General features: G+C 37.0%; 32 protein-coding genes and 1 long non-coding RNA gene across 43 annotated transcripts in view; 18 read left to right on the top strand and 15 right to left on the bottom strand.

Annotated features, from left to right (window-relative positions):
- Positions 1-32,896, bottom strand: part of caln2 (calneuron 2) — a 34,375-nt gene extending 1,479 nt beyond the window's left edge. Inside the window, exons 1-6 of the mRNA XM_065287025.2 lie at positions 32,295-32,896; positions 28,179-28,300; positions 23,951-24,094; positions 17,489-17,601; positions 4,611-4,767; positions 1-1,664 (exon numbers count right to left, since the gene is read on the bottom strand). The exon at positions 1-1,664 is cut by the window's left edge and continues 1,479 nt beyond it. Coding sequence (XP_065143097.1) covers positions 1,537-1,664; positions 4,611-4,767; positions 17,489-17,601; positions 23,951-24,094; positions 28,179-28,293 — 657 coding nt within the window. The 5' untranslated portion in view covers positions 28,294-28,300; positions 32,295-32,896 and the 3' untranslated portion in view covers positions 1-1,536. The remainder of the gene's footprint in view (positions 1,665-4,610; positions 4,768-17,488; positions 17,602-23,950; positions 24,095-28,178; positions 28,301-32,294) is intronic.
- A 28,481-nt stretch (positions 32,897-61,377) lies between these two features.
- On the bottom strand, positions 61,378-69,904 carry nf2b (NF2, moesin-ezrin-radixin like (MERLIN) tumor suppressor b). Its single transcript, XM_065286995.1, has 17 exons — positions 69,650-69,904; positions 68,864-68,970; positions 68,648-68,773; positions 68,440-68,562; positions 67,566-67,649; positions 67,404-67,472; positions 67,234-67,316; positions 67,082-67,157; positions 66,754-66,891; positions 65,765-65,839; positions 65,559-65,672; positions 65,181-65,303; positions 64,740-64,957; positions 63,876-63,978; positions 63,648-63,787; positions 63,398-63,548; positions 61,378-63,266 (listed from the first exon to the last, which is right to left on the bottom strand). The coding sequence occupies exons 2-17, from the start codon at positions 68,951-68,953 to the stop codon at positions 63,219-63,221; spliced, it is 1,761 nt and encodes a 586-aa protein (XP_065143067.1). The 5' UTR covers positions 68,954-68,970; positions 69,650-69,904; the 3' UTR covers positions 61,378-63,218.
- On the top strand, positions 69,031-73,354 carry mettl27 (methyltransferase like 27). 2 transcript variants are annotated; one of them, XM_065287012.1, is made up of 6 exons: positions 69,038-69,193; positions 70,119-70,237; positions 70,695-70,823; positions 70,929-71,064; positions 71,708-71,800; positions 72,610-73,354. In XM_065287012.1, exons 2-6 carry the CDS (start codon positions 70,121-70,123, stop codon positions 72,816-72,818), a joined length of 684 nt encoding a protein of 227 aa, XP_065143084.1. In that variant the 5' UTR covers positions 69,038-69,193; positions 70,119-70,120; the 3' UTR covers positions 72,819-73,354. The 2 variants fall into 2 exon arrangements, with proteins under 2 accessions (XP_065143083.1, XP_065143084.1); XM_065287011.2 differs by having other exon boundaries at positions 69,031-69,193; positions 70,695-71,064.
- A 730-nt stretch (positions 73,355-74,084) lies between these two features.
- On the bottom strand, positions 74,085-75,849 carry cldn30 (claudin 30). Its single transcript, XM_065287008.2, has one exon. The coding sequence runs from the start codon at positions 75,525-75,527 to the stop codon at positions 74,589-74,591; it is 939 nt and encodes a 312-aa protein (XP_065143080.1). The 5' UTR covers positions 75,528-75,849; the 3' UTR covers positions 74,085-74,588.
- A 2,464-nt stretch (positions 75,850-78,313) lies between these two features.
- Positions 78,314-84,126, bottom strand: LOC135776822 (uncharacterized). The gene is made up of 4 exons (XM_065287739.2): positions 83,275-84,126; positions 82,677-82,816; positions 80,026-80,709; positions 78,314-78,727 (listed from the first exon to the last, which is right to left on the bottom strand). The coding sequence occupies exons 1-4, from the start codon at positions 83,831-83,833 to the stop codon at positions 78,329-78,331; spliced, it is 1,782 nt and encodes a 593-aa protein (XP_065143811.1). The 5' UTR covers positions 83,834-84,126; the 3' UTR covers positions 78,314-78,328.
- A 1,318-nt stretch (positions 84,127-85,444) lies between these two features.
- Positions 85,445-86,240, bottom strand: LOC135776357 (claudin-like protein ZF-A89). The gene has a single exon (XM_065287014.1). The coding sequence runs from the start codon at positions 86,194-86,196 to the stop codon at positions 85,561-85,563; it is 636 nt and encodes a 211-aa protein (XP_065143086.1). The 5' UTR covers positions 86,197-86,240; the 3' UTR covers positions 85,445-85,560.
- Positions 86,241-86,972: 732 nt separating this feature from the next.
- Positions 86,973-102,311, top strand: LOC135776366 (claudin-3-like). The gene is made up of 2 exons (XM_065287023.1): positions 86,973-87,562; positions 101,205-102,311. The coding sequence occupies exons 1-2, from the start codon at positions 87,078-87,080 to the stop codon at positions 101,875-101,877; spliced, it is 1,158 nt and encodes a 385-aa protein (XP_065143095.1). The 5' UTR covers positions 86,973-87,077; the 3' UTR covers positions 101,878-102,311.
- LOC135776362 (claudin-4-like) lies at positions 89,117-90,757 on the bottom strand. The gene has a single exon (XM_065287019.1). The coding sequence runs from the start codon at positions 89,786-89,788 to the stop codon at positions 89,153-89,155; it is 636 nt and encodes a 211-aa protein (XP_065143091.1). The 5' UTR covers positions 89,789-90,757; the 3' UTR covers positions 89,117-89,152.
- On the bottom strand, positions 90,894-92,023 carry LOC135776364 (claudin-4-like). Its single transcript, XM_065287021.1, has one exon. The coding sequence runs from the start codon at positions 91,935-91,937 to the stop codon at positions 91,290-91,292; it is 648 nt and encodes a 215-aa protein (XP_065143093.1). The 5' UTR covers positions 91,938-92,023; the 3' UTR covers positions 90,894-91,289.
- A 1,102-nt stretch (positions 102,312-103,413) lies between the features above and the next one.
- On the top strand, positions 103,414-104,609 carry LOC135776361 (claudin-4-like). Its single transcript, XM_065287017.1, has 2 exons — positions 103,414-103,485; positions 103,580-104,609. Exon 2 carries the CDS (start codon positions 103,608-103,610, stop codon positions 104,244-104,246), a length of 639 nt encoding a protein of 212 aa, XP_065143089.1. The 5' UTR covers positions 103,414-103,485; positions 103,580-103,607; the 3' UTR covers positions 104,247-104,609.
- Positions 104,610-108,625: 4,016 nt separating this feature from the next.
- On the top strand, positions 108,626-110,623 carry LOC135776360 (claudin-3-like). The gene is made up of 2 exons (XM_065287016.1): positions 108,626-108,711; positions 108,812-110,623. Exon 2 carries the CDS (start codon positions 108,840-108,842, stop codon positions 109,482-109,484), a length of 645 nt encoding a protein of 214 aa, XP_065143088.1. The 5' UTR covers positions 108,626-108,711; positions 108,812-108,839; the 3' UTR covers positions 109,485-110,623.
- Positions 110,624-111,783: 1,160 nt separating this feature from the next.
- Positions 111,784-113,329, top strand: LOC135776359 (claudin-3-like). Its single transcript, XM_065287015.1, has 2 exons — positions 111,784-111,874; positions 111,974-113,329. The coding sequence occupies exon 2, from the start codon at positions 112,002-112,004 to the stop codon at positions 112,644-112,646; it is 645 nt and encodes a 214-aa protein (XP_065143087.1). The 5' UTR covers positions 111,784-111,874; positions 111,974-112,001; the 3' UTR covers positions 112,647-113,329.
- A 6,776-nt stretch (positions 113,330-120,105) lies between these two features.
- On the top strand, positions 120,106-123,708 carry abhd11 (abhydrolase domain containing 11). The gene is made up of 6 exons (XM_065287006.1): positions 120,106-120,373; positions 120,815-120,950; positions 121,043-121,216; positions 121,321-121,491; positions 121,598-121,779; positions 121,869-123,708. The coding sequence occupies exons 1-6, from the start codon at positions 120,219-120,221 to the stop codon at positions 122,002-122,004; spliced, it is 954 nt and encodes a 317-aa protein (XP_065143078.1). The 5' UTR covers positions 120,106-120,218; the 3' UTR covers positions 122,005-123,708.
- A 1,435-nt stretch (positions 123,709-125,143) lies between these two features.
- Positions 125,144-129,310, bottom strand: bicdl2l (bicaudal-D-related protein 2-like). The gene is made up of 6 exons (XM_065287002.2): positions 128,831-129,310; positions 127,611-127,733; positions 127,322-127,474; positions 127,066-127,139; positions 126,816-126,936; positions 125,144-126,259 (listed from the first exon to the last, which is right to left on the bottom strand). The coding sequence occupies exons 1-6, from the start codon at positions 129,200-129,202 to the stop codon at positions 125,927-125,929; spliced, it is 1,176 nt and encodes a 391-aa protein (XP_065143074.1). The 5' UTR covers positions 129,203-129,310; the 3' UTR covers positions 125,144-125,926.
- Positions 129,311-129,405: 95 nt separating this feature from the next.
- LOC135776367 (uncharacterized) lies at positions 129,406-131,508 on the top strand. Its single transcript, XR_010544103.2, has 3 exons — positions 129,406-130,475; positions 130,569-130,825; positions 131,337-131,508. It is a non-coding gene; the product is annotated as an uncharacterized lncRNA (long non-coding RNA).
- A 373-nt stretch (positions 131,509-131,881) lies between these two features.
- sumf2 (sulfatase modifying factor 2) lies at positions 131,882-135,902 on the bottom strand. Its single transcript, XM_065287009.2, has 9 exons — positions 135,672-135,902; positions 135,081-135,225; positions 134,721-134,835; positions 134,484-134,528; positions 134,123-134,273; positions 133,958-134,013; positions 133,754-133,838; positions 132,724-132,865; positions 131,882-132,352 (listed from the first exon to the last, which is right to left on the bottom strand). The coding sequence occupies exons 1-9, from the start codon at positions 135,730-135,732 to the stop codon at positions 132,250-132,252; spliced, it is 903 nt and encodes a 300-aa protein (XP_065143081.1). The 5' UTR covers positions 135,733-135,902; the 3' UTR covers positions 131,882-132,249.
- Positions 135,903-137,465: 1,563 nt separating this feature from the next.
- tmem179bb (transmembrane protein 179Bb) lies at positions 137,466-139,593 on the top strand. Its single transcript, XM_065287022.1, has 5 exons — positions 137,466-137,585; positions 138,285-138,481; positions 138,642-138,779; positions 139,082-139,160; positions 139,441-139,593. Exons 1-5 carry the CDS (start codon positions 137,487-137,489, stop codon positions 139,591-139,593), a joined length of 666 nt encoding a protein of 221 aa, XP_065143094.1. The 5' UTR covers positions 137,466-137,486.
- Positions 139,594-144,662: 5,069 nt separating this feature from the next.
- tmem151a (transmembrane protein 151A) lies at positions 144,663-151,974 on the bottom strand. Its single transcript, XM_065286996.1, has 2 exons — positions 151,352-151,974; positions 144,663-147,750 (listed from the first exon to the last, which is right to left on the bottom strand). The coding sequence occupies exons 1-2, from the start codon at positions 151,415-151,417 to the stop codon at positions 146,131-146,133; spliced, it is 1,686 nt and encodes a 561-aa protein (XP_065143068.1). The 5' UTR covers positions 151,418-151,974; the 3' UTR covers positions 144,663-146,130.
- A 285-nt stretch (positions 151,975-152,259) lies between these two features.
- Positions 152,260-154,412, bottom strand: ovol1b (ovo-like zinc finger 1b). The gene is made up of 4 exons (XM_065287010.1): positions 153,996-154,412; positions 153,613-153,830; positions 153,161-153,404; positions 152,260-153,067 (listed from the first exon to the last, which is right to left on the bottom strand). The coding sequence occupies exons 1-4, from the start codon at positions 154,093-154,095 to the stop codon at positions 152,805-152,807; spliced, it is 825 nt and encodes a 274-aa protein (XP_065143082.1). The 5' UTR covers positions 154,096-154,412; the 3' UTR covers positions 152,260-152,804.
- A 978-nt stretch (positions 154,413-155,390) lies between these two features.
- On the top strand, positions 155,391-156,548 carry tmem223 (transmembrane protein 223). Its single transcript, XM_065287013.2, has 2 exons — positions 155,391-156,038; positions 156,120-156,548. The coding sequence occupies exons 1-2, from the start codon at positions 155,558-155,560 to the stop codon at positions 156,416-156,418; spliced, it is 780 nt and encodes a 259-aa protein (XP_065143085.1). The 5' UTR covers positions 155,391-155,557; the 3' UTR covers positions 156,419-156,548.
- Positions 156,549-156,722: 174 nt separating this feature from the next.
- fosl1b (FOS like 1, AP-1 transcription factor subunit b) lies at positions 156,723-159,435 on the top strand. Its single transcript, XM_065287020.1, has 4 exons — positions 156,723-157,525; positions 157,705-157,941; positions 158,324-158,431; positions 158,539-159,435. The coding sequence occupies exons 1-4, from the start codon at positions 157,382-157,384 to the stop codon at positions 158,674-158,676; spliced, it is 627 nt and encodes a 208-aa protein (XP_065143092.1). The 5' UTR covers positions 156,723-157,381; the 3' UTR covers positions 158,677-159,435.
- Positions 159,436-160,037: 602 nt separating this feature from the next.
- fibpb (fibroblast growth factor (acidic) intracellular binding protein b) lies at positions 160,038-165,507 on the top strand. 4 transcript variants are annotated; one of them, XR_010544102.2, is made up of 12 exons: positions 160,038-160,186; positions 160,280-160,388; positions 160,907-160,995; positions 161,523-161,721; positions 162,247-162,373; positions 162,641-162,741; positions 163,142-163,275; positions 163,938-164,046; positions 164,125-164,188; positions 164,995-165,106; positions 165,183-165,280; positions 165,352-165,389. XR_010544102.2 is itself a non-coding variant. In XM_065287005.2 (12 exons), exons 3-12 carry the CDS (start codon positions 160,911-160,913, stop codon positions 165,419-165,421), a joined length of 1,068 nt encoding a protein of 355 aa, XP_065143077.1. In that variant the 5' UTR covers positions 160,044-160,186; positions 160,280-160,388; positions 160,907-160,910; the 3' UTR covers positions 165,422-165,507. The 4 variants fall into 4 exon arrangements, 3 of the variants coding, with proteins under 3 accessions (XP_065143077.1, XP_065143076.1, XP_073668655.1); XM_065287005.2 differs by having other exon boundaries at positions 160,044-160,186; positions 161,529-161,721; positions 164,995-165,081; positions 165,352-165,507; XM_065287004.1 differs by having other exon boundaries at positions 160,047-160,186; positions 164,995-165,081; positions 165,352-165,507.
- Positions 165,508-165,752: 245 nt separating this feature from the next.
- efemp2b (EGF containing fibulin extracellular matrix protein 2b) lies at positions 165,753-174,352 on the top strand. 4 transcript variants are annotated; one of them, XM_065287001.1, is made up of 12 exons: positions 165,753-166,619; positions 167,385-167,442; positions 168,833-169,070; positions 169,334-169,382; positions 169,554-169,766; positions 170,848-170,970; positions 171,056-171,172; positions 171,289-171,408; positions 171,494-171,613; positions 172,390-172,516; positions 173,336-173,531; positions 173,633-174,352. In XM_065287001.1, exons 3-12 carry the CDS (start codon positions 168,981-168,983, stop codon positions 173,792-173,794), a joined length of 1,317 nt encoding a protein of 438 aa, XP_065143073.1. In that variant the 5' UTR covers positions 165,753-166,619; positions 167,385-167,442; positions 168,833-168,980; the 3' UTR covers positions 173,795-174,352. The 4 variants fall into 4 exon arrangements, with proteins under 4 accessions (XP_065143073.1, XP_065143071.1, XP_065143070.1 ...); XM_065286999.1 differs by lacking the exon at positions 167,385-167,442; XM_065286998.1 differs by lacking the exon at positions 167,385-167,442 and having other exon boundaries at positions 168,830-169,070.
- A 7,422-nt stretch (positions 174,353-181,774) lies between these two features.
- Positions 181,775-185,948, top strand: npas4b (neuronal PAS domain protein 4b). Its single transcript, XM_065287792.1, has 8 exons — positions 181,775-182,166; positions 182,436-182,590; positions 182,688-182,790; positions 182,997-183,288; positions 183,387-183,496; positions 183,590-183,725; positions 183,898-185,354; positions 185,445-185,948. Exons 1-8 carry the CDS (start codon positions 181,992-181,994, stop codon positions 185,468-185,470), a joined length of 2,454 nt encoding a protein of 817 aa, XP_065143864.1. The 5' UTR covers positions 181,775-181,991; the 3' UTR covers positions 185,471-185,948.
- Positions 185,949-189,690: 3,742 nt separating this feature from the next.
- mrps12 (mitochondrial ribosomal protein S12) lies at positions 189,691-190,942 on the top strand. Of its 2 annotated transcripts, none has more exons than XM_065286994.2 (3): positions 189,691-189,839; positions 189,956-190,014; positions 190,120-190,942. In XM_065286994.2, the coding sequence occupies exons 2-3, from the start codon at positions 189,966-189,968 to the stop codon at positions 190,500-190,502; spliced, it is 432 nt and encodes a 143-aa protein (XP_065143066.1). In that variant the 5' UTR covers positions 189,691-189,839; positions 189,956-189,965; the 3' UTR covers positions 190,503-190,942. The 2 variants fall into 2 exon arrangements, with proteins under 2 accessions (XP_065143066.1, XP_065143065.1); XM_065286993.1 differs by having other exon boundaries at positions 189,691-189,873.
- Positions 190,943-190,993: 51 nt separating this feature from the next.
- Positions 190,994-200,447, top strand: LOC135776344 (hydroperoxide isomerase ALOXE3). 2 transcript variants are annotated; one of them, XM_065286992.2, is made up of 15 exons: positions 190,994-191,128; positions 191,700-191,851; positions 191,998-192,202; positions 192,300-192,381; positions 192,472-192,594; positions 192,693-192,796; positions 192,907-193,079; positions 193,490-193,633; positions 193,754-193,957; positions 194,962-195,048; positions 195,162-195,331; positions 195,423-195,544; positions 197,201-197,235; positions 197,371-197,541; positions 197,707-200,447. In XM_065286992.2, exons 2-15 carry the CDS (start codon positions 191,702-191,704, stop codon positions 197,884-197,886), a joined length of 1,950 nt encoding a protein of 649 aa, XP_065143064.1. In that variant the 5' UTR covers positions 190,994-191,128; positions 191,700-191,701; the 3' UTR covers positions 197,887-200,447. The 2 variants fall into 2 exon arrangements, with proteins under 2 accessions (XP_065143064.1, XP_065143063.1); XM_065286991.2 differs by having other exon boundaries at positions 197,135-197,235.
- Positions 200,448-200,576: 129 nt separating this feature from the next.
- Positions 200,577-204,292, bottom strand: nlrc3l1 (NLR family, CARD domain containing 3-like 1). Its single transcript, XM_065286990.1, has 7 exons — positions 204,073-204,292; positions 203,615-203,820; positions 203,306-203,404; positions 202,977-203,072; positions 202,762-202,891; positions 202,415-202,655; positions 200,577-202,334 (listed from the first exon to the last, which is right to left on the bottom strand). Exons 2-7 carry the CDS (start codon positions 203,761-203,763, stop codon positions 200,764-200,766), a joined length of 2,286 nt encoding a protein of 761 aa, XP_065143062.1. The 5' UTR covers positions 203,764-203,820; positions 204,073-204,292; the 3' UTR covers positions 200,577-200,763.
- A 7,982-nt stretch (positions 204,293-212,274) lies between these two features.
- Positions 212,275-247,214, top strand: cnksr2b (connector enhancer of kinase suppressor of Ras 2b). 2 transcript variants are annotated; one of them, XM_065286988.1, is made up of 22 exons: positions 212,275-212,762; positions 220,736-220,899; positions 223,530-223,732; positions 224,703-224,790; positions 230,692-230,733; positions 233,000-233,119; positions 234,177-234,236; positions 234,363-234,431; positions 234,629-234,775; positions 235,247-235,380; positions 236,183-236,373; positions 237,008-237,097; positions 237,624-237,829; positions 237,922-237,973; positions 238,173-238,348; positions 238,788-238,861; positions 240,726-240,797; positions 241,775-241,842; positions 242,551-242,654; positions 244,223-244,739; positions 245,214-245,413; positions 245,519-247,214. In XM_065286988.1, the coding sequence occupies exons 1-22, from the start codon at positions 212,699-212,701 to the stop codon at positions 245,567-245,569; spliced, it is 2,892 nt and encodes a 963-aa protein (XP_065143060.1). In that variant the 5' UTR covers positions 212,275-212,698; the 3' UTR covers positions 245,570-247,214. The 2 variants fall into 2 exon arrangements, with proteins under 2 accessions (XP_065143060.1, XP_065143059.1); XM_065286987.1 differs by having other exon boundaries at positions 224,685-224,790.
- A 1,759-nt stretch (positions 247,215-248,973) lies between these two features.
- sms (spermine synthase) lies at positions 248,974-258,818 on the top strand. Its single transcript, XM_065286986.1, has 11 exons — positions 248,974-249,131; positions 251,881-252,001; positions 252,677-252,764; positions 253,193-253,257; positions 253,463-253,638; positions 253,876-254,032; positions 254,779-254,866; positions 255,076-255,190; positions 256,637-256,716; positions 256,797-256,912; positions 257,882-258,818. The coding sequence occupies exons 1-11, from the start codon at positions 249,086-249,088 to the stop codon at positions 257,910-257,912; spliced, it is 1,083 nt and encodes a 360-aa protein (XP_065143058.1). The 5' UTR covers positions 248,974-249,085; the 3' UTR covers positions 257,913-258,818.
- A 555-nt stretch (positions 258,819-259,373) lies between these two features.
- Positions 259,374-264,299, top strand: ppme1 (protein phosphatase methylesterase 1). The gene is made up of 14 exons (XM_065286985.1): positions 259,374-259,633; positions 260,376-260,470; positions 260,595-260,686; positions 260,802-260,859; positions 261,069-261,120; positions 261,203-261,357; positions 261,509-261,599; positions 261,756-261,821; positions 261,923-262,049; positions 263,000-263,129; positions 263,209-263,253; positions 263,346-263,410; positions 263,686-263,754; positions 263,850-264,299. Exons 1-14 carry the CDS (start codon positions 259,551-259,553, stop codon positions 263,871-263,873), a joined length of 1,152 nt encoding a protein of 383 aa, XP_065143057.1. The 5' UTR covers positions 259,374-259,550; the 3' UTR covers positions 263,874-264,299.
- Positions 264,300-267,742: 3,443 nt separating this feature from the next.
- On the bottom strand, positions 267,743-268,714 carry LOC135776874 (odorant receptor 131-2-like). Its single transcript, XM_065287791.1, has one exon. The coding sequence runs from the start codon at positions 268,712-268,714 to the stop codon at positions 267,743-267,745; it is 972 nt and encodes a 323-aa protein (XP_065143863.1).
- A 2,421-nt stretch (positions 268,715-271,135) lies between these two features.
- Positions 271,136-272,107, bottom strand: LOC135776873 (odorant receptor 131-2-like). The gene has a single exon (XM_065287790.1). The coding sequence runs from the start codon at positions 272,105-272,107 to the stop codon at positions 271,136-271,138; it is 972 nt and encodes a 323-aa protein (XP_065143862.1).
- An 8,923-nt stretch (positions 272,108-281,030) lies between these two features.
- LOC135776872 (odorant receptor 131-2-like) lies at positions 281,031-282,002 on the bottom strand. Its single transcript, XM_065287789.1, has one exon. It carries the CDS (start codon positions 282,000-282,002, stop codon positions 281,031-281,033), a length of 972 nt encoding a protein of 323 aa, XP_065143861.1.
- Positions 282,003-284,690: the final 2,688 nt, after the last annotated feature.

The following is a 284,690-nucleotide window of genomic DNA, read 5'->3' as shown; positions in this document are numbered from 1 at the left end:
ACAGCACTGAACATGCAGACGTGACAGTCAAACAAACGACCCTAAGACATTTCTTTAGTGTGACACTATTTGCATAAATACACATGCAGTATACAAGGGAATATGACAAACAATTTATACACACTGATAAGTGAACTGATAAGCACAAACTTTATAAATATATAGAGCAACAGGTAGACGAATATATTCCACACAGGGCTTGTTACTCTTAAAAAAGGGTACAAAAACTGTCACTGAGACAATAAATATCACAATATGTACCATTTAGGTACAGATATGTATAGATTTGGTACCAATATGTTCAGACAGCAGATGACTCCAGGCCGGATCCGCACCAGATCTGCACCGAAGTCGGCTGTTTTGGTGCAGATCCGGCCCAGGGTCGTCTGTTCTACTATGCAATCTTTATACTTTTTGAAAGGGTACTGCCCTTGTGACAGCATTTGTACAGTTATTGTAAGAGTGTAGAAAGAAAAATAGCTTATTGTAGCGATACAAATGACCAGTTACTTTTGGTGGATTCATAGAAATGTATGTTGCATTCACTGACTCTCTGAGCCTGAGAGTGATTATAAACTCAAAATGGACCAAAAAGTCCAACTAAGTAGCGTAGTAGACACTTCCGCAGAAGTTCAATGTCCTACATTTTATCCAGACAGTAAGTGCAGACATTGACAAAACCATACAGTATTTAAAACCAGAAAAGAGTACTCTCTTCTACACATACACAAGTAAAATGGGTGAGTATAGGGCACTGCATGAATAAAACATGAAGACATCTCATTTCCATATTACAGAATCCTGATTACCCATGATGCATATGGGCGTACCATAAAATTGAACCTTGTGGAATTGAATTCATCCCACTTGCTTTGCAGATTGTGAAATGTGTTTATGTACAACCCTAATGCATTTGTGATCCGGCGAACAATGAGCAAGCCTGATGCTCAAATAAACAGAGCAGTGTTTTAATAATGCCAGGGTTCGCACTTTTAAGGGGAGGAAAACTATAAAATGCTTACTTGCATGTATGTAACCTTCACTTTAAATTTGACAAAAACTGAGTAATGCATTGAAAGGTATGGACAGTCCATTTAAAATGAGCATGGACACACTCTCATCCACACAGACTTGATGCCAGACATCCTTCGGTGGCTCGGTTGGACAGGCTGCCAATCACTGTACTCCTCATCATTCCATCTGACATGGCTTGGGTTGAGATAAAGTACAGAGACAAGTCTGTTTCTCATGGACAGAATGAGAAAAACAAACAGGATGTTATTGCATTAAATGGTATCCAGTGTGGAGCCCTTGCATGTTGCTTTCAAACCGTTAATGGAGGACATCCTTCACTGCTGTTTCCATCAGTCACAATCAGTGTCTGTGATATATTAAAAAGAAAAGGGAACTTGTTCTCGGGCTTCGTCCTCTGCACTTTAAAACCAAAAAGTGGAGTTGCTTTAGCAGTTATTGATGTTTGCAAGAGGGCACAGTAACAGCAGAGGTCAGATCGCCCATGATTCACAGTGGGAGGAGCTACTCCATGCCGTTTCTCAACATCTGATTGGCAGCGATTAACATGACGCTAATGATGAAGGCCATTGCGAAAGCACAGATGAGGCTCTTGCGGACACACGTCTGACGGTTCTTCTTTTTGGAATGCACTGAAGGAGGGGAGAGGAACGGTTACATTATGAGAAGAGATGGGAGCACATACAGTATTAAGCATCCAAACAAAGAGAATGATCCAGCAGTGTTGTTTGTCACTGTGCATAATGAGACTTTGAATACACACAATAATGAATTAGAAGATGCAATGCACACAGTTCTATTAAACTCATTCACTGGACTTTATATATATATATACACACAGTAATGATTGCTCTCTCTCTATTTCTCTCTCTTTCTCTTATTTTAGCTCTACCTGGCACCACACACACACCCACACGTGCACGCACACACATAGCATAAACGATTCTGGCAAAATGGTTTCAGGGCGGTTTACACAATGTAATGTCTCAACATTACAAAAGGGTGCCACACTGAAGGCTTTAAATCCATGTGCTTAAGACACTGAGACAGGCTAATTGGATTTCGAGGCATGAAATTCAATATTTCACCATTCGCTCAGGTCATGCATGTCAGCCTGATTCCATTCATTCCATTCAGTTTCTGTTGTTATTCTGTGCTGCAGACTGAGATTTAACTAAGCGACTCGATGAGATTTTAACTGAACATTTAACTACAGGGAAAACTAAATTGGATGCACACCTTCATGATAACTGACCCGTTTCTACATTCCATTTATTGTCAGGTCATACAGTGGATTGAAATACAAAATACATAAGTGGATTGATGCAACTAATTTAAATAGACTTAAAATGAAAAATTAAACATAAACAAATGTTTAAATTGACATTTTTCATCAGAAACCAGTGTGAAAAATTTAGTAAGCTTAAAATCCTAGTCTTATTAAATGTCCAGTTTCTGAGTCACCCATTTTAGGTTATTAAAAAAATCTCTAAAGACAGAGTTCACCCCTAAAAATTAAAATTCTGTCAACACTACCCTCAAAAAAGCTTTGCCGCAAATTACGTTTACTTTTACTTACAATTACTTTCGAAATCAAAGCAGGTTATTCTTAAAGGGGACATTTCACAAGACTTTTTTAAGATGTAAAATAAATCTTTGGTGTCTTCAGAGTATGTATTTGAAGTTCTAGCTCAAAATACCATATAGATAATTTATTATAACGTTAAAATTCCAGATTTGTAGGTGTGAGTAAAAATGTGCCGTTTTGGGTGTGTCCTTTGAAAAAGCAAATGAGCTGAAATCTTCACTTAGGGGCTGTTTACACTTGGTATTAAGATGTGTTTTCATTGATCGTATCACAAGTGAACGAGAGAGACACATTACGTTTACACCTGGTCTTTAAATCCGTCTCTTTTGTCCACTTTCGACCACTTCTGTCCTGAATACTGTGAGGGGGTGGTCTGTGAGATGGTGGGTGAGTCCCTCTGCTGTCATTCAAACGCGAGCGCGAGTAATTATGAGTTTATATGGGCGCAAACTAATATTATGTTGGAGTCCACTGCTTGTTTAGCAAGTGAACATGCTGCACAGAGTTTTGTACGTGTGTATGTTAGAGCTTTCTCTGAATTTTCAGCACAATTGATGAAATAGGATCGCGCAACTTTCACGCTTTCAAAGCGAAACTACGGAGAACACCCGCAGTAGTTTTATCAATGAAAGGCTAAAAATAGCGCTGTTCACCGTATGTTCACGCCAGAAGTCAAAAAAAGACGTAAAATTTGTGTTTAATACCTCAGATTAGATAAATGGGTGGAGAGAAGGCGGTCGCGTGTGGCTGTTCGAACACATTCAACCACATTGCGTTCCGCAGCTCCAAAGCGATCCGATCGAAAATGGTTTCGACTACCTCTGGATGTGGTTGAAAGTGGTCGAAAGTGGACGCGTTCAAAACGTTTTGAACACCGTTTACACCTGGCATTAACGTCGTCCACTTGTGATCCGATTGATGAAAACGCATGTTAATGCCAAGTGTAAACAGGCTCTAAATGGCAGTGCCATGGTTGAATAGTGCAGATTAAGGGACAGTATTCTCCCCTTCTGACATCACAGGGGGAACCAAATTTCAATTACTTATTTTTTCACATGCTTGCAGAGATTGGTTTACCAAAGTTACTGGGTTGATCTTTTTCACATTTTCTAGGTTGATAGAAGAACTGGGGACCCAATTATAGCACTTAAACATGGAAAAAGTCAGATTTTCATGATATGTCCCCTTTAAAGTCACAATGAAATTGAAAAAGCGATTGTCTTATTTTCCCCGTCATGACGTATTTCCAATTGAAAAAGCTTCTGAATGAATAAAAAAAGCAGGGCTGGACTTAAATTATCCATTGAGAATTGGATCATTGGAATTTGGGTTATGTTGCTATTTGTTAATCGCTCCAATCTTTTGCCAGGACCTGCCTTCTCGCCATTCCTCATAACTGGAAGTAAAAAGAGATCGTTTCGAGAAGGGGAGGAGATTAGCATTTTTATTTAAAGATTATGAGGGCATAAGAACTTTAAAAAAATAATGGAGCTCACAGATAAGTAATTTGTAAAATTAATAAAATACCACAATATTCCATTTTGACTTTAATTGATAAAAATTATACTATGAAATTAAACTGGTTTATACGGAAGAGGATTAGGGCCACTGGTGAATTTTTTTTTAATTCTGACTTTATTCTCAGAATTCTGACTTTAATCTCAGAATTTGAATTCTGACTTTATTCTCAAAATTCTGACTTTAATCTCAGAATTTGAATTCTGACTTTATTCTCAGAATTCTGACTTTATTCTCAAAATTCTGACTTTATTCTCAAAATTCTGACTTTAAAGTCAGAATTCTGAGAATAAAGTCAGAATTCTAATATTTTTTTCACCAGTGGCCCTAATCCTCTTCCGCAGGTTTAATTTTTTTTTTTGCAAAACTTCAAATTAGGCTATTTCATTCAAAACAAGTTTTGCATGTAAGCTTGAAAGTGTAACAGTTGCAGAATCTGTCAATTAATATGTAATCTCTCGGTGCTATTTACCTCCCTGAAATTCAGTCTGGCAGTTTCCTGAGTTTTCCTTCAAGCTCTCCTCCTCTGTGACGATAATGTTCTCGATGTCCTTCATGGTGAGATGGTCTCTGAAGGCGTGAAACAGGACGTGTTTGAGCTCCTCCAGGGACATCTGTTGCATGTCAAACTGCAGGGTGGAAACACAAGAGGCCTGTCCTCAAATCTCAGCACGGCTGGGTTGTCACATCTTCTCTGCGGTACATTTCTCAGATGGCAGAGTGTGTGATGCATTGTGGGTCATTTTTACTCGACAGAAAGAAATTCAAGCTAGTAGGGGGAAATAATAATGAAAACAAGCGAGCTGTTTACTAGCCAGTGAGCTTGCTTACAAAACCACTAAGCTAATCATTTGCTTACCTGTTTCTCGTTTGTTACTCTCTTTGAGCCCACAATCAATCACTAATAGACAATGAACAACAACACGATGTACATAAAAATTGATTTTGGAGCTGGACAACGCTGTGTTACATTTATCTTTCTGACGCAAACTAAGATGGAATTGAGCATCAACAAAAGAGAAGGCAGTATAACCATGAATGATGATCCAGTTGTTTTTATCCTCCGATTCAATCATTCATGAGATTCGTAACTGTGTTCAACAATAAGATGCAATACAAACAAAATACCAATAAAACTGCAACTCTGTTTTCAAACTGAAAGCATTTAATCCAATCTGAAGTTGGAAAAAGCTGAATAAAAGATGAATACAATTTGAGTTGGTTCAATAATTCAGTATCGGTGAGAGACAGACCTTAACTTTTCCAATTTCCCAGGAAAGTCTGTGTCAAGGATCCTCAGAGAATCCTTGAATGAGTTTTTGGTGACAGGAGTATTCGTGCGTCTTAGCAGAGTCAATAAATTATTGAACCGTATGAAAAATATGTAATACAGAGCCGAAACCGAGGGTCATTCTCAATGATCCATCAATCCAAACTCATTTCTAGACTGATGACATTTTTCAAGTCATTCTAGATTGAGTCCTTTCAAACAACATAAACATAACCACTGTTTTCATTACAAACCTGCATCATTTTCATTTTATCAATGATCACATCATTTTACAATGAATCCCTTTACAAGTCATGTCATTGACAACAGCACACAACCGTGCAAGATAGCAAAATGCATATATATAATGTATATATGTAAAGATTAACAAAAAAAAATATTTAATCATACAGTTAATAGCCTAACCGCCTATTTCAAGTAGCACCCAGAGTTAGCACATGAGGTCCCTGAAAGCCCAAATTACAACTCTCACATTGCATGCGCAATGCTCTGCCAGATGAGCAACAGGAAAGCAATTACATGAAAACATGCAAACCTTGAACCCACAGTTTTGTGACCTTCAGATAATCCTTAAAAGTTCAGTTTTGCACTCAATTCTGGACCCCAGAGGCAGAACAAAAGCGTGACGTTATCATATAAAAGCCTCAGCGAGACACTATCTGGGATTGTCTCTTTTGAGGAGCAAGATGACACTAAGCATGTATCTCTGTCATTCAGCTATTCGCTCCCATCCAGACACACTGTCTCAAGGGATCCTTTTAACTCTGATCTCAAGCACTTTTGATTTTCTCATTTTGAAAGAAAGCTATTTGGAAGATATGATGTCATGGTGAAGGACTGTTCTTTTATACCGTAATTTAAACTAGGGTTTCTCCTATAGTCCCTTTTTGCAGGTAGACAGGAAGTGCAAAATGAGAAAAGAGTTTATTTACATTTACATCTATTTAATTAGAAGACACTTTAAATCACACGAATTTATACATACGGCCCAACGATATATGCAGTACACAGTTTTTCAGCTTGTTGCACAGTGGTGGTTATCAAGCCCTATTTAAGACATAAAAGGCCTATCCATATCAATAAAATGCCAAAGAGGTCAAAAACAACACAGGTACAAGAACAAGTTGCTGAATTGAATCCCTGTTGTTTTAACAAGGAATGTTGATATACTGGAGTACCTCAAGGCTTCAGTTTGTAATGCTTTAGTCCTTTATGTGATCAATACCTCCATGGCCTTAAGCAGGGCAATTTACTTCCAGTTGTTGTTGGAGCCGTCTATCAACAAACATGCACTTTTTTGTGAGAGCGTGCTTGAAAATGAGACTGTTTTCTGCTTTTGAGATACGAAAACTGGTGGTGCGTGCAAACCAAAAGTAAATTTAAGTATTTGCCTCCCAGGTGGCGAAAATAACACAATTGGGTGTAGATGGGATTGTGAGAAAAAGATTTGGTCACACTGCACTATTTGTTCCACTCAGGGCCGGCGTCATGGGGGGGCATTCGCGGGCAGTGCCCGCCCAAACAGGTTGTTGTGCCCCCCCTACAAAGTTTTTTATTAATTTAATATATATCAAGAATAATTAAAATAAATTAAACATTGAATGTTTCATGACTTGTAATGTAATCAAATGAGGAAAATATAGTTGATATATGTTTTCTTTAATTAAAACAGACCAGTTTCTCTGATTGGATGTATTGCCGCATCTCACCCGTCTTACGTCTTTAGCATATTTGTGACTTGATACTAGCAACATGTTTTTCGCGGCATTTTATGGATTGTGTAAAATATGGATATTAGAACATTTAGAATGAACCAGCACCGCCTGCTTCATCTGACTTCACGCAAACACAGACTGGCTCAAACTCAGAGATTAGAGGTCGAGGTGGAATTTACAAATCTACAGGACACTGTTTTAAGGAAGTTTAATGTTCGTACACGCCGTCTTCAGCTATTTTAAAGGTAAGTTAGCATTGTTTTAAATTACGTAAGCTTAAATGTGAAGTGTGGCTGTAGACCATTAACAGCATTACGACGTGATTATGGTAAAGCGGCTTTTTTAAAGCTAGGACGCGGTGTGCGCTGCGCTATGAAACCCATTCATTTCAATGGCTTGCGCCGCGCGAGGGCGGTTTGTTGATGCGTCGAGCAAAGCGCGAGCGCAGCGGAGCTCAGCTTGTGCTCACGCCGCAGTCAAAGTTATGCCGCGGCGCATAGTTTGTGGTCTTTTGCACTTTACACGGGAAATGAGCTGACAGTCTGTACCAGTTGTATGTGTGCTTGCTGTGTTTAATGTCTTGTTTTTGCAAGTTATTGTTGCTATTGCGTGCCCCTCCGTTGGAAGCCAAGTGCCCCCCTGTTAGTTATGGTCTGGCGCCGGCTCTGGTTCCACTGACTTCCATTCATACACATGTGAATGTGTCCGGAAATGCAACTTTGTGCGACAAGTTCAAAGGTCAAGTTTGGTGGAAGCACATCATATTCGTTTGCTGCGGGTAGAAATTTTGCATGCTGAAAGACTATTGTGACCGCAGCTTTAATCGCATCTTTAACTCAATTGGAAAATTCGCATGACTCGTTGTCCCATAGGCCAAACAGTGAAGGGCGTATTGACAAGTGCGGTTTGGCATGCTGCTTGTATCAGACAGACAATGGAGGAGAGCATTTTTGGGGATGAAGGAAATTTTTTTAGTAATCTAGAGCCATTGATACAAATGCATATACATGCGTCACTTGGCTCTCAGTGGCGGCCGGTGACTTCTTTTTTCGAGGGCGCTTGATGCGAAGTTCATCACAACATGTATGTAGCCCGTCATGTCTGTGGTTCGTAATTTCAAAAGATGTGTTCTGCGCATCTAGAGATCCTGTGTGCATCATGTGTTTTGTCAAAATAAGTGCCTGCTGCAGACGCGTCTAAAGGGTTTGTAATAAAATAATCTCATGCGTAGTCAGAGTTTACTGTTAAGGGAGTGTCTTGCGTGTATTTTGTGAACGTGAGCGTCGCTTTTATCATAAATGGTTTTGACGCTTGTGCAGCAGGCACTTATTTTGACAAAACACATGATGCAAATGGTTCACATGATGCAACAAACACATATTTTGAAAACTCAAGCAACACACGACACTCTGAACACTTATTTTGAATTAGCACCCCTTGGATGAGCAGTCACCAGCCGCCACTGGTGGCTCTTGTTTTCTACCCACCACAATGAATAATGTACAATAATCACAACATTAAACGTTGAAATTAAATGAAAATTGAATTGAAATGATCGCTCTCTTTAACAAAAACAACAGCACATGAAGTTGAATCTGATGACATCAATAAAGGGGTGATTTCGTAGGAGGTCTGTATTGCATGAGTAAATGCTAATGTGAGTGTGTGAGTGCTGGCTGTAATCCATGCAGTCTGTTTGAACTGACAGGCATCAGATGGGCTTCTCATTATTACAGATTTATGTCTTTGGTTATTTTGAAATGATGCATTGAAAGCCCCATTCCCATGACCATCATTCCTTAAGGCTCGCCTAGTAGAGCAGATGATTAATGTTTCAATTACCTAAGTATTCTCATCTTAATGATAGAAACTGTATAAGATTAATCTGCATGAGGAAAACCTTACTGAAATAATTTGGAATGGCTCTTTTAAAAATATGTAAACTAACTTTGTCTTAAATACATTTCTTTTGTGCAAATCTGACATACTGTGTCTTAAATGCTAAAGATCACCGATGTCCCATCCAAAACCCAGAGCTGGTGTTAAAAGTGTTTTTGATTTGATTCCAGCTCTCATGTCACACGCCTAAGCAGATATGTACACTGGGGGAGATGGGCCATGAAGAAATCTGTCAGAGGTTGATGTCTTTGGTTGACCCACTGATCAAGGGATGAGGGTGGTAAGTGTCGTGTTGAGGGTGTTTAGACACATTTGTCACAGTGAAATAAGAGCGCGGCTCTTTTTCCTTCCTTTTCCTGCGTGTCTGCTCTCCACCATAACTCAGACATGTAGCCTACATTAATATTTAAGCATTTTGCAGACACTTTTATTCAAAGTGACTAACATAAAGGAGAAAAACAATGAACTGATTTATCTTAAGGAGGCAATAATAAAGTTAACAAGTTTCAGCAATATATATATATATATATATATATATATATATATATATATATATATATATATATATATATATATATATATATATATATATATATATATAGACGGTTTCATCGGACGCATGTGCGTCGCCACGGTTACTTGCCTAGTAACTGTATTTCACTGCAAAACCCTCTAAGTCAGTTGGTCTTAAACTCCTGGCCTGCGGGCCATTTGAGGCCGGCCCTCCCCCTCTCTGCGACCTGCGTCACCTTTCAACAATATAACATAATCTGGCTGCAGAAAGATTTTTATTCACTTTGTTTCATATTTGTTTGATTTAAACGTTTAAAGGTTTGTTTACATGTCGCGTCTAACAACACGTGCTCGGGAGCGACGTCACCCGTTAATACGACGTCAAGTATAACCGCGCAGCAATGACAGTGTTCCTAATATGACAAAGTGTTTTGATTAATGCCATTAATGTTTCAACTAAATTAATATAAAATGGCAAAAATGAAAGCACATTTATACATTGATTGAATAGATTTATAGAATTTTGAAAAAAACTTGTCATGGATTTATTGCATTTTGTGGAAAAAAATATTAGTTTTTGTAATAAATCTTTGAAAATCAAGTTATGGATGAGAATTTTTGATGTTTTTATAACCTAAAGATGCTATGTGAAAGTTTGTAACAGAAAATAGTAGTTTTCATCTTGTCACTTTCTTGGTATAGAAAACACGTTTTTACCGAAATTTGTCAAAATGGATTTATTGCGTTTTGGAACCAAACTCTTCATTTTTTTCTGTCCAACTAGCATATGTAACATTGACTACCCATTCAAAAGTTTAAGGATCAAAAGCAAAGTCATTAAAACTGTTGAATAACAAAGATGATATTAAAGGGGCCATGTCACAGGACTTTTTTAAGATGTCAAATAAATCTTTGGTGTCCCCAGAGCACATATGTGAAGTTTTAGCTCAAAATACCATATAAATAATTTATTATAGCATGTTAAAATTGCCACTTTGTAGGTGTGTGCAAAAATGTGCCGTTTTGGGTGTGTCCTTTAAAATGCACATGAGCGGCTGAAGTGCAAACACTGATCACAATGATGGTGGTTTGTTGAAATTGAAACTCAATTGTTCTGTGAATTATTTTCTCTCTGTTCTAAATGGCAGTGCTGTGGTTGGATTAAGGGGAGGTATTATTATAATAAGAGCTCCTTATGACATCATAAGGAGAGCCAAATTTCAACGACCTATTTTTTCATGTGCTTGTAGAGAATGGTTTACCAAAACTAAGTTACTGGGTTGATCTTTTTCAAATTTTCTAGGTTGATAGCAGCACTAGGGACCCAGTAATAGCACTTAAACATGGAAAAAGTCAGATTTTCATGCCATGGCCCCTTTAAGTCAATACTATGACTGAAAACAGTCCAAAATAAAAAAAAATACTGGTGGTAATTTGTTATTTTTATAATGGTTTATAAATGTAAACAGAAATTTTATTTGTTAGTTTAGTGCAAGGTTTTAACAGGCCTTAGTTATTAAAGATAAGGTTAAGAAAATATTTACTTACTTTTATAAAATAATGTATATTAAAAACCACTGCTTATAAATTTTCAAGTATTATTATACATTAAATAATAGATTTTAAACAGTACATTCACAGAAATATGTTAAAGTAGCTCTGTGGCCCTCCAATGAAATGTCAGTCTCAGAAATGGCCCCAAGCCAGTTTGAGAACCCTGCTCTAAGTGCAAGTAAGCTTATTTAGCAAAAACCTCCACTAAAGATGCAACATTAAACATTGCAAATGATGAACGTCGGAATGTAAAAAGGAAGAAACTGAACCACACATTAGGGGGAGCTGTGACCTATGTGACTGTCACATGCGGGTTGTATTCAGGTCCAAGTATGCAGAAATGACCCAGATTTGAATGTGCGGCATCGTTCATCCAGTTCACTTATGTCAATCGAGGTGGCGTTTAGCGGACTCTGCCAACAAATTTCTATTTCGAAAAAGTAAAACTACATTCTCAAAAAGTGTGAAAAAGCTCTCACTTAGGGCGGTACTCTTTCCAAAAGTAAATTTCTGTACCTAAACGGTGCATATTAATACCTCAAAAGCACATATTTGTACCTGATACATATTAAGGGGTGTAAATCATCTTGCCTCCCTAATTTCTTTCAGTCCTCGATACACCTCTATTTAAAAGTTGCACTTTAAACTTGAAGAGCTCTGATGGTAAAAAAATTTACTTAAAGGGACATTCCACTTTTTTTTGAGAATATGCTAATTTTAGTGAAGCTGGAAAATGAGCATATTTTCAAAAAAAGTGGAATGTCCCTTTAATTAACATTCACAAAGACCTTTAAACCTAAATATGTGTTTATATCCCAATAGATCTGCAAAGCTACAGATTAATTTGATCTCTAATCAGGACTAGATGATTGAGAACATCTCACACAGTCTGCCAATCGATACTATATCACTCCTTCCAGACACCATTGGGGACCGTCTGTGGTGAGTTATCACATACTCCAACATCTCATTGTGCCAAACGGCACTGAAAAATCTTTTGAGAAACTGCAGTGATATGCCCTTACTATAACATGATCTATGGCCTTGAACTACAAACACACATACACACACAACTGTTTTCTGTGAAACGATTTCCAAGGCACTAACAGCATGTAATTCCGCTGACAGTTCAGCAACTGTCACTTTGGGAAGTGTGAATTGAACAGATGGCATATGGGCGTAAATGGTACGTCTGGGAGCAGGGCGATTGTAACAGGAGGGTCTGGAGTTAATCAACCATCCATTACTCGTGTGCTCTTATTTTCATTCAGTTCCACGAATCATGCACCAATATTACCTCACTTGCTTTGCCTGAAGGCTATGGTAAATCAACTCCTTGCACCATGACCTGCCAAAATATTGGTTTGATATTATTGCTCAGATACACACATTCAGTCATGCATGCGTGCCATACGCAGCATCACTGAGCCAAAACCACTCATAAAAACCAAATCAACAAGTGTGGCAAGCCAATTGTAAGTTTTAATGCATAAACTAATGCAGTGTTTCTGTTGCAGTCTCAGAGTAACACTGTTGCGACCCATCTGCTCACTGACCTGATTGTTATCTAGACACATTCATGACTACCAGTGTGAAGAAATATATCTTCATCCAGTTGATTTATGCTTTGATAATTCATTCATCTTGTTTATGGTATGATGAAAAACTCACTGATGGAATTGAAATGCAGATATACATTTTTATAGCAAGAAAACATAATCTTGTTTTTTTATAAGGAGAACATCTGATCTAAGAATTTTATGGCATGTTTGCAGCAGGCACATATTTTGACATGACGTGTTATGCACATAGGTTCACATGACGCGGCAAACACATATTTTGACATGACGAGCCACACACATGATGGGCTACTTACATGTTTTGACAAGTTTTACATTCATGCCTTCCCAAAGAGATTTCTGTTTAATCCAGTCAGCATAAACAGCTCTGAATAGAGAATACTTGTGTATTAGTGCTGCATCTCTAAGTGCTTCCAGAAAGGCTTTCGCTTGCTATCACTCGGCCATAGTATTCATGCCGTTGGCTATACAGAGGATAGCACAGACAGATGCTGGTATCATTCATTTGAGATCAACATGTAGGAGGACAGCCTTGGCTGATTCACAGTTTAATTGAGTTGTCAGCTGTGCTGTTGAGAAAAAGAGACATACTCCCTAATGCTGTGTTGACTTTTTGGGATATTCCCTGTCCCAAATGTACATTTTGCTAGTTTTTCTTCCGTTTTTTTGCAACCATAAAATAACGTTCACAGAACACTGTAGGTTTTTATTTTTTAAAAACCTAACAATAACTTATACAGAGTGTTCTTTAATGTTTATTTTTAGGGTTTTTAAACTATAAAATAATGTTCCCGGAATGTTGCAGGGTATTTTTTTTAAATAAATATAACATTCTCTAATGCAGTGGTTCTCAAACTTTTTTGGCTTGTGTACGTTGCATCCTTTCGTGGCCCCTCCAAAGAAAATTTATGACATAAAACATTACAAAACTGGTTAGTAGCCTAGGGGATCGCACACCGGCCGTGCAGCTCAGCGTCGCGCCGCGTCGCGTCGCGTCTAGGACAACTCGGAGGTATTGTAAACCGGAAGTGCACATTAAATAGCGCAAGCTTCGTCAGATAGCATCTACTTCAAAATGCTAAATATACATTAGCAGCCAATGTTAATCGTAATGATTTGGGACAAATAGGATGTTATTTAATGTTAAACTATGTGAGTGGCAGTGTGGCGCGACAGGGATTTGAGCAACTTCCTGAGTCACAGCTGGGCGGCGCGGACAGGCGCCACCTGGCGGCTCCGGTGTGCGTATATTCTTAGAAAACAATGTGTTCGATTTTTTTAGAACGGCGCGGCGCTGTGCGGCGCTGAGCGGCACGGCCGGTGTGCGTCTGTGCGATCCCCTTATTTTTCTCAGGTTTAAATACACAGAATTTATAATAAATTAATATATTTTATAAAATGTCATTAAACTGGGGCCCCCTGGCACCATTTCAGTGGCCCCCAGTCTGAGAACCACTGCTCTAATGGTTATTTTATGTTACTTTTTAAACCATAAAATTACATTCCCATAACGTTGCAGGGTGGGTATTTAAATTTAAAAAATAAAAATAACTTGACACATAAAAGTGTATGATGTTAGTAAGTGAGAAGCTTTTGATTGTAGTTTTTGAAAACAGATAGGTGGTAAGATCTGTTAATCTAAAGTGAATGAAATGTTTATTTATCAGTCAAAAAATATCTGTTTTAAATCCTCTATATTGGGTTGAAGTAATTGGTTATTTATATATTTGCTAAAACCCAATGCTATCTAAATACAATATGAGATTTTTTTTATTATTAAAAATAACCTGTTTCATGATACATACATATTTAAATTGAATTATTTTATAAGTAATATATTGATTTAATCCTCCCTATTTTATGGAAATGTTTTACTTATTTTAGATAGGTTGCACTGGTTCTTACTTCAAAATAGCATTAGGAGAACGTTAGAACAATGTTTACTAACCTAAAAATAACATCCTACTTTCATAAAGAAAACTTTCATGGCTAACCAAAAACAAACAAAAAATAACATTAAGGGACCAAAAATTGTTAGCTGGAGTATTTATTTTCTGCTTATGATTATTTTATATTTTCCACCATCTGTATATTAGCAAAGCTTTTATTTAAATTATAAAACAATAAAAATAAAATATGCTATATGACTTTAAGAAACAACCCTCTTTACTTGTGAAATAAGCGAAGTGCTATGCCCACGCACTGCATTGCGAGTGTGCCAGATATAGTTTTGAACTCCCCTGCATTACAATTCGTGCTAAAAATTCATTGCACGAGCAGACTGAAATGATCAGGGTCCCTGTTAAAAACAAACTTGAGCCACAGAGGCAGTGGTGATTGCTTTAAGACTGCACAAACCTCCCATAGGTTTCACGAAAATTGGATCAATGTCATTATAGTGGCGCGTCTACTGGAAAGTCTCCAGTAAACATGTTTGGAAAGCAGTGATGTCTGAGAAATATTCATGTGGATTATACATTACAGGCAGGTCAAATGTTGGTTAATGCTGAATAGTTTGTCTTCAATAATTGTTGCTGTCAAATACGGCTGCTGGTAACATAAAACAAGCCTGTTAACACCCATGTGTTCTCCATGTACTGCCTGTGGCTCTTGGCTCTATTCTGATGTGCCCATTGATGATCTTGTTAAGGATATTTTAACACCACCTCTAATACGTGCTCACCCTTTCATGTTGCACAAAGGCTACAAGGAAAGCATCCTAGTCCGCATGCAGATTCAAACCGAGATGACACTATGATGAATCTCTTGTGCTGACAACAGGTTGCAGCTAACTTCCTGTGACTGCTTCATGAATTCACATCTGCGGCACAGATTTGTAAATCAATAGCTTTTGATGGGGTGTTTCTGGCTTCGGTGCATTTCAGTCCCACTAAACTGTGTGTGACACTTTACACAGAGAGCATTACTGCAACTTATAGACCCTGTCCTTTAATATTTATTAGGATTGATTTTTTTAACCTTTGGAACAGAATCAGCAAAACCATGTATTGGGTCTGTGACCTTGAAAGTAAAATGTTTTAAACAACAGAACTGGTCAACAATAGACTTGGTGTATATATTCAGAATAATATGAAGTGAAAAATATTAGACACACTTTACACTAGTTAATGCAGGCATAAACAATGTTTTTTTACTGCATTTATTAATTTATATTAAAGGGGACACTCCACTTTTTTGAAAATATGCTAATTTTCCAGCTACATTAGAGTTAAACGTTTTATTTTTACCGTTTTGAAATCAGTTCAGCTGATCTCCAAGTCTGGCGTTACCACTTTTAGCATAGCTTAGCACAATCCATTGAATCTGATTAGACCATTAGCATCGCACAAAAAAATAACCAAAGATTTTCTATATTTTTCCTATTTAAAACTTGCCTCTTCTGAAGTTACATTGGGTACTAAGACTGAAGGAAAATTAAAAGTTGCAATTTTCTAGGCAGATAGTGATATTACACACTACCCGAAAATAGTCCCCTTGGTTACTTTCAATAGCAGGGGACAATTTTCAGGCACTGCGTAATATCACTACGCCTGCTGCAGCCATGTTACAGCAGTAAAGTCCTTGATTATTACGCCAGAATGAGAGTATAGTTCCTATATCTGCCTAGAAAATCTCAACTTTTAATTTTCCGTCAGTCTTAGTACATGATGTAACTTAAGAAGAGTCAAGTTTTAAATAGGAAAACATATATTTTTAAATAGGAAAAATGAATATTATTTTAAAAAAGTGGGGTGTCCCTTTAAAGTTTACAGAAATACTGTTCTTTGTTAAGTCAGAGTTACTTAATATTGCATGTTCTCTTATGTTAATTAATACAGTTTACAGTGTTAAAATGCATTACTGGATTTACAAACTAATATTAACCAGGATGCAAATGTGTAAAAGTTTTTTATTTGATTGCATTAGCTAATGTTAACCTTCAGAACATGATTGTAAAGCATCTTCTGATTCTCTTATTTCCTTAGTGGGGAATTGTGAGATTATCCTAACAATATTTCTGCTCTCAAAACATAATATTGCTCAGGAGGTTGTGCCACTATGTCATTATTAAGCCTCTATCATAATACAATCAGAGCCGTCAGAGGTGATTGTTATGCCGGTGTGATGTTACATGGATTACTGATGCAGTTATGACTCACTGTGTCCTACTAAAGGTGTGTGAAGATGTGCATTCAAATCTCCTCAGAGACAACCAGGGTCTGTGACCTTGATGTTACACATTCCCACACACTTATACACACACAGATTTGTTTTGTCTGTGGATGAGGCGCTACATAAACAGAATATAAACTCATATAATGTTCCTTCAAGGTCATGACGCCAGATATTATTGTTTCCTTCGAAATTCTTATTTATCAAAAACAGAGTCAGTAAAAACCTCACCCAAGCTGTGCCCGAATGTCAATGATGACTAATTCAAAGATCTACACTTTCCTTTTTAATGCCAAACATTCAATTAATATTTTATCCCCAAAGCTCTCTGAAATCTCATGGCAGCGAAACTGGGATTTCTCCATTTTACGCACTACTGTTGACTCAGAAATGGGCAGATCTGTTTGTTCACTTTGAAGCTCACAGTATAGGAAGAATCACATTTGCCTGTCGTCGTGGGACAGAGAAAGCGAATGGAAAGGGCTGAGTATGACCCATAATCTCATACACATGCTCAGAATATAAACGCATAGCAAAAAAGAGGAAAAGAAGAAAGCATTGATATAAATAATGTGTTCTTCAAATGTAAATGTATGCAAAAGAAAAGAAGATTAATGTGTTTTACCTGCCAGAATATGCTGTCTATAGTATTGCCCAGGAAGCCCTCTCTGGTTTCAGAAGAAAGGAGTTTGGGTCCCAATATTGTCATGAATTCATCAAAGTCCACCTGTCCATCACCTGCATCAGAAAAAAACATTTACATCTGGATTAGAGAGTATTAAAAACAGGCTGTTGCAGTCAACTTAGCAGATGGCATTATTAAGCAGATTATTAATAAACACCAACATAATATTTTAGTATAGGCGCACACACATCAAAGCTAATGTGGGTTTCACTCCTTTTTAAATACTAAATTGTCATTCACAACCGCATTCTGCAACAAAATTCAGAATGTGACAGCAGTATGTGTACAAAGTGTATCTCTTCTCTAGAGAAAACACGTTGTTTTAAAACAGCTGCTTAATGAGCAGAACAAAGCATTGCTGTTGCAAAAATTGCATATCCCTTTGATCACTAATATTGCATTTATGCATTAAGCAGATGCTGTTATCCAAAGCAATTTACAGTGCATTCAGGGTATAGATTTTATCAGCATGTGTTTTTCCATAGTAATCAAACCCACAAACTTTTGCGCTGCTAACTCAATGCCTGAGTACAGTAAGGGTATGTTTATACCTGGTATTAAGATGTGTTTTGGTTGATAAGATTCACATTTACACTTGGTATTTTAATCTGTCTCTTTTGTCCACTTTTGACCACTTCTGTCTTGATTACCGAGGAGTTGGTCTGTGGGCGAGTCCCTCTGCTTTCCGCTGCTTGTGATGTTAGTAAGCATGCTGATATGTAAGAACAATTGATAAAATAAGTTTGCTTAACCTACATATGCTAAACAAAACTGGAAAAGGGCGAAGACCATCTGCTTAAGTTTTATCAATGAACGCCTTAAGACAGTGCTGTGGATTCACGATAGAAATCAGGACCGTTGTAAAAACATTGTGCTCGCTACATCACACATCAGATCAATATGCGGAGGAAAGTCTTTTGTGGCTGCTCAAACACTTTCAACCAAATGAGCGTCTATAGATGGATTTCAGTCACGTGACCTTTTACATCATGCCGCCATCTTTAGGACCTACCGAGTACCAGTAGGCTATTGACAAGCATTGGCTACCTTTCTACGATTTACGGATCTCTTATCTTTTACTGTCTATGATTCTTACGGATAAAGTAAAGGGCTACGAAAGACAACATGTGGGATCTCGACTGTCATGAAAATAAACGCTACTTTAAAAAAATATATCTTGGTTAGGGTGTGATGCTTTCTCGATCCCTGATGCGTTCTTCCAGCCGCTGTCCGCTGCTACCGAACTACCACTATTTTATAACATAAGAAGGCGCGACACAACATGAAACTTTGCTCGAAGTATCACCTGGATCTCTACACATGAACGCGAGCATTGAGAACATTGTTTGTGTACACAGAGTTTACTAAAAAGAAAGGTTTTGTACAACTGACTTTGGCTGTTATGGTGTCCGCTTGTCATCTCTGCCAGACGTAAATAATCGATTTCCGAAGGGGAATGAATGAATCTCATATGAGGCTCCTTTTTCAACTAGAAGGTCAATATTGTTTTTCACTTGCGACAAAACAACGACTTATCCGTGCATTTTTATGGAATTATGCTTTAGGAGATATCAATCTTTACAATCCTCCCTCCTTACGTCGCAATTGGAGATCGATACATCTTGACTGTGAAGAAGGCGGCGAAGTCAGTTGTCCAAAACCGTCTTTTTAGTTAACTCTCTGTTCACAATGAATGTTCTCAATGCTCAAGTTCACGTGTAGAGACATAGGCGATACTTCGAGCAAAATATCATGTTGTGTTGAGCCTTCTTAGTGTTGTTAAAATAGCGATTTTGATGCTCACAGCATATTGAAGGCATAGCTTCTAGTTCTTTTGCGACCACTTCAAGTCCTTAAAATGGCGAAAGACAAGTGAGTGACGTCAGCTGATATCCATGTATACCAGGGGGGCAGGGTTTCATATTTTATTGAAGCAGCCCTGGGCACCGCCATCAGCTAGTGGACCCCCACCTGCTCTTAGCATTCCATTGACTCCCATTCATTTTGGCGTCACTTTGACAGTGAATAACTTTACATCTGAGGCGTTTAAAGACTCAATTTGTGCATCAATTATTTCTAAAGAAACACGAAAATGTATAAAAGGCTCCATTACCTTGTATCTTACGTTATGGCCCAGTAGAAGCAGTTTTAGTAAAACTATGCTAACGATTGCGTCATAACCACGCGACTCTCTGTCGCACAGTAGAGAAATTACCGTATGGACAGGAGGAGAAGCGCATATAGAACATGGGGTACTGGCGTTAAACTTTAAAATAAATAAATACTATGCAAAACGACAAAGTAATTAATCAGAATATTAAATATACTTAATACAAAATGTACTCCTGTTCACGCTCGCCGTTTCTGCAAGATTCGGTGGGTGATTCAGATTTCTCTTGGCACACCTATTAGAAGACTTACAATTGTCAGACAGGTTGCTCACGTCACCAAGCTCAGTTTGAGTCTGCGCAGTACGCTCGACCCCCCGGAAGTGTGAGCTTCTAATTGGCTTCACTTGTCTCCGTTGAATCCAACGGGGTCGCTGTGCCCATTTCTTTTACTGTCTATGGTCTATACCACAAAAGCAATCCAATAGAAGGCGTGGATTACCTCTGAATGTGGTCAAAATGTTTCACATCCCATTTGTATTTAGCATCGTCAGGGGCGGACTGGGACCAAAAAATCTACCGGGAAATTTCGTTTACCACCGGCCCTCCATGGTAAAAAAAAAAAAGGTCTCGTATTTGTAGTAAAATTAGGGTTATACAAATCGTAATCAATCTGCCAAAAAACAATCTTTTTTATAATAATAATTCTCTACTAATTTTCTCTATAATAATAATAAAATCATTAAACCATGGCTAATTTTCCAAAATTAGTAACTATACAAAATGATACCTGTTTGAAAGACGGATATGCGCACCTGTCAATCAGCTATCACATAACAGAGCGAGGCCAGAGATGAACCAGCTCATAAATGGGAATAATATGGAATAATGTGAAATCTTTCAATAACTGTAAGAATTTTTCCTTTAAATATAATTTTGTCATATAAGGTTTTGAGAGAAAATAATATTTTTTATTAATAATGTTATTTCTTATTTATTTTAACGTGTTTGGCTCAGAGTTTATTTCAGTAATATTGCTGTTTTTTCGGTAATAATAATAAAATTTACATGCCAATCCTGCTTCCTTGTCTGTTTATTCATTTCATAATGCTGTTATTTTAAGTTATATGGGGATATTTATTTATTTTACATCAAAGGCCGACAGGCTATGCAATTTGGGGAGGGGCCGTTCACTGATCCCCCTATATTTTTACAAATCCTAGACATGATTGGATCTCCCGAACAGGTTGAGCACTTTTATAAACTTTTGAGAAAAGACGCTGCACAGTTTGACCAGCGGGAAGCGGCCACACATCAGGCCGCCAGACGGGGTTGCTATATAACTCGCAATGTATAAAGCCCGATTTATCAGACCGGCTCTCGCAGCCTCAAAACACTACTGGCCCACGGGGAAATGTCCCGACTCTCCCGATGGCCACTCTGCTACTGAGCTTTGTTCACTTGTGATCCAATTGACCAGATTAATACTGGGTGTAAACAGCCCACATGATTCTTGTTCGGAGCTATGAGGTGACAACACCTATAGTTTCCAGCAAGCAATTTCACATTTAAAAGTCGTCGAATAGTGTCCAAACACAGCCAAGACATCTAAAACAAGGCAAAATTTGGTCTGTCAGTAAAAATGTAATAGACATCTATACAGAGCCCAAAAATAAATCAAATACAATAAATAAATGAATGAAACTGAACACCCCCGAATCAGTGTTGACTTTGCTTACATTATGGAATATCATACATCTTGCAAGTAAGTGGGGTACACAAAGCTAAAGAGTTAGCTACGCTCCGTTTTGTTTGACAACATTTCGAACGTCAACAAGAAGTGACGTCAAACAGATTCGCTTAGAGCGCCTTTAAAGAGACACACAAAAACAGTGTGTTTTTCATTGCAGCCACAAATGGCCATGTTCAACATCGTATAATGAAAGATCTGTGGTGTATTTTGAGCTGAAACCTTACAGACACATTATACCAGAGACTATTTTAATATTGCTGAAAACACCTAGATTAGGGGCCTGTTGAGTTTTTTTGGCAAAGAAAAGAACAGAATTCCTTTGAATGGGGAATCAAATTGTCATTTAGAGATCAAAAGAGTTTATCTAACCAATTTCTAATGGGATATTTTAATAGGATCTGCACTCTTATTTTGATTGCTTTACTATATCATTTTAACTGGTATGGCTCAGCTTAATGAAACCGTTCAGGGTCGCTGAATGCAGTCATAAGAAACAAATTTGATACTTTCAAATTCACTGGCTGAAGCCAGCAATGTTTTTTGCCTTTCGTGGTTTTCTGTATAGCTCCTTTGAAACTGTGCACATTGGAAAAAGTGCAATAGAAATAAAATTGATTTAAATCAACTGCTGCACGTTTCATATGCAGTTAAATCCAATATGACAAATGTTATATACTTTCCAATAAAAATTTAGATCATATGGGGGATGTTTCTTTTACAATTTACATCCTCCCTTACACCTGATCGCAGGACTTCTTTTGAAAAAAAGACAATAATCTTCTGTATCATGCGAGTCGTGACCGTGCAAGCTAACATCTGTCAATCTTTTCTCATTCTCACTTTCATTCGTTCCTGAAAGACAATTACTGCTCTGAGATATACGGTGAAAGGGGCATTAAAGACCGGCTGAGTGACAGCAGAACTTAAAGTGATAAGTGAAAGCGAGCTCTTATCACACTATAGCTTTAAACCCCAGAGTAACCTCCTCTTCACTTTACCACTGCATCGTGAATATTTATTACTGAAATACAATAAGGTTGTGCACTCACATTTGCATTTTGTAAAAAGATTATGGGCAGCACTAAAGAGCATCTGAGAAGTTTATTCATACCCCAAGCTTGAAATACAGCCTAACTAGTCTTATATAACTGTGTACAATACACAACCCAGAGCTATCACAGCAAGGTTACACAAAAGCCTTGAAAACATGAAAACATATAAAGGGTCTGTAAGTAGGATTTGTAGTGTTATATTAATCAAAATCAATGTCTTTATTCATAAATATGTCCTCATTGGTGTCAAATGACATCTGCCGTGGATCGGACTTTTCTTTGTAAGCTTAGAATTTCTTCTTTACTTACATTGAACGGGGTAAGTCCAAGGAGGCTTCCATGTCGTTCCACCATATTGATAAACTATAATAGCAGAGAGGGACAAAAAGCACTAGCCTACCAACGCGTTTCCACAACGCGTTTTCGTTCAGAACACGTGAAGTAGCTGAAACGGACATGGAGATCAGTGAGTACATAACGGCTACCAAAGTTGCAACACGCATTAAGAAAAGCGAGGCGCTAGAGAGCAATATTCCTTTGAATGCAAAATACAATTTCACCACTAGATGGGGGTAAATCTATACTTACTGACCCTTTAAGAGATCAGGTTTACTGTAGGTAACAATGGATGGGCATTATGGATTGATGTGTCAAAGATCCTTCCAAATGATCAATTCATCATATTTGTGCTGGTAACTGTGTGCATAGGCATTGTAAGAAATTGAACAATCATGGGCTAATGGGAAAAAATCGGGCTGGTAATCTGAGAGTTGCTGGTTTGAGTCTCACAGCTGGTGGGTTGCGACTGAGGTGCCCTTGGGCAAGGCACCTGTGCCCCATTACTCCCCAGGCGCTGCACTGACAGATGCCCACTGCTCCGAGTTTGTGTGTGTATTCACGACTTGCAGTATGTGTGTTTACTACTCACTGGATGGGTTAAATGCAGAGGTCACATTTCAAGTATGGGTTAACATACACTGGTCATTACCTCATTTTCACTTTGGCCTCTTACAGACATACTGATGCCCCAGACTGCCTTACTAACACACAAATTATGTGGATCAAGAATGGCCGGCAACCATTCACTGATAAGCGCCTAGACTGATGTGCTTAATCTTCACATGTTTTTTAACCAGTAACTCAACACTGACCTGTCCTTGATGGATCCACAAAACCCAGACACACACTAAAGATACAGGTTTCTCAGGAATCACCTTGTACACTGATGTATTTACAGTTCCCCTGTGATGGATAAACGGAATTGTGTGATCGCTGTAGCATAAACTGTTCACGATATCACATATCTCTCCGAGGGTAGATTGATTGGGGTCAGTGACAGACTGTACAGTTATATTTGTATAGACGATGGAGAGGACAGACATTGCTTTGTTTCTGTGTAACAGGCTGCGGATAGAGAAAAATACCTGGGTGTTTTGAAAAAATGAACCAGGAAAATGAAAAGTATAGAAAGTTTGATTGACTGACTCACCATCCATGTCCAGTCTTTGCATGATAATGGCCAGTTCAACCTCACTGGGCATGTACCCCAGAGAGCGCATGGCCATACCCAGTTCCTGCTTTGAGATGAAACCATTGCCATCCCTGTCTAGAACTCGGAATGCTTCTCTTATCTCTGCAGAGCCAAGATAGACAGAAGGGAATGGAGAAAAGAAAGCAAATCATTTCAATGTTAATGGAGTGCAGAACAAGTAAACAACTCAATTCAAATACACAAACCAGACTGACAATTCACACTTACAATTCAGGTTACATACAAAAGTTAACAAATGAATATGTGCATGTTATCTGCAAGCAAATGTATTATTTAACAGCAGTGCCTTGCAAAACATATGCGCACACACAGCAGAAATACTGAATACAGGTCAGTCTATTTCAAAGCTGTCTATTCAGTGTGCTGTGACCATTTCTAAAAGCATCAACCCTGCTCTTCAGGCTGATTTAAAGAAACCCACAGTAAGTCTTAAGCTTCAAGAACAAAAATAACATGCGTCTATCGTATTATTTCTGAGGAGTATTGCTTTTCCATGGTCTTAAAGACTCGCCTTAATGTTATTCTGGGATAAAGTCAGCGATGTGCTGTGTGTGCTCTCATGTGCTCAACATAACACTGCCTGAATTGAAAAAGCCTGTTTGTCTCTGTGCTGCTTTAAAAATAAATATTAGTAAAATCTTACCATAAGGTTGTATTTGTTAAAATTAAAGCATTAGCTAACATGAACTAAAAGTGAACAATATTTCTACAGCATTTATTAGACTTAGTTTAGACCCTATATGTGGATCTCAGAGCTTTTCTTTTAAATGAGCATAGTTTTTTTCAGTAATATCACTTAAATGGCAATTAAAAAGTTCAGTAATTTGACTTCACTTTAATTATTTAATTTTTATTTAACAAATCAATTAAAGAGCACCTATTTCATAGCTAAAAACTATTTTGTGAATTTGGTATAATACAATGTGTTTGTGTGGTTTACGATTAAAAACATTATTTTCCACATACCGTACATTATTGTACCTCCAGATTTCCCTGTTTTCCTGAAACGCACTGATTTTGTAAAAAACTCATTGATCTGAAAAGCGCTGTGTTCCTGATTGGCCAGCTAATCTGTACGTTGTGATTGGCCTGAATACATTTGACGTCAGACGGAAATGTGACGCTCCTTAACATGTTTGAAAGATTTGGTCACAATGCAATGCTAACAGGAGTTTTGAACAATTTGAAGAGTTTGGTTCCAAAACGCGATAAACGCCTTTTTTAAATTAGTTACTACCAAAATCAGTATTGTATCAGGTCAGTATTAAGAAGTAAATTCTTAATTTTAACGCAAAATCTGATAACCCCCATGTTATTCTGTCATCTTTTCTCCATTGATTTCCAAAACGCAATAAATACCAGTCCTCCAGGTTTTTATCTTGTCACTTTCTTGTTATAGAAAACACGTTTTTACCTAAATTAGTCAAAATGGATTTATTGCATTTTGGAACCAAACTCTTCATTTACAGTCCGAAGCGGGAGGAATTATGATAATGTCGGTCTTGTCTACTTCACCAATCCCAGGAAGTAAACTGTTGCCTACAATCCGTGTGTTTGTTGTAGTCCAAGAAAACATATATACGTTGAGATGATAACTCGCGTCATCGTTTACTTTGGGGTTTTTAACTTTTGCATATAGTTAACATGTACTAATACACACTTTCACACCAGGGTTTAGCGCAGCACATTTCAGTTCAGGCGGCCCGCCTAAGCTTGGAAACCCTACCGCCTTAACTAGATTGTCCAAAAAAAAAAAACTTTCGCTGCACAAAAGGCCATCAGGTGCATATCGGAGAACCACGAGTGGGGACACGCGCCACACGGCCGAAATGAGAAAGACGGGGTCCGGACCGTCACTGTCTGGAGGATAACTAGCCAGTTGATAAAACATCTCGGAGAATAGCGCGGACGTGCTTCACACCGCGAGCATGCACGCAAGCCACACGGCCGAAATGAGATAAAGACGTGGTCCGTCATGTCTGGAGGATAGCCAGTTGATAAAATGCGTGTCCGTTAGAACAGTAAGTGGACTTATTTTTTGGGTTTATTTAAGCCTGTTATTATATTCGTCTATAGTTCTTGCAAATTTAAAGTAAGTTAGCTGGTGATTTTGTTGTTTGAGCAACCTGCTAGCTGTTTCACGTGCCTGTTAAATAGATATAATTGTTGAGCGCTCTTGCTCATTTTACTTATGTGCATTATTTACATGCTACAGTAGTTAACCTTCCTTTAAAATAATGTAATTAATAGTGGGAAATAATCAGTTTTTACCATTTTTGCGCCATCTATCATCGTTCGCAGGATGTTCTACAACATCTGCTTTAGTTTGTGTTTATTAACCCTTTAGTTTCACTTCATCACGCAGCTATTCCCATTAGAGGTATCTGTTAAAAACATTTAATTCATTTATAATCTAGTATGTGTTCATTTTCTGTCATAGTTTCTTCAAAATTAAGTTTTATTTGAGTGTTTTAAATAAAAATACTTTTTATTTTCATCAAGACGCCCCTTTGATTGCCACGCCCTCTGCCCCGCCCACTCGTCCAACCCACCTTAACTAACAAATTTTCTGCGGGAAACACTGCACACCAAAGGAAAGGTAAAATTGTGAATCGAACCATAGTTGCTCTTTAATACATATAATCTAAATATAATCTATTACTGCAAAACCAAGTCTAAGCACATGCAAAAATCTAAATTTTTTAAATAATGTCTCTGGTCACTCTTTACTGTCCTTTCTGAATAAAGGTAAAAGGTTCAAAAATTCGGTCAATATCCTGATATATAAGGTAATTATTCAAGCGAAACGTATTTTATGGACATATAATACATGTCGAGAGCGTTCGCCAATATTATTATCTCATTTTTGACAGAGCTGGCGTTTAACGGCTTTTGCGCATACAACCTGTTTGTAATCTGTGAAACATAAAGGCCTTTGTAGCAGCTTTAAACATACTTAATTTAACATTGTTTTTCTGTACTTCAAAATAAAATATGCTTCAAATGTCCTGTTATATTGTTTGGTGTCTCATAAAATGAATGTTAAAACGATTAAATATGCCATAGGTTCCAATTTTTCCAGTATCTGCTCACACTGAGATCGCACTGACCAGAAATGATAGGTGATAAGCTATGCTGGATAACAATAATCTTTCATAAAAAGTACATGTCCGCTTTCTGATAAAGAGGGCTTTTGATCCGAGGAACACATTTAAAGAAGAAAAATTAGGTCAGGTAGTGTATTAGGATCCTTGGAAAGTATGTAAATTTAATCTCAATCGAACATGAGGGTTAATTTTGGTTTTCCACACAGTTCTCATGACTTAATGAGATTTATCTTCTTTACTTTGCCTGAGCTCAAATTGAGACAAATGTTTGAAGGTTCATTACATTAAAGTAACTGGACTTCATTCAATTCAATATGACTTATCAACTCTTGAAATGATAAGTCGACCCAGTCACTGCTTCATTATTTAATGTGCTCTCTTTTATCTACCAAAGTTTTTCTTTCTGCAAAGGCAGACCTTAATGAATCATCTTAACTTTACCACTCACACTTTAAACAAGCTCAGCTCATAAATATGTAAAGCTTTGAAACACCCAATGCGGACAATGCTCAGTTTCACGTCTGTCAAAACAAAAAAATTCAAAGAAGGTCCATCTGAGAGCAATTTTACTGTCCAGAGTTTCATGGCTTCAAATCCACTATTGAGAACCACATGCAAGACCATCAATTACCCTCTTGTGTGCCTGGAGGCTCTGTCTCAACACATGACTGCTGAGACATTTTAGATGAGGAAACTGGGATTTACAGAGACTGTAGTGGGCTAGCAACCATATAAATGGGATGTTTCTAATGTTTATTCAAATAACGACATAAGTGAACCCTTCTGGTTACCCTCATTAAATGACACTGAATGACCAAACAGAAGTAGTAAAGACTCAAAAAATTGAGAACTTAAGATTGTTTCCTTAATTTAAATGAACAGTTCATTCAATATATGTTTTATTTAGTCATTACTTATTTACCTTCATGTATTTAAACAACAATTGATTAGGAACAAGGGTGTGGAAAAATGACCTAATTTAGATTTTTGGGTGAACTGTCCCTTTAAATCTATGAAATGACAAATTACAGGCAAAAACAACAGATACACATACTTACCACCAAGCTCTTCTGTTGAGATGTTGGCCAGCTGCTCTTCACTGGTTTCAGAGAGAGAGTTGCTCAGATAGTTGTCTGTGTAGACCAGCCCTGCTCTCACATGGTGAAAAGGCATCTTCACCCTTCAATAAGAACGGTTAAGATTAATCAAACTACAAAGTAACTACTACGATCATCAATCATGTAGACTGTTCCCATGGCTCAGTTAGTAAAGCATTGCATCAGCACAGCAATGAAAAGGACATGGTCCCAGTTTGATCCCAGTTAACACACATAATAATAAAATGTAATGGACTGTAAGTCTCTTTGGATAAAAGTGCCTTCCAAATGCATTTCACAAGTTCATATCAACAAGTAATCAAATAGAAAATAAAGCATATTTGGCTAGCGATGAGGTAAAGGAGGGATGCTGCAAAAAACTAGTACTAGCAACGGCAGAGTACCGTGATCTCATACACTTAAATAGAAGCTCCAGTGACACGAGCGACAGTGACCATCGGGCAATAGGAAGTGGGCGTGTCCAGCTATGTAACAAGGTTGAGAAAAGTTCAACATTATGCAAATGATAAGGGACTTTCTGGAGGGACTACCACTGGAAGTGAAGCAGTGAAATTAACATCGTCCATCTTTTTTCATTTACTGTGGTGGACGGTTACACGTGTGTTTGTTTGTTTGTAACTGTTACTAAGACAACCAGAATTAGGAACACCTCATTGAAAGAGATGGGCGACAATGTCACTGGTGGTGTGCACCCAGCTTTAGTGGATAATATGCAAACTAGAGTAGAAAATGTGAAGTGTGCATAAATGAGTACCTAAGAGGTTGTTAATTTTTAATCATATGCATACTCTGGTTCACAAACGCACACACATTGCATGCACATTGCAAACCTACAGCGTGACCTACACACCCACCCACCTTGCTGCTTTTGTATGTAAGGATTACAAGAGACTGCCAAGGTTGCAAAAAAATATGTGTCTATAACAGAATTTCATTCCTTTACCAAAAATACACCATACGTATCCAGAAAGATGTTTGCCCAAAAAAATATTTGAGTCACTTTTATTTATAAGACCACATATCTGCCAGTAATGTCAATATTCATGTTGAAAAAGGATTTAACGATTTCTCTAGCTTTGTGAGAAAACAAATGAGTTTCTGAGAGAGTTTTGTGTGAAGCCGTTCATTTTTTTCTTTGTACCACAACAGGGTTTTTATTCAGAAAATATTCAAAATATTACTGTGATACTGTTTAGCATTTAGATTTCATGATATGCAGGTTTTTGTAACGTTGCCGTTTAGTGTCCCTATAGCTTAAACAGTAAAGCACATTGTTATAAACCCCAATGTTGTGGGTTTGATTCTCAGGGAATGCAAGAGTGTAAAAATATCTAACTTCAATGCAATGTAAATTGCTTTGGATTAAAGTGTCTGCCAAATGTGTAAACATACTTTACTGTTATCATAGCAAAGGCTTGAATATGCTTTGAGTGTCTGTTTAACTCATTTCAGCCCTGAGCTGCTGTTAAAATGGAGCACTGATGACCCAAGAGAGTTTTTCCAAGTCTGCAGACACATCTGAAAGCCAGGACCAGGCAAAAATGTGCAAAACATTCAAGCATTTCCTCCAGCAATGGAGTTTCCAAAGTTGGAGTGGGGAATCCTTGATTAATTCTACTGTGAGAGACACAGAGCCTCCTTTGGAATTAAGGGAAATTACGATTAAATGACAGAAGGTGGAAGCAGCTAATTTGTGGTGATGCTCGCTCACCAAGGACAAACCCTAGATGTAAATGATGGCTTTGTGTTCCTGTAATTACCATAGGTATTAACAACTGCTTTAGCTGAAGGCAACTTTGGGTAGAGTTTGATTGATACTCAGTTCAGCTACACATGAATATTTTAAATAGCCATTGATGAGTCTTTTGGTGAATTTAGGATTAGAGTTGACCTGCAAATCGATACACATGCAACGCATAATGAATGCAAAACTAAGCTAATATACAATGTTTTAAAAGGTTATTTAAGGAACATAATGTGATGACATCTTAGCATTCATGTGCCACAATACATGCAAATTACAAATAAACAAAGCTGAATTGTATTTTGGGGTGCACTATTCCTTTAACCTCCTAAGACCCGGGTTTTGGTTTGTCTTTTTTGAGATTTCTACCAGCTATTTTGGGGTTAGGAGGACCCAATAAATATCCAAATTGCTTTCTAAGAACATAAAGCAGTGTATTTGTCCATGTTTGTGCACAACAGGTTCCAATTACACAGAATTAAGTATTATGGTGCAAAACATAAAAAATTCATATGTGGACATCCAGGTCTTAGGAAGTTAATGTGTGAGTGTCCTTTAGTGTTAAATTTTGACCAGAAATGTCTAATTTGGTGCCCTTTTCTGACCTGGATCTTTTCACACAACAACTGACCTTGTGAAGGTGCCTCCCTGTTGTACTAGTTTATTATTGCGACTGGCGCACTGTTTGTAGCCAGTTAATGAAACGTCTAACAGTTGTCCTAAGTTGCTGCATTGCCTGTGACCCAAATGCTGACAAACTCTTAACAAGTCCCTAATCAGATCCAGAAGCAAATGTAAAAACTCAAAAGTTAAGCTGTCACCTGCTGCTAAAGCTTCACACCTTTTATGGAGCTAGTGGATGTGATACCATGCATGAGAACTGTGTCAAGCTAGAAACCTTAAAGGACAATATTACTCCCTCTCTATTTCATTTAGCTGCTTTTTATCTGCCATTATGTCCGTATCTCCATGCTGAAGAGCATTGCATTAGCAGTGAAAAGGTTCATTGAGCCCCTGGAAGCACACATACCTTCAAAAAAGTTGTGCATTGGGTCTATTGGGAAAAAGCACAAATTTATTGATCCAAAACTTAAAAAAAAAAGACTTTTGGTGTGTCATCTAAAAGATTGTTTCAAAAATAGCTGAATTCTCAATAAACTTATTAATATGGGCTTGTGTGATGTGACCTTAACTTTGTGATGTCTGTATTGGAGAAATCATGGTCTACACAGAGTCTATGTTTGAATTAATTTTTTCATGCTAGTGCAGAGAACCTACAGTACTAGAAAAATGTTACCTGTGTCTTTACAGTTCAATTTGCCAATGCGTTGCATGCAAGTTTATTAAACAGGCTCTTGTGGAAATTTTTATGATCTGTGTTTCCACTGATGTTACAACATATTGCACATCAGGTGTACTTGTCAATAAATATTAATTAAGTCAATTAATAAGGACTATTTATTAACTCTTTTGGATATATCAAATTACAGCTGAAATGTGGGATAATTAAAATGAAAAGAAATAATTAATTAGAGAGAAAGATTTGTTAACTCTTATTTACACATGAACATTTATTAGCCTATAACCAATAGGCTACCTCCACAAATCACACTTAAAGCATCAAACGTAAATCCTCAGAGACTGCTGGTACGCGCAGATCCGTTTCTTTGTTGCGCAGTTTCGATGCACAAACACTTCTCCTTCTACACCCATTATATTTTATCAAGTTAGTGATAATAAACATTAATAAAAACATCTGTTAGGGCATTTAGGTAGCCTGACAGTTACACTGGCACCTGCCCAGCTCAAAGTACGGGCACGTTTCCCGTCCTGTCGCCCTAGTGACACATCATAACTCAGACCCGCCATATACAACCAGTCTGTCAAACATCGCATTGCTTTCAACTCCTGAGTCAGCATTATATTAAAACAAATGTATGCAAAACTTAAGATTTATAATATCTAATGAAAAAGCCTGGAACAAAGAAAAATGTCCGAATTTACGAAAATACGTTTGCGCTTTAGTATACAAACTTTTCTGGTTTATGAAGAGGTCACAACAAACTTTTCGCAATTATGTAGTTATTTGATTCGTTTAAAATGTCACGTAAATGTCACTTGGTAAGTGCCTCGTTAAATGTCTCATCTGTGCCTTCCCAACAGGTGCCATCCGTAACCTGATTTTTGTTGCTTCTCTGTCTTCACAAATACATGCTGCTTATTTTTAACATTTAGCAGACGCTTTTATAAACTTACAGGTTTGTGAGGCAAACAATAAAGCGATTCAGCTTAGACAGAGAAAATCCACTTACCTCAATAACGGTGTCCAGTAATTGGTGAAACCTCAGGGCGCTTAAAATGCAAGTGTTTTTGGACGTAAGGAGTTACGGCAGTCGTTGGTCTCATATGTATTATCTCTTATTGGAACACTTATTTCTGATGGTATAAAGAAAATAATGTCATTTTCAATTGCCCTTGTTATCTATCCTCGGTCCTGTCCGCATGTGACAGCCCCATTGCCACCGAAGCAGGGTTTTGGAAATCCATCCGGTCACACGCTAGTTCCAATAGCCATTGTCGTTTATTTTAAAATTGAAATATGTCAGTTATTTGTTTAAAAATGCTCCTGGCTCGCGCTCGCCTCGTGCATGGCAGACGTCCTCCGCCACGCGCCCAAGGGTGTGTTGCATTTAAAGTCCTTGCCGAATGCACCCGGTTTAATTTATAATTATCGCAAAAACTGAATCCCCATTTACTTTTATGACGTTTGCCTCATGTCACAACTGCCGAGAAAACAAACTCTTGCTGTCTGTAAATCTATTGTTTTGTTCACCCATCTCTTGCGCGCGTGAGGTGGGCACATTGCCCATGTAGCCACTGAATAGAGTCATACAGACGATCTGTTCCAGTATGGTTTGTCTTCTTCAGAGATCTGGCAGGTGGGTCTGTGAGAGTGGTGTAGGGTGGAGTTAAAAATAGAGGAGGACTCGATGTAACCATTTGCAGGTTTGCTTCTAGTTTGTTGAGATTTTTGTATCAGTAAGTTTCACTAGAACAACATATTCTTATTTTCGCTGCACGTGTTATGTAAAAGTTTGACGAATCTGTGCTCTTAGCATCCTTTGTCATACTGGAATGACTTATTTCAGTATTTTACAGAGAATTTGTTTAAAAAAAAAATTCTGTAAAATATTGAAATAATACTGTAAAGAGTGAAAGTTGAATCTAGATACTTAAAAAATACTTCGTTGGTAACACCTGTTTATTTTTTTTTATATTTTGAATTTAAGTGAAAAATTAAAGGTGAATAAACTTTGAAAATTGCCTGAATCGTTAACATCTTAAATTTACATTTGTTTTAGGTGATACTGAACTAACTGGAGTTTTGTTTAAAGGTTCACTTTTTACAGTATAGCAATTTTCATTCTGAATATAGCTTATTTGCATATTCATTCATTTTTAATTATGTCATTAACAAAGTTTGTGATAAAAAAGGGAAGATTGGAGATATAGCTATAAATGTAGTTTTTTATCCTAAGTGTATAGGAAAATATTTGATCATTCGAGAAGAAAACAAAAAATAAAAAGCTTTCTTGTAGATACTGTATCAATTTGACAGCAGCTCCAGAAATGACCTTGATATGGCATTGAAGTATACTTTCATTGTATTGCAGAGGGAAAGAAACAATATGCAAAAAGATCCCAATTAGGTAATTAAATCACCAACCTGAGACTTTCAGACAGTGGCGATATCTTCAGAGGAGAAACATTGAAAAAGCAGTGATATGAAATGGTCTCCTCTGACTGTAATAATACTGTTTAATATAAATGTAGACTATTAACATAAATTCAGCAATTATTACAAAATCATATATGCGCATAATTATTAGCTCACAATCACAATTATTTCTAATGAAGAACAAACTTCAATCAAGGAAAAGTTTCAATAAATTGTTGTATACTGCATTATAAATAAGGTAATTTAAACATACAGACTAAATTGATCCCTATAATTGAAAATCACAATTTCAGTGATGAAGGCAACAGTACTTGCCATTTCATTCCACTACCATCTCACAGACAATAAAAACTAATTGATTGTGATTGACGCTTAGGAGAATGTGCTGCATAAAGCAGGACATAACATATGGATGCTGTCATTGCCTCATAGATCAAAACTGATTCCATTCAGGGCTGACTTCAGCCTCCATTAAAATGCTTCAAGGCCTTTAAAATGTTGATGACTTCTCCCGGCGATTGAGATCTACATTTGTGAGTAATTTATTGAATTCTTGCCTTTTTTACTTTATTTCTATTAACATATAAACTTTATTGTTATGAGATCCAAGCTTAGACTGTATTCTTGAGCTGATTGCAATCGTCCACAAATAAGATTGAATTGAAAATATAGGCAACTATTAGTATTCTGTAATCAGACATTGTCTGATAACTACTCCTTCAAGAATATGAGATGAATACAGAAGAAAAATGAAAATAAGCCAGGATTTGAGATCATAAAAATGAGACTATTCAAGGAGCAGTGCAATTTTAAGACAATCCTATCTGTAAAGCAAAGTGATTGCTAATGCACAGATCTAGTCTCAGAAAGGCACTAAGTGAAATGTGGCTTGTGAATCACGTTGAGTAAAATGCAAACAACAGCAGCTGCTGCTATATTCCAATGAGTTAAAATGCATATGAAGTATTTGTGGCCTGCCACAGTGACACCAGAGGTGAAATCATTTGTCTGGTCAAACAGAAAAACAGGATATTGGCAAATGAAACAGTTGTCCTTAAGTGCATTCCTTATTCATGTCTGATAACAAAAGCAGCAAAAAGGAAAGCTCCATCTATAAGAACAACACTTATTATAGGGCTCCTTTAATCTTGTGAAAGTGGCTCTTATTACTGTCACTTAATAAAAGTGACACAAACCCAATGCAGAAGAAAATAATGACAGCATTTAAGAGATCTCAAGAGAGATATTTTACTGGGCCAAACAAAGAAATAACAAAAGTACTTGTTTCTTTCTGCATTGCTGGAAAGATCAGCTAAACCAGCATTTTTATGTTTGGGTTAAAATTTGGCAGTGTTGTAGTACTCGAGACTCGGTCTTGGACTCCGTCTCGAGACCATATTTTAATGATCTTGGTCTTGTCTTGGACTCGTGAGCATTTTGACTCGGTCTCGACTCATACTCGAATACATTTGCAATCGCACTTATTCTCGAGTCCACACGAGTCCCATTTAAAATATATATTACTGTTTCTTTAAAATGATGTAAAATTGACACAAACAGTGATTGGTAATTTTTTGAATGCGTCAGACTGGCACGAGGTCAGACCTGAGGAGGTTTTGACTTTTACCTCAAGGCAGTGCAATAAATCGCACCCGTCCAGTGAAATTTAAGCATTAGATAAGCCGCTGTTACCCAAAATTATAAGACGGTGGCGCTAAAACAAAGAGTGGCACTTTCTCAGACCCAACTTTATGTGGACTTGGTCTTGACTAGGCCTCAAACTTTCTGGTCTTGGTCTTAACTCGGGCTCAACCCTCTCTGGACTCGGTCTTGACTTGGACACGAATGAGCTGGTCTCGAATACAACACTGATATTTGGTATAGGCCTATCATTGTGTCATTCTTGACGTTTAGCGGCTTTTGCATCTGAGCTCCTCAAATAAATAACTATAATTCCACTGACTAGAAGGTGAATAGACCCTGGTGTGTAACAAACAAACATATACAGGTATGAATAGAAATGAATGTCCAGTTGTTCTTAAGTATCCTGATTTCTTAAGATTCTTACTGTACATCCTTGAACTTGAGCTTGAACTAACCGTGTTTTATTTCTCTGTTTTGTTTGTATTTTAGAAACCAAAGTTTAGTTTTGGGGGCAGTTACAGAAAGTTGGTTTGGTAGTACTCCAGATACAGAAAGTTATTGCACATTAGACCGTAAAACCCCCTGGACAACTATTCTTTACTTGCTAACCAAGCGAAACAACATCTCTCCCCTTGTTATAACTCCACTCACGATCACATCCATCTGTTTATTTACATCTGCTGACATCATTTAAATGAATTCGCATGGATTCATCTGTGATGTTGCCCTTGAGCAAGTAAATTCATTTGATGTGCTTCAACATATGCATGCTAAAATCAATTGGGTATAAAATGTTTAACAAACTGTGATTGGGGGTTTAAAAAATGCTAGCAAAAATATTAATTTGGACTAATTAGCCGTTTGAATCATTTTAAAATGAAAGTTATATATTCCCATAAAAACTGGACGTTTGAACAAAAGCAGGTTTCTAAGCATTAAAGAGTTATCAATCAAAAGAAAGCATAAAGAAAACCAACTTTACAGTCTGTTTATGCAATAGCTCTCTAGAATGCATCCATTGGTTGTTTATACACTTTTTATATGGATAATCTATTATAATGGTGCCACTGATGCCCCCCAGCTGCAAGCATTAAAGATCAATGCAGATGTACAATACCATGATGTTAAGGTCTGCTTCATTAAATCTAAAATAGGCCCCGCTGGGAATGACAAAATGGATGGGCGACAAGCTCATATAAATGCGCTCAGGCTAAGATTGTAATGTCGAGAACAAGTTACACAGTATTCTAGACACCATTTGAGAATCAGTATTGAGATGCTGCCCAACCTGGAAAACTGAGTCACACTTGGCCTTCAGAATATAAATGCAATATCGTTCACAAAAAGTAATATGCATTAAGAGTGAAGAAAATGTAAAGAGAGGTGAATGGTTGTAACCGATTTAAAGTGGAAAGGCAATTGGAGAAAATTGGCTTTTTACATATTGCAACAACAAACAGCAAACAAAAGCAGCAACAGGAATATAATCATTATAACAGATGTGATGGGATCTTTACAAATCTTTAACAGACCTTACAATGTTTTTTTTAAATAGTATGCTATTGTTATTACAGTAAAAATTATTAACAGCATGCATGGTAATCAGATCAGGGTGTGTTTTAATAAGTCAGATATAGTTCCACTTCACTACCTGCTTCATTTGAAGCTCATAAATCCCAAAGGGAAAAACTCCCACTGTGAATTTAAATTATAAACTGAATTAATTATCTACTGCACTTTTATACTCATAAAGCAACATAACCCCTAAACATGGGAAAACACATCAAGAAAATAAAATTAGATATCGTACACAACAAAAAAAATGGTTAAATGCTAAACTCCAAAAAACAAACAAAAACAAAATGGTGCTTAATAGCACTAAAAGTGGTTGACTGGCTCGTAATCACAGGGAAACCATTTTTTAGTGAAACTAAGCCCATGTGTACCATATTGTGCTATGTTGAACCATAAGTGGTGCTAGTCATGTGTTAGGTTCCCCTATGATTACGAGGTACTATTTAGTACCAACAGTGTACAGTTCATAGAGAGATAAGTGCAAAATTAGGACACAAAAACAAAAATATGCTGTAAATATGCACTTTATTTTGGGTGAAACAGATCTCTTAATTAAAAGTAAATAAATCCTCCGTAATCACAAAATTAATGAAGTACAATTGTGTGTCTGTAAAAAAATGGCCAGTAAATACATAATTAAATTACCATTTAAAAATACACTCTTAGGAACAGGTTTGATACAAATATTAGTTTTGCAGGGTTGTAAAATTTAATTTATAATCCTCCATTTAGTTGAGTAAAGGTGAGATCAGAGAAGTACAATGATCTACAGCTCTGGGTAATTAAAGCAGCATACTTTTATTAAATATAAACAGCTTGTGCTATCTTTGCATCGCTAGCTTTCGAAATTAATAACAAAGCTCTTATGCTGTTTGTTCATTTCGAGGTGGCAGATGAAGACAAACACTGCTGACAAAATTGCTTTGCTTGTCAGGCACACATCTTTAAATCTCCTCTGAGCTGTCCTGTGTCACGCCTCCTCCAAAAGAAATGATAAGCATAACAAATGTGGATTGTATTTTAGCCATGTGTTGAACTTGTATAGTTACAGAAAACATAAAGGTGTAATGTGGGAGTTTTAGCAGCAAATAGTGGTGGAATTACAAATTGCAACAAACCTCAATTTCAAAACGCAATGAGAAGCTACGGAAGCTGCCGCTTGACAAACAATGTTGGCTGTTTCTCAAGCTGCCTTTCCACTGCACCATGGCCGATAATCCGGAAGTCATTAATTCCCATAGACAGTAAAAGAAATGGACACAGCGACCCCATTGGATTCAACAGAGACAAGTGAAGTCAATTAGAAGCACACACTTCCTGGGGGTCGAGTGTACTGCGCTCAAACTGAGCTTAATGACGTAGATGCCACGTGAGCAACCTGTCTGACAATTGTAAGTCTTCTAATAGCCGTGCCAAGAGAAATCTGAATCACCCACCGAATCTTGCAGAGACGGCAAGCGTAAACAGGAGCAAATTTTGGTAAGAATTCTGATTAAAAATCTCCCTTGACTTTATGCCTCCACGTCCATCCGATTTCCACATAGACAGTAAAAAATTGCCTGCGAGCTTCTCCTCCTGTCCATACGGTAATTTCTCTACTGTGCAACAGAGAGTCACAGGTTATGACGCAATCGTTAGCCTATTTTTACAAAAACTGCTTCTACTGGGCCATAACGTAAGATATATGGTAATGGAGCCTTTTATATATTTTCGTGGTTCTTTACAAATAATTAACGGATAAATGGAGTCTTTAAACGCCTCAGATGTAAAGTTATTCGTTGTCAAAGTGATGCCAAAATGAATGGGAGTCAATGGAATGCTATCAGCAGGTGGAGGTTTGCTAAGCAATGGCGCGCCCGGGGAAGCTTCAATAAAATATGAAACCCTGCCCCCTGTTCATTCCCTATGTATAGTTCCAAAGGGGCTGCATGAAGTGCCCAATCGTGTGCAGATGCGTAATTTCGGATCTGTTTTGACAGTTGGTGACTTGGCAGTCTTTGTCATATGCATAGCTATTTATTGTTCATTTTATTAATTTATTTGCATTAATTTATATATACCACTATGGTAAATATAAGAATAATGCCTCTTGTGCTGGAATGAGCTTCTCTCCCATGTTATGATTAAACTGAAACTTCATCATGACTGCCACTAGGGGGCGAACTCCAACAATCGTGACCGAATGTTGTGTGCAGTGGAAAGACAGTTTCAATCCGAACGTTGCAGCCCACGGAAGTCGCATATGCAGGCTGCATGCATAATCAGGCATGGTTTAAGTTAACTGATCAAGTCATAAGCATATTAAAACAATTTACGATTAACTACAAATAATATTCAAATTTATAATCTGGAGGCAGCAGAGACAACATAGGGACAATAAGCACTGTGTATAACAGTTTGTCCATTTAGGGCTACTGTAGAAACATGACAACGACTTCTATTTAAGGAGACCCGTGATGTATTTAGATAAAACGGCTTATTCTTTATACACCAGCAATCATAGACATGTATATTATATGCATTTTTGTCAAGAGATCTTTATAACAGTTACACATTGCATCGTTAATGGGAGAATCTTGGGACCATGTATTAAAAGCTCCATTAATATTTTATTACAAAAATTTTGACTTGCCAAATGACCCTCGCAAATAATTTAATGCAATCATGCAACAATACGTTTTGTATTTGCAATCTATTTATCATTCAAAACCAGTTTGTATTCTTTATGAAAACCTTGCTTAAACAAGAGCATTCTTATTCTGCAGTGCATTTTCTACAAGATTGGTTATATATTGAAGCTTGGACATCAATGATGATGTCAGGTAAGTGGAAACATTTTGAGAATATTAAAGACCGTCGTGGCAGTTATTGATGATCGTTACATTTGATTTCCTCCTGATATTTAAAGGGCTATCAAATTTGCCGAACTCACTATAATATTATGGTAAGACAGCAGAGGTCCAGATGTTTAAGAAAAAGCAGGAGGTTGTCCTGAAAAAGTGACCTTAAAAGCCCAATACCATTTATAACCACCAAGACAACTAGAAGAACTTCTGCACCTCCCCCAGCTGATCTGGCAGGTTGAAATAACAACTTCAAAAGTGAGAATGTAACATCATTGCACACTGTTGATGTGTGTAATCCCACGAGGAGCGAGGCTCCGCCGCTCATACGGTGGAGGCAGCAAAAATGGGGCCAAATCTGCCCTGTGAATGTTCTCTGATCTACAAGCGTGTGAGCCTCTGGAATTGATGATCCTGATGGTCTTTATCAGCTGCTGGAGGAGCCCAGCAGAATAATGATCGTCCTCAAAGGTTCTCTGATAAATCAATGTTGACTAGGCAGAGGCTCTCTGATTGTGCGCAGGCTATGAGGAGTCATATAACTGCCTGGAAGGCAATACTCTCACTATTTGCTTGCCTGCATCCTGCCTACCAGCTCATCTTTCCAAACAAGACAAGACTGTTCGTCTTGTAGATTGAAGAAAAGGAGGCCCACTGGAAACATGAAATAATAATAACTGGGTTAAATGGGCAGACAGACAGGCTGACATTTAGATATATAGACAGACAGACAGGTTGATATTTAGATAGCTAGACAGACATATAGATAGACAGACAGACAAACAGATAGTTTGATAGCTAGACAGACAGACAGACGCATAGACAGACATGTCATTAAGCAAATTATGTCTTTCTCTCTCTTTGTGACACTTTCTATGGAGTGTATATATTTGATTTATAGTGGATAGAATGATGAACATATGCTCAATACATCTTGTCAGAACAGAGGCAGGTGAAATATATCTCCTGGTCAACATTTCAACCCATAATGAATTCACAAACAAAGCAGGACAGAGGAGAAATTTGTGGTATAACTGAAACAGTTCCTATTAAAGCCATATTTCACTAGGAATGAGTTGTGCTTTCTAATCCAAAGCGTTATTGGCATTGTTTTAGCACCCAATTTCCTGCATCAGGAAAATATTGCAGTCTTTTGTAAATATAAGACATGGGGGCGGTACACCAGACAGGGATTAGACTAGTCCTAAAATAAATTTAAGAGCTGTCCAAACTGAAAACAACTTGTACTGACATATCTTAAAATACTGCCCTTTGTTTTGCCTCAAAATGTACTCAATGTTTTTAGTAAGGCATGTTTGTTAAAACTAGTTATATTTCATAATTAAACTAAGGCCTAGTCCTGGCTTAAGCTATTCTCTGTCCAAGAAACTGCCCCATGGGGTTCAAAGGTTCTCTTCGGTAATTGTCCAAAAAATGTTTCCCAGCTGTCACTGTGGCTGTACCCTTTCAAAAAGTACATTTCTGCACCTAAAATGTTCATTTTGTATACCTCATATTCATATCAAAAAGTTCCTCAAAGGTACATATTCAATATTGGTACCAAATGTATACATAGCCTACCTGTATCTAACTAACTGTACAGGACCCTTTGAAAGAGGCCATTTCTGGACCATTTTCTTTGACAGTGTACTGTAGCTTGCTTATTGTGTTTGAGAATGAGAAAGCCCATCCAACTGCCCCGGGCCCTGCAAATTTTATTTTGTGCTCTAAAGAATGACAAGGATTTATTTAAATCCTCAGGTTCAGTATTATACCGGTGCAGATAACAGGAGGACTGTGGTGGATGACCTACTGTATGACACATCGGTTTTTAAACTAAAATGCGACACACACAGTGTTTCCAGATGGTTTTATACAGTATGCTTCATAAGTTTTTTGTCTCTACAAGGAAGACTCCTAACAATACTTTGCAATACACAGCTCATTAACCTGAATTCATGTTTTATGCACTGCATAAAAGGTTAAAAGCCCCTATTTTCCATATCGTGATTTTCCATTTCTTTAGGTGTGGAAGTGTGTGTTAGTACATGTTAACAATCTGCAAAGCTACAAATCCCAAAGTCTATGATGACGCAAGTTATCGTCTCCAATTGAAATGTCTTTTCTTGGACTACAAAAGGGGAAGGATTGTAGGCACCAGTTTACTTCCGCAGCGAGTTAACATGCTATACAAACATGCTTTACTTACAGTTTTCCCTGAATTACTTGTAAAAGTAAATATATTCTTTGTGAGCCACACCTCAACTACATGAATAAGATAAAAACAAATCATGTCACTGGGGCATTGACTGTGCCACAGCAAAATGTCAAGCAATCTCATATAAACCAAATTCCCTACAAGAGGGTTTTCAAATCAATAAAAGACAAAAGGCAATGCAGATGGTATGGAATTGCACGCCAACTTAAAATAAATGCAGACACTTCAAAATGATTGGATAGAAAAACAAAACCTGAGACTGTCAAAGGTTGACTGTCAACCTCTGAACATTAAACTAAATATTACATGAGCTGTTAAATTGTCTATACATTTCTCGTGAAAGTCCTAAAATAATGAAATATCACTCACATTAACACATTTCTCAAAACAGAAAACATGGCATGACACCATGTTGCTTTTACGGTACAGCACTATTTCCTTTCATCTAATGCAGTAGGCCTATGTTACGTTAAAGAATATCTAATCATTGATGTGAGCTTCCCAGACCCCCTTCCCATGCCAGAACACACAACACATCCATTAACTGAAGCATTATTGGGACGAATTCGAATTAACCTTATCCCCCCAAAATCCACCATGCAGGTGAAGGAGAGGGCGAAAAAAGAGAGCAGCTTCTGTCTTTAGGGGAGAAATGACCTCTACATATGTCAGCTGAAATACCACACTATAATTTAACTATACTGGTCACTTCAGTGCTCAAAAGAGTTAAAGATTTTAGACAACAGTGTGAAAATAGTGAGGATAAAGGTCAATTCATCTCTAAAAACCCTAGGTGAAGATACAATAAAGAGTATTCAAAATGAGGCCTGAAACTATTTAAAAATTAAGAGATGAAATCAGTTTTTGAGATTGTCAACCTCACAAGGTCAAATACTACATGAGCTTGTTTATTATTGTAGCCACATAATCACTTGGAATATCAATATCAATAAACATATTCGCTATATTTAAATGTATTCAAATTTTGCCTCAAGGCAACATTGTAAAGGCAGCATTTTTATTTTGGTTCATTTGAAGAAAGGAAGTCATATACGCTACCTGGGATGGCATTAGGGAACATTTTGTACCTAATGTTCTTTATATCAGATTTAAAAAAGAAAAGTGAAAAAGAAACATGAAATGTCAGGTTGATTCCAATTTGCTATTTATTTATTTTTTAAGCCGAATGCTTATGTGGCAACATTTAACACTGTATTAAACATTTAACACTCCATTACACATCATTCAACGGGCAAAACATTAGACAATAGATCTTGATTCACTCTGGACAGCTCTTTACACACACCATGACTGAATGAGGCCTGAGGAAACAAAGCATTGGGAGATTCACCATCACCCCAATTACAAGGTCAAAGAGCTGAAGGGAAACGCTTTCAGTAGTGGCAGCTGAACATCCATTATGGATTGCATAAATCAGAGCAGGAAGATACTGACAAAATGTCTGTGGATTTGTGTGCGGTCTCATGTTAAGCGCTTATTAATGAAGATGCTTCGAGTGCATGCGTCATCTATTATTCTTTACATGCTGTTTAGTCAGATGAGAGATCCGTTTACAGCTTTCATTCAGAACTGTGAATGCAGATTGAGTAAGATCAATGAGAAACGGCCTTGAAGTGGAAACAGTTGTCATGTATCGGTCCAAACAGAATCAAAAGATACAAAGAGAAAAGCTAAATTTTGAATGAAAATTAAGTTTGAGGTGAAAATTACTGTAGAGGGTCACTAAAAAAATGGAACGAATGACTAAATAAAATAAATAGTGAATGAATAGTGATGGATATTACTACAAATTCTGGGTCTATCAACTGCCTATTTCTGGGACCCTACAATCGTTTCTACGTTTCACTTGGTGCCAGATGGGGTACAACAGAACATAGATGAAAACAGACAAAGTGAATAAGAGAGAGAGACAGAGAGACTAATACTGCTGCTAAGGGCAGGATTTGATTCATTACAGCATTAGAGAAGAAGTGAAATCAAGGACGAGCTTAATATGGAGGAGAAACTCCCTTGGTCTCCGAAAAGAAGAATGGCGGATTAATTCACTAACAAACACCTAGCAGGAGATGTTAACGGCATACATCAGTACAACTCAGCACCTAGCCAAAAAAAAAAACAGAACTACACTATATTGCCAAAAGTTTTGGGACACCCCTCCAAATAATTGTGTTCCAGTGAAAGGAACTTTTAATGCTTCATCATACTAAGAGATTTCTGACAATTTCATGCTCCAAACTCTGTGGGAACAGTTTGAGATGGCCCCTTCCTGTTCCAACATGACTGTGCACCGGTGCACAAAGCAAGGTCCATAAAGACATGGATGACGAGTTTAGTGTGGAGGAACTTGACTGGCGTGCACAGAGTCCTGACCTCAACCCAATAAAACATCTTTGGGATGAATTAGAGCGGAGACTACGAGCGAGGCCTTCTCATCCAAGATCAGTGTCAAAATGTGCTTTTAGAAGAATGGTCAAAAATTCCAACCTGATCTCACAAAATACATGAAATAGGTTTAGGAGTGTGTTTATGGGAATTTTCAACATGATCTCACAAATTTCCGTGAAATAGTCACGCATTATTTTGCTCAGTTTTGCGTGACATTGTCACGTATTTCCACCATATTACGTGCCCCTGACACGACTTTCTTTTCCGTGACAGTTTCACGTATTGCTTACTCAACTGTTTTTCCTATTTTCTTACAATTGTCGCTTCGGTTTGGTGTTAGAACAACTTTCTGTTCCATAAAATGACATCCTTTCCCAAACCCAACTCTAACCCTAACGTCAGGCGACGATGGTTTAAAAAGCATACCATTTTTTTTTATAAACCAATACATTAAGTGACATCCTAACGAAAACAGCAAATCTAACCCCAAACCGAAGCGACAATTGTTTAAAAATAGGAAAAAACAGTTGAGTAACCAATACGTGAAACTGTCACGGAAAAGAAAGTCGTGTCAGGGGCACGTAATATGGTGGAAATATGTGACAATGTCACGTAAAACTGAGCAAAATAATGCGTGACTATTTCACGGAAATTTGTGAGATCATGTTGAAAATTCCCATAAACACACTCCTAAACCTTGTAAAAAGTCTTCCAAGAAGAGTTAAAGCTGTTGTAGCTGCAAAGGGTGGGCCAACTCCATATTAAACCCTATGGATTAAGAATGGGGTGTCAATCAGGTTCATGTGCATATAAAGGCAGGTGTGCAAAAACATTTGGCAATATGGTGAATGTGTGCATGGTGGATATTCAATATTTTGGTTTTATGTAATAAATGTGACCTAGCCTGTAAAAACCCAGCTAAAGTAATTTTGTGATTTAAAATTATCTTACATAATGTGTGAAAATATCCTTGATATTTTATATTGACTGAGATCATGTCAAAGATTGAATTTGAAGTGAAATCAATAATTGAAAGACTTTAATGATCCTATTCTCATAATTACATTGTGTGACTTTAGCCTGAATTGAACAGACTGCCAAAATGTGTACTTTGCAAATTAACCAAATTTGAGGCAGCATTCTCAGACACACAGATACACTCCCAACAGCTCTGTTTACAAGTTACAAAGAGTGGTTCAATAAATCTGTAGAGGAAAACCTCAGGGGTTTGTAGGACCCTGTGTCTCCAGGTTTAATCACAATGCTGCTGCATGCTCACGTGGTCCATCTGGAAATAGGCCACGGGTAGAAAAGTGCACAAGCGAGTTCAGCTCTAAGCACAGACACTGAGAGATAAATGGTGTGTGTTTGTGTATGAGGGGGTGTGGTCATAATTTCAAGCGGACATTTAATTGGGCAGACTGAGAGACAATTTGTTTTGTCATTACAAGAGTACATGATGAGAAAGTGTATGCAAAATGTTGGGCGTGTGTTTGTGCATATGTTAGGTAAGTTTCCAGTCAGGTGGAGAATCCTAACAGGAGAGAGGAATAATGAGGTGCACGGTAAACATGATGAGGAGGGTTGTGTGGAGACAGAAAATGGATCTAAACAATATTCTTAACCATATGGTGGAATTTTTTGGGATTTTCTGATGTATACGCATCCTGTCACCTAAATTGCTTTAGATGTTCAGATCACAGTGTGACCTGTACATCCATTTTGTCTTGATGTTGAACGGTGTTGCTCAGAAATATGCGGAAGACAAATAAATGCTTGTCCTCTAAGTTGTAATTATATTAGTACAAATATAACTCTTCCGCCAAACAAAGTAGTTCCTCAGAATCAAGTGTGACTGAAACAGAGCGCAGTTCACAACCAACATGCAGCAAAGACACAATGAAAATATGATTTAAGACTGTGGTTTTTATTTTATAAATCAACATTCATCTAATTTATACATTAACATTTATATCATGCAACTGTTGAAGTGATTTAGTTTAATGCCTTGCAGAAAAATGATCTTCTTTAAATAAACATAAAATATTAAATAAAAGAACAGACCATCCGCTTTCAAACAAAAACAAACAAAAAAGCGTTTTATCCTACCTTCATTTGTTCTCTTATCACCTCTCAAATTTTTTAGCTAAAAGCGGAGATAATTCCATTTTTGTGAAGAACTTATGTAAGAGATCAGATTCAAAGCCATCAAAACTTACACGCTGTGTTTTCAGTGTTGAGTTAATGCGTCAGTGTTTAAGTTGGGTAAGATCGCCACCCAGTGGATAATAGCGGACGTATGAACTTGAGTTATAAACTCCTCAGACAACGTTTTCTCTTTATCGACGAGATGACTCAACAATATTTATTGACAGTTATCTGGATATCGCCATTAATTGTGCAATTGTAGACAAATTAAAAATATGATTAAAGACACTGTTGTTTATTTTCATAAATCAGTAGGCAGCAACAGTGGCGCAGTGATACTTATGTAATGTGGTCTGAACCGTGAGGTTAACAGTGTATTTTATCACGGCTTAGAACGCGTTTCAACCAATCAGAATGAAGAACCAGAACTGCCCGTTTTATAATAAGTCATTTAACCCATAAACAGGCAAGTGGGTAAAATGATGAGCAAAAAATCATTTCATGACATTTTAACATCTTAAACTGTCTTCTGAAGATGAATGGAGGTCTTACAAGTTTGAAACGACATGAGGGTGAGTCATTCATGACATTATTTCCATTTTTGGGTGAATTATCCCTTTAAGACAATGTTCACAATTAATATTAGCAGTATTATTATTATTTTTTCAGAAGAAAAGTTAGATTAATATACATCTACTTACCACAACATCTGACTGTCCTGCACCACCGGTGGCCATGTTGAATTTAGGTCAGGCTGACCAATTGATAAAAAAATAAAATAATTATGTGACCCACATACTCAAGACAAACCAAGCTATGATGAGTGATATAAGGATTTAATGAAAAAGTATTTTTATGCCCCAAACAAGACACTGAAGACAATGTTTCTTGTGGTGCATGATGCCTGTCTATTAATAAGAAGAACAAACAATATACCTTTGTTTATTTGAGGCTATTTTAAACTATCTTTTTCTATAAAATAATCTTCATGTTTATAAAAATAAACTACTATCATAAACAAGCTCAAAATACAAGGGGCCTCATTTATAAAGCGTGCGCACACAAATATCCATGGCAACGTTCACATTTAAAAGTAGGTTTTTAAAATGTGACTCAGAAAAAAAATAACTGTTGTGTATTTTGAGACAAAACAATGGCACTGATATATTAAAAGGCAAGTTGTTTTTTAGTTAAGACAGCTCAAACATGCATTTTTTCAAAACTGGGCCTGATTGTTTATGTACTTGCTCAATAACTTATTTTTGTTTATTTCTAACCAGAAAAAGTTACAAATTGCAGCTTTAAATTATTATAATCAAACATGGTCTTTAGGGATAAGTTTGATATGTACTTACCTGCGGTTCTCATAATTGCATGAAAACTGCAACTTCAAGTTACAGTCCAAAAGTGGCAACTAGGCCATGACCTGGGAATTAAAATCAATATTTAATTTAGACGACATGGTAGGAAACTGAGATGAAACCACAATCATCAAAACAAGTCTTTCTTATCCGAAAAAATCTCTGAAAACTCATTCAGTAAGATTAACTTTTTTTTAGGGAGACGAAAAAGACGAAGAATAACAACATGTTAGACACAAGTTCTAAAACCTTGGGTTCTCCAAAGAACAATTTAAATCAAACCTTTTTAAAATAACCGTTTCTTTCTTACCTTTCATGGCAGCCGTCCGATCTGTAGTAAAGATTGTATACATTATATAGTACACTTTTTAACACAGTAACCTAAACTCAGTGTAGTTTTTGATACGCTTGAACTAAGGTCATTTAATGCTTATTTAATTTGCTTGTTATCAGAAATAAACTACTGTCAAATGACTCTGTTGTTATTGATTCTTTGCAGAGTTTACCATAAGTTATGTTTGTTCCGCAAAAAAGCCATCTGTTTATGCTGTTACTGCTGAAACCATCTATAGTTTGTATAACCCTTGTCCAGTGGTGTTGGCAGGGGGTTGACGCGAATGCTTAACTGTAAATGTGCCCCTCTGGTCATAGTAAAAACTTTCCCCACTTAGCAAGTTGTACTCTTTCCACTAGATCAGGATTGGTGAACCGTGGGTCCTGGAGGGCCACTGTCCTGCAGAGTTTAGTTCCAACCCTAATCAAACACACCTGAATTTCTTTTCCAAGTAATCCTGAAGACTTGAATTAGATTTTTTAGGTGTGTTTCATTAAGGTTGGAACTAAACTCTGCAGGACAGTGGCCCTCCAGGACCAGAGTTCCCCATCCCTGCACTAGATACTATTGTCTTCTTGTACTGTATTAATAAGATCTATTTTAACTGAAAGCGCTCACTGTCTGTTTGTAAGGAAGTGATGAGCTGTAGCTCATTTGCATTTAAAGGTACAGACGTGTATTTGCTCCCACCCAAATAGGGTTATTTTGGACATGCTATAATAAATGATCTGTGGGGTATTTTGAGCTGAAACTTCACAGACACATTCTTGGCAAACCTGAGACTTATATTACATCTTCTAAAAAGACCATAATAGGTGCCCTTTAAAAACGATTGTAAAGTTTCAAATATCAACAATATTGAACATAATTTCCAAATAATTACAAGCCCTATTCCAAGTATTTTGTTAAGTAATATTAAGATTTAGGGATTTTTTATAGACTTGTGTTATACATTAGCTTACATCTGTATCAGCATCGTTTACAAAGGAAAATAGTGCCGCTTTTTGTGCTTCCACCACTGCAGAAATGCACATCACTGCCATTGTTCAATACAAAAAACCTTTTATGCAACAAAAGGTTCCATATCCTGACAAAAAATTTAATTTTACATCATAAATCATTTATAAATGTAATCTGACTGCAAAATAAGCATGCACCTAATGTAGGTCTCTTATTATGCCAAAGATGTGCTCTATATTCTTTCAGGTGAATAATCTCCAATACACTTTACACTAAAGAGCATATTTTATCTTGACAGTTAATCTCCATATCCTTATGCAGAATATAACATATTTTTAATGTATAGAGCATTTAACAAGTATTTTTTGTTTCTGACTGACTAAAACCCCAATTGAACATGCATTAAAGTCAACTTCACCTTGTTTCAGAGAATTATCAAATGTATGACTCTCACAGGTACAACACTAATGAGGGTACATTAACCGTATTCTCTAAAGAATCAGACCAGTGATTGTGTTCATTTAGTAATTACTATGCTGATGATTCTTTGCCAGCAGATGGAGAAAGCTCATTTGGTAAGACGTTGACTTTCAGAGCAATAGAGGAGATGAATGCATGCGTCAAAGGCAACCAAAGTAAATTATGATCAAACAATTACTGGAAAAGTTTCGTGTTTGAGTTAAATCTGTTTTGAGCAGGCTTTGTGTCACCTCCAAATTTTGTGTAAATGATACTAAAATATTCCAGCTTTGTCCCTACTGCTTTAGTTTTTACCAAATGAAATGCATTGTCAGTGTAACCTTAAACTTTTGTTTTCCATTCATTATAGCTGATTTTCTGAATCATATTTCATATATTCATATTAAAATGACATTACATCATATTTGAAATTGTAATTCTTTTGTTAATGCAGTAAGTTGAGTAAAAAATCTTTCCCAAAAATCTAAAGTGCTCACAAGAGATCTTATGGTAATACCAGGTGTAAATACCAGCTGTTTGAGCAAAAGCACGGCGTGCCGTTATAGTACAGTACATACCGAACTCCTCACTTTTCAGTTTATATTTATCACTCTAATACTCATGCTCCCAAACGTGCTTGACTTACTGAGGTATCTGGTGAGTACCCCACCCCTTTCTGTATAAAGCGAATTAGGAAGCCTCACAGCTGCCCAGCCTGATGGATGCAGAGGGTTCATGGGTGAATCTCTTCACTGACACAAGGCCTCTGCATGATGGATGTCTTTATGCTGACTGAGGCTTACATCCATCAGGAGCAGAGATGACCTCCTGTCCTCAGGAAGTCAGGTTGTAAAATCGCACTTTCTAGCAAGGTACTGTATGTAATGAAATCAAAACAAGTAAATTAATATTCTGTGCACAATTCTCTTGCTAATGTAAATCTGTTTGGCCCATTAGGACTCAGAAATATGCCTAACAGCTGTTTGTTTTAATATATAGCTATTTACAAGTGAAAAACATGTATGACAGCTTTAGGTAAATGGCTTTGAGTGACAGTAGATGGCTATTGGTTTAAATAAAATTATGATAACAAAGTGTTGATGGCATAACACAATGCTTTACTTTAAATTTATTAATTTACATATATGCATATTGCTAAATGCAGCGTTTCTCAAAGTGTGGGGCGGGCCCCACTGGTGGGGAATAGGAACATTACAAGTGGGGCGTGACAAATGGGAGGAAATTTGGTCATTTTTGTGCCCATCTCTATTAATTCTTTTAATCATTGACCATACACTCAAAATGATACATTTAAATATAAGCCTAACTTAAAACAACATCAGACTGTGAAGAAAATGTCACACGGAACCATAGTCTACAAGAATGAATTAATGTCAGAATTGAAGTGGAACAAAAATTTTAATGTGGAGAGGCATTATAGGCAGCGGGTATAAAAGTTAACAATGGATACGTTTGTGACAACAAGGAATGAAAACTGGAGATTCTGTACTAGCAGAGACAACCAAGACAGACAGTCGACCCAATCAACCAAAACGCCAGCCGAAAAGAAAGTATGATGACTTTTGTGAGAGACAAAATGCAAACACAGTTGCATTATTATTATTTACTTTTAAACAAAGTTTTTTTTCACATTTGCACATTTGTTTTTGTTTTTTCGCGTTTCTCTATTGAAAGTGTTTAATGCTGTTATTTTTTTTTAAAATATGATGGGATTAAACAAATTTTAACAGTTAAAATTAAAACCTACTTGATCCTTTTTGTCGGGGAAATTGTGGACAGGTGGGGCTCGGAACCCTTCCCTACCTCCAAAGTGGGGAATGGCAGAAAAAGTTTGAGAAACACTGGCTAAATGCCACTTACTGTGTATTGAAATTATCAAATGCATTTGATCTTTTCATGCATTTCCTGGAAATCCAACCTATGACTTCAATGTTTCTAGTGCAATGCTCGTGCTATTTTGATTTACAGGAACACCTATTTAAATAACTGCACTTGTCTACATAGTTTGGGCTCTAAATTCATATCTCACACTTTACGTCCTTAAACAAATTAAACATTTGTTTACGTAAGTAATAATTGACGACGGGCCATTGAATTATAAGAAAATAATGCATTATTTTCAAATAATTCAAAGGACCGGAGGCAATTATTCCTCTTATACCACGGTTACAAACATTGCTCTGGTGCCTAAGACATTTGACACATTTCTCAGCCAATCAGAATACAGCATTCAACAGACCCATATAAATGTAATGAATACTGAAAGTAATTATACACATCACATTTTTCATAAGAATTCATTGAATACACCATACAACATACAGCAAGCTGCTGGTTAGTGGTAGAAAACAAGAAAATGACACGATTACTGGTACTTTAAAGATATGTATTGATACCCAATATTTATCCGAAAATTGTATATTAGGACCTTTTTAAAGAGTACCATCCATCTCAGCTTTTGTATTGTTATTTCTGACAATGTGGTGGTATTTGCCAGAAACTATCTGACTTGATAAATTTGTACTGCATCACTAAATTCACTACAGGTCATGATGAGCAATTGTGTTCATTTCTAAAGTAAAGGCCCATGAGTCATATACTGCAGATAGTAGCCATGCAGCTGTCAGACAAAATAAAACATAAAAGCATGAATTATTCAATAATAAAAGCTAAATGCACGGGAAGATTTAAAAATGATTGAGAAGACCTTAACTGAACCTGCCTGTCCAGACTGACCTAGACTTGCCTGGCATTATTTTAACAGTCTCAATAGTTTTCCACTAAAATTATGGCTGTCATGCACTTAGCCGATCATACGTTCGTAATAAATCAGCCCCCGTAAAAGGACCTGCAAAGCTTTTATTAGGCCACCCCTATGACCAGAATCTTTATCTCATGTAATTTTAACCATATTTTCTATATGCATAAAACATTTTTAATGACAAAAGGATAGTGCGTGGTCCTTTAAAGCTCAACAAATATATGAGCTTATTAAGTCTAATACATTAAAAATCCATGAATCATTCATATCAGGCTAAAATAAAAGCATGCATTATTCACGTCTAAATTGTTAGGACTCAGAGTGGGTTTGTTGGGTCAAGTGCCAGCCAGTCTTAATTAGACTGAAATAGTAATAACTTCTGATCTTTAACTTAAGTGTTGTAATTTTTCAAGTAATTTTCTTTGAAAAGCAAATTAAACTATCACTGTCAAATAATGGACGCTGTGTTTACAATGTAATTGGTTGCACATTCTTTAATAATGCATACAGTGTTGTATGTGGTATACAAACCAAAGTCTTATAATATAATAAAGAGATTTGAAGCATCAAAGTTGGATTTCCCTCGTGTATTTCACATTGATTTCAATCTTTGACATGGCCTTACTCAGTAAATATTAAAGGGACACGCCACTTTTTTAGAAAATATACTCATTTTCCAGCTGCCCTAGAATTAAACATTTGGTTTTTACCGTTTTGGAATCCATTCAGCCGATCTCCGGGTGTGGTACCACTTTTAACATAGCACAGCATAATCCATTGAATCTAAACAGACCATTAGCATTGAGCTAAAAAACAACCAAAGATGTTCTATATTTTTCCTATTTAAAACTTGACTCTTCTGTAGTTACATCATGTACTAAAACAGACGGAAAATTAAACGTTGCGATTTTCTAGGCTGATATGGCTAGGAACTAAACTGATATTACCCAGCATTCCGAAAATAGTCCCCTGCTATTGAAAGATACTAAGGGGAATACTTTCAGGCACTACATAATATCATTGCGCCAAGTATCACGGCAGCCAAGTCCTTGAATATTAAGCTGGAATGAGGGTATAGTTCCTAGCCATATCGGCCTAGAAAATTGCAACTTTTAATTTTCTGTCGGTCTTAGTACACGATGTAACTACAGAAGAATCAAGTTTTAAATAGGAAAAATATTGAAACTCTTTTGACATTTTTGAGCACGATGCTAATGGTCTAATCAGATTCAATGGATTATGCTAAGCTATGCTATAAAAGTGGTTATTGTTATTATTATCAGCTGAATGGATTGAAATGAGCATATTTTCAAAAAAAGTGGAGTGTCCCTTTAATATATCAAGGTTATATTCTCCCAGAATATTCTTTTCATTATGTTGGATGAATTTATCACAAAAGAAAGCCTGATACCACAAGACTTCATAAGCCTCAACATATTTGAAAATCTGTGACTTTGAGGCTTATACACTGGGTGTCCCTTTTGTGAGAGATCCTGATTTGCATTACAATGACAGATGTATTGATGCCAAAGTGCCTCTTGTTAATAGTGCCTTACGGGAACATCACAACATTCATCCAAGCCTTTATCATCCAACGCGAAAGCTTCCTCAGTATAGAAAGATCATTTTCTTTTCCGGCCACGGTGACATGTCTCCAAAATACATACACTGCTGAATAATACTCTTGCTAAAAAACATGAAGTCAAGTCGCATTGTGTTGTGCCTCTCTTTCTAAATAGCATGACAATGGAGAACCAATGCTGTCTAATTTCATTGGCTGGAGTCTAACTCACTGCAGCATGCAGATAGAGTTTCAGCAAGCGGCCAGAGGGGCTTCTCTGAGTTGAACAGGATTTATCAGCTCACAACAGTATTGTTCTTTCAGTTCACTTGGCACATCAAGTGGCCATTTTCCCTTCTGTGAAACAACATTGAGGTGACATTGGGAGATTTCAACATGCAAGGGATGATGATTCAAAGTGCATGATGCTTGGTGTGTGGTCTAGGCCTACTCTTTAGGTCCAAAGATGGTCTTTTTAAAAAGGGGGATGCCCCAGTGACAGCTTGGATACCTATTTTGAAAATGTTTTGACCATTGTCAGCGTGTAATTATGTCCTTTGCATCTGTAAAACTTCAAACTGTAATTTCATTATCACGTCTCTTACTGTACATTTGCTTATTTGGAGATTGTGAACAGAGCATGATTTTTAACATTTTGGTTATAATCATATTCTACATATCCAGCAATATTCCTCTTATAACACATAGGATTGGGTGGGATTAGGCATTTGGTGCCTGTGGGAGATCTTGTTGTGTAAATGAGTTAGTGAATGGGATTCTGATGTGTGGGAGTTTATTAGAGGCCAATCTGTTTATAAATCTCTCTTCCTCTTGTGAATCTTTCTAAACGGCATTCATCTGTTTCACTAACCAGCACTGACAATAAAGGAAAGAGATACCAGCATCTATTCTAGACTGAATAATCTAGAAATCCACTCCTGTTAAAAATATAATCAAGAAAACTATGGTTTTGAGGTTATTACCATTTTCATTTTTAACCCTTATAAGTTCCTGGGGCCAATCTTACCCCCAAGCCACTTTCTGTAGTTAAAAAACATGGTTTCCTTCATCTCAGTGGAATAAGATTTTTTGACATATCTGTAAATATTTATATTAAAAACTAGGCTTGATTCGGTCGTTCCAAAAGTGTGTAAAAAATGTACCAAAAGAGGCCCTTTGGGGGTAAAAATGACCCCAATTGAAAATGAATGGGAAATGCAAAAAATATAATTTTTTTCTTTTTTATTTGTAAAAAAAAAAATCAATGCATCTAGAATAAATCTGAAGTTTTCAACACAGAAAAGTAGGCCTGATACTAGAGCACAGATGTACGGAGCCCCTAAGGGGACATGGAGCAAAAATGAAATAAAGTTTAGTTTTGCGTGCTCACGTGAAGCTATTGCGCGAGCACGTGAAACTATCGCGTGCTCACCTGAAACTATCGCGTGCTTACCTGAAACTATCGCGTGCGCACATGAAAGCGAAAATTTCACGTGTGCGCACGATAGATTCACGCGAGCACGCGATAGTTTCACGCGTGCACGCGAAACTAAACTTAAAAAAAAATCTGCACATGAAGGTTTCGTGTGAGCACATGAAAGTTTCACGTGAGCACATGAAACTAAACTTTAGTTTTTTTTACTCCAATGTCACCTTAGGGGCTCGGTACTGATGCAATATAGAAAATACATTCTCAATGTTGCTCATGTTTATATATACATAAATTCATAAAATGTATCACTAAAGTAGTGATTTGAGCAGTTGGTCACATCCAGTGAAATGAATGGGTCTCTATGGGCCTCTGCTGGTCAAAATGATTTATTATTATGATTTTTTCTAAACACCAGCTGACCAAATTTAACACATAACATCCAGATCAATATCTAAAAAGAATTTAAATCAAATTTAGATCATAATTTATGTATATTTTTCATAAAAATTTTATATTTTACAGGAAAGCTAATGTTGTAGTTAAGAAATTTAGTGGTTAAAAGTACTTCATATCTCCCAAAACACAGCATTGATGTATAGATGGGAAGTAAACAAACAAAAAAAAGATATATTATTTGTATCACCAAAAATGTATATATTTTTTGTAATCACTCTTTTAATTTTCGGGGTCATTTTTACCCCCACTGAACTCTAACATATACAGGAAATCGGGGCTTACATGGGTTAATTAATAATTTTAAATGATTTTGACTATTGATTGAGTTGAAGGATGTTGTATTGATTATCAATGACTATTATTTATTACATTAAAACATAGTTTTATCACAATAATAAGTAAAAATAAATCCCTTTTCAAATTAACACTGAACCCTTTCTCAGACAGAAAAAACATGTAATATAAAGCAATGCAAAGATTCACAAGCAAACCATATAAAGTAATCTGTTAAAAACAAAACTTTTCAGCCTTTAGGGCAATAAGACAATGTATTTGACATAATAGTACAATAGTGATACCGTAATAATCCTTTGCTGGAAAAAAGCACTGGAGCATGAGGGTCATTCAATGTTGTTACTATTTCATGATGTTTACCATCTAGACGCATTTCTGAATTGGATGGCATTTTACTATGTTGCAGTTAGATTAGTTTGAAGGCAGCTAGGTGTGAATCCTCTTTTGACACATGGGTTTATGAGACCCCTGAATTTTCAAGGATGATTCATCAGAATGTTTGAAACCCTCAGATTGAAACCCAATCCAAACCTAGTTTACATATTATTATAGACCAATATGTCTTTCTCTGATTCTCTAAACCTTTCATTAGACTTCTTTCAATCAAATTATGACCAAGGTTGGATAACTGTTTTTGTTGAAATAGCCACATGTTGCTGAATGTGAGTATTACAGTTGATTTGCAATGTTTTCTAATTAATATATAATTAACATATATGCATATTTATATAATTAAACAATAATCACATTATTAATATACTATACTGTATAAAATTCTTGTTTTCATTACTTCATTTGTCCCTTCCACATCTCTATTAGCCTGTGTCTACAGTTTTGACACTGGCTGCTTTTTCCTCATTATGTTTGTGTAAAATGCTTGGTAAAGCACTTTATCGACTGCAATTATGTTCTTGCTTAGAAGATCCGTTGAGCGCCCCTTTGGGGTTTCATAACAATTTGCACAAAAAAACCTGTCATGTACTTCCAATATAATACACCTGAGAAATCCATTGTTTAATAATAATTCTGAAATACGGACAAAAGGCAGCCGGTCGATAGCTATAGCACTGGATTTCTGTAGTGCAGGCCAATGTAAAACAAAGCACCTAAAAGCCCCATGAGTCACATTAACTATATTGTATTGAGATCATTATCAAAGCAGACAATGAATGAGATGTAATTGACATCATTTAGATAAAACAGATGGTGTGCTAAATAAGTAAGCTTTGATTACGACATTTCCATGTATCATATCTATTTTATGAATTTTTATCATGATCATAAATATCTAATCCCAATAGCATTTATTTAGTAAAATCCAAGATTGCTTACATATTAAAAACATCCCATGTGCATTACAGGAACAGGATAAGAAATATGACATTAAGCGGAGATGTATTTCTGCAATAAGAACAGTCAGTTTGAAGCATGCCATTGAACTAATGTCTTTCATTCGGCATTTCATTTTCAAACCTTGAGGTTATAATGTGCCAAAACTATAGCCATTTGTTAAAGTGCACCATCTCGCAGAGTGGATTAAACTTGATTTACTTGAGAAGTGCAACACAAAGAGTATAACCCTACTGAAATCACCAACATAGACATGCATTCCTCATCTGGTTGTGTTTGCTATAGCTATACACTCTTGAAAAAATAATTATACTACCAAATCATAGGGAAATCACTGATGAGCAATGAACAGTAAGTAAATGTGCTGTGGTGGGAAATCAATTTTTATTTATCAATGTCTGCCAGTTAATAAATCACAGCCTTTTGTATTAAAAACCTTTTGGAAGCACACGTAGAAATGAATGCATTCAAATAAAAGGATCAACTATGAGTGCTGTAAATATAAAATATCCCATCTGCTTGAAAATGCTGTCAGTTTCCCTGGGAGCCACACAATGTCAACCACAGCAAACAAACAAACATTTCATAACATACCTGTTAAGGAAAACGTTTTTACCAACTTTATTAAAGAGAATCCTGCCAGATGAGACGTGGGATTGGAAACAAGAGTGAAGATGGGACAGTTAAAATCTGCATCCATTTTTAACCTGCAAGTCACAAATGGTTGTCTTTGTGCCTGCAGTATACATTGGTGACTCATCCCTTTAACACTATTATTCCGGTATACCGCATAACAGACCCCCTCCAATATACAAAGTCGTAACCGTCACTGCTTGATCCCCAGCTTTTGTTTAAGAAGCATTCGATCCAGTGCTGAATAATTTATACAAAGTAAACATATTTCAAGACATCATAAATTGCAGATACCTTTTATAAAAGTAGCTAAAATAATTAATAACTCCATTTAAAGCATCAAGCATATTTATACCCCATAAACAAGCCATTGTTGTTGATAAATATGTCTACCTCTTAAATAAAAGTATGCACAATGCCTTCTCTGAAAAACAATTCTATTAATTCCATTCATGTCTATATTTGATGATACATTAATAAATGTTGCATTTTGTAAAGGAACTCAAAGCACATCCCAATGTAGTGGTTAAATAAAGAAAAATATGTGTGTTTACATCAGATGCTTTTATTACATACATTTAATATGCCAGTGTTTCACTGTAATGAAATGTGGATAATTTTATTAATATTACACAAATGTTATTCTGCACTGTCCTTTGTATAGCAGTCTTGTCTAAAGTTTTTTTCTAATTTCCTCTTTTTTGTTACAACTCTACCAGATGGGCTTGAATGTGTAATGTATGATAAAATATACAGCTTTGGACACGTTCATATTTCACTGTACATTAAATATTTGTGGCTGGAAACTGATTATTGTTATATCATTTACCAGACAAATATAAGCGGTCTCAGATGCATCATTAAAGTATCTTATAAAGCTCCCTGTAACTGTTGTGCCCGAGGAGAACCATTTTCTTGATTCGCCAAGCACTAAAGTGCCTGACAACACAAAAATATGCTAAACAATAAAATAACAACGTAACAGAAAAATCTAATACTGATATGTGCTGTCATCTCCAAGCTGATTATGAAAAATAGGACACGAATACAAGTTAGAATGAGAGAAAATGTCACACAATTTTACTTTGATACTTGACCTTACCAAACTCTTTATTACAGTTTAATATATATGACCCATTTTGTTTGGGTTAGGTGTGTCTTTTAATGCATAAAATCATACATAATGCAAAGAACATCCTTTGAAAATATAACCTTGGTATCTTTATAACAAAGTTATATTGCCTGATGAGGTCATGTCATAGGATTAAGTCAATGTGAAACTAGATTATGAGACTTTATATCATAGACAGGTCACAAACATCCAGGTCTTGTCCCTACACTCTCAGAAAAGAAAGGTACAAAAGTTGTCACTGGGACGGTACCTCTTAAAAAGGTCCTATTACGTATCATTTTGGTACAGCTATGTATCTTTGAGGTATATGCACTTTAAAGACACAAAAGTGTACTTTAAAAAAAAAATTTAATCCCAGTGACAACTTTTGTACATTCTTACCTTTTTTCTAAAAAACAACAACAATGAATAAATCAATAACCAGCTTTTATTTGTTTGATGATGTGTTGTACGAGGCTTGTCCTTCAGCAGATAACATACAAGTCTTAGCAGAGGATCTCAACTGATTAACTTTTGGATTACAGTCACCAGCAAATCCACAGAATAATCCAGTTCCTTGTCCATTATAGTCCAACACAGTTAGTTATTTATTTATTTTCTACAAAAAAAGAATCCTATAAAAGAGGCTCATTTTCAATTCACATGCTCAGTGAAGTGTGAAATTATCTGTAGACAGTATATTGTAAGAGACATTTATCATAAACTAGGGTACCGCGCCATCTTTAGGAAGTCAGTGGAACTGATTCTTTCCACACGGTCCCATTTGTATTCCCTTGGGGAAGAACTGGATGTCATGAGGTGAAACAAGTAGTTCAAAAGAAGGAGTAACCAGAAGAAATGGAGATAAATGGTCTGACCTACAAAACTATTCTTCTTTCATCTTAAAGAGCAACTATTGTCCGATTCACGTTTTTTAATTTCCTTTGGCGGGTAAGTGTGTATTAGTACATGTTAACATGCAAAAGGTACAAACCCAAAAGTAAACGATGACGTGAGTTATCGTCTCCAACGTAAATCTCTTTTCTTGAGCTACAACAAACACACTTATTGTAGGCAACAGTTTACTTCCTGGGATTGGTGATGTAGTAAACACCGACGACATTATCATAATTCCTCCTGCTTCGGACCAGGGTTGCCAGGTCCAAGAAAAATTTCAAGCCCAATGACAACTTAAAACCCGCCCAAAAGGAATGAAAACTAGCCCAATTTTTACATTTGTCCAATCACAGTTGAAAACTCCGGGATTACAACAAAGGCTCTAAAATAAACTCTTACTATTGCTTTCAATGTACTTTCCATGCAGATGAACATTTTCTTAAAGCACTTAAAGTGCTCTATTTTCACACACTATTCTGTTCTAAACAAAAAAAATTCTACTTTAGTAATTCTTAAGATTATCTTAATGTTAAATGTACCCAACCGGGCCATTTTGAGACAGTATGAACTCTGCCCTTTTACGTAAGGTAATTTCTTGTTTCTAACGTATTATTAAGAGCAAAACGTGCCCCTCCACTCACTTTTCCACTGACTTCCTGACGCTGCAGCTGTCCTTGGGTTGACAGGTATTTCTTATGGGATTAATGCACATTAGGAAAATAAAGAACCTTCATTTTATAAGTCTACAGATAAACACTTTTGTGGCCGCGGCACATTATAAAACTAGCCCAAAAAAACGCAACCCACGGCTCCGAAATTTTTCCCACAACTGTATTTTCAAAATAGCCCAATTGTGCGGGAAAACCGCAAACCTGGCAACACTGCTTCAGACTCACAGCATGTAAATTAACTTTTAAAAGGCGGCACATTTCCGGTTGAGGTATTCAGGCATTACGTACAACTTAGCTGACCAATCAGAGAGACAGAGCTTTTCAACTCCGTGGGTTTCAGGAAGAGAATAAAATCTGGGGCTACAAAAATGTACGTTATATGGAAAATAATGTGTTTTTAACCATAAACCACGCAAACACATTGTATTATACCAAATACACAAATTAACATTGTTTTTCTTTTACCAACGAAATAGGTTCTCTTTAATGTTTTTGTTAACAAAATGCACAACACCACAAAATGTCATCTTTGCATTTTATTTGTATATTGGTTTAGAATTCACTGCACATTTGAGGTTGCTTTATGTTACCCACTTGCATATGAACCATCTGTGCCTGATACTGACCATCTGTATCCATGACACAAATCACAAAGGCAGTAATACAGTGCTCCAATAGAAACTTAAACTGAAAGCCACCCGTGCAGATGCTCACGTTACTGAATTCATACTTTACAAAGAAACTGTAATGCAGTTGAGTAAAAACAACACTGGGCAGAGAGTCACAGATGGTTGTGGCATTCATTAAAACATGAACATGTGCCTCGTGAAGTTAGTTTGACTTAAGACATCTTAAGCTAGTGTACAAATAGCCATGCTGGTGAAAACACAGGAATGTTTCTAACTACACCTTATAAGACTTTGCAATAAATCTCTTTAGACGTGAACACACATTTGTCTCATTCTAACATTTCACAAACTTCTAACACAAAACCATTTGTAAAACATTCAGATATTGAGTGCAGAAGTGTACTTGGCAAACAATTTTTACTTTTTAGAAGCGAGGTGTTAAAAAAAGGTTAGACATTTGAGTTTTTTTTTTCTTCTTTAAGGGCCAAATGAAGAAACAAAGGTTTGAAATGTTCAATACTTCAGTTAATGTATTTAGATGTTTACTACTCTGTGTAGTGTACTGAAATGTCAATACAGCTCAAAAACCTCTAAAAATAAGCCCAAGTGTCAGCTTTGAGTAACAAAATCTGTCAAAAAATCAATAAAAGCACTTCTTTATAACATTAAACACTGTAAAAAAAAAATCCAAAACAGTCAGCCAAAATGGATAAATAACAACATGTATAAAAAGAGAGGCTATCAATCCACCTCTGTTGCATAAGACAGAAAAGTTACGTCTGGCACTCTTGTCAGGTTTGATACATCACCAGCAGAAGAGGACCCATAGTGTGATAAAACTAGTGCAAGCTTATCCAAAAGGCACTAAAGTGTATTGGAAAATATCAATCACCTACACATTAAAAATAACAGGATAAAACAAATCAATAGAAGTATACATTCCTAAGTCCAAAACATGCAAATACTTATTATTATAGACATTTACTGAAATCTTGGTGTTTGGTGCATTTCTAAGCATGGGACCCAGTTAACAGGATCTAGTTAAAGTGATAGTTCACCCAAAAATGAAAATTGTGTCGTCATTTACCCTCATATTATACTGTATGCATGTTTTTCATTCTGTTGACCACGAAGATATTTTGATAAATGATAGTAAGTAGACATTTGACGGTACCCATTGACTTCCATCGTATTTGCAATGGGTACCGTCAACTGTGTGGTTACCATAATTTTTTGAGTACCTTCTTTTGTGTTCAACATACAGGTTTAAAACATCATAAGGGTAAGTAATTTTTGGGGTAAACTATCCCTTTAAGTTGTTCCAGCACCTTAAAATTAGAAGGAATTTGAAAGCTTTAGTGTTTCCAGTGCGGTAACCACTAACACAATTACATTAGGCATGCAAACTTGATTTGATCATTATCAAGGCACTACTAAACACATCAAAAATATCCCTTGTCTTCTGCATCTGCATTAACATGCAATCCCAGAACAAAATCACAGACGAATCATTTTTACCTGCCAAACTGTTGGTGGCTAAAACATGACTTGTGTACACACAACCAAACCTGAAATGTTAACACATAAAAATGTGAAATATAGTTACAAATATATTATTTTTAAAGGCACAGTATTTGAGGTTGTGCTTGCACTTTTAGTGTACATGCATGCATCAGTGATAGCTGCAAACTTGTTGTTTCTCCAGACCCTCCTGCTCCATATGAATTCTTCTTTTACACTTCCTCGTAGAAGGCCATCTGAGCCATGTAAGCAGAATTTCTCTGTAACAGAAAGGGGGAAATAAAAACACTCAATTAATCGAAAAAAAAAGCATTTAAAAAGAATAAGCTTGCAAACTTTGAAAACAAATAAGGTACAACAAGAGTATGCAGCATGGTTGAGTGTTTCCTACATTGCTGTGGGGAATATAAGGAGGTTCGGCGTAACTCCTGAGGCTGTAGAGTCCAGCTTGCTGCTGCTCCTCCAACTTTAGTGATTCAATCTCAGATTTCAGCTCTTTTAGCTGGTCTTGAAGATGTTTGCTTTTCTCCATGTACTCCAGCCTAAAACAAACACACACACACACACAAACAAAGACAATGTACATTTAGTTTTGCTTTTTTAACAGATCTTTAGATATATTCAGACAGCCATTGACATACCTTTCTCTCTCAATCTCCATAGAAAGCCTCTTCATATCCGAGTCTTTAAATTCCAATCGGGCGGAGCTGGGCATTTCTACAGGCACATCCTGAACCTCCGGCCCAGCGGGTGGCGGAGGGTTGGAATACGCTGCTATCAGCTAATGACATGACACAAATTCAATCTTTTAAAAAGCCGTGTAAGTACAGTAAAAACTGAGTATGTGCGAAATTTTGCAGGAACATTACAGGGTATGTTGTTTTTGTGATTTCCAGAAGTTTCTGTTTAGCCCTTCTTTCTGCGTCTTTAGCCTCGTTCAGATCCTGTTTTAGGTGGTCAGCTTCCTTCAGTCTGGTGATAAGAATTAAAGGTGAATGATTTATATGCCTATTGCATCACCAAACAGGTTTTCAAACACATCAATGTCTGCTATTGGTCAAGTAACAATATAGCCCCACCACATATTCTCATAACTTGCTTGAAACATAGGCTAGCTTGGTTCTGGCTAGAGGGGGTACAGCTACAGCCATATCTCACGAGATGTTGGGTTTGGGATTAATATGAAAACAGCGCTTAACAAGTGAGATTTCACAAGATTTTGGCCGTAGCTGAATGAATCATCCTGTCCTTTCTGCAACTCCAGGCGCAGGATAATGTGCTTAAAGCATCTTTTCACGAATCTTGTATATGCTAGGCACCTAGCGTATTGCGTTCATCCAGCAGTTTACTGAGACTTTTTAATCAGATGTTTAAAATAAGGTTACTCCAGTGCATTAAGTCTGTGAGCACTACACCATCAGTTTTTGTAACCTTAAATATCTTTATACATGCATTTTTTTTGCATAAAGCTGTCCAATATATTAGGAAGACTTTAAATATATATTGTATATAAAAACGTTTATGGTGCTTTTATAATAGCCTGACTTTTACTATAGCATGACATTAACAACCACAAGTAACGCACAGTATTGGATTTGGAACAGCAGCCCTGTTAGTACGATACCCGATCCAGCAAAAAAGGTCCCGAAACCGATAAAAATAATGACACACTTTTGAACTTCCCCAGAACCTTTCAAGTTCTAATGCCAAGTTAATTTGTATCAATAGCCCACCTCCTTTCAGACTGCTCGACAAGTTTAACTGCCAGTTGTTCTGCTTCTCTCATCTTCTGCTCCATCAGTCTCTTCTCCTCTTTAGTTTTGAGGGCTGTGACCTCCAATCTCTGCCTCTCCTGCTCCGCCTCAGCCGCTTTGTGAGCCAGCAGTTTAGCTTCCTCCTCCGCGATCTGAGCTTTCTCTGCCAAAAGGTCGGCCGTCTCCTCAGAGCGCAGCTGAAGAGAGGAAGACAGATAAAAAAGGGTTTAAAAGATCAAGCTCAGGGAGTCTCAGATCATGAATGGAATTCTAATAGGAGTCAAGGACAATGGACTCTTAATACCCCGGGAGTTCATTTTAAATGTATGTATCAATACTAATGCTGTGGCTTTGACGTTTTATATATTACTTTTTTAAATCATTGACAATGTTAAATATCAAAATTGGCAAAACCCTCACAAGAGCTTCATTGGCCATTCGAGCCTCGTCCTGTATTTGAAACAGACGACGTTCCATTTCTTCTTTTGCTCGTTCGGCATCCTCTCTCATCTGCTTCTCCCGTGCAAGAATCTGACGCTCAACCTTAAAACACACACACACCAATGGCAGAAATCCCATCTGTTAAATTACCGTAATCTATACTACACACATCAGTACATTTAGCTTAATGTTTATCATTAGTGTAATGTTCATTAGCTTTAATAGATGTTCATCATAACATAATAAACATTTAAAGAATGGAATGTTTTGTAAAATAATAACACAAATCTATCCTTAATCTACAAGGTTAACAGTATCAAACATTACACTAATGTACAGTAGGTTTTTAACACAGACCTTTTTCCTAGCCTTCTCCTCTCTTGCCTGAGCCTTCATCTGTTGCACCTCTATGGAGTCCACCTTCCTCCTCCTCATGAACAGATCATGATTCCCAATACACAGCTGCAAGATCTGAAAAGGCACAAATGATGTACGGACTGAATGATGCGTCTAGAATTCACAAAAATCCTATATAATATTTAAATATTAAAGAAACAACTCACCAGTTTGTTAACTCTGAGCTGAGACGAATAGAATTTAAAAACCTCCTTTTTCTTGTCCAACGGCTTGATCGTAAACTGAAAAAAGGGACAAAAAATTTTCAAAAACGTTAACAGCTCTAAAATAATAATCTATGCATTTACATGCATTAAAGGTGCAGTGTGTAGATTTTTCTAGCGGTGATAACAGCTCACTCCCCCACTCACCCCTTCCTTTCGAAACAAACAGAGAAGCTACGGTAGATGCCACATGACAAACATGCACTGCAAAAAATGACATTCTTACTTAGTATTTTTGTCTTGTTTTCAGTAAAAATATCTAAAAATTCTTAAATTAAGATGTATTTTCTTAATGAGCAAAATGACCTAAGGAAAATAAGTCTAGTTTTTTGGACAAAAAAATATATATAATTTAAGCAAATTTGTTCTTAGAACAAGCAAAAAAATTGCCAATGGAAAAATAAAGATTTTCTTAAATTAAGTGTTTATAATTTTTTTTTTTAATTATTTCAAGAAAATTGTTCTTATTCCATTGGCAGATTTTTTTGCTTGTTTTAAGCACAAATTTGCTTTAATTTGCTTTATTTTTTATATAAAAAATATAAACTTTTTCTTAGGTCATTTTGCTCATCAAGAAAATACATTTTAATTTAAGAATTTTTTGATATTTTTACTGAAAACAAGACAAAAATACTAAGTAAGAATGTCATTTTTTGCAGTGTGTCACCATCTGAGACAACATAGTGAAGAAATTAACTCTATACGAAATGCACTGAGCAGTTTGTCCGTTGTTGTTAGGGCTACTGTAGAAACATGGCTGCGCAAGTGTTAACTTCCATAAGATGGCCCCTACAGTGTATGTAGATAGAAACGGCTCATTTTAAGGTAATTAAACATAATGGTTAATTGTGTAAGGTCTTTTTACAGCACTGAAAACATAGTTTTCATAATTTACACAATGCACCTTTAAATATTACATTGTTTCTTCTGACCTCTTTCTCGCTGTATGAGATGTTGCGGATTCCGCTCCAAGGGAAGGATTTGTTACGGCTGAGTTTGTTGTTGGGGCTGTAAATGTGAAGACCTTGAGCATCAACCCCTAGAAGGAGCTCTGTGTCCCGCTTATTTTGCTGTGACGTATAAGATTAGAAGATATTTCTATCTGTATCTGTACATCATTTCATTCAACTTCAAATCAACAAAACATAATATCCATAAAAACAATGTTGCCATCAATTTCAAAGTCACTTTTTCAGTAACACATGCAGACACTTTTGGAGCGGAGGTCATGTTTCTCAAGTAGTTTAGGATGGGCCTTACTGTGATAGAAAAGTAGCTAACTCCATACATGTCCAGATCCTGTGCTATTTTGAGATATTCCATCTCGGCCTCATCCCTGTGAATACAAATGCATCTCTGTTATGGAGTCGGTATTAGGGATGCCTTGCAGATAAAACAAGATTCGGCCTTACCTGGTGATGTTTCTGTGTTCAGCATACCAAGCAGTTATCTTCTCTTCCCACATGTCTGGTGTCATCTGATACAGCATCAGCACCTGGACATCATCATTAAAGGCTTAGAAATGATAAACATTATCAAGGTAAAGGTCAAAGTTAATGGATATTCTAAAGCCACGACTCACTCTTTTGGGCAAGAGCTCATCCTGAGCTAAAAAGCCTGGCTTGTGAAAGTTTGGATCGTAGTCTCCATACTGTAAAAAAACGAACACAGAAATATTTAATTTTCGATTATATACACACACACTACAACATTAAAACGCATAGACACAAACACAGTCACATACCTTAGCTTGAACAGCATATGATGCCAAAAGAACAGAAGCCTCTGGAGAACAAAATATCTCTTCATCTAATATCTGCTTTTTTACCTGGGTTAACAGACAGAAAGAAAAGTGTATAACAATTATAGAATAAATGTATACCATTATGAGCAAAACCATGCTAAAGTGTTCTTGTAGCTCAACTGGTAGATTATTGTGTTAGCAACGCAAAGATCTTGGTTTTGATTCCCTGTTAGCGGTGTAAAGACTTAATGCACTATAAAGAAGTTCATTTAGGTCCATGCTTGCAACGCCTCCATGCAATTATTTCAGTCATGTAAGACTCGAATGTGGACAGACAGGCATTTCTAAATTAGCACCCTACAATCACAATTAAACAACATATGGGACCCACAACTAAACCTGACTTCAACTGAACCAGTACTTTTGATTCTTAAGTTTAAATACATCTTTATTGAGGTCGATAAAGCTACTGCACATGCAAACAGGTTGGCAAGCGCCTTATGTTACTCTTTATAGAGCCCTTCCCCCAGAGTTTGTTTAGTCTTTATTGGCTGTGTCCAAAACCGCCTACTTCCATACTATATAGTAGGCGGAAAGCAGTAGTGTTGGACCAATAAATTGGCCGATGATGCTTGCTATGCAAATTCGTAGTATTACAAATACAGTAGGCGAAAAGTACCCGGATAACCTCCTACTTTCGGCAAGATCCCGAAATGTTCATTCGATGGACCCTTTACCACAAGGAGATGCGTTTTTATTTTATTTTTATTGTTTATTTTATTGTTATTTTAGTAATCTTTGACTGTAAGTGGCTTTGGGTAAAAGTGTCAGTCAAATGCATAATTGTAAATCCACCAGAACAACTCCCACATACTTGTAAAAAGAAGAGATGCTGAGTGATTTCCTGAACAAGCTCATCCTCTACTTTTTCGGGGAAGAATTTGGCGAGAAAATGAAATGTTATGGGAGAATCCTTTGGAACTTCTTGATCCAGAACCTGGATGGATTTCAAACCCAAGAGATGTGTCAGTATCTGTGTGTCAATCTGTATTAGCAGCACTGAACCATCATCTCAATCTCACCCGTTTATCAGGCTTCAGCCAGGCATAGGTGTCTTTTACGATATATCTGAGACCGAAAAACCAGGTTTCCCTCAGTCCAATGGTCCGACACACCAGGTCAAACAAATCTTTCCCTTTCCATTTCACCTATGAAATAGGCCACAGAAAGATAGACATGAAATCATGCCAATACAGGACATGGGACACAGAAATAGACGCAGGCACATTTATGTTTACCTCACAGCTGAACTCCACTTCAGCATCCATGGTGATCACTTTGACTTTAAAAGTCTTTGGCTGTTTCTTTTTAAGACCCAATATCGACATCTTCACTTCTGTAGCACCTAAGAGAAAACAACACATTACAGAGTCTGTGAGGTTTTATTCAGTTAGGACTTTGAACAAATAAATACGATATGTAAACAATTAATAGGAAACAAGTAAAAATCTAACTGAATAAACCGAAAGTGACTTGACTATTGAAATCATACCGTGAGTTTAGCAACTGTCTCTGTACATCTGCTCTCACATAGCAAATTGAAACTGTATGGCTTCACACAACCACAGGTAAGACACTGTATACTAGATAAGTTAGTATGATACTGCTGTTATCGCATCTGTTACTTTAACAAACTATATTATGACTCCTATAGACCATTATAAGTCAGGGGGGGGGGGGTAGATAAGATTTACAAAACTCTGCAAAGCTACAACAATGCGAAATCACAAAAACTTATTTTTCATAAAACCTTATAGAAATAAAACGCTTACGTGTGTTTTATATATGTATATATTCCCTTAAAAGGCAATGTAAAGTAATAAAGACCCCTTTTTGTATTTTAACAAATAATAAACTCCATATAATGAACTTTTAATTATTAGCATGATGCTACATTTAACGTTACTCTTCCACCACTGGTCGAAATCACGAAACATTAAAACAACATTTCCCAACGTTTTGTTCACATGAGGATCTGGGAATTACGGTAACAATGTGATTTAAGTTAAGTTAGTTAACTTTACCTCACGTATAAGTGTTGAAGCAGGCCCGATCCACAGTCTCGCCGCAAAACCACCACAACAACTCAAATCTGATTCGTGTCGTTCTCCTACATGGACATCACTGCTAAGTTCAGTCAGAAACGTTTTAAAACTTTACAAAAGTGTCCATGGTCTTATTAAATCACACGATGGACGGTAGTGGAATATAAATCTGACGTTATCTTTATTTTTTGGATAGGGAGTTAGCAGCGCTTTGTTGTTGTTATTATTTGTCGCCCTCTGCTGGCAGGAAGGAGTAACGTTGGAATGAAAGGAATAATGTGGGATGAAACACTTCAGTGATTTATATGCAACTCAAATTAAAATGTGTATTTTAGTAAATAATGTTTGGAGGCTAGTTTTTTTATTTGTTTGCTTTTAATCATTAAGAATGATATTTTGCAAGAAATTGCCTTAAGTAACATAAAAACATTGAATCTTTTTTCTAAAGGAATGGCAAACATTCGAACCTTTGCTGATGTGAAGAACGTGATCCTGTCAGCCCATAAAAACACAGGAGCACAGGATAAAGTTGGCTTCTATGATAAATGGGCTGAATACTATGAGCAGGTAAATTTATTGAAAGTAGCTGTACTTCTCTCTCAGTGTACTTTTACAAAACTATCATTTTTGCTTTTACTGCAGTGGGTCTGGAGCCCATTAGGGGGCTTCAGCAAACTTTCAAGGGGCCCTTAAGATGAGTCAAGCAAGCATTAATGGCCAGGTGCATGATTTTTGAAAAACACTTTGGAAAAGGGAGTCGGGCGGAGTACCAAAACACACTTATAGCCAATCAGTACTGGGGGCGTGTCTACTAAGGGTTGCGTATGTGTGGGGGGGTCTATCAAAAGAAGGTCACGATTCTATTGGGATAAGGGCGTGTTTGATTGGGTGATTTCAAATATCAACATTGGCTTTCCGAGATCATGCACACCACCTTTAAAATAAACTAAATCACCCAAATCAATATATTTCTTAGTGTCTGTTTATTTTATAACAAGCTCTAGAATAATGTATTATTTTATAGGATGTGGCACTGCTGGATTATCGTGCCCCCTTTTTAGCAGCTGAGTGTGTCAACTCATTTTGCAGAGGTGACAGAGAGAAGATCACAGTCTTGGATGTAGCCTGTGGGACAGGCCTGGTGTCTTCACATGTATGCATTGCTTTATTTAAATTCTGGGCAAAAACAGAATGTGATAGATCTGCTAATAGAAAAATTAATGTTACTTTATTTCTAAACCCTATTTGGTTGAGGAAGTTAAAGAAGATGGGATTTCATCACTTTGTTGGAGTGGATGGAAGTTTGGGGATGCTAGAGCTCGCCAAGAAAACAGGACTCTATCAGCAGCTTACACACTGCATGCTTGGTCAAGATCCCATTCCTGCTGAAGCTGGTAATGAGCCATCCACACTTAAGATTTGGCTGCCAGTCAATAATAATTTTTCATTTGAAAATATTTTCTGAATTTAAAACAAATGTAGATAATTTATAAACATTGCATTACTGTTGCAAACAGGTTGCTTTAGTATAAGCATATCACTGAGCTACAAACCACAGCAGTGTATTTTGCAACTGAGTTTCACAGGGCATTTTTATTTGCACAGCACATATACTGTAACAATGCATATTAAAGAAAATTATGTTGTAATGTCTTAAAGACTCCAGCAGGGGGAACCCATCTTCCTCTAGCATTATTAGAAATGTGCACTCTTAAAAAAACAATGAACAAACCCAACCGTAGGTTTAAATTTATCTAGAAAATGTCAAAAATTTACTCAACCAGGGGTTGATACAACCCAGCTTTTATAAGAATGTACAAATGACAAAAGTTAGTGGTGGGTATTCATAACTATACGCCTGTATTTCTTTATTAGAAATTAGAAATATGGCAGTAATGAATCACTTCTGCATAAAAAATATATGCATTAAGATTTTATATAGGTGTTTTAACAAGTAGCCTAAATCATGCCTGTTGATTTCTATGTCTTTTTGTATTTATAGAAGCATCTTTGACATGATTATCTTTTTTATCATAGCAACATATGATATTGTTATAATTGTTGGAGCTCTGAGCGTTGGACAGGTGCCATTGACAGTCATCAGAGAGCTGTGTGAAGCTGCAAAACCAGGTAAGATTTTCCATACAGATATATACAACAAGCAAAAGCATTTTTTATCAGTATGTGTATTCCCTGAGCTACAGTATGAATAGAGTTATTGTGAAATAGATGCATGGATGTTAAAGTCTAATGTTAATGTTTGTCCAGTGTTTTAATGCAATACAGTTTTCAAACTATTCTTTGGAAATTATTTTATGTTTTCATGTTTGAAACTACGGTTTTGGATTTGATGGATAAATTTATCCAAAATGTAACTTGCATTGTATTTATAATATACAGTACACTTTAATTGGGGCTGCATGATTTTTGAAAAACACTTTGGAAAAAGGAGTCCAGTACCAAAACACACTTGTAGCCAATCAGCAGTAAGGGGTGTGTCTACTAATCAACATCATTGCCTAGGCTGCGTATGTGTGGGGCGGGTCTATCAAAAGAAGGTTGAGATTCTATTAGGGTAGGGGCGTGTTTGTTTAGGTGATTTTAAATATCAACATTGGCTTTCAGAGATCATGCACTCCGCCTTTAAAAAAAAAATGCAATATGTGTAATGACTTTCTAAATAATACATGTGATATGATAATGCTGTAAGAGATTGTTTCGAGGAAGGGAGGAGATTTGTATTTTTGATTAAAGATTTTGAGGGCACATGATTTTTTTTTTAAGTAATGAAACTCACAGATAAGTAATTTGTAAAATAAAATAGCACAATATTCCAAAACAAATTATAGTTTTTCATTTCAATTTCATTGTGACTTTAACCAGTTAAGTTACAGGACATTCCCAGAGACATCTATAAATCAAATCATTTTGTGTAACAGGTGGCTATGTGTGCATGACTACCAGAGGGAACGCAGATAACCGGGAGTACAAGGGTGAGTTGGAGCAAATGATTCGATCACTTGAGGAGGAAAAGAAATGGAGCTGTGTGACTGTCGTTGAGGTGGAGGAGTGGGAAAAAGCAGTTTCGCAGAAAGACGACGGGTACATTCCTGGCGCCATTTATCTGTATCAAAAAAGTATTCCATGAAAATACAAAGGAAACCCAGTGAAGTATAACTGATAGCACAGTCACAGTTGTAAAAGGAACAATAGATACAATGAATATAATCCACCAGCAGGTGGTGGTATTATTGTGGAAAAATAATATAATTAGTCGTCATAAAAATAAGAAGCACCTGACAGTTCAACTGTAAGTCAAAACATGATTCATTTCAATTGTTCACCTGACACGGCATTGTCACTGTACTGTATTGTCACCTGAAAGATCACAAGGAGGGTAAGAAACCTACTGTACACCGAAGGTTTTATGAGGTTTGTGTGTTGTGTGGTTACAAATCCACCATCCCCCAGTTACATCTAACCTTTCTGTTGGCCACTCCTCGATACTCCGGCCAGTGAAAACTTCAGAAACTTCCACAGGTCTCATGTGACATAAATAACACACAATGTTTGGCTTAGACTTTTGAGCATGTAATATGAGCAAACTGATAAGAATGTTGTAAGAAGTATAAGAGTTTTTGTTTTGTTTTTGAATAAATAAAGTTGTCTATGTGTACACATAAACATACAAGGTAATGCATAAGTAATACACATGCGGGTCTGTAAAGAAATAAGGTACACTGTTTACATTTTTACTGGAAGAAGATTTTACATTTTATTAGCAAAATTGACAATGCAGATACAGCGTATATACCTTCATATGGTAAACCCCCCCTCCAGCGCATACTAAAAACCCAGTTTGTTTGTTTTTTCAAATGCTCTGTGCCCTGACCAAATGCAAACGCTTTCATGAGGTGATACTCTCTGTTAAACCGGTTTGGTCTGAATCTGCTGTTTCATGCCGAGCTCAAGCAGACACAGAAGAAAGACTAACAATAAGTATACTGTTCTTCCCCTCCCTCAAAATAAAGGGATTTACAACCAAACAATTGTCCAGCATACTTCTGAAAGAGGTACATGTATGACCAAGATTATAGCAGTGCTTTTATAAGACGATTTTACCAGAAATCTGTCCTTTCAAGTGTTCATAGCATAAGGAATTTGAATAAAACTGACATATTTCCATATGTTTGTAAAAGACACCTTAAATCACGCACTTTACAAATGACAACTATGCTAGCAGCCCTATAGTATTCACAACACAACAAATAAGGTGAGGGAAAACTTTAAACCACATACAATAATACTGAAAAAAATGATTCATTGAATTTATTCTTTTTTTTTAAGTGGTTGCAATACATTTATTTAAGCTACATTTAAACAAAAAAGATTAGTGACGTAAAATAAAATATAAAACTTTTGTTTAAATGTAGCTTAAATAAATTGATTGCAACCACTTACCTTAAAACATTGAGTAAATTCAATGAATCGTTTTTTTCAGTGTGAACATAAAAAACACATATTTAGGACAAAACATAGGTGAAGGCAAATATATATGTGAATTACAATACAAAACAACATTTTCAGTGTTGATAGTCATGACTACTTGAGAACCGTTTAACTACATTCAATCATAAATACACATTATTTACAGTAAACACACACACATGTTTAGGACATAACATGTGAATGCAAATGTATAAGTGAGTTATGATACAAAACAACAACATCAGCTTTGAATTTGTCTAAGTTTAATTCACAATATCTTCATCTACACTTCTCTCTTCAACTAGGCAGAGTGCTTCAATAAAAAGCAAAACAAAATCCTTCACAGTGCTATTATGGTAGATTTTTGGTTGTCCAAGTACAAGCAAGACCCTTCAAAACAGATCTTCAGGACAGAGTCCCCTACAGTAAATCAAATATATGACTTTGAAGGATCTGCAGATGTCTCATAAGGTTCAGAGGTTGCCAGGGTCTGATCCAAACCCTTTTCATTCAACTGGTACTTTGTAGACGCCCCCTCACTTTCCTCACTTAACTCGGCTCTCATAAGTTGTGACTTTGTAGTTGATGGCTTGCTCTGCTGTGAGATTGTGGAGGGTGGTCTGCCCTGGTGATAGAAAGGTGGTGCTTTTTGACTCCATTGGGACTGCACAGACGGAGCACCGTTCTGCAGAGACCTCACAGAGAGGGGCCTCATCCTCTGTGAACCCGCCATGCTGGACCCTGCCCGGGAAGAACGCACAACCAAGTATTTCACAGAAGGGCCGTCGTCAACCACGGTATTTCCCATGCAGATTGTGGTGCACAGAATCCCCCCACTTAAAAGAAGAAGTATGGATGCGCCCCAGCCAACATAAATCGCCCCTCCGATCTCCCTGCGCTGAGAATCCGTCAACTGCGGGTTGTAAAAGGCGTTAACCACGATGCCGGCCGACCAGGACACAGGAATCAAGCAGAGAATCCCGGCGACGATCAGTGAGACCCCAGCAGCTGTGGCGATTTTAGCTTTGGTGCTTTTGGTTCTGGCCATGAAGATAGTGCACTTTCCTCCGAAGAAAGCCAAAACCAGACCCGCTGCTCCGGTCAGAATCGCCATCACCATCAGGGCCCGGGCGGCCTGCAGATCTGTGGTGAGCGCCAGCGTGGACTCGTAAGGTTTGCACTGTATCTGGCCTGTGCTCTGTGTCACGCAGCTCATCCATATGCCTTCCCACATGGTTTCTGAGGTCACGATGGTGGTTCCCACAAAGGCCGTCACACGCCACAAGGGCATGATGCAGGACAGGAGAGCTCCCACCCAACCCAGTAGCGCCAGGGCACTTGCCAACATTTGCATGCCGAGGGAAGCCATGTCTTAGTCGAGTAATAGATGTTGAAAGCTATATGTTGGTTGGTCTTTCTGTAGTGACCTTTGACCTAAAGTGCAATGCTCTCCATTCTTCTGTATCACGCTTCTGCTGAACCTTGAGGTCACTTTCTTCTTTTCACATATAGTTACATCCTTATTGATAGCCTTGATGTTTTTCTTCTTTATTCAAGCACCATCTCTCACACACCTTTCTTGTCTGTAGACGTTTGACTCTGGTGACAGTCACAGAATGTTTGTATGCAAAAAGAAAGAATGGCAGAGGAGGCGTGTGCTGCAAAAGAGACCATGCCTCCATTAGCCTGCACATTACCAGCCTAACCAGATTCCTCCTTATAGCTTTGGACAATGTGGGTGGATCACGTAAAAAGTCGTATAGGTGGACTACCGTGTAGTTGCGGATGGAAATATGTATTGGGTTCAGGCGTGCGCACCCGTGTTCAGATATCTAGATATCTTTGATATTTTGACTGAGTAAGGTCATGTCAAAGATTGAAAACAGTAATTGAAATCTTTGCACCTAATCTCTTAATTAGATTATGAGACTTTAGCCTTCAGTTCATATTTTTTAAGGCAAAAAATAATCTTAACAACCTTTACATAAACGCTTACATGCTTTTAGAAACATTAGTTGAAGAAGAGGTTGTAAGTTATTTTATGTTTAAATACTTTATTGCCAAACAGGCTATTTATGTCCATATTCACAATCATGTGTGCTAGACAATATGAAAAAAATGACATGATGAGTCACCAAGCTTTTGACAGGACAGTTCTCATGCTGTCGTAAAAACAATGCTGAAACGCCCATCACACTTTTACGTTTTCATATCTGAGGTATTTTGAGTCATTTTCTGTGACGTATAAAAGGTAAACAGGGTGCTGACACATGTAAACACCTTCCTGAAAAGGTTCTGTACATTTAAAGATAAAAAAAATCAGGAAATAAAACATTTTTTTACTTTGTTTACACATTGATCATTTCTTTTATGTAGTTCTTCTTCTCCTTTACCTTTATTTAACCAGGAAGAGATTCATTGAGATTTAAAGGCAGGCAGCAGTTCAACAACACATATAGTACATGCAAATACATGATACACAAAAACAACTGAAACAACAAATCCCTCAGAGTCAACCAAAATCCTAGACACATCAAATAAAACATCTACAGCCAGATTTAGTCAAACTAAGTCAAAAGTAGTTCTAGGTTTTATTCTTTGTGTTTTACCTTTCTGGTGCACTGTCAATTTTTTTTTTTACTAAAGTACAAACTTTTAAGAGGTCTTAATATGTACCATATTGGTACAGGTGAGGTATCAGTATAAGTTTTAGGTACAAAAGTGTACTTTTTGAAGACAAGGCAAGGCTTTTTGAAAAGGTATGTGTACTGGCTTTGTATCTTCTTGTACCTTTTTTTCTGAGAGTGTGTAATAGTTTGCTGCAATTTTTTGTGTAATTGTTTTTCTGAATAATTTCACTATTATAAATCACACATTGCTGCATATGCTAAATATTATATGGTCACCAGTTATGAAATGAGGTAAAACATTAGCTATTAAAAGAATTTGGACAATCATAAAGTTGAAGTTTTATTAATTTTTTAATGTGCATATTAAAAACATTTGTCACATTAGTTACAAAGCATGATATTGTTTTACATCATTATATAATACTATATATTATAATAAGTAAGCATACAAAATTATTTTAAATGAAAAACAAAAACGTGATGTACACAATGTATCTTATGGCCTTCCTTCAACATGATGCCCAGCCGGTGTCTGACCAAAGACCACCAGCCGCTTTTGTTTAATCTACTTAGTCTTAGGCCACACCAGACTTGTTTAGAAGTTTTAATGTCCATCCATATTTGTTTTCAATCTATTTTATTAAGATACAAACAAAGAATACAGGAAATATGTACCAAAAAAAATAAAAAATTCAGGACTAAATGTCTTCTTTAGGCATCGTCTGTGTTTAGTGTGAACTTTCTTGGCACGGAACACATCTTGAGCGTTTTTGAGCAAAATGAAGTAAAAAACAAATTTTTTTAAATTAAAAAATAGGATTTAATTTTATTTAAGAGATCCTGCAGTTTCCTGCTATTGCTCAAGTGAAAGGGGAGTTTACACTAAAAACTTGACACATCAGTTTACATTTTTATACAGTTTTTAATACTATATACACATTTCCTGTATTTTCTGGATGTATTATATTAAAGAGACTGTGAGTTTTTTTAAACCCCAGCTGACATTGGCTTAACTAAGCACTCTCTTCTATAAATTATTTCTACGCTCGCTAGTAGTATGGTTAAATCTTAGCCGCTGTACTCTGCTTCTTGTGTTGTCCACTGAGTTTTCTCATGCTTTTACTAATGTAAAGCTGCTTTGAAACAATTAAACAATTGAACAAATAAATAAAATTCAATTACATCATGTGTTTTGTGTACACACATACAAACACGGCATTTTTAAAGGCTACTTGCCATACGACGTTTGGTATTGGCACTGTGGCTTCTAAGTGCTGAGATAAAACCCATTGAGGATTTTAATAAGTGTGACAATATAAGTTATAACCCCATAGACAGCAGTGACAAAATTCATAGTTTCACAACTTTCTTCACAGGTAAAAAGCATAATATAAATAATTTGTGTGAATTATTAAATATAATTTCATTTAAAAATCATCCTATTCAAATTTCATTGTCTCTAGACTTTCTTACTGTATTGTACTGATTTTATAAATTTTTCCTGAGTCGCTATCATTTGGATTCAGTTAACGTTCCCTTTCTAAACATAAGCTTTGCTGCTGTTCACAGATCTGGCCTGGGAATATTTCACACTAGGATAACCATCGTTACTCGGAGGACATGAGCTGCACAGAAGACCTCCACCTAGAAAAAGCAAAGCAGCAGATGCCCAGCCAACATAGAGCGATTCCCCAAGCTCCCTCCTCTGGCCGTCCACCAACAAAGGGTTATAAAAGTCTCTGATTATGGCATTCGCGGTCCAGCACACAGGAATAAGAACAAGAAGTCCAGCAATGATGAAGATGATCCCGCTGGCGATGGCAACCTTTGCCTTAGATGCCTCATCATCCACGAAGTTGGTACACTTCCCTCCCACAATACACAGGATAATTCCAAACACCCCAGCGATGATGGCAATGATCACCAAGGCTCTAGCACCCTGCAGATCTTGAGGAAGGGCCAGCAGAGAGTCATAGACCTTACACTGCATCTGACCTGTGCTTTGAACAACACAGTTCATCCATAGACCTTCCCATATGACCTGCGAGGTCACAATGTTGGCTCCGATGAAAGCTGACACTTTCCAGTTGGGCAAGCCACAGATGACAATGCTTCCCAAAAATCCAATAATAGCCAGGCAAATGCCCAATGTCTGACGTCCTGTAGACACCATATCTTTCAGATTTATAAGAACAAATGCAAGGAGTTAGAAGTTGCGATTTGCCTCGGACACGGTTTGCAAAGTAAAAGTAGTCAAAGGTACCCTTCACTTATAGGGGTAGGTTGATAAAAAAAAGGTAGGGCATGAAAAACCAGTTCCTGCTAAATTTCATTTCTGGTCATTGTAAGTGTTCGGACCAAAGCGGTCAAACCAGTTGAGTGAACTGTAATTGGATGCTGGTTTCTTTTTTTTTTTTTTAAATCTGTCTATTGAATGTCTGGTTAGCCTGTGCGATTTAAAAAGTGACACGGAGAACATGCATACTCCAAAGAAAGACCACCTGACCCAGCCAGGGCTCAAAACAGGGACCATCTTGCTGTGAGGCAACAGTGCTACCCACTGAGCCACCCTCAAAAGGATTTTAAGTGTAATTTAAATTGTATTGCTTGTACATAGAAAGGTGCTTCCTAAATTAAACACCCAAATCTAACATCATTGTATTTTAACCTTTTCATGTTTGTTGTGCCATGTAAACTAGCCTTTACAATAGACAGACTGTAATATCCACAACTATAAAAAGCAGCATGTCAAAAACAGTGTCAATGTAAAAAAACTTTTAAGTTGAAATTGTTTGGGAACTTTTAAGTTTGGGCTTGTGAAAAAGACTGAATTGACTTGCAAAACCAATAGCAGTTTTAACCTAATGCTGCATTTAACAGTGTGCTGTGCACAGAACGTTGCTGGGAGATTCAGTAATGTAACATTGGTGCTGTGAAAGTGCACGAGGCAGCTAAACACATCGCCTTTAAATATTACAATGAGGGTATTGCAAGAGAAATAAGTCATTCGTTTCCAATTGCATTGCACTTGCAGAAAATACAATGACGTAAAGTTATGTTAAAAATATTTATTTAAAAAAGTACATGGCATAAAGAATTTCTGAACTATTAAAATGAGTAATAGAATATGACCAACTGAAAAGTAGTTAGTCAAAAGACAAAAATCAGCAATACAATTTCATATCTTCCTTCACAAGCAAGAAGATTAATCATTACAGTTCAGTCTGACAGTCACACATATGCGCCACCGTTGGCTGCTGACCTTGGAGCGGAGTATTTGGCGGAATAACCACCACCACGACCATCATTCTTGGGGCACTGGCAACAAAGAAGCGCTCCTCCAATGAGCAGAAGACCGGAAGATCCCCATCCGATGAACAGTGATGCTCCCAGTTCACGCTTCTGTGCCTCGGTCACAATGGGATTGTAGAAATCTCTGATGACAGCATTTGCGCACCAGCACACCGGGATTAGACACAGGACAGCAGCCACCAGGAAGAAAACACCGGCCGCAACGCACACTTTGGCCTTCGCGTCTCCGTCTTCAATGCAGTTAGTGCACTTGCCTCCTGCGACGGCCAGCAGCATTCCCAAAAGAGCCACGAGGATGGAGATGACCACAAGAGCGCGCGCAGCCTGGAGATCCTGAGGAAGCGCGAGCATGGAATCGTAGACCTTGCACTGCATTTGACCCGTGCTCTGTTGTACGCAGTTCATCCAGAGGCCTTCCCAGAAGATCTGAGCCGTCACGATGTTATTGCCAATAAACGCCGTCACTTTCCACATAGGGAGCGCGCAGATTATAATAGTGCCCAACCAGCCAATGACTGCCAGGGCCTTAGCCAAAATTTGAATCCCAGCAGATGCCATTATTTTCGTATGTGCAGAATCATACTCTACCACAACACACTCCGATACAATCTTTTATAGTCAGTTTTAGGGGTGGGGTTTGTAATTGATTTGCCTGTAATTGTTCCCTAATTGTCTTCAGATGGTAAACTCGTTAGCATCGTTAGCCAACTACTATCGTAAGTTTCGTCGTATCTGGCAAAGTTCAACGATTTGGTGTTTCCCGAAACCATAGTTCAAACGAACATTCACACGCATCATCGCAAACTTGTGTGGTTTGAACGACAGCTCTTCACCTGTGGTTAGAAGCAGTTCCTTGTTATTATAATAAGTAGGCTACTTAACGTTGATCATGCTTTTGAACAAAATAAAAAAACATGTTGTGCATTCTATTTACATAATTCATAATTTATTTTACGTCTTTAAGTTTGAAAACTGTGCATGTGTGCAGATTTACGAGCTTTAAAGGAATAGTTCACCCAAAAATGAAAATTCAGTCATTATTTACTCACTCCCATGTTTTTACAAACCTGTATAAATTTCTTTGTTCTGATGAACACAAAGATATTTTGAGGAATGTTTGTAACCAAACCGTTCGTGGACCCCATTGACTTTCATAGTATGAAAACTGAATAAGTAAATAGGGTTCACGAATGGTTTGGTTACAAACATTTCTCAAAATATCTTCTTTTGTGTTCATCAGAAGAACAAAGACATTTATACAGGTTTGAGTGAGTAAATGATGACAGAATTTTCATTTTTGGGGTGAACTATCCCTTTAAGACTGGGAATCCCTGGGAGAAGTGACGTAAGAGGGAACTTGCACATTAAATATCTTGAAATGAAACAACAAAGAACTAACTAAATTACGTTAACAAAATCAGTCTTGCGAAGCAATGTATGTTATTTACAGCAGTGACCTGACATTAAATCGATTTAAACAGATTAATTAGTACTCCACCTCCGATGTGCCATCATTAACTATGTTGTCGAACCAACATGGTTCAAATGACAAATGTGCGACAAAGTTTCTATGTTTTCAGGAAGTCTTGACTAGGTAGTTAGTTTCTCCAACTCGTATATGGTGGTTCAGCAGTGAGTTTCGCTGTTGTTTGGGAAACGCACACCTGATTATTGACTTGAAGCCTATTGACAGACACGGGCTACAACAAGGCTATAACTATAAAATTTTGATTTATATAAATCTGCTTTGTGCAGTTAATTTTATAGACTCTGCTCTGCTAATATTTGTACAAACAAATGTATAGCCATATCGAAAAAAAAACTGTAGTGGACAACACAAATTAAAACAATAAACTTCACTGTAAGTAAAGGTCTACAAAAACTCTAAATCTATCATTAAAGTTACACAAGTTTCATGTTAGACTTTAACAATTAAAGGTCACCAAAACAAGACATTTAACTATTATTTATTGTTAATTCATTGTTAATATGTCTATAATTTTTGAAGCTTTGATGCGCTAACCTTGAATTGACTTATCTGTTTTATATTTTTAAAATATTTAATATTAAATATTAAAATTTTTAGCATTTTTTTGCGAATGATATTTGTTTTTGGATTTGTTTATTTCACTGTAATGAAAATGTTATTCTTCCGCCAATAGTGTAGGACAAAGTCCTTTAAGGAAGTTGCTTCACTGCGCCGCCATATTTGTAATGCCTCCAGAAGAAGTCCAATAAGACTTGATTCTGGGCATACGCAAAGTCCCTCTCTCACACAGGATTCCATTCTTTAACGTTTGGCGATTTGCTCTTTTTACTGGGAGGCGTTACTAGAGCGGCCATACTGGGGTGCATTTCCCGAAATAAATTATGGTCGCAAGTTCTGTTGTTACCAATAGAGTTTAATGGAAACAATGACCATAGTTAGCTAACAATGCTTTTGGGAAATGCACCCCTGAATGTTGCATCTCCTCCCATGTGCTGCCCAAAGAAACTAGAAACACCTAAACCACAGCTGCTGTGTCTGTTGGGCCGTGTGAACTGGGCTTTATTTACAGTAGCTTCTGTAGACATACTGGAATATTCTCCACAGAACGTTGCTTGGAGATCCAGTAGTGTAACCTTGGTGTTGTGAAACAGTGCATGAGGCAGCTAAACACATCATCATTCATTTGGACTAAAGCTTTATCGCTTTTACTCAGATCTGCACATGGGTCTGTATTGTAAGATTTATTTTTCATGAGGTTACATTTTTTATTTTTTGATGCATAAAATAGCATTGAACTTTAAGGTTAATACAATGAGGCAAGCTTTTTACAAAAAATATTTATTTAAAATGTATTAAAATACAGTGTAGAAATTCTTCATGCGATTGAAATGATTCATAGGATGACAGTATGACAATGACTGATTAATATTTATGAATCTGTAGTATTAATCCATATGGCAGAGGTTTGAAAAACACTACCAGTTGAGTGAAGTTATATATGTTTTTTGGACGGCAGAAAAAAAGTCAATCAGCAAGTGACTCTTAAAACATTGTGTGCCATATATCCAGAGTTCTTTCATCTCATTCCAAGACAAGAGATCCTTCCATTTTATGAACACAATCAGTCTCATTAAAATAATTTAAAGCATCTCTCTGTGTCAGTTTAACCCACAGATGTTATCAGCATCGGTTGGAGTACGTGCTGATGAGTAATCCACCACCGACTATTAGCAGCACACCAGCCACCCATCCTATATAGACTGAAGCTCCCAGTTCTCCTTTTGTTCCTGATGCTTGAGGATTATAAAAGTCCACGATGATGACATATGCCGACCAGCTAACAGCAATGAGACACATTACACCTGCAACTATATAGACCGACCCAGCTGTTATTCCAATTTTGGCTTTCGTAAACGGCTCATAGCTGTAAAAGTTGGTGCAATCTGCTCCAACAACCGTCAATCCAATCGCAAGCACGCATACACCAATAGAAGCGCAGATCAAAGCACGAGCCCCTTGGAGATCTTGAGAAAGAGCCAGAACGGAGTCATATGCTTTGCACTGCATTTGACCGGTACTCTGCAGGACACAGTTCATCCACAAACCTTCCCAGAAAACCTGTGCAGTCACAATATTGGCCCCCACGAATGCAGACACTTTCCACATGGGCAGGGCACAGATCAGAATAGTACCACAAAGGCCCACCACAGCCAGAAATAGAGCCAGGATTTGTCTTGTCTTCATCTTTCACGAAATGCAATTCTTGCACATTTTCATCTGCAGTTAAAACAGACTACACATGCAGTTGAAACAGCGACTGTTCACAAAGTGATCATTCTTCCTTGTTGTGACTTAGCTATTGGTATTTGAACAAAGAGAAAGCAAAGAGGGGAGGAGGCCCATATAGAGTTTCCTGCTTGACTTGATTCTTCTACAACACATTCCCTACACTCACAGTGGGAGTACAAGGTTAAACTTTAATGAAACAGAACTCTGTGAATCTAATCTTAGAAAATTACAAACATACAGGTAAACTTAAGGAACTGTTCACACACTCACACATTATGTAAAACTGATATTACCTTTAATTCACATTGACTTTTCATCTATTATGAAATCACCTTTTGTGAAATGTCCATTATACACGTATTTGGAAGATACAGCCTACGCACTTAAACGTAGTCACTTCCACCAAAACAAATCAAGTTTATGATGTCATTCGGTGCTTTACCTCAGATTCCAGGCTGCGATGTGAATCCATTGTTATGTTGAATTTTAATTAAGCACATTGTAATCCTCTTGTATGCAATGTTCTTGTTCTTGAAATGAATGAATAAAAAAAAAACTTGGAAAAAAAGCTGCGATGTGAACATCCCCAAAAAGGTATTGACTTTATTTAAAAATACATTGCAGGATGGAGATCCAAAATTATTGACATTGAGTTACTTTTTATTGGCAATAAATATTGCAAAACAGTCGCAAATAACTAGAAAATATCCCCCAGCTCGTTTCTTTTCTGTTTTTTGGAACATGGATTGGAGCAAAGTTTGGCCAACAGTGGACATATCTTTTTAAAAAATATATATATATACACACCTAGTTAAACAGGTTTTGGAAAGGTTTAAATTGAATATGGAGTACTCTTTTTTTTTTTTTTGTCAAGGTGAAGAGGACATTTCTCCATTGAATACATACAAAGATGTTTTGGGTTGAATTGGGACAATAAGAAAACTAAAAGTTGTTTACAGCTAACTGGTTGAATTGGGACAATAAGAAAACTAAAAGTTGTTTACAGCTAACTGGTTTGGACATTATATAATAGTCAACATTTGTAGTGGATCAAAATTGTTTAAATTTGTCCTAAGGCAAGAACAGGTATTGGTTAAGAGACAACTTTTAGGAAAGGTTTTGATCCACTTCAAATGTTGACTAGTGAACTTCAATGATCTTATTCAAATGTTGATTTTACTGGGGAAATTTTAGAGTCCTGAAAATAGTCACCAAACCAAATCTCTCATTTTGAAATGAGCTTAAGAATTTTTGCTCTATGCTAAAGAATTGTAAGAGTAAGAAAAGCTTAAGATTACAAGCAAATATTAAAACTCTAGTTTTTCCTTTGTGTTATTTTATTAACTCTGGCTTGATTAATTGTATACCGCTTAATTGTAATGTTTCTCACTGCACTGTTGTATTATGGCAAATAAAAAAAAGCCTGAACTAAACGCCACTTTTTGTTATAAAATGGAAGGACATGACACTCAAATATGCCTTGAGTTTGTGGAAGTTCTGAATAAATCAAATCTACGCATTTCATAACATTGTAAATTGTTTTGAAGTAGATGAAGCAACACAAACTTTAAAAAAGATAATTTATTACAGTTAAAAAGTCAGTCAAGACAAAAATCAGTAAACACAATTCCATCTCTTCCTTAAGTAGGAGAATTAAGCATTACAGTTCAGAAGTCTGATAGTCACACATATGCGCCACCGTTGGCTGCTGATCTTGGAGCGGAGTATTTGACAGAATAACCACCACGACCCTCATTCTTGGGGCACTGGCAACAAAGAAGCGCTCCTCCAATGAGCAGAAGACCGGAAGATCCCCATCCGATGAACAGTGATGCTCCCAGTTCCCGCTTTTGAGCCTCGGACAAGATGGGATTGTAGAAGTCCCTGATGACAGCATTTGCGCACCAGCACACCGGGATCAGACACAGGACGCCAGCCACCATGAAGAACACACCGGCCGCAATACAAACTTTGGCCTTCGCGTCTCTGTCTTCAATGCAGTTAGTGCACTTGCCTCCTGCGACGGCCAGCAGCATTCCCAAAAGGGCCACGATGATGGAGATGACCACAAGAGCGCGAGCAGCCTGGAGATCCTGAGGAAGCGCGAGCATGGAATCGTAGACCTTGCACTGCATTTGACCCGTGCTCTGTTGTACGCAGTTCATCCAGAGGCCTTCCCAGAATGTCTGCGCCGTCACGATGTTATTGCCAATAAACGCCGTCACTTTCCACATAGGGAGCGCGCAGATTATAATAGTGCCCAACCAGCCAATGACTGCGAGTGCGGTAGCCAAAACTTGAAGCCCAGCAGAAGCCATTATTTTCGTATGTGAGGAATCAGACTCTACCGCAACACACTCCGAAACAATCATTTATAGTCAGTTTAAGGGGTGTGGTTTGTAATTGATTGGATTTGAAGCAGGTGAGGATTCTTCCCCAATTGTCTTCAGATGGTCAACTCAGACAAGTTGGCAAGTAGGCTGGCCTGATACGCAACTGATTAGGCTTGTTAGACATTATGCGGCGTCTTATGACGTTAAAGTACCGCGAGAACGATTAGTGAAATCATACGAAGTCTTATTTCGTCTCGTTCTCGCGGTACTTTGACGTCATCCGGCTGTCGGGTCTAGCGGCGCCGCATGAAGTCGAACAAGCTTCTCATTTCTTAACTTGACTTGAAGCCAATTGACAGACACAAGCAACAAAATAACTACAATGTGTCAAATATGGATTTATATAAATCTGCTTTGTGCAGTTAATTTTCACACTGTTCTCTGCTTATAATATCGAAAACCTTATATTGAAAAAAAAAAACTGGTGCACAACACAAATTCACAAAACTACATACTTCACTGTAAAGTAAAACAAGACAAGGTCTACAACTGTACATTTATCGAAAAATAAAAATAAACAAAGGGCAAAAATGCAGACTATTTCTTCTGCATATTATTTATGTGATTTGGCATAGGCTATTTATGTAAACGAGGCAGATAAATTTGAGACAACGTCTCTCTTTATCTTCGCTAGCCCATTCAGTGGCCCCATCTCTGTTTTGGGGGCCATTCATCCACACAACACTCCTGTCTCATAAAACTTAAAATCCCACCCCGTAGCCCAGTCAGGGGGTTATAAACTTGTCCGCAACGTTCAGTCCACTCAAACAAGAAAAGTAATTTTAAACAAAGCACAAAAAGAAGTCATGGCATCTTTGGGGCTCCAGGTTTTGGGATTTGCGCTCGCGTTTGTCGGATGGCTTGTAGATATCATCACCTGCATTCTTCCCATGTGGAGAGTCACAGCCTTTATCGGCAACAACATCGTTACAGCACAGACAACATGGGAAGGACTGTGGATGGTGTGTGTCGTGCAAAGCACTGGGCAGATGCAATGCAAAGTGTACGATTCAATGCTCGCGCTTTCACAGGACCTGCAAGCTGCGCGCGCTTTGGTTATCATCTCCATCCTGGTCTCTCTCCTCGGCATTCTACTGGCTGTTGTAGGTGGAAAATGCACCACCTGTATTGAGAATAAAACTGCCAAGGCAAGGGTCGTCATATCTGCTGGAGTGTTTTTCATTATAGGCGGACTGCTGTGCCTCGCACCCGTCTCCTGGTCAGCGCACACCACCATCCGGGATTTCTTCAACCCGCTCCTGCCGGATGCGCAGAGACGGGAACTCGGGGCGTCTCTATACATCGGCTGGGGCGCCGCGGGGCTTCTGCTCACCGGAGGGGCGATACTGTGTTGCCAATGTACCCCAAAAGAGGAACGAGCATTCGTCGTCAAACACCCTGCCCCTACATCAAACTCATCTGCAAAAGAGTTTGTATGAAGAACATCTCAGCACAATTATCTGTTGTAACTCTAATAAGGGGCAGGGTAACTAAAGGTGTTTTACAAACTTTTGACATTATGAAATATTTCAATGTCAGTGTTGAATGAAACTTTAATAAATGTAGCCTATTTGTTTGTACTTTTGTTTTTAACACAGCACCTTTTGTAACTAAAAACATTAAATCTCTATTTAACCTCCTTAGCTTTGGTTTGGCTTGCATTTTAGATTTCTTCCAGCTATTTTGGGGTTAGGAAGACCTAATAAATTACCACATATTTAACAGGTTCCAGTTACACAAAATTAAGTGTTATGGTGCAAACAACAAAAATGTGATGTCCACGTATGTGGACACACCAGATCTTAGGAGGTTAAATAAATAGTTATACTTAATTTCTCTCAAATAAACATACCTGTTTATCACGCTGGTTTAGTTTTTCTTGTGCAGAATGCTCTGAGGTTCAGCTTCTTTGAAATGTACCAAGTGTAGCCTATGTGATAAATGGGGTTTTGCACATTGGTTGGAGTGCAGAGGTTTCTCTATGGCAACAGTAACATCTTGTTCTTTATATGGGGTACAAAAGCATTGGGCACTAAACAAGAGCTGTGAAATGTTAACTGTTAACTTTACACTATACCATTCAAAAGTTTAAAACACTTGATTGATTTACTTGTGATTTTAAAAATCATATAATTTGAAGGTTTATGTTTCAATGTTTGTATTGCATTTGCAGACAAAACTGTAAGTGTTAGTTTCCTATAGTCCATTATAAGTTTCTTTCATCTGACTATTTAAACAATCATATATTTTGCAGGCAATGGGTGACTAAATTAAAGATCCAATAATATAGCTTTGATTTTCACAACACAATTCCCATAATTACATTTCTGTTATTTAGGTTTTTATAAGTTTACTACTATTGCAAAATGTGGAGAAGACTTGTGACCCTGTCTGTAAAATCCAGGCTAAAGTCTATCTAAATGAGATTTTGAACAAAGTTTAATTCATTCATTGATTTCAATCTTTGGCATGACCTTACTCAGTCAATATTGAATATATCGATGTTATATTTAAACAGAATGTCCTTTATATTATAAATCATGATTTTATGTAAAAAAAACTGTAAATCACAAAAAATGACTTTAACTGGGTTTTTACAGATTATTTTATCTGTAAAATAAAATAAAAAAATTCAATGGTATGTATATGTAAAATTATTTTTACAGTTAATATCTAGTGATATATAAAGTGATGTTGTGCTCAGTCACACATATTAATTTAATAAACACAATTTTTTATTATAAAATTATTTTGAAAATTTTATATCAACATATACATTTCTTTTAAGCATTAAGTGACACAAAGTTCATTAATATTTCAGTTTATTTGATTTTTATAAATTTTACTTTACTTGTCACACAGAATATGATCATTTTACAGTTTACACATAATTCATTGCTGGAGTCATGGTTCTGGCAGGGGCGTATTTGGTAGCTATATAGGGCCTGTTTTCACCGGACGGGCAGTTCCAACAAAGAAGTCCACCGCCCAACAGCAAGAGACCTGCAGATCCCCAGCCTATGTACAGACAGGCTCCCAGCTCCCGACGCTGGGCAGCAATTAATAACGGGTTGTAAAAGTCCCTAATAAGGGTGTGGGTAGACCAGCAAACAGGCACAAGTATAAGAAATCCAGCAATGATGAGAATTACCCCTGAAACTATGCATGCTCTTGCTTTAGCCGCTTCGTCCTCCAGGCAGTTCGTACACTTTCCTCCAACCACAGCGATCAGGAAGCCAACGACTCCGACCATAATGGAAATGATGATCATGGCTCGAGATGCCTGCAGGTCTTGGGACAGAGCCAGCATGGAGTCGTACACCTTGCACTGCATCTGTCCGGTGCTCTGCACGATGCAGTTCATCCACAAACCCTCCCAAATAATCTGTGCGGTGACAATGTTCGCCCCGACAAATGCTGTGACCCTCCACATAGGCAGGCCACAAGCGATGATGCTCCCAAACCAACCCATCATTGCAAGCATAATCCCCAGGATTTGAATGCCTTGAGATGTCATCGCTGTGGGTGATCTTGCGGACACGGGTCACTTCTTAAGAATGATATGGTTAGTGTCTGACAGGCTTTAATTGTGTGGTTTTATAGCCTTTAGCTATTGGGTGGAGTTTTAGGTTGAAAAGAAACAAAAAGGAAACCAGACATTTGATATTTTAGGGGGCTCTTATTTCTACATCCATTGTTTGATTTGTATGAGGACATACACAGCTTTTACTGCTCGAAATACATCTACTCTCTTAAAAATAGGTTCTCGAAATGGTCTTTGTCAGGCTCCATAAAGGACTTTAAAAGATGCACAAAAGGTTCTTTGTAGTAGAAAAGGTAGACTATAATAAAAAGGTTAATAGGAACCGTTGACAAAAAGGTTCTTTGGGGAACCAAATTGTTTTTTTCTAGCGCATCCCTGTGAAAAATTTAGTAATCATGTATAGGTGCACTATCAAAAAAAAAAAAAAAATTGGTCACTAGCTGTCACTGGGGCGGTACACTTTAAAAACATACACTTAAAGAATATCCCTCAGAGGAACATATTGGTACCAAATGTATACATATGGATACCTAAATGGAACATATTAGGACCTTTTTAAAAGCTTCTTATTATAGTGACAGCTTTTCTGACGGTGTGTACTGGTGGTGAAATATATTTGCTTACAAGCATATATTATGATTAGTTTATGTATTGTCCTGACCTATGTGCATGGTTTTTTGATTCTTACTCTTGGTTTTGTTATTTTTAGTTCGTTAGTTAGTTATTTATTCAATTTTGTTTGTTTAATAAGTGTTCAACCTACAAGTTTAAAGCTAGTTGATCATTTAAAAGCAGTCACACGGGAAGTTTTGGTGTGTTACTGAGAAAACACAAGCTAGCCACCAAACCACAATCATGTTGAGCCATGTTTTCAGTCTTAAATGCATTTGCATGTTGTAGGACCTGTTCTGCAATTACAGCGTAGGGCTACTCCCTTTGAAAATGTTTTGCACAGGAACTCTATTGAAAGCTCTTGTATGTGTCAGGATGAAAACAGAGGGTTGCAATTTGTCACTTATGCATGTTAACACCCAAGCAGATTTTCATACAATTAAAAGACACTCCTAGTCAACAGGTGTGATAGCAACACTTTACTTTATTCACCATTAGAGTCAGAAAACCTCATTTGCGGTTTGCTGTACAAAACAGAAATATTTACAAAAACACAAAAGCTCCAAATACTTGAAAAATAAAAAATAGTAAATAAAAATACACATTAAACATTTTAAGAGGAATTTAAAACAAACATAGTGGCTTTCCAGATTAGCCCCTTTAACAGTTAAAAGTTTTTTTTTTTAATTAAAACGTGGTTCCCTATGTTCCTCTTTCTCTTTGCGCAGTAAATGTAAAAACTATATATTTAGAAAACCTATACCATCAGCTGTTCAATGGCAGCTTTTCAAGTCCACAATACACATCCTGTACAAACCAGGATTATAAACAGTATAAACAGAATCCAGAGTCCTGCATGCATTTACACAAAGTTCTTGCTGGTAGGTGCAGAGGCGTCAGACCGAGGAGTAGCGTTATATTTGGCTGTGTATTTTCCACTTTCTTCCTTTTTCGGGCAGTTGCAACAAAGCAAAGCTCCCCCGATGATCAACAGGGCGGCAGCCCCCCATCCGATGTAAAGCGCTGCTCCCATCTCTCTCTTCTGTGCCTGATTTAGCAGGGGGTTGTAGAAATCCCGGATGATGACATTGGCCGTCCAGCAGACTGGAACCAGACACAGCACTCCAGATACGATGAAAATCACACCCGCAGTAATACCGATTTTAGATTTGGAGCTCTCGTCCTCGACACAGTTGGTGCATTTGCCACCGGCCATTGACAGCATGATGCCCAGGATTCCAAGAACAATGGAAATGATGCAGAGAGCGCGGGCGGCCTGAAGGTCTGAAGTGAGGGCCAGCATAGAGTCGTAGACTTTGCACTGCATCTGTCCGGTACTCTGCACGACGCAAGACATCCAGATTCCTTCCCACGAGATCTGTGCCGTAACAATGTTGTTGCCGATGAAGGCCGTAACCTTCCACATGGGAACAGCGCAGGTTACGATGACTCCAATCCATCCTATAATGGCCAAGGCGACGCCTAGCATCTGAAGCCCAGCAGATACCATGATGCTCTTCTGTTTTCGATTCTTCTTTTTCTCTTGAAGTACCTCTCTCTTTCCAAAGCTTACAGGTGTGTGTTTCAAAATGTGTGTGGAGATGGCTTAAAAGTGCCTGTGGAGGTATGGGGGAGGGACTTCTAATGGATGACTGGCTCTGCTGGTTTTTTGTTACTTCATGTGGTGAGACAGAACATGGGCTCGAATGTGACACACTAGTTAAACAGTTTCCTGCTACCATATATGGTTTCTGTAGACTACGTATTTACTCATCTAACTAAGTATGTATGTGACAAAACCAGACCAAGAAACAGACCAAGCACGTGCTTACTGGGTTACTCAGAGAAATGTGAGAGGACTTAAGACTGGAAATGCCCATGACAGGAAGTGACCACATTGCATTCTTCCAGACAACCAAACAGGGAACTGCTGACAGATCATATAGTTTAAATCAATAAATGTACAAAGTATTTTTTTTATGTAAGATATTGTTCCAGGAAAACACAATGATGACCTTGGGAATATGTAGTTTGTATCAAGTAACAAGTCAAAAAGTAACAAGAAAGTGAAGGCTTATTTGCTTCAGCCACCACAATAGAGCAGTTATTCACCATTATTTCCGTACAATCCACTCATGTCAAGGATATCTCAATAAAAACATCTTTGTTCCTTTTGGATATGACACATACACGGTGTTTACTTCACATCTTATGCAATAGATTAGCACTTTCTGTGTTTTTTTTTTCCCCTAAAGTTCACATGCACATTTAAAGAGCACTGCCTGAGTAAAGGGGAGGAGCAGTCAACATGCACCTGTACCCACCTGAACTGGTCAAACCAGTTTCAGATATATACGCAGGTGAATGTCTAAGCAAGACTGAACAACGGATTTTATCAACTTTGTTTTACAATAACAAAAGCAAAGTGAAAGGTCAAATTTTGTTAACATAAAAAAGTAGGCTACATATCAAGTAAAGACTTCTCAATCTGATTTCATAACAGGAAGCCTTGTTTTCCAAAAAGAAGTGGAATTGAACCCAGAGATGTCTTACACGTTGAATGACAAATACTGACAAATGGAGTTGGAAAAGCAAACATCTTGATTTACCACTTTTAACAGGTTCCCTCTATTAACAATAACTGATCAAGCTTTTCATTTGAAACATGTTTCTACAAGTTAACTGTCCCCATAGGATAGGAAAAACATTATAGTTTGTGACTGTGCCAAAGGTGGCATAATAAATATTTGTTTTCATCTGCTCACACCCTACTGAAAGTTAGATTTAGGGGTGGAGCTTCAATGTTATGTTTAAACTACAAGGGGTGGTTTTCCAGACAGGGCTTAAAGGGATAGTTCACCCAAAAAATAATAAAAATTCTGTCATCATTTACTCACTCTCATGTTGTTATGCATACATTTCTTTGCTCTGATGAACACAAAGGAAGATATTTTAAGTAATGTTTGTATTCCGCTCCATTCATTTCTATAGTATTCTTTTTTCCTACTAGTGAATGTGGCTTATGATCTTTGCCTGCTTAACTCTTAACCTATCAACATATATTTTAAAACGTTTTTCAAATTTTACAATCCCATGGGAAAACACTAATTCGTATTAATTTATACGACCACATTCGTAAGTTTTTGTATGATTTGCCTTGAACCCTTTTGCGGTCGGGTTTTGTTCAGAGGTGTATACTACTTAAGTATGTTTAGTTTCTACATAAAAGTACATTTTTAATTGTTCATATTTTATTAGTGTTTTTCTTTGTAAAACATACATTCCAAAGCATATTATCATAATTTTAAGTTGTTGGTTTATATTTAGTATTTAAAGTACATTAAACATCTAGTAAATTTTTTTTACTTCTTTTCGTACTTTTACTCAAGAAAGTAAAAGTACACAATTTTTATGTAATTAGGTATTAAATCAATTTTAATATGCAATATTAAAGGAATACACAGTATGATTCTATGCTTTAGAATGTAGAGAAAATTTTTTTTGTAAAGTAAAGTAATTTTTTCCCAAGACAAACACTCTGATAAAGCACAGATGCTTGGAAAATGTAACTAAAATACTTAAGTAGTTTACACCTCTGGTTTTGTTGTTGTTTTTTCATGAGAATCGTACGTTTTTGCACGGTTAACTTATTATGAATTCATACAAATTAGCCAACTCGTAAAATATGTACATTCTCGTGAGATCAGGCTGGATAAACTATATATTTTTCCTGGCCAAAATAAGTTTTTAATAAATGCCAACTACATTTTATTTACAGTGAAGTATGTCTTTGCTTTTGAAAATATATTTAATTTGAATCAGATTTGTAACTTAATCTTAAAGGTTTTCTTTAATGCGACGTGAATATATTTCCTTTGATTGAAATAAAAGATTTTGATATTTTTATAAAATATAAAAAATATAAAAAATGGCTAAAAAGCCTATACTATTGTAAACATATTCCAAAATATATTGTTTCGCAAGTATGTTTTTTGTACATTCTAAAATATATTTAAAATTATATGTAAAATATATATATTTCAAAATAGACTTTATAGAATTATTAGCATCCTTTATAAGAGAAAATTTGACACATATACCAGGCATTCCAAGTATGTGTTTTCTATATTGAATGAATGCCCCCTAATGGCTACAGGTCAGTCTTCATCTTTAGATAGAAACAATATGTGAAAAGGTGTTTCTATTTAAAGTGGTCTCTCTCTCTCTCTCTCTCTCTCTCTCTCTCTCTCTCTCTCTCTCTCTCTCTCTCTCTCTCTCTCTCTTCTCTCTCTCTCTCCCTCCCTCCTTCCCTTGTCTGGTTTTAGCAAAGGTTAAGATAAACTGAGATTTAGCTAAACAAACAATATCCTACCTTAAATTCCTATTTAATCAAGTTACTGAAACAGACACACCCTTGCTAAGATGTTTACCTATAGAGCATTCCAGTTGTCAAGAATCTGTATCTTCTTAAAAAATGATTGCACCTTCACCTTACATTAAAACATAAATGTACAATGTAATGTAACTCTGTATTTTTACGTAAGGAACACTTAGTTTTATAAAATATCTATAACATGAAGAAATGTGGTCAACATTTAATTACAGCTAGTAACGTTAGGGACTCAAAGATAAAGCAGACTATGTTTGCCATCCATTAATACCAGGCAAATCTTCTATTTGATGTGGGTCTTAGTGAAAGATCCTTCTTTATGATCTTTTATAAGTTATTTAATCTGAACCAGATGGTGCCGATCAACACGTGAAAGCAAGTTGGCGTGCTCACCTGAAAAATCCTCTATTTGTTGTGTACTGACAGCATCCTGAAGCTCCGCCCATAGTACAAAAACAATTTCTTCCCATTGAAACTCGTTAGTCATTGCCTCTGTTGTGACTCACAGAAACTCATTTTAATACAATGAGTGTTTGACTGAGAGGGAAGTAGGCCAACATGATGTCACACTCACCTGTCATGACCGGTTTCAGGCTGTCTTGAATATACTGTACTATGACAATAAACATTTTTTTTTAAATGTTATCAGTATTCTAAGAATGACTCTATACTTTAATAATTAACCAGTGTTGTCGGTTAAAAATATTGTTATACAACTAAGCTACTGTCTCTTAGTTAGAGCATTGATGAGCAGTGCAAATGTAGTGGGATCACACATTTTATCATACATACTTATCAAAAAAACATATATCTTGAATGCATTGTAAATATGTCTGCGTAAACTATATGGTAAATAGTTTCTCATGTACAGCATGTTCCATATGTATACTGTATAACAAACGTTTCCAGTCTCAACAAAGCTGAGCATACAGCTTAAACGCCAGCTTTTATTTATGCCTCAAGGAAGAGAGTGTTGTAAGGGGATCATTAGTGTTGTAAAGAGCGATAGCCTTGAAAAGATATTTATCATTGAACTGATTTATCATACTTCCTTAAGGGTCATGTAGATATGCAAATTTTCAATTTAGCAGGTGCACTGGGAAACTCTCTCTCGATCACCATCTGAGGTTAAAGCATAAATGTGTTGCAAGTTACTGGTTGCGAGGCAAAAACACAACTGTCATCGCTGTTTTTTTTTTGTATACTTGCTCAATAATGGAATTTGGTTAATTTTTAACCAAATAAAATTTTCCATAGTGCATCTTTAAAATGTTAAAGGGGGTTTTACATCAAAGCTTTGACATATCCTCCGGCTTAGGCACTGGGTCATTAAACTTAATATACAAATTCATTGTGCTGTTTGTATACCTTGTAAATCCAACTGCATAACTTCTGTCATATAGTTATACAGACGACCCCTATCCCAAGTCTTTTGTTAATCTTATCAGGGTACGCATAATTAGTTCGTGTTGCTTAACAAATACACAAAACCTGTATCAGAGGCCAAAAGATAAAGACTATAACCTACAAGATAAAACTACAATATGGAATAAATAATCAGATAAACAATAATGATCAGATAAACAATCACATTTGCGATCAGATTTGGCAGATTAATGAATGACCTTTAATGTATATTGAAATATTTCATAAAAATGGGAAACTTCAACACAAAGGGGAAATGACAAATAGGAGAAATGTAAAAGTCAATACCATAAGCTCACAGTGTATTCATATGTATGTTTGTTTCAGTCATGAATAATAATTGGACAATTGTACTATTTTGCATTGTTTCTGTTAGTTCATAATATAAATTCATATTATTATGTAAAACCTAACAGTTAACTTAACTCAAACCATTTAAGTAAACCGGTTGCATTAGACCATTAAAACACATACATTTAAGTACTGTGAACTTGAGTCATGTGCAAGTATGCACTTATATTTAAGTAGTGTGAACTTAAATAAGTGCATAACTGCATATGAGTTAATTTAAGTTCACAGTACTCAAATGTATGTGTTTTAAAACTAATGCAACCGGTTTACTTAAATGGTTTGAGTTGAGTTGACTTTTAGGTTATACAGTGTAGAATAGTAGTAAAATCACAAGATTAATGAAAATAACAACTACAGCATCTCCTGTAGAACAGACTGATTTTGTCATTTGAACAAGAACCTATCATTTCTTACATACTGTAAGTCAGTAAATGTAAAACATTTCCATACCTGCACTTCCTGGAAGTGATAAGTCATGTGTTTTAACCTTTATTTACTGTTGTTATGATGTAACTTAGTAATGATGTTGGCATGAATGTAGTTTGAATATGTCACAGTTCAGCAACATTAAGTAACATTCACACTTACAAACAGCGAGGAAAAATTCAACTCTCATTTCAACATTGCCACATTCTTTTGTACACATCAGTCATTTCAGTTTCTAGAAAGTGAACAAAGCCGTGAGCTGCAATATGTTGATTTTAGATTATGTGACCACAGTTTTGCTTGATCTCGTCTCTTTCAACAAATTTTGCATTTTTTTTAAACAGAAACATGAATTTCTTCTTCAAACAGCATTGCTTGATTTTTTATGTGATTATATATAAACATAGGCTACTTTAGTGTATCAGTTATCTAGCTTCTGGGTATACAGTACATAATTTTTGGGGGGTTGCATAAAGTTATTAGATGATATCCTTAGACAACCAAGATTTGGCTACAGCATAAAATACGACCCGTTAGATTTTATAACCTTTATGGGAATATGGCCTCAATTGCTATCATGGACTTTGATTTCATATTTACAGTTTGTTTAAATATAGTGCTTTCATATGTAGGTGAACATTGTAGGTTGGTACACTTTAAAGAAATGCTCGTAATCGTAGAGGAACCATTTTTAGTGCTATATAGCACCTATATAAAACCTATGAAGAATGAATGCTCTCTGCGTGTATTGTACGGTTATCAAATACTTTCACTTCAAATCCGCTTAGTCCTGGCCTCAGGTTATTCAGAAATACTAGTTTGTTGGCACAATCCGCTAAACAGCATCATTCAAGTCCTCAAACCTTGGTCCCCTGTGAATTTTTGGACCTAAAAACCAAAATGTGGCAGTGACAAGGATTACAGCGCCCCCTCATGTGTGGTTCAGTTTCTTGATTTTAACATTGTTACTTTCAGCATTTGCAATGTCTCTAGTTGCATCATTGGTGATTTTGCAGCTGTTTATATGTCTTTTTTAGAAGTGAAAAGACATTTTTTGAGTAAAAGCATACATACACTGACTCACCTAAAGGATTATTAGGACAATCATACTAATACTGTGTTTGACCCTCTTTCGCCTTCAGAACTGCCTGAATTCTACGTTGGCATTGATTCAACAAGGTGCTGAAAGCATTCTTTAGAAATGTTGCCCATATTGATAGGATAGCATCTTGCAGTTGATGGAGATTTGTGGGATGCACATCAAGGGCACGAAGCTCCCGTTCCACCACATCCCAATGGTGTCTATTGGGTTGAGATCTGGTGACTGTGGGGGCCATTTTAGTACAGTGAAGTCATTGTCATTTTAAAATGATTCAAGCTTTGTGCATAATCCTGCTGAAAATAGCTATCAGAGGATGGGTACATGGTGGTCATAAAGGGATGGACATGGTCAGAAACAATGCTCAGGTAGGCCGTGGCATTTAAACGATGCCCAATTGGCACTGAGGGGCCTAAAGTGTGCCAAGAAAACATCCCCCACATCGTTACACCACCACCACCAGCCTACCCCGTGGTAACAAGGCATGATGGATCCATGTTCTCATTCTGTTTACGCCAAATTCTGACTCTAACATCTGAATATCTCAACAGAAATCGAGACTCATCAGACCAGGCAACATTTTTCAGTCTTCAACTGTCCAATTTTGGTGAGCTTGTGCAAATTGTAGCATCTTTTTCCTATTTGTAGTGGAGATGAGTGGTACCCGGTGGGGTCTTCTGCTGTTGTAGCCCATCCGCCTCAAGGTTGTGCGTGTTGTGGCTTCACAAATGCTTTGCTGCATACCTTGGATGTAACGAGTGGTTATTTCAGTCAAAGTTGTTTCACTCTTCTATCAGCTTGAATCAGTCGGCCCATTCTCCTCTGACCTCTAGCATCAACAAGGCACCAACAACCATGCCTCGCTCAAAATTGCTTAAATCACCTGTCTTTCCCATTCTGACATTCAGTTTGGAGTTCAGGAGATTGTCTTGACCAAAACCACACCCCTAAATGCATTAAAGCAACTGCCATGTGATTGGTTGATTAGATAATTGCATTAATAGGAAATTGAACAGGTGTTCCTAATAATCCTTTGGTGAGTGTACACTTGGGTTTTGCAGCGAAAGAAGGTCAAATCTGTTAAATGCCAATAAAATGACAATAGTGATATTTGTGAAAATATGGCATTTCAGTTACTGATTAAAAACCTTTTCATTAGACTGAAATTACTAAACATAAGAGCCTGAAAAATATGCTCATTTAACAGGAAAATATGTCAGACCAAACGTGTTTATGGTAGTTGCAGGCGCCCCTTTTTTGAATGATTTTCTATGGGCAGTGAGTGTTATGTGCGCTGTTTATGCGCACCGAACGACTTGTGGTTTTGAAGAAGCACTGAGAGAAAAAAGCGTCCGACATCATTCACGTCTTTCCATTGTCCAATCGAATGAGGGGAAAGGCTGGCCTTTTGTTGTAGTGACGGAGGTTCACAGTTGCTTGAAAGAACTGGACTCCATTGACTCACTGTCTCCTGCGTGTTTGTGCACCTCTCATGCCTTGCGTTTCCAAGCGTTTAAATCGTGTTTGGTGTGATTGGTTCCTTAGAGGGTTTTACATCTGAACTCTTCAATCATAAATAATAACTGGATTTGAACAGACATACTGTACCGTGTGAGATATAATATAACTCAAATTTCAGAAATGCAGCATGACTTTAACAACTTAGTTTTGAACCTACTATTTTAAGTTTTGACTTGTGATAAGTTGACATAACTCATAAAACAAGTAGAAATAGTACAGTGTAGTTCACCAAAATACAATAAAATGATGTTCACAAAACAAGAAGAAAAAAATCTATTTTTTATTCGCACAGCTAGGCTTTCGGTGTGAATTGTATGGCTTTAAATGGTTTATATTTTATGCTGTTAAGTAAATGCACCTCACAATTCACACACTTTAAACGATTTGTTGGTTCAACTTAAAAAAGTAAGTTACCTGGTTGCCTGTTAATTTGAGTTTGAGTCCAAGGAGCATTTTACACATAGAAACATGAATCTTTATTGAAAGTGTGTTATATTTGTAGGTGAAATGTAACATACATTTCGAATTTGGTGCCTATTTGACCGAGAAAAGGGGTGTTTGTAGACTCACCCCCTCAACAAAGATATTGGACTTCCTGCTTTCAATGATGCAAAATGATGATTTTTACATCATTGAAAGAAGGAAGTGCATCACTGAAATCTGTATTTCTCCTGTCTCAGCGGCAACTGAGGAAATGATGCACGACCATTCAAAAACATAACTGGGGTTCTAACTATACAAAACTTAATGCAAATGGGTGAAGTGTCTCTTTAATTCAACTTAAAATAATATATTAATTAACTCAAAAAGTAAAATTAGTTGTGTCAACTAATATTTTTTAAGTTTAATTAATTTTTAAGTCAACTATGTAACTTACTTTTTTAAGTTGATCCACCTTTTTTACAGTGCAATTTTTTGTCTCTATAAGAGCTTGGTACAGGGTCACAATCTTCGTTTACTGTTTGATAAAGGGCAATCTGGACATTCTGGCACAAAAACATATTTTGAATTCCGAAGAAAAATAATAGCAGAACATTTCAAAATAAGAACAGAATGTAATCTTGTATGGTTGAGCAATCAGTATTTAGTATGTATGCTCAGTGAGCTATATAAAGGGTGTTCACACTGACGTTGTCAATGATTGTCCATTAAAGAGCATTTTACAAATCTGCCTCATACTCCTAGTTATCTATTAACGTCAGCAAACAGTTATAACCTTTGGTTTAAACAAACTTACCGGAAGCCACATTGTTGAAAGGGTTACAGAGAAAGCAGCTGGCTTTTTATGAGGACGCCAACCAATACTAAGATGGCACCTTATCATCTGATGTCAGAGCCCAGACAGGTCAGCCCTTTTTTCTGGTCATAAGTTTTGTAGGGGGAAGTTTCGGTTAAGACAGAACATTCCAGCCGTCCTTCAACACAGGTGGAGATTCAGTGTGTAACTGCTCAAGCGGCTATTTTGTGATTCTGATGCGAAGGGTCTCAAGGACTCATACAGACACGGCTGTACCTCACCAAGCATAAAGGAAATATAAGAAAGAACCGATTGAGTTTCAACATAGAAAGTTTGGAGACATGGCTGCATTTGGACTGGAAATAGTGGGAGTCATTCTTTCTGTTCTTGGCTGGATGCTCAGTGTTGTGTGCTGTGCTTTACCCATGTGGAGGGTCAGCGCATTCATCGGCAATAACATCGTCACGGCTCAGGTCTACTGGGAAGGAATTTGGATGACCTGTGTTGTGCAAAGCACAGGTCAGATGCAGTGTAAAGTCTACGATTCGATGTTGGCTCTGTCTGCGGACTTGCAGGCGGCCCGCGCACTTGTGGTGGTGTCGATCATCGTGGGCATCCTGGCGCTCCTTGTGTCTGTGGTGGGGGCCAAGTGCACCAACTGCATTGAGGATGAAGCAACCAAAGCTCGTGTGATGATCACCTCCGGTGCTGCTTTCATAACCGCTGCGGTCTTGCAGCTCATTCCTGTGTCCTGGTCAGCCAACACTGTTGTCCGGGAGTTTTATAGCCCACTTGTACCAGAAGCTATGAAGATGGAAATAGGTGCTTCGCTGTACCTTGGATGGGCCGCGGCGGCTCTGTTGACGGTCGGGGGAGCCATCCTGTGTTGCAGTTGCCCACCTAATGACAAATCAAAATATCCACCACAAAGTCGAATAGCCTACTCAACCCACCATTCAGTTGCCCCTGCAAGCACCTACAACAGGAGAGACTATGTCTGAGAAGCTCGGAGGAGATTTATCAGTGACTATGTGTTGTAACATCAAAATTAAGTTTACTTGTGGAAAGAGAATTTTCATGATGCACATATTTTTCAATGACATGGAGATGGTTTTGCTTTGTGCAATCAGTGTCCATTTTCACTTCAAACTTTGTTCAATCGATTTTAGATTTTGAATTGTATGTTTAAAATCATATTTGCATGGTGATTTAGAAACGGTAATCGAAAACGTGGTGACAGAGCAGAGGTCAGTTAAAGTATGATTCAGATTGTGTTTATTTTTGTAGTCTTTTTTACTTTTAAGAAAAACTAAAAATATTTACTAACACTGTGTGTATATTATTGTTTTCTTTTTTTATACTTTCATTAAAAAAGTTATCTACTCAAGGCTGAAAAACCATATTTAACAATGGTTGCATTTAAAGCTTGTTGCATGTACTAATATCTTTATACTTTGCTTGAATTGTAATAAATGTAAATATTAAACTTTCTGTAAATGTTTAATTGTGTTCAGTGGTTATCTCATTTTATATTCATTGAAACAATGTTAAAAACAAATCTGACTGGAAACATTTTTTAACTAAACAGCCCTTTGGCCTTGACCAACAAAGCTGGGAGAATAATTCAAAAGCTAAGATGCAAAAGCCGCTAAACGCCACCTCTGGCAAAAATGAGATAATGATATTAACCGAATGCTAATGAAACATATTATACATTTATCAAATACTTTCACATTAAATCTGCATAATCCCAGCCTTAGGACATTCAGAAATACCAGTGTGTTGGCAGAATCCATTAGAAGTCTGATTTTTTTTTAAATGCTAATTTACAAGAAAACATGTCAGATGCACTGGGGTTTGCATTTCAGCTCTTCCATTTTTACCAAACTTTCAGTCTTCAGACTTTTTATTGTCTATTGCTTTATAAACTGGAAATATTTTGTCAGTTGAGGTCATAACTCTGTACGTTTATAATCACTGAACAGGATAGACGATTTAATAATTAATTAAACTATTTTAGAGTCATAAAAATGACTAAATGAATTTGAAAACATATAATATAGATGAAAAGTAAATATAGTGTAAATAAATAATTATTTTGACATATAATATATATAATTCTCTACTTCCTATGTAATGGCCGCCTTCCTTTCTCTCTTTTAGTTTGAGTCTTATTGACATGACAAATACTTTGTATTGCCAAAGCATTTGCAGCTGAGCTTCATACAAACAAAACAGGTCAAACCAATAACAGAGAATTAATTGCAAAGCACTGTCACATTCTATGCAGATAATATAAAAAGGTACTATCATAAAAAATATAACAAATACAGTAAAAAAGATCTAATGTAAAATAAATAAGTCTCTCTCTCTCTCTCTCTCTCTCTCTCTCTCTCTCTCTTTACTGCTGTCAGTCAATGCTGTCAATGCTCATGTCTTAATATAAGAACATTTCCTGTTCATCTATTTAAAAAAGTTTTGAAAGTATTGGTTTTGGTTTTTGTGGCACAGCTTTTAACTGGATAAGACACTTATTTGCATGCTATTCATAAAGGGCTACACAAAGAAAGACAGCTCACAAAAATTCGAATCTTGGATCACGGCAATTGGTAAATTTTTATTATCTTCATAAGTAAACATTTCATGGGAGTGTACCCATAGAATTTTTAACAAAATTATTGACTGATCTGTGTCTACTTTTAGGTTAGAGCTACCGCACAAAAGAGGCATCATGTCGATGGTACTGGAGATCGGTGGGATTGCCCTGGGCATCATTGGTTGGATCACTGGGATTGTCGCTTGCGCTCTGCCCATTTGGCGTGTGACGTCCTTCATCAGTCAAAATATCGTCACGGCCCAGATCAATTGGGAGGGTTTATGGATGAGTTGTGTTGTGCAGAGCACCGGACAGATACAATGTAAGATCTACGACTCCATCTTGGCCCTGCCACAAGACCTCCAGGCCTCACGAGCTATGACCATCATCTCCATCATCTTGGGGGTCCTGGCTGTAATGATCTCCATCATGGGCGCCAAGTGTACCAACTGTATAGAGGAAGAAGCAGCAAAGGCAAAAGTTATGATCGTGTCCGGTGTCTTCTTCATTCTCGCCGGCATCCTGGAGCTCATTCCAGCTGCTTGGGTGGCAAACCAAATCATTCAGGACTTCTACAACCCGATGCTGGTCCCCGCTCAAAAGAGAGAGCTCGGGGCATCACTCTACATAAGCTTTGCGGCTGCTGCTATGTTGCTGATCGGAGGAGCGATGCTGTGCTGCTCCTGTCCTCCACAAGAGAAGAAGGACAAGTCACAGAGAATGGGCTCTGACAGCGTTCTAACAGTGGTGGAAATGACAGCATTCCAAATTTAAGGGTCATGCTATGCTATCAATATGTGCTTTTCAGTTTCATAAGGATTGTCTATGTGCGTATTTTGAGGCACTTAATGTGTTAATTAAAGGAGTAGTTCATCCAAATATGATAATTCTGTCATAATTTACTCACCCTCATGTTGTTTTAAGCCTGTATGAGTTTTTTATCCTGTCAAACACAAAAGAAAATATTTTAATAAATGAAGGTAGCGACACAGTTGACAGTACTCATTGACTTCCACAAAAAGAAAAAGGAATAGGGCCTACTATAAAAGTCAGTGAAGTTAAAATATCTTCTTTTGTGTTGAGCAGAAAAAAACAAAATGATGAGGATGAGTAAATGATGACAGAATTAAAAATTTTGGGTCAACTGTCCCTTTAATATATATATATATATATATATATATATATATATATATATATATATATATATATATATATATATATATACCTGCAAAGTCCAGCTTTGTATTCAGTTGTTTTTTGTATTATTGTGGTTAAAAATAAATAAACGTTTAACTGGTTAATTTTCTTTTATAATTTCTGTTAATTTAAGTATTTGGCATACCCATGGCAGTGCATCAAAGTATACATAATTTATTAATATGCGTTTACCATGTGAATCGTACCCATGACCCATGAACTGTTAACACAATTCCCAAAAAGATTCATCCACAGAGAATTTTCTTATAAAGGAACATGTTTTTTAAATGTATTTAATGAAGGTTAAAAGAGTTGTTGAAAGTTTGGTGTTGATGACATTGGAGTCGGGCAACCGTGTTGTAGTTCACGTATAGTCTGAGGGTATAGCTTTCAATTTCTACTAAATGTCTTTATTTGTGAAAATTACCCTTATGGACTATGGAAAATGTGAAGCTAACTTCCATGCTGGCCCACACAACTTTGTCATCCCTGCAGTTTTATTTTGAAAAAAATTGCACTTTGAAACCTTTTTTCAAAAGTTTGTGTTTTCGGTGCCCCATTACGCTGTCTGTAAATGAACATCCAAAATGAATAAAACATTTTGAGTTGAAAACGATGTTGTGTGAATGGCTCCTACAGTAAATTTACTGGGACAACATTTGATGCTTAAAATGGGTATGGAAATTATTTGAACCAATGCTTATATCTTTCTGTCGTGTCTTTCCACTCTTTAGCAATCTATCGAGACACTAGACCCAAAGACTTCCTGTCACAACCGCAGTCTGAGCAGCTTTATAACTCTGTGGGTCTTACATAAAATATAAAATTGGCCGGATCAAAGTCAGATCTTACTGACATTGCCATGCTGAAACCACAGCATCCTGTGTATGAGCCAATACCCATCTACAGGTATATAGAGAAAGACTATTATAGATTATTTGCTCACTCCAGTTATTTAAGTCAGAACACATTCACATACAATATGCCGCCTATTAACCCTGTACAGAAAATTGACAAGGCGAGCTTGCACCTCACAAAAAAATCTTTTAATTAGGCTATCATTCCGTCATCAGGCATCATCGTAGTACCAGTGAGGGAAAAATTGCATTTTAGCTAACACCAGCTCAAGATATTTTTACGCTTTATTCTACAACAGAAAACACACTGCTATTACCCCTACTAGTTTTACAGGTCTTAAAAAGGACGGTTGCTAACAAGTTGCTATATTGGATTACAGGTGTTGTCAGGAACTGAAAACGTCATCACACATTAAAATCTCAAAAACATGTAATGTGGGCACAACTCCCAAAAAACAATTCATCCACACAGTATTTCCTTATAAGGGAACATTATTTTCTTTTTAATAAAGTTTGCAAGCGTCGTCAGAAGCATTGAAGTCGAGTGACTGTGGTAAAGTTTCGCCAATAGGTTTTTACTTGAAGTAAATGCATTCATTCATAAGGGGAGTTTTGATTTATAAAGATTTTTTACAAGGACAAAACGCATGCGTATTATATTCTTTGATTGATGACAGAAATTATATATTTTTTATAATTATGCAAAAAACATTTAAATCTTAAAAGATCTCAAACAACTTCTCTCATCACAGCATGCACTGCAGCATATGTTTAATGTTGAGTTGCATAGGCTGGTTGTTGGTGTGTTGCAAAGACAAAAATTTTCCATTCAAATTTTTTTGGCAATTTGTCATCGTCAGCATACTGTTGAATATTTTACTGTCATGGTTTGGTAGGACAAAATGTAATTGTAACACAAAACTCATTAATTTAACCCTAATAAGCCCCGATTTTCCTGTATACCTTAAAGTTCTGCAGGGGTAAAAATGACCCCACAGATTAAAAGAGTGATTACACAAAATACATACATTGTTAATGATACAAATAATATATCTTTTTTGTGTTGTTGTTTACTTACCATCTATACATTAATGCTGTGTTTTGGGAGATATTAAGTACTTTTGTACCTGTTTACCAATAAATTCCTCAACTACACCATTAGCTTGCTTGTAAAATATAAATTTTTCACGAAAAATTCATATAAATTATAATCTAAATTTGATTATAATTGTTTTTAGATATAAGTCTACACTCACCTAAAGGATTATTAGGAACACCTGTTCAATTTCTCATTAATGCAATTATCTAATCAACCAATCACATGGCAGTTGCTTTAATGCATTTAGGGGTGTGGTCCTGGTCAAGACAATCTCCTAAACTCCAAACTGAATGTCAGAATAGGAAAGAAAGCAATTTTGAGCGTGTCATGGTTGTTGGTGCCAGACGGGCCGGTCTGAGTATTTCACAATCTACTCAGTTACTGGGATTTTCACGCACAACCATTTCTAGGGTTTACAAAGAATGGTGTAAAAAGGGAAAAACATTTAATATGGGGCAGACCTGTGGGTGAAAATGCTTTGATACTAGAGGTCAGAGGAGAATCGGCCAACTGATTCAAGCTGATAAAAACGCAACTTTGGGCTACAACAGCAGAAGACCCCTCCGGGTACCACTCAATTCCACTACAAATAATAAAAAGAGGCTACAGCTTGCACAAGCTCACCAAAATTGGACAGTTGAAGACTGGAAAATGTTGCCTGGTCTGATGAGTCTCAATTTTTGTTAAGACATTCAGATGGTAGAGTCAGAATTTGGCATAAACAGAATGAGAACATGGATCCATCATGCCTTGTGAACACTGTGCAGGCTGTGTTGGTGGTTGTGTAATGGTGTGGGGGATGTTTTCTTGGCACACTTTAGGCCCCTAAGTGCCAGTTGGGCATCGTTTATATGCCACGGCCTACCTGAGCATTGTTTCTGACCATGTCCATCCCTTTATGACCACCATGTACCCATCCTCTGATGGCTACTTCAAGCAGGATAATGCACCATGTCACAAAGCTTGAACATGAACATGACAATCAGTTCACTGTACATATTTGGGATGTGGTGGAATGGGATCAGATTGACCCCAAGGGACTTATTAGGGCTAAACTAAAACTGTTAATTCTCAATAAGAACTTTTTTAAATAAAGTCAAACTGTTTTGTAGGTGAACAAGTTAACATTTGTATTCATGTTTGTTTTTTTGTTTTTTATAGTAACAAAATGACTTGGCATTACATTATATAGGCCTAGATGATACAAAAGTCATTACTTGGAATTGTTTTTATTTATTTTTATTTCACTGGGTGAAACAAAAAGATTTTCTAGGTTCATTTAACCCAGCGGCAGGGTTTTTCCCTGCTTGGCTCAACTCTGGGTTAAAAATAACTTAAGACTGATGAAAAATTGTTAGTGTTCGTATTTGAGCCCAAGCAGCAAAACTAACAGCACTAAACAAAAACAGATACATTATTGTGTCCACTGCATGTCAATAAGATTTAAAGTCAAGATTTTAAAAAAATTAAGCGTCACATTTTGGTTTCTCTCTTGTGCCATGCTATAGATGTAAAAAGGAAGAAGTGTTTCTTTTTGAAAAGAACAACAAAAAAATTACAATATCTCTCTCTCTTCAAACTTCTGTTAAAACCTCCATACTTTGTGAAAATCACAAAATATCACTGTTCATCATAAGCATCTGTTCAGCAACCTTCATTAATTGACCCCTTCAAATGCAACGTTTCAAAGGACATCCAGTGTTTTTTTCACAATGCAACTACACAATTTTACTGGTTTAGAAGAAATATTAGCCCTCTGTTCCACCTCCTTGATTACCCGAACTGTGCCCCTAGGATTTTTTTCCCGGCCGAGCCTGTTTCTCTACTTGAACAGGCATCATATTTGCAGGGATTGAATTACAAGGGAAAGGCTATATGTCTGTATCTCTCTTTTCAGCGCATTGACCATAGAGGGCAGGTGAAACTCATAGGAACCTGTAGCACATCCACCGTCATCACGCTTAGGTCCTCCTCCACCTGCACCTGCCCTTCTGGGAATATAAAGGCTGCTTGGCTTCACAGGCTACACAAAGAAAGAGAGGATCTCAACTAAAGAATCAAATCAAAGCTTAGATTGCAGTAATTGGTAAATAACTTGGTCATTACTTTTCATAACCAAACCTTCTATGTGTAAGTACTGTACTTGTCTTTGCAAAATTATTGACTGATCGGTGTCTCCTTTTTAGATTAGAGGTACTGCACAAAAGAGGCATCATGTCGATGGGACTGGAGATCGGTGGGATTGCCCTGGGCATCATTGGTTGGATCATTGGTATCGTCGCTTGTGCTCTGCCCATGTGGCGTGTATCGGCCTTCGTCGGCGCGAATATTGTCACGGCCCAGGTCATCTGGGAAGGTTTGTGGATGAATTGTGTTGTGCAGAGCACCGGACAGATGCAATGTAAGATCTACGACTCCATGCTGGCCCTATCGCAGGACCTCCAGGCCTCACGAGCCATGTCCGTTATCGCCATCATCTTGGCGGTCCTGGCTGTGATGATCTCCGTCATGGGCGCCAAGTGTACCAACTGCATAGAGGATGAATCAGCAAAGGCAAAAGTTATGATCGTGTCCGGTGTCCTCTTCATTCTCGCCGGCATCCTGGAGCTCATTCCAGCGGCTTGGGTGGCAAACCAAACCATTCAGGACTTCTACAACCCGATGCTGGTCTCCGCTCAACAGAGAGAGCTCGGGGCATCGCTCTACATAAGCTTTGCCGCTGCTGCTATGTTGCTGATCGGAGGAGCGATGCTGTGCTGCTCTTGTCCTCCACAAGAAAAGAAGTACAAGCCACAGAGAATGGGCTACTCTGCTCCACGTACTAACAACGCTGGATTTGACAGGAAAGACTATGTTTAAAACATTGTTATCTCTCAGGGAAAAGAAGAAGGATTTGAAGATCTCTTACAAAGAGTGGAGATCATTTTTTAAGAGGACTCCGAAATGAAGGGTCGTACGATGCTGTCAATATCTGCTTTACTTCAGCTTCCTAGGGCTTGTGTGTGTATTAAGGGCTGGTTTTGTCCCTTAAAAGACAGTTTGATGCGTTTGCTATGTGTATAACATTCACATTTCATTTTTTATATTATTTTACTGTTTTAAACATGGATTTTTTTCTATTAAGTTCTATTAAATTTCAGTTGCATCAGTAGTTCTTTGTACTTATGACACAAAAATAATCAATGGTTTAACTGGTTAAGTATGTTTTTTTTTTAACCAAAGCTGTTTCAGATTCAGTCTGATGCCGTCTACATTATGACATTTATAGACAGGGACGAAGACTTAAACTCTTTACATGTATTTGCTCATGAAAATTTTGCTTGACATATATGTATACGGGTCTTAAAAAGGATGGTTGTCAACAAGTTGCTATACTGGACTATAAAGAAGTTGTCAGGAACTGTAAACGTCTTCACATATGAAAATCTCAAAATCAATGTAACGTGGGCACAACTCCAAAATAATAATTCATCCACACAGTATTTTCTTATCAGGGAACATTAATTTCTTTTTTAATAAAGTTTGCAAGAGTTGTCAGAAGCATTGAAGTCGAGCGACTTTGTTATAGTTTGCTTATAGCCTATAGGTTTTTACTTTCAAATAAATGCATTAATTCATAAGGGTAATGTTAATTTGTGAAGATTATTTATAAGGACAAAACGCGTATGTATCATAATCTTTGGTTAATGTCATTATTTTTCATGATGAATTAAAAATAATTTGAGTAAACCGTCTGCCTTAAACCATTTAATTTTTAAAACCTGTGAACTTCTCTAATACCAGCATGTTGAGTTTCATAGGCTGGTAGTTGATGTCTTAATTGCTGGTTAAAAATTTTCCATTCAAAATGTTTTGCATTCTTAAAAATATGTAATCGTTGCCACACTGTTAAATCTTATACTGTCATTGGTTTGGTCGGACAACATGTAAGTGTATTAGTAACACAACTTAAAACAAAACTTATTAAAGCATCTATATTAATTCAAACTAAAACTGTTAATTCTATATAAGAACTTTTGTTAATTAGTCAAACTGTTTTGTAATAAATGAACAAGTTGACATTTGTATTCATTGTTTATTTTTTTATTATAGTAACATAATGAGTTGACATAAAATATATAGGCCGATAGATGACACAAAAGTCATTACTTGAAAATTGTTTAAATTATTTTTATGACTCTGGGCCAAACATTAACATTTTCTGGGTAAATTTCACCCAACGTCCGGGTTTGTCCCTGTTTGTCCCAACTCTAGGTTGAAAATAACCTTATGAATGACCAAAAATTGGTAAAGTGTACGTATTTGAGTCCAAGCGCCAGAAATAACAGCACTAAACAGATGTGGATACATTTTGGTTTTCAATGCATGCTAATAAGATTAAAAGTCACTTCATCTGCTAAAATAGTTTTTTTCATGCGTTACACCCTCTAAAATGGCTGGGCTATTTTTAAACCATGTTGAGTAAATATTGGACAAAACACACCACTGGCTTAAAATTGACCCAATGCTGAGTTGTTTTAACCCGACTGCTGGGTTATTATAACCCATGGTTGCATAAAAACAACCTAACATTGGGGAATTTTTAACCCAACATGTGTTTGTCCAATATTTACCCAATATAGGTTAAAAATAACCCAGCCATTTTAAGAGTACACATTTTTTATTTCTCTCTTGTGCCATGCTGTAAATGTGAAAAGAAATGAGTGTTTCTTTTTGACAAGAACAACAAAAGATATACAATATCTATCTCTGTTCAAACTTCTTTTCAAACCTCCGCGATTTTCCATCTTGGCACTATTTTTCAAATCAGCAACCTTCATTAATCAAACCCTTCAAATGCAACATTTCCAAAGGACATCTAGTGTTTTTCCCACAATGCAACTACACACCTTTACAGTTAAGACGAAATATTAGCCCTCTGTTCCACCTCCTTGATTACCCGAACTGTGCCCCTAGGATTTTTTTTCCCTGCCGAGCCTGTTTCTCTACTTGAACAGGCATCATGTTTGCAAGGATTAAATTACAAGGGAAAGGCTATACGTCTGTATCTCTCTTTTCAGCGCATTGACCATAGAGGGCAGGTGAAACTCATAGGAACCTGTAGCACATCCACCGTCATCACGCTTAGGTCCTCCTCCACCTGCACCTGCCCTTGTGGGAATATAAAGGCTGCTTGGCTTCACAGGCTACACAAAGAAAGAGAGGACCTCAACTAAAGAATCAAATCAAAGCTTAGATCGCAGTAATTGGTAAATAACTTGGTCATTCCATTTCAAAACCAAACCTTCTATTTGTAAGTACTGTACTTTTCTTTACAAAATTATTCACTGATCTGTGTCTCCATTTAGGTTAGAGGTACCGCACAAAAGAGGCATCATGTCGATGGGACTGGAGATCGGTGGGATTGCCCTGGGCATCATTGGTTGGATCATTGGTATCGTGGCTTGCGCTCTGCCCATGTGGCGTGTGTCGGCCTTTGTCGGCGCGAATATCGTCACGGCCCAGGTCATCTGGGAAGGTTTATGGATGAACTGTGTCGTGCAGAGCACCGGACAGATGCAATGTAAGATTTACGACTCCATGCTGGCCCTGTCGCAGGACCTCCAGGCCTCACGAGCCATGTCCGTCATCGCGGTCATCTTGGGGGTCCTGGCTGTGATGATCTCCGTCATGGGCGCCAAGTGTACCAACTGTATAGAGGATGAAGCAGCAAAGGCAAAAGTTATGATCGTGTCCGGTGTCCTCTTCATTCTCGCCGGCATCCTGGAGCTCATTCCAGCGGCTTGGGTGGCAAACCAAACCATTCGGGACTTCTACAACCCAATGCTGGTCTCCGCTCAACAGAGAGAGCTCGGGGCATCGCTCTACATAAGCTTTGCGGCTGCTGCTATGTTGCTGATCGGAGGAGCGATGCTGTGCTGCTCTTGTCCTCCACGAGAGAAGAAGTACAAGCCACAGAGAATGGGCTACTCTGCTCCACGTACTAACAGCGGTGGATATGACAGGAAAGACTATGTTTAAAATATTGTTATCTCTGGGGAAAAGAAGAAGGATCTCTTACATAGAGTATAATTTTGAGAGGACTCCGAAATGAAGGGTCGTACGATGCTGTCAATATCCGCTTTACTGCTTGTGTGTGTGTTATGGGCTGGTTTTGTGATTTTATGTGAATCTCAGTGATTTTAAGAGACAGTTTGATGTGTTTGCTATGTGTATAACATTCGCATTTCATTTTTTTTATATATTTTTTATTTGTTGTATAAATTTGAATTAAATTTGCTTTTTTGTTTTGTATTTTTACGCCTATAAAGTTTAGCATTTCAGTTGCATCAGCTGTTCTTTGTACTGATGACACAAAATAATAAAAGGTTTAACCAGTTAAGTAAGTTTTTTAAGCAAAGCTGTTTCAGATTCAGCCTGATGCCGTATATATTATGATGTAAATAGACAGGGAGGAAAACTCTTTACATGTATTTGGTTATGAAAATTTTACTTGACATAGATAAATATATTGTTCTTTTCATTTGTATCTCAGTGGAGTCAACTCAGTACCTGAGTCGTCAATTTATTTAAGTAAACACTTTATAAACTTTTTGTCCAACTGTTTCACAGTTTGTAAATAGCTATTTGTTTCAATTAAAAAAAAAAATCATTACAATTGAAATGCTGTCTGATATTTGTCCATTGTGTTGCATTTATTATTAAATCTGATTGTTTAAAACAAAACTATGAAGTCATCATGAAAGACTCAACACTCAAGATTCATTGACCCTCTTATTCCGAATTGGGGTAGGAGTGTAAACACATTATGAAAAAGACCAGTACCTTTGTAAGGCTACACTGTTTGCCAGAGGTGGTGTCAGACAAATCCATCCAAACCAGTTTAGATCACCTGGGAAAAGGGATAGGCATAAGGAAGTAAATCAGGAACAAATTGTTTGTTCAAAATAAAAACATGTATTAAGCAGCGAACAAAACAAAAAGCTGCACACAGCTTTGCTTAAAATTTAACCTTCAGTGCATGGTACATTATTAGTTATAATACCAAACATTTGAATAGCCAAAAACATGACAGACACGGTGCATTTGAAAATGGGACTCTTGGTTATATTGTATTTTCAAAGACAGATAAGTAGGTCATGAAACTATGGTGAAAGGCAAACACATAACCTTAAGGAGTATTAACACACTCCAGACGCTAAGATTTCGTTGCCTGTGGTGGCAAAATGTAAAGTAGGCTTGTTACCATAGGGACCTATGATCTTCAGGGTGACGCCCTGTTCACCTGTCAGAGGGGGATGGGAAACCCGGGAAGAAAAATGAGTCACGCAGGTGTTTTTGAAGTGTAAAGCTTCTTACCATTATATGCTTTTGCAAAGCAATTTAACCACCTTAATTATTTATAATGCTTATTAACACAATCATATACACAGAAAATTTATGTAATTATGCTTTACTTATTGTTATTATTTAAGAACAGTGCACAAATTACCTAAAATGCATGCTACTTACTTATGCAAAAATGTGATAAAATAGATTGCTATATGACTAAGAATAAATCATAAACTAATTCAATTCTTTAAATGTTTCAGTGTGGATTGAATTGTTGTTGTTGTGAGGAAGTGTTTAAAAGGTCAAAGAAAAGTAGGTACAGATTTGTTTTATCATTATAAACAGTGTCTACAATTTCCATTTATAGCCATTAATTAATGTCAGCACATGATATATTATCAGATACTATTAACTTTATTACTTTGGGCAATCAGACAAACAGAGTTCAGTCTGGCCCCCAGAATGAAACTGTTTCACAAACACAACTTTTTTTTTTTTTTGTTAAAACTGTCATTTGATTTAATAAAATTACCAATTAAATAAACTGTAGCAAATTAATATAAATTAATATATACCACAGACACAATACGTTTTGTCAGTGTTAAGGAACTCAGATATAAATTGTAAATAGAAGTACATTAGCCAAAATATTGATTTAGGTTTTAAAATATATTCTTTAGTTTAGACAATAGATAAAATGTTGTTAGGGTAGTGTAGTGTTGATACATGCAAAGTGTACAGACTTGTTAGACAACCAACTGTACATTTAAAACCACATCCATATTTACTTTCCTTATTAAAGGTGCCAAAGAATGCATTGAAATATGTGTTAAATTGTTATTTGATATTTACATGAAAGGTATGTAACTTTATTAAGTGCAAATATTATCCAGAAACTTTTTTACATGTCCATTTACAACTTTAAAATTTGTCCTTTGAATGAAATGGTCTATTTTTGCCCTATTTGAAAGGGTCATAATTAAAACAATGTTGAGCTCTGCTCTGATTGCTCTGCTCTGAGGCTCATGCCAGTAGCTCACATTAGTTAACAGACCTTATATGTTTAAGCCTGCATCAGACAAAAATACAGATTTTGAGGAACAAATAATTTTAATTGTTTAATTGTTTGATTGTTAATGGTTGTTTCTGAGTGGTAAGTTTGTGTTTTTTTTTCAGTGTGGACCTGCAAAGCGTAACTGTTACAGTAAGTCAAGAGTAGAACTTCAGCCTGAACACTACCATATAGCATTAATTAGCATATAGCGCTAACTCAGCAGTCATAACTTTGTTTTTAGCATTTTAACAACTTTGTAATTAATTTAATGTTGGGGGTGTAAATCTTGACTGTGACATCAAAGAGCTCTTATTATTCATCTAAATACAGTTTTTTATTCTATGGCACCTTTAAGTCATTTTAAAAAATGGCCCATACAACAGTCAAGACAGCTTTACTTTTAGTTATATTGTGGGAACATGGTTAAAGGTGTATTACAAAATCATTTTACCCCTAAATGCATGCCTCGGGGTCTTTAGTGACCCAGGCCATCATCCATTACCCGGTTCCTAGGGAATGCTTAGCTAAACCAAGGAGCCTTTCTATGTGGAGTTAACATGGTGTACCGGTGGGTGAAATGACATCCAACCCTCCAGTGATCTTATATAGGAAAATTCATTTTGGTAAATAGATATTTTATTGTAATTGTTAATAAAATATTAGGGGAGATTTATAATAGATTCAACTGTGTTAGATAAACATTATGGGTCGCCATTCGCCAAGGACCCGAATAAGTAAAATAATGTGTAATAAGGAATATGAATATGTTACACACTCATGCATTTAAGGGTTAAAATAATAACCTTTATGTTTAAGTAGAATTGGGCAAAAGCATATCAATTGTTTTATTATGCAATACTTCAAATTATTATCCACAGTTACATAACATTTTAAATGATCAAATTTCTATTTATCCATAGAAATTTTTGATAAATGACTTGAACACAAATCATTCATAAAACCAAATCTCGTTTTTATATTAACTTTTTCAGATGCATTACATCATTTAAGTGTTAGCTCATTCAATCTGAAAAGCAATTACACAGATAAAGTGCACTTGGCAAAATGAACATAAACAATATTCTCGCACCCTGTAGTTTCGATTATCTCAGGAATGTGTGCTGAACATTTAGTCCTCTCTCAAGAGAAGGTCACTGAGATATAGGGATATGTTTCATTCTTTGGAGTCAACAGACTGGCCCAGTGTTGCAAATGTAGGACACACTTTGAATGAGCTGTTCTTCTTACAGAGAGAATGATATGCAACCCTCAACCTTACATGATTTATACACAATGGCAATCTATTCAGAAGTATTTGGGTGCAGCTAATCATTTAAACATCACAGCCAGCATACAGCAGGTTAACAATAATGGTTGTAGGGCGCAATTACCCCTATCTATAAACAGGCTCCATAAAACAATGACATCACCTTGTACTACATTCTGTATGAAACAGAAAATAACCTAAAGACAATTTTAGTGTAATGCTGGACTACCAGTAGAAATGTTAGGCGTAAAGTAGTAGTAGTAGTTTACACACTGTCATTTTAGATCAATCGCTTAGTTTAATGGAACAGTCATAGAAATTGTAATGTCACAAAAAAACAGCTTTGTAAAATGAAAATATGTTGTCTCCCCATCTTTAGGGAAGTGTACTGTAGTTGCTTTGTATTCTGTTCCTTTTCTATCCCTGACGAAACCCGTCAAAATATATATGTTATCGTCGTGATCTTTTCCAGATAAAGAACCCACACACTACATCACACTCAGTTTGTTTCTGATCTCACACATATTATTGGGTTTATAATTAAATACATTCTTAAAAAATGAAGGTGCTGCAAATTATTTTTAAATGAATGTTTAAAATGAAAAGGTTTTTCAGATAATAAAGATTGAAACCAAGCAGCCAAAAATGGCTCTATGGCATTGTTTAGCACCTTTTTTTAAGAGTTTAGTATTGTTATATTTTAAAAACAACCTAGCACTGGGTCAAAGACCCAGACTTTGAGATTGTAACACCACTGAATTTTGGGCAAGAGGTAAAATATCAAACTCCTATAGACCATTTTGCAAGATGTAAACAATACTGGTCCAGAAACACTTCCTGTTGCTTTAGTTGTTTAGTTCACATTTATTTTACATTTTGATTCCATAAAAAAAATTCTGTTTTATAACACTGTTCTAATAATAATTCAAATTAATATTTTGTTCAGTGTTATAAAACTGAAACAGGAAGTGTTTCTGGATCAGTGTTGTTTACATCTTGAAAAATGGTCTAAATCAGCGGTTCTCAAACTGGGGGCCGGGGCCCCCATGGGGGCCACGAGATGGTTCCCAGGGGGCCCCAGTTTTATGACATTTTATAAAATACATTAATTTATTATGAATTCCGTGTAATTAAACCAAAAATAAGCCTACTAACCAACAACACTACTTTGTATAATTGAATATGTTTTGTTTAATTAAAATGTTACATTTTAGAACTGTTTTGTCATAAATTTTCTTTGGGGGGGCCGTGAAGAAATGCACCGTAAGGGGGGCCGCACGCTGAAAAAGTTTGAGAACCACTAGTCTATATAATTCAGAGTACCGTCCCAAACATTTCTTACAATGCAAAGCAATTACGTATGTATGTATTGAGATAATGCATTTGCTTTTGGGCTTGTTTAGTAACAGAAAGGTCAATAAAACACGCCTTTCATCATAGGCTGTGGATCTTACATGCTATATTTAAAGGGATAGTTCACCCAAAAAGGAAAATGTTGCCATAATTTTCTTTATTCTGATGAACACAAAAGAAGATATTTTTATAAATGATGATAAACACACAGCTGATTGTAGCCATTTACTTCCATAGTAGAAAAACAAATATTATAGAAGTATGGGAATAAATGATGAAAATATTTTGAGCACACAGTTGACGGTACCCATTGAATTCTATCGTATTTGTTTTTTCCTACTATGGAAGTCAATACAATTCACACAGATTTAGAACAACATGAGGATGAGAAAATAATGACATATTTTTTTCTTTTTGAGTGAACTATTCCTTTATACGTTTTGTTAATCCATTAAGTTTGTTCACGTGTTAAATATTTGCTGTATTAACAAGTTAGATAGAATTCACAGTAATGAGCTTGATCAGACTGTAGGCCATATTTTTGTTTAGTGTCAGAGTTGTTCGAGTTTAGTTTACTCCAGTGTTTATAATGAAACCAGTCGAACATCACGTGACCGATACCACGCCAGGTGAGGAAGGTCATTTGCTTATGTTTTCCGTGAGACTACTTGACGGAAGTTTGCCTATAAATTGTCACGATCTAGCTTAACGCAAAGCTATAACTTACTTCCCTTTCATCCATTACACAGCGTAAGAGAAACTTCCTTTTTGTCGTCAAAGTTTCTGGCAGAAAATGTTGATGTTTTGATTTTGGATTATTTAAATTTCGTTAAAGGGAGAATAATTGTATAAAAAACTTCTTTTTCGACCACTTGTGTTACATCAAACACAAACATGTATAATTCAAGAGTGTATTTCGTTGTTTACTTACTGCAGGTCGTTCGCATGGTTACTGATCGTTAGCTCTGCTTTATTCCCTCTGCTGGGTTGCCTATGGCAGCAGACATTGAGGAGATAAAAGCTTTCAGTTTATCACTGGCTTTTGTTGTTTCTTCAGATGCACAGCAACAAAAGGGTATTGGCCCTAACCGACCACATTAAAATTTCAGAGTCTAAAATCTTTTTTTTAAATGACAGCTCTGAACAGCAAGGCAGAGTATGGAAATGACAAACGTTACCCTTCAATTAACCTTTATGACAAAACCTAGGCAAATTTAACTACAGCACGTCTGTTGAAAGTGTGGAAAATATGTTTATTTATTAGTTAAGTTACTAATTTACCTAGATCCTTATTAGTAACTCCAAATAGTTTCCTTCCTGAGGTCCAGATGAAAGGTACAGATATGCTTCTTTACTGGTCTGTGAGTCAGACCTCAGGGAAGCATTACGACTATAAATGTGTAGCCTATACTTTAAACAACATGCATGTTTTTACATTAAGCAGATGGCAGCAATGTTTGCAAAGTTTTTTGTACACTTAAAAAAACATAATGCAATAATATATACATGGAATAATTAAAAAATCCAATTAAAATATGAAAAGTATGATTATAAGGTTCTGCTAATATTATATTACTTTTTTTGTCCTATTATGCTTTGGAAAATAAGACAATGCGTGCTATGTCCACTTAGATGCATGACAGTTGTCTGTTGTTTAAAAAAATAAACGATGTTGTATGATATGAAAATGTTTAGCCCGTTCAACTAACTTACATTCAAATATCTTTGCAACCTTTATCTGCAGGTCAGATGTCAGTGGGTGGAACACCTAAAATGCAAACGTCTGATCTCATTTGCATATTCAGAAGTGTTGGGTATTTTCCAACGATAATTTAAAGAACAGTCATAAAATGTGATTATACCGTGAATTAAAATTAATTTATTTAACTTCATGCATGGCTGACATTTTAGGTCAAATATAAAGTTCTAATTCAAATTTTAAAATGAAAAGCACAGATTTGTGACTTTATACTGTTAGGGTTATGTACAGCATAAATTTGGCAAGTTTATGTGAAGCAGTGCTTTCATTCTCATATGAATTCTTTCTCCGTGTTTGTGGCGCCCTCATGTGGTAATAATAATATTCATTGCTACGTGTTGCAATTTATTTATTTTCTCTTTTTATTATGTCTGGCGTTAACCGAAATATTCTCACATATACGCGCACACAAAAAATGTGTTTACCCCTTTTTCATTCTGCGTGTTCGACTTCACATCAAGTACCGCGAGAGCGAATCGAAAGCTCAAATCACCATGGTAACTAAACACAGTCCTACTCAACCACAGTACATCTCGCGGTATATTAATTTAGTAAGATCTGTTATTTTTATTCCCCTGACTGTTATTTTCTGTTGTGAGAGATGCTTTTTGTGTGTAATGTTTAACGAAAATACAAAAAAAAAAACTCTCGCGGTTCTTTGATGTCATACGTTGATCAAGTCCAGCACGTGTTCAAACGTAGTGCGTCATGACGTCATGCACGCAAAGGGTTGTGGTGGTCTCTCACGTATTCCCTAAACAACAACCACGACCTTCGAAGTCGCCGGGCCGGGTTGTGAATGAATGCAAATCGGAGACCGGTTTCAGAATGTCACATTTTGTCATGAGTGGCTTGTGCCGTATTTCCGTGAGAGGACTGTTTACTGGCCCGTCGTCATGTTTATCATTGAAGGGACTTCGGGGTTTTTGCAGCGGAGTCTCGAGACTGGACCGACTCGGTAGTGACAGCGCGCAGGTTCTCAGGTGTTGGCATCTTTATTGTTGCAATTTAAGAAATATTAACCACAACACAGAGCTGAATGTTTGGGAGATGACAAGTACATATTGTTATAAAGTGGTGCTATATGCTAGAGTAATGTTTGCATTAGCATATTAGCCACTTGTGGGCAGTGTTTAAGCAGAAGAGTAAATGCAGATTTATGGTGCATGTCATGTTTTGTTTGGCAGTGGTCATATTACATTAAATAGCTTTTGGATTTAAGCGTCCGCTAAATGAATGAATGTAAATAATGTAAGGATTTTACAAGCAAGGCCTTCACAACCTTATGATCTTTGTAAGTGTATCCTCTAATCTGTTTAGTTACCATGGTGATTTGAATCCCATTAAGAACATTGAACTTTTAAGATGGAAAGTTTCTGTAATTTGGCTTCACATCCTTACTGCTCTACTTTGGTCTCTCCTAGCCCTGTCAACTTGACATACGATGTGTTTGATGGGACGTGCGAGGGCACACCATTGGTGTTTCTTCACGGATTATTCGGGAGCAAGTCCAACTTTCACTCAATAGCCAAGTCCCTTGTACAGCGGACGGGCAGAAAGGTATGTTTTCTAGTTTCTTCAGTGGTTTAGAGGTGATGTGGACTTTCCTGAAAAGTATTTGGTCGTTCCCTGACTGTACTTTGTCTAGTTAGGTGCTGACAGTAGATGCTCGTAACCATGGCAAAAGCCCACACAATCCGGTCTTGAACTATGAAACGATGACCTACGATCTTACACATCTGCTCGCACAGTTGCATATCGGGAAGTGTGTCCTAATCGGACACAGCATGGGAGGCAAAGTTGCAATGACGACGGCTTTGTCACAGGTATCACGTTTCATTCACTGTCACTTCATTGTATCTTTTAAAATGGGTTTGTGAGTAAAAACAAAAAACGACTTCATGTATCTTTACCTTTCTGTGTAATTTAGCCTAGTTTAGTGGAACGTCTGGTCGTTGTGGACATCAGCCCAGCTCAGACTACAGCCCACACCAATTTCAATGCCTATATTCAGGCAATGAAAGATGTGAAGATAGCCAATAATATTCCTCGTTCTACGGCGCGCAGACTGGCCGAAGACCAACTCAGAAAGCAGGTTAAGGTAAATACGGTTGCAATGTTAATTTTCCTTGAATTTCAACACTTTGTCTTTTCATCTAGTGCATGATGCTTTGTTTTTATTTATACATTTTTTATGTTGTTCGCAGGATCGTTCAGTGCGTCAGTTTCTCCTCACTAACTTGGAGGAGCAAAATGGTGAATATAGCTGGAGAATTAACCTAGATGCCATCTCAAACCACTTAGAGGACCTCATGGGTTTTCCTGAATTTAACAACACCTATGAGGGCCCTACACTTTTCTTAGGTGGCTGTAGTTCTGCTTATATAAGGTAACTATCAAAACTGCTATCTCACTATTTGGATATTTTTTTATTTCTGTGTGATATTTCTCATGCCGCCTTCTTTGTTATCCTCTAAGCTCTGACAGTTACCCTGAAATCCAGCGGCTTTTTCCCTGTGCAGATATCCAGTATATTCCAGATGCCAGTCACTGGATTCATGCTGATAAGCCTTTGGATTTCATCAGCTCCATAATAACTTTCTTACAATCCTAGTCCTCGTGCCTGGCACAGGACATGTACAGGTGGGCCCAATGATAAATAGACCATTAATAATTTAAGGATGTGGATCGAACTGACTTTTATTCAGTTAAGGTCTAGTCCCTTTCCTTATAATGCACAATAGGACAGTTAAAGTGTTGTGGACAGTTTGCGTGTTTTCACTTGTCATGTTGTATATTGCACTGTGGCTTAACATGGTACACTGAGCACAGTTTTATAGAGGATCTCTAGAAATTGCAGACATCGGATCACTACTTTGAAATAAGGTTTGTTTGCAAAATGGAAAACATGGTTGGGCATTATTAGATATAATTTCTTGTTTATTTTTAATGTTTTATTTTCTAACATTTTATTTTTAATGTTTGTTTCACCAGCATGTTGTGTCATGGACATCATTTGTCTGTGCTCAAATCAGATGTCTATGCAACAGTGTGTGACTTATTTAACTGTTTCCATTGTAGTGTCATCTATAGATACATTAAGACTACTACACTTGATGTACATTTTAAGCAGTGTCATAGTGTTGTTGTTTTTAAATTGTTTTCATGGAAACAGACATTGTTTGTAAGATGTTTTAAATGACTAGTGTTATTTAATAATGTAGTGCACTCTCAGTTTAGCTTATATGTTAATATATTTGTGCTGCGTTATGTGTTTAAGTGAATGTTTGTATCGCTTCAGTAAAAAGAGAAAGCTGCTGATTTACTAGAATGCGGTTCTTAAAGGTACTCTGGCCTATGGCCCAATTTTTTAAGAAAGGATCAACTTTTCTGCTTCTGTTCTGTGTTTTAAACAATGTTATATTTTAATGGTTAAATGGAGAAATGACATAAGCATAGGTAGCCAACATGCGATCAAATATCTATATTCAATTGCTTTCTGAACTGAATACAACATATGGACTCATTGTAATTGTATATTTGTGTGGTACACTACAGAGAGTGCCTACCTTTGCACACTACTTTCACATAGCTATAGCTCTATGTATGGCTATTATAGTACCAAAGCAGGGTTGTGTTGGACAAGTTTCTGTGACCAGTGATTTGCTGCCATTATGTGTTGCATAAACTGAGATCATAAGTCTTACATGTATGATGGTCCAAATGTTGACTTTTGGCAGTCCTCGGAGCTTCTCTTATAACGGGATATTTTTGTGGAATGTGAAAATGCTGATTATTTTGTATATCCTGGTTATATATACAGTATATATATTCTATTATATTTATGACTACTGTATCTTAATATATATGAAGAAATATGCTGCAGAAATACTTAAATTACATTAGCATAAATATCATTGTCAGGTCCTTCACTTTCACTAATGGTTGTATTGAATGTGTTTGGTGGGACAGAAGAAACTTATAGCACTGCCATTATTTGTTGTGTCTACTTAGAAAAACTTTGTTGTGTAATGTATGTTTATATAGAACTGTATCTTAAAAATTGGATTTTCAGAACTAAAGTTTACTTCCAATGATTGTAAACCGTGTTAGTGCTTTTTCTTTTATCAGCTGGTGTGTAGGATAACAGTAACTTGGGTCTTTATTAACCAATGCAATTTATGAATACCGTGTTTTATTCCTTATTTTGGCTTATAGAATAACCCTGATCCAGTTGTCAAAATGATAATTATATTAGAGATGCACTCATATTTCAACCAATAATCTGTATCGGTCAATAAAAACAATTTTCACACTATCAGCTTATAGTTTAACTCTTTCCCCACCATTGACGAATTATCTTGTCAATTAAGAGAAAACATTTGCATTAATAAAGTGTTCCTAATTAATATTTGTTATTCTGCAATACCGCGAATATTCACTAGATGGCACACTTACCCAATTAATGAAAACTGAAGCCAAAACGTTACTTACTAGTTTTAAACTCTGTGTATGTTTTGATAATCATTCTGAATCTGATCTCTAACTAAATTCCTTTACAAATATGCAATTATTTCAGCTTTTTAAAGAAAAATACAGATATTTAAGAGTTCATAAGCAGAGAAAAAATATAGAAAGGATTAAACTTTTCTCGTTTTGTTTGTTTGTTTATTGTTTGTTTAAAAGCAGATGGTCTGTTCTTTTATTTGATATATTTGTATGTTTATATATTTTAGAAGAACATTTTCCTGGAAAGCATTTTGTGAAACTTTTATGAAAAATTACAAAAACTCCTGGCGGGCAATTTTAAAAATAATGACTGGCAGGAAATGAGTTAAAAAAAGACCCATAGTCATAGCTGACATATCCTGTCAATAAAAAGAGAACAAAAAATATGAATTTAAGCGCTCCCTGCATAAAAAATGTAAAGAAACATCACTATTTAATGTTTAATATGATTGCTCCTTATATGTAAGCAATAAGGCAGTGGTTTTCAAACTGGGGGCCCCGAGGGGCCGCGAGATGGTGCCAGGGGGGCCCCAGTTTTATGACATTTTATGAAATACATTAATTTATCATGAATTCTGTGTAATTAAACCTTAACAAAATTAGGCTACTAACCAAAAGCACTACTTTTTTGTATAATTTAATGTTTTTTTAATTAAAATGTTGAGTTTTAGAACAGTTTTTTGTCACACATTTTCTTTGGGGGGCTGCGAAGAAATGCACCGAACACAAGGGGGGCCACACGCTGAAAAAGTTTGGGAACCACTGCAATAAGGTACGAGAGGCTGTGCTGTATTGTGAATAAGTAACTCCTGAAGGGCGTTGTTAGGCACGATGCGAAGCGGAGTCCCTTTAACCCCTTTCAGCCATTACTTATTCACAATACATCACTTGCCTCGAGTACCTTATTGCTTTTATAAAATGGTTATCACACAGTATTAAAGTAAAAAAAATTTTATTAGTGCCACTTTCATGAAGTTAAATCAATAAAAGCATTCCTTCCGCTAGAAAAAAATAGTCCCTGACCGTGAACAACTAGGTTTCAATGTGTAATATGCATGAAAGCTCAAATAAAAACAACAAACCATTCTCAAACGGATACATGTGGTTGCTAAGGGTGTTGCTAAGGGCGCAGTGATAAATAGAACTAAAGCGGTCATAGCCGTGTTTTATCATGAATAAAGCACAGCTCTTGACCAATCAGAATCAAGGATTGGAATTAACTGTTTTATAAAAATAAATAACATTCAGAAAATGTAATCTATAGAATTTAGTTAATGCAAGTTATGATAACCACCAAACTATCTGTATCGTCAGATATTAGTGTGAATAATCTGTTATTAGTATGGTGGGAAAATGTTATATCTGTGCATCTCTAATATATATATTACACACACGCTACTAAAAAGAGTCAGTTAGGAACATAAGCACAAATATTGCTGATTTATTAACAATTATCAATACAGTAGCTTATTTACAAAAACACATATATATATATACAATTGATGTCTGTAATCATGGCGCTCACAGGATTTAATATTTGTAATTGTAAATATAATCCATATACAGTAAATTAGAAAATAAACTATTTTGTGCCCTTATGCAATATTGTTCATGTCAAAGTGGAGATGAATGTATTTTAGAAATATGTTGTGTTCGTTTGATAACTATTATACAATACATTTTGTTTTAAACAAGTCATGACAGAGTATGTTGTCCTACAGGCAGTTACATTATGAGCCAACATGTTGAGCAGTGTGAATGGATGTATTGCCTTTGCATGCCAAGGTATATCTGTGTGAAAATGTGTTACCTAATAAATTCACATTTTTAACCTAATGCAAGTGATTGCAAATCCACTGCTTTATTCCAAATAATCAGCTTTATAAATGTATGCATGTCTTAAATGGTGCATTTTTTGTCTGTTGGCCTCATTTAATACATTCTGAACAATACATTCTAATTCACACACATCCGACCAATGCCAACATACTTAATCAGAAGTTACTTATTAGTAATCCTATAGCTCATCAGTCCAGAGAAACAACCTGAAAATTGTCTTCTCTGTTGATTCTTTGTGGCTGAAACTCAGCAGCAGGTTCTTGCATGCTGGTTTTGCCACGTTTGAATTTTTCCCTCCACCTCGGTGTTCCTGTGTTAGGAGATGAAGTGATAGAAGATAAAGTGATAGGGGACGAAGATCGTGAAGTGGACACAGGGTCGTGTGTCACGGTGGAAATACTAGGCTTCGGAGGAAGAGGTTTATTCGATCGCCGCAGAACACCAAACCCTCTAGACTTCTTAGCCTGTTCTTCCTGTTGCTGTTTGACAAGCTGGTGATGAAGGATGGTCTGCACATCATCCTGTTAGAGACATGACATGTTAAATGTGCACAAATATTTTCAAAAACATCAATTAAGTAAATCAACATGGTGGATTACACTGACAAGTTAAGAATTTAGATTCTAAAAGCTGTATTTTATGGGGTATAGTGAAAACCAGACAGTGTCCAAACTTAAACCCAACAGTTCTGCAGAGAACCATCTAACCTAAACAACTTTTCTACAGCACCTCACCTTTAAAATTATTATATTACAATCTCAGAAAAAGGTACAAAGGTTGTCACGAGGGAGGTACCATTTTTAAAATTTAACGTTTGTACGAAAAAGGTGCATATATTAGAGGTACAAACTGGTAGCTAAAAGGTACATATATGTACCATAATGGTACATATTAGGAGCTTTTAAAAGGTCCTGTCCCAGTGACAACTATTGTACCTTTATTCTGAGAGTGTATATTCAGCATTTATTAAGTCTGTTAAGGTTAACATTGCTATGTTTAATTGTTGCTTTTATTAAAAGACAAAAAATAATATGTGTATAGTAGTGTTTACAGTAGCAATGTATCTACTAAACTTACCTTCCAGGCTTCCAGCTCTACGGAGAGTTCAAGTCGACTTTGAACAGCCTCTAAAAGTTGGTTGTTCAGCATCATCATTTCATTCTTGCTTTTCAATAGTTCAGTCTCCATTGCTTGTTTTCTGCATTAAAATAATAATCATCATATTCAAACTGTGAAGCCGGTCTTTATCATAGTTCATTTTTTTTGTATTTCAAAGTTTGCAATATTTTAATTTCCCTGTCTTGTTCCCTGCATCAATCTGACTTACTTTGCAATTGCCTCATCTCTGTCACGTAAGGCTTGCTGTAAAATGGCGGTATCTTCCTCTGATTTATTCCTTCCCTGTCAACAATACATACAATCTATTAAAGATCTGTTGTGCAATTGTTCTTACAGAGACAGTAGGAACATGTGATGCAGTGGATAAATTAGCATTACAATCGAGTGATGTGTATATCATGAGCTCATAGATCATGAGAAGGAGGCGTGTCCAACATGAGGTGATGGGCGTGGTTAAAACTTACCTGAGCTGTTTGATTAAGGGCGAGTCTACGGGCCACATTCTGCAGCTGTAACAATGCTGTGTCTAATGGGTTTGCCTTGGAAGGCAGATCTAAATCCTTTATGTCTGTTAGAGGGAGCAGCAACTTTACAATAGACTGAACTTCCTCTGTAACCTATTTACACCACAAAAAAATAAAAACATTTACTAGATAATAATTACACTTATAAGCTGGCATCATTTACAATGAAGTAGCATCACAATGCTGCAAAGGATATATAAAGTGAAGTTTAATTGTTTTAAATGCATACCCGCTGTCTGTTTTGACTCCATCCAGGCCCACTATCGCTCTGCTGTTGTAGTCGGTCCACCTGCGCCTTAAGCCTTAGACTGCGTTGCCGAGATAACTCAACTTCTTTCTTCACCTGCTTAAGCTGTAGCCATGGAAAAAATGTGTGTCAGCTGTTAATGCTTGACATTCCCCAATGCCACAAGTGAAATTATAATGAATGTGTAAATCCACAAAATGACAACAGATTCCCTCCCATTTTCTGTCACGGACCCTGCTGTTCTGGATTCTTTATTAAGATAAGACTGATGGAAACCTGTCATGCAGATAAAAAATGTCTTATCTTTTGGAGATAACCTAATAGTGTTGTATAATCAGTTCAGAAGTCTGCACCAAACCTTTGGAGTTTAGTCTTTTGAGGAAGAGATTTGTAGGTGAGTTGTTGGTTTATTAAACAAACTTTCTAAAAAGCAAGTGGAAGTATCAACATAAAGTACAATATGAAGTGTGTTCTCAATATACAGTGTTTGCAGGGAGAATATAGCCTACATAAACAAACAATGGATGTATAAAACACATTTTCTGGTGAATGTTGATACTTTTTACTCTATGTGTTGTTTTGAAAGAGTAAAGCAACACAAGCCCACCCACAAATGTCTCTAGTCTAGGGATCTTTATAGGTTTAAAGTTTGTCTATAAAGGGAAAGAAATAGCAAGTAAACTAATGAATAAAGAGAAAGACTCTAAAGCTAATCCAATCAGTGCTTTTCAGGCTACATTAAAAAATACTGTAGTAGCCTACTTTAGTATGTATGTATGTATTAGTTACTGCAGACCAGAGTCAATTGTGATTTGGTCTGAGTTATGAAGAATAAAATAAAAATATGTGAATTTTTATATTATTTGTGTTATCTTACTATTTTAGTGGGAAAACTAAAATATTTTCTATATATTAAAAACCATAAAGGCGCACTCTAGCTAACTTTAAAGTATTGCAGTACCATTGTTTGCCGGTAGGGGCCTCCATCCCAATCGCAAACGCGAAACGTCGCATATGTTTTTAACTTTACCATGGTAAATAAAAAAGATTTAACATTACTTACCACATTATATCTAATCACTACATGATAGTTAATACTACAGAATGCTATGGTATAAAGTGTAGTTATTATCAAAGTATTCTACAATTGAATACGCTACAGTTAGCAATAGTTTGATATTAAAATCCATATGTTAACTTACCGTGACAGACACCGGACTGGACACACGTCTGCGCAGTGGACTTCCACTCCGGAGCAGATCTGGTAACGCTTCATCTATGTATGAACGACTCGGATTCCTATGGCCCGAGTCTGAATCAACCACTGTCATCTGTTCCGGGCCATGGTTCCTCTCTGTCCCACCTGAATTATCATTGTCCCCGTCCAGCTGTTCCTGTAGCTCTTCCAGTGAAGACAGTGGTGAACCGTAGGTCTCTCTTTCTACATTAGTGTCATTACTCGAATCTTTATTGTCATTTAATGGTTTATGAATTTCCCTCGTGGTCAGAGGCGAGTCCTCGAACACATTGAAACTGTGTAGCGTGACAGGCGCGTCTCTCCTGTAGGACTCCATTGATCAAAACTGCACGTTCCCGTGAAGGCAGCGAAGATATAAGACGAAACTGCAGAACCGTGCAATGTGTACCAACCAGTTTTTCCGGTCTTTTGACGCTCAAAAATACCATCTGCGTCAACAAATCTCATCATGGATTGACCTCATTGCTGTATCTATGGTACTGATGCTTTACCTTTGTTTACACAAATTAATTTATAAATATTAAAGTCGCAATGAAATTGAAATGAAAAACTATATATATATTTTTAATATTGTGGTATTATTAACAAATTACTTATCTGTGAGCTTCATTATTTTTTTAAAATTTGTGTGTGCTCATAATCTTTAATCAAAAATGCAAATCTCCTCCCCTCCTAAAAACGATCTCTCTTCACTTCCGGTCAAAAGTATGGCAGGTGGGCGGGGTCCGGGAGAAGATCGCAGCGATTAGCAATTAGCAACACGACCCAACTTCAAACGATCCAATCAGATCTCGATGGACAAATTCAAATCCAGCCCTGCCTTATTTCATCTCAAAAGCCATTTCATTCGGATATACGTCACTACGGGGAAAATAAGGGAATCGCTACTTCCGTTTCATGGCGACTTTAAAGAGACGCTCAAGCATGCCGAGACACGCAAGAAGAGGAGCCAACGCCCTTTAATTATTTTAATCTCAAAACAAAATGTAGTTGTCAATTATCTTAAATCACATTAATACGTGTGTTCACGTTGGTCATAACCTCACTCTCTTTAGAGACTGTTTATTTATTTATTTAATTATTAATATTCGTATTTAAGTGTAGTGTAGTAATTATTAATATCTTAATATAGCCTGCAACAAATATACTATTTTTAATATGGGTATTATATCTATAGTAGTATTATTATAATCATAGCTACACTTTTTTAAAGAAGTATTTTGTAATAGTGAATTGACAAACTAAATATACTTGCTTTTATTAGAGTGATCAAAAATTTATTTAACATGGTCAGGATGGAACCATATTTTAACATAATATTTGTAGTGAAAACTATTGTAATACAAATGGCTATCAATCTGCCAAAAACATGCTTACAAGTTTTACTATAATAAAATAGTTGTCTTGTGTTTGTTAAACTATAATTTGTGTGTTTGTGTGTGGAATAACGTTTAATTAATTGCAGATACGTGAATTCGAAGTAAATCTCTGCATATTTGATTCCATAATAGAACTAAAGAAGAGCAAAATCCTGATTCTGTTGGGATTCTGTCCGGAATTTTATGTCAAATATAGGAGATCTTAGGAAGGTATGTCTCACTAAAACATGTGCGTGGATGTTACATTAAAATGACTGTATTATATGCATTGGTTCTAATGTTACTAATATGTTCTTTCTCCAGATGTATTGTTGGTCAATGTGTGTACAAAAAAAATAGCACAGGTATATGCTGTAAAGATCATAGACATCACACCATCTGACAAAATGACACACCAAGAGATCCAACAGGCCATTGTGAAACAATCTTTGAAAAGTTACTGAATTGCCATAAATCTTAAGCTATAGTACTGAGACAGAAAATCCCTTCAGATAATGTTTTCTATATTACAGTTCAACTGAAGGATTGCTTTGGCCCGTCTTCTTTTTGGTATTTGATTTGTAAGTATCATCTTTTCTTCTTTCACTGCATACAATCCTCAAATCATGGCAAATTTTTGCATGCAGAATTTGCCTTAGACAAAGTATTATTAATGCTATTTCTATTTTATTATACTCCAGTATATTTTGCCCTACAATATTTGTGATAATGGACATGAATGACATTTTAAATCATGTTAAGAATGTTCTTCTTATGTTGCTTAAGTATATTTTGCTTATGAGGTTTTGTCATTCTTTTGATTTACAAAGGAGGCCCCGAAGCCATTTAAACAATGACGACATATATAACCTTTAGAAAAAAAACATAGCAACAATCTAGAATTGTGGCAGCTTTGCATAAGCAAAAGTTATTAACAAGTTCCTTAGCAAAATGCACACAAATCTAGTACTCTTATTTTTAGTTACTGTATAGGGTAACAACAAAAGGGTAACAACAAACTTATTTGTTGATTATATGTTGTGTTATTTACCTATTTATTAGTCCCTATTTTGTTCACTAAACTCTTTCTAGGTGTTCCCCAAGTACATTATCTATCGGTTGACACTGCACAGCATACAGATAGGAGATTAAGCTATTGTAAGTACCCAGAGAGAGCTCATTTCCAAGATGAAAATGTCACTGTCAAGGTTAGACTTTCAGAGAGTACACAAATTTCAAATGCTTTACCACAATTCTCCTCTTCCACTCTTTTGTGCATTTCCCTTAACACCGTCCTTGTCCAGCAACTTATAGTATAAACAAATGTAGTTATTATATCACCAGATTGGTATTGTTTGTTTTCAATATATATTATAAGATATACCATTTTCGATATCTTGTTTTCAAGTTTATATACACCCACTGTTGAGTTATACCAGCAGAAACAAGACTGTGAATTTGAAATTGTGAACTGCTGTTGCTTAGATGATAACATGCATATGCAAATTCATGCATATGAAGTATTATTATTTAAACTTTACAATAAGGTTGTATTTGTTAAAGTTAGCAAAAGCAAGAAATTTATAGTTTAGCATGTATTAATCTTTATTCATGTTAGTTTATGCTAATACAAAGTAATTTTTTGTGATTTACTGTTTTCTACATAAAATGATCCTATACTGTACATAAAGTACATTCTGTGAAAATATAACCTTGATGTCAATATTGAGTAAGCTCGAGTTAAATATTGAAAGCAGTGTGAATGCTTGGAATCTCAATTAGATTATGAGACCGTAGCCTTCATTTCACAGACAGGGCCACAATATACTCCTCATAAAGAAAGGAAAATACAATAAAATAAAAGACAACTATCACAGGATGTTAGGATTACAGTATGTGTTCTGTGTAACAATGTAAACATAAACACAGTTTCAAAAGTTCATGTCTCCACAGGAGAAATGTTGTATTCATTTTATAATGAACCATCAGTTGAAAAATGTGTCTCTTAAAGCTCGGTTCTCGTTTTGTCTGTCTTCTGTTTTGCCTTTGAGCTCACAGCACAGCGAAAGCCCAGGTTATCAGAGGCCGAGTCTGGTGTGTTCCCCATTCTGCAAATGAGCACATAAAACATACATTTTATTTATACATCATTATAAACATTTCTGACAACGGCATTAACAAGTGTTGATCTACCCTCGTGAAAGTTAAAAAGGATTAGATGTAATTTGACTTGAAGGAAACAAAACTTATGTGACCCCCACCTTAAGTAATCTTTTGTTATCCTACATAATGTTAAAACATTCTGTAAATTATAACCTTGATATCTTTAATATTTACTGAGTAAGGTCAAAGACTAACTCAAATGATGTTCCTAATCTCATAATTACATTTTGAGAATTTAGCTTTACAGGTAAGGTCACATATGTTTACTCTATTATGTATGAGAAACATACAGAAAGCAGGGTAGAGAATGACTGACCTAGTAGTGACACGAGCTCTGTGATTGGCTGAGCCATCTATTGTGTCAATCCATGACGCCCCACGCAGGACATACATGGTTTGAGCACCAGAAAACCGGGATGAGGTCCACTCCCAGACGTTACCCAGCATATCATAAAGTCCTGGAATGACATGAGACATCATTCTCTCAATTCAGAACAATAGTTAAGAGTGTTATGTTATAAAACAATTTGTGACACAGATGGGTGGGACCCATAATGCTTTAAGGTGTTACTTTTTACAATTATTTTTAGCTAAGAATTTTTACAATATGTGACAAATAGGCAAGTATTTCAATGTTAAAGGAACAGTATGTAGGATTGTGGCCAAAACTGGTATTGCAATCACAAAACGTGTGGCTAAAACTGGTACTGCAATCACACAGCTGGTGGCCAATATACCAAACGACAACAAAAAACATCAGTTGAGGGCTGCAACTCCACTTTTTAAATGACAATATCCTGGCCGGACCGCTGTTGTGAGTGATATAAGTATTTGAAATGAAAATGATTTCTTAATGTCTAGTGACATTTCAGGCCCATTTAATGATTAATTGATATAAATTTCTTACATACTGTTCCTTTAAGTAAAGCCCGAAGAATAGTTTGTTTTTTGTTTTGCACAGGATCAAAGGCACAGCCTTGCAAAGTATAGTTTATTAGACTCGTACATGTGACAAAATGCAATGCATTTCCTGGTCTACATACTATATTATCCTATAGGCAGTAGGCACCTACGCGTACAATATATGCAGGTTTTAAAAAATCTGGCAGTGTGCATAAAGTACGTGTGCACCCTTCTGATACCGAAAATTGCGTCATGCAAACTGTACGTGGACCCTCACGTACGCATAAAAATGAACCGTACTTCGGCCTTAATATACAGATACATTTAAAAAACCAATGAATATCCAGTGCAATAAGTGAATTAACAAATTTGTAGCCGTTCTTAAACAGATGGCTAAACAAGCCTAAATTTGTAGGTGTCAAAAACAAAATCCTGCCACATACCATAGGTATTCTGTGGAGGATACGCAGTTACAGGAGCTACACCATGATAGCCATCTTCTGCTGTGTCCCCATCTGGAAACGGGCCCTTCAAACAAAGTCATCAGAAGTTTAAACATTACAAATGCTTATCCAGTTTTAGAACTACAGAATCCGGAGAGTCTCAAGTAAAAATGTACATCACTTACAACATAAACTTCAACTGACCTGCCAAAGGTTGGTGCGATTCAGCATGAACTTGTTGCCCCATGGGTATCCCCTGCCTAAAATACACAAGTGATGACTTTGAACACTACTTAAAAAATGTCAAACCAGAAGAAACAATAAGCAGAGTGTTTAGAATTAAAGCGGCATATGGCTTTTTTGGCTTACCTTCAAGACCTCCACGTGCAGCCGTTTCCCACTCTTCCTCAGTTGGCAACCTTTTCTGTTTCCACTGACAGTAGGCCTGCGCATCATTCCAGCTCACCTGGACCACAGGGAATTTCAATCTGTCTTTGATTCCAGATCCTGGACCTGCTGGCTGCACCCATCACAACAAGGGGTTACAGATTACAGATGTTCATACAACTGGGCCAATATGTACATCCATACATATAAAATGTCTATTATAGAGTATAAAACGAAGAACTATTAACTTTTCTGGGTACAATAACATCACATTATGACGTTTCTTTCTGGCATTATGTGTTTTCAAGTTTTTTGCATGCACATAGAGAATTAAGTATGTCACCTGTCTCCAAAACACCTTTTCGACTGGTAACCACCAAGGAGCAGACTAGGAAGAAGAGACATTGATCACAGGTTGGCACAAATAAGATGATAGTAAGTATGCCCCTATTTGACAATGACCATTAAATGGTTTATAAAATTGGTGTTCTGGTGGTTTGTAAAAGAACATGTTAGGTAAGACTACAAATTTTTGCCTGCCCTCTTTGTATCAACAAGACCTACATTGAGTGCTGTGTACCTCAATTCTCTTAGTGACTTTGCTCTTTAGTTCATCTGTCACAAAATCCTGGAACACAAAACTCCAACCAAATGTTTCAGCTTCGGTTTTATATTTCTGCAGTCTGACAAATTCCCTGAAAAAAAAAAGTTTCACCAATAAGCCATGTGAAGCCATTCAAGCCATGTGAAGCTATTTAAACCATGTAAAGCCATTCAACCAAAACCACAAAACTTGTTGAAAGACAAAGATCTGTTTTAGTTTCAATAGTCTTTGACTCAAAATCTAGCAGGACAGCATTTTGGGCTATTGCCAAAACTTCTGTCTAGGTTGGGTGCTCACGAAGTTTGAGATACAGACCATTTCTTCTGTGCTAAGTACCTGAAATCAGAGTTAGTGACGGGATATTTGTCCATTTTAAATGGCTTGACATTCACAGCCCGTGCTGGTGATTCTCCATCTATCCCATCGGGTACATTGGTTCCCATCATAATTTTTCCACCAGGAATAAGCACCATATCATCAACTGCAAAACAAACAGACATCCTAACTGCAGGTCTTCTTAGGGTCTTACAAACATGGTAACAATATTTTCTGACAAGATACCATAGTTGCTTCAATTATTGATCTTACTGTAAAGTCATAATAGATACATTTGAAAGTTGATTTCCTTTACCTCTTTAACAACATGCTCTACATTTATTATGTAATATGGGTCACTTCTTATTTTGTCATCTCATTTGCAATACAATTATGACATGCATTTTACTACTATCTGTCTCATTTTCTAAAATAAATCGAAATATTTTGAAAAATGTATATACTTGACCGTGCTAACAATAATACCAGTAGTAGCTATGGTGCATTGAAGAGGAAACTATGGCAACCATGGTAAATTACAGGGAGGCTGCAGTTCATACTACGTTTTAAAAGCTGACTAATGCAATACAAATTATGTAACTTATTTCTTACCTGATGCACACGACGTGATCCACAACAATAAAATGTATAAGGTCTTCCATAAAATCGTCATGATAAATATCGTCACAGGGGATTTTCGTCCGCTGTCCAAATCATCAAACACTCAGAAAGTGACTGAGCAAACACGTTAAACTTCTTATAAAATGATTCAGAAGAAATCAATGAATGAACACATGCACAACAACAAACTTCTGTCATTCAGTGTTCCTCTCCGCCGTCACTGAAGCGGGTTGAAAAGTGTGTAGCGCCATCTATCGGTCTGGAGATGCAGCGTAATATTAAACATTCATATTTGCGTCAACAAAACACACACACAAAAAATATAAAACTATTAAAATATAAAATTGTACAAAATATGACACTATTAAAAGTACTAGTAATAATTAGTTGTTATGTTACACATTGTTTTAGTTATTGTCTGGCTGTAGCCATATTGCCCTAGGCTCTTGTTGTGATTTTGTCGTCTCTCTCCCTCACTCTTGTGCGTGCGGGTGTGTGTGTGGGTGTGTGTGTGGGTGTGCACCATAGGTGTGCACCTGATTTTTTTTAAACCTCTTTGTTTTCAAAGCATTCATTTATTATTGACACAGCTGGTTCTGCTATTCTTACACTGGGGTTAAACAGGGTTTTATATAAAAGTGGTAACAAACACTTTCGGTTACAATCTATTTTACAGTGTCACTGATACAGTGTAATTATATTGAATAATATTAATTAACAATATGTACTTACTATAGGGTTGGGCTTAGGTTTAGGATTAGTTGCATGTAATCATGAATAATGTACTGTTATTACTATAGTAATTACATGTAACATGTGTAACAAAAACACTTTAAGATAAAGTGCATGAGTGCATTTTTATCAGAGGTAAATTCACATGGCAGTTCTAAATGTTGACAACAAATCAACATAATGTAAAGCTTAAAGACAAGAGAAGAAGAAATGCATAAATGTAGATCTAAATAATAGCAATGTGCTAAACTACCATCCAATCCAAGGATTATCTTTTTCTTGTGAATGTGTGTGACGTTTATTCTTTCGTAGAAATTATGCCATGCATGCAGTCTGTCAGCATTAGTGAGAAAAGTTTGCACTATTTTCTGACTGCACTTTCTTGTATACGTCATTCAGGTTTATGGTTACATTAATGTTGTGTTGCATATATTGTGCATCTTGTCGTCAAAAAAAAAAAAATTCATGCCTTTTCTTTTGTTATGGTGACTAAAAAATGGGCAACAAAGCAGTTTGCACTGTTATCTTACAGCAAGATGGTCTTGTTCCCTGTTCCAGGAAGCCTCTATATGTTGTTTGCAAATTGTCCCTGTGTTAGCGTGGGTTTCCTTCTGGTACATTCTGTAAAAATATAACCTTGATATCTTTAATATTAATTAAGGCCATTTACAGATTGAAATCAATGTGAAATCAGTGAGTGAAACCAAACTTTGATGCTCCAAATCTCATAAATAGATTATAAGATTTTAGGCTGGATTTCACAGACAGGGTCACAAGTCTGAATGATTTTAACAATTTAATCTTTAACCATGTCAGTTTATGATATTTTCTAGTTATAGTTTTCTATATATGCTTCAGTCTGCCTAAGCTTCAGCCCAATGCACTTTTTAAGTATATTATAGCAATCCTATGAAACGCTCCTGCCTCAAGAATGATTGTGAAAAGCGACATTGTTGTGAGGAGGACAGAGCATGCTTTAGAAATGACACACGTTGTCACAGCAGTTTTGAAGAGCACATGAATGATGCATTCGTCTGCTGGACACGGTGAGACAGTGACTTTGGAAGCATTTTCATGATGGCACTACCCTGGCTGTTAGTTTTGGAGCTTGTCCTTTATGCCGGATGTTTCGTCTGTGGGGTAATAGCTGCAGCCTGGCTGACACTTACTCAGGTAAAACTAATCTCCACAATTTCACTTTGTTGCTAAAACTTCATTACTACAAAACGATAAAACCAGTTTGAAAGATGAGAAACTTATGTGAAAAGATTTAAAAAGAATTGTGTAGAGTGCATGTAGATTTTTATGTGTACAATTTGTTCTTTCTTTAACATTTAAATGTAAGCTTTTAACACCAGAAACTATTTGACATTATAAGTAATTTATATGTAGGTAAAGCATGTATTTATCTGTAATTATATGTTATTGCTTTACTTTGACTGAGCTTTAGCATCGCTGTGGGATAAGCTGGTATCTCGCTCCATAGATTATTAGAGTCATATGATACATGGGCTGCAAAAACACTTAGCACAGCACACTCTCATAAGATCTAGCAAGTGTGCAAATTTGTGTGCCAGAGAGAGAGAGAGAGAGAGAGAGAGAGAGAGAGAGAGACAGAGAGAGAGAGAGAGAGAGAGAGAGAGAGAGAGAGAGAGAGAGAGAGAGAGACAGAGAGAGAGAGAGAGAGAGAGAGAGAGAGAGAGAGAGAGAGAGAGAGAGAGAGAGAGAGAGAGAGAGAGAGAGAGAGAGAGAGAGAAACCGTTTAAGGAAAGACCTATTTACAATAAGGAATGTCCCACAGTTTACTGATTTCCATATGTTTGTATATCATATGCCAGTATAAGTCATTCTTTATCAATTGTGTTTTTTTAGGGCCACTTTGACGGACGATGTATTCTCTATGGCAGTGTTCACTATAATGTATCTATCCAGAGTGTGACCCTAGAGGGCTCTAGCTCTTCATCCGTCTGCTATTTTCTGTCAGCCATTGCTGTGTGTATGGCTATTTACTGCTTTTTACTTATTCTTTACTGGATCTATGCCAGCTGTGTGGATGACAATGTGAGAAGGTATTGACTTTTATAAAGAATTGATCAAGAAATTCAATGTTCATATTTATATTACATGTCTCACATTTAAGGTTTTCTCCTTAATGCAGGTGGCGGTCAGATAGATGTTTTCGCTCATTTTCTTTCTGGGTTTGTGAATTTGTGCTTGTGTATACTTTAGGGGGACTCTTTCTCTCAACACATCTCTAGGAGTCTGTGGCCTTCTTCTGTTTTTTCTCTTGGTATCAGGATGTATTCTCAAGATCGGTAGAGACAGCTTGTGTTTCTCTGTCCTACATAACATTCCCTCTATTACCAGGTGACTTCATTTCCATTATGACATTTACATTTATGCATTTAACATTATAGTTTTTATTTAATTAAACCCAGATGTAAAACATTTTGCCCTCATAACTACTGAGAATACCATCATGTAGGTCAACGAGTGATCAGTATATGAGACGTCAAATGATTGACCTAACAATGGTGCATGTGTACTATCAATAGCTAAAATACAAAAGATAAATAGTTTAGGATTAAATTGTATACGGTGTCAGAATATTTTATTATGCAAATACATTGATCTGTGCCAAAAAGGTAATGTGAAATGTGTTACTGTAGTTGTGAAGATGCAGAGAATCAGACCTGGGTTCCTCCCTACACTGGAAATCAGTTCCACGCTGGGCTGTACAATACTGAGGTTAGTATTCTGTAATTATGAGAGATAATGAAATTATTTCTTTTCTTTTTTTATTATTATTTATTAACAATTTGTGAGCATGTACTTATTAAAGTGTATAGAGTTTTCATAATCTATCTAGATATCTGTCTTTAGTATTAATGTCATTTGCATAATGTCACATCCATACCTGTGAATCTCAGTCTAAATCATTGTCACATGCTGGGATGTTTTCATATACATACAGTTGTTATTTCTAATGAATACATACTGTTTGTTAAGCTGTTTGTTTCTCTTACAGAAGTCTGTGTGGGTAAGCTTCTTCTTCTGGTTGTTAATAACTGCAGTGGTGATCATTCAGAAATGGCAGAGCTTGAGGTTGAAGGTTTGGGGTGATGATGAGTGGAGTAGGGCAGAAACAGAGCCTTTCCTGCATCGCCCATCCCGCACTTAGGATCGAATGAGCTTTACTTAAGTTATATATGATATTTGGTGACATTTTCACAGAATAAACCTTGACAAGATGATCAGGACACATTTATAAAATAATGACTGACTGACAGATTTGGCTACAAGTAAATAATGAACTTGAAATAGTGATTTGTGTCAAAAAAGAAACCTTTCATTTCATTTTTAACACAATTGTTTGCTGTTTGTCAGTTTTAAACAGCTTACAGCAAGAGTTGTGATAATTATATATTACACTTATTTTTAACCAGGAGAGAACCTCACTGATATAAAATCTCTTTTACAGGAGTGTCCTGGCCAAGATAGGTGTCCCAAATATTCAAACACATTTAACAATAAAACAATACAACACAAAAAGCATCAAAATTAGCATTAAAAATACAATTTCATAATTGATGTACTTTGTTTTTAAAAGCAGAAGAATCCAAGGCCGACAACCTAAAGAAACACCTGAATTTACATTACAGCACTCAGCATTTTTATCGACTGATGTTACTTATATGTCATTTCACGTTTATAAAAATGCCACTTGATAAAATAAATGATTGATTTTCTTCCTATAGAAAACACCTAAACTTATTTTAAATAAGGATGTGGATCTTGAACCTGTTAATTTTTCTGTGTCTTAATTTTTATGTAATTGTTTAGTTTTGGTTCATTAAAAATCTGTTTTATAATGTTAGATAAACATGTGAGGCTTTGTGTAAAAGGATTGAACTTCATTTGATGCAGTGTTAACTCTCAGTGTTTACATTTCCTAGTAGATTGTTTATAGTTATACAATTTTAAATACATAACTACAATATACAGTATAGTTTTAAATATACATTATATTAAAAATCATTAAATAAATGACAAATAAATATTGTATGATTTGAAACATAATGGTTCTATTTATCTAATTTGTACTGTACAAAAAATATTTTCTTTAATAACTTTTGCTAAGAAGTGTTTCTCCTAGTTGTCGTTGTAGTTTTATACAGTAAAGTGAAAAGATTCCCTTAATTGTAATTTTATAACTTTATATAGGTAGAAAAATATACAGGTCCTATATGGCTGCCATTGTCAAAAATAAATGGTCATAGCTGTCATTGAGGCGGTATTTAAACAGGTCCTGTAGCATTTCCGTACATATATGTATACTATGTACCTTTGAAATACTAATGTGCAATCTTTGGTGTACCCTTGATAAACTAATATGAAATATTTCAGGTGTACTTTGAAAGTAACAGGGACCATTTCTTGACCATTTTTCTTGATTGCGTACAGATAGCAAAACAACATTTTTGGTCGATTTCAGGTCAATGTTTAGTCCTTTTCAACTAATAATTTAAAAATTGGAGTGTGTATTTTTAGATTTTCACATTATCACAACTGAAGGTTCCCAATAATGATGGTAATAATGATGGTGCTAGGCTTTGGATGAGGTCATATCCAATTTGTTCATGGATCAGCTGCACCTGATGCTCCACTCATTTTACTTGATGGTGCTACATTAACTATTCTCCTTATCCCTGTTTCAAGATCATTGCCAAGTTCTGTTTGTAAGCTAAACATTCATGGCACACATAAACATACTTTGGTAACATGTTATGTTTGTACAGTTCATTAAACATTTTTCTATATGCTTTGTAAATTCAACATAGATTAAAAATGCTTAGTAATTTGATCCAACAGCCCTGTTGTTTGCCCATTTTTACCACATTTATATTTGTAAATTTGGACCAGCAATGTTCTTCTTAGTGCCTCAAAGCTGTTTGCTGAGTTTACGAGCCTGTCTCTCTTTGGCTTCAAACGCCACTTTAGTGTCCATCAGAACTTCCAACGGCTTCTGCATATCGGCCATGTCCTGTTGAAGCAGGGCACTTTGCCCATGTAGACTCTGGCTCTCCTCTCTTAGCTGCTGAACAAGAGCAACCATCTGGGCCGCCTCCGCCTGACGCTGAGCATTTATCTCATTGGCCAACGAGAGCAATTTCTCTGCATGCTTCACCACTGCGTCCAGCTGGTCTTTGGACATCCTGATGGTCTTTACTTTGCCAAACCATGTTGGTTTAAAAAAAGTTGCAAAACAAGATCAATCCCACCCACAAGTTGATAAAACACCCAACAACATCAACTGATAAACTATTGTTTCAGTATTGAACAAGTAAATAAGTGTCTTTTATTGGTTGGGTTCTTATTACTGTCACTAGGGCAACATGCGCTGAGGTCTCCGTGACCTAAATCTCTAGTGGCAGCACCAGTCTGAATCATCAGGCTCATGGGAGGTAACAAGCTGCTTACTAAAAAGCTTATCTCAGCACTTCTCCTCATTATAAACACTATCAATTCATCTAAGTTAATGTCAGGAGAAGGATACATTCAGCATCAAATTAAATAACAAACAAAGCAACCATTGTATTTCAAGTGCTAACAATAGTAATGGTATGCAATGATTGGATGTGCATGACTCATGCAATTACAGTCAGGAAACCGATGTCTTCCAATTAGAGTTTAATAAATGAGGAATTGCAATGAATATCGCCTATGTGTACGTTTATAAAATAAAAGGCAATTAGTACTGTTTTAGTATGTAATGAATAGTTTAACCATAACTGAAAATTCGGCCATCATTTTCTCACCCTCATGTTTTGTATGATCACAAAATTGCAGCTAGTCATTAGTAACATTCGTTGGATCTTTTTACACACTTTTCAGCCAAACATCTATTTTTTTATTTGTTTTGTAACAAAATAACTATGTGGGTTTGTCCTCAACTTAAAGGTGAGAATTTTATTAGTTCATAAATGTTTAATGCTTGACTTACCAGGTTAAAGCAGACTGGTTTGTGTCCTTTACATCCACCACACAGACATAACGAAATATTCTAGATTGGCTCATCAATAGTAAGGTTACTCCCTACTGCTCTCCTTCAAACACAGATTATTAAAAGAGGGAGGGAGAAGAAGAAGAAGAAGAAGAAGAGTGCAGGAATAAACCCTTAACAGTAGCCTATGAAATTCCTTAAGTACATTCTAAGAAATGCTTAAATAGGTGTAGAATCAAACTGCTATTTAGACACACATTAGGTTTCAAAACATTTTAGATTACTGTATATTACATTTTAACCAACACAAAAAAAAAATTCAAAAATCACCACTAGGTGGAACCATTTGGCAAGCTCACCTACAAGCTAATGCATAACATGTTGTTTACATGTGCAGTGGTAACACTTCACAGTAGTGTTTAATCATGCATTAAGCATTTGACATTTGTTAACCTAAAAACACTCTCCGCAGAGACTGTAAACTCATTGTAGGCAAATGCAACCTTACAGGGTATTTCACAATTTAGAAAAACACTCTTGAGCATTTCTCTTTTTAGAGAGGAAATATTAGTCAAGGGCTTTCTGGCTGCATTGATCCAATGCTAAAAACAACTCTGGACATTAGCCTAAAGTTACAGAGCCTAAATCTGGAAATTCAGAGAATTATTAATGAACGTACTTTGAGTAAGAAGCTTCATAACATTGATGGCTTGGACTATTAACATATACACTGAATAAAGGCCAATAAACCCTGTGACAAGGTCATAGATGTAAGGGTGAATGGTGCACACACTAACACAATCTTAATTTTATTAGTCAATATGTTAATTAATAACAATATGGGGGAAAATGACCATTTTGTGTCCCCTTTAGAAATATATATCCATATACATTGATCCATATTAGAAGAATGGTTAGATGGAGGATCATGTATAGATAGATGTGTGGATATCTATCTATTATAGACAGATGTACTAAAAATATCCAACTCTAGTATATAGACAGAATTTAATTATTTGTGTTTAAATGAAGTGTTACAACAAACCCTCTGTTACAATAAACCCCACCTATGGGGTAAGTAATATTTGCAACATAATCTCACGGAAAGTCGTGTTATAGTCACGAAAATTTTGATTAATTTATTCATGTCCATGGCACTAAATTCAGCTTTTTCTTTCCTTGAGCACAAATGTCTTTTTCATGTCACTCCCACGAATTTCTATAAATAGTTTTTCATGTCAATTTATTAGTGATGCACCGATGTATCGGCCGCCGATATTTATCGGCCGCCGATATTTATCGGCCGATTTTTGATGAATTTGAAACCATCGGCATATCGGCAATAGCACGAGAAAGGCCGATACCGATTGTTTATTAATTAACTGCATAAAGAAATCCATTATATGTAAAATAAAAATGAGTTAATGTCGTTAATAAAATAAATGCTGAATAGCAAAAACCACCTTTGAAGGTTGTCATGTTGTCTTATTATATTTGTTTTAGCTTAATTTGTGCCTCTCTTATTATGTTGGTCAGTTGAATGTTAATTAGATCCAATCCGTGTTCAGGTAAAAATAATTTGATGCAGAAATAAACTAGCTAATAGACCAACTGTATAGTATTGTATACAAGTGTTTAATATCGGTATCGGCCAGAAGTTGTCTGTTTAAATCGGTATCGGCCCCAAAAAATCCTATCGGTGCATCCCTACAATTTATGTATTGGATTCTCATTTTTATTCCTATTTTTAAATCATTGTCGCTTGGGGTTAGATTTGGGGTTTGAGTTGGGATGTACTTTTATGTATTGGTTTCTACATGTTTTTCTTCTGCTTTTAAAACTATTCTCACGTGAAGTTGGGGTTATAGTTGCGGTTTGGGTTAGAATGTCTAAAAATGTAACAGAAAGTGATTCTAACCCCAACCCCAAGCAACGAATATACAGAAAAAAACAATAGGAAAACAATACATAAAATGAAACGAAAAAGAAAGTTGTGCACGACTTTCCGTGAGATCAGCCTGAACATTTGCACTTATTTCACTTTCGTGTTCACTTTAAACATTCATTTGTAGCAGACGCGCGCGCGCGCGTGTGTGTGTGTGTGTGTGTGTGAATATATAATTTGTTTAACAAATATTTTTTAAATGATTAAGCCAAAACCAAAATGCATTAGGTTATGCCCCCTCTCCTCTACCATTAAATGGAACTTTAAAAGGAAAAAACAATAAGGAAACAGTCACTTACATTGTTAATGATTTGTCTTTATTAATAATTTCCATAGTCATGACCACTGCAATAATTTGTTAGTGCCTGTTGACATAGTAGCAATAATTTGATCGGTAGAAATTATACAAACAACACAGGGATGCTCTTGGTGTGTGCTTTGGACCTTTATTTTTAAATAACCTCTCCATGTGCATGGTTGTTTTTTCTTTTTGTTTCCAAGGTCTTCCATTAAAAGTACAGCAAAACTCCCTGCACTGTTTGTAAAACGGATGACACATTGTGCTTGTGCTGACCTAGTATGCACATTTTTATTATTTTGCTCTTTTAGGCAAATATGCACGTAGGTATTACTAATGTGACTACATGGGACAGTGGATTGTTGCACTAAACTTTGTTCATTTTTTTCTATTAATACTTCAAAATGAAACATATTGTAATTCATTCTAACAATTTATGGGGAGAAATGAATGAGAATACCTACAAATAAATGAGTCTCCTATCATTCTTTTGTTCTTACTTGGGGTATAAAAGAAACACATATAGCTGCTGCTGAACAGATCTACGCTTATTTGGCTGCAGTAGACATGAGGCTGACATTAGACGCCTCTAAGGCAGACATGAGTGAAGTCTTAAGCACTGTGCTTCTACCAGGCAATTAAAAAGATCAAGAGATTAAAAAGAAGTTGTTACCCAGAACAGTGGATTAAAGCACAGTGAAAAACAGTGAGGTATTACCATTCACAACCCTACTACATTCACCACCATCCCACTTTATTGGTTTGTTGTACACAATCAAATCAAATAAAACATACTCCCCCTGAGAACCATTTGGTTTTGTTACCGTCTGCTCTATTTTTTCTATAAAGTAGTCATTGATTCATATTTACTTTTGAAGTCTATATAAAATTCACTTTGCGTCTAGTGCTCACATCTCAGTCCCTTCATTCGTAAGCTCTGCATGTTGTTCACTAATGGATTTACAAACCTACACCGGCATGGATTCTTGTACTTTAATGTTAAGTCCCCAAATGTCCAACTAGATGTAGGTTGCAGATGCCCTATTTTTCACGTAAACTACATTATGGTCAAAAAAGGACACACTGAACTTTTTTGTCTGTTATGGACATGATATGCCAGAGATATCAAGAACAGGACATAAAAATCGATATAGGACACTGATGTTCCATGCCTGCCTATTATATTAGGTATTTACTACATTTACGTATTTAGGGTCAGTCTTTATCAAGCTTTGACATGAATATGACATGACCAATGTATATTATTTTCAATTTGATTCCTAAAACATTCTACACATTTGAATTTGAGTTGTTTTGCAATGTAACACAAATCATTCATTTAGGTCCCCTTTACATTCCCCATCCTGCCATTGCTATTGGTACGTTAATAAACCCCCTTTATTTCTCAACATATCTGCAAACATGTCAATCCACTGCTTTACTTTCTTTACCCCAAGTCATAGCTGTTATTTTAACCTGTGTCAAGGCCACGCCCCCCATGGCAGCTCTCTTCCCCGTGAACAATTAGCACAGGAAAATACAGCGCGTCCTGGTAGGTGGGTGGTCTGTCTCTCTCATTCTCTCTGTTTTCTCCATTCTCTCTCTCTTCCACCTGTTCCTGGTCTGTTTCCGCTACGTCCTCGTCCTCTAAACCTTCACTCTCCAATACACCTCTCCTCTCCTCATCTGGCACTCTACACCCAAGACCAAGAAAACCACCGCCTCCCTCTTCCACTCGTCCGCCCATCCCTCCTCCGAGGCTTCTTGAGTGAAACAGGCAAGGGTGGCGGCTTCTTGCGGTATGTAAGCGTCCAAGAGAGAAACCACTGCGACTGAGGGACATCCTACCACCGGGTCTGATAGGGAAAGAGTTTGTCCCTGCGGCCACATTCCCCCTAACCCAAGAAGGGAGGGAGGAGCTGCTCGTCGACCTCCGGCACCTGGGGCAGCTCTGTAGGAAGTAGCTTGAATTGCGTTGCATATGTGCTGCCATGGCAACAGATAACGGTGTGTTTGTATTCACGTCCAAATCCATAAGCAAGGCCTCCGAGTAGCTAGGCACCATCTGTTGGTTACAGCGAATGTGCCATTCCAGTTCTGTCATATCCACTGTGTTGACCCGCGATATGACACGGAGGGTGGGCCCACCAGTGCCGTGTTCGAAGCCCGTACAATAGTTCCCCGTCTCTGTATTGTCATTATCGTTTGCATCCTCGTTTTCACCAAAGAGTTTCTCAACGTGATAGTGAACGTATGCGGTGCGATACTCTGCAATCACACGAAGAGGCCACGAAAGCAAAAAAGCAGAGGCCAGCCAGTACACCCAACGTCGAGTGTACCAAGGTGGCCGTGATGGGTCGGGAAAGGCCAACATGTGTTCCCGAAAGTCTACGTTTTTGAGATGCATGCCCTCCCGTGCTTCCATGTAGTCATCCAAACCCTCGTTGTCACCGAAGAAGCGTGCTCTCTGTGTGAGGTAGCCAGTCTCCGCACGGGCACTGGCAAAGCTGAAGCACTTGGTGAAACGTAAGCGTGTGACAGGATGCTCCAATAAGCCCTGGAGCTCCTTAGAAACGTCTTTGACTCCAAGGCGTGAGTAATCAAACTCGGAGCTCGAGGCGTGCGTGTTGACCCTTTCGTGGTACACTTGCGTGGTGGTGTAGGCATCTCCGTTGCGGTAACGCGTCACCTGCCTGGTACGTCGTACGTAATGGTAGCTGATGGCTTTCCACCAGATGCAGGGCGTGGCTTGCTGTAGTCGCTGTATTCTGTCATACACCTCACTGATTTCCACTTTGGCGAGATTAGCGGTTTTAGAGTAACAGTGCCAGCACTCCACCAAGTAGACAATGTAGAGCATAGCCAGGAAGGAGACAGGGATGTACACGTAACCATTAGAGCACGGGCTTTCGTGGAGCGAGGCTTGGTCTCCGTAGAAGCCGTGGTCAGTAGAAGCTATAACGGTGATGCGGTACACGGAGCACCAGCCTAGCGTGCCAAAGCATCCATACATGAGCAAGGTGAGCAGCAGGCACTTCCAATGGGACTCTCGGCATAGTGAGCCACTCAGGGACTGCTTGAGGGGACGCTGCTGTAGGTGGGAAAGTGAAAGGCCGGATATTGGGGTGATGTGGATGAAATATGGGAAGAGCAGAAGGTTGGAGAGGGCAATAATGATGTGCAGATGGATAGGAAATTGAACGGGGCAGGGTTCAGGAATAGACAGAGATGGTCGTTGTTGAAACAGCAGGGTTTCGATGCACACATGGTACAAAGAGAATGAAAGTCAGGGGGAGGGGAGGAAAGAAAAAAAAGAGAAAAATCTTATTAAAGATACATTTTACATTCATCAGCAAAGTATATATGGCCCTGTCTGTGAAATCCAGGCGTTTCATGGTCTAATTATAAGATCTGGAGCATCAAAGATTGATTTCAGTTATTGATTTCACTTTCATTTCAATACCTTACTCTAAGATATCAAAGTTATATTTGTACAGAATGTTGTTTACATTATGATTTTATGTAGAAATCAGTAAATCACAAAAATGACTTCAGCTTGGTTTTCACAGGCCCAGTCACATATCTGACATCTACTATAACATATAGAACTGAGTGGACCATAGTCCGCTCAATTCACTCTGGCATACAGCAATGAGAATTCAGTAATAGATCATTCTCCTGAGGGCTGAATACATTTCCTGGCTGCTCGTAACCCAAACCATGTCTCCTTTTAAAATGCTCTGTATGACTGAGGAGGGAAAGTCTAGAAGCTTTTAGACATCACTGAGTGCATCATCTGGAGTAATTGCGTATGAACCTCTACTGCCTAATCTGACCCCGGTGGTGGCTTGAGGAATTGTGGCCATATGGGCAAAACAAGTTGATTCCAAATTAAAGCCAAAAAAGAGGATAGAGGAACATATCATATGAGGTGGGCAGACCCTCTAAATAATTTATATGGTCATACACAAAAAGACACATATACACACATACACAATATCTCTTTATCTGTTCTGTCTTCTCTAACACTATCTCTCTCGCTCAGACACACACGCACACCCACACTTATACACATAAATCAGCTAATAGTACAAGCAATGCCCTTGCTGTGAGAAACTGCAGCAGTTAAAGCAGGCAGGCAGCATCCCAAGCGTGGCATGGAGGCTGTGCTCCTCTTGGCAGGAGTTTAATTGTGCCTTTTACAAGGACAAAAGACCAAACTGAGAAGGTAGACACAGAATCCATTAGGACCTTCAGTGAACTTGAAGCCTCCATGCATGTTGTAATACCGACACAACTAACGCACTAAAACACTATAGAAGCATTTTAGGATGCAGTACACTGTGCCGAAGGTCAAAGTCGACTAGTATGCACATATCTCTACTGTTTATATGCTAATACATATTTTCTAAAGCTGCTTCACAATAATATAATGGAAATAAAACTGAATTGTACGTTTAAAGACTACACTTGCTTTTCCAAATCTCAACAAATATTCTATAATATTATCACATGATTTATTCAGAAGATGCTTTGAAGTAAAGAATGGAAAATGAGAAGTGTTGAGTCCTGTTGGTATCACAAGACAATGCATCCTGGGAAGCATAATGATATTCAGCGTTAAAATATTCTTAAACCTGTGATTCAGACGTCAGAAACACTTGCCTTGCACAAAATGGCAGCCGTGTATAAATAGTGGATAAAGTCGGCCTGCTACTTTATACTAAATTATTTAGACGGCTAAGAATGTTTGGAGTCAATTGCATTTGAATGTATTTCACGTTTATAAAATGACAGCATGTGGCATAATAATTTCAAGCCTAACTGAGTGTTGTTTTGTGTGTTTTCCAGGGAGCATATATAAGCCAAAGCTTATTTTCCCCCTTGGGACAAAGGATGAGACTGACTGAATTTGAAGGTTTTCCCTTTATCTATTTACTTGTTGTGTGTGTAGAGATGTTGTAAGGGAACGATTTTGAGATGAAGGACATTGGGCTCATAAAATAATCAGTCTGAACAAATGATATTGAGAGATGCATCAAGTGGGATACAGGGCACACTAACCGGTGGATTGATAAGATACGGGGGAGACTAGTTAAGTGTTAGGATAAACCGAAGATGTTAAAGAGTGGAGAAGAAATGGATGGCCATAAATTAAAACGAAATGGTCTGAGTGCTCTCTTAAAGCCTTGATTGCCCTGTCAGCATATTCATCCGTTTCTATCTGACCATGAGAGCACTCATGAAGGAGATGTGTTTGTCCACAAAGCAAAAACAAATAAACCAACAACAAAAAATAAAAAAATCACAAGTAATGTGCAAACATGCTCAAAGCACAAAAGTTCAACATAGGTGACAAACAAATGGATAGTCAGAAAATGTCACTAAATGGAAATAGCATCAGTTGAACATATTGGCACATCTGTTAAGTGACAATGCAATACGAACCTTATGAAAACTCAACAAGGTTTACAAAAACTTCCCCATCCCCCACAGTGTCTCACATTCAATTGATCGATCTGTAACACAATACGGGATAAACTCGGAAAGTGAGAAATTGTGAAGGCTCATATTTTCATGAAGAATAGGCCTACTTAAAATAATGCTATGTAACCAAAATTTTGTGAGCTACTGGAGTATTTGTAAATTGATTTTCTGTAATGCACTAGACATCAGATGAGTAAAAGTCCTTAAAATAGCTTAATGCACCCACTGAGACCTGACTTTTTGCTATCTTAAATATTTTAAGCGATGGGAAAAGTCGAGTAACCTAGACAAAGGGTTTGCATACAATTTGTGTGCAAAATGTACAAAAGGCCTTGACCTTCAATGCAAATACAATGATTATGATCTGTTAATTGTGCAAATTTTGTATGCATCTGGTCTAACCCACCCATAAAAATAAATGTCTTTTATAATAAATGGTTTTGTACATTATTTGTTGCAATTTACATGTGGTGTGGTGTATTGCTGAAAGGTACTCTCACATCTTTAGAAATAAAGACTTTAGGACTGAAAAAGGATCTTGCTGACATGGGAAAGGGCCATTATCCCTAACATAAAAATAAATCAATAGTACCTTATATATAAGCCAGGCTATAATTACTACAGCTGTAAAAGATTTTTTTTTTTCATTTTGAAATGTGTTAAACATTTAGATATGGAAAATTAGACAAAAGAGGAAATAATGGGAGTCAATTAGCTTTCACTCATGGTTCCTATGACGACACATCTTATGGCCAGGTTGCAGGGCCCCTCCCCTTTATAAACAGGCTTTTCCGATCCATATTTAACATCAAGATTTATGTCTGACAGAAAATTGGAATATTAACGTATGTGCATGTAATTAACTTAGTTAAAAACGGTTATGGGTCTTATCACCTGCTTTCAACTCAATCTTTCTTTCTTTAGCATATTCAAAATAAGTCAACAAACATAACACAGACTTAACACATAATACAAAAATATTTAACCTTCATTTCAAGAGAACTCTTTCCTTATATTCCTTGCAAAAAAATACATGACAAAAAAAAGAGTTAAAACGACAAAAAACAACTAAATTTTATATTTCCCAAACAGTGTGTATCTCACCTTCATGACATAAAAAACCCTACAATATAACAGGAAACAAACAGATAAAACAAACCTCCTAACAGTTACAGATGTTATTTACCAACATTCACACGCCTTACCTCCTCCCTTCCACCCCCATTCAATGTGGGCGCTTCTCCCGTCACCGTCACCGTCACCCCTTGCATTTTTGACTAACATGTATTTTCACTGCACGTAAAATCCAGGATGAATATCTGGATCCCTGGTCCACCGTCAGGACCTCCCCGTAACCTATTTCACCCCATTAGCGGCTCGTGCCACCGTGCTTCTACGGTGGCGACGGTCACGGCGCACGAGCATCCCCCAAAAATCGTCCTCTTCGTGTCTCGCAAAGGTTATCGCATCATCCTAATCGTTCAGGATTCGCGACCGGTCACTTATCAAGAATAAGCGGAATAAACGTAATAAACTGTTGCGCTTGATTTCTCCTCAGTTTCTGGGACAAAAACACCACAAGCGCGAGTCAGAATGACGGCTGTATGTGCGCGCGTGCATCATAGCAGCGCGGTCTCTATCGCAGGGTACTGTTCATCCTGTGTTGTGTCGTAATCATCTGCAGCGACGTTAATCCCATTTCAATGATATTTTCAACGGTTTAGTCAAGTCCAGGGTGCAGAAATAACAGAATATTCCGACTCTCCAAGCATCTCGTGCTTTCTACCACAACCTCTTTTCACCTGAACGGTCTCCTTGCGGACCTCATTCTGACGTCATCCTTAAAAGCGCCTGTTTCATTATAATAATTCATACAGATTCATCAGAGCGCGTGCTTGTGCCAAAATGCTACGGTTTTAAATCATAGCAGTAATTATTATATTTTAATTCAATATTGCTGGTGTTATTATTTTTATGGTTAAAAGGACAAAATACATCGTGAGCCTATTCCTAAAAAAAACCCATAGAAAAATAACCATGGTTTTACTAAACAAAATTTCACTTTGGTATTTAGTAAAATAGTAATCACAAATTTACCGTAATATCTGTATACACAAAAAAATCAGTGTCAACCAATGGTTGGAGGAAAAAAAATGGAAAGTTGAAACAAACAATCATTTTTTCCAAAGTATAAACTATAAGGTAATGTAATCAATCCACCCATACATTTATTACAATACTTTTACTATAACAGAAACATGGTTTATTTCCTAAGGTAACATGACATGACAACACACAGACAAGCTGTATTTATCAGAAATGTTAAAGAGCATTTTAACAGCTTGTACCTTTTTAAAAAACTGTATGAAGTATTGAGTATTTAACTATAAAAAAGCATTCTTCACAACCAAGCAATGATTCATAAATAAACGCGTGATACATTGGACATACAAAATAATTTGTTACCAATATCCTTCAGTGATAATTAATGCATCAAAATCATTGTCTTCAGTCCGACAGGTTCATTTGGTTCTGCTCAAAATTAATGACAGTACAAAAGTGCACACAAGAATAACAATATAATTCATTCTTATAAATTAGCCTAATCTTTTCATTTTTAGCTGGCGGTGTCATTCATATTTGTGGAGTTGTCTTGATCTAACTTGATGTGTTGCCTTCCTTGAAGTCTATTGTCTTGTTCGTTATTAGTCTGCTTTGTGGATGTTCAGCTTGAATGTGATTCCACAGGTTGTCCTGTGTCTGTGCAGTCAAACCACACTCCTCACATACATACAATTTGTCCCTGCGCTCTTTGTAGGCATACTGTTGAGTAATTGCATGGATCTTCTTTAGGTGAGATTCTAAGGAGCAGCGCTGGGTGAAGGCCTTAGCACACAAAGTGCACTTATAGGGTCGCACACCTGTATTGATTTGGAACAAAGTGTAAATGAGGTGGAAAAAATATAAACTTAATATGCAAACTAAACATAAACATTTAATGTGTTTTAACTTACCAGTATGAGTACGCACATGTCTCTTTAAGTCAAAAGCATCATTAAATCCTTTTCCACAGTGCTCACAAGAGTATCTCTTTGTTTCACTGTGACATTTTGCATGTCGTTTTAGCATACGTGCTGTGCTAAATGTCTTTTCGCATTCTTGGCAGGTAAATACAGATGGATCAGGTGGAATATCTGCTAATTCGCTTGAATTTTCTGAAATGACCGGTGGAACAGGAGGTATATTTCCAGTAGTTATCTAAACATGGGACAAAAATCAAAGAAAAATGTTTAAAGTTTGTTTTAATACAAATGACAGAACATGCAGGTTTAGTTATCTTTGGAATGTTAAATAAAAATACATAAAGAATAGCATAAAGCTAAAGATTTAAAAGGCAGGGTAAACTGTTGTTAATTACATCAAGTATTTCACCATTCAAATTAAAAATCAAGACTTGCCAGCTCACCTTTATCTTTGAGCGAAAGTAAGGCACTCTCTGGGTTCTCATTCGACACTCTGATCTTTGATCATGTTGACCTTGTGCAGCAGAGGATGGCAGCTGTGCAGACAGGACGTGTGTCTGAACCTGTAGAAATTTGTTGTTTTTTGGGGGAGTTGTGAAGCAGGAGTGCTCTGCAAGGCTGCCCTCTGAGACCTCATGCACATATGATGGAAAAAGAGACACTAGGGAACAACAAATGAAAAATGAATTGCTATTTATTCACCCAAAATCTGACTACCAAGTAAGTTCAGTTTTTGCTTTTATTACTTAATATTTATTTTTTCATGACGTGAGCATAAGTGAAAGTCAAATTCCCAATGACGCATTAAAATGCACAAAATACTCACATGGTATCTCTATGTCACCACGCACAGAATCTGGAAGATGACTCCAATTTTTCTTTCCAGGAGTGATGTTCACCTTTTTAACCAGGAACGCTCGAGGCATTTTCGCGAATATGACTTATCCTTGATTTCCTATGTATGTTATTTAACGTAGATCCTTGCGATAACGGGAGTGTTGTCTACTCACATTTATCCATCAGTTAAACGTTGCCATTTTAAACTCCTGTTTCCAGTTGTCGACACCACCTTTTAACACACTTCCTTAATTGTAAAAATCAGCCAAGGCCTTTCACATACGAGCGTTCAGACCTTTAGTGCCACGCAAAAAGTTTCAACCTAAACAGATCAGGAACCGCCAGGTGAGGACGCGCATGCGCAGAAATATAACGGCGTAGCGCAGGTAGCCTACCAGTTAAACCGGTTCCCCCTTTCTGACAATGAAACGTTTTTGTAAAATATGTAAGAACGGTACAAACCACGATAATGCTTAAAAACACAATTGTTTTTTTTAGTTTATCATATGTCGATACATTTAGCCTAATTTATCAACAAAAACATGATTAAAGGTTTGGGTGTGGGTGCATTGCTTTGTGTGTTTAGGCGTGTTAATGTGTGTTGTCTGTATGGAGATGAGTGGGTGTGTTTGTTAAGGGTTATAGCCGTGACAGTAGACTATCAGCGGGGGGCAGGCGTGTCCCATATAATTACTGTATTACCGTTATCTTTGTAAACTTACATTAATAAATCAATTAAGTTACACATTTTTACTTAGTCAATTTTGTTACGTTTTACAAACGATGGCACGACAATTTTAGACACTGAAATATGGTGAAAACTAGTCATTGTTTGTAAATGAGTTTGGAGCATGTTATTGTCTCGCAAATCTGATAACAGTGACACCCCCAACGTACAATAAAACGCAAACACTTGCTATCTTTCTCATCTGTCGTACCCCAAGAAAATGAATAGAATGATTTATGTCTCAATAGACCTGATACTTCATCAGTTGGTAAATTGCTGGATTAGCTTAATGTGTATGTATTCTCTAAGCATTTAACTCCACAATGTTGCAGGTTATACAAGTTGTTATACACAAAGTTGTAAGTAAGGCTTAACAAAGATTACCCTAAATTTTAAAATTAATGTTAAACTGTGTTCTCTGGATAGTAATATTTTGTAAATGTTAAGATGGGTCAAATTGTTACATGTGCTTTTAACTTTTATTTGATGAAAAAATAATTATTTTTTATATTACCTAAGTAAACTTAAAGATTAAATAAAGATTAGTATAAATAAATGATAATAAAATAATCATAATTTTAAAGCTATAAAAAATGTTTTTGTTAGTTTGTAGAACATACAGTCTAGTTATCCGCAAATCGTAATCTTTTTGGTCCAATGCTGCATCCGTAGTTGAGAGAACCAATATGGCGTCGCCCTATGCAGTACAAGTCCACAGCATGTTAGATAATCTTTGATTTTGTTTCATGTTTAAAGTTATTCGCAACAAATTAAACTAACTGATACCCATCAGAAGACAATATTTAGTAAACGCAGACTACATCATGGGGTTTCAGTGCTTGTTATTAGGCGCGAGGTCGTGTCGAACTTTTATTTCAACGTATCGAATAACAGGCATTCAGTCTTCAAAAACCTTTGCATCTACATGGACGCAGTTCTTTAAAAACAATGATACAACAACCATCTTGAGGACACTACGTTTCCATGTGCGTGGCAATTGCAATTCAACAACCTCAACTTCAGTCAGGAATGCATACACCTTCACATCTACTGCTGTCGCAAAGGACGTGATACTCTTCGAGCACGACCGGACCCGGTTTTTTAGACTTTTGGCCATATTTTGCGGAGGCCAGTTTATATTCTGGGCATATTTGGCTCATTTTGCTTTTACAAGTCTTCGAGACACGAGAAAAAACGCAGAGTCTCAAAATGTGAGAACTGATTTAGGGGGCCTTTTCAGTTTTGACATGAACCTCGGATCAAACGCGTGGAGGTATGGGTTTACCCTTGGGTGCCTAGTCATCGGTAAGCCATAATAAATAATATTCAGACAGAACTGAATTTTAGGTTTTTCAGTTGTCAAGTTGTTTCTGTTTTGTTTCGTAGGTGGAGGAATCCTGGGCGTGGCAATATTGTTTAGCCGTCGTTCTGTCAGTCGTGTAATTCTGCATAAGGGAGGTGGGAAAGTTACAGTGTCTACTCAGTCACCTTTTGGACCTCTTAGAGCTCACCATTTAACTGTGCCTTTGAGTCAAGTGACCTGTCATGCACATAGACAGGAATCACCTTCATTTATTCCTCTAAAAATTAAAGATTACAAGTTCTACTTTCTGTTGGACAAAGAGGGGACACTGAACAACCCTAAACTTTTTGACATTACTGTTGGAGCATACAGACCCCTGTAATATGAAGTTAAATCTTGTGTGTGTATATAATCTATTGGATGCTTCAGCTCTGTCATTTACGTGAATTGGAAAGAACACGGGAACCACGCAAAAAAAGGAATAAATTGTTTTCCGTTTAACTGTATGTGCTGACACTGAATAAAAATGGTTATTGTGCAGTTTTTGTCCTTTTTTTATTTAAAATGTGACTATAGACCTAGTCATTCTTTTATATGTCCATCTGGGTGTGACTCAGTTTAAATTGTTTTTGTCCAAATTAATTTTGTTTGTTTAGTCATATTGTTTTAATGTTTAGATGACGCAATATCCGCCCTAAATTATAATTTCATGATGTATCTTCGCGGATAAGTTGCGATGATACATTTATAATAAATTAAACACACGTCTGTTATTGATTGTTTCTTTTTTTTTTTTTACTTTGCGCACTCAGTTTAATGATTCATGTCCTACCAGTTCTGCAACCTTTCGCTTATTCATAAATATCTAACCTACACGTCACCCATCTGGCAGAAGATGCCTTTAATTTCATTTCAAGATGTGAAGGTGTGCTAAGGATCGGCCTCGGACCGTTTTTATTAAACATAGGTGTGTTTATTTGGTTTTCTAATTAAATGTTTGAATGAATCTACTGGCACCGGGACATAAGCCAAGAGATCATAAGCAACTGTCTTTAAAAGTAGTTTGTGTCAATACGAGCGAACAGAGGATAGATGTTTCCATAAATGGGGAGGAGAGAGAGAGGGCGCGAGCGCGTGGGTGTGTGTGGGAAGTAAGGCGGTGAAACGGTTTAAGAAAAGTTGTAGCACGTGTTTTGCTTAATTTTTCAGTCTCTCTTATGGATTTATCGCATTTTTACCACGATAACCGTTGTTGGGTTATATTGCAATTTAAAGTAGAGAGAAATGGACTTGATCTTCACATTTAAAAATCGTATTTACTAATAGGATACCAGTCGATTTCGTCATGGCCCTCTTAATGGAGCTTTGGGAATGCAACATGGAAATGTCTCATAATGAAGGCAGGGAAGCGTCTTATCGTAGGCGTGAATCCGACATTACTCCAGCATGGATGGACCAGGATAACGCATTGGCTGTTCATTTACAGCAGGTGTGTAACTTTATTTAAGTGTGGTTTATATATCAAAATAAACAGAATCAGTACTCAGTATAGGCAAGTAAGTTTTCAAAATCTTTTTTCGAGTTAGAGGGACCAGGTTATGTTATATATAAAATGTACCATATGCAGTACAGTTGGGTTTATTTTAAAATTGTATTATATTTTTGCAGAATGGCATTGAGGGGACAACATCCAGTCCAAATATTGACGTAATTGCATCCAGTCCAGATCTTCAGTGGTTTCTGCAGTCATCTCTACTTTCCCAATCAGAGACCACCATGGGAACGTTTTCCTCATTCGTACCCACCAGCATGTCTAACTGTTCCTGTTTGTCACAGTGCTTCAGTCCTAACCAGTGTTGTATAGGAGCAGTAGGGAATGGTTCAGTAGGACATACTAATATGCATGTAAGTTATTGATATTTGTAAATATTAGGATGCAGAATGTAGTGAAAGTGGATTTAATGTGGTCCGTTGACTCACTCCCTTATGGTAAAGCGTAAAATGACTCAAACCTGAATCACAAAGAGGCATCTGCTGTGAGTCAGTGTTTGAGAATTTGAGCGGGAATCTTAAAGCGCAGACTCTGAAGACGGACCACCTTGTCAGTGGTGCCAATGGATGAGTAACAGGAACGGCATATTTGGTTTTGGAATAGGGCAGAATTGCTCTGTGACTGTGTATGCTTACTTGTTATCAGCCATAAGATGGCAGCACCATCAGCCATTTATACTTGAGCTTTGCCCAAAAACACTCAGTCCTGTTCACACCTGCTCCTAACTCTTTGTAGATGTCCTCAGAGGAGCTTGAAAAGACTAGGATCCGCAGGGAAAGAAACAGAGTAGCAGCTGCCAGATGTCGGGACCGTCGCCGTGCGCTTATAGATACATTACAGAATGTGAGTTTGACTTGAAATCTGGGTTTAATTAATTGTTGCATTCAGAGTGACTGCAGATCATATTGTACAGGTTTAGTCAAATGTCCTGACCTTTTGCTTTTTTTCAGGAGACAGATCATTTGGAACATGTGAAGACAAAATTAGAGGAAGAAATTGCTGCACTTGAAAGAGAGAGAGAAAGGCTAGAGTTGGTATTTGAGGCACATTTGCCCATCTGCAAGGTGAAAGACCCAAAACCAGAATAAGCAATAATGCTGGTCATGTTTACTGCTGTGTCTGCTGGTTCAGAGCAGCCATTTATAATGTAACTAATAGGCTTATATATGCTTAAGAAAGCAGAATGCTAAAATATCTTTTCATGTTACCTTATGTATTATGATAATGCATGCACTGTTAAGTTTACTTGTTATGATGATAAATCACAGATTCAAGTGATGTTTCTTTTTTTAATATACAAATATCACATCAGGGGTAACAAATATAACCAGGGAGACATGACCAGTGGACATTTATACATTTCTATGCTTGTCCGCTTCCCTTATGGGAAACAAACAATACCCAAGCCTTAATGTGCCACCCACCTTTAACTTTACATTTTAAACGCATTTTTAGTCCTTATATAGTCATAGCGTATAAAACTTGAACAGAAACACTAATGCTGCTGCAATAACAATGTTATTACATTCTCTTTTTTATTTCAAGGTTATGGAAAAATGTTGTTCTGTAATGCCAAATCTGTAATGTTTTAGATTTTTAGAATGTCTAGATTTTCAATATATTTCTAACATACACTCTAAAAACAAAAAAAAGGTGGTTCACTGGCTTGTAAGGGGAACCATTTTAAGTGCCATATAGCAGTACCTGTGTAGAACCTTATTGTGCAATGTAGAACCATAAGTGGTGCTATATCACCTCGTATGTTCTTCATCGGTGCTATAAAATAATCAGTAAAAATGGTTCCCCTATGATTACAAACTGCTTTTTGGCACCATTTTGTTTTAGAGTGTAGTTAACCCACTGAAATTTCAATGAATAAAACACACATTAAAATGTTGTTAATTTTGATAATTAATTTTTGTGTTGTTTATTCATGTTTAAGTTAGACATTTAATAACCCAATGAATACAAATTTCCTTATTGTTCCTGTGGTAATTCCAATAAAGTACTTTACCAAAGGTCGACAAGGACAAAATGTTAAAATGTAATATTAAATTAAATATTCAATTGTTAATAATAAATTATTCAACTCCAGGTATTATTTTACCTTGAGGTTTGTTTATTCCCTGTCAGCAGGTGGCAGTCGTACCTAAGCAGATGAGTTTTGTTCATTCCCTATCGGCAGGTGGCAGTCGTACCTGAGCAGATCCTAAATAATTTCGATAGAGGGCAATGGGTTGTGGCTAGAAGAGATACAGCTATGGCCAGAATCTCGTGAAATCTTGTCGGATGATCGCTGTTTGCATCCTAATCCGAACCCTAAACCCAACATTTGATGGGATTTAGGATGTTGCTTTATCCTCTCTAGCCAGAACTGCTATTTTTTTATCCTAATTCTACCCCAAACCTCAACCCAACATCTCGCGAGATTTGGCCGTAGTCGTATCCCCTCTCTTCTGGTTAATGTAGTTCCGCCTGTCAAACCAGAGTCAAACTACAACGATTTAAACTGAGCTCAACTCAGTCAAGACGACTTTAATGAGTTCTGGAGCATTTCTACCCTTTCACATTTACCATAGTATCAATAGGCGTCCGCAGGTATGAATGATTTCAGTGGTTTCATTATTAGGCCAGATGAATAAATATTGTAAGTGTGTTTCGGTTTAATAACTACGCAACATTATTTATCAGCTCGCAGATGCGTTCTACAGATCACAGACGACACTTTCTGCAATATTTTAATATCAGCTAACAAACATCTTAACACCTTCCTGTGGCCGTGTAATAATTATTTAATACGGTAAGTTAAAAACTTGTATGGTCTTTTTTTTTAATGCAGGATTTAGTGTTCAGTCCTTGCAGGTCTGAATCTTGAATCTCTGGTTATTTTATATTTACACATGATAAACTGTTTAGTAAATGTATTGTACGCTTGGCTTGGCTTGCCCTCGATCTATATCGAGAAGTCCAAAAGTCAAGATTTTTCATTTGATATGTCAAAGGTGTCAATAAATCAAAACAAACTTCACACATGAAAAAATACTATTAGGCTACTGTAGTATTTACTATAGTAAACAGCAGATTGTTTTTGACGCTTACCATTAAAGTATGCTACATTATTTACTACAGTTTATTAATTCACTAATACTACAGAAGAATACTGCATACAGTATACACATTAACAAATTATTACATATCAAAAGTGTAATAATTTTCTATAATAAACTACAGACTACTGTGGTTTACTAAAGTAAGTAAATACGGTGAGTTCTATGTAATATTTTTTTACAAGTTGATCAATTTTATTATTATTTTAAGGAGAATGTCTATGGAATTAGATGTGTTTGTGGGAAATACTACTGTCCTGGATGAAGACGTTTACCAACTGTGGTTGGATGGATACACAGGTTAATACATTTTATAGACTTAGCTTGTAGTAAACTTAAGCTTGTTTTTAATTTAAATAGGTTTTAAAATCTAAATGTTAATGTACATAATGTCATATATAGAACTTTCAGTGCATGCTTTACATTACTTCACATGACATTTATGCATTTGGCAGGTGCTTTAATTTATTCAAAGTGCCTTACAGTGCTTTTAAAGGCAGGGTGCATGATCTCTGAAAGACAGTGTTGACATTTGAAATCACCTGAACAAACACGCCCCTACCCCAATAGAATCTGGATCTCCCTTTTGATAGACCCGCCCCACATATACGCAACTCAGGCAACGATGTCGGTTAGTAGATATGCCACTTACTGCCTATTGGCTACAAGTGTGTTTTGGTACTCGGCCCAACTCCCTTTTCCAGTGTTTTTCAAGAATCATGCACCCCGCCTTTAAGTTTTAACAGCATGTGCTGCATAACCAATATCCTACCACATGAACATGCTATATTGTTTAATATATGTCTCATAATGATATACTCTTAAAGTCACAGATGCAGTAAAAATGCGGATGGAAACAGGAGTCTTGCTGGAGTGTGAAGCCAATGAAGAAGTTCTACTCAGTGACACTATGGACCAATTCAGAACTTTTCAGATGTTTGAACGTCTCCTACAGTCTCCTTCAAAAGTGGCCAATCAGCTTGTGTTTCAGATCTCTCCTCACCATCGAGCCATGCTCATAGAGAGGTCTGTTCTCATAGTAATGTTAACTTGATTAAAGGGATAGTAAAAATAATTTACTTGTTCAGTTGTTTCAAACCTGTATAAATTTCTTTGTTTTGCTGAACACAAAGGAAGATATTTGAAAAAAAAAAACAATCAGATCTGGGGCACCCTTTACTTCCATAGTATTATTTTTTCCTACTATGGAAGTCAATGGTGCCCCAGATCTGTTAGGTTACAAACATTCTTTAAAACATCTTCTTGTGTTTAGCAGAACACAGATATTCTTACAGGTTTGAGACCATTTAAATGTTAGTAAATGATGATTAATTTTTCGGTAAACTATCACTTTAAGTGTGTTATGTTTTCAATATTGAAATAACACTGGAAGACAATAATGGAAGACAAGAATAGTGTTCATGAAATATATTTGTCATTAGCTTTGAAGTAGGGCAGACAGTACACACACATGTCACCTGTAATATTCAGAAGCAAAAAGCACTGTTTGAATTACATCAGCGTTTGTGTGTTGCCATACTTGTCCTGCAGGTATTATGAGTTTGACAGTGTGTTTGCCAGGGAGGTGCTGGGAAAGAAGCTCTCAAAAGGGACCAAAAAAGACTTGGATGACATCAGTTCAAAGACTGGGATTGCACTCAAGAGCTGTCGACGACAGGTGGTGTAGACACTCGTTACTAGGAACATTAATTAATTGAATACCTTATGCTTGGTATCTAAACAAATTGTAGGTCCTCCATATTAGATTTTTTTTTTATTCAGAATTTATATTTATAAATCTATCTATGATTCTTGAGTGAACAGTTGTAAAAGTTTTATTTTAAATTATGAATTTTGTATGGGCCTTGTGTTATACAAGATCACACTGCTAAACAGAAATGATAAACAGAAAAAATGCAGTTTTTATCTCTCTTCCAATATTTAGTTTGAGAATTTTAAGCGTGTTTTTAAAGTGGTGGAAGACCTAAAAGGCCCTCTGGTGGAGAATATACAACATCACTTTCTTCTGTCTGATGATCTGGCAAGGTGGGACTCTCTTGCATGAAGCCAAATTAAGCATTGATACACAGCAGTGTGACCTGTACCACATTAAAAAAAAACTTTCCTAATATATACTGGTCATAAAAATGATTTATATATTAAAGTTTATATTATTTTATAATGTAAATGTAGTAGTAAAAGATGTAGTACTGCTTGTGATGTAGTACTGTTAGTGTGTTATCTATCTGTGTACCTTTACCAAACTTTTAGCTTCCAAAATGATTAGATTACACACATGCGTCTTAAGAGTTAATGTTTTACTGTTATCCTTTTATTCATCCTTTTACTGTTTTTTGGTCTCTCTCCTCCACTCACTCTTTATCCATTTGCTCCTCTCTTTCTCATCACTCTTTTCTCTCAATGACTCAGTCGTGTCTCTCTGCAGGGATTATGCTGCCATTGTGTTTTTTGCCAACAGTCGTTTTGAGACCGGGAAAAGAAAACTACAGTACTTGTCTTTCCAAGACTTTGCCTTTTGTGCTGGTCAGCTCATCAGCTACTGGACTGTGGGGGCGGTTGGTAAGATGTTTTACATGGAAAATTGTTCCCTTTATAAGCACAATTCACCCAAATTCATTTTTATTTTGTTATCATCTCACCCTTGTTACATTCCAAAACAGTATGACTTCTTTCTTAAACTTAAAATGTTGCTTATATCCAGTGGTGGCCGGTGACCTTTTTTGAGGGCGCTCGATGTGAGTTCGTCACAACATGCATTTTTCAAAATATGTGTTCCCTGCGTTGAGAGATTCTGTGTGCATCACATTCACGCTCGCGTTTGCCAGATACTCGCATAATCTCATTCGTAATCAGAGTTTACTGTTAAGTTAGTGTCTTGCGTGTATTTTGTGAACGTGAGCGTATTTTTTATCATAAATTGTTTTGACGCGTGTGCAGCAGGCACTTATTTTGACAAAACACGTGATGCACATGGTTCACATGATGCAACAAACACATATTTTGAAAACCCACCAATGCTTATATCATTTTAACAAAATCATTGCAGTGACAGAGTTGTACAGACTATCAAACTGATCCCTTCATCGCCATATTGTTCAGCTTTTTTCTATTTTTTTTATGGTTAAGGAAATATTTGTGAACAATAAAAAACTAAAAGAAAGTGCAGTGCAGGTATATACAGTCTCATATTGCTTCTGTTTTCTTTTTTACTTTTCTATCAGACACCATGATGGAGGATATTGATGTTGATCTAGAGAAAGAGTTTCTGCATGACTTGAAAGACTTAAAAGTTTTGGTTCATGATAAGGACATGCTGGATCAACATAAAAGGCATGCAAGTAACTTATACAGATGGTCAAGCGTAAATGTGTAAATATGATAACTGATCAATTCTTCTGCTTATTGTAGTTTGGTCTGTGCACAGCTAAAGGGCAAAATCAGTGTCTTTAGTGAGATGGAGGCTAATTTTAAGGTAAGAATTGTTACATAAGTAATTATTATGTTGCTTTTCTTAATTATTTGGTCCAAGTCAATCTATTTAAAAAAAATTAAAAATATTTTTTTCTCTAATTAAAGGAACTTATATTTTTGGGACAGTTAATTTTTTCCTTCCCAAAACAAATATTGAAATATTCATTCATATGACTTTTACAATGTGAAACGTTTTTAAGATTATGAAAACATTTCAGTCAAGTGACCCTAAACTTTTGAATGCTGCTATGCTTTTTATCACATATTTCATATGTTTTAAAATTATGTTGCTTTAAAGGGATAGTTCACCCAAAAATATTTTTTTTCCATCCTCATGTTGTTCTAAACCTGTATGAATTTATTTTTAATGATGAATACAAAAGAAGATATTTTGATAAATTATGGTAAACACACAGTTGATAGTAACCATTGACTTCCATTGTAGGATAAACAAATACTATGGAGTTCAATGGGTACCGTCAACTGTGTGCTTACCATCATTTATAAAAATATCTTCTTCATCATTTATCACAATACTTCCACAATACTTTAATATTTGTTTTCCTACTATGGAAGTCAATGGTTACAGCAGCTGTTTGCTTTCCATCATTTATCAAAATATCTTCCTTTGTGTTCATCAAAATAAATTAAAAACTCACGATGACAGAATTAAATTTTTGGATGAACTATCCTTTTAAAGACCATTATCTTTCTTAAAATGTTTGTTGTAGACTTTTAAATTATATTGAATTTGAGCAAAAACTATAAAGTGCCAGTGCATAAACGCTCTGGTTGAATTCATCTTAGAATTTGTCAAGAGCTCTGATTAACATCGCCTCAAAACTCACACATACCAAAGACGTCCGAGATCTATTCATCGACCTTGTGGAGAAGGTAATATAGATCAAAAGCACACCAGGTGATAAAATCACACATTTACTATCAATAAAAGTTTTAGGTGGAATGTGAGAGAATGATGTTGGTTCTCTTCTCAGTTCATTGAACCGTGCCGATCAGATAAGTGGACGATTGGAGACCTCCGACTTTTTCTCACCTTCTACAGCAGCTCTGCGCACACGCTTGAGGCTTTCAGGTCAGTTCAGATGCATTTAAAGTTCAGAAGTTCCCTATTGTTTGTTAAACACATGGTTGTTTTTTCCACAGGCATCGAGCAGTTTGGGACAGATACATGGATGTCATCAAAACTTGCATCCTGAAAATGTACCATGATTAGATTATAGTATATTTTCTATGTAGGTTAGATAATTCCTACACCTGTTTGACCAAATATCCCTGTAATACTTTTAATGTTTAAAGCCAGTGACTTCTCTTTGTGTCTCTTATTTGTAAATCTGTTCATTGCCTCAGCTCTCTTATAGAGGTATTTAATTATAAAACTTTTTATATACCATAAATCTGCCTTTTTTTTGTTATGTTTTATAGGTTTAAAGTAATCGGGTAATTATTCTTGTGCAGTAGATTTGTGTTTTCCCACAGTGAAACTGTATGTGAATGAGTGCCCTCGGGGAAAGGGGGTGGGTCAGCAGCAGGGGTCTACAGTTGGCTGGTCAGATCTGAAGTTAGATGGATGAGGAGATACTTTTACTACCTTATAAAACCCCAGAACCGTGACACATGTCACCCCCGCTGCCCCTCCAAATGGTCACAAATGGAAAGTTGCTGTAAATATCTGCAGAAACGTCCAGCGGCCTCCTCATGGGAATTGCACTGGCAATTAAGTCCCCCTGCTGTTTTTAAAGATAAGGTACTGCTGTTGTTTCCATCAAAGCCATTGTATTACCTTTGTGTAATGAAGATGCATGACATTCCAGAGTGAAGTGTTACAGTAAAATCAGGCATTTGCCTCCAGTATTTGTGTCTGCATTCCTGTTTTGCAGCATGCAATCTATTAAGGCGAAAATGGGAAGTAATTAAGGCGAGAAAACATAAACAAGAAGGACTAGTGCCCAAGAATAAAAACACACCCAAGGCCTGTAAATATAGTTAATAGTTAATAAATCCTTTGTGTTTTGTAGACCTGGAGAGCTTGTGCTATTTGCAATTTTTATTTCGTTTCGCTTGAGTGATGCATTTTGGATTTGCTGTGGAAACCAGGAATTTAAATCATTGGGGGCTAAAGGAAAACAAACAGGAGGTTGAAGGGTGGCAGAGATACAGGAGCTGTGCACGAATGGGTGGAGGGAAAGATGTGGGCCGTCCTAAACGTCTTTCTATAGTATGCACATCAGCATTGCCCCCTTGTTCACATTCGTAATACAGTTTACATTGATGCAAGAACTGCCAGAGACCTGTGTGCTAAAACAAGAGCTCCTAAACAGTCTGTTGCAGATACAAAGCAAACGAGAGCGACTTTGAGAAGATAAAACGTTATCTTCCTGTGCAACTGGACATCATAAACTGCATCAAGTGAAGTGAGTTTTCATTTTCAGTGTTTTTAATTTGTGCACAAGTGATTTTGATTAGGCATGTACTACTGTTTACAAGTTTAGGGTCACTTAACATGTTACTCACAATGTTTAAAACCTATTTGTCTGAATGTTTTTGAAATTGTGGAGAAAATACAATGGTGCCACCATACTTATTTATTTTATTACAAAACAAAATACCAGATAGTGAAGAAACATCACCCATTAAGGAACTCTCAAAATCTCACCTGCTCAAAATGGCTACTCTCAAAATATTAAAATACAACCAGTTTTGATTTATTCAATTATCAATTACATTAGTTAATACCACAGGGCTGTTCTGATTGGTTGAGAAATGTTCCACGGGTATGCATTATTTTTTGATAAACGCACACCTAACCTGTCAAACGTCTTAAAATAAACCCCAGAGCAATGTCTTAGCAAAGTTTAAAATAATTGACTCCAGTCCATTGAATTATTTTAAAATAATGCGATGTAAAGGCACTCCGCATTTCCACCTTGGGTGTGCATTACTTTTGAATAATTCTGAAATTTTTGAATATTCTAAAATGTGGGGAAAAAAGTTCCCCTAAAATGTTTGAATGTTAGTGTTATAGAAAATATGTAGTCTCTAGCATGATGAAGCTTGTATGAGAAAATTCTTTTTTTCATTCCAGGACATTATTATGCCTTGTTGTGCCTTGACTTTTATGATGAAATGCTTAATAACAAAACTTTTGTAATCTGATCGGAGGCTCTTTTGATCTACAGAAGCCTGCCTGTAGATTAAAAACTGTTACACAGAGCATAAATCTTCACAGCCTTAAGGGTAGGAATTACATCTAGGCATGCCCCTACTATAAACTCTTAAAATATCATGTATGGATTAATGCACTGTTAATGCAACTTAATTTTACTATATGTACTGTTATTTTTGTGTATTTATGACTTGTACAGCACTTTCTCTTGTGTTATTTTAAAATGTGCTTTATAAAAAATAATGAATGAATGTTTAGTGAGTAAATATGAAATTAGTCATTGGAGAGCATGGATTACATTTATAAAAATGTGTAAGCCAAACAAAATTCAATGAATTAGTTGTAGGATTACACAAATTTGGTTTAGTGTTTATAGAAGATCTGATTAGATGGTATTGGCCATGCAGTCATATCCTGCAGAGCACAGACATTGGGCATGTTTCTGCTTTTGTTGGGCAGGCTAGATTTGCTGTTCCAGAATAAACAGAGCAATGCTTTAGAAATCAATGGAGAGGGTTTTTTTATATCTTATTATATGCACCAACTTGCCTCTAGCCATTGCTTAGTTTTTCAACTTGTACATACCATAAAGTCATAATATACAGTAAGTTACATGTTTTTACATTCTATTTCTTTCTATTTTTATCCTATTAAAGCTTGAATTTTCATGATGGTTCTGAGTGGTTTATGATGGTTTGGACCTGGTCTAGTTGAACACAGTAAAAACATGACTTTCTTTCTTTCTTAGTATTTTGTCTTGTTGTAAGTTCAAATATCTAAAATTCTTAAATGAATATGAAATATTTTTGAAGGGCATAATGTCTAGTTTTTAAACGAAATGTAAAATGTAAGTAAATTTGAGCTTAAAACCAAAACAATATTACATCTTTTAAATTTTTTTTTAAATTAAGTGTTTAAGGAAAAAAGTAAGCTTATTTCTAGATTTATTTTCTTACCTCATTGGCAGATATTTTGCTTGTTTTAAGCACAAATTAATTTAAATTTTATTTATTTTTTTTTGGTCAAAAAAATGACTTATTTTCTAAGGTCATTTTTCTCATCAAAAAAATTCATCTTGATTTAAGAATTTATAGATATTTGTACTGAAAACGACAAAAATACCAAGTAAAAAAAGTCATTTTTTGCATTGAAAGACCGTTAAACCAATTGTGATCCTGTAAAATTCAGGCAAAAATCTCAAATTTTGATTTCACATTGATGTTAACCTTTGACATGGCCTTACTCGGTCAAGGTTATATTTTCACCTGTTTTTTTTTTTTGTAATTGCAAAAAAACAGTAAATATAAAAATGACTTTAAAAATGATCTATGATGGGGTCACATATGTGTGGGCGCTGTTCTTTGTAAACTTTGTATCTGCAATTGCCTCCATTGTTGTTGTTTTTACAAGGCCTCACCCACCTGTCTGTCTATCTACCACCTCTATATATTTCCAAAGCAGACAGGACGTGAACCTCCTTGACCTCTCTCTTTGATTGGCTGCCTTCCTGAATGACTTTAGAGTGTGGAGTTTTACAACATCCAGGCATTTGTTCATCCGTCCAGCTGCGTGTGTGTTCTCCTCTGTTAGTGTTTTCTAGCCTGTAACTATGAAGGCCACATATGTGCTACTTTGCGTGGGTCTGGTTGTTCTTCCTGCTACAATCTGTCAGTCTCCTGCTGAACGTGACACTTACACAGTAAGTAACTGTGACAATTTGTGCATATTCTTCTCCATCTCCTCCTCCTGTAATCTTCTGTCCTCCTTCCTTACTGGACGTGTAAATATCATCAACCTGCTTTGCTCTTCTTTCTATATCCTACATTTGTTATATATTACTTATCTTAATATATGGTGTTGCTGTCAGACATCAGTCTGCGTTAGATGATGTTTCTGTAAATGAAAGTGCTTTGGTGTGACTGCTAATGATTAAAGATGAGCATAATTGTTTTTTTTTGCCAGGAATGTACAGATGGCTACGAGTGGGACGTGCAAACTCAACTCTGTCGAGGTGGGTGGAAGGTCATGTGCCAAAGATGATGAAAAAGTGATACATTTGTCCTGTAATTATCTCGTAATGGTGAAATGTCACATGCACAATCCCTCTGTCCTCATCTGACTGTTTTTAAATGTTTATTTCATCCTGATGAAAACCCTGAATTTCTCTCTGTCTTTTACATAGACATAAATGAGTGTGATACCATACCGGGAGCATGTCAGGGAGAGATGAAGTGTTTTAATCACTATGGTGGTTACCTGTGCCTTCCTCGCTCTGCCTCTGTTATCACCGCCCCTGAGCCGTCCAGCCAATCAGAGCCCAGTCTGCCCCTGGAGACTAGTGAGGCCTTTAACCCCTGCCCTGTCGGCTACAGAGCCCAAGGAGATGCCTGTGTTGGTGAGTTATTTAAGTTTTTGAGATGGTGCTGGGCAGAAAACGGCCAGAAAACTGAAAATTTAAATGGTTTTACATTTAAGAGAATTCTAGATAGTTTGTATTTATAAGTTTGGCTGACAGTTCATTTATAGGAAGGACGGAAAATTACTTAAGTGTAAATAAATAGATACATAAATAAATAAATGTAGAAATACAAAAATTTATAAATAAATAAACACATACACACAAAAATGCAGTAATAAATAAGTAATTAACTGCATGTGGAAATTAGTTAATTAAGTGTAAATAAATGAATACATCAATAAATGTAGGAAATAAATGATACAAAAAAAATGATACTTTTGACAAGATACACTGTAAATAAGTTAAAGTAACACAGAAATATGTGTTGATTTGACAAAAATGCTGTGTATTTTTACAGTGTATATATTTATTTATATATTTATGTTTATCTGCATTTATTTATTTCTGCATTTAATTAATTACTTATTTATTTCTGCATGAATTCATTTATTTAATTCTGATTTTTTATTTAATTCATTTATGCTTTTTATATTTATTCATTTATTTTTTTCATTTATTAACTTTATTCATTTCTGCATTAATTAATTACTTATTTCTACATTTTTTATTTGTTTATTTATTTATTTACACTTAAAGGAACAGTATGTAAGAAATGTATATCAATGAATCATAAAATGGCCCTGATATGTCACTAGACATTAATAAATCATTTTCATTTCAAATACTTATATTACTGACAACAGTGGTCCGGCCAGGATATTGTCATTTAAAAAGTGGAGTTGCAGCCCTCAACTGATGTTTATGTTGTCGTTTTGTGTATTGGCCACCAGTTGTGTGATTGCAGTACCAGTTTTAGCCACAAGTTTTGTGATTGCAATACCAGTTTTGGTCACAATCCTACATACTGTTCCTTTAAGTCATTTTTTGTCCTCCATACATTTATGCATGCGTGCTATGTAGTTGATGAGTGCATTAAACCCATGACCCTGCCGTTGCAAGCGCTATCCTTTTGCGATTGATGCATTTAAAGAAATTTGTTTATGTATGCGTCATACAGACATCAATGAGTGTGAGCTGAACCTGCATGACTGCCAGCCCAGTCAACAGTGCATCAACACAGTGGGAACCTTCACCTGTCAGTGCCCTGATGGCTACAGTAAGATTGGCATAGAGTGTGTGGGTGAGTCTAACACAATGATCGTATCTTTAAAGCATCTTTCATTTTTTTGGAGTGCTGTGTCTAAGTACCCTTTGTCATCTGTTAGATATCGATGAGTGCAGGTACAGGTATTGTCAGCATCGCTGTGTAAACATCCCTGGGTCTTTCTCTTGTGAGTGTGAGCCTGGATTCCAGCTGGCGGGAAATAACCGATCCTGCGTGGGTGAGTCCTTGAACCGGCCACAATATCTAACATGCAAAACTTGATTAATTTTAACACAAGTATATTAAAAATCTCAATCAGCACCTAAGGTTTTAACATCTCTGTTATTTTCTTAGATGTGAATGAGTGTGAAATGGGGGCACCGTGTCAGCAAAGATGTTACAACACTTATGGTACATTCCTATGTCGCTGTGATCAAGGCTATGACCTTGGATCGGATGGCTTTTCATGCAATGGTTAGTGTTTAGTGGAGAGCAAGTATAACTTTTTACCAATAGGAGATGGGCTGAATGTAATTCAGTTTTATTTCTTTCCATACAGATACTGACGAGTGCAGCTATTCCAGTTATCTTTGCCAGTTTCAGTGTGTGAATGAACCAGGAACATTTTCCTGTGTTTGTCCATATGGCTATGAGTTACTCGGAACGAGACTCTGCCAGGGTAAAAGTCTTTTGTGTTAAAAAATAATCCTATTATTTACAATTACACTACACTTATTGACTGCTCCTTTGATTCTCAATTGGTTTTGCTTCAGGGCCCAAATTTACATCAGATACTGGTGCACCCAAAAAAATTATTACACTGTTCAAAATGGTCAAAAAATAAATAAATAAATATATATTTTTTTTACCATTTTAAACAGTGAACATATAATATGTATATATATATATATATATATATATATATATATATATATATATATATATATATATATATATATATATATATATATAATTATAATGTTACGTAAAACACATATGTGTTTTAAGTCTCGTCATATTTTTAAAATGTGAGAATATACAGTGAGCTGGGATCGAGTGTGACCAAGGACATGTCCCAAATCCACATCCCCCCTCTCTTACCCCTACTCTATTATCAACATTTACCGTTGTTTTTATTAAAAGCAAAAAAGCCCCGATACTTGAGAGAATGTGAGAATACCAACAAAAATTGACCCAATCAGAAAAGACCTGGCTGAGACCGATTTTTTTGGTTACGATCCTCAAGTTTAGAACTGCTATTATAGACTGCCAGTGTCCAAAAACCATTTATTATCAGTTATTTTGACTGGTTAAAGCAATGTTGGTTAAAAATAGATAATTTCCTAGAAAACAAAACAGTGAACATTAATAGCATAATCATCACACATGACTCACAATTATTCACACACATTCAGTCTTCACAGTTTCAGTTACTCATAATAATTGTGTATATAGATGTGAACGAGTGTGAAGCTGGCACCCATCAGTGTGTGGAGGGACAGACCTGTGTGAACATTCATGGTGGGCATCAATGTGTGGACTCAAACCGCTGCCAGGACCCCTACGTGCAGATGTCAGAGAAGTAAGCAATGATTTGTTTAAACACACTCATATACACAAAATCGCATACATGCACATAATATACAGTGGCAATAAACATTATAGTCACTTATGCCACACTTAAATATGTATGAAAAATACTACATACTTACATTACAGATATTAAAGGAAAACACCACCATTTTTCAATATTTTACTATGTTCTTACCTCAACTTAGACAAATTAATACATACCTATATTTTTCAGTGCGTGCACTTAAACTTTGTACAGCATTTTGTGAGTGTGTTAGCATTTAGCTTAGTCCCATTCATTCCTATGGCTCCAAACAAGCTTTAATTTAAAAGCCACCAAACACTTCCATGTTTTCCCTATTTAAAGACTGTTACACGAGTAAGTATGGTGTCACAAAATAAAACTGTTGTTTGGAGCCATAGGAATGAATGGGGCGAGGCTAAATGCTAAAACATTCACAAAGTGCTGTACAAAGATTAAAAGTGCACGCATTGAAAAAAGATAGGTATGTATTAATTAATCTAAGTTGAGGTAAAAACATAGTAAAATATTGAAAAACGGTGGTGTTTTCTTTTAACTTGACACCAGTTGGTTTAAAGTCATTGCCAAACTTACTAGGTTTTAAGTTAATTACTACAGTGAACATATTTCTGGCAAGAATCAAGCTTACATTGTTTACAGATTTAGACTGTAAGTCTAAAAACACTCCAAATGCTTTTTCATTCACTGTTTTCACTATGTGTGAATTTGAACCATTTCAAAGCCCTTTACAATATTAAACACCCTTTCCTCTATATCCGTTTATTTATTTTCTCTGTTTCTGACTAGTCGCTGTGTGTGTCCTGTGGTGAAGCCAGAGTGCCGTGATCATCCCTTCTCAATCGTGTATCGGTACATGAGCATCACCTCTGAACGTTCGGTTCCCTCAGATATCTTTCAGATCCAGGCCACCAGCGTCTATCCTGGATCCTACAACACATTTCGTGTCAGCTCGGGGGATGACAATGGAGACTTCTATATACGGGTTAGTCAGGTTCTGTGACTAATTATAGTGGTTATATCGTTTGTTGTGTAAATGGGGTTTAAGAGTCAAAAATTATTCCTAAATGCAATTCATCTCTGCAGCAAATCAACAACATCAGCGCCATGTTGGTTCTGGCCCGACCAGTGACTGGACCAAGAGAGTACATCCTTGATCTGGAGATGATGTCTATCAATCCTGTCATGAACTACCAGACCAGCTCTATTCTACGCCTTACTGTTTTTGTTGGGCCTTATGCTTTCTGAGGAGATCGATGGAGAGATAAATATAGAAAAACACAGATTTTTTTAATACTATTTGCTATTTTATTTTTATTTAGTATGTTTCTGCTTCATTGCGGCTGCTTTTAATATCTTGACATTCAGCAATGCTGTTCCAAGAATTTACGGGTGAAATCATCTTGTTTTGTGTCTCTCTTTGGCCTTTAAGTGTGGGCCTATTCTTGGAAGTGCTAAAGCTGAACGTGCTGAACGCTCATTTCTTCTCACTTTGTCACGGTGGACTCATTCTCACACATGCATGCACCATACAAGAACACACAGACACACACAAACGGTGGTATTGCTTCTACATGATGTGCCATTAGAATTATAAGAAAAATATATTACATTTAATATGTAAGATAAATATATTTCCCTGCATACAATTTACTTGTGTATTCATTTTTGTACCACTTAAATCTCATATAAAACGAACTACAGATAGATCCAACACTCGAAATTTTTAATTTTTTATATAGTATATAATAGTTTAAATGTTTTTCACATAATTGTGTTTTTTTAAATAAATAAAAAATTCCTAAACTTGGCTTTCTATCTGTTATCACCAAGAGCAGCTTAATCTGGTATGGTTACCTATCCTTCATTCTTTTATTGTCTAAATGAATGTGTGCTTTTGCAGTTGTCTCTGGTAGCCTATTTTCAGACAGTCACATAACGGTTGATGTACTGAGATGAACCAACAGAAAAGATCAAATATGTCACTGGTGCGGTACCCTTCAAAAAGCTTTGCACCTATAGAGTTCATATTATGGTACATATTGGTACCAAATGTATTTGATACTACATATTAGGACCTTTTTAAAGAGCACTGCCCCAGTGATAGCTGGGGTCTATATTTTGATCATTTTTTTCTAACGTTGTGGACTGATGTTTATGTTATGGTATGTAATTCATTGAAGTCTCTTGGCAATGCCAGAGAGTAAATAAAATGTATTTCTCAGGTGTCTCCACATGGTGACAGTGTAACACTGGTACACACATGGTGAGATTTTTGCCAACTATAAACATCACTGCACTGTATAGAAATATATGCAGCTTTTTGTTAGATAATCATATATTTTATGTTACTTTTACTTAAAAAATTAAGTTAAACAATTTCAACTTGATATAATCGGTTATGTCAACTTTTCAGCCAAAACTGGTAGCACTTTATTTTACAGTACCTGTACTTACCTTGTAGGCCTACATGGTAAATATGTTACTTTTGAGTATCTACATGGTCATTTAATGGTATCAGTAACTCTAGATAAGTAATGGGTAACCAGATGCATCCTTATAGTGTATATACACTGTAACTAACATGAAACACTACTGTAATTACAAATTTATGTACAATATAAGGATCTAGTACTTACAAGCCAGTGTGGGTTAATGACAGTACTTATAGTGTAGGTATACTGTAACTAACAAGAAACACTACTGTACTTACAAATTGTATGTACATACAGGCCAGTGTAAGTTAATGACCAGCACATATAGGGGCGGTTTCCCGGACAGGGATTAGACTAGTCGTAGACTAAAATAAATTTAAAAGCTGTCCAAACTGAAAACAACTTGCACTGACATATCTTAAAATACATCAGTGTCCTTTGTTTTGCCTCAAAATGCACACAGGTAATGTTTTTAGTAAGGATTGTTTGTTAAAACTAGTTATATTTCATAATTAAACTATGGCCTAGTCCTGGCTTAAACTAATCTCTGTTCGGGAAACCACCCAATAGTGTATTTATACTGTAACTAATGAGAAACAGTATGTACTTACAAATTGTATGAACAATATATACAAATATACCAGTTCTCTACCACAATGCATCTTATTTTATGGTCTAACTAGTAAATATACCTTACAGTGGCATATGTATACTACCTTGTAGCTTAGATGACAGGTCCTATGTAATAACTGAGTAAAATGCAACACTTTATTTTACAGTCCTGTTTCAATGCAGTTACTTTGGATGTAAATGTACCCAGTAGTTAATGCATACGGAATTTAATGGTTGGGTTTGCCTCACAGTGGCATATGTATACTATATGCAATATCTTAGGTGGTTGGTCCTATGTAATAACTGTGTAATAATTTCCATGTAGTTACCATGAATGTACTAGTGAATGTACCCAGTAGTTAATGCTTGGGTTTAAATGGTAAAATACAGGACAAAGATACTGAGTACAAAAATGGCACATCAGTAGTGTTTGTTATTAGTTATCATGTACACTATAAGTACCTTTCATTTATCTACACTTGCCTGCATGTACCACACACTTACCCTGTATATACAATTTGTAAGTACAATAGTGTTTCTTGCTAGTTACAGTTAGTTACCTACACTATGTGTCTGGTATGGGTATTACCCAGTTACATAATAACTACCAAGTATGTACCACTGGTAAGCAGTGTTGGGGGTAACGCATTACAAGTAACGTGCATTGCGTAATAATATTACTTTTCTGAAGTAACGAGTAAAGTAACGCATTACTTTTTAAATGTAAATATTAATATTAGAGTTACTTTTTCAAAAAAGTAATGCAAGTTACTTTTTAGTTTAATTAATTAAATTAAAAAAAAAATATGTACTGAATTAAACTAAACATAGTCACATTATGCACTCTATCCGTACACGCCTGGGTGGGAACCGTTTGAGAGCTTGACATTTTTGTGATGAAATATGCAATTTTTGAATGCAGAACTTTTCAGTCATATAAAACACCTGCAAGGCCTTAAAGAGATCAAGCCTCAGCCAAGAAAAAGTAACGCAAAAGTAACTAAAAAGGTACGTAAGCATTACTTTCCATGAAAAGTAACGCAATTAGTTACTTTTTTTGGTAGTAACTTAATATTGTAATGCATTACTTTTAAAAGTAACTTTCCCCAACACTGCTGGTAAGTACAGTAGTGATACCATTTAATTTCCATGTGAATAATCAAAAGTAAGTACCACACATTTGTCTGTAAGTACAACATATTTACCATTTATGTACAAGGTAAGTACGCGCACTGTAAAATAAAGCTTAAAATAGTAGGTTGAAGTGACCTGCAAAACTATTGTTTTAACTTCATGCTGCATTTTTTACAGTGTGCAACCAAGCTCTGGCCACTGCAGTTACAATAAGAACCCCAAATCATTTGAATTTTTTACTTGTTTTTAATATACTTTGGAACTGCTGTACTTCCTATAAATATTTTTCAAGTTGGAAAATCGTTTTTGGTTCAACTTTAAAAAGTAAGTTATTTGGTTGCCATAAAATTTTAAGTTAATTCTTTTTGAAAATATTAGTTAAAAAGTTGTGTAAAATATGTTGTCAACTAATATTTTTAAGTTTTACCAACAAATACAAGCACATATACATAGGCAGTAGTTGACATGCTTAATGTGTGTTACATTATAGATAAAATAAAGAATACAAAACCGAAATGGTTGATGGATAAAACTAAAAGCATAAACATTAAGATCTTTAAATACTAGTGGAAGTGTAAGCATCAAACGTTTGTTTTATTTGTTGGGAAATTAATTTAGATAATTTTATCAATGGGCTGGTCATCTTACACAATGGCAAAAGGGTAGGATGCTCAAACTGACTCACTGTCTGATTTGTTACTGCTATGTGTGTGTGAAAGGATGTCTGTTTATAACTGTGTGTAGTTTTAATTGTAAAATGCTATGTGTGAAGTGCAAAGCAGCTCAAGCAGAGAAGTGATGAGCTCATTGATGGTCAGTGTTGGCACAGAGGGCTTGTGGGTTGTACAGCAGATGGATGTAGGTGTGATAGGGTGTAACTAAGACTGAGTAGTTACAGCACAATGACAAATATTGCTGTGGATGATCATAGAACAAAGTGCTGTAATATATTTTACATTCTTTTTTCTTTAAATATCTTAATTGAAGGATATTTAAGTAATTTACACACTTAAAAATAAAGGTCACGTGGCTTCATGATGCCACAGAAGAACCATTATGGGTAAATGGTTCCATAAGGAACCTTTCAAAATAGTTTTTTTCTAGTGAGAAAATGTTCTTCAGACTATACAAATACATGATAGAAATGGTTCTTTGACTGAAAGGTTCTTGGTAGAACCAAAAATGGTTCTTCTGTGGCATTGTTTTGGCTGCGATCTATTCTCAGTTTAGTCTCTGTTATGTGTCAATGTATTTACTTGAGATTAAAATTAAACACATGTTTGCATGCATGTCCATAAATAGGTGAATTTTGACTTCAAATTATAAAAACTACATTTTAAAGCTGGTTATTTTCACATAAAGGGCAGGAAAAAAGGTGTTTAAATCTATTTTTGTAGGCTTAGAGGGGTCATGGTAGACTGGGTAAAAAGGAGAGTCGTTTTCCTGCCGCCCCCACTAAACACACGTCACAATCAGGCCATTAACAGAATTAAAACATTTCATGATAGCCATGACTGAAACAATACATCAGTTCTCCTCTCCAGAGAGAGTCAATTAGAGACTGCATTACTAAAGAGTGCAAATATTTAATTCATGCTTTATGTGGGAAAAACACTCATAAAATGTGAAATTCCCTTTTTCTGCAATTACTTTTTAAGAAGAAAAACTGTTTCATCTTTACCATGACAAGATAAAAAAAACTTGAAAAATCAAACAGGATACAACTTGATCTGCCAAATAATGATAGCTATAGCATGATGGCAATGACAACTTTATTTATATATCAAAATCAAAACAACACATGTTGACCAATGTGCTCATCATTACCTAAAAATAAATCACACAAGAGACATGATAAAACATTGTCAATGATTAAAAGCCAATAAAAACAACTGTGTTTTAAGCTGCATGTCCTAATATTGGGTCGAAAGTGATGAAATTGACATGCTGGGTTGTAATTCAACCAATGCTGGGTTGATCAGCCCAATTTAACCCAATAACTGGGTTTGTTAAAAATAACCCAGCATGTTTTAGAGTGTACATAGTGGTTATATTGCAAAAATGTATGTCAATTTCCCATAACTTCCAGTATTTGTTTTCATCAGTTGAATTAAAAACATCCCAAATTGACTTCACAGGAACAGATTAAATAAATTTTCCCATGGGTTCAAATCAATGTGTTTGAAGAAAGAAATATTTTGCATCTCCTGCAATGCACACATTTTGTTACTAAGATACTGCAGCTCTGTTGCCATGGGTGCAAAGGTACAAAGATGGTAAAGTAGCAGCTTCATGTATAAACCAGCAAATGAAACAATAATTTTCGCAGAAAAGAATTACAGTTCTGTGCCAGAAAAAAATTACTCTCTATGATGTCCAGAGAACAAATACCACTTATAGATCTGTTATGTACTAATTCACAGAATGCAATCCTTTATACCAGTGCACCAAAGATGAGGAGTATTAAGTATTAAAAATAAGATAATTATCCAAGTGAACAGCACCTTTTAATTCTTATAAAAAAGGGCAAGAAGTCATTGCACATTGAACCCATTTACAAAGTTTTCTTTTATGAAGATTACACATTTTCTCAAAGAAAACTCTTCCTCCATTATTCTGATTATACCAGATGACCATGCCACCCATGTAATAAACAAAACATCTAATGGGATCTCAGGGGTTAAAGTGGCAGCTCCCTCTCTTTAGGCTTCTCGCTCTCAAAGGCACGGTCCAGCAAACCTTTCCATTATTGTTGATGAAAAAATAGGCAGCATTTTTGTAAATTTAACTTAAAAATGTAAGTTTAACATTTTCAGCTTCATTTATGTCAACTTATCCCAAGGCAAAATTTAAAATAGTAGGTTGATTGACTTGCAAAACCAAGTTGTTTTTACTTTATGCTGCATTATTATTATTATTTTTTTTACAGTGGATGTGTTTAACTTTCATGCTGTGGCTGTCTCTTTTCTTCTCTTACCTATCTTTGCTGCTCTTATCCACCTTGCCATTTTCAACATTATATATTCATTATAGTTCAAAGGCTAAAGGAGAACTGTTATTTGATCAGTAATGGGCATAATCACGCAGGCTATAGGGAAAGGGACAGTATTGATGCAGTTAATGACAGCTCAGTGCCACACTGAATGTAAGATTTTACAAACAGGAACCATGACTCAGTCTCATTTAACCCCAAGAGTTAAAGCTGACACATCACCTCTCCGCAGGTGATGGATGAACAGGATGCCAATTAGAAAAACTGCAACTCAAACATGAATCTTATCACCATATTCTAGCTTAGACATAGAATAAAACATTATTAAAGTATAGAAATCCAGTGAACACATTACTCTGACCGTCCTTGAACAACTATATTTAGAATGCTTTAGAAAACTGGAAACATTAAAATAAATGAGCTGTGTGTTAAAAATAGCCTGAGCAATGTAGAGAAAGAAAAAGCAAGCAGAGTTACAAGGTTGCAGATTGAATGAGCTTCATGAACAGGGAGAGGAGGGGGAGATGTGTAGGCGACAACTCGGAGCTCATGTAGATGTCCTGTGTTTAAAACTTTATACATACAAATGTATATATATATATATATATATATATATATATTCAAGTTCATAGGGAAAACATATATATATATATATGTTTTCCCTATGAACTTGCTCTGCTTGTTATATTTTATTTATAAACGTCAAAATAACTCTTTACTGCAATAGATAACAACATGAACAACGAGGCTATCGTCTTACAGCGCAATTTGACTGTACAAAAGAAGTCAGCAGAGAGTCCTGCTAATACAATACAATCCCGTTATCGTGATATATTGTGGTATATACATCGCAGTATCAGTACCACTATTTTATGTGGACCTTATTCAGTTGTTGACAACACTAAAAAGGGGTCTTTTGACAATTATCGTCCACAATCCTGCCATTTTGAGAGTTGCCAAGCAACAAATTATCCATCATTTTTAAAGTTAAAAGAGCGAAGACCTTGATTCTCTCGGTTTAAAATAAACATAACATAAAGACGGAGAAACTATAAAACCGGACAAGTGTCCTTCAAACCGTTCACTTACCGATCTTTCTCCTGTCATGTTCCCTTCACCAACACACACGACACCCAATAATAAGAAATGTAGCCTATACTGTATTTTCTGTTGTTACTTGTAAGTTTCCAATGCTAAAAAGGCATTTAAGATCCATTAATTTAAGATCTTTAAGTAGCAGATGAAATAGCTTATAATAGTATAACCTATAATAGTTTAGGCATAAGCGTACATGTGGCTTGATCTTGACCCCTGTACATTTTTAAATTGTAGTAGGCTAGCACATATATATTCAGTCAAATCACTCAGGGTTTTTTGTTCATCGTCTATTTATTTTGGTAAATATAGCCTATTTAGTATTGTGACCCGTCACTTGTTTAATTATGCCTATTTTTCTGTAAATTTTAGGGATTACTAGTTGTATTAACCCGCCAAGTACATGCGATTTAGCTTACTAATGATGGTGTGTGTGTGGGGGGGGGTCGTGGGGTATGTTTTCTTGATCGTGGTTATTATTTGTTTTCTATTTTTATTGCATGGGTGGCATGTAAAGTTGATGTCGTGAGTTACAGCATCTGCCTCTTATTCGGAATAACCATCAGTTTACACAAGGTAAAGTTCTTATTGTTTAAAACATTGAATAACCAATCGCTGCATAAAATATTATGCCTAAACAACAATTTTTCCCAGGAGGGTACTACGCAGTTGAATTCTGTTACAGTAGCTCTCAGTGCAGATACAGCCCAGCTCTATGAGCGCAACAGGATGAACTGCTGCCTCCCTTCAGTTTTGTCCAAATCTGGCTCTCTGCGTTGAAAGGGATCCCATATTTATCCTACGTCATCATCACAGAGCCACAGAAGCAATATGCAGACATACTTGGAGAACAGATTCAAAATTATTTATGCACGCCCCCCATCATTTTTTTCAGGTTGCTCGCTATATAAAGGGTCTGAATGAAATGTTTCCATCAGAAACTTCGTACGAAAGCAAGAGAGAGACCTATTTAATTTATTAAGAGCACCAACAGGAGCATTTAAGAATATATGGACGAAGGAAAATGATTCTCCACATTTTTGAATAACTCATAAACTGGCACAGAAAGTAGCATATACCTGTAAGAATGATGGCTGAATAGCTTTACCAGCAGGCAGACAAGCAACAGGAAATTTCACCCAAATTTTTGGTCCACTGCAACGACTCGTTGGAGACAATGTACCGGTCCACCAAAGGAGCATCAAAAGCTCGGAGAGATCAAATCAACGCGGAGATTCGCAGCCTGAAGGATCTCCTGCCTATCTCGGATGCTGACAAGGCTCGGCTTTCATACCTTCACGTTATGTCACTTGCTTGCATGTACACGAGAAAGTCCGTCTTTTTCTCACAAGGTATGTTAAACTTATCTTTGTATTAAGCTTAACTTAACTAACTTTAACTTAAAGATGATAATAATAATATAGTAAGAATCACTGACTCTGTCCAGGGTGCTGAAAGTCTATGTCTGTGGTGCTGATGTTGAACATGTTGTTTTTATTTTTCTGACTTTAGAATATTTTCTCATTGCTGAAAAATGAGACTTGGTTGACAATGTTTTTAATAAAAACGCTTAATTTTGAGGCTTTAGCTCGAGTTTAAATGTGTTTTGTCGTTTTGCCAGTGGCGGCAGGTCAGGATGTGAGCCGGAGCGCGCTGTCTTTGCCGGAACTCTCGGAGCTCGTGCACACGTTACCCGGCTTTCTGCTCGTGCTGACAAGTGAAGGAAAACTTTTGTATCTGTCCGACAATGTCTCAGAGCACCTTGGCCATTCAATGGTGAGAGAAAATAACAAAAACATATTTTGGTGAACTTTGTAAACATTTCATCCGTTTGTATACATTCATATCAAAACATGTATTTGGGATTATTCAGGTGGATCTCGTCGCTCAGAGTGACAGCGTTTACGACGTTATAGACCCATCTGACCACTTCATAGTGAGGGGCAACCTTGTGCCTATAACCACACCTGACACAGGTAAATTAACACTGTTGATTCACCCCTTCATTTTAAGAATATGTCAATTGAAATGACTAGATATGAGCTGCTGTAACTTAGAAAAAAGTTGAAATTGCTTAACTTTGAGGTAAAACATACAGTTTGATGTCATGACTGACTAATCACATCATTTATTACTGTGTATAAAAGGTTTTAATACACAAAATCTTTGTTGTTTTCTCCAGACCGCCTCTTTCGCTGCCGTTTCAGCACTTCAAAGTTTGTAAGGAGGCAAGGATCTGGAAACAAACTGATGCTTGTCAGGGCGCGCTGTCTGCCTCCTCCCTACCACGCTTCCACCTACTGGACCTCCAATCCTGTGTGGGTGTGCTTTTGCTCTCCGCTAGAGTCCCATAGCCCAAATGTTTCTTCAGCCAGGAATCCTCTCCCCACCCCACCTGCTGAGCAATCCTTCCTGCTATCCTGTTTCCAGTCTCGGCACAGCCGGGATATGAGAATTCATACGGCACAAGAAAGGTACAAATCCTTTAAATGAGACTTTTCCCTCTCTGCTAAAATTATAAACGTGAACTTGAGATAATAATCCAAATGTCTTTCTTTTCTTTCTCTGGCAGTATAAGCATATATCTCGGTTATGACATAGAGACTCTGCGCTCTCGCTCTTGGTACAGTCTGATTCATCCTCGTGATCTCTCTCATGCCTCTGCACAGCACTGCGCCCTGCGTAAGTAAATACAGCATTAAAATTTAGACTTGTATGATCATCATATTGATTTTATGTTTTGTGTGTTAATTGGTCATTATTGCTCATTCTCAGTGCATGAAGGTGGGGAGAGACAGGTGGAGATGGTGGTCCAGGTGGAAGCAGCTGACCACTCATGGGTCTGGCTTTATATGGTTCTTCACCTGGAAACTGGAGAATATCCCATCAACAGCCATAATTATGTCATAAGGTACAAAATCCCTGGCATATTAGTTGTAATATTTCTGTCATAACTCATTGCTTTAACACCACAAAATGAGTGGGTTTCAAACACAAAATGTATACTTGTAATGCACTGCAGCTTATATAATGCAACGTATTAAAATAAAACCATAACAGTCTGTTCTCTTCCCATTCCTCAGTGAGTCCGAAGCCTGGTCGGTGCGTCAGCAGATGTACTCAGAGCAGAACCAGCTTGCTCTCCTGTACCAGGAGGAACGTCGATGCTCTGATCCTCTGTCCAGCCCGGACCAAGTCTTCACACCCAGCAGCAGTGGCCTATCATCGCAATCTTTTGACTTTAGCTTTACAACTTCTGGGCGGAGCTCCTCTGAGGAGTTCCCAAGTACATCTGGAACATCCAGCATGGCACATGGCCCTGACCCCCTTCAGGCATTTTCTCAGGAAGAAGGAAGCCATCTTCAACAGCATGGCAGTCACCAGATGTGGCTTGCAGACACCTCAGAGCAGTCGTCAGCTCCTACTGAACATCTGTCCAACATGACCCAACAAACCCAAGCCGCTCCTCCATTCAAAGCTCCTAAACGGCAAAGCTCAGAAGAGTTTATCTGTACACCCCCCTACACCCCTAGAATAGGTGGGGGAAGTTTTATTTTTGGTGATGAGGCCTTTAAATCAGACTATAGCGTTGTAAGTAAAAGAAGGCAGTCTGTGACCTCTGCGAATTTCCAAGTGTCCCTATCTGCAGGCACCGGGCAAACGATGCCAACTCAACATTGTCGCAAACGTCTTTATGAGACGCTACCACTCACTCCAGACAGCCCAGGGGGTGATGATTGCCTTCTCATGGCATTGCCAGAGATCAGGGGACCTCTATATGTAGACGTCCCTCGTTTTCCCTACCACGCTCCCCCTGAAGGCCTTTTAACCCCCGAGGCTTCGCCCACAAAAAAGCCCTGTTTGGATTTCTTCTCTCAAGAAGAAAACAGTGAAATCGAAAGAATGGAGATCTCTCTCCTAGCTCAGTATATTAGCACTTTAGCTGAAGGTTTCTGTCACAACCACCCACAAGCCAAATGTAACCCTTTATCAGCTCCCCCGCATCACGCCTCTTCCCACAATCCCGCTGCACCCTTTGAGGGGCCAAACTCCTCCTTGGCTCACATTGATGTCACTACGTTTGAGGAGAAAACAGTAGATGGTATCCCTCTTTCAAATCTGTCATCCACCTCCCCTGTACCTCCCTCATCTACGCTCATCTACGCTCAGTGCTCCCCTCCTGCCCCCATGAGCCACAGCTCTCCTGTTCACACCACTCTGAATGGTGTACACCACCTCTGTAGCGTCCAGTCGACGCACTGTAATTGCATGGACGGGGGTGAGCAGCTGGAAGCGGAGAGTCCTGATGAAGAAAAGGCGTTTAGTGTGATGGACGTGGAGATGATGTCCAACACTATTCAAGGGTCCGCACCAGCTCCTGCTCTCACCCCTGCCCTGCCTTGTGAACAGTCCCTCCTAGAGGAACTGGTCAACATGGAACCTGTGTTTGGGGCAACTGCTCCAATGACTCCTGCCAAGAGGCAACAAGATGAGTTGTATCAACTCCCTCATCAAGACGGTCAACAGATCTTCTACCAAGGTGATTATGAGATTGAATTATTGTAGGATTGCTCCGTACAATGTTTATGCTATGAATATGTCTAAACTCTGCTTTTTTTTCTTTTTACAGATGGAACAAGTGATCACATGTTTTAACATAAGTCTGTGACTTAATTGAAGTATGGCATATTGTCATCTTTTACAAAACGTCTTTTTCTTAAATAACGTAGTAGAATGAAATCAAAGTGTATAAAGAAACATATATATGTTTAAAATTCAATATCATGAACGTGCGTTCTATTCATATTGGACTGTCACTTTGGAGACAAATACTATAAAGTATAGGTTGTTAAGGCAATTTTGCAAAGTGCCACTTTGTATTCACTTATAGTGAAGATTGTGTTTTACAGAAAATGTGGCTGTAAGACCCAGCTAAAGTATTTTTGTGATTTACTGTTTTCTACATAATGCAAAGCACATTCTGTGAAATTGATATTTTTAATATTGACAGAGTAAGGTCATGTCAAAGAATTAAATGAAAGTAAAATCAATGATTGAAATCTAGCTTTGATGCTTTGAATTAGATGAGACTTTAGCCCTGATTTTACAGGAAGGGTCACGAATATATATATATATATATATATATATATATATATATATATATATATATATATATATATATATATATATATATATATATATATTGGAAAAAAAACTATGAATCAACTGTATGTATCGAGCCATCGTAGAGTTCTGCGATTAAGTATAGAGGATTGATTCCTACTCTCTTTCTATTTGCTTTTTATTGATCTCGTTGACAACAAGTGTTTGTGTTAGTACATGAAAAATACTTTAATAAAAATATTTCTCCATGTTTTGTCCTTTCCACATTCAATAAACATTTGTCGGAGATCCAGAAATGATGTTACATAAGATTTATCTAATCAATCTGTCATATTTTCTTATGAATTGTATGCTCTCTTGTTTTCCAAATATGTATATGAAAGTGAAATAAATGCATCAAAGCAAAGTGCATCAGTGTCTTTCATTGTTTCTGCCGCCTCCATTGTGCTCAACTCTCCCTCTCTCCTTCATTCACTGCATTTTTAGTTTGTCTCCATGGTTTCCCGAGACTGAGAGCAACTGATTGACGCAGATGATGAGGCGCTTTCTATTTTTTCTGACGTATGCTCTTGACTCACAGTAAAGACAATCAACCTCCTACTCACACAATACACACGCATATACATCTGCTGAATGCATACTGTACAGCGAATAGCCAGCCCACACTTTCCCATTATACCTGGATGCTCGCGGTGCATGATAATACCCTATATGGCCTTTCCTGCCTGCCCGACACTCTCTCGATCTCTGCTTCCATTTATTCTCTTGTTGCCGGGTGGATGAGAGATCTTCCTTTGCAATCTCCACCTCCGATGCCCCTAAACTATTGTTTCCTCACCAGTTGCACCTTTTCATTCAGTCCAATGTCCGGAGCCGTACTGACCCTCCCACACAGTACCAAGGACCTAATATCCAAAAATATCCAACTGCTCAAATCAGTCCCCCAACGCACCCTTTGAACAAAATGCATGTCTCTGCCTCCTGTCCTTGTGAGTATGATGCACCTTCAGCTATGAAGAGGAATAAAAATAGACAGAACTCAAAGAAGGAGGAGGAAAATAAGAATGGGGAGCACTTGGATGGTGCACAAGGGACTATCGCTGCTTATTCATTCTACTTTCCTCCCACTCGTCCAATCAGTCAGCTGTATTTCTTTTCATCCTCCCTATTTCACACATCTGTGCTTTCCCATTCATTAGTACCCTACCATCTCTCTTTTTATGACTCACTCGTACCTCTTTAACTCATCTCTTCCTTCACCGCAGCCTTGCTCTTCAGCGGCCTACAAATACGTCCACACAAATAGCCCACGGCCACTTACATTAGAATGAAAATGCAAAATTAAAGACGCACTTGTCTTGTTTTCTGGAAAATACGATGAAAACAACCACTTACTTTGGCTGTGCTATTTAATGATGCACTAAACATCTCTATGCTAAAGCACAAATGGAGTGATATAACATCAAATGGAACAGGTTCTTGATAATAGCAGTATATTGGCATAGATGTTAGGAAAACAAAAATAAAAGGATTATTTGTTTCAATCAAAAGTGTTTTTTAATCCTGTCAGTGATTTGCTCTGTACTGTGGACAACGGTCAATGCTGACGTTCAGTGGATGTCCATGGAATTGACGTTGATCTAATCAGCAAATATAACATCTAATACTTTGCACATGAACACAAAGCAAATTATTCTATATTTAGTAAAAAAAATAAATGAAAAGCTATGTTGGTGATTAAAAATAATTTATTATTACCACCATAAAATTATGTTTAGGTCAGTGCATGTAAAGACACACTTATTTTTTGTTTTCTAAGCATCTAAAAAATATATACAGAATTTATTTTTAATGATATTTCAATGTGTACATCATTGTGCAACATGCCCAAAAGTTACGTCTCACATCCACAGGCCTTGGCCCTACACAGAAACTATACAGCGCAACAATTACTCTAATTATATTGTACTGCAAATGACACAGTGCTTCATAGAGTGAGGCAGTAAAACCCCAATAGTGGGTGAAGAATGTGGGCTCCCTTTAATGCCAGTGACGCCAATGTACCATCTGTAAATAGAATATACATAACATAATTGTAAATAGATCGTCTTTATGGTCTGCTTTACAGTTGTTTCCATTGCATTAACTGTAGCATCATAGTGATAGGCTATGTATAACCTGATATAGGTGTATCCAAACCTTTGACTGAAAGTGAACTGTATTTCTGTGATCTCTAGATTTGCCACAGCTACCATCCCTGCCTTCCAGTTTGCATGCTGTCCATCCTCAATAGTATTCAAAATTAGAAATAGCAAGTATGTCCTAAATCATAAACTTTTAAAAATGTTGGGTCATAAATGGACAAGCCCAGCCGTTGGGGTAAATGAACCCAGAAAATGTTTATATTTGACTCAGCAATGGGTTATAACAACATTACAAAAACAACAAATCTAATTCTTGCATGGTGGCACAGTACTGTAAATATGCATTCATATATATATATATATATATATATATATATATATATATATATATATATATATATATATATATATATATATATATATATATATATATATATATGCAAAAGTCTTGGCCACCATGCAATAAATAGATTTATTGTTTTTGCAATGTTATAGTGATCATATGTAATTGTTTCTCAGGTTCTTTAATAGAATACATCCAGAAAATACAGGAAATGTGTATAGTATTAAAAACTGTATAAAATGTACTTTTTACTTTATTCTGCTCAAAAAATGCTCAAAATGTGTTTAGTGCCAAGAGAGGTCACACTTAACACCAACGATGCCTAAAGAAGACATTTGATCCTGAAAATTATTTTTTTGTACATATTTCCTCTGTTTTCTGTTGGTATCTTAATAAAATTGATTGGAAAAAAATATGGATAGACATTAAAACTTCTGTCTGGTGGTGGCCTAAAATGTTTTTAAATACATAGTTGTTGTATTAAAGTATAAGAATTATTATATCATTAAAAGTTTTAATTGCATACAGTTTTTTCTTCCTATTCATACTGTAGATTGACTTTTGTTATGTGTATTGTTTACTATTCTATACTGTTATTCTTCCTGTTTTGTCCTTTATTGTATATTATGCAATATGTTGTTGTTTTTGTAAATTAATGTTTGTCATACCTTTTCATAATTTGTTATTCTTCTTTCTCTTTCACCCCAAAAATATACCCCCCCCCCAATTTGTATATTACATGTAATAAAGCAGATTGCTTCTTTGCAGAAATTATTAACATTTATTAACCTGTTTTTACAAATCTCATGTGAATTAATATTTTTATATTCTGGTGAAAGATGACCTAAACATTATTTACAAATATATTTAAACCCACAACACTACATACTTTCTGCATACTATTTATAATTATAATACATCAAAGTGTGTAACAGAAGCTACCTAATTCACAAATCTATTACAATGAATTACATAACTATGTTAAAAAAAATAATCAAATCTAAAACCATTTACAAGCAATGTATCTTACCTCACTATTATGGAAAAATGTGTTTATAGAATAAGGAGGGGGAAAATCACATTTCAGAACAATTAAAATATTTCAATTATTTTAATATTTTGATTTAGCCTAGTTAAGAGCTCTCTGCAGTACCGCTACGGCCCACTGGGGGCGGCGGCCCACAGTTTGGGAAGATAAATACGTTAAAGTGTCCGCTAGATGTCAGTATTAGGCAGCGAAGGCTTGAGCTCAACGCTGCTCTCTAGCACCGAGAAAGTTTTCTTCCGGGTCGATGGATTTCCAACATGGTTGCAAGCATGCAAGTAATAAACTGTAAAGGGTGAACAATTCGTCCTCATTTATTTTCCGACTGAACATTCTGATAAAGGTGCCTTTTCGGAAACATACATCCAGGTACCTTAACAACGAGCAGTATTATTTTGCGCAGGTAAAATCTACCTCTCAAATCAATGTTGACATGATACACAGGCTATGTATTGTGCAGACTTTAACATTGTACATTTTTGCAGATTAAAAAGGATGGCGTTTTTTGGAAGTCTCAAACCTATGCTGTGGTCTGTTCTGCAGGGTGAGTCTTACAAACATGTCAGTTCAATTTGATAAACTTAAAATTAAAAAAAGGAAAAATGTAGCATAAATACTAATCTCATTTCCATCATATTTTCTTTATCAGCATCCCGCCCTGTATGCTCATGGCCTGGACCTGTCTTCACCAGGACAATGGCCACACTTAATCAAATGCATCGGAAGGGAAAACCCTCCCCACCTCCTCCAAAAGTCAGTGCCACCTTTGGACGACCACAGCTCAAAGCTGTTGTGTTAAAGACCATGATCAGGAAACCAAAGAAGCCAAATTCTGCAAACCGCAAGTGTGCACGAGTACGTCTGTCCAATGGTAAAGAAGCTGTAGTGTTCATCCCAGGGGAAGGTCACAACCTCCAGGAGCATAATGTGGTGTTGGTACAAGGTGGACGGACTCAGGACTTACCGGGGGTGAAACTCACTGTAGTCAGGGGGAAATACGACTGTGCACATGTTGTAAAGAAAAAACAATGAATATTATGATTTTGAGTAGAGTTTTCAAAAAAATATGAGTTGTTAACCTTAATGGATTTTGTATTTTAAACAACCATGCACATTGGATCTTCTTTATGGCTTCAATAGCTACTATTTTACAGTTATATCTTATATAATTGTTTATGTGATAGCAATACCACAAATAAACTGTAGTGTGGCTGTAGCAATGTGCTGAGTTGTCAATCCTGATGATCAAGTACAAAGTTTGGTTTTATCACACTATACTGCAATTCAATTATACTATGCCTTTCATGCAATGTTACCTCACCTAATTAATATTCATTAGTCAATCTTAAAATATTGTTAATAATTCTAAGACTAAAATTGTAACAATGTTCCCAAGAAACCATGTTGTCTTCATGCAAAAATTATGTTAGTGGTGTACATTGCTTGGCAGGAAATAAAATCATATTTATTAACCTATTGTATGCAGTGTTTTATAATAATGCGAGTGTCATGTTATGATACAACCCGCATCTTGCGTAATAGTGACCTAAGCTATTCTATTGGAGAACCAGAATCCAGTTTGGCAGGGTCCTGCTACTGGATCTTTGGTTCCTCCTCATATGAGTTTTCCTGAGGCTGTGCTTAAACTTAGAAATCAGGTACGTTCCTATGAAAATGCATTTTAACCTAAATATACTATATATTGTATGTGTTTTTTCATTGAACCATTTGAATTGCTGCATTATCTAAGGTTACAACTAAGTAAAACATTTGCAAAAGTATGTATGTAGCCTATATATAAAATATGTTTAGGATACGTACACTTGACAAAAGGTTTTAATTTTATCTTGTTTCAAGGATGTTAACATAAGCCTAGTATGTATATAGTAGGCAATAAGACATGTTTATCAAACATGTGACACTGTCTGTAAAATCCAGGGTCTAATTTTGATATAAGGAGCATCAAAGTTTGATTTCACTCAATTGATTTCAATTTTTAACATGACCTCAGTTGGTCAAAGATTATATTTACACAGAATGTTTTTTACATTATGTAGGATGATTTTATGTTGAAAACACACAAATAAAATGACTTCTAGGGTTCTCACAGACAGGGTCATATCTAATTTTATTTTTTAATGTTGGATTTATTAAGGGTTGAGTAATGCTTCAGCATTCATAAATATGGTTAATTTACAGTCATTGCTTGTGTATTTTTTGTCATTTCAGTCATGGAGGCTGTTTATGAAGTAGAGGTGACCACAGGCTTCATGACCCATGCTGGTACATTTGACAATATATTCATTACTCTGATTGGCACGCAAGGGGAAAGTGAGCGGACCAGACTTGACAGCTATGGAAGGGATTTTAAGACCGGAATGGTGAGATATGGGTGCTTGTCCCTAAAGTTGATTTAAACAAAAACTGTCATTTCAAAGAGAAGAGTTTGTGAAACTGATTGCATTGGGTTTCTTTGGTCTGGTGCAGACTGTTACAAGCGTATCTAACTATAGTATTTATTGCCCAGAAAGTGAAGTATATAGTGACCACCAAGTTCACCCTCGCCCACCTCCTCCTGATCAGACTTGAGAAAGATCAATTCATGTTCCTGCCAGAGAATGACTGGTTCTGCTCCATGATAAGTGTGAGAACACCTGAGAAAGATGTGATCTTTTTCCCATGCTATCGCTGGATGGCAGATAGGGAGGTGGTTGAGCTGCGAGAAGCAAAAGGTTTGAATGTCTATTAATTCAAATTGCATAACTGTTTATTTTAGTGATAACATATATATCCATTCTGTTAAATACATTTTCCCATTACATTTACCAGCCATGAAAATCAATGAAGAAAAATATTCAAGACTGAAACAACACAGAGAAAATGAATTAAAGCTAAACAAAGAGTTGTACCAGTAAGTCATAATAAGCATGCAACAAGTTCTTGACAGTTTATTGACTTTTTCAATGGTTTGTGTGAAATTTCCTTCTCTATTTCTTTTTAGGTGGAGTGAGTATGAGAAAGGTCTTCCACAGTGTGCTGGATTTCAGGAGACCCCGAGTCTTCCCTCAGTGGTCCGGTTTTCATTCACAAAAGCCATGGATTCAGCTTTTAACAGCTCCACAGCGTAAAACCCTTTAAAGTGTATTACTGTGAAGTGTTTTCTGAATAAATTTCCTCTCTGTACATTTTATTTTATTTTTACACCACTAATTTGTCATCCAGGCTTGGAGAGATAAAAATGAAGAAACTGGCAAATAAGTCAATCCCATGGGCTGATATAGATGAAATGAAAAGTGCCTTTTGGTCAACCAGAACCACTATCTCTGGTAAGAAAAATGACTTAATGTTAATGTGAATTGTTTCACAAACATTGACATTATATTATGTGTCTTAGTGCAGTAAACCCATGAAATAGTTGTTTGCAATTGTTTTACAGAATATGTTCACCAGCACTGGATGGATGATGATTTTTTTGGATATCAGCTTCTAAATGGTCCCCATCCCATGATGCTCCGCCGATGCACTGAACGTCCTTCGAATTTTGCTGTCACGGATGATATGCTCCAGCCTATTCTGGGAGGTGAAACATCTCTGACTTTGGAAATGAAGGTAAATACATTTGAACTCAAGCTCTTCACTGTCAACTTAAAGGGATAGTTCAAGCAAAATGTCACAAACCTGTATTAATCTCTTTGTTCTGCTGAACAAACAGGAAAATATATTGAGTAATGTTTGCACCCAAACCGTTTTTAGCACCATTGACTTCCATAGTAGTTTGATTCCTACTATGGAAGTCAATGGTGCTTCTGTTTCCTGCTTCATTACAAATATCTTCCTTTCTGATCAGGTAAATGATGACAGAATTTTTAGGTGAACTATCCCTTTAATTGTTTAGTATTTGCTCTCATCTTTGATGCATTTCTTTATTTAACAGAATACAGAAGCTTTATTGCTCGATTCTAAATATCTCATATAAATGTTTCATTTAAACCAAACTGTTTAACCTTCTTACACAACAGAATGGAAACATATTTCTATGTGATTATAGAAGACTAGTCGATTTACCAACCCGAGTCATCAATGGTGTACAGCAACATATCGCCGCTCCGCTCTGTCTGCTATACAAGAACCAAGTCGGTAAACTTCTGCCTATTGCCATTCAGGTACCTTAACCATGTGCTGTGTGTCAATGATTTAAAAATATATATATAAATAAAAATTGGACTGAACCATGTCTTTTATTCTAAAATTATAAACTGTTTCTCAATCTGTCTGTGTCACAGTTAAAACAACAGGTTTCAGAGGGAAATCCAGTTTTTCTTCCTAGTGACTGCGAGCTTGACTGGTTGCTTGCCAAACTGTATGTGAGGAATGCGGATTGTCTTGAGCATCAAGCATCTTTCTATTATCTGCGCAGCCATCTACTGGCCGAAGTCTTTACAGTGGCGTTGTTACGAAACCTCCCTGCAGTTCACCCAATATATAAGGTACACAAGATCACGATTTGTTTACAGCTGGACCATTCTTTACCTGCCTGATAACATTTAGTCAGTAAAAAGTCAAGCAGTTTAAGGATTAGTCCATTTTCTAAAAAAAAAAAAACCCAGATAATTTACTCACCACCATGTCATCCTAAATGTTGATGTCTTTCTTTGTTCAGTCGAGAAAAAATTATGTTTTTTGAGGAAAACATTTCAGGATTTTTCTAATTTTAATGGACCCCAACACTTAACAGTTTAAATGAAGTTTAAAATTGCAGTTTCAAAGGACTTTAAACAATCCCAAACGAGACATAATGGTCTTATCTAGTGAAACGATTGTAATTTTTGACAAGACGACAACTTCTTCATCAGTCTGTGTGACAAGCCAGCGCAATCTCACGTAATTACGTTGTATGATGGGAGTAATGACGTCAAAAGGTCATGTGTTACATACATGAAACACACATTTGTGGACCATTTTAAACAATAAACTCACACAAAGAAATGAATTAGTCTCATTAATTAGGATAGTTCGACATACAATAGAGAGATTCATAGGACCGGGGGAAGACGAGGAGTTGTGGTTTAAAAGTGCATATTTTTTATATTTCTTGCCAAAATGACAATTGTTTCACTACTGTAGATAAGACCCTTATGCCTCATTTGAGATCATTTAGAGTCCTTTGAAACTGCAACATTAAACTACATTGAACCTGTTAAGTGTTGGGGTCCATTGAAGTCTATTAAAATGAGAAAAATCCTGGAACGTTTTCCTCAAAAAACATAATTTGTTCTCGACTGAACAAAAAAAGACAACAACATTTTAGATGACGTGGTGGTGAGTAAATTATCTGGATTTTTTTTTAAGAAAATGGACTAATCCTTTAACAATTAGGGTACATACAATACCAGACATTCTGCAATAATAACAAAAATCTTGAGAGTTCAGTTTTAATGAGATTTTGAATATCTGCATTTAAATATATGACTTATTTTTGATTTTCTCATAGTTGCTGATACCACACACACGTTACACATTCCAGATAAACGCTTTGATTCGGGACAGGCTGCTTGGTCCTGAGGGTCTTGTCACTCAGGTATTGATTTCATATTGAATTTATTGCCTTTGTACAGGTATGGTAAGACAAATAAAGCCTAATTGTTAGAGATGTTGTAACCTGAAGGTTGATGATTTGCCTGATGATTTTAGAATACTAGTATTGGAGGTGAAGGGATGTGTGATCTCATGAAGAAGGCATTCACAGAACTGACCTACAAATCTCTCTGTCTGCCTGATGACATCAGTGATCGAGGACTGGAATCAATTCCTAACTTCTTTTACAGAGAGGATGGACTTAAGCTATGGGACTTCATAAATAAGTAATTTTCATTACCAAATTTTATATCTTAAACAGTGCAGAAAATATTTAATGAGTTAACTTGGATGAATTATTTTGGTGTTGGCCTTTAGTTTTGTAAGGAGCGTGGTGCAGTTGTATTATCAGAGTGATGGTGATGTACAGCAGGACAGTGAACTTCAGGACTGGATCAGGGAGATCTTCATTCAAGGGTTTCTTGGGCAGATCAGCACAGGTATGGGCTTTGGTTGTGAAAGCTCTGTGATTATAAATAGTTCATCCAAAAATTAAACTTCTTAGTTTATGTTTTACGCATCCTCAAGCCATCCTAAATGTATAAGACTTTCTTCTTTCAGCCAAAGTTAAATAAAATAACATCCAGGCTCTTTTCAGCTTTGTAATGGCATTGGATAGTGCCCCATTTTTAAAGCTCCATAATGCGCATCCATCCATCAAAAAGCACATCCATTCTATTATAAAATGTCTTCCGAAGTCAAGGGATGAGTTTTTGTAAGGGAACTATTATATTTCTAACGTTATAAACTATCAATTTAAATCTAAATCGATCAATTTCAATCTAAACTTAAGACATTCTTTTTTAACGAAGCATTCACATAAAATGTCCAGTACTTATCACTCAATAGTAGTGATGGCGAAGTGAAGCTTTCTTGAAGCAGTGAAGCTTTCAACCCAATTGTATCGGAAAAAGGTTCATTACTCGAAGCTTTTCAAATCAGAGCTCAATGAGGACCTCTGCTGATATATATTAATATATTAAATACATGACCAAAGCATGTTCCATTTCATGCGAATGGTACTCCAAACAAAAATAACAAATTAAGGATAGAACTTGTCTCAAAAGTATAAAGTGTGAACCAATTAAAAATTATATCATGGTTTTAAGTGGTGCAGAAAAGTCTTTTTACTACTATATATACATCTCATAAACTCACTAGTAATCGATTCCGTGTAATGCAATACTCCAATACAACCCATGAGGGCGCGCCGCGCATTGCACAATTCTAAACCTTTGAATCAGATAACGAAGCAGTCACGTGGGTGTGTGTGAAACGAAGCTTCGGACGTCATTGGTCACGTGATTTTGCCAGAACGAATCAAGCTTCGATCCAAAGCTTCAATGAAAATCGGTTCGTTTTTTTGACACACGCTTCGGAGCTTCGGTGTCACTGGTAACATCACTACTCAATAGTTCGTTTGTCTAGAACAAAGCATTCACATAACTCATCTGGGTAATATACTTATGCCGCAATGGTTAGCCTGTCTGGAACCGAGCTGGATTAAACCACAATACTGTATGACACTTGCATTACATGTGAACAGCCCCTACTCTAATAGGATTCTGTATCTCTCTCCCTGTCTCGTCCTCAAATCCACTTACCCGTTCACATACCCCGATAGTATTTATATATATATAAATATGTATGTATCTCTATCAGGGGTTTTTCTCCTCCTAGGAGTTTAACAATTAACAATTGTGAAAAGCGCTATATAAATATAATTGAATTTAATTAAACTACAGCCGTACACACATTTATGAGAGAGTTGACCTCAGGTGAAAGCCTGAGCCTTTTTTGACCCAACGTTACAAAAGCCCAGACCTTCACTTCGGAAGACATTTCATATCAGTATGGATTAGTTTTGACGGATGGATGTGGCACCTTGAACGTTTTTGAAAAATGGGGCACTATCCAATGCTGTTTGGTAAACTATTCATAGAGTGAACATGAATAAAAACCTAATCCTTGTATTGCAGGTAAAGCTGTACCATTTATTATTTTTCTGTCATCCCCATTTTCTCATTTAGGCATACCCCAGTGTTTTATTACAGTAGATGAGCTCATCAAATTTATTACTATGGTTATCTTCACAGTTTCAGCTCAACATTCTGCCCTCAGAGCAGGACAGGTACGGTTATACGAAGCTGAATATTATTTCCAAACCTCACACGAGTCAACTGAATTACCACACTATTATCATTATTACTACTACACATAATGAATGATGCTCATATATTTTGTTTTTTAACATTTTTTCACTAAGTTTGACTACAGTAGCTGGTTTCCAAACTCCCCTTGTTCTCTGAGAAAACCTCCTCCCACAACTAAAGGAAGCTCAGACAGGAACACATTGCTGGACACTCTGCCTGATGTTAACACCTCTGTGAATATGGTATCAGTCTTTTGGCTCCTGAGCAAGACCTCGCCAGATTTGGTGAGTGATTTACACATTTCTAGTTCCTATAGCATCAACTGGTAGAGCCAGTTGACACTAGTAATTGCAAGGTCATGGGTTTGATTTACCTTGAATACATTTTGGCTTTGGATAAATGGATTAATGGAAAAATTACAAATCTTTTCTATTTAATCTTTAATACAGGTTCCACTTGGGCAATACCCTGAAGACTACTTCTGCCAGGCGGTTGTACAAAAAATGATCAAACATCATCAGGCAGAGTTGTCCTTCATGAGTGAATCCATCAAAGACAGAAACCTAAGGTTGAAAGTGCCTTACACCTACCTGTGCCCTGATCAAATAAACAACAGTGTGAGCATTTGACATGGACCAAAGTGTGTATCCTATAAGTGTATTAATGATGGATATTAACTTGGTAGCTATATTCTGATACATACATATTTTGTGAAATGTTTCTGAATAAGATTTTTAGATTAAAATAGTAACATCCATCAATATAAAAATGATTGTGATGTTTTGTTTGCTCTGCATTTAAATTTAAAAATATATATATTTATGAAACACAAATAGCCTTCAGTACCTTATTGCTTTTATTTAACATTTACCACACAAAAATAAAACCATAAACGAACTGCAATTTTAATAAAATCACTGTTAGTTTATTTTTATTCTTAACGCCATTCCAGCATGGCTGGAACTGGTTAATCCATACACATGTTAATCCATACACGCGTTGAGGCACGGGCAATTTGGCATTTCCAATTCACCTAACCATGTTTCTGTTCTGTGGGAGAACCTGGAGTAAACCCATGCTGACTGGTAGGACATACAAACTTCAAAAATTCAATTTAAAGGTGCCAAATAAAGCATTGATACAATCTGTTATATATATTGTTATCTGATACCTATTGAACATAGAAGGTATGTGACTTTATTAAGTGCAAAAATGATCCAGAGACAGTTTACGTATCCATTAACAACCCTAGAATGAAATGGTCTATGAAAAATAATGTTGAGCTCTGCTCTGATTGGCTGTTTCTCAGCGCGGCTCATTGCAGTAGCTCTGTGTGTGTGCAAATAGATGAAGATACAGATTGTGAGGAATAATCAATTATTCGGAGCCAATAGAACTTCAGTCTAAACGTTAGCATATAGCACTAACTAGCATATAGTGTTTAACTCTGCAGTCACGACTCTGTTTTTAGCATTGAAATTAAGTGAATGTTAGGGTGTACATCTTGATTGTTACGTCACAGTTGGTGTTATGCTGGGATTGGCCTGTTTTCCAGTGTTTTTTGGATGCATGAGGTTTACATAAAAATGAGGAAACAATAGTGTTTGAGACTCACAATATGTCATAACCATGTACAGAACTCTTATTATTCATCTATGCCTAGGTAAATAGAGTTTTACATACATACTGTAAACAAATCTTTTTGCGATATTATATAGATAACTATGCTTTCAGGGGGTGTTTAAGACGTGACAAAATGAACTGTAATGTTTTTATTACCTTAGAATGAGCCGTTTTTATCTACATACACTGTGGGTCCCCTTACATGGAAGCCGCCATTTTGTGCTATCATGTTTTTACAGTAGCCCTAAACGGACAAACTGCTTTGCAAAGGGCATTCATTACTACGTTGTCTCAGACAGTGGCGTAGCGTCTGGGCATGCAGGGTATGCACGTGCAAATGGGCCCGGGCCAATGGGGGGTCCGGCCCTGGGCCCGCCCCAGCTTTTAATAAAAAAAAATTCAATTTAATTTTTACTTGTGGCTGCAATAAATATATTTTTGCATGCATATCATGTGTAGTGATTTCTTATTTCTCCATAATGTCTAATTTCTCCGTCATTTCTTGTTTGCGTTTGACGCATCGCCGCGCCAAAAAAAAAGAAAACAGTGTGAGAAGTTTCTACAGCGTCTATCTACATGGACATTAAGGATGGACAAATATAAACATAAAAGTGGGGCCTTAAAGAGAAAAGAGAAGGCGGAGAAGTTAGTCACGAGGCAAAAACTACCCAAAGCATTTAGTTTTTCTTTATTTAAATCTACCCTTTAAAGTAAAAAAGTAAAGGAAAAATATTTGACTACCTTATTAAAAGTATATGGTGTCAACAGACCTGCGCGCCACAGTTAACAGTGCCAACGGGCAAGGGGGCATGTACATTTTTTTTGCATATGGGCCCGGGACTGACTACGCCACTGGTCTCAGACGATGGCATGTTTGTCTTGTGACGGCTACCATATAGCTTCTCTGTGCAATATGCAACTCTCCTAGATGCTGCTAAAATCAACACACTGCACCTTTAAGATGAAGTTGACATAACTAAAGAAAATTCAACTTTTAAGTTATCACTTGTGAAGATAGTTAAAAATGACTTGTAAGTCGTAGTTGATTAAAGTTAATGCAAGTGAAAAAATATTTTTTCAGTGTAAAGCACCTTTAAGGGTATAAGGTGGCTATTTCGGAAACAGCCAAGGTTTCACATGCTAAGGGTGATGCACAGAATCGATGGGTGCAGCGGTCATGCTTGGTTTTATCGGAAATAAAACACGGCTATCAACCAATCAGAATCATGACTGGAGCTTGCACACCTTTGAGAACCAGAATCGATTAGACAGACCAAGGTATACATTTTTTTTATGCTGTTCATGTTTGATTTGTAATAATTCCTAATTTGTGCTTGAAACGTACACACTTTATGTACTTCTGTTCTCATTGTGGTTTTGTTAAATGATTAATAACTCTCAATTTTTAACACCTAATTGCAATTATTTTACATCTAATCAATACAATAAAGCATTAGTAACAATGATCCACTATTAAAAGTTTGCAAACCCTTTCTGTTTGATTAGTGTTGGACCTAAATACTGCAGGAAGTGGATATCCAGGACAGGACTTTCAAACCTGTCTTATAAGTGTCCCTGTATAGCTCAGTGGTAGAGCAAAGGTCATGGGTTCGAACCCAGGAAACAAATGTTGGTAAAATGTATGCCTTTTTTATGCACCATAAGTCGCTTTGGATAAAAGCATCTGCGAAATGCATAAATATAAGTGGGTTTTACTTTGACTCTTTTATATAAATGAAAAACAACATCCATGTCATTCTACAGAGACCTTGATGAAACAGAATACTAAGATACATTTTTAAAACACAGCATCATTGCTCTCTGCAGTTCATCATGACAGATTTAAACAGCACAACGCCCCCTCTCTCTTTTTTTAAAACAAGTTAACTTTGCAGTTTTGGGTTAAGCTCATCGATGCACCGCAAAAGGTTTTCATTTTTTTCCGGGTAGTGATTTTCCTTGATTTTCTTTTTAATGTAGCGTGTCATCTCCTCTCGTGCCTGCTGGGTTGAACTTGGAGATATTTGCAGAATGTCCTTGAGCAGCTCCTGGTTGGCGTCCACCGACAAACCAAGTAGAAACCGCAGAAAAATTTCAAAGTTGCAATTCTTGGAAGACAATGCTTTGTCGACTGCACTCTTGAGTACGTCTGTTAAAGAAACCTTCATCACTTTCAATTTACCCTGCTCGAAAATGTTCTTCCCATGCTTTTTGAAAGAGTAGAAAACGTGTAGAGCGGCCATGTACTCCTGAAGTGTCGGATGTGAAAAGCAGCTCACCCTCTCTTGGTACATCACAAATTTCTCTCTGTAATACTCGGCACAGAGACCACTGCATACTACAGCGGGATACGAGTCCATTTCAATCTCATCAAAGTGCTCTTTCTCCATCTGAAACTCATTCTTTTCGAGCATGCTGTACGATAACTTTGCCAGCTTAATGAGCATTTGCTCAGCTGTGATGTTTTTGGTCTCTTCGGCCGGGTTATTTTGCAGTCTCTGAATGCACATTTGAGTGTGAAATCGCAGCAGGCTGGTGTACAAGTAGGTGAGAGTTTTGGGCAGCTCCGCTGATCGAGGAAGAGACTGAAACTGTTGCTGAAGCACTTTAGATGCCACCCAGCAGAAGAGCGGCTGGTGGCACATAATGTACAGCGTTTTGGAAGCCTTGATGTGAGCGATCACTCTCTCAGCCAGTTCTGGGTCTTCGATCGTCTTCCTGAAATACGCTTCTCTCTGGTCGTTGTTAAAACCACGTACCTCCAGGAGTTGGTGGCAGTATTCTGGTGGGATCACGTCGATGGCTCCCGCCCTGGAAATGACCCAGACGGAGGTGTTATAGAGCAGGTTCCCCCTGATGAGGTTGGTGATCAACACCTGCACGCTCGCGGGCTTATCTGTGTCGCACCAATACACCGTCCTGCGGAATTCAAAGGGGAATTGACTTTCATCCAAGCCATCGCATATGAACATAACTGGGCAGCCTTCAAAATCCAGCGTCTCCACGGTCTTCATTTCCGGATAAAACACATAGATTAAATCCATCAGGGTATATTCCTTATCCAGCATCTGGTTTAGTTCTCTGAACGACAGCGGAAGGAGAAAGAAAATGTCTGTGTGTGTTTTGTCATCTGTCCAGTCGAGGATGAACCGCTGAACTGCGAATGATTTACCGCTTCCGGGGCTTCCCTTAGATACCACTGACCTCACATGCCTAGTCCTCCTATTTTCTGGAGCCAGTATGTCATTTGAGGATAACGGCTGCCTGTTCACTTTGGACTCTGCAAGGTCTTCAATCTTCGGTCTGAACTCGTGCTCAATGTTCACGGATGCATTAATGCCATCCGTAATGTAAAGATCTGTATAGATGGATTCGAATGGAACTGGCTGCCCTTGTTGGCAGACTGTTGTATACTTCCTCTTAAGAGCCAATTTTAACTCGTAGCGCACTTTAACTGTGGGAAACATATAACAAACTTTAAGACAATGCACTTTAATGTTTTAAGAAAAAAAACACACAAGTATACAAACTTACTTCTTTTGCATAGTCCTTCCAAATATTCAGCCAGCCTCTTTAAATTCATGCTTTTTAGGAGGACAAGCGTGATATTCAGGGACACCTCAAGATCACAGAGCTCCAGCATTTTATCCACCAGATTCACAAGGTCAGCCAAATCCAGGGGATCATGAAAGAGCTCTGGATATCTCTCCCACAGCATTTTTTTGAAATACTTAAATTCCTCTTCTGTTAGTTTCTTTAAGCAACTTGAGAGGGCCTGAGATAAAAAACAGAGGTGAAAGGAAAATAATAATTAAATATGCATTAAAATGAAAGTCATTGTGATTCAGATGAAATGGATGACTTTAGACCCAAGGCTTTACCTTAAACGCAAAATCCACCGTCATTGCTGGGTGTCTTGCATTTTTATCTACTTGTAACTCTGGTTTCATAGGAACGGGAGCAGTTTGTCGTTTCTGACCCCCATCTTTTGACTTGCTTTTCTTCCGCGAGCTTAATACACATGTATCATTATTATTAAAATCGCCATTATAAACCATGTTATTTACTGTGAAAGTATCATATATTTAACCTTCACCTTTCTTCTGCATTTTCCTCCATATTGACATCCTCATCATCGCTATTGAAAGAAAAACTGCTAGAGGCAGACGAGTCCCGTCTGTCCAAATGAACCCTGTGGAAAGTTAATATGATGAAGAACTGGAGTTACAAGAGTGACAACTTAAGATACAAGCGCACAGGGAGCAAAGTCAAGTAACCCAATTCAGTTAGCAATTTCACCCAATTACAGAGCAAATTTCACTAATCCTAAAAGGCATAAAATTACACCCATAATTGACTCACGGAATACAAAAAAAATCTCTTAAAATAAGACTTGCAGTTAAATAAAAAAATAAAAAAACTTACTGTGTTTCAGTTGGCTCTTGGTCCTCCCATGTGTCTGACCAGCTGGTGCTGTGCATGGAGTTATAGCTTGAAGCAGGTGACTCTGCTCTGTCTATGTGTCTGGTGAAAATTATAATTGTAAGAGTCAGAAAATAAACACTACAAAAAATTATATTCTCATAACTATACCACTGTATTTTACTGTACTTTAGGTTAAGAAAATATCATCTTAGGTCCAGCAGGTGTCGCCATTTACACTAGAAACAAACGGCTCAAGTACACATCAAGCGTATTAGGCATTAAACCTTATATTGTTAAAATTAGTATTACCCAACAGGATCGGAGTATCCGAGGGAAAATGGAAGGGTTCTTTGAGGCATAATGTCCTCTTCATCTCCATTTTCACTCCCAAATTGCGAAGCCCCGATGCCTAAAGGCAGGTTGTCTTCAGACGCCATGTCTGCTGCGTCGTCTTCCATTTCGCAGCGTTTCCCGTGTTACTTAGTCACTGAAAATCCGCGTGTTGTTAACTTACCCTAAAACATGACACACGGATATTGCAAAATTCATTTAGTTTTTCTCCGCCCCGTAGCTGTTAAAATGTATGCATTTATCTTACCATGAGCTGCATGTTACGTTATGTTTTCTTTTACAATTTACAACACAACATTTAGCATTATTTGATTACTTACATAGTATAGAAGAGTCAATATTTGGAATCTCATCATGGTCGACTACAAAACACATAAAATATATACTGGATATAAGTTAGCTGTTGCTGATTTTACCTTTATTTTGGGAAATGCATCTGACTCAGCAGTCACCTCGATTGAATTCAGAAATAGTTCTGCAAGACAACAACGACCTTTGCTCTTTTTAATTCTCAGTTAATATTTTGTTACTTATAGTGTTAAGTTTTGACACGTATTTAAATCCAAAGTTAAACGGGATCTTCATGTTCCCAAAGCTCACTACTTTCGGTTTGTGGAAGTTGTCAACTTCCTCTTTTTTCTTAAAGGGACAGTACAATACGGAAGCGGGGAGAGGCCATGCACTATTATTATTTTTGCTTGCTTGTTTTCTCGTGGTCACGACTTAATTTCTCGTTATCTCGAGATAATAAAAGTTGTTTTCTCGTGATCTCGACATAACAAAAGTTGAGATGTGATTAAAGGAGACATTTCACAATACTTTTTTAAGATGTTAAATAAATATTTGGTGTCCCCAGAGTATGTATGTGAAGTTTTAGCTCAAAATATCATATAGATAATTTATTACAACATGTTAAAATTGCCACTTTGTAGGTGTGAGCAAAAATGTGCCGTTTTGGGGCGTGTCTTTTAAAATGCAAATGAGTTTATCTCTGCACTAAATGGCAGTGCTGTGGTTGGATAGTGCAGATTAAGGGGTGGTATTATCCTCTTCTGACATCACAAGGGGAGCCAAATTTCATGAGCTATTTTTTCACATGCTTGCAGAGAATGGTTTACCAAAACTAAGTTACTGGGTTGATTAATTTAAAGGGGCCATGGCACAAGACTTTTTTAAGATGTCAAATAAATCTTTGGTGTCTCCAGAGCACATGTGTGAAGTTTTAGCTCAAATTACCAAATAAATAATTTATTATAACATGTTAAAATTGACACTTTGTTAGTGTGTGCAAAAATGTGCCGTTTTGGATGTGTCCTTTAAAATGCAAATTAGCTGATGAAGTGCAAACACTGATCACAATGATGGTGGTTTGCTGCAATAGAAACTCAATTGTGCTGTGAATTATTTTTTTCTCCCTCTTTTTCTCTGCACTAAATGGCAGTGCTGTGATTGGATAGTGCAGATTAAGGGGGCAGTATTATTCTAATAAGAGCTCCTTATGACATCATAAAGAGGGCCAAATTTCAACGACCTATTTTGTATGTGCTTGTAGAGAATGGTTTACCAAAACTAAGTTAATGGGTTGATCTTTTTCAAATTTTCTAGGTTGATAGAAGCACTGGGGACCCAATTATAGCACTTAAACATGAAAAAAGTCAGATTTTCATGATATGCCTCCTTTAAAGCTTATGTGTACTTGATAGAACATGTTTTGTTTGTAAACAGCAAAAGCATATTTTGCTAAATTAGCATGGATGAACAAATGAGATTTTACTTGGATCAGAGATTAGCTCAAGCTGAAATAGATTTGTCAATATTTACAATTTTACAGTGGTGAATTTAGGGACCGTCTATAAGTTACTCAATACACGTTTCTACGTTTAACAGCATTTAAATGGAATGAATGAAAGTCAACAAACAGTCACGAAACCAACGTTTTTATGTGGTTGTCAGCTATAATGCACACTTTTTAGATTGTTGATATTTATTTTGATGATATTTATTTAAATAAACTGTTAAATACTATTGAAGATAGAAACGTGTACAGTAGATGGTCCCTAAATTCACAAACATGAACCGTCCAAATGTATTTATTTATTAAGTCTATCTACACATTAGCTACACGTGTGGTAACGGTGAATACCCCAACTCATATACATTAGCAGTCCACTTCAAAATAGACTAAATATTATGGACAGGAAATTACATTATGACATTTGGATTATCATGTCAGGATAACGAGAGAACAATTTTTGTTTTCTCGAGATCATGAGAAAATTAAGTCGTGATCACGAGAAAACAACTTTCGTTATCTCAAGATCACAAGAAAACAACTTTTGTTATCTGAGATAACGAGAAATTAAGTCGTGATCACGAGAAAACAACTTTTGTTATCCCGAGATCAATTGTCGTGATCACGAGAAAACAAGCAAGCAAAAATAATAATAGTGCATGTCCTCTCTCCGTAGTACGAACATTTCGTGACGTGCATATATATTTTTGCATTCATTTTTTTTCTTTATATATTTATATTTTTCGACAGTAGAGCAATAGAGTCGTTTTAAATTGAACTTTTATTTCAATTTATTTCTTATTTTCTGTTTGCTATTGCAAAAACACTCATACATTTGACAGTGTATGATCTCTGTTGTTCAGGCCTCACTGTCTGACATTTTATTTTCCATAAGTTAACTTTGGGCCAGGCACGTAACCACGGCAACGCGTCTGCGTTCTGTATTTAATGACATCATAATTTAGAATATTGGTCGACATAGAACGCCATGGCTACATAAAGCACAGGTTGCATAGTGTTATTCCATGGTGAGGGTACTGTAAACCTTAAAACACTCTGGTGAGAAACTGCAAGAAAGGTAGGAGAGGAAACCGTAAACCTTTATAAAGCATTAGGATAGATGTTAACCTTTCAGTAATGCGATAATAATTGATACGTTTTCATTAGAGATTATTATTAGAGATTATTATGTATGGGGTGTTGCATCTAAAGTAAAATGTGTAAGAAAACTGGTCAAACGCGTGCGTGCATGCGTGCGTGTGTGTGTGCGTACATGCGTAATGTATATAATAATGTGTGTGTACATTATTATATATGGGGTGCTGTTTCCAAAGTAAAATGTGTAAGAAAACTGGTCAGATTCTGTTAGATTTAGCTAAATAACCTTTATGCAATTAAATAACTTACAGTTTTTTTCGATTGCTAAACGCCAGTGGGCACAACTGGAGTCACGTACATGTGCAAAACTCTAACTACAGTCTGCACAGCAGCAGTTCATGTGGACCAAACTCTAGTTCGTTTTTCATTGCTTGAACACAGTTTTCAAAACTTTACACACTTATTCCATGACTTTAATCACAACCTGCACAACACTGTGGATTTACAGCACTTTGTTCAAATGCTAACACACTGCTGTCAAAACCGTCAACCACACATTCAAAACAGAATTGATTTCAGCCTTGTGCCTTTCAAACACTGCTGATTGCAATTTCATATAAATATAAATTCCAATTTCATATATATATTTCATTTATATATAATATTACCTTTCATGTACTTTAAGTTTCTACCTTTTTTCTCATTACTGTAATTCCGTAAATTACTACAGACAACTGAAGCAAACTGCTAATTTTCATTTACCCTAAAAAATTATGATGTTCTAAAAAAATATTGTGATAAATCAATAAATAAATCATTCTTTAAAGAAAACATTACTTGGTGTGACATCACTGAAATTGTTAAAACTGTAAAGATATAAAGTTAGTATTTTGTGTATTGGTGTTTGATGTTAGTGTTTTTCCTCTCAGTGTGTTGTGAGTGACAGTGTGTGTTATCTCAGTGAGGGTTGTGTTTAGTGTTTGGCTGCACGGAGCTGTTTTGAGCCATGTGTTAAGAGTTGTGCTCATGTGACTTTTGGTAGTGCAGACTGTAGTTAGTGTTTTGCACATATAGCTCCAGTTGTGCCCACTGTCGTTTAGCAATCGAAAAAAACTGTAAATAATATAACTAAATTAATTTAAAAAAGACAATAAAAAATATAAACCTCAATGTTTAATCTAAATTCTCAAATTAAATATATGTATATATGTATATATATATATATATATATATATATATTATGCATTATATATGTGTGTGTCTGTATGTATATTATATTATACATTATATATACATGTACACACAAACACACACATATTGTGTGTGTGTGTGTGTGTGTGTGTGTGTGTGTGTGTGTGTGTGTGTGTGTGTGTGTGTGTGTGTGCGTGTGTGCGTGCGTGCGTGCGTGCGTGTGTGCGTGTGTGCGTGCGTGCGTGCGTGCGTGCGTGCGTGCGTGCGTGCGTGCGTGCGTGCGTGCGTGCGTGCGTGTGTGTGTGTGTGTGTGTGTGTGTGAGGTTTATATTTTTTATTGTCTTTTTTTAAATTAATTTAGTTTTATTTAAGTTATTTAATTGCATAAAGGTTGTTTAGCTAAATCTTGCGAAAAATATCTGTTTTGGAAGCTAAATCTAACAGAATTTGACCAGTTTTCTTACACATTTTACTTTGGAAACAGCACCCCATACATAATAATCTATAATAATACTCTCTGATGAAAACATATAAATTATTATCGTATTAATGAAAGTTTAGCATCTATCCTAATGCTTCACAAGGTTTACGGTTTCCTCTTGCATCTTTCTTACCTTTCTTGCAGTTTCTCACCAGAGTGTTTCAAGGTTTACAGTGCTTACCCTCACCATGGAATAACACTATGCAACCTGTGGTTTATGTAGCCATGGCGTTCTATGTCGACAAAGATTCTAAATTATGATGTCATTAAATACAGAATCTACACACTAAACAATAAAAATGTCAGACAGTGAGGCCTGAACAACAGCACAGATATATATAGAGTACTGTGCAAAAGTCGGCCACCATTCTGTCTTTAGATTTGTTGTTTTTGCAATTGTATAGTGATCATATATAATTATTTATCTTTATTGGAATACAACCAGAAAATACAGGAAATGTGTATGTAGTATTAAAAACAGTATAAAAGTATAAGCTGAAGTGTCAAGTATTTAGGGTAAACTCCCCTTCCACTTGAGCAATAGCAGGCAGGATAATTTAATAGTATAGATAATTTAAACCTAAATGAAATGAAATCCTAATTATGATGTCATTAAATACAGAATCTACACACTAAACAATAAAAATGTCAGACAGTGAGGCCTGAACAACAGCACAGATATATATAGAGTACTGTGCAAAAGTCGGCCACCATTCTGTCTTTAGATTTGTTGTTTTTGCAATTGTATAGTGATCATATATAATTATTTATCTTTATTGGAATACAACCAGAAAATACAGGAAATGTGTATGTAGTATTAAAAACAGTATAAAAGTATAAGCTGAAGTGTCAAGTATTTAGGGTAAACTCCCCTTCCACTTGAGCAATAGCAGGCAGGATAATTTAATAGTATAGATAATTTAAACCTAAATGAAATGAAATCCTAATTATGATGTCATTAAATACAGAATCTACACACTAAACAATAAAAATGTCAGACAGTGAGGCCTGAACAACAGCACAGATATATATAGAGTACTGTGCAAAAGTCGGCCACCATTCTGTCTTTAGATTTGTTGTTTTTGCAATTGTATAGTGATCATATATAATTATTTATCTTTATTGGAATACAACCAGAAAATACAGGAAATGTGTATGTAGTATTAAAAACAGTATAAAAGTATAAGCTGAAGTGTCAAGTATTTAGGGTAAACTCCCCTTCCACTTGAGCAATAGCAGGCAGGATAATTTAATAGTATAGATAATTTAAACCTAAATGAAATTAAATCCTAATTTCTAAATCTAATCGAATTACTTCAGAACTTCAGTCTCCTCAAAAAAGCTCAAGATGTGTTTCATGGCAAGAGAGGTCACACTAAATACTGACTGACTGATGCCTGAAGAAGAATACAGTATTCTGAATTTTTTTTGTTTTTAATTTTGTGTACATATTTCCTGTTTTTTCTGTTTGTATCTTAAAAAAAGAGTGAAAAATAAATTTGGATGAACATTAAAAGTTTTCTAAAACAACAAAGCTGGTGGTGGTGGCCTAAAACTTTTGCACAGTATTGTGTTACATTTAGCTAAATATTAACTTAACATGCAAATTTATACTGCTTGGCTGTTGGATGATGCCAAAATGAGTTTTGCAAATTTTTGGGCAGTGACTTGCAGTAGCAGGCACATACACATTTTACAAAGACAGATAGATCCTCCCATTGTGTTTCTGCATCACAGTTCAGGGGCATGATGGTATCATCCTCACAGTTGTCCACTGCATCACTGACACGCATCAATGTATCTGTGAAACAATAAACCATAAACATTTTTATATTAGTACTTAAAATAAACTTAATCATAAGAATTAATATATAAATGGCAACAGAACAGTGTAAAAAGTAAAGTAAAGTATCTCAGAGTGTGGGAGAGAAAGAAATGCATTAAAAAGAGACAGTATACACAACTCCATTGTTAAAGAGCACCTATTTCATTGCTAAAAAACATTGTTATTTTGTGTATTTGGGATAATGCAATGTGTTTGCATGGTTTATGGTTAAAAAAAATTATTTTCCACAAATCATACATTTTTGTAGGAGCCAGGCAGCCATCTCCCGACTTCATTTACTACATTTACCTCTTCCTTTGATGATCTTTGGAGGGGGATGCAAAAACCTTTAACAAATATCCAATCATCTCTTTTTTTCCCTGATATATAGAAGTGTCTTTTGAATTGGGTTGCACTACGTGAACTGCAGGTTGTTTTATACATATATTACAAAAGCAATGTCAATGTAAAGTTGTACATGTATACAGTAATATTGCCTCTGTAAAATGTAATTGTCGATCAAATGTTTAAATATTCAAATCTTAAATTTTTTTTACTAAACAATAACAAAATGCGCACTTATTATAAATGTCATTTATTTGATAGACTCATTTCAGAAAATGATTACCAGATAGAGACACCTATAGAGAACAAGCTCATCTGCCACCTGTCACAGTGTATTGTTATGTGACCTCTCTGTGCTGTTGTTCAGGCCAGGGGTTAAGTGGCTCTGGGAACAGATCAAGTCTTTGTACTGATGTTTTGAGCTGTTTTGTTCTTTATGTGTTGGAATCTATTGTCACTGTGCTCTTGACTTTCTGAATGATTCACATAAGGTCAATGTGGATGCACTTTTGTGTTTAGGTCAGGCTTTAGCCTGAATTATAAAAAAGAGATTTCTTTCCCTTTTTTTCCCTTGCATGTTATCGTGCTGGGGATAGATGAAATATGATGATGAGATGCAACGGTTAAACATGAGATAGCATCACTTTTTTGGTATACAGATCATATAGTGAATAGTAATAATAAACTGATTATTTTGTATAAAACTGTAATTTTCGTTCTTTAGTCCACATAAATTTCCCGTACCATCCATACAGTTCCTGTGTACTTTATCTTTTTCTTTACTTTAAAAAAAAACATCTGTCAATACTCTTTGATAGCCTTGTGGTAAATTATCCTGCTGTATTCTGACATCGTAAATTTAACAACTTTAAAGGCCTGAATTCCCACTGTTGAAAGTCAACAATCTTATACTCATAGACCTGGTAGTTGTTTAAACCCCCAAGCTCAGTGCAGATGGTGCAAGACTAAGTCTTAATAGAGCAGCTCTTGAACCTTGATCTCTTCTCCTCCCCTTGTTTCTTAAAAGCCTCTCCTCAGTGGCCCTGCAGGCTGCACGAAATAAGAACATCTGTCAGTGATGCACACTATGTTCCCACGAGATGTGAAATCAAACATAAAGCACTCAGTGTAAAACATCCCTGTTCTTTTGTTTTGGTTTCATACATTATTTTGACTCATTATTATATCACTTATAAAAAGAAATACTGACATTTACAGTTAATAAATGTACACTGGAATCAATAATAAATTGTCAATCAAATGTGTGTCATGTGATGAGTATTTCTTCTATATTGGGTACAGTGTTTCTTGGCTTATTTGGGACAGGCTAGTGGCATGAAAGTCAGCCGTGGGCATTGCATGTTTCCCCTTGAATGATCATGCACAAAGCCTTGACTATAGGTCATTTCAGTTCTTAGGAAAGCAGGATTTGACTTGATCAAAATGGCAATTTATGTAAATTTGCAAGCTGTTTGCCAAAACTGCATTTCGACAAAAATGTGAATGTGTAAATTTATGGCTGAATCTATGTTGCCCATTTTTTTTAAATATAGTAAAATTTGCTATAAAATAAAATGTGTCAATTTTACTGTCTTTCCTAGTTAAAAAAAAACAAACATTTTTTTTGTATTAGTCTACTGTTGTACACAGGTTTGTGCGAGGATTTATTTTAGGGTAGGCTATAGGAGATACATATCATCCTCCTTGCACTGCTTCAATTTAATCAGTGACTGTTTTGATAACATAGTAAAATACATTGATCCAATTGTAAAGTGTCTCTCAGGTGTACATGTGTTGCACACTGCTCAATTATGGAGATGTTTCCGCTGCTTGGCCCTCGTGACGGCTCATTTGCCAGAGCCAACGACTGGCGAGAATGCACGAGGCGCGAGTCATACGAGTGCGCGAGAGGGGCGCGCGTGCATACTACTGTTTACTGATAACGGCTCACGACGAAAGAGCTGCATAAAATCTCCTGCGCATCAGGGATGAAGAAGATGTATGGCGTCGCGACGTGACTAAATATGAAGAAAAAGGATGCATAATGCGCCGCAGTAGACCCGGGCATATATAAGAATATTCTTGCAGTTTTCTCACAAAGACTACTGCGAAGGAATGCAGTCATGATGAGAAATGCATTGAACTTGATAGACCACCAGCGTTTCGTTTGCAAGAACCGCTTCGGAATTTGCGATGTAAACATGCAGCGGATGATAAACAGGCAGAGATCTCCCTGAGAGCATCTCACAGCTGATACTGGGCTGTGCTGAAGCGCATCTTTGTTTGGTACAGATCGCCCAAACTTCCACAATGGCTCTGGTCATGGAACCAGTAAGCAGGTGGTCGACAAGCCAGGTAGTCGATTGGATGAAAGGTATGCATTTTATACGTTTTATTATAGTAGTGGGGAAATACAGTGTCTCTAATGAGAAGCGTACTTTGAGTATTTATTAATTTAAATGTTAATTTATTGCGAGGTTGATCTTTAGGTGTACGTTTTCTGTAGCTGACTTGGTGGAAGAATTCCTTCAGCAATAAAGGTCGGACGTTCGATCCTAAGATCAGACATAACTGTTACATATAAAAATTAATATAGTCTATTGCAAGTTGCTTTAAATTAAAGCATCCATCAATGCTTAAACGTTAAAAATGCGTGAACGTTTTGAGGAGCCTACGTGCAGGCGGAGGTAGCGCGCGTGCATTATGTAAATGGGAGTCTAATGGATTTATAACAGATGTTTGTAAAACATCTAATAAAAAGATGAAGATGTCAAAATGTAAGTCACGTAAATAAATGATATTAATGAATGAAGTTGGTTGAGTAGTCACATCATCTCATGAAACAGAATGTGAAGTGACGGGTCACGTGGAGGCTAAGTGATCAGCTGGCATCCCTCTGGGAGTCAAATGCCTGAATGGTCCCTTCACTAGAATTCATCTATACGACATAATACTCAGTATATGTCGTATGATCCATTGATGATGTTTATGGGATGCTGTGGGGACACTCATGTTTGTGGGGACACTCATGTTTTCAACAAACATCTTAAAAACGTGAACCCTTTTTGAGAGAGATTATTTGGTTGCACTTAAGTGGTTTATTTTATTGAGGTGGTCTGGATGAAGTAGGAAAACGGAGAGTCATTTGTGATTCGTGATTTAGCAAACGAAAATGGGACCACTCACTTTTTGACACTCACTTTTTGCCCAACCTATTTATTAAAAAGTATTGTTTTTATTTATGCATTTATATTTATGTGTTTGACAGATCATCCAAAGACACTTACAGAGCATTTAGTCTCATTTTGTTTTGATCAATTTGTGTGTGCCCATGAAATTAAACCCATAACTTTTTAATTTCTAATGTAATGCTTCCAACTGAGTGACATATTTTCTAATAAGATACATGTATATAAAATGATTGCATTTCATAAAAATCATCCTCAGTACATTGTGTACTTTTTCAAGAACAAGACTGCAGGTGTGCTTTTCAATCATAGTCAGCTTCAGCGTACTATGATGTGCACTTGCCTGTTATCTTGTTTTGTGGATGCTTTGGCTTGATTCTTGTTTGTGTCAAAATTATGTGTTTGAGTAAATAAGGTGACGGCTAAGCAGGATGAAAACTGTGCTTTCACGTGCATTTCACTTATTCATGCCTCTGTTGCTCATACTTTGGCACGTGGCTGATGTGCGTCACACCGGGTGATTAAAAATCATACTGTATTGTGTATATAAGTGGTGCAAATAATGTAAACATGCTTGTATCTAAACGGTTGCTGTGCGGCTTCCTGAATCGTGCCAGCCTGGGGTTCAATTTCCAAGGAATGCATGAGCTATTAAAATATATACCCTATTGCACTCAATGCACTACATGTCATTTTGGATAAAACTGTCTGCCAGAATGAATGAGTGTAATTGTCGGGTAAAGACGATGGAAGCTGAACGGGCAGAGTAGGAAAAAACAGAAAATTTGGATGTTTTTCCCCAAAGGGAATGCCAAAAAGAGTTTCTTATGCTGTTGCACACTCAGCATGCTCGCAAGTGCACACTTTTGCTCTGTGAGTTAACCTTTCCTGAGGGACTGGAGAATTCAGTCATTTTCTTGTGCTTTGGTTGTAAAAGCTGGGGAATTTAATCGACAACCGTCTGTTATGTTCAGAAAAAGCCTGCATCTGCTCTGCTGTCTCAGCTGCTTAAACACACTGAGAAACAGAAGCGAACGTGTTTAAGCGTGTGTGTATATGTATTAGTCTAAGGCTGTGTTAAAACCCCTATGGCCTGATGTTGTCTGTTCCTGTGTGTGAGAGAATCATTACAGCCTTTTGATCAGCAGCGTGCAACACTCAACAGTTCGCTCACATATACACTAAGATTGTGCGATATCAGAATGTTTAAAAGACGTTTGTCAAATTCAAACAATAGCTGCGTTTCCATTGCGCACATTGATGTAGCTTGCATTTTTGACATCCTTTATTTTACATCTCAGTATGTTCCCCAATAACATGGTCCATGCAAACAATGTTGCCATTAAGGGTATAAGAAAGACTGGATGAGCAACAACTGATAGTACCACCCTGCCCTGCCTAACATGCCAATGTCATGACCTGTTTAATGATGCATGCTATAAAAGGGATTTATGATGGTAATGTGTAAACACTTAATTAATTCAGATACAAACTTGAGTGTGTTTGTCATGTTAAAGTATATCAAAGGAATACAGGGTCATTGAGAAAAGAGAGTTGGAGAAAGGGTAAGAGATAAGTTGCATATCTCAATGATTCATTGCTTTGTGTGACTGTAACCGTTACAGTTTCAATTATTTCAGTCATATTTACTTTATAAATACACAGTGTTTCCTGTTCCCACATTCACCGATTTCAGCACACTATTGCAGCTGTAACAATAGCATACGGTTTAGTGATGATGTCCCCAAGTGATGCCAAACAGCAGCCTCCCTAATGCCGAAGAGCCCTGTGACCTTCGCTCTGTACACTTTTCCTGCCCCCCACCCAGTGCTTCCTATGACTCATTCTAAAGACCCCTGCCCAGAGGTGCTATGGGCATTCTGGGTAGAATAATAGCAGCAAATCCAATAAAACTGCACACAATGGTGTTCATATATAGCCTTGATTAAATGCATGTTGTACTAATCTATTTTTATGGTAATAAAGCTGAGCAGTTCAAAAGGATTTCACACATATCTACGCACACAGCCTGTTGTGCAGATTGTTGACAGGCTTTGTAAAATAAGTACAATAGCTGGGTGCTGGAGTGTTAAAATATGCAGATCTTTGCTTTATACCACAGATAAATTACCTAATCTAAAAATGTTATAGCAAGTGTATTGTCAAATAGAAATGGTAAGAGTCTTAAAAGTTTGAATTTCTGTGATTGTGGTATAAATGCTTTTTTATGACAGATTTTTTTGTTGAAACACGATGGTGATGCAGGACAAATCGAAGGGTTCTTGGAAGAAGATCTCTTTATAAAAATAGCAAATAGGCTGTCACAGCTGAAGATTTGCTGTTACTTGTGAATTTGTTATTTTGCTATTACTTGCCAAAAGCAAGTATATTAGGGGGCATAACCGTTCTCTTTCTAGAGAGCATTTTATTGGACAATATAATGTATCAGACACACCCTCGAGTGTATGACGAGTCAACAGTATATTTGGTTTATTTTAAGAAGGTGGGTGAATTTAAAGACCCCCTGCGGTGAAGTTTTTATTGTTGTTTATGTCTCTATGTGGTTTTTTTAATATGCGTTAAGACAAAGCATGTGCAAATTCTTCTTTAAACAGTATTTTCTCTATAAAATTTGAGTTTTTCAAAGACTGACTCAAAACCAAGGTTGCCGATCACAGTTAAAAAAGTGGATCAGTCTTCAAGCCATAGATTTGCATGGATGCCACATAGACTATGTACTGAAATGACTGCAGCACTGCTGCTTTAGCTCTACTTCTGGGATATGAGCATGCACTGCTCACACGTGCATTGAGAATGCTCTAACCTGTTAACATCAGTGCTAAAAAAATTGTGCTGCAATCTCCCAGCTTATGTTTGCATTGTCAAACCAGACTTAGCAGTCTGAAACTGCCCCCTGTAGCATCTATGTAATTATTTATCTATGGTCCGAGCTGATGCGATTGAGTGGAGAAGATGACTAATTCACATAATCATACTGTATCTATGTTCAGAGCTGTGCGATTGAGTGAAGGCAAGGACTAATTTGCATATTCATATCTATGCTCAGAGCTGTGCGATTGAGTAGAGGTGGGGACAAATTTGAATATTCATCAGTACGTGTATATTAAATGAGGAAGCGGTATACAGTTACATTCAAGCTGTTTTAAAGCGTAAAAAATTACTGTTACCGGAAAAACGTTTGCATATGCTATTATGATGCTCAAAGATTAGTTTTAAGTAATAAATGTTATTGACTACGTGGGGACTTTAAAATAGTTAAATGTAAAATAAACCTGCCAAATGTGAATTTTGTCATTAAGGAACAGCATGTAGATTGCCTGTATTACTAACAGATACAAACTAAAACCTTAAACGTTTTGATAAATACTTTAAATGTAATGGCTGTTTACTTTGATTGTTTCATCTGGTTTAATGGGTGGTTTGTCATCATTTACTTGTGTTGGTTACAGAGCTTCCAATTCCTCTTTCAGTCCTTGGCCATTTCATAGATTCAGGACAGTTATGAGGTTTTCAGGTTACACTTCTAGCTTCTAAGCTGCTTTAGTCATCTTAACATGAGGCCAAAATCATGGTTTTTCTTAGGTACAACTTTAACATGGTCACATACTCATCGTTGCTTAACCTACTTACACAATTACCTTCACGCTACATCTTCCTCAATTCTAACTGTTGGCCGACCAACCGCCTCATTTGACAGAGATTAATGGTGCCACATGAATGTGCTTTGCTGCTCTTCCTTGTAGTATTTAACATAGCCTCAGCGGCAGCAATTACCAACAGATTAATGTCCTCTTTATCAATGAGTTTACTGTTTGTGTACACAGGCACTGTGTAAGCTAGGCTTTCTCTGTAAACAACCACTGAAACAGCTTCTCTATAGGGATTAGTTTAATTGATCTAAAGACATTAACTTTCATGCCGCATTTATTGTGAAAGTTTGCCTTACCTTAACAGAACTGAAATATAATATAGCTAACTGTTTTTTCAGTGGGGTGTATAAAGACCTTAAAAAATTAACTTATATTTATTTTTATTACCTTATACATTTTTATCTATATAGATTGCCGGTCCCCTTACATGGAAGTCTCCATTTTGCACTGCCATGTTTTTACAGTAGCCCTAAATGGACAAACTGTCTCAAAGCGCATTTCATCACTACATTGTCTCAGAGACAACATGTTTGGCCTGTGGCGGATACCGTTAGCCTGGTATAACCAGACTCTTGTACATTCATTTCATTTGTAGAGAGAGTCTGGCCACGCTCCATTGCAAAGCGTTACTTTCGTTAAGGAGGGTCCATTGTTGAAGTTTAAAACTATTGGATCTGCCCAGAGTCACTCAGGATCTGCCAAAGCCAATCGCTAACATGTGGTCATGACGTATATCATGCACCGAAACCGTCCGAAAACAACAAGTCAGAATAATCAGACAAACAAAAGTTAGCAAACCTGGTTCTTGCTCCGGCTTTAACTTCTGTATATTCGGCAGTTTTGCAACAACGGACCGAATAGCTTTTCTCACGTCTTTCTCCGCTGCCATTACTGAACTACAACTCAAACTGACGCACGACCTCAACGTCATCGTTCTTAGCCATCCCCATCTGTTCGCTGATTGGTCCTGCAGATTTTTGCAGTAGAAAACGAAACTCTATAGAGCCATCCCAGACGTACTGCTGAGGCGAAATGAAAAATAAGCGAAAGCACGTAGGAGGGCGGAGCCAGGCTAGGATACCGTAGCTCCTCTATGCTTTTTGAAAGGGAAGGGTGGGCTGTGAACTGAGTCATTGCTTGCAATTCGCAATCTCGCTGCTAGATGCCGCTAAAATCTACACACAGCACCTTTAATGTATTATAAAAGCAGTTTAGTTTACAAAATTCTGTCTTTTTGCTGATGGTTTCTGATGTGAATCTGTCCTGGTAAAATATTGTTACTCACATAAACTGTGAGTAATTCTGAATCTTTATATGTGACCTGTGCTGTCTAAATAAGTTGGAATCCGCATAGGCTAATTTTTGAGCTATACGACAAAAGAAGTGAAAAATAAAGATTTTAGTCAAATTTGAGAGGGTTTAAGCACATTAAGCCATTGTCTAGTGATCCCAATGGTCTGAATAGTAATTAAACATCTAAAGTGATCTTAGTTGTTTTCTGAGAGGTGTACCTTATTTCCTTTATTATTTCCTTTAGTTTCAAAAGTGTAGAAATAAGAAAAAAGTGCAGGACTAGCTTGACGTTAAAAGAGTTATTGAAGGAAAACACCACCATTTTTCAATATTTTACTATGTTCTTACCTCAACTTAGACAAATTAATACATCCCTATCTTTTTTCTATGCATGCAATTAATCTTTGTACAGCGCGTCATGAATGTATTAGAATTAAGCCTAGCCCCATTCATTTCTATGGCTCCAAACAGGGATGAATTTAGAAGCCACCAAACACTTCCATGTTTTCCCTATTTAAAGACTGTTACACGAGTAGTTACACGAGTAAGTATGGTGGCACAAAATAAAACGTGCCGACTTTTTAAGCGGATAAAAAATGAGAACTATAGCGTATGGCGGAAGAGCACTTACTGTAGTTTTCTAAGTTAAGATAAGAACATGGTAAAATATTGATAAATGGCGGTGTTTTCCTTTAAGAGAAATAAAGCGTGGGACCTAATTTATGTTAAAAGAGTTATTTAGAGCAACAAAACATGAAAACAACCTTCCTTGCGCTGATTTACCTTGATTTTTCTTAAAATGGACTTTGCTGACTCTCAATCGACCTTAAACGTGTAGTTTTGTCTTATTTGATCAGATTCCACATCATTTTGAAAAAATTTTAATGGAGAATGTAAAAATGACAATAAATAATTTTTGGAAAATGTGCTCATTTTCGACTCAGTTGGACAGGAATTTGAAAATCTGAACAGTTTTCACTGGCATTACAATAGAAGAGTCACACAACGAAATGCCTGAATGGTCCATTAACGTAAGCTTTAGATTCAATGTTGCTATTTATTCATTCAGATGTAAATCTCACATGTAACCTAACCTTCCCATCTCATTTCCTTAATGTCTTGGTAATGAGGTTTTACTCAAATGCTTTTCCGTCTCTGTACTGTCTCTATAGCAACAAACAGTGACAAACCTTTATGATTTCTCCATTCACAATGGGTTTAGATGAGCCTGGTAAAGGAGAGGATTTGTTAAGCCCTCAAATAGCTTGCAAAGCCATGAAATGCTCGCTTTCAGCTGTCCAGAATTTTGCTGAATGTGGAAATTTGGAATTTTCTCCTCACGGTCCATTATGTATATGCAACAGCAAGCTCTCGGCAACGATCCGAGATTTGTTGAGTTGGATATTTCACATGCTCGGTGGGCTCTGTTCTGTTGTAAAATGTTCACACAATTAACCAAATAGGAGTCAGAAAGCTCACAGGGAATTTAACCAAAGCAGAAAGGAGATGACTGAAATGGGAATCTTGGAAGTGCACAGGGAAAATGCTGAAGCATGCTGTCATGGACTGTTCAATGTTACTCAGAGGGTAGAATTATGCTTAACCTGCAAATACAGGATACTATTTTGATGTAGTTTCTTTACAGATATATATTTGATTTGAATGTGTAAAAGAATCTCACTGTGTTATGTGTTGCTTTGGTTTGCTGAATCTGTTGAAGAGAAAAACTGTTTTGAAGCATCAGTATAGATGAAGGGGGCACGAGGGAGGCCTGTGTTTCCCAGACAACGTCTACCTCCTGCCAAACAGGTCTTTGCTTATTTGTGACAAAAAGTGCTTGAAATGTACTGACGTCTGCTCATGACAGCAAAGCATTTCAAAGTGTGTGTGTCTGGGGCCGTTCTGGTGTACAAAAAAAGAGGCCCGTTGTGGGCTAAGACCTTCGAAGATACTCACTACTGTTCAAGAATGCTTATTTATGTCTGGTTACTTGAAGGACACCGCATAAACATATAATGACTATCACACTTTTATGGCAGAAATCGTGTACAGTAAAATGCTGTAATTGGCAATAATCTCTGCTATGTGTTCCTCTTGTCATATTTATAACTTGTTTCTAAATCAAGGCATAACTGATCCAAGATGCATTGAGGAGATACTTAGCAGCTTGAATTATGTCTTTGTTTTTTTCTAAGGTTTGGATGACTGTCTTCAGCAGTACATTAAGAACTTTGAGCAGGAGAAGGTGGGAGGGGAACAGCTTTTGAGAATCACTCACCAGGAGCTTGAGGACCTAGGTGTTTCTCGAATTGGCCACCAGGAACTCATTTTGGAGGCAGTGGATCTGCTCTGTGCACTGGTGAGCACATACACAAACACACACACACACACACACACAAAGGTACATTGTGTTCTTAACCTTTATAGCAACTGCTCAAATGGGTTATATAAGAGTTTGTGGGATTTTTTTCTTTATAGAGGCATAATGCGCATTAATAGTAGGTACTTGATATGGTAAAAAATACACAGCATTTTGAAACTGTTTAACTTATTTTTTTTAAGTTATGTAAACTTTTTACAAGCAAAAAAGCTTAAAATAGTAGGTTGAATTGACTTGCAAAACCAAGTTGTTTTAACTTCATGCTGCATTTTTTTTTACAGTGTAATAATTGAAATGGACAAAAAACCCATGCTATAAATGCAAGCTTTTGCTGCTTTTAAGTGTAATGTCCAAGCTTTAGATGTACTATGGCTTAAATCTTACTGTACATGCAAAAATGACATAAAATCAATATTTTTATGTTACTTTAACTTTACAAATTATGTTAAACAATTTCAACTTGATTTATAAGTTATGTCAACTTATCACAAATCAAAACTTAAAACTAAAAATAGTAGGTTAAAATTGACTTGCATAACCTTAACTTAACCATAACTTAATGCTGTTGTTATAATGTATTGTTATAATGGCATTTCTGCTGATTATCGTCTAGCATGGAGAATTAGCAGAAGTGATCAACTTAAAAAAATAGTTAAATTGGTCACATCTAAAATTAAAAAATGTAAACTTAAAATTTCACTTCAGGATAACTTTAGGTGAAAATTTTTATTTGAAAAAACTTTAACTATTTTTTTTGTTGATCCAACTTTTCACTTTTTACAGTGTTCTTCCAAAACCTACAAGCCCATACACACTTTTGCAACTCACTAAAAAATTACTTTTACCAACAATAATTTGTCAAATTAATTGTAAAAGATGTTTGCCAAAATCACTATTTACATTTGCACTGCTCATCCGAGGGGTGCAAATTCAAAATGTGTGTTTGGAGTGTCATATGTGTTGCTCGTGTTTTCAAAATATGTGTTTGTTGCGTCATGTGAACCATGTGCATCACGTGTTTTGTCAAAATAAGTGCCTGGTGCACACGCGTTAAAACTGTTTATGATAAAAGAGACGCTCACGTTCACAAAATACACGCAAGACACTCCCTTAACAGTTAACTCTGATTAAACATAAGATTATGCGAGTATCTGGCAAACGTGAGCGTCTCTTTGATCATAAACCCTTTAGACATGACTGCAGCAGGCACTTATTTTGACAAGACACATGAAATAGGATCACTCGACGCGCCGAACACATATTTTGAAATTACGAACCAAACAAATGACGGGCTACATACATGTTGTGACGAACTTCGCATCGCGAGCCCTCGAAAAAAGAAGTCACTGGCCCCCACTGCATTTCACACCCTGCTCCCTAGATATTGGCATTGGCCATTAAGATATTACCTTTATTCCTAAAACTCTTGATCTGTTTTCCCATGCTGTTTGTATGGTCATGGTAATTGCATTCTGTGCATTGAATATTAGCCATAGCAAACACTTTAAATCCTTGAAAATCCCATGGATTATCCCTCCATTTCCCACTGTCAGGCTGTTCTATCAGGGTACCAAGAAATAAGGACGACGATGCAGAAGGAGAAAAAGAGAGGTGGAGTGACTGAAAGAATGTGTGGGCGGAGTGGGTAGAAAACTGGCAGCATTCGGGGTGAGAGAAGGATAACAAATTAAAACTGGAGATAAAGGCACAGAGGGAGAGCGAGGCAATGCGTGAGAGAACGAACACAGCGGTGCATAGAGGATGACGCAAAAGGACAGGAAAAGAAGAGTGAATGGGGAGGCTGCACATTTGCTTGTGTGCAAGCAAACTGGTCGCCCGCATTCATCTTTTGTCTTCACTATTTGTTGTCTCATTGTGTCTGAGCCCTGCTAGTGCCTCAGAGCCTCTTAAGTAATACTTTGCTGGGTTTGTTCAACATGGATCCCTGCTGCATTAAACATGATTGTTCATCTTCCCATCACGCTGTTCCTTTTGCATGACAGACCCCCTCTAGCTTTTACTATATGTGCAGCAAGGCATTCTGGGAAGGTGTGCACATGGGTAGTGAGCGCTCAGGGCAGAGGGATGTTTGCTTGAAACCATGGGGAGAGGGACTAACTTTTTATGCACTCTGCACACATTCAGCAGTAGAATGGATTAAAGATTTGTTTGGTAGGATTCCTGGTTGACGCAGGCTGGATTTGTTGTGCCTCTACTAAATATAAATTGTCTCACTGGCATCGGTCTGTTTTTTTGATCTCTTTATTAAACCTTACAAGTCTAATGTTGATGGTCTTATTCATGCTGCTGACCCACTTGACATTTTTAACCAAATTTTTTAAAAACTAATTGTTTAAGGGTGTTTATGTAAGTTTCCCTTAGAGTATAACAGTGTTTTTAACGTATTTGTGTCATGTGTCTCTGAGTGACCCCTATCTCTGCTTATACGCTCCCACCCTCTATTATTTATTACCACTTTTGCTTCTCTTTCAAGTTTTTTCCAGTAGACTCAAAATGCATCACATCCCAACAGACCTTCCTTTTTCCTTAGGAAAACTTCCCTTCTCATTTTCCAAATTTTTTAATATTTTTCACTTTCTTTTGTTCAGAACTACGGGTTAGAAACGGAGAACCTGAAGACCCTCACCCATAAGCTGAATGCATCGGCCAAGAACCTGCAGAACTTCATAACAGGTCGGCGGAGGGGAGGTCACTACGACGGCAGAGCCACTCGAAAACTTCCAAACGACTTTCTGACTTCTGTAGTGGACCTCATCGCTGCCGCCAAGGGCCTGCTGGCATGGCTGGATAGGTTAGTCCTGCAAAGAGCTGGATTTCAGACCAATAAGGTTTCACTTTACGTACAATGCTGCCACATATATTTATTTATAAGCAAACACAAAGCACAATCAAAGCAACCTTGGTACCGCCGCTCCTTTGTCCACCATGCGTTTGGTCACATGGCCACTCATTTTGGGTAAAAGCTCCATTCTGTAAATCTCATCAGTAAGGTCAAGCGAGAGGCCACAGATGACACAATCACACACAGATGAGCAATCAGCTGACAAACAAAAGATGAGTAAAACGCTTATATAACTCTCTCTTCTGAGTTATTTGGCCCTGAAAGCGGCCAGCGTGTCTGTTCGGTGCATGTGTTTATCGTTCAAGTGTGTGTGCGCGAGTCTCTGCATGCGAGTTCATTTTAATTTCTGCATCGGCTGAAGCTCTCACATGGCGAAGCCTCCTTGTTAGTACAGCAGAGTCTCATATGGTCATAATTTAAGAGAGCAATTCATCTGCTGCTGTGTGTCTCTACTAGATTATTTCCTGCCTGAAGGTGTCCCTTATATTCCTGCATAATATAAACGACTTTCTGTGACGATATTACCTTGATTTCTGACTGAGTAAAGCCAACCAAGATTAAAATCAATGATTGAAATCAAACTTTGATGCTTCAAATCTCATAATTTGATTTTGAATGATCTGTCATGGATCATGTGACTTCTTGCGTGTATTCTTTAACTTCACATGGTGACTTAGGTCTCATTGAAAAAAATTCAGTCTCATATGAGCACTCTCTGTTGTCGTTATTCTTTATCTCCCCCCTCTCCATGTCCTCCATGGGTCACCTCCTTCTTGCTCTTATTCCTCACGGTGACTGTCCTCTATGTCCTAAATTAGACACAGTTTAAGTCCAGCAGTGGAGGCAGAGGTGTGACACACAATGTGGTTGTGATAAGAAGTGATCTAATGGTTAATGGCAGGTGTTACTTCTTCATCAGGTCTCCGTTTGCTGCTGTAGCAGATTACTCCATGACCAGAAATAATGTCATTCAGCTGTGTTTGGAGCTCACCACAATAGTTCAGCAGGTATGGACACAAACATTTAACTATTATGTAACACAATTTTTATAAGGGTTATTTTTAATTTGCTCACCTTCATGTTGTTTCAACAATTAGGCAGGTGTCAGGGATATATTTTTTTAAGGATGGTGATTTATACTGTCTAGTTCCAGAATGGCCAAGATGTTTATAGTGAGTCTATTGCTAGATGCCAATATGCTTTACGTGAGGAACACATTTGTGTAAGGAGTCTTTGTTTACTGATAATTTGTTCTAGCTGTCAAATCTGGTTTGCGGTTGTGTTTTTAAATGTGTCACAGTAATGTGAGTGTGACACAAAAAAACTAATAGTGTCTTCCATCAATGATGTCAGACATGGCAAGATGCATTAGTTTTTATTGAACACAGGCTCAGGTATAAATATGACATTTGGGATCTCAGGCAGAGGGAAGCCAGATTTATTCTTCTGTTTTATCTTCAGGTGTGTTTCACAAAAGACAATAAACACAGTCAGACTGAATATCACGGAGGTTATCATTTTATCGGTAACACTTAACAATAAGGTTGTATTCCTTAACATTAATAAATGCATATTTTGACAAGACGCACGATGCACATGGTTCACATGACGCAACGACACATATTTTGACATGACGAGCAACACACATGACACTCCGAACACATATTTTGCGCCCCTCGGAAAAGAAATTGCCTGCTGCCACTGCTTTTGGATGAATTTCAAAGGGTACTTAGCTGCCCTGTGATTTGTTTACAGATATATACCCTAATGAAAGCATTAGGCCACGGGTGCCCAAACTTCGCCTGGGGGGCTGGTGTCCTGCAGAGTTTAGCTCCAACTTGCCGGACAGCGGCAAACTCTGCAGGACATCGGCCCTCCAGGGCCGAGTCTTGGCACCCATGCATTAGCCCAATAAAATGAAAAAATAAATTGTGACAACAATATGCATGACAACAATTAAAATGTTTCCATTACAAACAAATTGCTTTAAGTAAAAAATTTAATAATAAGAAATATCCAGTACGCCATGATGGCACCAAAGTGAGCGCAAAACAAGCTAGCGCTTGAAAAAATGTGCAGCGTACAAAATAATTTTTATGGAAAATTTACCAGTCTTAGCGTGTTTTTGTGAACCAACCTAACTTACAAATGTTTGACGAAGGCACCTCCTAGAACAACTGGTTAAGATGACGCAGTAAAACCTTCCAAAGGCTTCTTAAAGCATAAGGATGAGTGGAAAAAAACTGAGGATGTGCTTGGAAAGCAGGGTAATCTTTCTAGGGCAGAAGTTTCTCTAGAAGGAGGCCATGGATGTTTTTTCTCCTTCTTAATTTTCTGTCCTGGACTGAAATAGTGCTGCTCTGGCTTGGGCCATTGAGGACAGACTGTCCCAGGTGGAAGAAAAGACGTGTCCCAGAACATATGAAGTGAAGAACTGCAATGGTTTTAAAAGTAGCTCATAAAGCTATTTTCTTCAGAACATGCATGTTTGTAGTAATGTGACGCCTCCCATTTTGTAAGGGGTGATTCACACCTTAAAACTTGGTTTAAAGTTGACCTCTCCTAGTTGAAGTGTTGTAGTGTCTTAAGCTTAATGTACCTCCTTTGCGGCAAGCTGTGTGTAGGTTGAGTGTGGAGGGAGATTCCCAAATGCTTCACGTTAGTCATAAGTGTGGTCAGTCGTGCATCCCAGGCTCCTTCACCCACTGGTTGCTGTAAATCAGACTTCCATTAAGCAGAGAGATGGAGAGATGAGGGCAGATGAGAGGAGGAAGAGGAAAAGCATTGCGCCAGGTTCAGTGTAGGAGGGTGACTCATTTCATCTTCTCCTTAGCTGTCTGCTGCCCTTGGCTATTTCAGATAGGTGCAAGACTCTGCGACAGTAAGCAAATCTTCTTTTCGTGTATCCTACAGGCAACACCCAGCTTACCATCCGAGATGTCGTGAAGCTGTGTTTACCTATCAGAGCATAATGATGTAATGTGCTCATACAGTAGCTCATATTAATGATACCTTACATTTATATGTTGTTATAAAAAATTATTTTATATGAATTATATTAAACTATTGGAATGCACATTAACTTTTTTTGTTGTTATTCATTAAATAATAATGCAAAAACAAGTCAATACAGGGTTTATCCTAGTCCCAGACTAAAATGTTTGAGCTGCCTTAATTTAAAAACATCTTAAATTTATATTTAGTCATTTAGCAGACATTTTTATCCAAAGTGAGTATACGAAGCTATTTTTTTTAAGAACAGAAAAGAAAAAGATAGAAAAATAGAAAAGTTTATCGAACTCTGTATTAATGAGGCAGGTGTTGGTGGCTGATTTTTAAAGATCAGTAGATCTTGTCGCAACAAGCAGATCATTCCACAGATGTGGGACAGATCCAGAGAAGATACGTGATAGCTATTTTTTCCATTTTAGGGATGGCTCCACTAGATAAGTTGCTTGTTGGCAGAGCGCAAGTATCTAGAGGGTACATAAGTGTGTAAAAGCGAGTGAAGGTAAGGGGGTGCTGATCCAGTGGTGGTTTTGAAGGCCACGAGCAGAGCTTTGAATTTGAAGCGACTATAGGAAGCCAATGTAACTTGACAAAGAGAGGAGTGACATGCGCTCTCTTCTGCTCATTAAGACCACTCTTTCTGCTGCATTCTGGATCATCTGCAGAGGTTTGGTTGTGCAGGGTGGGAGTCCAGTCAGCTGCATTCCAATAGGCCAGTCTGGACAGGACAAGAGCCTGGACTAGGACTTGTGTAGCATGCTCTAATATGAAAGGTCTATTTTTTTCAATGTTGTAATGAATAAATCTAGAGTACATGACTGGGCGGTGTTGGCAACATGATCTGTGAAGCTAAGCTGATCATCAATTACCACTCCTAGGTTTCTGGCTGTCCTGAAAGGTGTAAAGGTTAATGAACCTAGTTGAATGGAAAGGTTGTGAAGAATCTTTAGGGCAGACAAGATCACAAGCAGTTTTGTCTTTGCTAGGTTTAGCTGCAAATGATGATCCTTCATCCAGAATAAAATGTCACTCAGGAATGCCGAGATGCGTGCAGAAATTGTTGGATCGTCAGGGTGGAATGACAAGTGAAGTTACGTGTGATCCGTAGGAAAAGCCATGTTTACGAATGACAGAACCGAGGGATGTCATGTATATGGAAAAGAGCAGTGGTCCGAGCACTGAGCCCTGAGGTACCCCCGGTATTAAGATATTGGGACTCAGAGACTTCACTTCTCCAGGATACTTGCACTGACATACATCAGTGTATCATCAAAATGCACATCAGTAAAGTTTTTTTCTAAGGTATGTTTTGTAAATTTCACAAGACTTTTAAGATGTAAAAAATAAATCTTTGGTGTCTCCAGAGTATGTATGTGAAGTTCTAGCTCAAAATACCATATAGATAATTTATTGTAATATGTTAAAATTGCCTCTTTGTATGTGTTACCAAAAATGTGCCGTTTTTGGGTGTCTCCTTGAAAATGCAATTGAGCTGATCTCTGCACTAAATGGTTGTGCTGTGGTTGGATAGTGCAGATTAAGGGGTGGTATTATCCCCTTCTGACACCACAAGGGGAGCCAAATTTCAATGACCTAATTTTTCACATGCTTGCAGAGAATGGTTTACCAAAACTAAATTATAAGGTTGTTTTTTTTCATATTTTCTAGGTTGATTGAAGCGCTGGGGACCCAATTAATATTATTTAAAATAAAAATATTACATTGAAAAAGTCAGAATTTTATGCTATGTCCCCTTTAAATGTTCTTATAAAACTTAGCCCTAATACTGGATTAATCTAAGCCTCTCTGGGAAACTGCCCTGTTAAAGGTATAGCGGAAGATTTTCCAGAATTATTTAAAAGAACCGCCCCTCGATATTTTAAAAAAAATGCTCCCGTTTTCTATCTGAACCAATGGACAGTATGAACGCTACGCTAGTTATGGTGAGGGTTGGGGGATTGTTGCACTTGATAATACAAATATCAATAAAAAACTTTGAAACAAAAAATGCTCCCGAGAGGGAACACCTGTTAAACGCGTGCACGAGACAGAGAGAGAGCATGCAGGAGCTCAGTTCTTCTCTTCGCTCTGTTTACAAGTTTTTGTTGGCATGTTTACCGTGTCTTTGCGGTTCGTGACTTGTGCCAGGGCTAGCATCGCAAATCATAGCTTACATCAACTTTTACTAGCAGTGATTTTAAATGGATTTCTCCAAATAGCATGACAAAACCTTTCCAGTAGAAACTTCGCGTGGGAAGCCCAACCTGTCCTTTTAGCTCACGCCAGCGTGTGAAATAGTCTCCCATAAACATTCTGGTCTTGTTTCTTTATTTATAGTCCTTTCTCTTCTTGTCATACAATTCGTAGACACTTTTTCTCTTGCGACCCTCAGACATTTTGAAAAAAACACAGTGAGAACGCGACCTTCAATGAATGGTTGAAACCGTAGCACAACACACATACACGTGAAAGTGCGCATGTGCAGAAAGGCGAACGTAGAGGCGAGCACGTACGACGGTTATACGTCAACATATAATCAGAATGATTGACATCTGGGATGACCAATAACAGTGGTGATCCACCCGGAAAACGAAAATCTTCCGCTAAACCTTTAAGTGTTTTTGTGTTGTTGTACAATCATAAACAGTAAATATAAAATCCTATAAATGCGATTGAAATTAGAGATCAAATTACTTGAAATTAAATATTGTATAAATCATCAGATTTCACAGAGAATATATGAAAAGCTTAAAGTCGCCATGAAACAGAAGTAGCGATTGCCTTATTTTCCCCGTGGTGACGTATATCCGAATGAAACGGCTTTTGAGATGAAATAAGGCAGGGCTGGATTTGAATTTGTCCATCGAGATCTGATTGGATCGTTTGAAGTTGGGTCGTGTTGCTAATTGCTAATCACTGCGATCTTCTCCCGGACCCCGCCCACCTGCCATACTTTTGACCGGAAGTGAAGAGAGATCGTTTTGAGGAGGGGAGAAGATTTGCATTTTTGATTAAAGATTATGAGCACACACGAATTTTTAAAAAATAATGAAGCTCACAGATAAGTCATTTGTTAATAATACCACACTATTAAAAATACATATATAGTTTTTCATTTCAATTTCATTGCGACTTTAAATGTGAGGTGCATGATTTTTTTTTAAAACACTGGAAAAGGGAGTCGGGCCGAGTACCAAAACACACTTGTAGCCAATCAGCAGTAAGGGGCGTGCCTACTAAACAACATCGTTGCCTGGGTTGCGTATCTGTGGGGCGGGAATATCAAAAGAAGGTCCAGATTCTATTGGGGTAGTGGTGTGTTTGTTTAGGGATTTCAAATGTCAACATTGGCTTTCAGAGATCATCCACCCCACCTTTAAATGCAAAAACCATTTAAATGCGTCTGACATATTTTCTTGTATATGAGCATCTTTTATCAGACTCTTTAGGGATTCTAAAAACAAACCGATATTTTTGAATGACCTGAGGCCAGGATTAAGCAGATTTGAAGCTAAATTATTTGATGAATGTATAATACATGGCGAGAGCATTCATTTAATATCATCTCATTTTTGACGGAGGTTGCATTTAGCGGCTTTTTTCCTACTCCCTTAGCAAATAATTCTTGTCTTATAAGTATATTAATTATAAACTTTTAATTAAAAGTATAAGTAAAATATAAGTACAATTTTAAATAGAAAGTAATATTGGAAGGCATGGATTGAATGAGAAAGTGTTTGAATGTAATGCAGTGAATGTAATGTTTCTTTAATTCGGTTAATGAAATTTATAATAAAGTGTTACAGATCCAGATCTGTAATTTTCAGTAATGGGATCATTAGTGTTTAAAAATTAGAATGTGATCATTAAAATGTCGTTTTTCTTTTTTGGTGTTCTAGGATGGCACTGTTTATGAGACAGAAAATAAGATACTGCATGTGGTAAGAATAACATTTAAATTCTTACACAACCTCTGTACAGTTCATTTACATAAAACTTATCATCTGATCTAGCTCCTTTGTTCAAAAATAGAAATCTGCGCTGAAGCGAGAAAGAGTGTGTGTGCGTGAAGAGAGAGAGAGAGAGAGCGAGAGCGAGAGAGAGGGGGGATAGTTAACATTTGATATATGAAGTCTATCTCATGCTATAGTGTCAGTCAGAGTACAGCTGGCTGTCTGCTATAAATATCAGGACTGTTGGACCACATTTTATCTGAAAGTCCCAGTGAGCTATAGAGAGAGAGACTTCAGTTTATACCACCATGAACACCTTTACTAATGAATCACGAGCACCATACTGAGAAAGACTCGTGATTGGGTGGATCAGTTTAAATAAGATAGCAGAAGCATTGAGAATGCTGTAACATTATGAAAGCATCCTGGTCTCATAATATGGTGCATCCTGGCGAGGCTCAGTTTCACCACAGATGGTGTTTACGAAATGTCACAGCAAACATGCAATGAGAAGATCAGCATATTGAAGCCCAGCAGTGTCTTAAGCTATGAGGCCTTCTTCAAACTTCAGCTGATCTTCTATTGAGCTTCCTTTAATGACCAAGGGCATCAGAAACAGGGTCAGCACTATGCGGGTGGGGTGACATTTTAAAGGATTAGTAAATTTTCTTTAAAAAAAAAATCCAGATCATTTACTCACCACCATGTCATCCAAAATGTTGATGTCTTTCTTTGTTCAGTCGATAAGAAATTGTGTTTTTTGAGGAAAACATTCCAGGTTTTTTCTTATTTTAATGGACTTTAATGGACCCCAACACTTAACAGTTTTAATGCAGTTTAAAATTGCAGTTTCAACAGAGTTTCAAAGGACTCTAAACGATCCCAAACAAGGAATAAGGGTCTTATCTAGGGAAACGATTGTCATTTTTGGCAAGAAAAAAAATATGCACTTTTAAACCACAACTTCTTGTCTTCTTCCGGTCCTGTGACGCGCCAGCGCGATCTCACGTAATACGTCATCACGTCAAGAGGTCACGGATGAAGTATGCAAAACTACGCCCAAGTGTTTACAAGTGTGTTAAAAGAGGACCGTTCCGACGTTGTTGTATGTGGAATGATACTAATTAATGTCTTTGTGTGAATTTATTGTTTAAAATGGTCCGCAAATGTGCGTTTCATATATGCAACACGTGACCTTTCCACGGCATTACGCAATTACTTGAGGTCGCACTGACGCGTCACACAGCTCGAGGAAGATGAGAAGTTGTTGTTTAAAAGTGCATATTTTTTATTTTTCTTGCCAAAAATGACAATCGTTTCGCTAGATAAGACCCGTATGCCTCATTTGGGATTGTTTAGAGTACTTTTAAACTTCAATTTTAATCTGCATTAAAACTGTTGTGTTGGGGTCCATTAAAGTCCATTAAAATGAGTAAATCCTGGAATGTTTTCCTCAAAAACATAATTTCTGGTTGACTGAACAAAGAAAGACATCAACATTTGGGAAGACATGGTGGTGAGTAAATTATCCGGATTTTTTTCAAGAAAATTGACTAATCCTTTAAAAGTGACATGCTATGAAGTTTTTAGGGTTATGCAAATGTATGTCTAACAAAGCCACAAATCATTTTGTCCTAAAATTATTTAAAGGGGACAGAGAATGAAAAAACATTTTTACCTTGTCTTTGTTGAATAATGGTAGTCTACCCGCATTCACGAACATACAAAAAGTGGTAGACATGCTAAACATCTCAGTCTCATAGAAATTCCTCTTTTAGAAATGTCTGCCAGAAAACGGCCCAATCTGAAAAACTGATGCTTATGACATCACAGGCATCTCACTGCCCCTCCGCTTTAAAATAATTGGCTACATTTTGGCAGCAAAGTCAGCCAATCAGAAATGAGATTGCAAGTTAAGTCAGTAGGGGGAGCCAAATAGGTGCAAAACCACTTGTTTAAAATCCCCCACCCTAATAGAGCTATCTGAGAGAGGTTTTTAGGAAGCTTCTAAGGCATTACAGACCCAAACTAAAACATTCTTGTCTACATGTCACATCAAAGAACAAGGAGAAATACCCCGTTCAATCATTCTATGTCACCTTTAACATTCTTAGCATTCATGTTTCTGTTAGGAAAGTGACAAATGTGTGTGTTCCCTTTAAAACTTTCAAAGTCTTGTTTTGCGGATGCTTAAACATTTATAAAAATGATAATGGCATTCTCTCACTGGGTTTTTAATGTCTCTCTTCCTCAGTGTAAGACACTGTCAGGAGTGTGTGACCACATAATTTCTCTCTCTTCGGACCCTACGGTGTCCCAGGCCGCCCATTTGGAAATGGTGCAGCTGGATAACATAAGGTCCACTGATGGATTGGTGGGTATCTGTGAGCTTGTATTTTTTAACTCTTTACACAGTGATGTCACGATTTAGGTGCACATCTTAAAATACCAAAACCAAGGATGGCAATTATGTGGTGACCCTAAAATGTTAAAAAAATCAAAACATATATTTTACATTTATGCATTTGGCTGTTACTAAATCTGGACACTTACTGTACAATGCATTTGACATATATTTTTATAAGTGTGTTTCCTGGGATTGAACCCACAATCTTTGCACTGTTAATGCAATACTCTACCAATTGAGCAAGAGAGTTAACTATTTGGTTTATATTTTCGATGGATAAAAGTAGCCAACTATTTATTAATACGTTTTTTGTTGTTTTTAAGGAATAGTTCACCTAAAAATTTAAATTCTGTCATCATTTACTCAATCGCATGTTGTTACAAACCTGAACCAAACATTCGTGAACCCCATTCACTTCCATAGTATTCGTTTTTCCTACTATGGAAGTGAATGGGGTCCACGAATGTTTTTTTTTACAAACATTTTTCGAAATATATACACAGAAATGTATACAGGTTTGTAACAACATGATAGTGAGTAAATGATGACAGAATTTTCATTTTTGGGTGAACTATCCCTTTAAGCATGAATCTATTAAAACAATCTTAATATCTTATGTAAGTTTGCTTCCGAAGTACGTGTACATTTTTTACTGGAAAACAGACAGAAATACTAATTAAGAAAAATATTTTTAGAGCGCTGACCCAGTCACACCCACATCTTACATCACATGCATGCAATAAAAAAATAATGCTAGCTGTGCTGGCATGAGCTAGAGGCAGTTATATTTCCACAAATACATATAGACACATTTGGCACTTTCGGTATCCGTTGAATGCACAAATAGAGATAAAAATAAACACTGCGCACTCCCCCACCTCATCTCCCTGCATCTCTCCATTATAAACGTATGAGTCAAAGAGGATTTGCTCTTACTGTACATGTCTGCCAGCAAGCTTCTTTATAACGTTCTGTGTCCAGTATTTGCCGGCTATGGCGTTAAAGTGTTTTCTCCTTGCCACAGGGTATGTACATCAAGTCGACCTATGATGGCCTACATGTCATCACGGGCACGACAGAGGGAGTGAGTGGGCATTTTCAATATTCCAAAATGATCTAAATGCAGTGTGTCACATGCATGGAGCGAATCAGCTGTCAGTTTGACATTGGTGACATTTGACGAACGCATATCTCTTTCTCTCTCATCTAGTCTCTAGCTGATCGCTGTAAAAAAATACATGCTGGTGATGAGGTCATACAAGTCAATCATCAGACAGTGGTGAGTGCCTTTTAAAATTATAATTTAGTTACAGCAATTAATTACTTAGTAATGCATTATACCCAACAGTGGTCAAGTAAAACTGCTTTTCAATGTAAACTAAACATCCTCAATGAGATATCTAGAAAGGTCTAGTTCTTGTCTAGTACAATTTTGGTGGGGTAAACCGAATTGTGTACTGCATATGACTCTTGTAGGTGGGCTGGCAGCTGAAGAACCTGGTAAACTCCTTACGTAGTAATCCTGCGGGCGTGACCCTCACGTTGAAGAAACGACCTCAGAGCACTCTCACATCAGCCCCTGCCTTACTGAAGAACATGAGATGGAAACCCCTCGCCCTGCAGGTACTGATGTCCAGTGATGCATGTGAATTGATAATACACCGTGACAATAGTCAGACTATTTGTGTGTGCTTTTTTTAGCATCACTAAGAGTACCCACGGCTTTGACCAACTTGCATGTCAAATCTCTGCTCTAGTCTTCCCCCACCTCTCTTCATCGCTTTCATTTTTTTCTCTAATCTGGTGCTGATCCTTCCTTTCCAAATCTCCTTTTCCTTTGAATTTTGAGCACATCGGGAAGCTTGGCTGGGACCTGAGAGGAAAACATGGAATGCCGTTTTAGATGCTTGCGTGTGAAATGTTTATTGCTTTAACTTGATGCAATTTTTATTATTTGTTAAGTGTAGCAATGAGTATGTTTGAGCCCCTGCTGTATAAAATTCATTGAAATAACACAATTATAATCTTTATTGGCAAGTACATTTTGGCAAATGGCTAGTGAAATGCTAAACATTAATTGGTCTCTTGTTTTAGCCCATCATCCCACCAAGCCCCAGCAGCAGTGGGGCCACACCCTCCAGCACCCTCAGCACCCCATCCAGGCGAGACAGCTGTGCTCTTCAGGATCTCTACATCCCCCCTCCACCAGATGAGCCATACACACCAAGGTACAATAAATTATTATGGGTGGCACAGTGGGTAGCAATGTTGCCTCACAGCAGGAAGGTCCCCAGTTTGAGCCCCGGCTAGGTCAGGTGGCCTTTCTGTGTTGAGTTTTATATATATATATGAAGAGTTTTGTTTAAAAACGAGATAAATCCAATTTTAAAATTTTTGTCAAAAAATTTTTTTATTATGTTATCATGTTATTTTGTTTTATTGTGCTACTTAGCTGTATTTTTTAAGTTATGAAGGTTTAAATCAAAACAAACCAACTGCAGTTGAATTGATATTAATTGGAATGCACAACCAAAAAACGAGATTTCTGAAAAATAAAAAACGGAGTTATCTCGTTTTGCAACGAAACTCTTCATATATATAATTTTTTTTAAGTAGTATATATGTTCCCAGCTAATCAAACTCACAACCTTTGTGTTGCTAACAAAATGCTCTACCAGTTGGTCTACAGAACACAAAAGCAAAAATACAAACACAATTATTACAAATAAGAGAAACATCTCATGTTTAATTTTACATCACTGTTTATATTTATCATACTTAAGATTACATATTTGAAAAAACCTGTAACCCCAACCTGTAACTCTCTGTGCTTGTTCAGTTTTCTCATATTACTCTAAGCCATGAACTAAAATGAACTAAAATATCACAGAGACCAGTAGCTGCACTTACACACCTAAACAAACCTGTGAATCAATTAATTGATTCAATTAATCAACATTGTTTGTCTTTAAGACAAGCTTTTTCTTCCAAAAATAAAAAGATTATTATAGATTTCTCTTATAATTACAGAGAAGACGTTGCGAATTTGCCTGACAATGGCCAGCATGCTGCTAAAGGTTCTGAGTCACCCAACTCCTTCCTGGATCAGGAATGCCGGAGACATTTTCCTCATCTGGATGAGGATGCGGTCCTGTACTGTTATGAATATGATCAGAATCAAGGACCCCCACCTGTTCGCAGAGACAGCACACCTACATACGGTACTTTGAAATACTTTTGAAAACTCTTCTGTAAAAATCAGTGGCGGCTTGTGACTGCTCATCCGAGGGGCGCAAATTCAAAATAAGTGTTCGGTGTGTCATGTGTGTTGCTCGTGTTTTCAAAATATGTGTTTGTTGCGTCATGTGAACCATGTGCATTACGTGTTTTGTCAAAATAAGTGCCTGCTGCACACGCGTCAAAACCGTTTATGATAACAGAGATGCTCAAATTCGCAAAATACACTCACGACACTCCTTTAACAGTAAACTCTGATTACACATGAGATGCAACGCAGGCGTCTCTTTTATCATAAATCCTTTAGACGCTTCTGCCGCAGGCACTTATTTTGACAAGACACGTGATGCACATAGGATCACTCGACGCACCGAACACATATTTTGAAATTACGAACCACACACATGAGGGGCTACATACATGTTGTGACGAACTTCTCATCAAGTGCCCTCGAAAAAAGAAGTCACCGGCCACCACTGGTAATAATGTTTGCTATAATGATCCCTGATCGATTTAGCCTTTTTAATATTTAATGTTTTTCTCTGATGGTCTGTTATGTGTATTATGCTGTAATGTATTGTTTGATTTTCATTAGCTTCCTCTGTGTTTGTCTACTAGGACGGTTGAGGCCTATTTCTATGCCGGTGGAGTATAACTGGGTGGGAGACTATGAAGACCCAGCCAAGCTAAAAAAAGAGATCAGAAGAGGTACTGTATGTGTTTGTGTGTGGGTGACAGAAAGAGAGTGGGATGTTTTTATCTTTCTTCTTTAGTTATGCTGAACCTGAATCATTTAATCATTTTAACTTTGACTTCTCAGTCGGCACATCTTTTAATCTTCAGCCACTGCTCTCAGTTCATTACCATATAACCTTAATCATATTTACTTCATTTTGTATCTGTCTGCCAATTTTTCTCTGTCTCTTTGTTTGAGAATTTGGGATTTTTTCGGTTTTCCATTGCCATGGTAACTTTGACACAGCGGTTTGCCGAAATGCTAGTTTCTTATTGGCTTAAACCAGTTAGAGTTGCTAAAGGAGTGGGGGCAGAGAAAATGCTTTCTTTAGACATGCTGGCAAAATGTATTGTACATTTCTACATCTGCAACCCAATATTCTTCCCCCTACATCCTAAGACCTCTGAATGATTCAGCTTGTTCAATTATTTAATAAAGAAGAATCAAAATACTATCATTGACCACACTGTTTATAAAAGTGGATGCTTTTATTAACAGAAAATTCTCTGATGAGATATATGAATGAAGAAAAGGCGGGGTCAGAAGAGTACCACACAGGACATCGCAGCAGTAGGCGGAGTAAAAGGAAGAGTGAGAAAGGTTGTAGCCCCGCCCACTATGCCTTACTCCCTGCCATGCAGATGGATATGCTGCAACAGGACTCTTTGGCCACACCCACATCTGAAACCTCTTCTGTCTATCTTGTGAGTGTACTGTATATACAGATAGCTTGATGCATTGCTATTAATCATTCAAATAAGACATAATATTTTTATCTTAATTTGCTATTTTATAGACATTCGATCGAACATCAATGCTCTCCCGATCGAAGAAAGCTAAGTTAAGAGGTAAATGATCTGCCTCACCAGTAAATATAGAAATTTAGTAGCACCTATTTTTTAGTTCAATAAAATGGTTTGCACTGAAATGCATGATGTCAAGCTGCAATTATATGACTAAATATAAAAGTATTTACCGTTTTGATACTATCCTGCCCCCTTCCTTACTTTAATAATACCTACGCTGACCCTTCACTCTCTGTCTCAGTTGGGTCGCTGCCCTCCATCAGTAAGCGCCGAATCTCCTGCAGGGACCTGGGTCAGGGTGACTGTGAGGGCTGGCTGTGGAAAAAAAAGGATGCAAAGAGCTACTTTTCACAGAAATGGAAGAAGTACTGGGTCGTGCTGAAAGATGCATGTTTGTACTGGTACATAAATGAAGAGGTGAGGATGATAAAAAGGTGCGGCACTTAATACAAATGGTCTATTATGGGGCATACACACCAAACAAGAATTCAACGATTTGTGCGTGCAGATTACATACAAAGTCAATGCAAAGACGCGAAAAGATGCAAACTCGTGCGAGGCGATGCAAATGACAACACGCACTATTCGCCTCAAATGCGTCTCACTCAAATTGAAAATTCAACTCAAGCGAAAACTTTCCATGAAAAGAAGATAAATCCCACGAGTAATCTAGAGCGAGGAACGCAATGATTCGCGTTTTGTGTATATGCTGCATAATGTGTTAAAGTCGAATAGCGTGTGTTTTCGCTCCAATCATGCCGTCCAATTCACGTCAGACAGCTTATGTAGGCACTTTTTGTAAACCCATAAAGCATCTCTTTAAGTGCATCTTAATTTTTTATTCCTGTATTCTCAGGATGAGAAGGCAGAGGGGTTTGTCAGCCTACCTGAGTTTAACATTGACCAAGCCAGTGAATGTCGCAGAAAATTGTGAGTATTATTAAAACTATGTTAAATAATGTGTACGATTTTTGAGTTACAATATCAAAAGTTATATATTTTGCTCACATGTACTTTATCTCAGATGTTTTGAACAATGTTTGAATCCAGAGAAATCAGTTTGGTTTCTGCTTTTGCGGGCATAGAAACCATATGTTCAACCTCAAGTGCAGACCGATGTGTATCACAAGATTTTTAAAGTATCTTGAAAGCTGAACCAGTACTGTTGTAATCTCCCGTAACAATGTGATGTCACATGCCAATACGTTGTTGCTTCTATTAAAGGTCCTGTCTTTCTGTGTTTTTGAAGCTTTGATTGTGTTTACAGTGCGCAATATAACATGTGTTCATGTTTCACGTGTAAAAAAACGCGGTATTTTTCACACAATAAACGTATCTGTATAGCCCTGTTTTCACTGTCCTCAAAACGGGTTAATGTCTTCCTTGTTGTATGAACTCCCTTCTTCAGAAATGTGTATCAAGTTCTGATTGTGTAGCTTCTTTAGTGTGTTGCGATTCGATAGCAGGTTAGCTTGCCGTTAGCTTAGCTGGTGACTGACGTATTCCTGTGGGTGGAGTTTAGTCAAAAAAACTGTTCTAGTGACCTCATTAAAGCAGGAAGTATAGGACTGTAGTCCAGACCGGCCGTTTGCTGTAGGCTTTGAAAGGCGAATTCTTTTAAAGGACAAGTTCGGTATTTTAGACTTAAAGCCCTGTTTTCAGATTGTTTATGGTGAAATAGAATGGTTTTGACTGAAATTTCGACATTTTCGGCTGCCCAGAGAATTTTCACGTGTTTGTGTTTCAGCTCAGACCTCTACAATGGGTTTAATGGTGCACTGGAACAATCCTTCCTAAAATGCATTAAACTTTCGTTTACAAAGATGTGAAACTCACCGAGTGGTCAGGGGTGTTCACTGATATGCTCACACAAAAATCGCTGCAAAAGATGCTTTCCAACAGCTGTTTTAGCATTCGTTGTTAACTTGTGGACCTATTTTTCCAAACGCCTCACACCCGTACATTCTTCCGCTTAGAGCTTGAATAATAAACACTCCAGCCCAGGTGGTGGCGCTAATCCGCCTTTGCCAATTGCAAGAATAGAAACAAAGTTCCCGGCGCGGAGTAATACCGTACCTCACAGCACATCTAATACATGTCAATGGAGGTGGTAAAAACTACGATAAAACCTGTTGGAATGCGTCTTTTGGAGCGATTTTTGTGTGAGCATACCAGTGAACACCCCTGACCACTCGGTGAGTTTCACGTCTTTTTAAACGAAAGTTTAATGCATTTTAGGAAGGATTGTTCCAGTGCACCATTAAACCCATTGTAGAGGTCTGAGCTGAAACACAAACACGCGAAAATTCTCAGGGCAGCTGAAAATGTCGAAATTTCAGTCAAAACCATTCTATTTCACCATAAACAATCTGAAAACAGGGCTTTAAGTCTAAAATACCGAACTTGTCCTTTAAAGAAAATATATCGCATGGCAGTGAACTTTGAGCTTTATCATTTTGCTGGTATTATTTATGCTATTATAGCAACATTACACACTAACTAGGGTTTAAAAAATGGGATCAATGGGATAATGTTACAGTTACAAATTTTTTTATTAAAACTTTATTTCAATTCGTCATCTGTGAACTACAACTACAAATCCCATCATTCTCCGCTCTTTCATAGGGTCATCAAGCTACGCCGTTGTTGTTGTTTTGTTCAGTGACATCTAGCGGCGAAATAACTGTGCCTTCGAGAAATGCAGTTATATAGGTGTTTGGCTTTTTTAATGTAGCTTACTGATGTAGGGTTGCCATGTTTTGATACGTTTTGATGATCTCTTCATTTTTTTCAGCGCTTTTAAAGCTTGCCATCCTAAGATCAAGAGCTTCTACTTTGCTGCAGACAATGTGGATGATATGAATAGGTAAGACTAACATGAACATTTATTAATTTTTTATATTAAAATACTGTCTCTCTCATATTTCAGACAACTATGAGTAAGCCATTTATTCCTTTAAATCTACATATTTTTAAAGGGGCCAGAGCATAAAAATCTGACTTTTTCCATGTTTAAGTGCTATAATTGGGTTCCTAGTGCTTCTATCAACCTAGAAAACATGAAAAAGATCAACCAAGTAACTTAGTTTTGGTAAACCATTCTCTGCAAGCATGTGAAAAATTAGGTCATTGAAATGTGGCTCTCCTTATGATGTCATAAGGAGATCTTATTAAAATAATACCGCCCCTTAATCTGCACTATCCAACCATGGCACAGCCATTTACTGCAGGGAGAAAGAGAGAATAATGCTGCGTTCCAGGCAACCTGTAACCTGTAACTCACGACTTCAAAACCACGACTCACGACTCTGAACTGGGAGTACATCGATCTAGTACGAGTTCACGGGTGGGAAGTCACGGGTTTGACTGCCGTTCCAGTGCACTTTCACCGGTAGAAGGATGTAAAAACACGAGTTACAGGCTGCCTGGAACGCATAAGGTCGTGAGTCGTGGTTTTGAAGTCGTAACTCACGGGTTTAAAAACCTGCCTGGAACGCAGCATAATTCACAGCACAATTGAGTTTCAATTTTAACAAACCACCATCAGTGTTCGTATTTCATCAGCTCATTTGCATTTTAAAGGACACACCCCAAACGCCAATTTTAAGATGCTATAATAAATGATCTATATGGTATTTTGAGCTAATATTTCACGTTTGTACTCTGGGGACACCAAAGATTTATTTAACATTTTTAAAAACTTTTGTGCCATGGCCCCTTTAACCAAGCTCATTAAAAGTAGTCATTCAAGTAACGTCCTAAAAGTTTATTTTCAAGTGCAATTTCAGCCATATGAAGAGCTCCTCAGCTAAATGTTGTTTTTTTGTTCATGTGTACTCGCAGGTGGCTCAGTCGTCTGAACATGGCTGCGACGGCTCACATAGAGCAGAAGAGGATTCGACAGGATCATGGTGAGAGGATGCCTTCATGCCCCACTAATCCTGTCAGATCCATTATTCTCCCACTCTGAATTTGTTTTGTCCTGTCTGCAGATGCTATAAATATATGAATATGAATTATAACCTGCTCAGTGCACGTATTAGGCTTTTAAAGTATAAACCGTGAGCTTATAGGGGGTTCATTTTATTTAAAGATCAGTTGGACTGCACATTATGCTCCCTTTCACATTGCTTTTAGCCAAATAAGTAAATAAGCAGACTTGAAATATTGATTTATGGTATATTCAAATTAAATCAAGAGAGAGCAGTGTACTAAATCGGTGGTCAGAAACATTTGTTAAATATACAGTGTGTCTCATACAAAAATATTTTTTTCAGCCTCCTATTTCATTATTTCTACTTTAATGGCAATGAAAAGGTTATTAGTCAATAAATGAAATGCCTTATTTTCACAAATGTCACTTTAGTCATTTTTTCAACAAATATGTTTGTCTTTCCCTTTTCAATGTCCTTTCTAAATGAAGGTAAAAAGCTAAAACAACTTGGTCAATATGCTAATATATTCTATAAACCTCATCAGCGGCTTTTACAACTGAGCTTTTCTCATTTCTCTGCAGAATTTCTGTAATTGACCCATCAGATTTTTTTGTGAAAGCTTTGTTATAAAGTGAAATAAAACTCTGGCACTGTGTGTTCAAAGGATATGTGTAATTTCCTCAGATTACTGGAGTGAAAGTGACCACGAGGATGCTGATCACATGACTCAAGTGATCAAACAGGACAGCCCTCCACCTCCTTACGACACTTACCCACATTCTGCCTCTGTAAGTCTCTGGCATTATCTTTTCTCCCATCCCTTTTTCACTCTTAAAACCTTGTTTAAAACATCTTTATTGCATTATTAAAATTCATCAAGAATTTCAATGTTTTTTTTTTTATTATTTGTACAGTATGAGATAATATGCAGTCAAATTTAGAGACCACGCTTAGTATTATTTGTTTTTTGGCATGTCACTGCATTTATAGACAGGAGAAATTAATGCCTTTATACAGAGTATCTAGAATGGTTTTGAAATCAGAGCATGAGTTTGTACAATAATAACTGACGACTAAAGGAAATGAATGAGGTGTAATAAATCAGAAAGGCATTAGGGGACAAAAAGAGGGCAGAAGAAGAAAAAAGCAGGTTGAAGAATGAGATGTGAAGCTGCTGAGGGAACAGAACTGAAGGACACATACATTATTTAGACTACTGGGATGTTTGTGCCTGCTGTAAATACATAGTCCTGGGCACTTTTTAAAGATGTCCACTGGCTCCACCTTTCTGTAATCTTAATAAAGAGGATGCAAATCAGTCCCATAATCCTAAACAGGAGAATTGTGTCTGTTGTGTGGTGCTGATAAACTGCTTATATCAGGCAATGTGTAAGGGTGACAGCAGTAAGCTTGTGAAAGACAGCAGAGAATATGATGCATAAATGTCCCTCATTGTTTATGTCATGTGTGTTTTGCATTCATTTCAGACACAGAAGGAGTCTTAAGGCTTGTGGTCACACTTTTTACTCCTTTTTTGGCACTAAAGGAATCTGCTTATCAGCAAAATAATGAAGTGGCCAACAGATATTTTGACTTTAAGAATGTCATTCATTTCCCAAACGAACAAAACCACAGCTGTCTTATCGTACTTAAAGGCACTATTTTGAAAATATGCTCATTTTCCAGCTCCCCTCGAGTTAAACATTTGATTCTTACCTTTTTGGAATCCATTCAGCTGATCTACGGGTCTGGCGGTACCACTTTTAGCATAGCTTAGCACAATCCATAGAATCTGATTAGACCGTTAGCATTGCGCTAAAATAACCAAATAGTTTTGATATATTACGCACTGACCGAATAGTCCCCTGCTATTGAAAGGTTTTTGGCGCTGTGTAATATCATTGCGCCGGCTGCAGCCACTTTACATCAGCAAAGTCCTTGACTATTACGCCAATTTGATAGTTCCTTGCCATATCTGCCTAGAAAATCACAACTTTTAATTGTCCCTGGTTTTAGTACACAATGTAACTATAGAAGAGTGAAGTTTTAAATAGAAAAAATATCAAAACTCTTTGGTTATTTTTTTGTGCGATGCTAATGGTCTAATCAGATTCAATAGATTGTGCTAAGCTATGCTAAAAGTGGTACCACCAGACCCAGAGATCAGCTGAATGGATTTCAAAACGGTAAAAATCAAATGTTTAACCCTAGGGGAGCTGGAAAATGAGCATATTTTCGAAAAAAGTGGAATGTCCTTTTAAAACTCTCAAGTTTGAACTTTGAACTAGTTTTCTTGTGACAACTAGCCCCATATCCCAAAACGAACATTTTACAACTCCACCCATTTCTGTTACAGCCAAGTCCATTCCAGGAGCCCAAATACATCCGGCCACCCTCCACAGAGACCGTCCAATCCCGGTCCCCACACTCCGAGAAACAAGGCGGCAGTGTAAGTAGTGCCAGCTCACCGGGTCGCAAGTCTGCCAGTCAGCGCCGATCGTGGCAGGACCTCATCGAGACCCCGCTCACCAGTTCCGGCCTTCATTTCCTGCAGACTCTGCCTCTGGACGACTCCGTGTTCATCGATCCCAACCAATCCGTGCCTGTGGAAATACGTCGTCAGTCGACACTACCCGCCCATCACGGATTACCACCAGAGCGCTTCGTCCTGCCCACCACACCCACCCAGCCCAGTCAGAAACCTATCACAGCCTTAGGAGGAGATAGGTTTGGAGGAGGTGGAGGCAAGCATCGCAGTTTCACCTTACCTCGTGATAGTGGTCTTCATGCTATTCTCGCCGCTACATGTGCAGCCGAACAAGCAGACGCACAGCACTACCAGCTGGGCCGGTCCCATTCCAAAAGAGAGACAGGTTAGGACTGAGAGATCCTGTTTGTGTGTGTTTGATTCATATTTCTAGGCCCATTTTAACAGGTTAAAAAATTTACAGTGCCTGCATGGGCAGCACCACACCAATGGAGATAGAGGACTGTCTTATAAATGTCTTGTCACTATTAACCCCCCCCCCATTTAAACAGCAAACAGGGTTATTCCAGTAAAAACACAATGTTTAGTAGCTGACGTTAACTGGGGTTTTGTGTGTGTGTTATTAAAATGTATTTGTGTATATTTGCATACTGTTACAGCTGTCCACACACTTGTTTTGTAAAGGTAGGGCTGATACAAATATGTATGCATTCTCAAGTATGCAGATCTTATTGGCCTTTCCCTTTTTACGGAGCTTCCTGGATGTCATTTTGACAGATTTATAGCTTGCCTTTGAAGCTGCGGGTATTTTGAGTCACGTATATTGTCATTGTAAACAACTCTTTAATGCCCTCTATAGGTTCAGAGCGGGTGCGCAGGCACCAGGCAGATTCATTGGTGGATTTGTACAGGGCCTTGGAGAGGACTAGTCTATCGCCTGTCAATGAGCACAGGTCTTCTTCACGCTTGGAGTACAAGCGATCATTCGTCCGTCGGTGCAACGATCCATTACTCAATGAGAAACTGCACCGCCTGAGGATCCTTCAAAACTCATTCAAGGTACAGTGTTCAGTAAATATTTTTATTTAAGAGTTTTATTTATTGTGTATAGCTCTTTGTAAAATATTTTTAAACATAATTAATAATTTTGTATTGTATCACCAGGACATTCCTCTTCAAGAGGCGGAGACAAAGATAATTCACCGGGATGTGTAGCTCAGAGAGTTACAGCAAAAGAGCACAGCAGGGCACCAGTCCTTTTTAGCCAAAACTTGTAAAATTATCCAATACACTACTCCTCTTCACCTTAGGCCCTGTTTACACCTGGTATTGGTCGATCAGATCACAAGTGGATGACCCTAATTGTAGTTCTAAACGTAGGTTCGAGAGGAGCCTAAACATTCAGGTCTGCCAATCATCATTATGGGCGTATATAAGGCTGCCTTCAGGCCACCGGGTCCAGCTGTAATTTTTACGGCATCCCTCCACCTCAGAAGTTGCAGAGCTCCCTTTGAGGACGCAAGCCAAGTTTGTTTACAAATAATCAATAGGATCTGAATGCACAGGCGAACTATTGAAAGGGGGTTTAAATGGGGTCTAAAAAGTTTTAAGCATGTCCACTTTCGATCACATTCAGAGGTATTTGAAAACACATTTGCATGTGTTTGAATGTGTTCGAGCAGCCACAAAAGACCGCCTCTCCACCTTTTTCATTTTTGTTTCATTTTTCGAGTGTATAAAAGGTTTTTCGTCCATTGCTCTGAAATATCTGAGAGCGCGCTTACATGTACAAAACTTTGTCCAGCATGTTTACTAACAAACAAGTAGTGGTACTTTGATATAATTATTAGTGCGCATCTATTTAACCCATCATTTCTCCCGCACGTGTTTTAATGAAAGCAGAGGGAGTCGCTCACAGGCCATCCCCTCGAAGTAATCAAAACAGAAGTGATCGAAAGTTTACTAAAGAAACGATTAAAACACCAGGTGTGAACGTGAATGTGTCTCATCGTCCACTTGTGATCCGATCATCAACCAAAATCGCATCTTAATACCAGTTGTAAACAGGGCCTTTTCTTCTTTTACCAAACTTCTACTTATTTCTACTTTTTCTCTGTTTCAGCGTTTATAAATTCTGATATTTTTCTCTGTTTTCTTATTGCACATGCTAACATTGGCATCATTTTGTCTGTGCAGTCATGTTTCGAACTGCTGAATTATGTGTTTGTAATATAAACTAAAAACTGCACTTCCAATGAACTCTACTTTAATGTAGTGTCTCATAACATACAGGGAAAGAATAAAACTACTGATATAAATTACTTTGTAATTCGGACTTGCATGGCCATTGTTTTTTAATAGATTTTCTATGTTTGTTGTTTGTTTTAATGGTCTCTCAACTGACTTTGAGTGTTAGTTTTGAGTTCATTGAAACTAACATTTGTCAATGGTAAATATTATCATGACTGAAAGAGAAGAACTGACAGGATACAGTAATTGTGGGTCTGTGTGTTGAAAGCAGTGTTTCGTTGTATAGAATTTATGTTGTAATATTCTGACAGTTTGCACCCCAGCTATGGAAATACCCTTTGTTGAGCAGCAAGGTACTTGCAATAATGTTGAACTAAAATGATTAATTGGTTTAACACTGTCTATTTTTGTAAGCATGATATTTATTGAGATGTTTGTACATTGTTTTGTATTCTGGATTATGTGTTATTTTAAGATTTAATTTAACTGCAAGTGTAAATCCTTTAATGTGTTCCTAAAAGATCTTTAACAAAAACTTTCATGTGAAAACAAAACACCAGTGTTCTAGTATCTCCAGAAAGTAATTTTATCAATAAACTGTTTGATGTTTTGACATTTTAAATCATTGTTTCTTAGTATAATTCTAACTCACTATACTGATATATAAAGGATTTTATTTTATCTTCAGAGTTTGAAACTCTCGGTCAGGTCCTGCCCATATAACAAACCATTAAAATAACTTTGTAAAAATGCATTGAAGTCTTGTCCAGCTGGTTAGTACAACTAGTTGAAACAAAATCTGTGACTTAATGATGCCCTATGGCCAGTTCTGGAGAAATCTTTACAAAACCCAGACTTTAATGTCAGTGGTTTGGCAACATTATCGGGCGGTTTCCCGGACAGGGATTAGACTAGTCCTAGACTAAAATAAATGTATGGAGCTGTCCAAACTAAAAAAAAACTACTTGCACTGACATATCTTAAAATACATCAGTGCCCTTTGTTTGAAAATGCACATAAGTATTTTTTTAGTAAGGCATGTTTGATAAAACTAGTAATATTTCCTAATTAAACTAAGGCCTAGTCCTGTTTTAAGATAATCCCTGTCCGGTAAACCACCCCTATAGGCCAGCTTCCCGGACAGGGTTTAGATTAATCCAAGACTAAACCTTATTTATATTAGGACATTTAAAAAGCAAATACAATACTGGTTTGCATCTTGAGACAAGCAATGGCACGGATTAAGATACGTCAGTGCAAAATGTTCTTAAATGAAGCCAGCTCAAACATGCATTTTAGTCTGGGACTAGAATAAAGCTTTCTGACCCTATGAGAACATATTAGATGTAAGAACTGAAATTAGGTTTTAATCCAGATCTTACTGAAAGTCAGGTTTTTTTGTTCGTATAAAAGGCCCTTTGAATGGCAAACACAAAACAATGCCTCGACACATTTGCCCTGAGGATAGAGGAAGAAATATGGGTGTAGTACATTCTAAGAAAGTATTTATTTTTACACATTCTTTGTGTTCTGGTATTTAACACATTATGTGTCATTTTGTGTTGGTTTTGTGTTCAAATAACCTAAAGGGACAACAAAAGAGGTTGCTCCAATAATTACACAGATATGTGTCTGGGACAACATGTTTAATGTGTTGTCCTTAAACTAACACAGAATGTGTTGTTTTAACACAACCGTTTTTTGAGTGTGTCAAAAATTCAAAACAGCTGGAATTATTATATTTACATACTACAGTAACACCATGTTTAATGTAATGATACTATTTATACTTTAGTATTTATTGTGGTAAATAGTAATTGTTAATCCTATAGTATTCTGTATTATTAACATTCTGAATTAATAAACAGTGGTAATAACTGTAGTTTACTTATATGATAAGGTTACAAACACTAGTATGGAATTTTATTACAGTTTACTATAGTAAATATCCTACTAAAGTATACTTTATTATTTTTCCTGTGGCACGTTTTATAGACATGTTGCCTGATTTGAAATACAGTAATACAATGCAAATACCATAAAACATAAATCTGGCACTATAAGATAATTGAATATCGTCACTAATATTGAAAACAACGCTCGTGAGTTTCTGTTTTGCAGGAGACATTATTTTATTGATGCGTAAAAACGCGTTATTCATTTAGGGGAATAGGGGTGGGGAAAATGTCAACATTATGCTATGTCACAATATACGCAAATTTATGTATGTGTTTGATTTCATGCGGCGTTGCGCAGACCAATCGCCGTATGACGTCATAGCACCGCGAGAGCGATTCGAAACGAAGTCGCTCTCGCGGTAGTGTGATTTCATACGCCAATCGGCCTGCGCAGGGCCGCATAAAGTCCATCACATCGAGAGACGGAGCACACCTCCCTCCCTTTAGTGTACCCTCTGTCACAACAGACTCCGATTTAAAACCGGCTGCTTCATCCAGGCATGGCAGACGGTTTTACCCCATCATGGCAGTGCGACATTACATCCTTGACCTCAAGCTCACCGCACCAGGTAAGTTTACGTTTGTGTTGATGAATGAATGAAGGGGGTGAGAGTAAGCCAAGGAGGAGAGGGGGTGCTCGTGTTGAATTGAAACACGGGCCTCCTCGCAATTGCTCCGTAAGCGATCCAGCGTCTCTACAACTGCCGTCGCAGCGTTGCATTGCCGAACGTCAGCGATGCATCTGTCATTGTATTGAAGCGTAACGCTTCCTTGGTTTTGCTTCTCTTCCAGGCGTTTGCGATGATAAATGACCTTCTATGTGGTAGCATAGCGGGGCTAGCAGAGGCTAATTTGGGTTGCCCTCTGGGCTGCTCTTTTTCATGCATAACATACTGTACGTGCGCATATACGCGTTAACTGGGAGCTAGCAAAAAATGCAGCTGTTTGCAGAAACTGACAGCAGTCGAATCTGGTGCGTTGTGTAGCTAATAATCTAAGTTATATGTTAAGCGTGTAAATCCGTTATGTAATAAGTAACTTAAATGGGAGCTTGTTAAGTGCTTATAGAATATACGAGATATGGTTTTGACAAGGAAAAGAGGAAAGTGATCAAAGCTTGGGTCTGCCTCAATTTCACTAGCTAAGAATATCGCAAGCTAATAAAAATGCGCATGCGCGTCTGTTCATGAGCGTTATAGGAAAAGCACTCTGCACCAGTTTAGTTATCCGAGTTTATCGGTATGTTTTAACATTTTTAGATTGTCAAAACATAATCTGTTTATATAAATTTATCATGATATTACTAATTTTTCCTCCTTACGATACAATAAGCCTTAACACAACAAGGTTATTTAGTAATCATGTAATAAAACAATATAAGATATTTACTTGAGAAGCTAAATGCAAGTTGTTGTCCTTTTTGTCCATTATGTTTTATTTCAGTTTTGTGATGCTTTACCCAAAAAAGTGGGGTAAGAAAAATAAAGAATTCAAAAACAAGATTGTTTATTTTACTGCACTGGGATTTTTTCTTGCTTTAAGCAAAAACATCACAAAATTTCACAAAAAGTTGTTTAACACATGGTAAATAAAGTGAAAAACAAAAAACTGAGTAAATTTATGTATGTGTTTGATTTCATGTGGCATTGCACAGATTTTTTGCAGTGTAGGTAAATTGAATGTCCATCGAGTAAGTGGAGATTATTTGCCTCATTCATTATAGAGCTGTGCAAAAATATTTATACAGCTAACTATCGTGATAATTTTTCCACGATAGTATATCGATATTTCAATCTCTACTATCGATATTAAAGGGGAAAAATCAAATCCTGTGTGTGCATCAAACGCCGCTGCTGTAGTTGTCGCTGTCCAGTTTTCTGGCATATATAAATGTCTCAGAACATTTAAAAACGCCTTCAGCTTTCAAAGCTGACGTGTGGAAGCACGTTGGGTTTAAAAAAAAAAGTAAAAAAATAATTCAGCTCTATTTATTTTGCTAAAAAAGTATTGCAATGTATCGCAACATGCAATTTATTGTATCGTGGTACATTGTATCATGGCACATGTATCATGATATGTAATGGATCGTGACGCCCTTGCCAATACCCAGCCATGATTCATTATTCATTTATTTGTCCCAGCTGGACTGGTTTTCACCAGGTTCTCCAGGTGGGGGAACCAGTTAAAGGCTTGCTTTTAAGATGATGCAGAATTGCCCTTAGGTGTATGAGAAAAATGTGGACATTGTGGAAAGACTAAAGGGCAGATTTACTAACGCTTGTGCCAGTGCAAATCACCATTTTGGTGTTAAGTAACAACTGTCGAAATGTACTTAAGACACACAGTGGATAATAAGTGCAGAAAATGTGTGGTCTAGATATTTTTGCGACTGACCTTATTGCATGTGCATTTTTAAAGCAACACTAAAGACTTATTGCTCTTTGCTCCCCCTACAGGTTAGACACGTAATTGTTTATTAGCACTGTCGTAAATACTGCAGCATAGCTGGCTCTGATTGGATTGTAGGTCTGCCGCAAAGCAAGTTTTTGTAGTTTTCACGTGAACTACAGGACCACTACCCGACGTTTGGAAACATCTTTAGTGCAGTTGATCGATAGAGGGCTGCAAAGCGAATGTGAAAGTGCCATTCACCCTGATTTGAGTGGATGAACCACTGAAACTTTTTTGGAAACGTTATTTTAAGGTAAAAAAAACTCTTTGGTGTTGCTTTAAGAGTTTGTATTATGGCTTCGTAATTTTACAGCCTGCATTTTCAGCTGCGGTGTCCGTGGTGCTGAACTCAAGCGCATCAGGCGTTAGCAAATCACAGAGCCTGAGGAATATCAGCTTTGCTTATTTACGACTCTGAACTAATTTGCACTGCTCTTAGTAGATTACATTGGTTATACTGGAAATGAGCAGTTGCGCCTGTGTTATTTAATTTGTGTCTTTTTAGTAAAAATCCCGAAGATATTACCACTCCCATCAACGCTTTTTTGGAATATGTGATATTGCTGTGCAGTCTTTTTCAGTATCATCAAATTTTGTTTTGCATTTGTGTTGGTTTATTTTTGTTATTTTTTTTTCTGGGTTTTTTTTTCATACTTTTTACATTAAAACTTATTGTATTTAAATAATACTTAAAAATTATTTAATATTGTATTAAATAATGGAAAGTATTAAGACAACATAACATACTGTAGGCAGATGTTTGCAGTAAAATCAGAGATTGGGATTTCCTTGATGGTCACCCAGGGGAAATCTTTTTGAATTGGAGCATAATCCATCTGCTCTCACTCTTTTTTTCTTTTCCTTTAGTTGATGTTTCTGCGACTGTGCATGGCCTGCAGTCTTTATTTCAAGAGCAGGAAATGACAGAGACTATCCATGACTCTGAGGGACATGGATATCTGGCCACCTTCATCGGGAAGAATGGCAGGTAACCGTATTTGCTAGCGTCATAACGTCACAAAGTTCAACCGTTTACTAAGAGAGTTTTCAAAACATGCCACAGTATGTAGAAATTAACAGGTTTGAAAGAATGAAGAAGCTTGAATTGTGAAATAGAGAGCTGGTTTGTGATGACACACATCGGCATGATAAAGGTGAGTTCAGTTGGGTTGGGCCATCCTGTGCAATGTTAAAAATCTGCTAACTGCCAAGAGTTAGGAAATGATGCTGATTTCATGGCATCCCAGCCTTACCACACAAACGCCCCCCGATCCCCTCACTGAAAACACCAGGTGTTCCCCTGTGTCCAGATACTCTAGGATGACCATTGATTGGCCAGTTAAGTGCATCCTCTACTCAACAATGGACAGCGTTTAGATGAGCGTTGGGTCAGTTGAGTGGCTTTGTGTATTTAAACTAAAGGCTTTGGCACTCACTTCCTGTTTTGTGTGTGGCTCGCTGTAAACACAGCTGGTAGGCCTTTGTTTGGGCTTAAACTGGGATAAGGTTGGTCTGGACACCACAGTTACTTTTGGGTAAAACTCATGTGTCCAAGAGAATTGGATACATGTATGAGGAGGTGGTATAGCTGATCTTCGGACAGGATGAATAAGATTGTGATTGTAAATAAGATCTGATCGTAGTTAATTTTATTTTTCACCAGGTTTGCCATCCTACGAATGCACTCACATGGTCTGGTGACCTTTGACCTGCAGTGTCTTGAAGGGGATGATGTAGCGCAAGTGGACAATGTGAGTTACAAGAATGTAGGTGTGGTGAGGATAAGAGATTAATATAATAGATAATGAGCTCGTAATTCAAAATAAATATTAGCTTTCTGTGTTTTCTTAAGGCAGATGTGGTGAATAGGTTTACCCTATGTTTTAGGTTTAATTTTTTACCATGCATATCTGATTATAAGAAAGGAGTAATTTTTCATTTGATGATCCTGTGCATCAAGTATAATAGTGTTTGCGTGCATTTTATCACATTTTGGATACCCTAATCTCTACATATATGGTTTGTGGCCAGTGCTTCTGTACCATAGTTACCATTCTGGTTGCATGCTAACCACATACAGAGGCGAACAGCACATTTTAGAGCTGGTGTACTTCCTGTTTGTTTTCTTTTCTAAAAGACGGCACAGAATAAGACACTGTTTTATTTTCTCTCTTCGTAGCTACTAAATGCACTGGAAAACAAATTAAAGGCTCTCCTTGATGGGAATATCCAAAGGATCAAGAGGTGAAATAGTATTACGCTCATTCAATCAGTTGCCATTTTTAAAGGAATAGTCCCCCCCCCCAAAATGAGAATTCTGGCATATTGCACTACCAAATCTCACATATTGTTTTTGTTTCTTGACATTTGTTCCTGGTCATTATAAACTGTTAAAGAATAACATGATGGTTTAATATAAAATAGTGCATGTTGAAACGTGTCTCGGCAGGCTCCCAGCACTAATTCGAGGCAGCGATGTGGACAGATACTGGCCCACAGCTGATGGCAGATTAACAGAGTACGACATTGATGAAGTTGTGTACGAGAAAGATTCAGAATACCAGAACATCAAAATCTTGCACTCACGGCAGTTTGGCAATATGCTCATCCTCAATGGAGATGTCAGTAAGTTTACAGGGTCACATTTTATTTATCTGTATTTATGTGTAAACGTCTGAAGCCTGAATTAGTCTTTTAGGGAAACAAATGACTCTCTTTTCAGCTAATTTTCACATTTCTTAACATAATTTGTCCAAATTATATATTATTAATAATAAACATATTCAGAAACGGCTACTGTAAATGTCTCACCCCTTAATATTTTGTATGAAAGTGTGTTTAAGTATCAGAATTGTGTCTCAGATCTAGCAGAAAGTGACCTGCCCTATACTCAGGCCATTATGGGCAGTGGAAAAGAGCACTATGCTGGAAAAGAGGTACTTATTCTGGGAGGAGGAGATGGAGGGATTCTGCATGAGGCGGTGAAGCTTAAACCAAAGATGATCACCATGGTTGAGATATCCTTTATTTAAAGATTTACTGCAACTAACAGTGTTCATTGTCAATTGGTAGAGCATTGCGTTAGCAGCTCAAGTCGTGACTTTGACTCCCAGGGGACACACACAAAGTAATAACTTAAATAAATTTGCCTGGCAAATGTTTGAGTAATAACATTTGCTGTGTCCTGCCCCAAAAACACGCTGTCCTAGAGCATGTTTATTCAATAAGAATGCAATGTTATGCAGGCTTGAATTTGTTATATTAGTGATGCACCAATAAAAAATGTATGTACCGATATTCGATTACTTAGAATGACATCTATTCTAATAGATAGTTTTGCTTTTTACTGCTTGTTTCTAAGCATTATGTGGGAAAATCCAGAAGTGCAGGGTGCACTGCACTTATAATAATTATAATAATAATGTTTTATTTATGTAGCGTCTTTGAAGAACCCATGGACGTTTTACATGAAGTTGCTATATAACATGAATACATATAAGTATACAATATGTAATCAACCAATGCATTAAACACTTCTGTTGTCATTGTGACCCAATTCAAAATACTAACACAGTATAAGATCTGATGTGTTTTTTCATCCCTTTTGATTTCCAGGATACCATCGGCTGATGTCAGATAGTGAGAAAAAATGCTTTTATCTGCCGAGACCAATTATAGGCTGATATATTGGTGCATCTTTAATGTATATATATTATATATAATATATATTTCCATTTAAATATTTCCTTAACTAAACCTTTACATTGATGAGCTGGTGATTGATGGATGCCGGAAGCACATGAGGAAGACGTGTGGGAATGTTTTAGATAACTTGAAGGGAGATTTTTATGAGGTAAGGATTTAATTGGCTTTGCCGTGACATCTTGTCAGGATGTCTCAAAACATACATGCTTGTTCTGTCTTGGCTTTCTGTCATAAATTTGTCAGTTAATAAACCTATTTCCTTAATATATGAGTTTTAATAGGGTCCATGTTCTGGTTCTCAACTTAACAGTGAATGTATATTTCTCACATGTATATATAACCTTGTTTTTTTTTCAGATTTTGGTTCAGGACTGTGTTCCAGTACTTAAAAAGTTTGCCGAACAAGGGAGAACGTTTGATTACGTCATCAATGACTTGACAGCTGTTCCCATCTCTACAGCACCTGAGGAGGGTTAGTGTCTGCTGCTTACATTTGTGTATCATTCCCCCACTGGTCATTTAAAATAAATGAGGGAGGTATGAACCAGCCGTACGGTCACATTGATGTGGTAAACTTTTGAAGGAGTTGACCATTAAAATATACTTAGCGAATAGTGCAATAAAAACAATAAATCTTTCTTTATCTGGAGTGTATGTTTACGCGCGTCCCCTTCCCAAAGTTTTAAATTTTGTTGTATTAATTTTTGTTTTGTTAGATGTTGTGTTATGTTCTACTGGGATGTTATTAGATTTTAAGTGCTGCCTTTCTTGGCCAGGGATCATTTGAAAAAGAGACTATAAGTCTCAATATGATTTCTCCTGGTTAAATAAAGTTTGCAAAAAAAGTGCCCGTGAAAGGGAGCAAAAACACAACTTGGAATGAACCCAGTATACAGAGGCTCTGGGACTGATAAGGACACTGGCTCAGTACATTGGGACACTTGGTGACTTATTTTCCGGTAATGGGTATTAAAACACGAGACGACACCATAAGCATCATGCAGAAACAGCATTTTGCTGACCATTTTTTAAAAACTGGTTAAAGTACAATAAATAAAAAAAACTATTATTCTATTTTATGTAGCAAGAACAAAGTCCAGTAAAAAGGCATTGCTCTGGTACAGCGTTAAGATTAAATAAAACATCTATTTAGTATATTTAAGTTATAGAAATTACGTTTTTACCTCCGCCAAAACAATAATAACAAATGAGAGATTTAATTTGAATAAATAATAGATTCATGAGACCAAAGACTATTGGTTAGATATATCGAAAACAAAGTGAATCTCATTTTGACCATCAGACACAGATACATCAGAAACAGTGGAAAAGTATGTGTCTGAGATCAGGCTGTGGTTAGCAAGGTAGGCGAACACTGACGCCCGCTGTTTGCGCCTGGAACTCACACGTCCAAAGTACATTTTTGAATCTTTACTAATCGACTGCACATTTAAATATTATACATATATATTATCACCCTAAACTAATCTTAAAACTACATTTTGTGACCCAGGAACAGTAAAATTGAGAAATAGCTATTTATTGATTTATTATGACAAGGGCTGAAAAGGTTACCTGTTATTCTGAGCTTCAAGTCCATGGCGGAAGAAAGTAATTCCTCACAAAAGAGACTTTTAAAGACACTTCATTGTTGTTTTCTAGTTTTATTTTTTAATACGATTTGATGGACCGTTATTTACTTGAGATGTGATTAAAGGGGGTGTGGTTATTTGTTTATACTGTAGTATTCAAGCTGCTTCTGTAAGATATTGTATGGACAATCTCATTTGTAAATGTGTGTGAACATATTTCTAGTATTGCCAATATATTTATTGAAATCATTTTTAAAATAAACATTTTGTCTGAGTCCTGAATCAAATAGTTTAAAAACATTAATATAATCTGTATCCTTCTATAGATTCAACGTGGGAATTCCTGAGACTCATTCTTGATCTTTCAATTAGAGTTCTGCGACCTGGTGGGAAGTATTTCACACAGGTGAAGTTTTGGTTGTTTATATTGTTTTGATATCTAAATCTATCAGTTTTTAAGAAACATGTTTTATTTTTTGCCTGCAGGGTAACTGTGTGAATCTGACTGATGCGCTCGATGAATATGAAAAACTGTTGGGGAGACTTTCATGCAAAGTGGACTTTTCCAAAGAGGTGGTCTGTGTGCCGTCTTATATGGAGCTGTATCCTTTTTGAACTACCTTGCAGTTTTTTATAGATGAAAGTTCTGCATAGGTCAAGTACAATTTCTGTTTAAAGGGCACATATTATGCTCGTTTTACAAGATGATATATAAGACATTAGATATTTGTGTGCTGTCACATTAAACAAGAGAACCAAATTTGTCTAATGAAACTGCTTTGGTTTAATGGAGATTAAAAAAGGAGGGTGTTTTTTATTGTAGGCTTGTTGTCGCCAACATTTTTGTCCAAACACCTTGTAAAAGTGGGTTTTGCATAATATGTACCCTTTAAAATCTGTAAAAGACTTATCTTGGTATTTTTGCTGCAGTGCTATTTCTCCTAGGGTAGTGGTTCTCAAACCTTTTCGGCGTGCGCTCCCCTGTGTACAGTGCATAATTTTGTGGCCCCCCGAAGAAAATGTATGACCTTAAAATTTGAATTAAACAATACATATTAAATTATACAACGTAGTGCCGTTGGAATGTAGCCTTATTTTTCGAAGGTTAAATTACACTGAATTTATGATAGATTAATGTATTATTTAAAGGGGTGGTTTCCTGCACAGGGATTAGCTTAAGCCAGGACTAAGCATCAGTTTAATTAGGAAATATAACTAGTTTTAACAAACATGCCTTACTAAGGGCTCCCAGGGGGCCACAGCCCCCAGTTTAAGAACCGCTGCCCTAGGGCACTGAAAATCAAAAATGCAAAACAATTCTCTAAAAAACATTTTTGTTGCATTTCATCCTTGCCATTAGGTGTCAGTGTAAGTCCAAGAAACTGCTGTATAATCAGCTGATTTAAAGCTACAACTGTTTACAACCCCTATGTTTAAGTTAGTTAAACCTCTGATTTAAAGCTGAATCAAATTTAAATTTGTGTTGATTTGATTTTGTCCAGTATATTTTTATATGATCTATATAACATTTCTTTCAAATATGTGAATTGTTCCTTAACATGTTGACACAGGTGGGTGTTTTACACTATCTGGAAGAAGTAATGTCTCTTCCTCTGTCGCTCTCTCCTCCAAGTCCTGCCCGAATGTGAAGACCTTTCCCTCACCCTCTGATGCACTTAGGGGAGACATGCACATCTCTCTCCAAGCACTGTTTCTGTTTCTACTGTCCGTTCACGTTTAGATATGAACAGCCTTCTTGTTTTTTAACATGGCTATTTGCAGTTTGTGAAATTAGAGCGATCCTAATTTTGTTTGTTTGCCAATGTTGGTTTGATGTTCTTTGCGTGGGACCCCGGGGGCGCTGTGGGTGCAGTGTGTGAGTGGACACTGCTGATGAATCTGAAGCATCTGGACACATTTCTGTGTCTTGCCTGTGAGGATGGGCTGTTTTTTATTTCTTTTTGAGTCCCAGATGAGACAGAAAGCTCTTTTCTGATTTTACAATGCTCAATTTGTGTTTTACTGTAGCTTCACTGAATTTTTTTGAATTTGTTTGCGTTTGGTTTTGTAGCAGTGGCTTGAGTGTGATTAAACTCATGGTGCTTCACAGAGATGATAATGATGGTGTTGCGTTCTGGGACTGCATCAGATGGTCAATTGAAGCAGAAGCCCCTAAATTTGTCTTAAAAGGGAAAAACCGTTCCTGCTGTGGCAATATTCATTCTTTTTGTTTTTTTTCCTGAACTGTGAATGTTTCATTTTTTTAATGATTACTAGGTTCAAAGTAGGTTTGCCTGCTTAATGTTGTTTTTTGCTTTGATTTTTGTTCTATTACGAAGAGTTTTTACTGAATGTAGGCCATTTAGATTAATGCTTTTTATCCATAAGATGCTTCTTTGTATTATTTATTTGATTTTATTTCACCATACACCAGTGATCCTGCCCTGAAAAAAAACTTATGTTAATGAGAGTGATAAACATCTATTAAAGCAGTTGAGGAGAAAATTGTCAAGTCTTGTTTTTTTTGTCTAATGCCTGAAAATACACATTCCACATTTTATAGAATTATAGTAAAATAAGATTAATATAATTCAGAATAAATGAAAACTATATTATATTTTAACATCTCCAATGTAGCCATCATTTGATGAGAATTTGCTAAATAGTACTCTTGCCAATTTATCAAGCAGCTTAAATTTTCACCTTGTTAGGCTTGTTAAGCAACACTGAAGGAATTTTCATGTTTTATGGGCTCTTATGATCTGCTTCCTATATATATATATATATATATATATATATATATAATACATGAAAGTAATTTTCTAGAATAGTAATTTCAAACATTTGAACACAGATTAAAATATTTTTAAATCATGAGAAACTTTTAATGAAAAAATCGTTCAACCTTTTTATTTTGCATTACGTCATATTTTTTCAGGCCCGTTTACGTGCTTAAGGGAAAACACTGGATCTTTCTGTTACTTGTAGTTGTTTCCGTGAGCGTTGCCATTAGCGTCAGTACTCATAATCAGTCACATGACTACACTTCCCATCATGCACTGTGCGAAAATACTTGTGGGCGGAGACTACTTGTGGGAACGTAGATTTTTGTACCTGTCTGCTGGGCTAGTCTGATTTACCGTTAATTTGTAAAGTGTGCGACTTTTCTGTTTATATAGGGGACTCGTATGTTGCAAGGAGTAGTAGACGCATCACGCGCTTACAACTTTTCCTCACACCATGGAGAAACAGTTGCATTTGAATTTGCTAGCCTCCAAACCCCCTATGGCAGGTTTGCAGTCGGGGTCTAAAATAAGAATGGGGTGAGTTTACACCTTAATCATATGCTTGTCAACAACGTCGAAATATTATAGTGAGAACAGTTAACACAGGGTGTTGTATCGCTACTAACGTTAGCTGTCACGAGCTAGGTTTATGAACTGGAGTGTGGTGCGTACGTACCTCAGTTTTTGATGTGCGCTTATCTGTTTCGAAATATCGCACGAAATGTTAAATATAACTTACTTTATGCTTAAATCTTTTACATTTAAGAGTTTGGTTGTTGTCTCTGATCTAACTCTTGTTTTCCACGGAGGTCTTGACCAATCTCTGTCTCATCCAACCACTGCAATCACGACTCACGAGTGTAGCGGGCGTGCTTCCCATTGATGCTCGTGTTAACACATTATACACGAGCTGTAGTTATACCCAAAGCACCACGAGAAAAGTCTTTAAAGTCCCCATGAAATCAAAATGAAAGTTTTTGACTTTAGTTTAAATATGTTAGGATTAACGATTCTCATAAATGGTGTGCTACAAAACATTGATATTTATGAGGCATTCAATACTTAACAATCTTAACAAAACTTTTAATTATGGATCAACCAATTGTATGACATCATTCTGCACTAAACTCTATTGGCTGTTTTTAAAGTAGGAGGAGCAACTCATTATTTCCCTTCCCTAACTTTCTGTTTCAGTGTGAATTGTCAATGCCTCGAACAGAGATGCATTTTTAATATGGTCTTTTATTCATGGATGACGATATTTCTCTTCTTTATGCAGGCCAGGAAGAAAACGAGATTATTCCCCTCTTCCCTGGAGTCAGTACTTTGAAACCATTGAGGACGTGGAGGTGGAAAATGACAACAACAAAGAAATATCCTTTGCTGCAGTCTCCAGCAGGACTTTGGAAAATACTTAGATGTTTTCCTATATTTATATCATGTCATACAGATATAAATGCATTCTTTTCTGTATATCATTCCTTTACTCCTCTGAACACATTCAGAATTTACAGCAGTGGCTCTATTGGTCCAGTGTTGCTGTTGCTTCATGGAGGAGGTCATTCTGCACTGTCCTGGGCCGTCTTTACTGTGAGTTTCTTGTATCCATAAACCAATACATCTGCATATGTGTGTTATAATATTTAATACTGCCTGATGTCTGCACATTTATATTCATGACATTGACTGATGTTTTTATTTTTAGTCTGTTATATGCAGCAAGATTAACTGCAGGGTTGTTGCTATGGACCTCAGAGGACATGGTGAGAAATGACAGCACAGGCCATCAACATACATAAAACACAAAATATCAAAATATATGTGATATATAATTTATAATCTACTTTTTTCTACATAAAATCCTCTTAATAAAATATTAAATATTAAATTATGAGACTTTAGGCTGGATTTCACAAACAGGGTCACACATAAATGACTAGTTTTTGTCTCTTATATTTTCTATAAAATTCAGGTGATACTAAAGTAAAGAACCCTGATGACCTCTCTGCTGAGACAATGGCAAAGTGAGTACACATGCATCAGTAGGTCTTTACAATTGATGTATGTAAAGGTCTTAATTTATGACTTTTTTGTACTTTCTCTTAGGGATATTGGAAAAGTGGTGGAGGCACTTTATGGTGAAAACCCACCCCCTATCATGATAATCGGTCACAGTATGGGTGGAGCAATAGCAGTTCACACTGCCGCAGCCAATCATGTGCCTTCACTCCTTGGTCTTTGTGTAATTGATGTAGTGGAAGGTAAGTTTTCTGTCAATGGTGTGTTAAACTTTGTTTCTATGTGCAACATAGTGCACAGGTTACTTGCACTAGTTACCATACAGTTAGCTTATATCTGGCTATGTGTGTGGTTTTATATCCACATCATATACTTTGTTGTACTTCTTTTTAGGTACAGCAATGGATGCCTTGAACAGCATGCAAAACTTTCTAAGAAGTCGACCAAAAACATTTAAATCTGTGGAGAATGCTATTGAATGGAGGTACGTAGTCGTTGTTAAAAATAATGTGCACTAAAATGATTATTTGACGCATCTGGTGGAAAACTCAAACTATTCTGAATATAAAAAGATCTGTATATGCAAATATAATAATTTCTTAACTAAAGTTAACTGTTTATTACAAATTTTCCATACCAGTGTAAAAAGTGGTCAAATCAGGAATGTTGAATCTGCACGGGTGTCCATGGTTGGGCAGGTGAAAAAGTAAGTCTTCCATAGTAATGGATCCTTTAATTAGCCCTAGAAGCATATGTTTTGAGAAATCTGTATTTTTTTTTCATTCAGTAATGTGTTTCAATGTTTAGATGTGAGGAGCCCTTAAGCAGTCCAGGGGTTTCCAAGAGCATCAGTGAAGGAATTATTGAAGAAGAGGAGGAGGATGAAGAAGGAACCGAATCCAACCACAAAAGAAGAAAAGAAGACGACCAAGAAGTAATACACATTTTCAAAACAAATAACAACTTGCAATTGGAGCTTAGATTTCTTTATTAAAGTTTATTAAAAACTCCCTGGAAAACTGATTTGTTATATACAGCGGATAAAATAAGTATTGAACACTTTTTTTTTTTAGTAAGTACATTTCTAAAGGTGCTACTGACGTGAAATTTTCAACAGATTTTGGTAACAATCCACACCTGCAAAGAAATAAACTATAGGTGTCCATAAATTAAGCTATGTGTAATCATGTAAAAAGTCACAGGCAAAAGTATTGGACCCCTGAAGAAAATGAGGTGCAAAAAGGCATGGAAAGCCAAGATAGTCGATAACAAAAAACTATCCTGCCCCTTATCAATGCAAATAATAACAGCTGGTTCAGTCCCAACTGATGGCCTATAAAATAGTGTCTCATTACCAAAACATCTCATGATTGGTAAACCCTAATACAAACACAGCTAGGAAAACACCCAATGGGCATGTTAAATCTGATGTCATGCATCGCTTCCGGTCAAAGCTGCAAGAATGGCCCAGCCAATCGACATGTGTTTGCAATGGTGGCTACCGTATGCATTATGATATATAGGGGTGAGCTATTGGCTGCAATTCGCAATTTTACCACAAGATGCCACTAAAATTTACACACCACCTTTAATTTATGGACATTTATAGTTTAGATTTTTTTTGCATGTGTGGATTGCATGGGTTGTTGATAACATCCAGTTTGTGTCAATAGCTCCTTTATAAATATGTTAACAGAAAAAAATGATAAAGTGTTCAATATGTATTGTGCCCACAAATATATGTTTTTTTAAATGCTATCCTTTTTTACCCTTAGTGTGATACATGACACCACAATAATTGTAATTGCAATTATGAATGTCTGACTGGAATTTATATTTCACTTCAGACAATAAAATGTGTTGTTTTTCCATTTGGGCTTGCAGATAAAGAAAGAAAGTTTGTACACCTGGCGTATTGAATTGTCAAAGACAGAGAAGTATTGGGAAGGCTGGTTTAAAGGACTGTCTGCTCTGTTTCTAAGCTGCGGTGTGCCAAAATTACTTCTGCTGGCTGGTAAGAAAGCTGTAACATTTCTCCTTACCTTTCACAATTGTAGATCAAATTAGACATCTCATTAATCTGTCTCCCACAGGTGTTGACAGGCTTGATAAAGATCTTACTATTGGGCAAATGCAGGGTAAGACTATTTTGACTGTTCCCTGCTCATCAAAAGTCACATGGCTTTGGTCAGAAATGGCTCATAACCCTTATATTTGGTTTTTTTTACAGGAAAGTTTCAGATGCAGGTTCTTCCACAGTGTGGCCATGCTGTTCATGAAGATGCCCCAGAAAACGTATGTCAGTTTTATAGTCCTAAAATATAAGGGAATTTAAAATTTATTTTCAGGCTTGAACAAAAAAAATAAGGAGAATTTTTGTATTTACTTCAGAATTCCTTTTATAAGCCACATCTATACCAGAAAATCTAATAATTGCAAAAGTAAGACTAAATGAAAATCTTATTTGTTAAAAGATTAAATAATTAATTATGTTTTAAAGACATCTATTAGAATCCTCATTTGACCATTTCTGCTGTAGTTTATCTGCTGCATTGTCTTATGTATTGCAGGTAGCTGATGCTATAGCCACCTTTATGGTCCGTCACAAATTCACTGAATTTAAGGAGGGCTCACCCATGGTAAGAGTTCATGCGTTGATGAAGTTGTATCAGAGAATAATTTGTGTTTGATTAGTTTGATGTAACTTTTGCGTTTGTGTTATTTGCTTGCACAGACGGCGTTGAGTCTCCACCTGTAGTCTTCATCCAGTTTCATGTCAACCTCTCCGCCGTCTTGCTCTACACCAGGGATTACAGAACAACCAAAACCATGGCAACGCCTCTGCTGCAATATCATTCTTAGCATTTCGTTCTTAAATTATATTCAGCTTTGTATGTTTTTCTGTATATTTGCTGTAGTCACTATTATTATAATGAACATTTTGACAAGATAAATTGATAATACAATAATAATTTAATAAAGGTATGTACATTTACATTTTTTATTTTCGCCTAAACTAATTTCTTTTGCATTTTCTCTGATGCCTTGCTTGTTGTTGTTGTAATTAGGATGATTGCATCATATTGTGTTTAAAGTGTTGGTCATTGCTGATTTCCAGGGAAATATTAAAAAAGAGGTTTCAGCAGTCTGTTGTAATTCATATTAAACATGAGACAAAAATGTAGTCGTCTTTGTTCATTTCTGATTTGCAAGTGAAAGTGTTTATAATTCGTAGTCCCAATAAGGATGCTAATCAGTAAATTTAGATTTTTTTTTACTTCCCTGTAAAAAATCTTTGCTGCCTTAAATTTGTTGTTGAATCAACTCAGATTTACATATATAGTTGAAAAAAAGTCAACTTCATTTGATAAGTTATAATAACTCATCTCTAGTCAAGATAAATAATAGTAAGTTGAAATGACTAAATCTGAGTTGATAATTTTTTTAAGAAGGCAAAACAGTGTTGCAATTTGTTGCTGCTTGTGAAGCATTGTAAAGTTTTACCAACATATGTATAGCATATTTTATAACACATAATGGTATAGTATTGCCTAAGCAGGGGCGGTCCTAGACCCTTTTTAGGGGGGCTCCAGCTACCCAATCTGTCATCTTCTACTAAGCTATCAAATATACTTTTCTGAAGTTTTATTTATTTGTAAAAACAATTTATTCGCAGATAATAATTAAAATAATGCAAAATGCAGGACATTTAGATGGAAAAGAATTACGAGTTTATGGGGCATTTGATTAGCTTTCTGTTCTGCGCATGCGTCGTAACCGCCAGTGGAGGAGCGCGCGAGCGCCTGTGCTACAGGTCACACATAAAGGCAGCTGCCTTAAAATATCCAGCGTGGAGGCTCAGAAGGTATTTTTTGCTAATTTTTTAATTTGTTTGCTAGCGTATGAGTGCAGTCATGTCTGCAAAATATATAAGAATACTTGCCGTCTTAAATTAGCTTTTATTAGTTATCCCCCGTTTATAATTCAAATTGCTTTGCAAACTGAAGCCGTGACGTTTTAACTTTACCGTCATGACACATTTTCAATACGGTCTATATTTTTGCAGTTTTCTAGTTAACACTAGTACTAGCTGTGAATAATATGATGCTACGTTTTCGAATGTGCAATTGAGAAATGTATCATTTTGAGTTTAACCCACGAAAATTCTGTAAACACCGCCGTCACACACACGCACGCACGCACGCACGCACGCACACACACACACACACACACACACACACACACTCTCTGATACACACACACACTGATAATTACCAGGTACACACACATACACACATCTGATAACAAATTCAGTGCACTCACACATTTTGTATATAAAAACACACAATCCTAATCGTAAGGGCTTGGTACAATATTGAAGAGTAATGTATATAATACTGGTCCCAATTTGCAAAAAGGCATCACAATGCTCTCTTCACATCATCACTGTGGGCTAAGCCCCCCTAAGGATGAAATACTAGAACCGCCCCTCATAGTGTATATAAATATATGCTTTAACAACTGTTTAAGGACATTAAAGGGACATTTCACAATGCTTTTTTAAAAATATAAAATAAATCTTTTGTGTCCTAAGAGTATTTATGTGAAGTTTTAGCTCAATATACCATCTAGATAATTTATAATAGCATGTTAAAATTCCCCCTTTTAGGTGTGAGCAAAAATGTGTCCTGTTAAATGCAAATGAGCTGATCCCTGCACTAAATGGCAGTGCTGTGGTTGGATAGTGCATATTAAGGGGCGGTATTATCCCCTTCTAACATCACAAGGTGAGCCAAATTTCAATTACCTATTTTTTCACATTCTTGCAGAGAATGGTTTAACAAAACTTAGTTACTGGGTTTATCTTTTTCACATTTTCTTGGTTGATACAAGCACTGGGGGCCCAATTATAGCACTTAAACATGGACATTTAACAGGTTTAAAATGAAATAAACAATTATTTATAAACTTTTTTACTACATCCATACAGTATTTTTCAATAAGCAACATTTTAATTGAATTTAATGTCTTTTTATTGTGCTTTACCAGTCAAAACAGTAATACAAAAACATAATTTAAGGTAAAATAACAATCTTAACAAACAAAGCACAGCTTTAAGGAAAGAGTAAATAAAACAAAAATTAAATAAATACATAAAAAATGTAAAAATAAAAATTAGACATCAGGGTATTCTACAAGTTTAAAGTCATTCAACAGTTAAATAACTTTCATTCACTTTTAAATTTTACTCTACTTAAAGAGTAACTAAACCCTAAACCAACTTTTTTTAGTTAATGATCTGTAAGAATGATGCTTTATTAGTGCTGTTCATTGATTTTAGTAACTTTTTTGACATTTGAATATAAAGTGTTTCAATACTGCAATATATGGTATAAAAACGTCTGAGTGCTGCCCTCTTCAGGTTGAACGGTGGCTACTGCAGTTGAATTTTCCTATTGGATGTTGGATCCAAAAAATGACTCGTGACGTAAGCAGGTTCAAGCTCACCACGCCCTTGTTACGATCTCACCACACACTTGGTACAAGCTTAGTTTGTCCCCTAAATCTCCGTTGGGATCTTCCCACTTTTCTTGCATTTTTCAAATATTGCCAGTGGGCGGAGTCAGGCTCTGACCAGGGGTTTAGTTACTCTTTAAAGATTTACAATAAATCTAAAAGCATTGGCTTTATTTTCATGTATTTACATTTTTGAATGTAACATTTTCCCATTATAAAAAATATTAAATAGAATTTATCTTCCATTATATAATTTTTAGAGAACTGAGATATCAGAACAATTTTAACTTTAAACCACTCATACGTAACAGACCAAAAAGCATACGAAGAGTCAAAAACCAAATGTGTACTGTTGTTTCAATTTCATCACAGAAAGTACAATTATTGTGATCAATATTAAAACTACATCTCAACAATTCTAATGATGGGTAAATATTATTAATGATTTTAAAGTGTACTTCCTTGGCTTTAAGAGGTATCTGAAAAAAAATTATACATAGTCCTTAGCTCTGGGGTTTCTGACCTTTTTGTGGGCAAGGGCTACCACAATGGATAAAACAATCTGAAGGGCTACTTTTTGATATAGTCTACTCAAAACGTTTATTTTATTTTACTTGTTAATATGTTTTAGTATCGTCTAAAATGTTAACATACGTAAACCAAGCCAAGATAACATAAAAAAATATGTAATAAATAAATATTACAATCGAGACTATTCATAGAATGTGCTTTGGCGGGCACCTCACAGACTCCACGTTGGAGTCCCGCGGGCACCACGTTGGAGACCCCTGCCATAGCTTGTTAACAGATATCTTGGAAAATCTTTTTCATTTAGCAGGATTTGATTCAAAAATCCAAATGTTGTATTTGTTCACAGAACACCTGCAGTATTTGAAAAGTACACATGATGTCCAAATAGACATAAATAAAAGAAAACATGTTTTACAATAGTAAATACTTCCTTTTTAAAATCATCAGGTTTCATTTCATGATTGTGTTATTTTCGCTTTCAATTTTAAATAACATTCAACATGATCATAACGTGCAATTCATTTATTATTTTTGATATTATAGTTATAGTGCATATTTTCTTGTTTTTCTTTTCATCTCTCAAAGTACATCAACACGGGGTCTTACCTTACTTGAACGATAACAGAGGTAATATCTGAATAAAGGCCCCACAGTCTCGTCTCTCAGACCGTAGATCAAAGGACTCAAGCAGCGTGGCAGAATAAGAACAATAAGATAATTCAGATATCTTAGGATTATAAATAGAGAAGTGCTGCTACCTGACATCATGTACAGTGCTCTTTCTATTGTAGCATATAGAAAAGAGGTGAGACACAGGCAAAGTTGAATCAGGTGCAATAGCACTGTCCTGAGGGCTTTTGTAGCAGACTCTTTATCAGATGTAACAGACCTTGCTGTGATCATAATGCTTATATAAGTAAAAATAATAATAACTGCAACAGACACAAAATAGAGAATCTCAAACCCTTGAGCTTTATCCATCTGCCATTTGGATAAATACAATTTTTCATGTGTGCATATAGTGTAACTTGTGAAATGATCAGGTTTGACAATTAATGTAAAAATAATGTCTATAACAATGTTTAGAGAGCTAAGGATCCATATGAATCCCAAAATGATGTTTGTCCTTTTTGGTGTGGCAATGCTGCTGTGTCTTAGAGGGAAGCAGATAGCCACATACCGCTCCAGAGACATCACTGCGAGTGTCAGAGGAGCGTTACGGAAAGTACAGTAAGTAATAAAAACTAAAACAGTGCATACGGCTTTGGTGAGTGGCAAAGGGATAAGAACTATAATATATATGATGGTTGTGAATGCCAAAAGTACAGTGTCATTAACAAGCATGTGGCCAAACAAAATGTAGCGTGGAGTTTCATAAAAGACAGGCTTGCTGCCTAGAGCAAAGAGCATGATGGAGTTTATAAAGATAAAGAACAGGGACATAGATACAGGCACTGCAATTTTAGTAAAGTTCAAAGGATTAAAGTCTATCCTATAGACTTGCTCAAAAATAAAAGACTCCTCTGTGACCGTGCCATTGACAGGGGCCATAAGCTGAAAAAGACGAAAGAGAAACCAGTGTAATGAGAACAGATAACAGGAAAGTTATATGAATTAGAGTTAAATAATAAAACATTTGAATATGATTCACAACAAACCTCGGGCAATGCGTCCTCTTTCTCCAGCGAATAAATCAAACACAAACCTCTCGTGTGCAGCAGTAACAAATCCTGTAAATAACATGCTGCTCATGAATTTATATAGCATTTACAGTAACAACTAGAATGTGGTTACCATGGGTATGTTTGACCATGTGTGTGTGTGTGTGTGTGTGTGTGTGTGTGTGAGAGAGAGAGAGAGAGAGAGAGAGAGAGAGAGAGAGAGAGAGAGAGATATTCCTAGGAAATGCTTATGACATTCGAGTAAAAAAATATACTGAATGATGTGCTGTACTGAAAAAAAGTGTATGACACAGATCCATAAGGTGACTTGTCCAGTAAACTAACTCTCTTTGAAAAATGAGAATACAGGGGTTTACTATAACATGTAATTACATATGAGTAGCTAATTTCATCAAGAATAAAAAAGAAAATGCTCAACATTTGTCTCAAAGGATGTGTGACATAATCTTTGTTTAGCACAAAATATTTAATGTTTATTAATATGTTTCTATTGCCCATGGTAAGGAGGTCAGTATTTTTCTCTTATTCCAGAAATAGACAATAAAACAGAAGCTTTTAGTTAACTGTCATAGTTGATTTATTGGACAGGGGGATTCTTATAATTGACAAATTGACAGAACAACATTAGGGGCATTGAAATCAGCTTATAACACGTGAATAGCTGCTTTCTTACAAAGTAAGCTACAACTGCTAATATATAAACTTAACAAAAACTAGACAGCATTATTATTCAAACAATAGTTTAAGCTGCTCTGAGACAGTTCATGAGCAACAGAACTAGTGAGTAGCAAAGGTACAAACCTTTACAGCATTTTTGAAAAAGTGTGTAGGCCTCTGTGATCTACAGCAAAGCATCAAATTCAAGCAACTCATGCTTTAAATGGATAGTTTAAAATAAAATAAAAAAGAAATTATTCTTCATTTTCTCACTCTTATGTTGTTACAAACCTGTATAAATGTCTTTGTTCTGATGAACACAAAGAAGATATTTCAGGAATGTTTGAAACCAAACCGATCAGAAGCCCCACTGACTTCCATAGTATTCCTTTATCCTACTATGAAAAGTCAATGGGCCTCTGATCTGTTCGGTTACAAACATTCCTCAAAATATCTTCCTTTGTGTCCATCAGAACAAAAAAACGTATACAGGTTTGTAACAACATGAGAGTGAGTAAATTATGACATAATTTTCAGTTCTGGGTGAACTGTCCCTTATAGCATGAAATATATACTGGTCAAGATATCATAACCCAACAAAGACTGGGCTAAAAAACATTTTAAAAAGTTGGCCACTAGCTATTTTAAATTGCACAGTGCTTTAATAGTTATTTTATTATTACAGAATACTTCATATATGCTACACAACAGTAATGTGTAACACAATAAAGTCATATTTATGGCTAGAATAGAAATATACACATTTTCTTTATTCATAAAAAAGATTCTCATAAATTCTTATGAGGTACATGTTAACACTTTAAGCTTGTAACATTGTTTGGGAATAATAATTCAATAAAATAATATTATTTTCATGTCATTATTAGTATTATTAGTAATATGTTTTCTGTGAACCATGATATTGATATAACTATATGTGACTATATCTGAAAAATCCAGACTAAAGTCTCATAATTGAGTTGGGAGCATCAAAGTTTAATTTCTATCATTGATTTCAATCTCTGACATGGTCTTACTTAATATTAAAAATATCATATTTTCACTGAATGTAAACTTACATATTTATCACCTGTTTATAGCTACTAATATACATGAGATTTCCAGTGAGCAACATTTAATAGTAATGTTTATAGTATTTGTTTACTGAATGTCAGCACTATTTGAAAAGCATACATGATTATAGATCTTATGTCCAACCAAACATACAAAGTTTTAAATAAAAGCATTATGGGGCGGTTTCCTGGACAGAGTTTAGGTTAATCCATGACTAGGCCTTATTTATATTAGGTAATTTAAGAAGTTTTTACAAACATACCTTACAAAAAACACTACAGGTGTGCATCTTAAGACAAAACAATGATACTGGTATATGTTAAAAATAAACAGGACAAGGTGTTTTTAAATGAAAGCAGCTCAAACATGCATTTTAGTCTAAGGCTAAGATCAGCCCTGTCTGTGAAACCGCCCCATATCTAGTTTTCAGACTTTTTCAGAAACATGGTTTTATTTTAAAACACGTCAAGAGAATTCAACATGATCAGAATATGTCATTCTTACACATTTAGACCCATCTCTTTAATTATTATTGTTGCATAACACCTTTCCAGATCAGTTAATGTACATTAACACGGGGTTTTGCTTTACCTGAACGATAACAGAAGTAATATTTGAATAAAGGCAACAAGGCCTCGTCTCTCAGACCGTAGATCAAAGGGCTTAAGCAGCGTGGCAGAATAAGAACAGTAATATAATTTAAATATTTGAGGTTTATAAAGAGATAGGAGTTGTTACCTGACATCATGTACAGTGATCTCTCTATTGTAGCATATAGAAAAGAGGAGAGACACAGGCAAAGTTGAATCAGGTGCAATAGCACTGTCCTGAGGGCTTTCTTTGCAGACTCTTTATCAGATGTAACAGACCTGGCTGTAATCATAATCCTAATGTAAGTAAAAATAATAATTACTGCAACAGACACAAAATAAAAAATCTCAAACCCTTGAGTTGTATCCATCTGCCATTTGGCTAAATACAGTTTCTCATGCGTGCAAAATGAATTATCTGATAAGTAATTTGGGTTGACAATTAATGCAAAAATAATATCCACAGCAATATTTAGAGAGCTAAGGATCCATATTAATCCCAAAACCATGGTGGTCCTTCTTGGTGTGGCAATGCTGCTGTGTCTTAAAGGGAAGCAGATAGCCACATACCGCTCCAGAGACATCACTGCGAGTGTCAAAGGAGAGTTAAAGAAAGTGCAGTGGGAAATAAAGACTAAAAGAGCACACAAGGCTTTGGTGATTTGCATTGGGATAGAAGTCAAAAGTAACATGACGGTTGTGACAGCCAAAAGTACAGAATCATTTATAAGCATGTGACCAAACAGAATATAACGTGGAGTTTCATAAAATACTGACTTGCTTCCTAAAGCAAAGAGCATGATAGAGTTTATAAAGATGAAGAACAGGGGTATAAGCACAGACAATGACATTCTAGTGTTTTTGGCAGCATCAAACCCTAACTGAAAGATTTGCTGGAACAGAAAAGACGCCTCTGTGGTTGTGCCATTGGCCTCCGCCATAAGCTGAAAGAGAAAAACAAACTGATTAGAACAAGTTAACCCTCATAAAGTAAACTTTTTAAAAGCTTGAAGACTTACAACAGACTTAAGACACAAATGTGTCTTCTTCCTACAGTGAAATTGTCAGACATCAATCTCCCATCTATGCCACCTGCAGTTGCTCATGAATTTATATAGCATTCAGTGGCAGCTAGAATGTGGTATCCATGGGTATGTTTGAGAGAGAGAGAGAAAGAGAGAGAGACCAATTGTAAAAAATTGCATAAATACATTGGTATTAATTATTACAAATAATAATAATATATTTAATACTAATAATATGCCATAAATTCTACATTTTTACTGTTATTTATTCTTAAAAATTTTACATTTTAAATGTTCAATGTGTAAATTTTAGAAAGACCTCAACAGGAATTAAATATAACTAAATTATCAGTGGTATATAAAGACCTTACATTAAAGGGATACTTCACCGATTTAGCATTCAGCTTTGTATCTGTAGAAACCCGGCAGTATTACTGAATGACCATGTTTCCCTCCCTCATTTCCCCCTGAGAGGAGAGATATCTGCATTTTGGTTCTGCAAAAAAGTCCTCCGATGATGTAATATGACGATTTTTGCATCATCGGAGGACTTTTTTGCAGAACCAAAATGCAGATATCTCTCCTCTCAGGGGGAAATGATGGAGGGAAACATGGTCATTCAGTAATACTGCCGGGTTTCTACAGATACAAAGCTGAATGCTAAATCGGTGAAGTATCCCTTTAAGAACTAATGTAAGTGTTGTTTTTATTACCTTAGAATGAGCCCTTTTTATTGTGTTTATCCCAAGATGGATTTTGCCGTCATGTTTCTAAAGTAACCCTAAATGGACAAACTGCTTTACAGAGTGCATTTCGTCCCAAGATTGTCTCAGACAATGTCATGGCTATCCCGTGGCGGCTACCATATGCCTTTTTTTAATTGAGGGGTGACCAATCTACTTAGAGAAACTATTAAAACTCCAAAGAAATTGGCATGCAGGTATTTGTACTGGTATCACCCTGCCACGAGAGGCAGGTGCAATACCAAATCAGCTTTATTTTTTCTTGAAAGCCAGCAGTTATCTGCTCATGAGAAGCTATCTCTTACTATCCTGCTCGGAAAGTACACTGCTTGTCAGAAGTTGGTTGGATTTCTGCACCACAGAGAAGGCTCGCAGTTTTTTCACCCACATCTTTATTTTTCCCAGTTTTTAAACTTGAGTTTGAGTATGTGTGTCGCTGCTACCAGCTTAGACAAAAGAGTGATTTCCCTAAAAGAGCAGTATGTTGGAGCTTTGTGTCTTTTTGAAGACAGCCACTTATTAGTGTCACAGCAAGGTGCGTCTTTTTAAAGATGGCATTTCGTCAATGCTCCGCTCCTGGATGCAGCATCTCTCATGTCTGGGTCTCCAGCACGCTAAGGCTGCGTTTGCTGGAGGTTCATGTTCCATATGTTAGAACATGTCCCTGGTGGATTTATGGGGACCGGTGTTGTTTCTGTGGGAGCGGCACCTGCCTTCCAAGACAGCTCTTGCCTAGGGTGCAGTGACAGTGCTTGTGAAGGACAATCTCCGCATAACAGTGCTGAACTGGTCCGCTGGTCTGTCCAGTGGTTCTCAGCGCCCTGATCCACCGCCAGCGGAGGTGCCGATGGAAACGAGTGGCCCATGTTCTACAGTGTCCTCGCTCTCTGTTGGTCCTCATCCAGAGTCTATGTCCACTGTAACATCAGAGGGGGGGTTGTCAGCCTCAAACGATGTGGATCTGCTCTTCCCTTCGGGTAGGGTTGCGGATCTCATTTTTGACCCTGAGATGGCAGCCACGCTTTCTCGGCCGGCGGTCGGCTTGGAGTGCACTCAACCTCTCCCACCCTAACCGTCCTGCCTTGATGACTGGTACTTCGGAGGTGCCCGGACTTCCCAGCCCTCACCCCACGTGCCTTTCTTCCCTGAGGTGCATGAGGATTTGACTTGGTCGTGGAAAACCCTGTTTTCTGCCCGGAACCGGCCATTTCAGTCCTCACCTCTCTCAACGTTGGAGCTGCCAGGGGGTATGTCGGTATCTCGTCAGTGGAGCTCCCGATTGCAATGCAGCTGTGTCCAGCCAGTGTCAGTTCCTCCTGGCTGCTGCCTACTGGGCTTGTGGGGAGGCAGCTTCAGCCCTGCATGTCAAGGCTTGTGTCACGGAGTGACTTATGCCAACGGAACCAAAATGGCAGAAATAGTTCCGCCCGGACCTTTTTCACTGTAACACCAGACCGGTTCCGGCCAACTCTGGGCAAACGAATCAAGCACTATTGGAATCAGGTGTGCTTAGTAAGCGTGGCGGTTGGTGATTGGGCATTGTAAAGAAGAGGAGGCACATAAATAGGGCGTCAGGGAAACCAAAAGAAGAAGTTGATTCCAGCAAGCGCTGTGGGTGAGACGGAAGTGTTTGGTGTGTTGGAGAGACGTGTCGAGGTGGATTTGCAGGCTGGGCGAAATCAAAATGGAGGATTAGGCTGAAACAGAGACGAAGCTAAGTGTGCAATCATTTCTTCTAAAGTAAATGATATTGATCTGACTGTGTATCTTGAAGAGATTGTGTACGTTGGAAGGACACAGGAAACGGATCTAAGGGGAAAACTTAGCAACAAAAACCATGAAGTCGTTGGTGTAAACGAGGCCTCGGATGCATGGGACATCTGCAAGAAAGAGGGAAGTACTAAATAGTTAAAGGAACAGTGCATTCCGTTGGAGTTCGTCTTGCTGTTTGCCTTGCTATTTGCACCATTGCTAATACTGTTACCCCAGTTATTTCTATCTATTGAATCAGTGTGTGGGCTGCCTCATCCGTGTTGAGGATCTGTGGGCGTGTTGGAACGGGCTGAGAAGAGGAAGGAGGAGCTCAAGGATTGTGGACTCGACGTTTACATTTGGTTGTCCTCTGCCCAAGTCACTCGACTATTCAGGACTACAAACCCAGCCCAGCGTTGTGGCTCTGACCCTATATCGCTGTGTGTGAGTGGAGTGCTGTGGATGAGTCTTTTTGAAGTGTGTACACTTGGACAATTGTAGAGTTGTGCTGTTGTCAGTGTTGTCAGTGATCACCTCCTATGCTGAAGAAAGAGCCCTGTGTTAGAAGAGTGGAACGGTGGCATTGGGCCGCTGCTTTACATATATACTCAACTGAGATCTGTCGACCTCCTACCTCGCTGGGTGGTGGTGCTACGACTGTATGAAGTAAGGATTGGCTGTGAACATTGTGCTTAATAACGAAAGAGGGAGAGCTTGTGATTGCCTGTTGTGTGGGAAAAGTGTACTCGCTGTTTTTGTGTATAACTATACACTTGTTGAGTGTTTCCAGATGTCAGCACATGTTCGAATCTCTTGCCCCGCTTTTTGAAGGAAAGGAGATTCAAAGCGGTTGGCCCCACTCTGGCAGTACGCTGCAGGGTACGACCCTTACCTCAACCTACCTACCTCTGTGATACCATCCGTGGGCGTGCCATTGGCCTGTGTCTTCACCTGCCTTTTTCCTGCCTGAAGCAAAGAGGTGTTGTATCTCTCCTTGTATGTTCATTGGAGTAATATTACTGAAGGAAATTTGTGTGTTCTCTGCTGCCAGTCTGCAGATCTGAGCCAAGGGCTCTGTGACGTCGTGGGACTGTTCCACTATATGCTGGGAAGTCAACGTCTAAGTGTTCATCAAAAGTCTGTCCTAGTGAGGAGGACTAGAAGTTGCTGTGTGCCTATACGTCTTCTCCAACCACCTGAGTCTAAAAAAGCTAAAGCCCTGTGCAAACGACCATCCACTTGCCTGTGAGTCAAACCCATTCAAAGCTCCAAGCCCAGTATACTCACCTGTATACTTCCCTGTACGCCTAAAGCTAAAAGCCCAGTGTACTCACCTGTATACCTCCCTGTACGCCCAAAGCTAAAAGCCCAGTGTACTCACCTGTATACTTCTCTGTACGTCTAAAGCTATAAGCCCAGTGTACTCACCTGTATACCTCCCTGTACGCCCAAAGCTCCAAGCCCAGTGTACTCACCTCTATACCTCCCTGTACGCCTAAAGCTAAAAGCCCAGTGTACTCACCTGTATACCTCCTTGTACGCCCAAAGCTCCAAGCCCAGTGTACTCACCTGTATACTTCCCTGTACGCCTAAAGCTAAAAGCCCAGTGTACTCACCTGTACTCACTCAGAGGCTGAAAGTGTTTATCTACAGTACCTGTGAGACACGGAGAGAAGAAGCTGAGAATACTTGCTCGTAATTCACGTGTGGACCAAGAGAGAGAGAAAGACAGGAAGACTTACCTGCCAGTCCCTGTGAGAGTCAGAAGCAACTCGGACCACATCTCCCAAGTTTTAAGAACCCTTCCCCTTTCCCTCATTCTTTTAACTCTAATAAACATTGTTATATTTTATATTCTTCTTGTCTGTCTGGTCATTGGGGCACTTTGGGAACTCCTCGAGGTGGAAACTAAGGGAGGAGTGCGACGCACGATAGTGGTGGTCCGCTCCGACCTGTGACACTTGGCTTCAGGTTCACCAGACTAAAGCTCTGAGGGACCGGCATGAGGAAGGGTCATGACCTCTCAGCGTTCATTGATCTGTGTGCAGCCATCGACTTGCCGCTTCATGCAACCAAAGTCATCGCTCAAGTCATAGATTGTGCTTTGTCCACCTTGGTGGTCCAGGAGCGCCATCTCTGGCTGTGCCTGGTGGACATAAGGGATGTTAAAGCAACACTAAAGAGTTTTTACTCTTTGCTCCCCCTACAGGTTGGAAGCGGAATTGTCGATTACAACTGTCGTAAATATTTTAGCCTACTGCAGCAAAAGCTGGCTCTGATTGGATTGTAGGTCTGCCATTAAGCAAGTTTTTGTAGTTTCACTCAAACTACAGGATGGCGACCCGACGGTTGGAAACAACTTTAGTGCGGTTTTGGACGATAGAGGGCTGCAAAGCGAATGTGAAAGTGCCGTTCACCCTGGTTTGAGTGGATGAATGACTGAAACTTTTTTGGAAACTTTATTTTAAGGTAAAAAAACTCTTTGGTGCTGCTTTAATAAGACCAGGCTCCTGAATGCTCTGATTTCCCAGGCCTGCCTGTTTGGCGAGATGGTTGAGGAGTTTGCACAGCAGTTCTCCGCAGCCTAGAAGCAGACTGAGTTCATCGCCCACATCATGGTGCATAGCAAGAATCCTTTGTTACAGTTAGTACAGTTAGGTCTCCAGAGGAACAGTGGAGCTACTACCGGGACATAACCTATGGTGAGGACTTCCTCTTTTGCTTTCGAAATGGAACCTTTTTGTCGAATTGTGTTCTTCTCAACGAGAAAACCCTAGAGAATCTGCATACCACCCTCCGATAAACGGTAGGTCAGTGGGTCAGAACGACCTGGTTATTAGATTTTTAATAGGTGCCTGACGATTGAATCCACCGTGCCCTCCCTCTTTTCTTCCTTGGGATCTGTCCGTGGTGCTGAAAGCCTTACAGGACATTCCCTTTTGAGCCTCTGCACACTGTGAGTATTAAGTTTCTTACAATGAAAACTTTAACGCTCCTCGCATTGGCCTCTGTTAAGAGGATAGGGGGTTCTCCGTGCATTTTCGGTCAACAATTTGTGCCTTCAGTTCGGACCTGATGAATCCAGCATAACACTGAGACCCAGGCCCAGCTACGTGCTCAAAGTTCCCACCACTCCTTTCAGAGATCAGGTGGTGAACTTTTGCTTTGTTGCTTTGTTATGTCCTTTGCCATTGCTTTGTTATGTCCTGTACGTGCACTACGCGTGTATGTAGACCGAACTCAAAGCTTTAGGACCTCAGACCAGCTCTTTGTCTGTTACAGTGGTTAGCAGAGGGGGAAAGCTGTCACCAAGCAGAGGATGTCCCATTGAATTGTGGATACGATAGCCCTTGCATACCAAAAGCAAGACATTCCATGCCCGTTTAATTTATGTGCTCACTCTACAAGAAGTGCAGCATCATCTTGGGCATTGACTCATGGTTCCACGCTAACAGACACTTGTAGAGTTTCTGGCTGGTCGACACCTAACACGTTCACTAGATTCTAGTATTCGTATCGAACCGGTTTCCTCTCGGGTTCTTTCTTCAAACCAGTAACAACAATAGCGGTCGGCTTGTGTGTAGGCTTGCAGTTTCATTTTGATGCTACTCCGTAGTGTCATTATGAAATGCTGAAGGGTCAAAACATTACAAAAGAATGTTTTTTACTCTCTTCCATGTTAATGTATATGTAATGTGTTGGAGCAATTACAGGCACGGGACATGAAGCAATGGCTGGCCTGGGCTGTGAAGCAATGGCTGGTCTGGGGCATGGAGCAATGTTGGGCATGAGCTGTAGAGCACTGGCTTGGACACACCAGCAAAGTCCTCTATGCTTTCGACTTTATCCCTTCTTACCCTCCCCATATTTAAGGGAGCGACCATCTTGGCTGCGGGCTCTGGCATGGAGGTGATCTTGGGAACAGATTCAGGTATGGCGGCCATCTTGAGAACAACTTCAGATGTGGTGGAGGCTATCTTGAAAACAAGATCAGGCATGGTGGTGGCCGCCATCTTAGGAACAGGTGCTGGCATGGCCATCTTGGGTGAGCATGGCAGACATGACATCAGCAGGCTGTGGCATAGCAGGCATGATGTGAGCAGGCTGTGGAATACCAGGCATGACATGAGCAGGCTTGACGTGAGCAGGTATGACTTAAGCAGGCTGTGGCAAGGCAGGCTTGATGTGAGCAAGCTCTGGCTTAGTAAGCATGAATTGAACAGACTCTAGCTTAAGAGGCATGATAAGAACAGTCTCTGGCTTAGTAGACATGGCATAACTAGTTTCTGGCTTGACACACTTGCATTAACGGGTATGGCAGTACGTAAAACTGCACCCACAAAATCCACCAATGACCAGTCACAGTCCAATGGGACCATTATGTAATGTGTGGTTGAGTCCCAACCAATACCACTCCCTAAGGCATTGTTCAGGGCAACCAGCCTGGGATGCCAAATCCCAAAACCTGGCAGTAAAGTCCTGAACTGTACCTGTCCCTTGGCACATTAATCCAACCCGGGGCACACAACCTGCCGTTACTACGTGTTTAAGTGCATAAATAGATTACACTCCTTTCTGCACGGGTTCTGCACCCGGCTCAATCCAAGCGGCGAGCTGCTGCAGACACAGACTTGGTTTGTTTATGGCTCTGTGCATCAATGACATGTAAGCCTGTACCCAACAGTGCTCGCTTAATGCACTGTTAATACACGACTCTGCTACGCTCTGTGCAGTTCAGTTCAGGAGTTCACAGCACGCAGTATGTAACTGGCACCCAGCGAGACTTTCCACAGTATGTAACTGGCCGTTTCTACGTGTTTCAGTGTATGAAAAGATCTCTCTCTTTACTGCTATTGTTGCGGTGCATGGGTTTGAGTAAGCTCCACTGGGACTGCTTTTTACTGTTCTCAAGGCACCGTTCTATACAGTCTCCCATTGCGTCAGCTACTGACGCAATGTCGGGAGACCATTCTTAAAAGAGCATATCTCGGTTAGGTAAACTGCCCTGTCACTGCTCAGATCAGCTCTTCTGTTGTTCAGACGAAAGAATATGAGGATATGCCCAAAGACAGTCGCCACGCCTCTATATGTCGTCATGGCAGGCATTGGCTAGTACACTGCCGTTGTTCTAAAAAAGCTTCAGAAAATCGGAAGAGCGGAGAGCAAGGGCCTCATTTATAAAGCGTGCGTACGCACAGATTTGATCATAAAGTGTGTGTGTAGCAGGGTCTGAGCAGATGTACGCACTTTTGCTTGTCCAGTTGCTTCAGGTTTTTGGAAATAAAAGCCGTTCTTGCTGCTCAGAAATGATTTAAACATTGACGGGTGCTCTTTTATGTCAAATATATTAATTAAGCATCGTTTAAAGGCAGAAATCTGCAGCTATTTCAAGCTCATTTGCAATTTATAGATTTCCCTTATACATTTGCCTTAACCTCAAGCAACAATGGTTTTAAAATAGAAAAAAAAAGAGAAATCACAACTAAATATATACAATACTGTGCAAAAGTCTTAGTCCACCATCACCAGCCTTGTTGTTTTAGCAAAGTTTTAATGTCCATCCATATTTATTTTTCACTCTTTTTAAGATACAAACAGAAAATACACGAAATATGTACACAAAATTTAAAACAAAACAATTTTCAGAACTTAATGTTTTCTTCAGGCATCAAGTCAGTATTTAGTGTGACCTCTCTTGGCACAAAACACATCTTGAGCTTTTTTGAGGAGACTGAAGTAATTTGATTAGAATTAGAAATTAGGATTTAATTTCATTTAGGTTTAAGAGATACTGCAACTTCCTGCTAGTGCTCAAGTGGAAGGGGAGTTTACCCCAAATATTTGACACTTCAGCTTATACTTTTATACTGTTTTTAATACTACATACACATTTTCTGTATTTTCTGGTTGTATTCTAATAAAGATAAATAATTATATATGATCACTATACAATTGCAAAAACAACAAATCTAATGGTAGTATGGTGGCATAAGACTTTTGCACAGTACTGTACTTATTTTCATACATTGAGAAACCCCAAAGACACTTTATAGACTTTTGAACTGAAATTCTGTTCATTACTGTTTGCTTCATTACTACATAATGATATAGTTTTCCAGTGAGCAAATATGATTGGCAATGTTTATATTTGTTTACTGAATGTCAGCACTATTTGAAAAGCAGACATGATTATAGGCTTTATATCCAACTAAACATACAGAGTAATTATAAAATAAGTATTATAATTATTAAACTAATTCAACAGAATTTAACATGATCAGATAATTGATACACATTTAGACTGATTATTTTTGATATTATTGCATAACACCTCTACAGATCAGTTAATGTACATTAACACAGGGTCTTGTTTTACCTGAACGATAACAGAAGTAATATTTGAATAAAGGCAACAAGGCCTCATCTCTCAGACCGTATATCAAAGGGCTCAAGCAGCGTGGCAGAATAAGAACAGTAATATAATTCAGATATCTGAGATTTACAAAGAGATTCGAGTTGCTACCTGACATCATGTACAGTGATCTCTCTATTGTAGCATATAGAAAAGAGGAGAGACACAGGCAAAGTTGAATCAGGTGCAATAGCACTGTCCTGAGAGCTTTCTTTGCAGACTCTTTATCAGATGTAACAGACCTGGCTGTAATCATAATGCTAATGTAAGTAAAAATAATAATTACTGCAACAGACACAAAATAAAGAATATCAAACCCTTGAGCTTTATCCATCTGCCATTTTGCTACTAACAGTTTCTCGTACGTGCAAAATATATTATCTGTTAAGCTACTGGGGTTGACAATTAATACTAAAATTATATCTATAGCAATAGTCAGAGAGCTAAGGATCCATATTAATCCCAAAATGATGGTGGTCTTTCTTGGTGTGGCAATGTTGCAGTGTCTTAAAGGGAAGCAGATAGCCACATACCGCTCCAGAGACATCACTGCAAGTGTCAAAGGAGAGTTACGGAAAGTGCAGTGAGAGATAAAGACTAAAAAAGAACACAAAGCTTTGGAGATTTGCATCTGGATATAAACAAAAATATACATGATGGTTGTAAATGACAAAAGTACAGAATCATTTATAAGCATGTGAGCAAACAGAATGTAGCGTGGAGTTTCATAAAAGACAGACTTGCTTCCTAAAGCAAAGAGCATGACACAGTTTACAAAGATAAAGAAGAGGGTTATAAGCACAGCCACTGCAATTTTAGTGTGAGTGCCAGCATCAAAGTCTATCTTAAAGATTTGCTGGTACAGAAAAGACACCTCTGTGATTGTGCCATTGGCCACCGCCATAAGCTGAAAAAGAAAAACACAATGAAACTACTGATGGAAACTCAACACTCACAAAGTCGATTTATAGATTTTGAAATATATTTTTTAAAAGCTTCTCACAACAGACCTTGATCACGAATGTGTCAACTTTTTCCTGAGGTGAATGTGTCAGACATCAATCTCCCATCCACTCTAGCTGCAGATCCTGTTAAGAAATGCCCATGAACTTATATAGCATTTACACTGCCAGCTAGAATGTGGTAACCATGACATGATGGCAGAAGAAGGGGAGGTACTTATGATGCATTGATGAGCACCCCCTACCAACTCAAAGTTACAAATGATACACTTCACAGGCACATAAAGGCCACATAACTGTAAATGTATAATTTGACTTAAACTCAGTTATCTAAATATAATTTAACCCATTTAAACATCACCGTTTAAAGTTTTTACCAGCCTTTGTATGGTAGCCTATATATTTTAGGCATTGTTTGGCAAAAAGCAGTGCCCTCTGTTTGTCTGTGTTTTATTAAGCAACTAGATATTAAAGTTTGAGGACAAACTTTATGTTGGCTTGAAAAAGCGTAGCCTGAACATTTAAAATGGTTTGACAGAAGTTTATTTTAGTAGGCTATCTGGCTGTTAGCATGATTAGCATGAAGTTAGCATGATTAGCATGAAGCTAGCATGATTAGCATGAAGCTAGCATGATGTTAGCATGATCAGTATGAAGCTAGCATGAAGCTAACATGATTAGCATGAAGCTAACATGAAGCTAACATGATTAGCATGAAGCTAGCATGATGCTAGCATGATTAGCATGAAGCTAGCATGAAGCTAACATGATTAGTATGAAGCTAGAATGAAGCTAACATTTATTCCGTTGCTAGGGTACTAAGTTTGGTTGCTAGGGAGAAAATTGGCATCCCATAATGATCAACCTTCAAGCCACAAGTAAAACGGTCCAACCCCCGTGTCTCTATGATGTTCTGAAGCGGAGATATAAGGCTTTGTTTATTCCGTTGCTAGGGTACTAAGTTTGGTTGCTAGGGAGAAAATTGGCATCCCATAATGATCAACCTTCAAGCCACAAGTAAAACGGTCCAACCCCCGTGTCTCTATGATGTTCTGAAGCGGAGATATAAGGCTTTGTTTATTCCGTTGCTAGGGTACTAAGTTTGGTTGCTAGGGAGAAAATTGGCATCCCATAATGATCAACCTTCAAGCCACAAGTAAAACGGTCCAACCCCCGTGTCTCTATGATGTTCTGAGGCGGAGATATAAGGCTTTGTTTATTCCGTTGCTAGGGTACTAAGTTTGGTTGCTAGGGAGAAAATTGGCATCCCATAATGATCAACCTTCAAGCCACAAGTAAAACGGTCCAACCCCCGTGTCTCTATGATGTTCTGAAGCGGAGATATAAGGCTTTGTTTATTCCGTTGCTAGGGTACTAAGTTTGGTTGCTAGGGAGAAAATTGGCATCCCATAATGATCAACCTTCAAGCCACAAGTAAAACGGTCCAACCCCCGTGTCTCTATGATGTTCTGAAGCGGAGATATAAGGCTTTGTTTATTCCGTTGCTAGGGTACTAAGTTTGGTTGCTAGGGAGAAAATTGGCATCCCATAATGATCAACCTTCAAGCCACAAGTAAAACGGTCCAACCCCCGTGTCTCTATGATGTTCTGAAGCGGAGATATAAGGCTTTGTTTATTCCGTTGCTAGGGTACTAAGTTTGGTTGCTAGGGAGAAAAATGGCATCCCATAATGATCAACCTTCAAGCCACAAGTAAAACGGTCCAACCCCCATGTCTCTACGACACTCTTAAGTAAGGATATTCCATCTGGGATGCTTTTATTCCCTTATATGGGCATGTTTCCTGCCCCATTATAAGTCAATGGGAAATTTTGGGGGCCTCTTACACCCCAGGGGTATAGCTTACACCCCATTGTGATGTATGTTCTTACAGAGCCTGTCAGCCACCTTAAATGTGGTAAGCCACAAGTTTCTACAAGTTTCTCACTCACAGCTATGACCCGTCAAAGTTTGTCTCAATGTTAAGTCAATGGAAATTTTGGGGTGTTCGAGACCCCCGTTTAGGAATTCGGAAGGTCCCATCAGTTAGAAAAGATATAGCACACTAAGTCAGACCAGTCTGAAGGTCTGTGGAAAATTTGGTGCATGTAGCTTGAAAGCCCTAGGACGAGTTAGTGTTTATAATTTTGGGGGGAGAAAAAGAATAATAAAGATAGTAAAGTTTGAAGACAAACTTTATGTTGGCTTGAGAAAGCGTAGCCTGAACGTTTAAAACGGTTTGACATAAGTTTAGTTTAGTAGGCTATCTGGCTGTTAGTATGTTTAAGTATGAAGGTAGCATGATTTACCATGAAGCTAGCATGATGTTAGCATGATTAGCATGAAGCTAGCATGATGCTAGCATGATTAGAATGAAGCTAGCTTGATGCTAGCATGATTAGCATGAAGCTAGCATGATAAGCATGAAGCTAGCATGATGCTAACATGATTAGCATGAAGCTAGCATGATGCTAGCATGATTAGCATGAAGCTAGCATGATTAGCATGAAGCTAGTATGATGCTAGCATGATGTTAGCATGATTAGCATGAAGCTAGCATGATGCTAGCATGATTAGCATGAAGCTAGCATGATGCTAGCATGATTAGCATGAAGCTAGCATGATGCTAGC

Source organism: Paramisgurnus dabryanus, chromosome 18 (genome assembly GCF_030506205.2).
Source record: "Paramisgurnus dabryanus chromosome 18, PD_genome_1.1, whole genome shotgun sequence".
NCBI classification, from domain to species: domain Eukaryota; kingdom Metazoa; phylum Chordata; class Actinopteri; order Cypriniformes; family Cobitidae; genus Paramisgurnus; species Paramisgurnus dabryanus.
The sequence above is the reverse complement of the archived record's forward strand: the minus strand, read 5'-3'. Positions and strand labels throughout refer to the sequence as shown.

Coding starts and splice junctions, on each gene's coding strand:
- LOC135776360 (XM_065287016.1), top strand. CDS start 108,840: ATGTCGATGGGACTGGAGATCGGTGGGATTGCCCTGGGCATCATTGGT.
- LOC135776366 (XM_065287023.1), top strand. CDS start 87,078: ATGGCATCTTTGGGGCTCCAGGTTTTGGGATTTGCGCTCGCGTTTGTC. Junction 87,563..101,204: donor CAGAGACGGGAACTCGGGGC/GTCTCTATACAT, acceptor GTTTCAACATAG/AAAGTTTGGAGACATGGCTG.
- LOC135776874 (XM_065287791.1), bottom strand. CDS start 268,714: ATGGCCCCTGTCAATGGCACGGTCACAGAGGAGTCTTTTATTTTTGAG.
- mrps12 (XM_065286994.2), top strand. CDS start 189,966: ATGGCGTTTTTTGGAAGTCTCAAACCTATGCTGTGGTCTGTTCTGCAG. Junction 190,015..190,119: donor GCTGTGGTCTGTTCTGCAGG/GTGAGTCTTACA, acceptor TTTCTTTATCAG/CATCCCGCCCTGTATGCTCA.
- ppme1 (XM_065286985.1), top strand. CDS start 259,551: ATGGAGAAACAGTTGCATTTGAATTTGCTAGCCTCCAAACCCCCTATG. Junction 263,411..263,685: donor ATGAAGATGCCCCAGAAAAC/GTATGTCAGTTT, acceptor TATGTATTGCAG/GTAGCTGATGCTATAGCCAC. Junction 263,755..263,849: donor TTAAGGAGGGCTCACCCATG/GTAAGAGTTCAT, acceptor TTGCTTGCACAG/ACGGCGTTGAGTCTCCACCT.
- bicdl2l (XM_065287002.2), bottom strand. CDS start 129,202: ATGGAGTCCTACAGGAGAGACGCGCCTGTCACGCTACACAGTTTCAAT. Junction 127,140..127,321: donor CCCTTAATCAAACAGCTCAG/GTAAGTTTTAAC, acceptor TATTGTTGACAG/GGAAGGAATAAATCAGAGGA. Junction 126,937..127,065: donor AGAGATGAGGCAATTGCAAA/GTAAGTCAGATT, acceptor ATTTTAATGCAG/AAAACAAGCAATGGAGACTG.
- abhd11 (XM_065287006.1), top strand. CDS start 120,219: ATGTCACATTTTGTCATGAGTGGCTTGTGCCGTATTTCCGTGAGAGGA. Junction 120,951..121,042: donor TACAGCGGACGGGCAGAAAG/GTATGTTTTCTA, acceptor TTGTCTAGTTAG/GTGCTGACAGTAGATGCTCG. Junction 121,780..121,868: donor TGTAGTTCTGCTTATATAAG/GTAACTATCAAA, acceptor TTATCCTCTAAG/CTCTGACAGTTACCCTGAAA.
- mettl27 (XM_065287011.2), top strand. CDS start 70,121: ATGGCAAACATTCGAACCTTTGCTGATGTGAAGAACGTGATCCTGTCA. Junction 70,238..70,694: donor GGGCTGAATACTATGAGCAG/GTAAATTTATTG, acceptor ATTATTTTATAG/GATGTGGCACTGCTGGATTA. Junction 71,801..72,609: donor GTGTGAAGCTGCAAAACCAG/GTAAGATTTTCC, acceptor TTTGTGTAACAG/GTGGCTATGTGTGCATGACT.
- LOC135776362 (XM_065287019.1), bottom strand. CDS start 89,788: ATGACATCTCAAGGCATTCAAATCCTGGGGATTATGCTTGCAATGATG.
- fibpb (XM_065287004.1), top strand. CDS start 160,911: ATGTCTATGGAATTAGATGTGTTTGTGGGAAATACTACTGTCCTGGAT. Junction 161,722..162,246: donor CGAGCCATGCTCATAGAGAG/GTCTGTTCTCAT, acceptor CTTGTCCTGCAG/GTATTATGAGTTTGACAGTG. Junction 165,082..165,182: donor TCATCGACCTTGTGGAGAAG/GTAATATAGATC, acceptor TTCTCTTCTCAG/TTCATTGAACCGTGCCGATC.
- LOC135776872 (XM_065287789.1), bottom strand. CDS start 282,002: ATGGCGGTGGCCAATGGCACAATCACAGAGGTGTCTTTTCTGTACCAG.
- LOC135776361 (XM_065287017.1), top strand. CDS start 103,608: ATGTCGATGGTACTGGAGATCGGTGGGATTGCCCTGGGCATCATTGGT.
- tmem223 (XM_065287013.2), top strand. CDS start 155,558: ATGGGGTTTCAGTGCTTGTTATTAGGCGCGAGGTCGTGTCGAACTTTT. Junction 156,039..156,119: donor CCTTGGGTGCCTAGTCATCG/GTAAGCCATAAT, acceptor TTTGTTTCGTAG/GTGGAGGAATCCTGGGCGTG.
- LOC135776364 (XM_065287021.1), bottom strand. CDS start 91,937: ATGGTATCTGCTGGGCTTCAGATGCTAGGCGTCGCCTTGGCCATTATA.
- LOC135776822 (XM_065287739.2), bottom strand. CDS start 83,833: ATGAAGACAAGACAAATCCTGGCTCTATTTCTGGCTGTGGTGGGCCTT. Junction 82,817..83,274: donor CAGCACGTACTCCAACCGAT/GCTGATAACATC, acceptor CTTACAATACAG/ACCCATGTGCAGATCTGAGT. Junction 78,728..80,025: donor CAGCCAACGGTGGCGCATAT/GTGTGACTGTCA, acceptor CAAGATCTGCAG/GGTGCTAGAGCCTTGGTGAT.
- nf2b (XM_065286995.1), bottom strand. CDS start 68,953: ATGTCGATATTGGGTCTTAAAAAGAAACAGCCAAAGACTTTTAAAGTC. Junction 67,317..67,403: donor ATGAGCTCTTGCCCAAAAGA/GTGAGTCGTGGC, acceptor GATGATGTCCAG/GTGCTGATGCTGTATCAGAT. Junction 65,840..66,753: donor TCTCATACAGCGAGAAAGAG/GTCAGAAGAAAC, acceptor CCCTTTTTTCAG/TTTACGATCAAGCCGTTGGA.
- LOC135776357 (XM_065287014.1), bottom strand. CDS start 86,196: ATGGCTTCTGCTGGGCTTCAAGTTTTGGCTACCGCACTCGCAGTCATT.
- LOC135776344 (XM_065286991.2), top strand. CDS start 191,702: ATGGAGGCTGTTTATGAAGTAGAGGTGACCACAGGCTTCATGACCCAT. Junction 192,797..192,906: donor AACCAGAACCACTATCTCTG/GTAAGAAAAATG, acceptor ATTGTTTTACAG/AATATGTTCACCAGCACTGG. Junction 197,236..197,370: donor CTGCCCTCAGAGCAGGACAG/GTACGGTTATAC, acceptor TTTTTCACTAAG/TTTGACTACAGTAGCTGGTT.
- fosl1b (XM_065287020.1), top strand. CDS start 157,382: ATGGCCCTCTTAATGGAGCTTTGGGAATGCAACATGGAAATGTCTCAT. Junction 157,942..158,323: donor TAGGACATACTAATATGCAT/GTAAGTTATTGA, acceptor AACTCTTTGTAG/ATGTCCTCAGAGGAGCTTGA. Junction 158,432..158,538: donor TTATAGATACATTACAGAAT/GTGAGTTTGACT, acceptor GCTTTTTTTCAG/GAGACAGATCATTTGGAACA.
- LOC135776873 (XM_065287790.1), bottom strand. CDS start 272,107: ATGGCGGAGGCCAATGGCACAACCACAGAGGCGTCTTTTCTGTTCCAG.
- sms (XM_065286986.1), top strand. CDS start 249,086: ATGGCAGTGCGACATTACATCCTTGACCTCAAGCTCACCGCACCAG. Junction 253,258..253,462: donor AATATCCAAAGGATCAAGAG/GTGAAATAGTAT, acceptor GTGTCTCGGCAG/GCTCCCAGCACTAATTCGAG. Junction 254,033..254,778: donor ATGATCACCATGGTTGAGAT/ATCCTTTATTTA, acceptor AAACCTTTACAT/TGATGAGCTGGTGATTGATG.
- cnksr2b (XM_065286987.1), top strand. CDS start 212,699: ATGGCTCTGGTCATGGAACCAGTAAGCAGGTGGTCGACAAGCCAGGTA. Junction 223,733..224,684: donor CTGCTGGCATGGCTGGATAG/GTTAGTCCTGCA, acceptor GGTTAATGGCAG/GTGTTACTTCTTCATCAGGT. Junction 230,734..232,999: donor AAAATAAGATACTGCATGTG/GTAAGAATAACA, acceptor TCTCTTCCTCAG/TGTAAGACACTGTCAGGAGT.
- npas4b (XM_065287792.1), top strand. CDS start 181,992: ATGTACCGGTCCACCAAAGGAGCATCAAAAGCTCGGAGAGATCAAATC. Junction 182,167..182,435: donor GTCCGTCTTTTTCTCACAAG/GTATGTTAAACT, acceptor TCGTTTTGCCAG/TGGCGGCAGGTCAGGATGTG. Junction 185,355..185,444: donor TCAACAGATCTTCTACCAAG/GTGATTATGAGA, acceptor TTCTTTTTACAG/ATGGAACAAGTGATCACATG.
- cldn30 (XM_065287008.2), bottom strand. CDS start 75,527: ATGGCTTCCCTCGGCATGCAAATGTTGGCAAGTGCCCTGGCGCTACTG.
- tmem179bb (XM_065287022.1), top strand. CDS start 137,487: ATGATGGCACTACCCTGGCTGTTAGTTTTGGAGCTTGTCCTTTATGCC. Junction 137,586..138,284: donor CCTGGCTGACACTTACTCAG/GTAAAACTAATC, acceptor GTGTTTTTTTAG/GGCCACTTTGACGGACGATG. Junction 139,161..139,440: donor CTGGGCTGTACAATACTGAG/GTTAGTATTCTG, acceptor TTTCTCTTACAG/AAGTCTGTGTGGGTAAGCTT.
- ovol1b (XM_065287010.1), bottom strand. CDS start 154,095: ATGCCTCGAGCGTTCCTGGTTAAAAAGGTGAACATCACTCCTGGAAAG. Junction 153,831..153,995: donor TGGTGACATAGAGATACCAT/GTGAGTATTTTG, acceptor GTTGTTCCCTAG/TGTCTCTTTTTCCATCATAT. Junction 153,405..153,612: donor ACTTTCGCTCAAAGATAAAG/GTGAGCTGGCAA, acceptor TCCCATGTTTAG/ATAACTACTGGAAATATACC.
- nlrc3l1 (XM_065286990.1), bottom strand. CDS start 203,763: ATGGAAGACGACGCAGCAGACATGGCGTCTGAAGACAACCTGCCTTTA. Junction 202,892..202,976: donor GAGGAAAATGCAGAAGAAAG/GTGAAGGTTAAA, acceptor ATGTGTATTAAG/CTCGCGGAAGAAAAGCAAGT. Junction 202,656..202,761: donor CGGTGGATTTTGCGTTTAAG/GTAAAGCCTTGG, acceptor TTTTTATCTCAG/GCCCTCTCAAGTTGCTTAAA.
- LOC135776359 (XM_065287015.1), top strand. CDS start 112,002: ATGTCGATGGGACTGGAGATCGGTGGGATTGCCCTGGGCATCATTGGT.
- tmem151a (XM_065286996.1), bottom strand. CDS start 151,417: ATGCAAGGGGTGACGGTGACGGTGACGGGAGAAGCGCCCACATTGAAT. Junction 147,751..151,351: donor ATGGGGGTGGAAGGGAGGAG/GTAAGGCGTGTG, acceptor TCCCACCTACAG/CAGCGTCCCCTCAAGCAGTC.
- efemp2b (XM_065286999.1), top strand. CDS start 168,981: ATGAAGGCCACATATGTGCTACTTTGCGTGGGTCTGGTTGTTCTTCCT. Junction 169,767..170,847: donor CCAAGGAGATGCCTGTGTTG/GTGAGTTATTTA, acceptor TGCGTCATACAG/ACATCAATGAGTGTGAGCTG. Junction 171,614..172,389: donor CGGAACGAGACTCTGCCAGG/GTAAAAGTCTTT, acceptor TTGTGTATATAG/ATGTGAACGAGTGTGAAGCT.
- sumf2 (XM_065287009.2), bottom strand. CDS start 135,732: ATGACGATTTTATGGAAGACCTTATACATTTTATTGTTGTGGATCACG. Junction 135,226..135,671: donor GATCACGTCGTGTGCATCAG/GTAAGAAATAAG, acceptor TTTGTTTTGCAG/TTGATGATATGGTGCTTATT. Junction 132,353..132,723: donor AGAGCTCGTGTCACTACTAG/GTCAGTCATTCT, acceptor GCTCATTTGCAG/AATGGGGAACACACCAGACT.